At 37.7% G+C, this 244,935-nt stretch overlaps 35 protein-coding genes, 1 long non-coding RNA gene and 2 other non-coding genes across 50 annotated transcripts; 21 read left to right on the top strand and 17 right to left on the bottom strand.

Moving 5' to 3' along the window:
- Nucleotides 1-1,496: 1,496 nt before the first annotated feature.
- On the top strand, nt 1,497-30,679 carry LOC117567360 (protein embryonic gonad). Of its 2 annotated transcripts, none has more exons than XM_052004013.1 (3): nt 1,497-1,508; nt 27,152-27,229; nt 29,110-30,679. In XM_052004013.1, the coding sequence occupies exons 2-3, from the start codon at nt 27,152-27,154 to the stop codon at nt 30,172-30,174; spliced, it is 1,143 nt and encodes a 380-aa protein (XP_051859973.1). In that variant the 5' UTR covers nt 1,497-1,508; the 3' UTR covers nt 30,175-30,679. The 2 variants fall into 2 exon arrangements, with proteins under 2 accessions (XP_051859973.1, XP_034103189.1); XM_034247298.2 differs by lacking the exon at nt 1,497-1,508 and adding an exon at nt 22,368-22,741.
- Nucleotides 30,680-33,904: 3,225 nt separating this feature from the next.
- On the top strand, nt 33,905-35,264 carry LOC117567361 (cyclin-H). Its single transcript, XM_034247299.2, has 5 exons — nt 33,905-34,318; nt 34,374-34,575; nt 34,641-34,869; nt 34,938-35,049; nt 35,111-35,264. Exons 1-5 carry the CDS (start codon nt 34,002-34,004, stop codon nt 35,226-35,228), a joined length of 978 nt encoding a protein of 325 aa, XP_034103190.1. The 5' UTR covers nt 33,905-34,001; the 3' UTR covers nt 35,229-35,264.
- Nucleotides 35,265-35,471: 207 nt separating this feature from the next.
- Nucleotides 35,472-43,131, top strand: LOC117567359 (uncharacterized). Its single transcript, XM_034247297.2, has 9 exons — nt 35,472-35,572; nt 35,631-35,716; nt 36,261-36,690; nt 36,751-36,892; nt 36,945-41,133; nt 41,197-42,111; nt 42,292-42,542; nt 42,601-42,802; nt 42,870-43,131. The coding sequence occupies exons 1-9, from the start codon at nt 35,549-35,551 to the stop codon at nt 43,129-43,131; spliced, it is 6,501 nt and encodes a 2,166-aa protein (XP_034103188.1). The 5' UTR covers nt 35,472-35,548.
- A 367-nt stretch (nt 43,132-43,498) lies between these two features.
- On the top strand, nt 43,499-44,599 carry LOC117567362 (angiopoietin-2-like). The gene is made up of 2 exons (XM_034247302.2): nt 43,499-44,313; nt 44,379-44,599. The coding sequence occupies exons 1-2, from the start codon at nt 43,499-43,501 to the stop codon at nt 44,509-44,511; spliced, it is 948 nt and encodes a 315-aa protein (XP_034103193.1). The 3' UTR covers nt 44,512-44,599.
- A 173-nt stretch (nt 44,600-44,772) lies between these two features.
- On the top strand, nt 44,773-46,405 carry LOC117570969 (angiopoietin-2-like). The gene is made up of 3 exons (XM_052003641.1): nt 44,773-44,950; nt 45,034-46,052; nt 46,137-46,405. The coding sequence occupies exons 1-3, from the start codon at nt 44,879-44,881 to the stop codon at nt 46,309-46,311; spliced, it is 1,266 nt and encodes a 421-aa protein (XP_051859601.1). The 5' UTR covers nt 44,773-44,878; the 3' UTR covers nt 46,312-46,405.
- An 83-nt stretch (nt 46,406-46,488) lies between these two features.
- On the top strand, nt 46,489-48,072 carry LOC117570967 (fibroleukin-like). Of its 2 annotated transcripts, XM_034252910.2 has the most exons (4): nt 46,489-46,616; nt 46,676-47,709; nt 47,773-47,884; nt 48,040-48,072. In XM_034252910.2, the coding sequence occupies exons 1-4, from the start codon at nt 46,548-46,550 to the stop codon at nt 48,055-48,057; spliced, it is 1,233 nt and encodes a 410-aa protein (XP_034108801.1). In that variant the 5' UTR covers nt 46,489-46,547; the 3' UTR covers nt 48,058-48,072. The 2 variants fall into 2 exon arrangements, with proteins under 2 accessions (XP_034108801.1, XP_051859602.1); XM_052003642.1 differs by lacking the exon at nt 48,040-48,072 and having other exon boundaries at nt 46,495-46,587; nt 47,773-48,005.
- A 110-nt stretch (nt 48,073-48,182) lies between these two features.
- LOC117569413 (matrix-remodeling-associated protein 7) lies at nt 48,183-49,205 on the top strand. Its single transcript, XM_034250551.2, has 2 exons — nt 48,183-48,379; nt 48,456-49,205. Exons 1-2 carry the CDS (start codon nt 48,191-48,193, stop codon nt 48,873-48,875), a joined length of 609 nt encoding a protein of 202 aa, XP_034106442.1. The 5' UTR covers nt 48,183-48,190; the 3' UTR covers nt 48,876-49,205.
- Nucleotides 49,206-49,248: 43 nt separating this feature from the next.
- Nucleotides 49,249-51,247, top strand: LOC117569412 (zinc finger MYND domain-containing protein 10 homolog). Its single transcript, XM_034250550.2, has 3 exons — nt 49,249-50,219; nt 50,276-50,745; nt 50,806-51,247. The coding sequence occupies exons 1-3, from the start codon at nt 49,359-49,361 to the stop codon at nt 50,858-50,860; spliced, it is 1,386 nt and encodes a 461-aa protein (XP_034106441.1). The 5' UTR covers nt 49,249-49,358; the 3' UTR covers nt 50,861-51,247.
- On the bottom strand, nt 50,916-51,942 carry LOC117569414 (40S ribosomal protein S12). Its single transcript, XM_034250552.2, has 3 exons — nt 51,793-51,942; nt 51,465-51,599; nt 50,916-51,281 (listed from the first exon to the last, which is right to left on the bottom strand). Exons 1-3 carry the CDS (start codon nt 51,807-51,809, stop codon nt 51,014-51,016), a joined length of 420 nt encoding a protein of 139 aa, XP_034106443.1. The 5' UTR covers nt 51,810-51,942; the 3' UTR covers nt 50,916-51,013.
- On the bottom strand, nt 51,353-51,425 carry LOC117572842 (small nucleolar RNA U18). The gene has a single exon (XR_004572578.1). It is a non-coding gene; the product is annotated as a small nucleolar RNA U18 (small nucleolar RNA).
- On the bottom strand, nt 51,681-51,751 carry LOC117572840 (small nucleolar RNA U18). The gene has a single exon (XR_004572576.1). It is a non-coding gene; the product is annotated as a small nucleolar RNA U18 (small nucleolar RNA).
- Nucleotides 51,943-53,179: 1,237 nt separating the features above from the next.
- LOC117568028 (fibroleukin-like) lies at nt 53,180-53,800 on the top strand. The gene is made up of 2 exons (XM_034248368.2): nt 53,180-53,505; nt 53,579-53,800. Exons 1-2 carry the CDS (start codon nt 53,240-53,242, stop codon nt 53,745-53,747), a joined length of 435 nt encoding a protein of 144 aa, XP_034104259.2. The 5' UTR covers nt 53,180-53,239; the 3' UTR covers nt 53,748-53,800.
- Nucleotides 53,801-55,159: 1,359 nt separating this feature from the next.
- LOC117568029 (uncharacterized) lies at nt 55,160-57,691 on the top strand. 2 transcript variants are annotated; one of them, XM_034248370.2, is made up of 3 exons: nt 55,160-55,342; nt 56,224-56,707; nt 56,774-57,691. In XM_034248370.2, the coding sequence occupies exons 1-3, from the start codon at nt 55,326-55,328 to the stop codon at nt 57,311-57,313; spliced, it is 1,041 nt and encodes a 346-aa protein (XP_034104261.1). In that variant the 5' UTR covers nt 55,160-55,325; the 3' UTR covers nt 57,314-57,691. The 2 variants fall into 2 exon arrangements, with proteins under 2 accessions (XP_034104261.1, XP_051861922.1); XM_052005962.1 differs by lacking the exon at nt 55,160-55,342 and adding an exon at nt 55,937-56,133.
- LOC117568031 (protein-S-isoprenylcysteine O-methyltransferase) lies at nt 57,277-59,566 on the bottom strand. Of its 2 annotated transcripts, XR_007955115.1 has the most exons (4): nt 59,125-59,566; nt 58,681-59,052; nt 58,028-58,613; nt 57,277-57,964 (listed from the first exon to the last, which is right to left on the bottom strand). XR_007955115.1 is itself a non-coding variant. In XM_034248371.2 (3 exons), exons 1-3 carry the CDS (start codon nt 59,317-59,319, stop codon nt 58,326-58,328), a joined length of 855 nt encoding a protein of 284 aa, XP_034104262.1. In that variant the 5' UTR covers nt 59,320-59,566; the 3' UTR covers nt 57,277-58,325. The 2 variants fall into 2 exon arrangements, 1 of the variants encoding a protein (XP_034104262.1); XM_034248371.2 differs by having other exon boundaries at nt 57,277-58,613.
- Nucleotides 59,567-59,769: 203 nt separating this feature from the next.
- On the top strand, nt 59,770-135,603 carry LOC117568032 (39S ribosomal protein L20, mitochondrial). The gene is made up of 4 exons (XM_034248372.2): nt 59,770-59,979; nt 60,036-60,244; nt 60,312-60,493; nt 135,594-135,603. The coding sequence occupies exons 1-3, from the start codon at nt 59,893-59,895 to the stop codon at nt 60,466-60,468; spliced, it is 453 nt and encodes a 150-aa protein (XP_034104263.1). The 5' UTR covers nt 59,770-59,892; the 3' UTR covers nt 60,469-60,493; nt 135,594-135,603.
- On the bottom strand, nt 60,543-61,326 carry LOC117568033 (10 kDa heat shock protein, mitochondrial). Its single transcript, XM_034248373.2, has 3 exons — nt 61,181-61,326; nt 60,836-60,997; nt 60,543-60,770 (listed from the first exon to the last, which is right to left on the bottom strand). Exons 1-3 carry the CDS (start codon nt 61,181-61,183, stop codon nt 60,627-60,629), a joined length of 309 nt encoding a protein of 102 aa, XP_034104264.1. The 5' UTR covers nt 61,184-61,326; the 3' UTR covers nt 60,543-60,626.
- Nucleotides 61,659-63,420, bottom strand: LOC117571325 (protein Exd1 homolog). The gene is made up of 2 exons (XM_034253411.2): nt 62,675-63,420; nt 61,659-62,383 (listed from the first exon to the last, which is right to left on the bottom strand). The coding sequence occupies exons 1-2, from the start codon at nt 63,257-63,259 to the stop codon at nt 62,102-62,104; spliced, it is 867 nt and encodes a 288-aa protein (XP_034109302.1). The 5' UTR covers nt 63,260-63,420; the 3' UTR covers nt 61,659-62,101.
- LOC127565758 (uncharacterized) lies at nt 67,094-67,728 on the bottom strand. Its single transcript, XR_007955116.1, has 3 exons — nt 67,419-67,728; nt 67,294-67,358; nt 67,094-67,224 (listed from the first exon to the last, which is right to left on the bottom strand). It is a non-coding gene; the product is annotated as an uncharacterized LOC127565758 (long non-coding RNA).
- LOC117568265 (uncharacterized) lies at nt 81,690-82,915 on the bottom strand. The gene has a single exon (XM_034248753.2). It carries the CDS (start codon nt 82,767-82,769, stop codon nt 81,783-81,785), a length of 987 nt encoding a protein of 328 aa, XP_034104644.1. The 5' UTR covers nt 82,770-82,915; the 3' UTR covers nt 81,690-81,782.
- On the bottom strand, nt 97,601-98,197 carry LOC117569197 (uncharacterized). The gene is made up of 2 exons (XM_034250265.2): nt 98,057-98,197; nt 97,601-98,000 (listed from the first exon to the last, which is right to left on the bottom strand). Exons 1-2 carry the CDS (start codon nt 98,141-98,143, stop codon nt 97,626-97,628), a joined length of 462 nt encoding a protein of 153 aa, XP_034106156.1. The 5' UTR covers nt 98,144-98,197; the 3' UTR covers nt 97,601-97,625.
- Nucleotides 113,124-114,427, top strand: LOC117571061 (putative odorant receptor 69a). Its single transcript, XM_034253030.2, has 3 exons — nt 113,124-114,104; nt 114,161-114,316; nt 114,374-114,427. Exons 1-3 carry the CDS (start codon nt 113,124-113,126, stop codon nt 114,425-114,427), a joined length of 1,191 nt encoding a protein of 396 aa, XP_034108921.1.
- On the top strand, nt 125,349-126,443 carry LOC117566453 (protein regulator of cytokinesis 1-like). Its single transcript, XM_034245984.1, has one exon. The coding sequence runs from the start codon at nt 125,349-125,351 to the stop codon at nt 126,441-126,443; it is 1,095 nt and encodes a 364-aa protein (XP_034101875.1).
- A 4,424-nt stretch (nt 135,604-140,027) lies between the features above and the next one.
- Nucleotides 140,028-143,861, bottom strand: LOC117570971 (uncharacterized). Its single transcript, XM_034252913.2, has 3 exons — nt 143,235-143,861; nt 140,354-143,172; nt 140,028-140,296 (listed from the first exon to the last, which is right to left on the bottom strand). Exons 1-3 carry the CDS (start codon nt 143,689-143,691, stop codon nt 140,237-140,239), a joined length of 3,336 nt encoding a protein of 1,111 aa, XP_034108804.1. The 5' UTR covers nt 143,692-143,861; the 3' UTR covers nt 140,028-140,236.
- Nucleotides 143,862-155,765: 11,904 nt separating this feature from the next.
- Nucleotides 155,766-157,295, top strand: LOC117566452 (uncharacterized). Of its 2 annotated transcripts, XM_052004268.1 has the most exons (4): nt 155,766-156,358; nt 156,414-156,926; nt 156,998-157,093; nt 157,155-157,226. In XM_052004268.1, the coding sequence occupies exons 1-3, from the start codon at nt 155,866-155,868 to the stop codon at nt 157,045-157,047; spliced, it is 1,056 nt and encodes a 351-aa protein (XP_051860228.1). In that variant the 5' UTR covers nt 155,766-155,865; the 3' UTR covers nt 157,048-157,093; nt 157,155-157,226. The 2 variants fall into 2 exon arrangements, with proteins under 2 accessions (XP_051860228.1, XP_034101874.1); XM_034245983.2 differs by having other exon boundaries at nt 155,769-156,358; nt 156,414-157,093; nt 157,155-157,295.
- Nucleotides 157,296-158,818: 1,523 nt separating this feature from the next.
- On the bottom strand, nt 158,819-159,697 carry LOC117566451 (uncharacterized). The gene has a single exon (XM_034245982.1). The coding sequence runs from the start codon at nt 159,695-159,697 to the stop codon at nt 158,819-158,821; it is 879 nt and encodes a 292-aa protein (XP_034101873.1).
- A 9,737-nt stretch (nt 159,698-169,434) lies between these two features.
- Nucleotides 169,435-171,109, bottom strand: LOC117571684 (uncharacterized). Of its 4 annotated transcripts, none has more exons than XM_052004963.1 (3): nt 170,960-171,109; nt 170,641-170,789; nt 169,435-170,589 (listed from the first exon to the last, which is right to left on the bottom strand). In XM_052004963.1, the coding sequence occupies exons 1-3, from the start codon at nt 170,974-170,976 to the stop codon at nt 169,832-169,834; spliced, it is 924 nt and encodes a 307-aa protein (XP_051860923.1). In that variant the 5' UTR covers nt 170,977-171,109; the 3' UTR covers nt 169,435-169,831. The 4 variants fall into 4 exon arrangements, with proteins under 4 accessions (XP_051860923.1, XP_034109818.1, XP_034109816.1 ...); XM_034253927.2 differs by having other exon boundaries at nt 170,873-171,109; XM_034253925.2 differs by having other exon boundaries at nt 169,435-170,577; nt 170,641-171,109.
- A 5,123-nt stretch (nt 171,110-176,232) lies between these two features.
- LOC117571302 (uncharacterized) lies at nt 176,233-177,251 on the top strand. The gene has a single exon (XM_034253372.2). The coding sequence runs from the start codon at nt 176,414-176,416 to the stop codon at nt 177,119-177,121; it is 708 nt and encodes a 235-aa protein (XP_034109263.1). The 5' UTR covers nt 176,233-176,413; the 3' UTR covers nt 177,122-177,251.
- Nucleotides 177,252-179,383: 2,132 nt separating this feature from the next.
- Nucleotides 179,384-180,679, bottom strand: LOC117570715 (uncharacterized). The gene has a single exon (XM_052003568.1). The coding sequence runs from the start codon at nt 180,677-180,679 to the stop codon at nt 179,384-179,386; it is 1,296 nt and encodes a 431-aa protein (XP_051859528.1).
- Nucleotides 180,680-182,590: 1,911 nt separating this feature from the next.
- On the bottom strand, nt 182,591-183,868 carry LOC117566450 (uncharacterized). The gene has a single exon (XM_034245981.1). The coding sequence runs from the start codon at nt 183,866-183,868 to the stop codon at nt 182,591-182,593; it is 1,278 nt and encodes a 425-aa protein (XP_034101872.1).
- Nucleotides 183,869-186,038: 2,170 nt separating this feature from the next.
- LOC117566449 (uncharacterized) lies at nt 186,039-187,327 on the bottom strand. Its single transcript, XM_034245979.1, has 2 exons — nt 186,678-187,327; nt 186,039-186,282 (listed from the first exon to the last, which is right to left on the bottom strand). The coding sequence occupies exons 1-2, from the start codon at nt 187,325-187,327 to the stop codon at nt 186,039-186,041; spliced, it is 894 nt and encodes a 297-aa protein (XP_034101870.1).
- A 3,081-nt stretch (nt 187,328-190,408) lies between these two features.
- On the bottom strand, nt 190,409-191,847 carry LOC117566448 (uncharacterized). The gene is made up of 2 exons (XM_034245978.1): nt 191,833-191,847; nt 190,409-191,746 (listed from the first exon to the last, which is right to left on the bottom strand). The coding sequence occupies exons 1-2, from the start codon at nt 191,845-191,847 to the stop codon at nt 190,409-190,411; spliced, it is 1,353 nt and encodes a 450-aa protein (XP_034101869.1).
- Nucleotides 191,848-192,255: 408 nt separating this feature from the next.
- Nucleotides 192,256-197,769, top strand: LOC117570842 (uncharacterized). 5 transcript variants are annotated; one of them, XR_004572382.2, is made up of 5 exons: nt 194,181-194,662; nt 194,948-195,645; nt 195,708-195,802; nt 195,866-197,154; nt 197,235-197,769. XR_004572382.2 is itself a non-coding variant. In XM_052004672.1 (4 exons), the coding sequence occupies exons 1-3, from the start codon at nt 192,306-192,308 to the stop codon at nt 195,771-195,773; spliced, it is 804 nt and encodes a 267-aa protein (XP_051860632.1). In that variant the 5' UTR covers nt 192,256-192,305; the 3' UTR covers nt 195,774-195,802; nt 195,866-197,769. The 5 variants fall into 5 exon arrangements, 3 of the variants coding, with proteins under 3 accessions (XP_051860632.1, XP_034108613.1, XP_034108614.1); XR_007954896.1 differs by having other exon boundaries at nt 195,866-196,803; nt 196,862-197,769; XM_052004672.1 differs by lacking the exon at nt 194,181-194,662 and adding an exon at nt 192,256-192,345 and having other exon boundaries at nt 195,866-197,769.
- A 3,126-nt stretch (nt 197,770-200,895) lies between these two features.
- Nucleotides 200,896-205,006, top strand: LOC117569696 (uncharacterized). The gene has a single exon (XM_034250955.2). It carries the CDS (start codon nt 200,950-200,952, stop codon nt 204,937-204,939), a length of 3,990 nt encoding a protein of 1,329 aa, XP_034106846.1. The 5' UTR covers nt 200,896-200,949; the 3' UTR covers nt 204,940-205,006.
- Nucleotides 205,007-205,658: 652 nt separating this feature from the next.
- Nucleotides 205,659-208,648, top strand: LOC117570799 (uncharacterized). Its single transcript, XM_052003571.1, has 3 exons — nt 205,659-205,764; nt 205,830-205,973; nt 207,561-208,648. The coding sequence occupies exons 1-3, from the start codon at nt 205,677-205,679 to the stop codon at nt 208,646-208,648; spliced, it is 1,320 nt and encodes a 439-aa protein (XP_051859531.1). The 5' UTR covers nt 205,659-205,676.
- LOC127565497 (component of gems protein 1) lies at nt 206,948-207,442 on the top strand. The gene has a single exon (XM_052004240.1). The coding sequence runs from the start codon at nt 207,082-207,084 to the stop codon at nt 207,436-207,438; it is 357 nt and encodes a 118-aa protein (XP_051860200.1). The 5' UTR covers nt 206,948-207,081; the 3' UTR covers nt 207,439-207,442.
- Nucleotides 208,649-209,235: 587 nt separating the features above from the next.
- LOC117571466 (uncharacterized) lies at nt 209,236-211,639 on the top strand. The gene is made up of 2 exons (XM_034253619.2): nt 209,236-209,418; nt 210,139-211,639. The coding sequence occupies exons 1-2, from the start codon at nt 209,277-209,279 to the stop codon at nt 211,437-211,439; spliced, it is 1,443 nt and encodes a 480-aa protein (XP_034109510.1). The 5' UTR covers nt 209,236-209,276; the 3' UTR covers nt 211,440-211,639.
- Nucleotides 211,640-219,604: 7,965 nt separating this feature from the next.
- On the bottom strand, nt 219,605-221,907 carry LOC117571244 (aspartate aminotransferase, cytoplasmic-like). The gene is made up of 4 exons (XM_034253298.2): nt 221,455-221,907; nt 220,923-221,397; nt 220,698-220,866; nt 219,605-220,041 (listed from the first exon to the last, which is right to left on the bottom strand). Exons 1-4 carry the CDS (start codon nt 221,827-221,829, stop codon nt 219,684-219,686), a joined length of 1,377 nt encoding a protein of 458 aa, XP_034109189.1. The 5' UTR covers nt 221,830-221,907; the 3' UTR covers nt 219,605-219,683.
- Nucleotides 221,908-241,349: 19,442 nt separating this feature from the next.
- Nucleotides 241,350-242,850, top strand: LOC117568377 (uncharacterized). Its single transcript, XM_052004912.1, has 2 exons — nt 241,350-241,434; nt 241,496-242,850. Exons 1-2 carry the CDS (start codon nt 241,432-241,434, stop codon nt 242,633-242,635), a joined length of 1,143 nt encoding a protein of 380 aa, XP_051860872.1. The 5' UTR covers nt 241,350-241,431; the 3' UTR covers nt 242,636-242,850.
- Nucleotides 242,851-244,935: the final 2,085 nt, after the last annotated feature.

Below are 244,935 nucleotides of genomic sequence, written 5' to 3' on the forward strand. Positions count from 1 at the left end.
TGTATTGTATGTATTTCTAATGCCGTCACAGGCGATCAGATTTGTGGCCACATCAGACTGAAGCCAGGCTGCCTCATGCCTCATGCCTGTTGCCAGTTGCCTGCTGCCTGGTTGCTGTTTGAAGCCAGCCAGATGGAGCATTTGATTTCACTTCGACGCTAATGGCGACAAACTGCCGTGGAGCGCTAAATTGTTGCCAGGCATTGCCATCGAGCGATCGCGGGGGGAGGGAATACATAACCTATGCTACTGTCTCACAGGCCGATCGCCCGTTGAGTCGAGCCAATCTTTCGCCAAAACAATTTATCTATTTGTGCCTGTCAGACAGCTTGCTCCATCTCTCTTTCCCTCTCTTTCTCTCTCTCTAGCCTGCTCTCTCCTCTTCTGCTCTTGCTCTTCACTGCAGCGACAGCATTGATCACATTCGTTTCTGATGATCATATGATGATCTACATGCTAATCAAATCACATTGCTGCGCTGGCCAATTACTCAGAGCAACACCTTCGAAGAAAGAAAAAAACGAATGACTTAGGCGACAAACTTGATGCGCACTGATTACCCCGCGATGTGTTAAGTGTGGATAAGTAATGACTTGCATGTTGGTCATTTGTCTTCATTGCCCCATGAAATTGCGCTGAATGCCAGCTGCAGCTATTTTCCAGATGGTTGATTGGTTCATCACAGATATATACATTTTATTTGATAGCAAATCAAATGAGATAAGTTCGATTATCAATGGAAATATGATTATTTTCTAAATAAATTATATATAAAATATCTTAAAAACGAAATTAAATTAAATTTAGCTAACGTTAGTTTTGAACAGATTCTTGGCATTAGGAATATTCTTTGCAGCAAATCATCATTCAAATTCTGTTCTTATATCTGTGTATTATGTCTAATTTAATTTATTAAATTTAAAAAATCTTAAAAGGAAAGTTATATGAAATTTACTTAACTTTATGTCTGAGCAGATTCTTGGCAACTTAAGGAAAATTATTTTCTCTGCAGCAACTGGAATGATCATCAGAATTATGTTAGGTGTTGAATGGAAATAATTGAAAAAAGAAGTTAAATGAAATTTAGTAAATTTTATTTTTGAGCAGATTCTTGGCAACTTTAGGAATATTCTATGTCCGGCAGCAAATGGAATAATCATCAGAATTCTGTTAGATAGTGAATGGAAATGTGATTGCTTTGCTTATTAATTTCAATTTAATATAGTTTAAAAACAAAGTTAACTGAAATTAAATAAACTTTATCTTTGAGCAGATTCTTGGTAACTTTAGGAATATTCTATGTTCGGCAGCAAATGGAATCATCAGAATGTGACTATTCGAGGATGGATCGTGAGCATGCTGTGGATGGTGAGCGTGCTGGCCCCGTGACACATTCACATAGCACATGCTGAGCCTGGTTAATACCAAGTGCTGCCCCCACCAGCCAGCAGAAGCAGAAGCAGCCGAGATGTTTGCACACGGCAAACACAGCCTGCTGTGGATGTCAGGTGAGTGAGAATTGTGTCACATAGTCATGCGCTGACACTCGACTCGCGATGCTAGGTTTGCGTCTAAGTAAGCAAACCTTAGCCAGCTAGCTAGCGGTATATTTGCTGGCCAAAAGTTTTTCCTGGAAACAATCGTCGAGTGTGCAGCATTTTCGCCTGCTACTCGTACTGCAGTGAGTCGCAGCAGTTGCAGCAGCCTCCACTCCATAAATCTCGCCACACAATGACAAAATATTTGCAAATCGCAAGGCGCGCTTCAGAGAAGCCGCCTCTCGATACAAATCTATTTTCATTCGGTTTTGCTTCGCATTGCTTTTGCATTGCGCGTTTCGCGTTTCGCGTTTTACCCGCTCCGTGCGGCATTATTATATTGTTTGCTGTTGTTTTTGTTTGCTTTTTGCTGCCACTGGCAGGCAGAGTGCTCCCCTGGCCACTTGCAACTTGTTGCATAGCGTGCGAGCGTTTGCCTTCAACTTGTTATGCTGCGGCAGCCAAACAATTGTCTATTCTTTTTCAAATGCAACCGCCAAGTTGCGCCGCCTGGTAGCAACAACTGTGCGATGCGCTACGCTGCGATGCGATGCGCCACAAACGACTCCCCCGGGACACTGTCTGTCTGCGCTTTTCCTTCGCAGCTCTTCTCCTGCCCCTCCTGCTGCAGCTCCTGTTACCGCCTGCGGGGCAACAGATGAGAGGCTTGAGGTTTCTGGGCGCGTTTAACATACAAATTGTTACACTTACAAGTGAAATTTATTATTGCTCACACTCCGGGAATCATCTTTTGTGGCTTAGGCATTACTCATGCCAGGATTATCATAAGCTAAACTTGTGCACATCGATACTACTCTGCTCTATACATAGGAGTAGTAGCTGTTGAATGCAGTTGATTTCTCACTTCCTGCAAGCCAAGCGAACGCCACTTGATGCCTTTGCGCCTGGTTTTGTGTGCTAACGTGTCACTTCTTTATGGTCCATTCCAAGACTTCAATAGCAACCATAAATCATGCTTTAGTTCATGTCCGCGCCAAAAACCGAAACACTTTTAGCCAAATACGGTCAGTTGGTGCCATAATTTCACAGTCAGTCCGAAAGCCTTTTAAATATGGTCCGCGTACGCAGTGCGCACATTTTAAATATCTCAGTTTCAATATCGAGAAACTGTCAACAATCGTAATGTTGGTTAACGTCTGGCTCATTATGTAATCGACTAGGGAGTGCTTAGAATATTGTTCGACTATTATTTAAGTTGTTGATTTTTCTTCGCAAATTATTCGCCAACTTAACTGAAGCATATTTTAAAGAGCTTTAACTACACAATTGCTGGATATTTATTTTTATAAACAGTGTTTATAAAAAAATCAGTTTTATCAAGTATATTTATTTAAGTATAAATTTATTTGTATGTTGGTATGTTCACATTATACAACATTAATCGATGTCTAAGTCAAATGATACAAAGAATTAATTTCAATGAAAAAAAACAAGTTTAATTTTTCGCTTTCGCAAAAATTATTTACATATTTTCTAATTTAATTCAAGGGACACTTAATTACAAAATTAAATATTTGCGAGAGTCCAAGGGTAAATAGACGAACAAAAAGAGGAGATTAGAAATTTTGGCATCTTCTATTTCTTTTGAGGAAAACATTTTCAAAAACTTCTTATTTATTTAGTAAAACTGATTTTTTCAAACTTTTTCCACATTTATTTTTTTTGTATATATTTTTTATATCTGCCACTTTTATGTTGATCAATCAGCTGTGTGCGAATCGAATGTGTCAACACTTAAAATTAGATTATACCATATACGCGTTGACTGATTTTCAGACTGTAATCGCGATCATATTTGGGGTGCTGTGCACATGTGCAATATTTAATTTTGGACTGGAAACGCGCCAGTTACTCGCTGCCAAATGATCGAGTGAGAGGAAGGTAGAGACAGAAAGAGAGAGAGAGAGAGGTGAAGCACTTGAGATGGTTGAAGCAGTTGCGCGGTGAGCTTGTAATTCAATCTGCTTGCATTCAGACATGTAACAGCAATTTTAAAACAATTTTCAACTTACTGACAGAGCGGCTACCGGATTGGCTCGGCCCCAAGCTAAGCTGAGAGATCACAGATATCTGGGAGCTGTGAGCTGTGAGCTCGAAGCTGAGAGCTTGGCAACGGCAACGCTTTTGAGTGACTTTGGTACCAATCTGTCCATCATCATTACCATCAAGTGTAACATTTGTGACGACAGGCAGGCAAGCAGACGTCGGACAGACAGACAGACAACAGGCAGACAGACGAACAGACAGCATGGACAGATAGAGAGACAAGACGAGATGAGAGACAGATGCCAGCCGCCGCCGCCGCCACAGTTAAGAGGTGCTTCAGGTGCTGCTCCTCTCTCTCTCTTCTAGATGGCTCCTTGGATCAGAAGCTGATACAGCGTGCTGTGAATGCCAGCGCAATTACTTTGTAATTTAAGTTATTGATTGCCACGCTGCGAATGCGAGCTGTGATCTGCGAGCTGCCAGCTCCACAAGCCGCCAAGCTGCCATCGCCGACCAGGCAGCTCCAGGTCCATCTTCAACTCCAACTCCAACTACGTTTAAGCTTAGCTCCCAAGCTAAGTCTCTTAGATAATCTCAGCGGTGCACCGTTACAATAGCACCCAACGTTTTATATGCCCTTTAGTGCCAGAAAATAGGTCGTCTTGGGTATATCAGCTAATACAGACGAGTTGTACGACCTTTAAAAACGATTTTGATTGTTTTAAATCAACTGAGTTTTGCACCCATATTTTTCAATACGTATTATAAATGTATCTTTTATGTCACCGTAAAGTTCATGAAAGTGTTTAACAATCTGCATTCATTAAAATAAATAAATAACGTAAACATAAAAATCTACTTTCTTGATTTCAATATTCTTTCTTCTTTTCAATTCCCTAATAAAAAAAAAAATTTTTTAATTTATCTTAGCTAATCTTCATTAAGAATTAGAAACTATTGTAAGTCTCATTTATCTTTAAATTTGTATCAATATAACTGTCAGCTAGTGCGCATTAAACATTTAATATTTATTTGTAATTTACCCAAAGCTATTTAGAATCATAAAATATTCTTTTCTTTTTCGAGTATAAGGCCTTGCTTATTCATTTTTTGTGGATTAATTTAGAAATAAAAAAAAATTTATTTATATCAAGGAAATAACAAACTTTCCATACTAAAGTGTATTCCCCGATTCTACGTTGCCAGCTTCGTCGAGCTCCTTTGACGTTTTTTGTGCCGTTTGATATATTTTATGCGTTCATCTTAGAATTTATACAGTCGCAATGGCGACGGCAACTTGGTTATTCGAAGATCTTTCATGTTTGGATTAGCTGCGAATGATCTGACGATCTGTCTGTTCGCCAGGTTTGCCATTGATTCAATTTATGGCGAAATTCAATTTAGATTTTTGTAATCATTTAGTTGTAGCTCTGTTTTTTGTTTGCTGTTGTTTGTGAGGCAATCTTTTGATTGGCGCTGTTCTTGATTTCATTAAATGCATTCACTGGCTCTCAGCCATTTGTAGAATTTCTCGAATGTGTTGCTGGCCATTCGATCCCCAGCTCAGTTTGACGCCAGTTGATCGTTTATAATTGCAACACAAGAGGGAGCAAAAAAAAAAGAAGTCAACTCAGTTTTTTTCCTACATACTTTATGCACTCGAAACTGTCATAATTTATTGTGTTGTGTTGTGTTGACTTTTGTTGTGTGTTGTTTGTTGTGTGTGTTGTTTGATGTTTGTTGAGAGTGCAGTGTGTTTTGTGTTTTGTGCACTGACAACAGGTTGATGTATTGATTGCCGTCATGTTGTAATGCTGACATTTATGACAGTAATTTGTTTTTCAATTTGTAAGCCAGTTATGAAAACAACCTGCAACTGGAGGAGCGACAGGAAGAATTGCAGTGCAGCCAGGAGGAAAATTTAATAACAATTTACCAGCTACAACTATGAAAATTTGCCAATTTAAATGAATGCTTCAAATGTCTGTGAAATAACAATACTAAATGAATTTATAGAAATAAAGTAGGCGAATCACATTTTCAACAAAAGTGAATAAAAAGTTGAAGCTGAAATTAAATTTTGGATTAGTAATTGGTTTGGATATAGGAAACAGCAAAAGTACCTATAAAGATGAAATACATATACTCGATCATTTGTTACTTTAAAGAATAAAAAGAAGGTCTTAATAAGTTAAAGCTGAAATATAAAAATTTAAAAAGTAAAATTATATATGTTATATAAGAGATAAATATCTTTCTTAGTACAATGATGAAGTTAAGTTGATGAAGTACATAATCACATTTGTTGCTTTAAAGACTGCTGTTTAAATCTGTAGTACATAAAATAGTTTATTATTGCATTTAATCATAGTAAAAATGTAATGAGTCGAAATGTTATTAATTTAAAAGGTTAATAAATTGGGAGTAAATTTGTAGAAACGATTAATTTTTACTTCTGATAAAGTAGTCAATAAAAATTATAATAGTGATTGTAAAAATACTTGTCAATAAGGTAAGAGAGTAAATCTATAAAAATGATTCCACAAATTCACAATTTATTTTAGTTTCAACAATCAAAGTTGATGTTATTTTAAGTTCACAATAACAACAATAAAAGCTGAACTTCAGCATGGAAAATTTAGCAGAATATTGATTGTTAAAGTTGTAGCTTTTCAAAACGCTTTTAGATAATGTATGAGAGAAAACATTAAAGTACTATACAGAACATCTCGTCGTAAAGAAATAAAATTAAAAGCTGATACTATTTTAAGCCCACAATAATAATAGCAGACCTTCAACATAACTAATTTGGCATCAAAATAGCATATTGAAATATTGATTGCTAAGGTTTAACTTTTGAAAAATACTTGTAGATGAACTAAGATATTAAAACTAAAAATACATAACTTCTTCATTTCTTAAATGGTTAACAATCAAAGCTGACCTTCGTCATGAGAAAATTGGCTACAAAATAGTCGATTCTCAGGCTACTCGAATGGCCAGACATGTGTCGTAAATGCAGTAGCAAGGGTTTACTTTGTATTTAACAGTTATTGAGAGTGCTAAATTTGGTATATTAAATGCCGGGCGCTAATTACTCTTTATTGCTGGTAACTAGCAGTTAGTCCACATCATATTTCACAGCAATAGTTGGGCCCTTGTATGGTCTGTCAGCTTTTACTACGCGCGCGAGACAGACGACAGAGAAGAGAGACTGGACGACTGAGAGACTGACAGATTGTTAGACTGAACGACTGAATGTTGGTTGGACTGTTGTGTTGTATGATGACTGAGATGTGGGATAGCTTGATTTGGTGTCCTTTTTGCTAAGGGGAATATATGAAAGGCATCGTAAAGCTTTGATGTTGAGCCGAGAACTATGAATATGGCATATGGCAGGCGCAGTTGACATTGAAGTCGATTCGATTTTGTGAGTGCGTGAGTGCGCGTTTTCGCATTCGTATTCATTTCACTTGGTTCTCCAACGAGTTGGTTCCTTTCGTTGGACTTTCGCCACCGCCGCCGCCACCGCCATTTGCCGATGACTAACAAAGAAATCAAAGCGAGCCTTCACATTGCGCTCAAATAAATCACAATTCGAACCAAATCAGTAGAAAATCCCGTACCATAAGCGGTCAAGTGTTGTCCATGAGTGCCTCCACTAATTTGGTCATTAATTGGCATTGCTTATATGTATGTATAGTATTATGGGGTCGGGTCGAACCACTCTACGTCTACGTTTACGTCTATATGTCGCCGCACTGTCTCTATCACCATCGCATCGCCATCGCCATCGCTGGTTCTCTTCAAAAACACCCAAAAGGCATAACTTGAGCTCATAAATAACGAAAAATTGTCTAACGACAAACGACGTTGATATTTAATAATAATAATAATAAATAATACAAAAGAAATGTATAATAATCAACCCAAAATAAGGCAAGTGGAAAAAAGCAAACTTGTCGTCGCTGTCGCTGTTGCTGACGCTGAGATCGCAAAACGCAATCACAACTCGAGCAAAGAGATGAAGAAAGTATCGAATACTTAGCGATTGCGATTTGGTCATGCGATGGTGTTTTCCTACGCAGCTGGAAACCATTTTTAGACCGCAGCCAGATGATCGATGATCGATGATACCCACAGGTCGATATCTTTGTGCTCCGCGCTGTCTTTTGAAATGCGACTCGACAACAGCAGCGCCTTGGGGGCATCTCTTGTGTTGTGTTAGCTTTTTGGGGGCTCTCCTTACAAGTTCACCTCGGTAGCCAGACACAGTCAGACACAGTCCCCAGATCCAGTCAGCATCTAGATCTTTCTGCTCTCACACCACACAGCTCTTACAGCTCTTGATTGTTTATAGTCATAGAGAGACACTGTGGCGGCAACTGCAACAAGTTCATTCTCAATCATTTTTGGTAAATTACTTGCTACATCTGACGTCTGTATTGGACAATCTAGATCAAGATCATTTCTGTACATCGTTTACGACAGTTTATGACAGTTTAGTCCATGTTATCAATTACAAAACTGTCAACACAATAAGGCAAACACTAACCGTAAGCAGCATTATGTTATGGCCTTAAACCAATGTAGCTCCAGAGACTCCCAGTTGCTTTATGTTAGTTGCGACAACAACATTACTTTTTTTATCAAATTCTTAATTAGAATTGCCAATTATTACAGTAGCTAAAGATTGAAAAGCTTTTCAACATACATATATCTTTAATTTAATCTTTTTGTATGAACGAACTCACTTCAATTTCACTATTAAAACACGGCAAACGATAAAATTATTATTATTAGCAATTATAATAGTTAGCTTTGGGTAGAAAAGTTTTGGAAAATATCTTTAGAATTTCCAAGGCTTAAAGCAATTATTGCAGTTAGTTTATAATGTAAGAATTTTATATTTTGTATATTGAAGAACGCATTTTAAGATTATTATTAAAATGTGCCAAATTATCGAATTTTCATATTAGAATCGCAAGTGACTAACAGTTATTGCAGTTACTTTTATTATTAGAATTAAAATGTGTCAAATTATCGAATTCCTAATAAAAATTGACAATGATTATTGCAATTACTGCAGATGACTAACGAACGGAAAAGATTTTGAAAGTATCTTCAATTTTTTGTTTTGAATTTTACTATTTTATTATTACTATTAAAATGTGTCAAATGTTACTCTTCAATTAGGGCATTTCTATGCATAACGCGATTAGAAAACTGTTGAATACTTCAGGAAAAAGCATGGAAAATCCATAAAGTGTTAACGGTGTGGCTAGAAAATTCCTGAGTAAATCGGAAGAAAAAGGATTTAAATTAATCCATGGCGCGAGTTAAGAGCTGATGACTGGCATGCAAAATGTCAGACAGATTTATGAGAACGGACAGATTTGGAGCAAGAGAGACTGGCTAATAAGAGAGACAGCTGCAATGAGAGATGGGCGGAGGACGGGGGTATAACGATGTTACACATTAGACAAACAAGAAGCAGTCGGACGAGTCGAAAATTTCAAATCCAAGAGATCTTTTTTGCTTTGCAAAGTGAAGAAGACGAAATTAAGCCGTATGCTGATTTCATTTTAATTACGTTTGCCAGCCTCATAGCGATGGCAATCAGGCATGGCAAAGCTGGATCAGCTTAGAGCGACAAGTGCGTAATGCAAACGAGAATCACTGCGAGTGTATTCACATAGCGCGTATAAATATACTCACTCATATAGTAATTGCAGTGCTCAAAGTTGGACAACCCAAATACGGTAACTGCCTCTGGGATCTTTAGTATCTACAGCTGAGAACTGAAGCATCCTCTGTCTCAGCTTCAGTCTCGTTTTATATTTCTTTGACCGTTGTTAAACCCGCTACTCGTAGGGTGCAAGAGTATTATAATTTTGTGGCTCCACAAAATGTATGTAACGGGCAGAAGGAGGCATCTGACCCTATAAAATATATACATTCTTAATCAGCATCAACTGCCGAGACGATCTAGCCATGTCCGTCCATCTGTCTGTCCGTATGAAAACCTACATCTCAGAGACTATAAGAGATAGAGATATAATTTTTTTAAGTCAGCGCTTGTTTTGTTTGCACGCAGATCAAGCTAATTTAAAAGTTTTGCCACAAAAATAACAAATACTATTGTGATTCCTGAAAAATTGTTTGCAATCAGATAACAAATGTAGATGTTATTTATGAAATTCTTTTGTTTGGGAGAAACACTCCTACTTACTAATTGTCTTAGTAGCTTTCGCTTAAAATCTGATATATTTTGTGCTCTATGATATATTTTTATGAAGTTCTATATGAGAGCCTCCGGTATATATGATTTGCTGTATTTTAAGAATAATACCAAACTGATTAGCTTTTATTCAGGTGTCTGACAGTCGAGCACACTCGACTGTAGCATTTTTACTTGTTATTCTTTTTTTTTTTTGGCCATTCGTCAAACATTGTTAATGTGTCGGTACCAAGTGCAACAGTCATAACTCATTTGCCACTAACTAGTTGCCCCCAAAACGTATTTATTGTTTGGGCCATGAACGTGAAATGTTGCAAATTAGAGTTATGTTTTATGCCACAGTCCTATGAATAGGGCAGCCAAAAAAACGAAAAAAGCGAACCAAGTCAAATGCCTCTCGTTCACGTCACGCATTTTACTCAGTACCTGTAGGCCACCTTCAACTTCGACTCGAACTGCGACTTTGCATCCGAATCCTCTTGCTGCCTCTTGCCCATCTAGTTGCAACTCCTTTAAACTGTAACTATGACCAAGTCGCTTGCCCGCAGCTCAGTTCCATGCAACAATGCGCAGGCGAAAGTTTTTTTCTTTTTTTTTTTGTATTTGTGTGCAAACGGAGGACTTGGACTTTCATTCAATGCTAGTGTCAGAGCGACACGTCAGCGACATTGACAAATGCATTTGGGAACAGCAACCAAGCAAAGGCAACGACAACGATCCGAAGACGACGTGCACACGCATACAAAAATCAAAAATGATGCATATTGCAAACTATATTTACAGCATACTAATAGCTGCTGCCCTTGTCCTGGCACACAGGGATTTTCAATTTGTATTAGCTTTTAGTATTAAGACAAATGCACTACACTTTTCTTACAACAAAGGACTTTAGTTTGTTAGACTATTATATTTACATTTTTGTTTATTGAATTTCCTGAAATCTGACTATTAATTTAAGTCAATAAATAAATATAAATATTTAAAGAAAGTCGTTTATTCACTGCATATTTTAAATTTGATTTTAAAAATATATAAATTTACTTTTTTTAAATAAATTTATTTTTTTATTAGATTTTTTCCTTCTGGTGCAACTCAGTTTCACAGCCTTCAAAATATATTTATTTACTTTGAAATTTATTGTTTTATAATATGTAAGGCATTAAGTTTTTCGTTTTTTCTGTATGCAATTCAATTCTAGAAACTTAAATGAAGTTGTAAATGTTACGATTTTGTTTAATCCTTAATACAATTATTATTGCCTTATTTCTACGTTCAAGTTAAGACACTCAAATTTAGTATATATTTTTTTGATTCCGTCTAATAACAAGAAATAATATCTAGAGTCGCTGAATCTGTTTTATGAAATAGTTGTGGAAACTAAATAAAGTTTTATTATACTCTATTACTTATTAGGAATTAGCTTTATTTTTATTTATGAACATTTCGAATTTTACGTACAGAACTGCTCTTCATAAGTTTCATTTAATGTGTTCTCGCACTATTCTAATTTGGTTACCGATTGTAGTTTATTACATTGCTCTTGCAAAGGATAGTTCAGTCATATTTCCCCACAGCCAATTCTCGATATCCCAACATCCTGCTGCCAGACATCATCAGCTGGCAATTATGGCGCGCGTGACACTCGCCGCATTTGCTGCTTATCTTTTATTTAACGTGTTCGCTCTGTATAAATATGGAGGAGCTTGCGACCGAGCTAAAGTTGCAGCCAGCGGCTGCTGAGCTGGTGTCTCAGATGCCAACTGACTCTCGGCCAGCGGCAATAGCTTCATTTGTGTCGCGCGGCGGCAGTTGCCTTTGCGGTTTTCCCGGAGCATCGCCATTCCTGCACTTCATTAATTATGCGAACTGAGACTCAGGCTCAGACTCAGACTCAGAGTAAGCGGCAAGCGAACCGATGGAGAGCAGAATGGATAGAGTGGCATGGGCATGGCCAGGCAATGTTGCATCGTCAGCGTCAGCGTCATCGTCATCGTTTGCGGCATGATAAAGTTGTAATTTGTTGGCAGTTAAAGGTGTTGCTTATAGTGCAACTAATCGACGTTATAAACTAAACTATGCGTAGCTAAACGAGATCTCTGTAATGTGTCGCAAATGATAATGATGATGATGGTAATGTTGACGATGACAATGATGATGATGATGATGAGGCTGATGACTTGCTATGCTCAGGGAAGAATGATGAAATATCAATCAACTGCAACTCGGTAAAAGGCATAAATAGCGAGCAAATAAAAGCGAATGAATAAGGGAATAGGATTTGTGGGAATAAAAGATAAATCAAACTAAACGTAATAAAATACTATAATAATATTTTTATTTAAATTTTTGAAAGTTAAATAAATAAATCTAAAATCAATAGAAAAGAAAGCTACAATCGATTGGGATCGACTATGAGATACTCACTACCCAGCTTTAATTAAAGCATTATATTACCTTATTATTCTAAAAATAAACCAAATTAAGATACCGAAAAAATACTAAAATATACCGAAGACTATACTTGATACTATTACGTTCATAATATACCATAGACAACATTTTTGCATTTAAAACCATTTTATAAATAACTTATACAATTTGTATCATTTTCAAGATTAATCAAGATTTTATACCGGTATCGGGTATAAAAAAGGTTGTCAATGAACCGTCAACAAATGTGTATTATTACGAAATTATCAGAATACAATAAACTGTCCGTAGCTTATCTCAAACTTGACACCAATCCGTTTCAAATAAATGTTGGTTTTATTATAATAAGATTTATGCTGTAGTAGCCAGAGAGAAGCTAAAGTTGTACTAAAACATAAGTATATGGCCAATTTGAGCTGCCATTGCAGAGTGTCTACACGGTATTTAAAAAGATAGATAAGATGTAAGCATCCTGATAATAGTCAGAAGATTTAGAGCTTCCATTTCAATGGCCATAACAATTTTATTTGCAAGGCAGTGCTCGATTTCAGTTGTTTTCCACTTGCCGCAAAGAAAGGGCGTATATGCAAATAAAATTGGTGTCAATGCGCGAAGACAACAACAGCAGAAGCAGCAGCGGCAGCAACAAGAAATGTACAAGTAACTGCAACAATAAGACACAGAAGTGAAAAGCCAAGAGGAGAGAAGGAGGCAATGCAACAAGCAGAACCAAAAGGTAAATAGCAGCAACAAGTGGATGCCCATTTGGCAGCATTGGCAGCATCGGCCTCCACATTGGCCACGGCCTCGTGTGTGGATGGATGCCGATACTCTATACTCGTACTGCCAGCCATATAATGCAGCTCATCAACCACAGACGGAGGCAAATGCAACATGTGCTTCACGACACACACACACATATGTACATACTCAGGCATAGACATAGACACAGCGACAGAGAGAACGACCTGGCCATAAACAAATATGAGTAGCTGTGCAGCCTGTGCTGGCTTGCTAGCTGGCTTCCTCGTGGACGTCGTCGTCTGTTCCAGCCAAGAAGTGTGGGAAAATTTTCGGAATTTCTTTTAGGCCCCTCGCTGCAGACAGGTTTTTGTCTCGGTTTTGTTTTTTGGGGCTGCAGCTGTAAGCGAGTGGGGCGTGGTGGGGCAAATCTTTCGCTCGCTCTTTCTTCATGCTGTTTCGGGCTAGGCATGCCAACTAGCGAAATTCTTTTTGATAATTTAATTTAAGAAATATTGTGTATAGCCTTGCCAAGAGTTGTCCAGACGCCGCGCCATCCAGCGACCCCTTGACCGCCTCAAACCCCTTTCCACCTCTACACTCTCTCTCTCTCTCCTCTCTGTGCTCAGTGTGCCGAATTTAGCTTATCCATCAGAGTGCAGTTGCCTAGCAACAGCAGAGAAAGTTGCTTGCAGTTATGTTTTAGAATCAAAAATCAATTGTTGAAACTCGTATTGCTTTGTAAATTAATTTTGTAACAATAAAAGTGTTGCCAACCAAATAGATTTAATCAATATATAGCTAAATTTTAAATATTATATATGATAAATAATCAAATTAGACAGTTGACTTAAAAGAAATATTGAGAGAAATCCATATTGATCTTTGTCAACAATAAATTTAAATAAATGCATAATTATGTAAAAAAAAAACTTATATACAAATTTTTAAATTGGTTTGTTAGATTGTTGACTTTAATAAGCTCTGAGGTAATCCTGCTTAAATTTATTTAAGAGCACTAAAAATGCAATCACTACTGAGCTAAGGAAAATCCCCACTTATCTTATTGAAATGCATTTCTTTGTAAATTAGTTTGCTGTTATAGCCTTGATATGAAATATAGTACTATAAAATGAAATGAATAAATTAAAATTAAGTTCAAAATTAATTGTTAAAGAAACTATTAGAAAAACCATTATTAAATGTATTTAAAAAATGCAATCACTACTTTACATTTGAAGTGAAAAAAATCCTTAATAAAATAAATATATTTTTTTTAAACGAATTTCAGCTCAACCCTCTTAAATACCTTATCCAGATCTCGCTCCTCTCAACTTTTTAGTTTTAGTTATAATTTCCAAAATATTTTTATAGAAAATGTTATTTTTCTTGCTCTAATACAGCTAGATTACAAGGTTCAAGTCCATAAAGCATCAACATTTTTAATACTCTTGCTTTCGACGGGTGCCGCTATAAGTCGAGGTCTTTTCAATGTCTGGGAGAACAATTGACTGCAAGTCTTATAACCAGTCCAGTTGGACGCAGACTCCCAAGTGGCCCCAAAGCGTTTTTTGTTTACCGCTGGACAAATTGCTTTGCTTTTGGCATCTGCGCCTCAGGTCCCCATATGCCATATATGGTGCTACGTAGACACTTTGCGTGTCTCTAGTGCAGTGTGTATGTGTGTGTGAGTTGCCATGTGTGTGTGTGTGTCTCCACTAAACAAATTGTTAAATTTATTGCCGCTCGTAAAGAATGGTCGCAGTTGCAGTCGCCGTCTAAGTCGTCGACACCGAAGAGCGGGCCAAAATAAACACAGCACCAATAAAACAGGAAATTCCTATTGTAATATACTCCAAACCCTATTGTAATATACTTCCAAACCCGAACCCAAAACCTCAACCGGAACCCCAGACCTCCAACCAGAAGAGAGTCTAGCAGAGAGACTTGGAAACTACAGACTGTGCAGGCTTTTGCCATATTTGATTTGATTTTGATATGTTTGGCATTTGGCATTTAATTAATTAGAGAGAGAACGTGAACTTATACTAAGCGACAGCTTTGATTTCATTGGCGCCGTTGTCAATCACTCAATCAATCGATCAATCACCAGAGCATTCCCATTCCAAGAGAGTAGCATGTGGAGTGAAAAATTGCGACAGTGAGAGCATTTCGAATATGCACACGCCAGAATGTCGAATGTCGCATTGTGAAACTCATCAGATGACTATGAGGATGCACACAACTATGGAGAATATATCAAAGTATTTATCAGATGTGACTTTCCAATGAGAGAGTGCAATACAATTTCATGCCATGATTTAACGTTTAACGTTTGTTTTCCTGACACATTTCCCAATATAGCAAAACAATTTGAAAATGTAACGAATTTCAGCGCAACCCTCATAAATACCTTTATCCAGATCTCGCTCCTCCAGCTCCAACTGAAACTGAAGATGTTCGGATGCTCTGCCTGGCATGCCTTCAATTACCAAGTAGCGAACGTTCTTTTCCCCCTAGCAAATTAGGAAGCTAGGCTAATGAAGAATTTACATTGTTTGCCAAAACGAATTATTATTAAGCGGGCAGAGGCAAAGTCAGGCACCAAAGTGCATCTCGATGTGGTTCTGGATGTGAATGCTGTGCAGTGCTATGTTGTGCGCGCACAGATCTGCGGTCAAACAAAACAACGACCAATTATATCGCCGAGCTTTGATCTTGCCCCAAAGCACCCGACTAGTCGCGGGGACTGAGACAGAAACTGGCACTAGCCCAGTTGGTCTGCACTATTAAGCATACCAAAAGAAAGTTGCAAATACAAAGAGAGTAAGAGCGTGGCGGGAGGGAAATGAAAATGTGATGCAATTGTCTTTGGCATTTCGGTTGCACTTTGTTCTAAAGCCGCTGCAGAAGCTGGGGCGAGGCAATTCAAACCAATTCTCACTGTGGCATATGCAATTCTTTGAACCCCCGAATAATGCCCGAACTTTGGCAATTTGTAAAGTCGCTTACGCATTGCACATAAATCAAATGAAGCGTGTGCTATGCCAAAAGTTGAGGGCAGCCCCAAAACATAAGCTTCCAACAACAGCCCCCAAATTCAATTAATGTCAGTCGTAAAAAGAGAAAAAAATAATCGCACTCGTACTACCCGAGATTTATAGGGTAAACCAATTTTTTTGTTTTGGGGCGCAACGAAATGAAATCCACTTAAAGCCAAGCCCTAAAATCTTTCCACATGCGTCGCGAGCTGTACGCGCTACTTACACCCAGTGCCAAGCTGAAGCTGAAGCTCAAGTTGAAGGCGCTCCAATTTGTCACTCGTTTTATATACGTATTTTTTTTTAATTTTCTGAATTTTTTTTGTAGGCTCTGCACAGCCAAATGCAAAATTTTGTTATATACACTACAATTTCAAAGGGTTTAGTTTAATTTAATAAGCTTTGAATTTGATATAAGAATGTACATAAAAATGTCTAATGTTATAAAAACTGTTTTAAAATTGTATTAACAAAAATGCATAAAATTCTAAATTTGTGCAAAAAGAGAAAAAAGTAACGAAAAACAGAAAAATCAATCTTACCTCTAAATATAGTGCTTATCCAAAGTTATTAGAATATCCTTAGTTCACACTTTAAGATAATTTTAAGTTATATGTAGTATTATATATTTATTATATATTTTACTTAGAAAAAAAGTTGGGAGGAGTCAAGTATTTATTTATGAATACATTAGATAAAATAGATACACAATAAGTATACATAGGAATGATAGAATAAACTTTCAGCTATCGTTTTATTCAATTTTAGATAATAATGTTGAGAAAGTTTAGTCTAGATATTGGATCAAGAAGTGTTCTAGGCATTATGTACACAATCTTGTTTCTTAATAGAATTTAAAAATATATTGAAAACTCAATATATTAAAATTTGATATATCATTTTCTCGATTTAAAAACATGTATTTAAAACCATGTCTGATATTTGTTAAATTTTTTAATTTAAAAAACAAAACAAATTATGTCTTTTAGAGCATTTGTGGTACGCCTTGGCGTAACATGTGCTCGTTAGCTGTGAAGAGGAGCGTCTGGAGCAAAGTGAAGCACGGCCAGAAGAGCAAACCAGATCGCACAATTGTTATTAGGCTCTTTTGAGCAAATGCCGCCACAATCGCCGCGGCTCGTCGCATCGTGTCGCGAGTTGCGAGCTGCGAGGAGCGAAACTGAAGCACGCGCTCTTAACAAATTGGGCTACGAACTTATGCGAGCTGGAGAAATGTGCGCTGCGATGACATCACTGGCCAAATATGTGCCCCAAAAAGGCGCGGCGCAGCGGAGCACACACACACACACAGATTGGATGACGCAGATGCCGACCTATGCCTCGAAGAGAGCCTGGGCATTGTGTTGACACTCGTTCATCATGTGGCAAAGAGGTTGCAAGCGTTGTTGTAGTAGCTGTTGTGTGTCCCATGCCAGGATGCAAACTAGTTTTAGGTAGAGAATAGTAGAACGAATTCAGTTTCCAGATTCCAAGGCAGATTCAATGTCAGAGTCACCATCAGCGTCAGCATCAGTTCTGTTAAGTTATGCAAATTTTCCAGGCTCTTCAGTGTGGTGATTTATGTGCGTCAGGGATTGGGATGTCAGCGCCTGCCTCTGCATAAAACTGCGCCAAATGAAATTAGGAACACTCTACTAAGCTCTTGCATGCAGCACGATGTCCTGGACCATTCATCCCATTCCCATTCCCATCCTTGAGCGTCGACACCTTTATGAAGTGTCAAAGTCAAGAGCCAAGTTCATTAATTTGACATGAGCCGTGCTCTTGAAAACTGGAAATGTTTACATACATAATTGTTGCATAATAAACTCATTAATCAAACAATGAATGAACTAGTCCACAGTCCATTTCAATTCTCTCAAAAAAGGTAACATAACTGAACTTTGCTAATGGTTCAAGATGATATTTTGATTCATTCCCCTCAGTTATTTCCGCCCCAGCCCATCTGCCATCATTTGTTAACATTTGTAGTTTGCTGTCAAAGAAATTAGCCAGCGAAAGTGGTTGGATTTTTAAGTTGGAAAGGGAAGTTAATATATTTAAAATTGAATTCATTTTGTTTTATTGCAATTCAATAATGAGTGCGAGACTTTATTAAACATGTCTATAAACTTTGATGACCTGCTATAAGATATATTAAATTAAATGTTTTCAACGCTTTTTAACAACCATTAAAAAACTATATTTAGATATTACCGCATGCTGCTGAAGCCATCAATATTTGATATCCTGTAGTTCATAAAATCTAAAAAAAATAAATTAAACTTGAATTTCACAACTCTTTAGTTAACTCGTAAACTAAACTTTATGCCATAGTTGTAATTAACAACTTTATAAATAAATTAATTGTGCAATAAAAATTAGAGAGTACAATTACGATTTATTGATTGATCTGCAGCTTTCGATTTCCTGCTGTGACTCAGTTTATTCTGGTAGCAGGTACTACAAAGTGGGACTTTAATCTGGCATAACTACGAGTATAGTGTGTAATTGTAATACTTACTATAGGTGGTCGTCTTCATCGTAAACCGTTTTGTTGCTGTTGTTGTTTTTTGTTGTTTTCACTGTCGCCAGCAACATTGACAGCCAGCAGCAGCGGCAGCAACATCAACAGCAGCTCAGACAGTGGCTAAAATATGTTCCGTATCGCTTACTCTTACTCTAGCTTCTATCGCACTCGCACTCACGCCCACCTCTATGTGTGTGTGAGGCAATGTGTGTGTGTTTGTTTTTGTCTCTATCTTTCTCTAGCCGAAGAGCAATGCAATTGTAAAATTGAATTATTCATGGCGATTGTACGACAATCAATTGAAATTGAAATAAAATGCTGCTGCCAAGTTGCTGCTGATGTTGGTGTTGTAGTTGTTGCTGTTGCTGGTAGTTTTTTGCTACCGCCTTTGACATGTGCGCACAGCTATTTTTTATTTGCTTGTTTCTCATTTTGATTTTGTGCAACGCTTTTGGCTTGGCTTGCGCTCAGTTGAAATTGTGATTTAAAGTATCTGTATCTGGATCGATTTGGCAGCGATCGAATGTCGCAATGTCGCAATGTCGCCATGTGGCCATGTCGCATTCGTCTATCCTCCGAGCGTACCCCTTCTCTACTCTCCCCACTCCTCTGTCTTCTCTCAGGTGCTTGGCTATCCTGCGATGTTGCTGCTGCGCGGTTGCACTTGGCATGCCTTTGGCCGCATGCAGAAGCAGATTTGTCGCCTATTTTGTTGGCCTGCTACTGTTTTTGGCAATCGACAATTTGTATTTGGAAATGTTGCATGTTTAACTCTTTCAACATCCTCATCATCGGTATTCGTTTTGGTCTTTTTATTTGGCCTTGCTGTCATTGTAATTCTCATGCAATGATTTGCTTACCATTTACATACATATTCGAATTCGACGTTTGGGCATCTTTCTATACTTTTATTGATTTTTTATACTATCCATTTATTTATTATGTGACTGAATAGCTAATATGAGTATTTAATTATATCTTCATAACTTTAAGCTATAATAAAAATGTAATCTAGAACATATTTCTTAATTGAAGAATTCAATATATGTATAGTATCTAGAAAACACTTCCTATAATTCTTAAATAAAATTAGATTACTTCAGCTTTAATCTGTTAGAATTAATGAAAAAAGAAAACCAAACGTTCTTGTACAAAATTTATTCACTTTTTACTTCCAAATCCTATTCAAAATTAGATCTTCAGCCAATCTAGATAGTTCAGTGAATTTACAAGCACATACTCAGATATGAGTGTAGTATTTTTACGAGTAGCTCGTAAATAAATCTTACTCTCTGCACAGTGGTACTCAACAATAATTTGAAGTAGATTGCGCTCTAATAAATATGAGCAGGCATCAAAGCTAATGCCCCAACTCATCACCATGAGCACGCGATTGCGAGTCTGCAGTTACGACGGCAGCTTATGAGGTTTAAGGCCGTTCGTCGTCCGAGACTAGCGCGTAAACTTAATTAAAATTAAAACGCTGCCAGATGCAACAGATTTGCCTACCGAGAAGAAATGTCGACGATGATGATGACGATGACTATGACGACTCTGCGAATGCGAATGCGAGAGAAAGAGATTATGACGAGGACAGCGCTGCTGACAGCAACAGCCACAGTCAGAGTCAGAGTCGGAGTTAGAGTTAAAGTCATATTCGTAGTTAGTCAGTGAGGAAAATCTAACAGCATTGTACACGTCCAGTTTCATGGCTAAATGCTGCTCGTGCTGTGATAAATTACACGTCGTTTTAGAGTGTTGCGCTTCCTTGTTACTCCGTCAACTGGTGTTGACATACAACGGCTCCAGCGGGTTGTGGTGCTGCTGAGTCTGGAGCATTAAATGGATCTTCTTCTCGCTCTCACTCTCTCAGCTCGGACTGTTGTCTGCAAGTGGACTGCAAGTGGTGTTATTAAAATGAAATCATCATCATCATGAAGTGACACAAGCGGTCCTACCTACTACTGACATTGCCCTGCCCCTGCGGGGAACCACTCACAACTGATCTCAACTGCCACAGATCTGGCTTATGACAAGCGAATTCAATTAGATAAAGAAAGAACGCGTTAAAACGCGCGCCACGAATAGTTTCTGACTGCCGCTGCGCTTAAGAATGCCACAACTAATCTTCCAAAAAATATCCACATTGTGTTAATCCTTGTGGTGTGTTTTAACAACGTAATCTTTGCATTTTGAGGAGCAGCTAATCTTAAGTAGATTTCCTTCGAATCTACAGTTATAAAGATATCAGCCTGTGAAATGAAAAGTAGTAATAGTAGACTCTACTATCTTTATAACTCTACTAAGTAGAGTATTGTATATTGAAAAATAATAATTCGTAGTCATAAAAACGATGATTATATTACCATCTTTAACCACATTTAACTTAAATAACACCTCAGTATTTTTTGTTGGTCACACGCAAAATATATTCGCTTTAAATCATAGTGTCATAAAACGAAAGACTTAGGCAACAAACTCGTTTATTCACCATTTTGTAAACAAGCTACTAATTTCATTAGAAAATGTTGTTCGCTCTGGCGCTTTTATTTACACAGCTCAACGGGCATTAAGTGCCCACCTCTTTGGCACATTAGTCCAATACGAATACAAATGAATGCACATTTACAATATAAACACTCAGAGACAGACTCTCGCACACACTCACACACACAAACACACAGAGTGGCACAGCGACTGGCACATGCAATCGAGCGATAATAACTGTACTGTGTGTAAAGTCAACAACAACAACAAAGAGAGCAACAGCAAAGCAAATCGTGAAAAAAATCAACAGCCAACCACATCGAGAAATTCAATGAAAACAAACGAACGCTGGCAGATCGTGCCGCTGCCAACAGCCAACCACAATGCAGCATGAAAAGGCAAAGAGCAATCCAAAGAGCACACCAACCACCACTAGCAAAAACAATAACAACAACAACAACGTTGAACACCAAAAGCCGGCTTTTAACAGTTCACAGCACTTAACATTAACAGCGCACAGCAGCAGAAGCGGCAGCAGAAGCAGCAACAGCAGCAGCTGTTTGCAAACAGGAAATCGTGATTGCCCTCTGCATTGCATAGTCCAACGAGTAGCTGAATTTTCTGCTGATGTTCAGCCTAAAAATCAGGGGTTCGCTTTAATTTGTGTAAACAACTACAGTTTATTTATAACCTAAGCAATTTCTTATCTAACTATAACTATAAATAAATAATACTAATAGTTTCTGAATTGTAATTAATCAATATTTAATAGTTTTTAATTAATATCCCCAAATGTAAACCAGAAGTATCATAATCAATTGAAGTAAATTTTATGTATTTAATTAAAGTCTAGAGAAAATGCCTTACTCTGAAGGCATATTACTGAATATATAAATCAAATGATTTATGTATGCCTTACTCTGAAGGCATATTACTGTATGTATATTCACATACAAATCAATTGAATACCAGAAAAGTTTTGATACAAACAGAATAAGTAAAAGATAGATAAATACATATTAAATAATACCGTTAAAATATATTTATTTATTTTCTATACGATAAAAGTTAGAAAATAAAATTTTAAAAAATCATATTGTAAAACATTTATATTTTTAAGAAATAAAAAAAGACTTTCCAATTGCATGCTTCCAAGCCGGAATAAATTCCTGCTGGGATGTTGCAGTGTGTGTCACACCAACACATGCATGCAGGCGCACACACAAACACACATACACACACACAGAGAAGAGAAGACGCGTGCGCGCGCGACTTCAAATGCTGCTGCTGCTGGTGCTGCTGCTGATGATCTTTGAGGCCAGGGCCAGTCAGTCGGTTGGTTGGAGCTCAGAACGATGATGAGGATTTAGTCTCGGATGGGCGCTACGCTGCAAAGCATCGCAAGGCTGCAGAATACCGCTATTTCACAGTGTCTCTCGCGATATAAATATCGCGGTTATCTATCGGTTATGTGTGGCACGTGATTGCTCACGAGTTTCGCGTGAAAAGCCGTCGCTAAATTGGTTCAAATAATAATGCAACAACAACAACAAAACAAGCAATAAAGATCAATTGATTGCATAAAGATCATTCATAAAAATAGTTCAAATAAATTGTGAAAATTATTAAAAGTAAATAAAGTGTGTTTATTGTGTCAAAATAAAAGAAAACTACAAATACAATTTATGTTTTAGTGCAGTTTTCTGCACAATCGAATTGTGAAAGGGTGAGTGCAGATTAAAGTGAATTAATAAAATTAGCTTTAGAGACTAGACAGTTCAATATGAAAGTTTTGCGAAAAAATTATATAAAATTTAAGTTTTAATTAAAAAAAAAAGGAATGTGAAAAATATTTTCGATTAAATAATATTAATATGCAATTTTATTTTCAATTTTATAATTAAATATCTGCAACAACAGCAAAAGTGTTTGCATAAATTGATCATTATTTGCCAGCCTTGACCTTTTAGCTAATTTATGGCTAGTGAGTCGTAGCTGCATTTTAGATTTTTCTTTTAATAAAATGCATCAGCTGGCAATTGACTATAGCATATGCTAATACAACAGCAAATGTAACTGAAATATTAAAGCGTATTGTATCATCACAGAGTAGAAAATAGAAACTTATATCAAATAATCTAGCTACTCGAATAACTGGGGATCAACTACCAGTTCGGTCACATGTCTGGGGGCACTTGCTTGGGCACAGCTTTGTCATGCTCAAAGGATTACCTAAGCGACAACATTCAGGAAGCAGAAATGAAAACAAAAGACGCTCATTGACATGCTCATTAATTATGTTATTGCCTTTTGTGCGATAAGTGTCAAGAAATGATTACAATAGGACGACAAGAGTTGTTGGTAAAACGAAGATGTGGAATATACAAAAAACAAAAAAAAAAGAGTAAAATGTTGAAGATATTCATGCATTTAATTGTCTGACTGCTGCTGGCAATCAAGTACAAAAAGGGCTAAGCATTGAGATGGGAGACGATCGAGTCAGGAAGCGAACAATTCAAACTAGAGCGTGTGACTCTGTTGAATGGATTTGCATATTGCAATGTCTTTTGGCAAAAGGCTAATAATAAAGCATATTACGGGCAATTGTTTATTGTCGTCGTCCATTCGGGGTTGTGCTGTGTGTCACCGATCTCGATCTTTTAGTTTGTTCAGTTTTGTGTGTCTGTCTGTGTCTGTTGCTGTTGCTGTTTCTGTTTCTGCTCCTGTTTGGACTTGGACTTGTTCTATTTTGTAGCTGCTTCAAAATATTTTCAACAATCGTGGTTTGCTTGTTTGAACACCTTTTCTTAATGGCTCTCCCTCTTCAGGTCTGTCAGCAATAGCTTTTATCTGATTTGTACGAGTATTGTACATGATTTTGTTTGCTTTTAAGGACACATTTTTTTTATTATTGTTGTTTACTCTACTATGCCACACTCATGGACTGCAAGTCCTTCGACTGTTGCCTCTGTCAACAGCTACTTGATGAGCTTGTTCAAAACTTTAGCTACATAAATACAACTGATCTTGTTCTCATTGTTACCAAATGAACGAGTCTTTACCTCTGATCGCAAATGCAAACATCAAATAGAAAAACTTGAATTTAAATGTAACTACAGCCACTCGAAACATCGACAATGATCGGCTTAAGATCAATATCTTGTGGCTAGCAAAGTCTCTAATCAAAACCAGAATACTCAACTCTAAACGATTCTATTTAGTGCATTCCTCATTTAATTCAATTAAATAAAAGAAATAGGAAATATAGAAAAATGAAATATATAAATAAACTGAACTAAAAATTTATTGCTTCACTTCGAAAGTAAAAAAGAAGAATATAAAATGTTTAATAAAAATTAAATTATTTAATACATTTTTTGATAACAATTCAAATGCATTTATTCTTTAATTCTTTATGTGAGTTGTGTACAGCTATTTTCTGAATTTAATTATTTGAAATCCTGCCAAATTCTACTAAATTAAATTACGTTATAAATAAACTCAAATATTTGATGTCTTAGTATACAAAGAAATATATAATTAAGTGAAAATAATTGAGATATGAGAATGCTATAAAATAAGTAGAACACTTTTCAGTTGATCAATCCGGATTTCCATTGCAGCTATGCAGCTCAGCTCACTGAGAAAATAGCCTGCAAATGTGCTTTGACCCAATAAAGTAACGAAAAGGGGGTAAATGGCGAGCATTAAACATAAGCACTTCACGTCTTTGGCAGTTGTCTCTGGGCATTGCATTGCATTTGCGAGTTTAGGTTCGTTATTGTGTGTCCATATCTTTGACACTGACTTTGCCGCTTTTTGCTGGGCAGGAGGGCGAATCGCTTTGGCAGCTTTTGCTTTTGCTTTTGCATTGGCTTTTGCGGTGCGGTGCGGTGCGGTGCGACACAACTGTTGTTGTTTGTGCGGCAGCCAGAGCAACGCTCAGCAGGTGGTGGCCCCGGCGTGATGCTGCTCCTGTGATAATGGCGAACACGCCAGACCGCCACTTTGCATATAAACGCGCGCTAATGGACACCAAAGGTGACAGCGAGCGCTGCTAAATTGGCAAACATTAAATTTGCACCTTCACAGCGGCAGCGGCCGCAGAAAAAAAAAACCGTGACAATTTTAGGCACAGCGGTGCGCTTTTCCAGAAAAGAAGCAGCAGTGCAGATAAAAATGAAAAAAGAAACATATAAAAAACTGTATTTGCAATGGCGAAAAGTCGACAAAGTGCCAGAAGAAAAGCCTGAGAAGACGACCCAAAATTCCCCCAAGTGCTAAGTGCCATCGATAATCTTGATTGTCGCCGATTGCGCTTCGTATAGCCGATAAAACCTAGTTGTTTGTGTTAGCAAAGTCTACTATTGATCATCCTTGACACAATACTTACACATCGATGTTTACTTTAACAATTCAACAATAGAAAACAAAAGTTTTTATCAATATATATATATCAATCAAAATCTGAAAATATACCATTTATTTAGAATAGTTATGACGAAAAAATTAATAGTCATCACATAAATTTTGTTGATATTATTTAAAAATAAATAAATAAATTTTTCAATTTTGAATTTTTAATACGGAATTCTAAAAGATAGAATATAAATGTAAATATATATGTTGTCATATAAATGTTTTTAAAAATATATTTTTCAATTTCTTAATTTCATATTTTATCAAAAATTCTTATATTTTCATATATGATTAAATATTGCCTAATTTGAATAATATTTAAGCTATTGTCATTGTTGAAATTTAAGCTTTTTCATTAATTCATAGCTTTAATTTAATTATTTACAGTCAATAAATAAAAGTTACTTTATTGCCCATATGAGAAGGTTATCAAATATTCTTCAAGCAGCTTTGCATTGCACATTTTGGCCGTTGTCGTTTGGCAATTTCATGCCCCTCTTCGACAACACCATAGAGAATTCTGTGTGATCTTCCCAAACATTTTCACGCTGATCAAATATTTGACGCAAAATGTTTGTAATTTTTTCTCCAGTTTCTTTTTGTTCTGTTTGACCTTAGCTTTATGATCATCAGGCGCAGCAAAACAAGTCACTACGTACATTAGATGTGTGAACACGACCCATCCACATGTAGAGAGCGTTTCGCCGGCAAGGGAAACGGCAACGGGTGGCGGCGGTAGATGGGGAGAAGATGCGGAAGAAGAAGCGACAGTGGCCAAGGAATCGAGTCTTGGATATGGTGCCAGCCCAAACCGGTCGCTTGCATACCTCAATTTCTAACCACGACCTGTGGCGAAAAATCACAAAAAGCACAAAAAAAAAACTAAAGAGAAACGCAGTGGGTCATCGGTTATGCTTCTTCTTCTTCTCATTATTGTTGTTGTGGTTGTTGTTGTTGCTATTCTGGCTGTTATTATTGTTGTTAAGCAGTTTCACTGTTTTCTGGGTATGTGACCGACCACAGCAACATCAACAGCAACAACAACAAGGACAATCGTGAAAGATTTAACTTTGCTTGTCTTTAGGCCAAAACGTTTAATGAAATTACATTAATTTTATTATGCTATTTATTAGGGGTTTTTTTTTTGTTATTTAAAAATTTTATGATTACTTGAAATAAATTCTGAAAAAAAATAGAAAAGAAATGTAATAAATAATAAATACTAATCAAGTAAGAAAGTTATAGTCGAGTATACTAAACTGTAAGATACCGATTTTAAATTAAACCAAAACAGTGCGGTTTTATTCCTAAAATATACCTAAGCATTATACTTCAAAAATACTAATCTATGCACAAAGTCTATATTTGGTAGTACTACATAGTACTATAATATATAATAAAGTACAAAATATACTACATTGTGATCCAAAGCAATTAAGCAACTAACTAAAATGATGACATCAAAATGATGGCAAGTAAAAGAGGTTTCTATAAAGATTATTGAAATAATCTGAGCAAACTGATAATTAACTCAATCAATCTGAAAAAGATATCTATAATGATTATTAAAAATAATTTGAATAACAACATACCCAATGTAATAATATTTTCGTATTTATTTGTATAGATTGTATAGATAACAATAAGTTATTTTAATAATACATAATATTGGAGATTTATTAGCAAATACCTAAAGTAATTTACGTCTTTATTTCAGATGAACCAGCTGTGCAAAGTATGCGGCGAACCGGCGGCTGGTTTTCATTTTGGAGCATTTACTTGTGAAGGTTGCAAGGTAAAAAAAAATCAAAAAGATTTTCAAATTATGCTATTTATTAAGGCTTTCAGATATTAAAAATGATTGCTCAAAATAATTTCAGCCAAAAATAGAAAACAAATGTAATAAATATAAAGAAAAGTGAAAAACAGAATATTTAAGTTCATTTTTATGACGAGTTAAATTTATTTAATTGCCAATTCTCTACACATAAAAAAAATATTTGCCAGAAAACTTACTGTAATAGACACGAATTTTAGTGAGTACTACTTTCCTTCGATATACGTATGTATTTCCCACAAAATGTGCAAAAATAAACTTAATTTTGGCTTTTACTTTTCAAGCATAAAAGGAAAAAAAAGCAATGTAAAGAGTGAAAAATGTTATTGCTATAATTAAAATTCAATTCGGTAGATTAATCGATTTTTAATTGACTTTAAGTAGATACTTACGACTCCGTAGAGTCGGAGTCGCGAGCACACAATGGGATACCCCATTCGAATGGCATGGGAAAAAGATTTCTGCGAATTTAGAGCAGCAAACACGGCGATACTATATAGAGCTAGAGCTAGAGCTACAGCGAGATCAAGGCAACTAACATACAATTGTAAACTGCAGTCAATCAAATAAAAATTACATGCATATTAGATGAGTCAGCGCAATTGTAAACTCATTGCTGAACATGAACTTCATCAGCAGCGCGGCAAATGCCAAGACAATCAGAGTTCGAGCATGAGTTGGCCAAAAACCAAAAAAAAAAAATATATATATAAAAAAGAGCACACAAAAAACATAAACAAAACACAAAGATACAAAAGTGTATTCAGATACAATAAATAGTGCATGGAACTCCCCTTCGTCTGCGAGTTGGCAATTTATTAACGCGCATTTGGTAATTGAAGCATTCAGATTGTTGAAATTATGCCACTTGCTGAATGCTAATCGCAGGTGCCAAAAAGAGCAAAGGTAAAACAGAAAAAGCGAGATATGAGAAATCTCTTGGTTTCTAAGGTAAATAAATAGGAAAGCATAAAATATTTTAGACAAATAAAATGTGATAATACAATTTATTTTATTTATATATTGTGGAAAACTTTCACAAATCAATTGTAATATTTATTTATGATAATTGTATCTAAAAATAGTATAATAATAGAGTAGGGAAAAAAAGTTTTCTCTAATTTAATAGCATAAATGATAAAAAAAAAGTAATACAATTACAAAATTATTAAGATTAAGATTGTATAAAAAGAAAGATATAGGCAGAAAATTTAAGTTTTGACTGCGATATGTAAGTAAAAAAATAAATATATTCAAATGTAAATTTTGATTAAATTTTAATAAGTAAACATATACAAAATAAAGAAATATAAATCACTTAAATATTTATTATGATTCTGGTTGAATAAAAAGAAAATTCGAATGTCAATTTTAAACAATTTTAACGAAGAAATATATATCACCTGATAATTATAATTAAAACAACTATAAAAATATAGATAGAAAGTAGAAGTTTTCTTAAATAAAATATCGTTTATTCATATAAATATAATAAATAAATTCAAATGTAAATTTCAAGCAATTTTAAGAGCAAATAAACTTAGCAAATATAAATCACTAAGTAATATCATCTTTTACAATTTGTCAACCATTAAAAATAAAATTAAAATATATTAACTTGGTGAATTGAAATATTTGCAAAAATAATAAGAATTATTGATATATTTTGGTATAAATTTATTCATAACAAAATTTTGATAATTTTCACTATTTTTCAAGTCGAAGAAGGCCCCAGTACTCTATTTTCTATTAAATGTACTATTAAACGATAGATTTAATATAATAAATAAATCAAGTAATTTTCACTAATCGTTTGTTGAACCTCTTTTTCATTGCAGTCGTTTTTTGGACGCACTTACAACAACATTGCGGCAATTGCCGGTTGCAAGCACAACGGCGACTGCGTGATCAACAAAAAGAATCGCACGGCGTGCAAAGCCTGCCGACTGCGCAAGTGTCTCCTGGTGGGCATGTCCAAGAGCGGATCGCGCTATGGCCGACGCTCCAACTGGTTCAAGATCCACTGTCTGCTGCAGGAGCAGCAAGGCGGCTCAGCGAGCGCGGGCAATGGCAACGGCAGCGTTGGCAATGCGAATCTGGATCAATTGGCGCGACTGCAGCAGGCGAGCAATCAGGCGCGTCAAACGTATCAGGACAAAACGAATCCCTGCATCAAATCGGCCACAGCAGCGACGCCGCCCAGCAGCATGACGCTGCAATCGGCGGCGTCAGCGGCAACGGCAGCCGCCTCAGCCGGTGCCTCGTCGCCCAGTCTGCCTGGCTTTCTGCAGGCAGCAAAATATCTGAATGAGCAACAGCAACAACAGCAGCAGCAACGTCAGCTGAAGCTCGAGTCCCGCCTCAGCAATACGCCCAGCGATTCGGGCGCCTCCTCGGCCGGCGATCCCACGGATGATGGCACCAGCGTGTTGAGTGCCACGACAAGCAGCATACGCAAAGCGCTGCGACCAAGCAGCTCCACATATGCGGGCAGCTCCGAGGCTGATTTGATGGAGCAACAGCAGCGGCGACACAAAGAGCTGCTCGACATCTTTCGCAGTCACTCGGAGCCGTTGTACAGCTCGTTCACGCCATTCACATTACCACCCACGCTGGTGGGCAGCAACATGCCACCGTTGCCCATCTTCAAGGAACAATTCAAATCGGAGCTGTTGTTTCCCTTCCCCGCCGCAAGTCCAGCGGAGGAGGAGGAGCAACCCATTGATTTATCGCTGCGATCGCGCTCGGATGTGGTTAGTCCGGTGGCCAATAGTTCCAATAGTAGTCCGCTCAGCGAGTCAGCCAACCTGCCATCCGTTTCGTCCTCCTCCACGACAACATTTGTACGCAAGTCGACGCCGCTTGATCTGACGCTAGTGCGTTCCCAAACGCTGACAGGATGAGGATCACAGCTAGCTAGCCTGGAATTCATTAGAGAGTGCCATGGGTCACACACTCACACACACACACACACATATATAGTTGGGGTCGTTTGTAGCACAGTCACTCTGTAATCGCCTCCGTACTACCGTAAAAAAAATATTATATTTAATATTGGTGCCAGTGAAAGTATGTACAAATAATTTGTTTTTAGCTCAATTCAAACGCATTGAAACGCACTTCAAATCAAGCATAATTAATGCAATAATTGTGTTTAGCCAAATTTTCAATTGACTGTCATTTGCATTGTGTTTTTGATTATTACATATTATTATTTTACGTAATTTATTTAAGCCCGTATTTATAGCAATTAATTTAATTCGTCATCTTAGTAGTATGTGTTGTTTTCGCCAATTGAACTTTCTGTTTGTTTTTTACTTTTAAATAATTTATTCAGTAGACACTTAAGCAATGAAAACACAATTGTAAGCGACAGCAAAGAAATGATACAAATAAAAGAAAAGAAAACTCAAATCGCAATTTAAACAGATTTTTTCTTTTTTGTTTTTCATTCCTAGACATGATTGAGTTGCGATGATTTGTTATTAAAAAATTCATATTATGTACTATGAAAGTAAGCGCACAGCAAAATGAATTGACACATGAGTGGACTTTACATGACCATTTACAGCAAATTGTTCAATATATTTGCGATTCAACTGTCACATGCTCTGGGCTTACACGATCAAAGGCTCCTTGGAAGACGACCAAAGGCAAGAGCGCTTACGTAAGCTGCGTTGACGCATTTCCAAATGTCAGCTATCAGTTTATTGACTATATATAAATGTAATTATGACAATGCTGGACAGATGACAACTGATTCCGACATCAGCGAAGGTACAAAACAAATGACTTAAGCAACGAACTGATGGGTAAAACAACAAACGATAATAGCAAAGAAAAGTCGACTGAAAGAAATTTTATTAATCTATACAGTAAACTGCCACTTTAAATATTATTAGCAATAAATTTACGAGCCAACCCAATCAGCAAATCAAAGGAAACGAACTTAAAAACCTATACACCAATAGGAAAGAGTAATCAAAGGTAAACTGCAACAATTTAATTACATTTTATTACACTTATAAAACCATTTAAACAAAAATAATATAGATTAATTTTAAATAGTATAAAACAAATCTCTTAACTCTAGAGTGTTATTTTTTATTATGTCTTCAAGCTTAAATTGCAAACAATTCAACCCCAACATCCTTTTTCACTTTTATGCGCGCAAAACAAATGACTTAGGCAACGAACTGAAAGTGAAATTAGCCAAACCAATGAATGCTTAAAGTGAGTTTTATAAGTAGATGTACATAACTCCCATTGGTTTAGCGTCAAGTGACAAGACAACTATACATATATATGTATATATTGGTTGCATTGAATGTATGTATGTGTGTGTGTGTGTACGAACACGCCCCCAGAGAGTAGCGACAAAGTGAGATGCCAAAAGCCAAACATAATCCACGACACTCGCACAATTAGCAGCCAGCCAAACAGAAGCAGCAACAGCCACAGCAACAGCAATTGCAACAATCTTTTAAACAAACAAATAAATAAATAAATACAAACAAGACTGTGTGTTGTCTGTCTGTCTCTCAGACAGGCAACGAGCGTCTGGCAAATGCCTTTAAAATGCATTTATGCACCAAAGCGAACCGAATGTGATCAGGCCAACAAGTGTGTATGCAAGTGAGTGTTCCTCAGTGTGTGGATGTGTGTGTGTGAGTGTTGTGTTTGTAGATTGCTTGTTGGAGATATTTTTGCAATGATTTTATTGATGTCGCTGATTGTGATCAACCACAAAGCGAGAGCAGAGCATGCGAATAATGCAATTGTTTAGGGTACACGATAAGTAACAACTAGAATCGCCTCGTATTTAATACAAATACCCTGTAATATTATGGAAGAAAGGTAGTGCGATAATAACCCAGTGCTACAACTTCTGCTTGTAAAATATTAATGATGAAAATCAATTTGAATTATATCTTTTTTTATTAAGCACTCAATTTGTACATATTTGCAAAATTCGAAACAAAAATTTAAATTAAAAAGTTCCCGTCCATTTAGACAAAAATATTATGTTATATTATGATTAATGTATATAAAGAAAAAAAACATTAGAAAATATAGTATTAAGAAATAAAAGTATAACTAAAAATTTATTGTTATTTTTCGATTTTCTTGCTCAAGGGTAAATTCTACAGAACTTCAGTTTTGTTAGATGTTTTATATTCAGTATTAAAGCAACGATTACTTAATTTATAAACATCAAGTAGGTCACATTTTTCAAAATTTGTGTACGTGGAATTTTGTGGTCTTTGTCTCTATATGGTATTTGCCTCGTCGAGTAGTCCAGTTTTATAGCCAATAAACAGTGCTCTTCATCGCCGCCCATAAGCCACCCCACATTTCTTTCGGTTTGCCCGTCATCTTTTTGAGGCCAATTCCCGCTTAAACATTCGTCTGAATCTGAGCTGGAGTCTGAGTCCGAGTCTGAGTCAAGTCAGTGCGCGTGCGCCGCAGACAAGCCAAGATGGATTGCCGTCACTGAGTCTTGACTGACTGACCGTCAGACGCTGCCAGATGCCAGTTGCCCGTTTCTAGTTTCAGAGCTGCAAGAAGCCAAAGTTAGGTCGTCAGCTTCAACTTGGGGGCTCAAACTTGGAGTCGGGCGTGCTTAAAATTCAATTGAATATTGAATTATTGCATTGAATTTCATTGTTTGTAAATGCTCGCCAGCTTTTATTGTAAACTGAATTCTTTTTCAACCAGCGATTTATTTATTTATTTCGGTTTTATTGTAAGCCCAAACTTCAGTTCAGTCGTAAATCGTCACAAAATCTATTTTGTATTGTATTACATAAGTAGATCCCAATATTTGGGTGGTCTACATAATGAAATACTATAACAAAAGTATGTAGTACACATTTTGGTCAAATTTGATCAACAAAGGCATTTATTTCGAGATACTAAAAACGAACTTGGACTCAATCTTAAGCAGCAGCTGTTAATATAATATTGGCGCTTGCTCACAAACTGAACTCTGAATCGCGACAGTGAAATCACAAAAAGATCGCCAACAAATCGCTTGTTGTAACAAGAGTTCAGAGTTGTCAATAAAAATTAATTGCAATTTTATTGCCAACGAACACAGCTCCTGCATACAAAGTAGCATACTCAGTCCATTAGGGTATTAGCACTGTTCAATGCGATTGGTGACATAGCTGAAAAGCCTTCGAAAAATATTTGGCTTTGTCAGGCCAAACATGTTTTGTGTCTGTAAGAGTCTCCAAAATTCAGTGTCAACTTTAAAATTTGGACCTGCTTACACTTAAGAGAGAACAAACAATCAAAATGACCCAATTTCATGCCAAATCAACATCAAAACAAAAGCAACGACTAAAATTAATTCAATTTCGACGACTGGACCTGACTCCTCCCTCATCTCCTTCACCATGCTTTCTTTTGTTCCTGTTGCTGCGTACGTTCAAAATGCACAACACGTGCGTGTTATCCAAACAGCTGGACAAATGAAACTATCGAATTTATTACATTTAAAACAGGCGCCTAAAAGTATGCAGGAGAACGAAAACGATAATATTGAAGACGAGTTTGTCCACTGAGAATGGCAAACCATTTTGCTTAAATATCGATACTGAGAAAGTGGCATATTTCAAAGTTCAAGTTACGGTCACACTGTCGGCGACAGCACAGTTTACAAATTGTGGACAAAGCCGTCTAGTTTTGTTTTGATTGTTGTTAAAAATTTACAAACTATGCCATAATGTATCCACTTAGTTCACAAAGACGTTCCTGGACATTTGCCAATGAAGAACAGCTGCGCGTATTTCGCGTCGAACAAAACACCAAGTACATAGAGGAGCACGAAGCTGAGGCTCCATCAACTGGCAATCTAAACGATTTCTTTCTGACGCCGGAAGAAGAACGCCTGTTGCTGAAGCAATATGAAATTTACTTGGTGGACTTTTGTCGACGTTTCGAACCCCCAATGCCAAAATGTGTGATTGGCACAGCGTTCCATTATTTCAAACGCTTCTACCTCAATAATACACCAATGGACTATCATCCCAAGGAGATATTGTAAGCACGTATATGAATTATGTTATGGAATTCATGTAAGCATTTTATGTTTTAGAGCCACATGTGTTTTTGTTGCCTGCAAAGTGGAGGAATTCAATGTGTCCATCAATCAGTTTGTCAACAACATTAAAGGCGATCGCAACAAGGCCACGGACATTGTGCTCTCCAATGAATTACTCTTAATTGGACAATTAAACTATTATCTCACTGTGCACAATCCATTTCGACCTATCGAAGGCTTTCTTATTGATATAAAGGTGTGTAGATACAAATGATATACCTTAATTAATAGGCAAATTAACTATAATTGTTTGTATTTCAGACACGTAGCAAAATGATAAATCCAGATCGCTTGCGTCCACATATTGATAGCTTCATTGACTCCATATTCTTCACAGACGCCTGCATGCTGCACACTCCTTCGCAGATTGGTCTTGCTTCCATTCTGCATGCTGCCAGCAAGGAACAGGAAAATCTGGACAGTTATGTGACCGATTTACTCTTTGTCTCTGCGCCAGAGAGACTCCGAGGTCTCATTGAAGCTGTGCGCAGTAAGAAACTGATTGCTTAATCAATTTTTAAAGTATATTATCACATTTTGTTTGTTTTATTAAACTAGAAATTCGTATGCTGGTCAAGAATTATGAACCACCGGATCGGGAGGCAGTCAAAGCAATTGAAAAGAAGTTGGACAAGTGCCGCAATCAAAACAATAATCCCGATAGTGAACTGTTAGTCGTATCAACTCTGCATATGTCAACAGGTTGTTTAATGCTGTTTCATGTTATTTAGGTACAAGGAACGATTGCGTCGCCTATACACCGATGAGGATGACATGCCGGCTGAAGATGCTTCATTTCACATTGCCAATGTCAGCTCAGATACTTCAGCTATGAATATAAGTCAGTGAAATGCCGATTGATACAAAAATAAAGAAATATATGAATTTAAATGAATAGAAAATTTCCTGGTTTAAAAACGTCAAAGAGATTTCGACACATTGTAGATCGTGATTGAGTCTGATTAAATTAAAATAACGTCTCAAAATAGATTCATATATATATTTATCGATATGTTCATAGATATCAATGAAATATACCATTATTTTGGTATTGCATTGCAATATTGCATCTTTTTGAAAATTTAAACTCTGGTCACACTAACTCCAATGTTGGCGTCTATTTAGTTTCAAACTGAAAACTAAAAGATTACAAATTAATTTGAGCAAACATGAATAGAAAACCCCGCAGTTCGGTGAGTGCATAATTAAAAAAATTGCGATTGAAATTAAATAAAATATATTTGTTTATAGCTGAAACAAGCCGCGACGGACGAAAATGATCCTACCATAAAAGCAGTGAATCGTCGCATCAGTTTCAGTGGCAAAAAGTTTGTACGGTAAGTAAGCCTATATATCAGGGGTGCTCAACGCCTATACACTGCGTGCACTCTTGTTTTTGTAGATGCTCTGTGCTTATGGGTAGTGCGCCCATAAGCACCGTGCATATGGGCTTCGATTTGCATGCGAAACAAAAACAGTTTTGCTTGTTTCTTCATTACATCTCTTTCCGTCGTCATGCTTCGCTGACCGCAATGTATTTTGTTTTTGTTTTTTCCTCGAACACCGTAAGTGTTATGTTAAATTTTTTGGCGGGTTAGAAAAATGAGTGATGAATTGGAGAGCACTTTTTTTACCAAAAACTTTAAATGTGAAGTACAATGCGAAATATGCTTTATAGTTCTGGATGTAAACACAAAATACAATCGTAATTTCTCTCAGTGCACAGCTGCGCCCCAACACAAAAGTGCCGCTACATATGTACATGTTTTCTTGTATCTATATATATATTATTATTTTAGTAAGGCCATGTCCCCAAACACAACATTCTAACATTCCCTACCTTTACAACATAATAATAAGTGTACCATTTTTTTTTTTTAGCGAATTCGATACCACAGAGAAGCCCCGAGACTATGACAACTCATATGAAATCTCAGATCATACGAATGGCGACGACAGCCATGGCACTGGAGCAGCAGCAACCTCAACTCTGCTGCAGCTCACAGCGCGGCAAGGAGACAAGGAGAACGAGAAGATGACGAGCATCAGCATAAGAGAATCGATATCAACACAATACGATCAGCAACAACACAACGATTTCACCCTACAACTGCAGACGAGCGTCAATCTGACGCTAATGCCGCACGAATTGGCCAAAAATCGACGTCTAACCACTACGATGCCTATGGAGTTCGATAGCTTGTCGCTGTCGGATGTGGAACGCGAGAAGTTGCGTGAAAATAGCATGTATGGAGTGCCGTTAAGTGAGAAAACTATGGATTTAATGCCACAGAAAATGTTCATTGATGAGGTAAATTGAGATTATATGGTCGAAGATTTATTTGTCATTTACTAATTATTTGTATGACAGCTGGACTGCAAGCAATCGGCCAAGGGAGACACGATGTTAAATACCATCGATATGAGTTGTGTGGCCGACAAGGAAAATATTGTGCAACAAAAGACCGTGCTCTTTGAGGACAATAATATAACGTGTGATTTCAGTGATATTGGTAAGCAATTTTAATGAATAAGCAACTGCAGCTACATTTCTTACTTTTGCAGATCCCCAGCAAAGTGTAGCAGCTGCTGCGGTTGCTGTTAATGTTGCTGTAACCCCGAAGCATGAATCGTTTGCTATGGAAGATCGAGATTGTATCAACTATTTGGCTGACGAATCCACATCGTCACCATTGATACCATTGGATGTGATTAACGAAAACAACATTAGCAGAAAACTCAACTTTCGGCAGCTTAATGATGCCTTAAACGCTGGTCGTATACAACTATTTCCCAATGGACCGAGAACACCAACAACAGATAAGATTGTGAAGCCACCACGCTTTTGGCATGGACTGGAACAGCAGCAGGATCAACAGGAGTTGCCACTAAGAGATGCCATCAAACCGCGTGGCACGCTCAACTTTAGTGAAAGCATGATGGTATCGCCAGTATCGCAACAACCGAATAAACCTATGAAAAATCCTATAGATGATCCAGTTAGCGGCAAAAAGAAGGAAGATCAGTTTAAGCGCAACAATCGCTTTTCCCAGGCTGATGAATTTATGCTGGATAATACAAACTTTTTGCTCCACGCCAAAATGGGCGATGAAACACAGTCAAGAAATAGCTCCAAGAGTGCCTCGCGGCGAGAGACCACCTACGATAATACTGCCATGGAACTAGATGATCTTGAGAAACAAGAAGCAGCCGTTGTAGCTGCTCTCGAGAAAGTCACACGCCAACAAAAGTTGCAGCGTTCTGAGGCAATAAATGAGAGTGATATTCAAACTAATCAAAGACTCAGTAGCACTATGCAGATGAATGAATCAATTGAAGTAGACCAAAATCAATCACAATTGGCGAAAGCCATAGGTACGGATACGTCTATTCAAGAGCCTGAACCAGTTGCGGAAAAGGAGTATGTAATACGCAGACAAACAATGCACTTTGCAGAAGCAATCGACGAAGATCAGCAGAGTCCTCCAAGGGATTCGCGTACAGCTGCGCGAAGACAAACAATGCACTTCGCTGAGGACATGGATGAAGAAATGCAAAGTGCGAAAAAGGAAAAAAAATTGCCAGTCAACAGACAATCGTTGTTGATGGCCGAATCTATTTATGTGGATGCAGAAAAGCCACATAAGGAAGCAAAGCCGCAGGCACCATTCAAAGTCCAATCGAATCGTCGCAGACAAACTATACACTTGGCAGAAGACATTGATGAAGACGTCAATTCGCAATCTTTAGCTCCTGCAATGCATCAGCCAACGAGCGGACGCAGACCAACAATGCATTTGGCTGAGCCAATTGAAGAGGATGTCGGAAAAGTGTCCAACGAGGTGGCTCCTACTGTTGTACAGGATTACAATATACGTAGACAGACGCTGCACTTCGCTGAAGCCATTGATCCACCAAGCCCATTAAAAAATGTACATGCACCTTCTAGAGCTAAAACGAATTCTCACAGACAAACGTTGTTAATGGCAGAGCCCATTGAAGAGGACAGGGTGAAACCGCCACAAAAAGATCCATTAATGGAACCTGCCAAAAAGCAACGCAAGCAATCTTTATGCTTTACGGAAGCTATTGATATAGATATGCCAAGTCCTATCATCGACACACAATCCAAATCTCAAGCTGCTCCACCAACACACAAATCAAATCAACGCAGAGAGACTTTGCTAATGTCAGAATCAATGGAAGAGGAGAAACAAAAGCCACAGCTAAAAGCTGCAGCATTGGAGTGTCTAAAAGAAAGAAAGCGACAAACATTGCACATGTCTGAACCCATGGAAGAAGAGCATAAATCAGTTGCATCTGCTAAAAAGGAATTACCAACAAAATATTTGCCGTCTCCACTTGAACACGCTCGGTGTCGACGCAGAGACACATTGCTAATGTCAGAAGACATCGAAGAGGAGGAACAAAATCCACAACTCGAAACTGAAGCAGTGAAGTATCCAAAAGAAAGAAAGCGGCAAACATTACACATGTCTGAACCCATGGAAGAGGAGCCTATGAAAGTGCAGTCAGCTGCTTCTGCTAAAAAGCATTTACCAACTAAATACCTGCCTTCTCCGCTTGAACACGCATCAAGTCGACGAAGAGAGACATTGCTAATGGCAGAGGCCATTGAAGAGGAGGAGATGAACCCACAAATAGAAACTACAGCAGTAGAGCACCCAAAAGAAAGAAGGCGACAAACATTGCACATGTCTGAACCCATGGAAGAGGAGCCAAACAGAGTACAGTCAATTTCTTCTTTTAGCCAACGTAAAGCAGATTTAACAAAGCAATTACCAACCAAATATCTGCCTTCTCCACTTGAACTCGCATCAAGTCGACGCAGAGAGACATTGTTAATGTCGGAAGCCATCGAAGAGGAGGAACTTAACCCCCAACTTCCGACTGCTGAAATGGAACATCAGTCGAACAGACGGCAAACATTGCTCTTAGCGGAGCCCATCGAAGAAGATCTAATGAAATCAGAAACGATCACACAGAAGGAATATCAAACCAGTCAACGCAAAACCGATTACAGAAAGCATTTACCAAATAAACATCTGCCTTCTCCACTCGAACACGCATCAAGTAGACGCAGGGAAACATTGTTGATGGCTGAACCCATCGAGGAAGAAGCAATGCAACCAGCAGCTGATAATGGAGAACAGTCAAAAAGCAGACGCAGACAAACATTGCATCTGTCCGAACCTATTGAAGAGGAGCCAATGCAATTAAAGCCATTAACTGCTGGACACCGAGCCAAGCCTTTATATGTTGGGAAAGCAAGTGAGGAATATATTTCAGTTGCTCCAAGTACGCATAAGATTGAGCAACCGTTCAAGCCAAACAGACAAACAATGCACTTGGCTGAGCCCATCATAGAAGACTTGCCAAATATTTCAAGTGATCCTGGAGAAAAGCCCGCTTCCTTTGCTGTACAGACTCACAGCATTCGCAAACAGACGCTGCACTTTGAGGAGGAAATGCAAGAAACAGGAACTAATGCAATGAAAGAAATTAACAATAGAAACAGGCAAACAATGCACTTAGCTGAACCCATAGAAGTCGACTTGCTTATTATACCAAATGATCCTAAAGCAAAGTTGGCTCCTCCTGCTGTAAAGCCACACGGTATTCGCAGACAGACACTCCACTTTGAGGAGGAAATTGAAGAAGACATTCAGCCCATACAACGCGAAATGATAAATGAGGGAGTTTCTTCAATGGAAGAAAAGAGCAACAAACGCACACAAACGATGCATATGGCAGAGCCAATGGAAGAGGAGGCAGTCAATGTACCAATTAATCTTAAAGCAAAATGTGCTTCTTTTGCTCTGCAGATGCAAAGAATTCATAGACAGACACTGCACTTTGAGGAGGAAATGGAAGAAGAGATTCAACCCCTTCAGCGTGAAATGCATTCAAGTGTAGGAGGTGGTTCACTAGAACAAAAAAGCAATAAACATAGACAAACACTACACTTGGCTGAACCCATCGAAGAGGACTCCTTCAGTGGAAACATTAAACAAGCGGCTGCTCCTATAGATTCTCGCCAGGAGCAGCGCCCAACGCTGCATTTGAGGGAAGTAATTAAAAAGGAGCCGACCTCGAAAAGCAATCAACGACAAACTCTAGCTCTAGCTATCGATGACAGTTGCATTAAAATAGTCCCCACATATCCAGCATTGCTAAAGCCTCACCAGACATTATGTATGTCCGTAGATATGAATGAAGATGACATGCCAGCAACTACACCGCCTGAGCCAAGTAGCATCCAACCAAGAATGACGTTTCTTGAGAATATGGATTTGGAATTTCTCAGCCCAGTTGCAGACAAGGCCGGTTGCGATTCTCCTTCAGATTCGGGCGAATGGCTTGCGCAAAAGAATGCCAAGTTGCGTAAAACTTGGGTGAATCCCAACAATGATAAAACAGAAAGCAGAAAAGTGACTATAGAAACCCCCAAAAACAAGAAAATGATGCAACGAAGCTGTCTCCACATCACACCTGGTCGTTCAATTATCGAATACGAAGACTTGGAGGAGATGTGTAATATCGACATCTCCGAAGTAGCAACGACAAATGCTGCATCGAAACAGTCTGTGGACATGGAAGTGGATAAATCCATCTTTGGTACGCCATTGGCATCCTTTAACGTCAAACGATTGCCTACTCATTTGACTCCAAATCTGCCACAACCAAAGAAACGCAATACACAATACTCTGAAATACAAAACGATTCAAACAAGTCAGTCAAGTTGATATTCAAATTAAATTAATTCAATAATTCAAATATTTATTTATTTTACAGCTCTCAAATTCAGTTGGATATAACAGTTAAAGAAACAGATACACATCTTTCAACTAGCAGGAACAAATCACATATTCCTGTGCTTCGCAAATCCTTGAACTCGCCATATTCAGAAACCGAACAGATAGATGGCACTGTTCAAATGGTTAGAGCGCAAATGATACGCCAAACACGTAGCCTTTTCTGTGTAGAGACCTTGCGACCCATGGAACAAAATTTAAAAGAACGAACAATAGCAACTTATGAGGACAACCCGATTACCATATCCGATGTGTCAAGTCATTTTGCAGCACAAAAGGAACTGGCCAAGCAGGATGCAAAGAACACTTCAAGCACCAGCGGCAGCTCCAACGAGAATAGCAATAAAAGCTATGGAAGATCGCACAAAAAGTTTCTCAATCTCAGCGGTGATACGGAAATCTTTGACGCCGCTGAAGTTATTGACTTGTCGCTCGAAGACAATGAAATTGAAAAGACGCGGCTGAGTTTGGTATCAACCTTGATAGACGAGGAGGAAGCCAGCATTGTTGATGGCGTTGGTATCGAACTCAAGGCGGACCCTGAACTTATAACTGAGCCTGAGGCATGCCTCGAGCGAGTAAATCCACCAGCGGCAGCTGGGTCTGTGGATGCGTGCAAGAAATGCACACATTGCAGACGATCTTTAAGTGGAACGCTGGAAAATGGAACAGATGAAACATTTGAGTTACCAAATTGGAATGCGCTTGAGCTGGGACTTGAGCGATTGAAGCGTTTGCGACAACATCCAACGCTTGATGATGTCGAAAGATATTTTGAACTCAAGGATATGGAACGGTATTCCAGTGCTAGTGATCTCAGCGAATCATCCGATGAGGATACACATCGCATAACACTACAAGATTTGCTTGCTGATTTCAAGCGCAAATGTGAGGAGTAAGTTGATCTCTGTTTCATTATCTTCTTGTTTGTCGCACGTTTTATGCTAAGCTTCCAGTTAGCTTTTTTTTTATTATTATTGTTGTTTAATTGTTTCATCTACCTAATTATTATTATCGAATACTATCCTTCAGTTTTACCCTATTCCTACTAATTGAGCAAATATTTTATTTTTAGAATGTTGAAAAATTTGCCCGAACCTGTTATAGTCGGGTCTTATGCCAAACGATTGAAAACCGCACTGCAAGAACAGTTACCTCGATGGATTTTCGATTGTGAACTCCAATGCGATCGTCAATATATCGTCACGCATAAGACAATTAGCACATTTCGCTTGGTTATCAACTATGAACCGCTGGATATTATGGAAACTGATATAAAAGTGCGCAAAATAAAAGCCACGACTTTTAACACCATTATTACAAAGTGTAAGCATTAATGTTTGTAGCTCAGAAAACCTATTAAAATATTTCTTACTTTATACAGCCCAATGGGGAGTACTTTCGCATCTGATGGACTTTCAGTTAAGGCTTGCACTGCCATTGAATCTCATGATACTTTTAGATGGCAATAAAGTGGATGATGTCGTGAAATTTCTAAAACACATCGATAGTATTTGCGTGAAGACCAAAAAGTTATGCAATGATCTGCGCTTGTTATTAATATCAAAACAGGCCCTGCTCATAAGGTAAGAGATTTATTGCTCTTTATTATTTTTATAACTAATTCACGAAATTCTTTTCTCATTCGTTAAGGCAACCCAATCGCACTGTAGTCAGAAAAACTATTCGAAAAATGACTCGAACAAAGGATGAGGCACACTCTCGCTATGAGAAAACAAATTTTATCATTGAAATCACTAATGTGGAGAAGCTATCATTTGAAAATATTCTTGAGCCGCCGCTGTATCATTTCGATGAAAAAATTCAGTTCCTACCAAAGGGCATTGCTTTTCTGGATACATTCCTTGAACATCCGGAACAATATCTTAAGCCAATAACTCAACCAACTAACTAAATTCACTTCATTTATCTATCTATTTAATTTATTCGTATGTACTAAGTGACATCAGCTCACTAAAATGTACGTAATAAGAGCGATAAAACTTTCAATCGATAAGGCTAAGAATAGTCACATAAGATTAATTGTGGAGAATAATCATGTACGTCATTAAACTATGTAATCGGCAATTATCTACAAGTTGCATATACAGACATCTTATCAGTTCACAATACTTATATTTGTACTTTAAGTTATCAGTTTAGTTGCTATTGAAACGTTGGAAGTGCTTGCACGATTGAAAGAGCTCTTTAATTAACTAAAGTAATATCTACAACAAATATTCTGTTAAGTTTATGAATAAAAAAGCCAATTTTTGAAGGAAATGACAACTATTTTCAACGGAAATTTAAAAGAGGGAGATGATTTTGAAACGTCTTCGATAAAAAACAAAATGGATAAATTGGAAGAGGTAATATCAACCTGTGACGATCAAATCTCGGCAAATGAAGCATCCATCAAGGAGAAGGATAACCAAATTGCTATTTTGGAATCGAAAATTAAATCCAATGACATTCAATTAAAGGAGAATGTCGCGTTAATTGAAGAAAGCAAATCGCAAATTGGATCACAAGAGTCGACAATAAGAAGACTGGAGCAGACAATTGCAGATTTAAATTTAAAATTGAAGCAAAGAGAAATCAAAAAACAATTGACACAAAGTGAAAAGGTTATTCGTATTTATATACCTTATGGAACGACGGCTAGACTAATGCAAGTACCTGGCATTGAACCATTTGAGCCAACTCTAGATGATAAGATTGCTGGCAATGGCTGGATTGTCATTCAGCGTCGATTTGATGGCAGCGTCGACTTCGATAGAGACTTGGCCACTTATCACAAAGGCTTCGGCGATCCCCACGGCGAGTTCTGGCTAGGACTGGAGAGGATGCATCGAATTACAGTTCATCAACGGCATGAACTCTATATTCATATTGTCGATTATGAGAATGAGACACACTATGCACGTTACGACAAGTTTTTAATTGGTTCCAAAGACGAGGAATATCAATTAAAGTCACTCGGTATTTATTTCGGAGATGCAGGCGATATGATGCGAATGAGCGAAAAAGTAAATTTCTGGGTTTGCCCAAAATATAAGAATGGATGGTGGGACTTGAAAAAATCAAATCCAAATTGGTAAGACCATAAATAATGATATTTCTTTAAACCAGAATGACATATTTTTTTTTTTAATTTTGCAGCAATCTAAATGGAAAGTATTCTAATACCCAAGTTAATGATTGGCACTATCTATATTGGGGACTGGGCAAATGGGGAAAGGGGCGAAATCATATTAAATCTGTTCAAATGTTGATAAGACCAAAAAATGATTGATTTCTGTAAAACAAATTGTTTGTTAAACATTTTCAAATTAAATATAAATTAATAAAGTTTGTCGAATACAAACATGACCCATCAAATTTAGTTCCTCTACAATTTGTAAAGACAAAAACGGTTTGAATCTGAAAACCATTACGATATATGTACATACATATGTATGTAATTATAGAAGATCCTTTGCATGTCGATTTTGTAAGTCGATAAATCGGAGATTAAACATATCGATACCATATCAGCTGTTCACCCTTGTCATGGAGCCAATATTTAATATTAATGAATTGTTCGTGGAACGCGCAGATCTGTCTTGTTTTTTCTGTTCTGTTTAATCGAAGTGTATTCAACTCATAAAAAAAACAACAAAATGGATGCTAAGAAATTATTAAACATTCTATTCGATGAAAATATGGAGGAAACATACCCAGATAATTATTCTGTTAGTGAATTTACACTTAAATTTTCTCTCCTACATACATACATACATGTGCTGAATCAATGACTTACATACATATTTTCCAGAACTATTCAGGGGAATCAAATTGCGAACTTGTCTGCTCGAGGGCGGTGAAGGAATTGCTCGAGCATTCAGTAGAAGTCGAAGTTTTCACCAAGATTTTTCAAATTAAGGACGAACAATTAAAGAATGCGAATGATAAGATAACAGAGCTTCAGAAAAAAATATGTTTTTACGAGGAACGGATAAACATTTGCAACCAGAAAATTAAAGAGAAGGACGAATTATTAACCTCATTGTCGGCAGGTTCAACGTCAATTAAAAATACAATCGATAATTTAATGGATTTGCTAAAGAAAAATCAGCAAAACAATTATGAAACTGATGAACATAAGGTTCCAATTGATTATTTAAATGATGAGGACATTTCCGAAATCGAAAACATATCTCAAAAAGAGACTAGTACAGAACTCAATAAACTTTCTAATAATAAGATCAATAAACCAACTAAATCCACCATCAACAAATTAGAGGAAACAATTAAAAATTTATCTGACAAAGTCATTGAGAAAGACGAAAAATTGTCGGATTTAATTAAAAAGCTTGACGATTTTGAAAATGGTTTACGAATTTGCATTCCGTATGGCACAGCGAATGCATTAATGTTCATTCCACATACAGCACCTTTTAAAGTTTATGTGGAACAATATAATAAACTTGGTTATATTATTATTCAAAATCGGACCAACGAAACATATAGCTTTAAAAGAAGTTTACAAGAATACTGCGAAGGATTTGGTAAATCTCGCGACGATTTTTGGATTGGATTGGAAACAATTCACAAAATAACAAACTATCAACCACATGTTCTTAGAATTCAAATATGGGACTATAGCGAAGAACAATATTTTGCTGAATATGACAACTTTGTTGTTGGCGGGAAAGATGAAAACTACAAGCTAAAGTCATTGGGTGATTACAAAGGAAATGCCGGCGATATGATGCGTTTTAATGAAAATAAGGAATTCCAGGTGTGCCCCAAATTAGGGGGGTGGTGGAGCCAAGAGGTTGAAGCTTCAAATTGGTAGGTTGCGGACTATTTTTAATATTATTAGATATATTTTACATATATATTAATTTCAATTTTTGTTTTTTTTTTAATTTACAGCAATTTAAACGGGGAACTGTCTGAAGAAGTAATAACCAATAAGTTTGATTTCATTTATTGGGGACTGATGAATTGGGGAAAATCGTGCCACAATATTGCTTATGTCCAAATCGGAATAACTCCTAAAGCCGCTTATCTTAAAAAAGAACTTACAACTATAAAATCTAATCGCTGAATTGATAAAAGAAATGTTAGTGTTCTATTTTTTTAATTTTTAAGTTTTCAATAATGCCACATTTTTAAATAAAGCAAGATAGAAAATCGAATATTCGATCGATGGTACAATATCGATAGCAAAGTTATATTTGATAGGTGTTAAAAATTTCGATTATTAATCAGCTGTTTATTGCCCTATCACGTACGTAGAAGCCAGTTGTGTAGTTTTGTTAATTTTCTTTGACTGGCGAGATAATGGAACCTAAGAAACTGAACATTGTATTAGATGAAAATGGTATGGAACATTCATCGGATAACTTTTCTGTTAGTATACGGCGTGTTATGGGTGTACATTGAATTAATGAAATATTCATATTTTTTAGTTTAATTTGGGGAATTCCCGAAATTATACCCCATGCGAAGTTGTCTGCGCTAGGAAAGTAAAAGAATTTTTCGAAAATTCAATTGTTACACGAAATGAATTCGAAGAATTTACTAAAATTCTTCAAATAAAGGACGATCAAATAAAGAATGCGGAAGATAAAGTAACTGAGCTTGAAATAAAATTATCAGTCTATAAGGAGCGGATAAATATTTACAACCAAAAAATGAAAGATAAGGATGATTTGATAGCCGTATTATCTCACGAATCGTCTTCAATTAAAACTAAATTTGACAAATTAATGGAAATTCTTATTGCTAATAATCAAACGTTCACAAATAATGATGAAATTGTCGAATCTACTGATAATATCGTACACGAAGAAGGCAACATCTCTCCATTAGAAATTACTGAAGAACTAAATAACTTAACAATTAATGACATCAATGATCCATTGAAACCCACCATTAAAAAACTAGAGGAGACTATTGCTTTTCTAACTGCCAAACTAACTGAAAAAGACGGGAAACTTTTAGAATTATCCGAAAAGCTTTTGAAATGGGAAGGTCGCCTACGAATTGCAATTCCATATGGAACTTCAAGACAAATTCTACATATTCCAAACACAGCTCCCCTTGAAGTTGTAGTGGAGCCGTTTAAAGGACGCGGAGCCATCATTATTCAAAATAGGTTAAATGGAAAATTCAGTTTTGATAGAGACTTGAAAGACTATTATGAAGGATTTGGCGACATTTTCAGTAATTTTTGGATTGGATTGGAATACATTCATAGAATAACGTCGAGTCAAAGGCATGTTCTTAGAATTGATATGTTCGCTTATTGCGGAAAAAAATATTTCGCTGAGTATGACAACTTCACGGTTGCTGGTAAAAAAGAAAATTACAAGCTAAAATCACTTGGTAAATACACTGGAAACGCAGATGACATGATGCGTTTCAGTGAAAATCAGGAATTTCAGGTTTGTTCCATACTTAAAAGAGGCTGGTGGGACGTAAAAAATGCTGTGCAGCACTGGTAAGTTCCAGTCTATTTAGACAATGTGTACATTATTCTTATATATTTTATTTTTTTGTGCAGTAATTTAAACGGAAAAACTTCGAGTGACATCAAAGAGAATGACTTTGAATACATTTACTGGGGGCTTAAGGATTGGGGAAATACATGTCAAAACATCTCCGGAGTCAAAATGGTAATATTTCCCAAATAATTATAGATGAATTAATCAGAACTGAGTATTTTAACTGATGTCTTTATTCATATGTGTATAATCTATACCAAAATTGACCAATATTTGAATAAAATAAATTTATACGAAAATAATTATTTTTTTCTTTAATAAACCAGGAGTTTAGTTTTTGGTAATTTTGGTAGTAACGGTAGAAATTGCATATCGATTAAGGCAAAACATTTGCCTAGTTTGCTATCGAAAACATTGGATGGCTTTGTTTCGATTGTAAGGAAATCATTTAATTATCGATTGTTTTGCCAACACTAGATGGTGATATCAAAACAAAAACGCAGAAGACCAAGCAACAATAAAGTGAAAAAAATAATGCAGCATACGGTGAAAGCAGCAGGCGACATATGGTTCGATCCATCTGGGTATTATGTGGTCGCCTTGACGACGCTACTGCTCTGCATATTAATATCATTATACTTTGCCAACTTTTTAAAGGACGACACAGTGAGTAGTAAACAAAATCATATTAAAATTTCAGTTGCTATGGCAAATGGATGTAAAATAACGCATTGCATTGTAGGAGCTTGAGGACGAAGGTATTGGAGCTGAGGTGCGCATGGAAGACGATGCCGAACTGCAGGCACAGCTTCGATCCCGACTTCAACGTGAAATCGATGATGATGAAGCCTACGAAGAAGATGAAGAGGACGACGAGGAGGAGCAATTAGAAGCGTTTAGCGAGAGTGATGGAGATGGTGATGGCGACAAGGCTACGAACAATTACAATTACAGTAATCTAATGGGGAAAATCAAAGCGAAGCACTATCAACACCAGTTGGCCGAGAATCTTTCGCCGAGTCAAATTGAGGAGGAGCGGCGCATCGAGCGCGAACAGCTGGCTGCGATTTTTGAATTATTGCGCAAGCAAGAGGATGAATTGAATCTTAAGGATCGCATCAGTGATAGTGAGCTTAAGCAACAAGTGAAGCTCTATCGTTAACGAGTTAAGAGCAGGAATTGGCTGCATTTTAATTCCAATTCGAAACTGAAAACGTGTGATTAAGTGAAAAGCGACGAGTCATTAACATAGTATATGTATATAGATGCATATATATTACCAATTTATTCTCGATTCTTAATGTATATGATATATGTTTGCGTTGAGAGATGAAAGCATACACACACTACTTAAAGTATTAGCAAAATGACATAGTTAAGTTGCAATTCATGTATGCCAAAATCTCCCAATTATAATTATAGACGTGAGTTTGTTTACCCCATATCTCCACAATGTATTGTAATTTAAATACAAATCTGAATGTACAAAATAGATGTGTAGTTCGCATAGCAACCTCTGCATTTCCATGGCAACCCTAGTATTACAACATTTATTTATCTATCTAACAGTTTTCCTCACTCTCAATTCAACGTTTGGCAGCATTATTTCATAATCTTGTAACTCTCGCTGTCGTAAATAAGCAAAATGCTGAACTTTGTATATCCAGAAGAGCTATATCTATTTGTGGAGAGCATTCGCTGCTTCCAAGTCCGCGATGTGGGCAACAGCAAATGGCTCGAAGTCCACGAAATGATCATCAAGCTTAGTCAGCAGGCGGCACTCGAGGTGGCCGAGCATCGCGAGGAAGAGGTTAAGGAGTTTCTCATCTCGCGCGATAAACTTTCGGTGCTCATCCATGAGGCGTACTGTGTGAATCTGTGGAAATCGCGGGTGCTGCCACATCTGCTGGAGATCGATCCCAATCCGCAGGCCACATTTCTCATCTATACCGCACTGTATCACGAGGCCGCTGCCGTGGCGCTGCTAGATCTTTGTCTCTATCATCCCAGCGGCTGTGAATCTTTGCAGGATTCAGTGCTGGATCTGATCGATTACTGTGCCCAAAGCGTGGCCCAGGTCATTGGGCTGGTGAGCATGGGTTACCATGAAAACGAGACCAAGATCGATGTGGATGAAGCGGTGCTCACCGAATTGGAGCGTCAAAAGCGCGATCTTCTCTATAAGATCGGTTTGCGTTGCGTTTCGTTGCTCAATTATGTGGCCGACAATGTGTCGCTGTTCCATTTAAGTGCCGGACGTCGTTTGCTTGTCACACACGATATTCCCTGGCTGATGGTGGATGTGTTGTGTTTCCGGCCGTGGCAACGCAAAACAAGCAAGGGACTTGAGCAGTTCATAGACGAGAAGTGGACAGCTGTCGAGGATGCTGCCAAGATCACCAAGATCGAAGCGCAAGCTTGGTTTTGTGTGCGCCAGCTGCTACTTAATCCGCAGCTTATGGAGAACTACACGCTAAACGAGTCGCGTTGCAAGCAACTCTCTAAGGTAAGAAGAATGAGGCTTATTAATCATCATTTCAGTTGTGATCGTTTCTATTCCAGCTGCTGGGAATGTTGCACGAGACGCTGTTAGATCAGCTGCCTGTATTAATAGAGCTGAAGCAGTTCGTCAGTCGCTTAACGCTCAGTGGGAATACGGCAAACAAGCAACAAAATCTCATTTTAGAGGACATGCCCCAAATACAGGAGCAACTTCTGAAGCAGGTAGAAAGCGATGGTGGCTTCTATCAAATAGCTCAGAGTCAGGATGGCATCTTCTTGAACAACAACAAGGAAGAGATATGCGCGCTGGCCACCAGATTGAGCAGCGCCTATGGTACGGAAACTCTTTGTAAACTGGAACAGCATTTGGCTGATCTCGAACTGCAGAAGCCGCAGGAAGTAAAGCCGGAACAAGGTGCCGCTGGCGACGGTGTAGATGCGGAGCTGAAGACGTCGCACAAATGCGGCACGTGTCAGGAGCCGGCCAAAAAGAAATGCGCGAACTGCAAACACGTGCACTACTGTTCACGGTAAAGATCAAGTTTAGTTTTCAATTAAGCCGGGTATCTCATACAATCTTTTCATTACAGCGAGTGCCAATTGAAGGATTGGCCAACGCACAAAAATGCCTGTCAGGCAAACTAATTACATCAATGATAGTTTAAACAAAAATCCATATTAAAAGAGCATTCCAAAAATGTAATGTGTCGGGATTTCTTACGAATTTATTTAGTTTAGCAATAAAAAATCATGCCACGTAGTCTCTCATTCAGCAGACAAGAACATAAGCCGTTTAATTTAGCTGTTCTGTCTGAGATGGTCCTTAACCACATCCAAAGCGGGCGTTTCCTCACCAAAGTCCTTGATGACGACCACCGAGCAGCCGCAAACCTTGCGGGGCTTGCCCTCCTTGTCGATCTTGCACAGACCCGACCATTCGCCCAATTTCTTGTGCGAGTCGACGCGGATCAGTGGGATCTGGTGCTCGTTGCACAGCGCGGTGACAAGCTTCTTGTAGTTGGGCTCATCGAAGGATTCGGCCAAAATGCAGAGAACAGCCTGACGCCTAAATAATTGAAAAATCAAAGTTAGCTACCATGTAATTCAAACCTATTAGCATGCGTTCGGCCAATTTTAATAACTCAGTAATTGGAAAGATTGTTAATCAATGTAAAATTCATAAACACGGACCAATTAATTTCATCAGCGTAATACGCCAATAGAAATAGAATTCAACGCATTTACTTACTTGTCCAAAGCCTTGCAGGCCTGATGGATGCCATGGACGAGTCCATCGGCGATCAGAGACTTCTTCAGCACTTCCTGCAACGCGGTGTTGATATCCATGGCACCGCCAAGGACGGGAGCAGCGGAGGGAACATCTCTGCGGGTAGAAAATTTAATATTAATTTATAATCTTGTCAAGTCATGACAGAAATTGTGTTTATCAGTTCGTTTTGCACTTGATATTCAGTAATTGGAAGATTTATAATCAACGTAAATTCATAAACACGGACCAATTAATTTCATCAACAAACTTGAACTTGGAAATTGTTATTTGAGCATATTGCACTTACACATCAACGTCGGCCATAATTGATAGGTTGAGGATGCACTGCACTGTGAACGATAAAAATTAAACCATTATTGTTAAGGATTACTCACATATTTGTGAATTAATTTCAGAGATGCGGCTTCGGCACAATTAATACACTTTCGTACCTTTTTGACAACCGGAAAGAAAGAGACCCTAGCTGTGTTGCAGCCAACTTCATGGCTTTAGGGTTGCTTTGATAGTTCGATATCAGCAATGCAACACTGTGCAATGGTACAAGCTGATTGCTATAAAACATTTTTTATTTGCGGGAATTTTCGGTTTTACTCCCCTTTTACCAAAATATTATAATATATATAATTAATAGATGGTATACGAAGATATAATTTCATTAAAAATATTTGATATCTCTTAATATGAGTAAAATTAATTTATTTTATACATGCTTCCCATGAAAAATCGATGTTTTAAAATATTTAAAAAAAATATCGATGCATTGAAAAGCGCCATCTCTAAAGTCTTCAACATTTATTTCACATTAGAAGCTTGCGGTACAGTGTTTTAAGCGTTTTCGAGTCTTAAGAATAAAGTAAAAAAAAATGGATTCTGGAAAAAATGAATTAAATATATTACCTGAAAATAAGAAGGAAAACGCTTCAGATAATGATTCTGTTAGTAAATTAACAATTTAATTTTCTTCGGTTGGTTTTAATGTGTAATTTATTTTCCAGAGCAATTCTGGGGAATCCCATTGCGATTCTGCCTATTCAAGAGCTGTCAAGGTATTGCTTGAGCATTCAGTTGATGTCGACGCATTTGCACAGATTCTTCAAATGAAAGAAGAAGATTTAGCCGAACTTCAGGGAAAGTTATCTGATTGCAAAGAGCTGATAAATATGCTCAACCAGAAAATCATAGAGAAGGATAATATTATCGCCGCGTTGTCGAATCGTTGGTCTTTAATTGAAAATACTGTCGCCCAATCAATGGATTTGCTGACAAATAAATATCAAAAAGGTCATCAATCAGAAAACATTGAATATAATAAATCAATTGACAAGAATGACAACGAAGGTGAAAATATTTCTCATGTAGAGATTTCTGAAGAGTTGAATCAGCTAACTAAAAATGACATCAATAAGCCGATTAAAAGCAGTGAATCAACCATCAAAAAACTAGATGAAACTCTTGCAGAATTAAATATCAAAGTTTTTGAAAAAGAGAAGAACCTGACGGATGTAACTAAAAAAATGAACGAATGTGAAAATGGTTTACACATTTACGTTCCTTACGGAAGTTGGGAAACGCGTATTATCATTCCAAACACTCCACCCTTTCGAGTTGCGTTGTATAAATTTGATGAGCTTGGTTATCTTCTGATTCAGCGTCGTCTTAACGAAAAATTTAGTTTTGAAAGAACCTTGATTGAATACCATAAAGGATTTGGAAACTGTTCCGGAGATTTTTGGATGGGATTGGAATTCATTCACATAATAACAAACAATCAGCCACATGTTCTCAGAATTCAAATGTGGGACTATGCCAAAAAAACATATTTTGCTGAATATGACAACTTTGTTGTTGCTGGAAATGATGAAAACTACAAGCTAAAGTCATTGGGTGATTACAAAGGAAATGCCGGCGATATGATGCGTTTTAGTGAAAATCAAGAATTCCGTCTGTGCCCAAAATTAAAAAGGGGCTGGTGGGACCTTAAGGGTGATCATCAACTTTGGTGAGTTGTAGGTTTTTAAAAAAAAACTGTTTACATATATTGTTCTAATTCATTTTATTTTTTAATTCTACAGCAATTTAAATGGGAACATATCTCACCAAGAAATAACCAATAAGTTTGAATTCATTTATTGGGGTCAGATGAATTGGGGAAATTCGTGCAACAATATCAGACAAGTCATGATGCTACTAACTCCTAAAGCCGCGTACTTAAAAAAACAGTCCGAAATGATAAAAAATTAAGAATGCGATTGTAACCCATGAAAATTATTTTGAGGCATATATAAAAACGTCATAAAAAATAAAGTTTTTATTTTTTTAACAGTTATCTGGGTAAATGCTATTGAAATACAAAGATGTGTAAGAACGCAAAATAGTGAGAGTATCTATAAATTTAAAATTGTTCGTTTTAACTGAACTATCAACGCATAGCTCAACATAAAATTGCAGAGCTTGCAAATAACTGTTGACCGTTTCTCGTTGTCCGCAAATAAGTGTCTCTCTCTGACACTTTACGAAAAGACTCAGAGAGCAACCGATTTATGGGTTCTTGAATGAGATCGCTCGCGCTCAGACCGAAACCCTTTTTTGCTATTCTGTTTTGTTTCGGTTGTTCCAAGACCGTTTTGTCGTATTCAGTGAAAATAAAAGTCTTTTGCGTATTGGTATACATTCACACGCATAGGCAAGCAAATCTTGAAGCGTTCGTTTTGCAGACGAAATACAGTAGAATCTAGAATCTAGAATCCGGTTATAACGAAGCCGCTTATAGTGTCCGTCCGGTTATTGTGACGAAAACTCGAACGACCCATACAAATTAAATTGATTAAAACATTAATTAATTGTATTTAAAAAACCTATGGCAACTATAAAATAAACAAAATTTTATTTTTCTCCTTTTGGTTAGTGGGTATAACGACGGTCCCTTGAAAGTCGCTATAACCGGATTCTACTGTATTTCGTCTGCAAAACGAACGCAACAACAACGAAAGTAAGTGTGAAGACCGTTTGCGTTGAGTTTTTCGGCCAATCGGTCTTTTGCTGACTCTCTTTGTGTGAGCGTTTCTCATTCCGCTCTTTACGCACTGCTCATTGAACGACCGAAATACAAAGAGCTCAACAGAAAACAGAAATGAAGACAGCAAAAGTCTCTTGCTCAGAGCGAGAGCGAAAGAGTACGAACTTTTTCGGTTGTGCTCGCAACGAGAGCACAACAAAAAAAAAAGGTCGACAGTTATTTGCAAGCTATGTAAAATTGTAATGTTTAAAGCGGCACCGAATCTTGAAAGTATAACCAAGCAGTACTTTCTTGATGGGGTTTGCGTACATTAGTATATGTATATTTTCAGTGTTAACTTTTATGGTCACACTGCGACTCATGTGTTAAAAAAAAAAAGGTATTTTCTTAATAATAAATGTATCAAAAGAAATACTTTTTATATATCTACAGAAAATCCAACACTTATCCTTCCTCATAAATCCGCGGTAGTATTAATAGTTATGTAGAGAGAGCTGTAGTTATATAAAACGATATTTTAGTTATAGCAGCGCGTGATTTTAAAAACACAAAACACAATACAATATCGATTGTAAAAACTACATTCGATAGCCGCAATAGTGCTTGTCCATCGATAGTGCTATCGATGTCTCTCCACCTCTACCACATATAGCGTAATAGGTGTAGTTTAACTAAGTCAATAATTTGTAAAGTGTTACAAAGTCAATTTTAGGCTTTAGCATCTCCTAAGTGCAATAACGTTTTTATGTTTACATAACCAGCTAGTACAACTAGTTTTTACTACAACGACAACATCATCAACAATGACAAGCGAGCTACAGTAAGTTGAGGTGCCCGGCGCTCCCCTCTTTATGCCCCTTGCATAGTTTCCTAATCTCTACAAAAAATCACCACGTGCTCGTGTTGCTCGTTTCAATCTAATTGCCGAAAATTTACAGTGACATGTGAAAATCGTGTGCCATCATCGTCACATTCTCTTTGGCGGCTGTGTACTAAATGTGTATGCATGTGTGTGTGAGATAAGTTCTCGGTGTGTGTTTTTTGTTGATCCCATTTGGCATCGGGTCGGGGCATGAATGAACTTTTAAATTTTTTTGCCATATGAAAGTGCCGCGCTGATAACGGGCATTTTTGTCAACAAATACAACAAAAGGCTAAGCGTAAACAAGCTGGAATATAGTGGCTTCCATAAAAATGTGCCAGTTAACAGCTGGATTGCATGTATCGATAACGACTTCAGAGCGATACCGATAAAAGAAGTTTCTAATAAAATATATCGAAATTCACAAATTTTACTTTGCTTCGAAACGTCGTTAAAGATTTGAAAATAGTTAATTTGCGTTTAATTTATTTACGTTTTCTTTTTTTTGTTTTTTAAGTCTGTGTGAATTATTCTAGTCATCAGTGTATTCTTTTTGGGGGCTATCGCTATAGTTCATCGACAACTGATACTGAATGAGGCAGCTCGACAACAATAACAACCACAAACATTATTTGCCTCCAGCGGATGGCTGTTGATAGTCTCAGTTTCTTTCTAATTGTTAATTAGACTACAACAAGCTCTCGGGGCAGCATGTGCGACAAACAGTGTAAATCAGTGTGTGGCGCAAGGTTTCGTACTTTAATTTAAGCACATTTTATTTTTTGGCATCTAAATTGACGATGAATACTAATTTTGATTTAAAAATTGTTTCCCTGTAGGACAGGTGCACTTGTCGGATGCGGCAATCCGCTGCTCGACATTTCCGCCACCGTTCCCATGGATTTCCTCAAGAAATATGAGATGAACGAAGATGATGCAATCCTGGCCGAGGAGCGACACATGCCCATATATCGTGAGCTTGTGGATAATCACAGGGCTGAATTTCTCGCTGGCGGGTCGGTTCAAAATTCATTGCGCATTGCTCAATGGATCATTGGCAAACCAAATGTGGCCGTCTTCTTTGGCTGCGTTGGTCAAGATGATTATGCGTCCACCTTGAGAGAGAAGGCACGAGAGGCTGGCGTTGATGCACATTATCAAGTGAGTGCGGACACACCAACTGGCACCTGTGCTGTGCTCATCACGGGCACCCATCGTTCGTTGTGTGCCAATCTGGCGGCGGCCAACAAGTTCACCATCGATCATCTGGAGCAGCCAGCGAATAAAGCGCTCGTGGAGAACGCGCTCTATTACTATATTTCTGTAAGTGAAATTATGGAATTATAAATGCGTCATATTTATATTCATTTATATCCTTCAATGTTCTAGGGCTTCTTCCTGACCGTTAGTCCGCCCAGCATAATGCGCGTAGCAGCTGCCGCCCTTGCCAAGCAGCGGCCGTTCCTAATGAACCTCAGCGCACCATTCATATCGCAATTCTTCATGCAGCCGCTGCTCGATGTCATGCCCTACGTGGACATCATCTTTGGCAACGAGGCGGAGGCGCATGCCTTTGCCACCGCCCAAGGTTGGCCCGAGAAGGAGGATCTGCGTGAGATTGGCAAACGTTTGGTTGCTCTCAACAAGCTAAATGCATCAAGGCCGCGCATTGCCATCCTCACGCAGGGCTGTGACCCGGTGCTGTTGATTCAGCACGATTCGATTCAAGAGTTCGAGGTCACGAGTTTGGCGGCGCATGAAATTGTGGATACCAATGGCGCTGGGGATGCATTCGTTGGTGGCTTCCTGGCGCAGTTTGTGCAGGGCAAGTCGTTGGACGTGTGCATACGCTGTGGCAACTATGCGGCCGGTCACATCATCAAGAATCCCGGTTGCACGTATTCCGGTGCGCCGCAGTTTGTTGAATGAATACGGAACACACAGAGGATCAAATAATCTACACACAGCACACACACACACACATTCACAAGCATACAGACACACAGACACTGACAAACCTTGTAAGAGGCAGAAGCATTGCGCAAATAGAGATTTGCAGCCACCAACTGCAAATATTAAGTTCAAAGAGTGACTAAGACAATTTATTAACGTTGATAATTATTTGTACATATATTCTACACACACACACACACACTCACATGGACACCCATTAATATACTTTTTTGTGAGCTATGCACGGAACAACTTGTGGGCCTTGTGGTTTATATACAAAAGTTAGAGCAATATTCGAATTTAAATTGATAATAATAAAAAACAAATACCACTAACATACACAAAAACTAAAAATATAACACAATTTGTTTTTCGTTTCTACGAGCACAATGGGTTGCTGATCCAGAGATGAACTTAACTGATAAATCTTCTATAAACAGCATTATTTTTAAGAATACATGTACACCAACAATTGCTTATTGAGGAAACGAACCATATTTAAACGATTAAAGCTGGTCAAACTCGGTTCAGTTTCCGGGATGTGCGCAATCGCTGAGTTAGCTATTCAGATTAGATTGGCAGGATTACAACTATGGCCACAACATTGTATGGCAAACATTTATTTCTCTATAATATATCACACCATATCGGACAATGATTTATATATATATATATATACATATGACACACCTGCTTTTTATCTCTGACACGTATTGCAGCTAATTACCAATTTCATTGGAATTCTTATCTTGATAATCGCGCTTGTCACTGGTTTCATAATCCACCGTGTAAGCAACATATAATTTACTTCTTTGTTACACAAATAAGACTCAATACAATACCAAATACAAAAAATTCTATTTTCTAAATAATACAAATTGCTTCGATTTGAATTTATAATTTATTGACCTTACAAAATCTTAAATGCTACATTTGTTTTGTTGTTTGTGTGATTGACTTTACTGACTTTTTTTGTTGGGGTTGTGTGTTACTCAATCTGATAGCCGGTGATAAAAGGCAGGCCCGTTGAGACTCGCTTCTGATAGCGAACGTAATCGGATTTGAAGAACTGCAAGAGGGAATACTCTTCGATTCTGATACGATCGTAGAAGAACATCCAACTGACTAGTGTGTAGATAATAATGCACAGGGGATTCATCATGATCACCTGTGTGCCAATTGACCAATAGAACCAGCCCACATACGACGGATGCCGACTATAAGCATAAATGCCACTGGTGATCAGCTTGTGGTCGGCATGCTTTTCATCTTGCACCTAAATGACAATAGACAATACAATGAGCAACTAATTGACAGTAAAGACGAATTACAGATTCATTTACCAAATGAGTAAAGCTGCGACCCGCTGTAATGATGGCCACCTTGCGTATCAGCTCGCCACAGGTGCACATTACCACGCCCAGCAACCAGATGTGGCCAAAACGTTTGAATTCGGGCAGAAAGTAGAGTTCAAGTATGAACTCCAGCCAGCTGGCTGTGGCCGCCAAGCCATAGTGCACCGAATGATTAAGCATGAAGGAGTCCAAGGATAACGTGCGTGGATTGGCCCACGCAATCACCAAAAACTCCGAATAGTGGAAGAAGGACATGAAGCAGCCATAGACGCCAAATTGCTGCCATTGCGTGGGCGCAAAGCAAATGACCAGCACACTTACAGCTTCTGTGAAGCCCAGAAAAGAGGCTCGAATGGCAACCTTCAAAAAAAAAAAAAAAAAATTAAAATAATGATGAAAGCTGGCCAACAAAGTGAGTCATGTAGTTCATACCTGATAATCGGTATTGCGCAGCACAAATCGTATGATGATATTAATTAGTGCGTAATACAACACAGGACCCCAGAGGATGGCGCCCCAAACATTTGGCACAATTCCATAATAAATCTGCGGTATCGACGGCAGCAGGACACAGCACGCTGTGATCAGAAAACAATACAAGCTGACGCGGCCTTCTTTGCACAGCATGCTGGGAAAATGTATGATATTTCTCACAATATTACAACTAAATAACAAGATTTTTTGTGCGATTTGCAAAACACATTAAAAATTAGATATTTCACATCATTTGCAAGAAGTCTGTTGACCGGCAAAACGTTGGTAACTCGTTTATTGACACTGGAATCAAAGTATTCCTATGTATAAGATTGCGTCGCAATGCAACTTGCATGTACGTCATCAATAGTCACACAAATTAATTACGTTGTAAGTAAATTTACTATAATAAAAAACTAATTAGAAGTGTTCATTCCACACTTATTCACATTGCAGAAAATAATGTATTTTTTTTTAAATAAAGTAAATACAAAAATTGTATGCTGTGACGTCACGTGGAACCGGTGACTTTTGTGTTTGGCGTAATCTTTCACTATTGAATACTCTTTGTAGCTATCGATACTTGTGCTGTGCTGCCAGCTTGCCGATAGTCAGCTGTGCCGAATACAAATTCGATATATTTGGGCATGCAGGTTATGTAAATTGTTACATTTATTAATTAAAAGTTCTTCAATTTACCATAAATATTTGTGAAAACACTGCGTTATGGTGTTCCTGAACCTGCCACTGTTGGTTCGCGCACGCGGCCCCGATGAGTTCTGGCGCAAGCGACGTATTTTCAAACTAGCAGCGGTAAGCCCTCAAAACAAATCCATTCCATATTTTAACTGACAAATAATTCTTTTTAGCACTATCGGAGTCGCACACGCAATGTGTACACCTTTGCTATACGTAGCGTGCATCGTGCCCTCGCCTATGCCACTAAGGGACGCAAACTTAAAAAGCTGGACATGGCTCAGTTGTGGACGACACGCGTCGAAGCTGGCTGCCAGCAATACGGAGTCGCCTTGGACACATTTAAGGAGGGTCTCGCACGATCCGATATTCTGCTGAACAAGTGAGCAATATACAAAATACTTAAGATAAACATATATGTATATTTATTGTATTCACTACTTTCCCAGAAAAATGCTGTCGGATTTGGCGATTTGGGAACCGCGCTCTTTTGAGGTCTTGGTGAATATTTCACGGGAACGTGCCGCTGTGGAGGGATTGCCAGATATTAAGCGCAGATCAGCTTTCAATCAGGTCTATGGTCTGAGCAATCTGAAGCTCGATTAATTTAAGCTTTATACAAATAAAATATTGTAAAATATATTTTTTTCATATACATATAGTAAGCGAAGATTCCAAGATTTATTTTGTGGGTCATGCAAACAAAAACATTGCATTAAACGTTTATTTGTTAGGGTTACGTACTAATTGAAATGAAACATGGTTTATTCTAGTTTAGCCAAGATATCTGACTCGCGGAAAAGGAACAGCTCCTTTTTCTCATCCAATTGGACCTTGGTGCCCCCAAATTCGGGCAGCAGAACGCGGTCACCCTCCTTAACGCCAATTGGAACATGGTTGCCATTGGTCTAAAGCAAAAAATTAAGATGTAGATAATGTTGCAATTATCATGTTAATTATGAAATATACTCACAGCATTGCGGGCACCGGGTCCAACGGCCACAACAGTACCTTCCAGCACTTTTCCCACAGATTTCTCGGGCAAGACAATGCCGCCTTTGGTTGTGGTTAGAGCTTCTGCGCGTTGCACCAGAATGCGATCCAACATGGGGATGATTCTCTTAATAGCAGCAGCCTGCAAACATATAATTGAAGAAACATCATTTAATCAATTAATCTGCCTTCTATGCTGGGGCCAGAAAGTTACACAACAACCCGGCAAGGCGAGTTATCAGTGTGGAACCTTCGAGAAGCCCGACTCAAAAATATTCTATAGAATGATAATTTTATTTGTATATATTGCTAAAGTATTGCTCACCATTTCTATATTATTAAATGCAATCTGGATCGCTTCAATGAACTAAAACTTAATTGATAGTTGCAATTGAACTTCACTACACGTGCGGGCCGGTCGTAGTTGTTCGTAAAATTATCTAATTATTTGTTTGTATCGATGCTTTTAAAGTTTTGCTGCTATCGATGCATAGCTGTGCTGTATCGATAATTCAAACACGAATTTAATTCTATCGCTATAACCTATATTGTATTCGATAATTGGAAGAAGTGCCCGCGTAATAATTCAAACTAATCAGATGTGCTCACAAAAGTACTCTTCAATAAAGCATTAAATAAATGCGGGCCAAATTGTGCGCAGCAAATATATAATGTCAATGATAATCATATATATATGCTTGTATATATACAAGTTTTCAATTAAATAAAAGTCATATTTTCCAACATTTATAAATTTAATCGACATTCATTATTTAAATGAAAAGTAGGAGTTACGGAGTTAACATTTACAATGAAAGGGCGGTGATTCTCTGCTTAGGCATGTTTTTGGAATTATCCAGTTTCCATAGTGTAGAAGAGTATTATAATTTATATATTTGGAGTCGTCAAGACTGGTAAACTGGGGAAGTATCCACTAAAAGAGTTTTAAATACACAAAAAAAAGTAAAAAATAAACTTTTTTTTTGGAATGGAGCCAAGTAAAAATATAGATAAGGTAGAATCCTGTTATAACGACGCCGCTTATAGCGTCCGTCCAGTTTTTGACGAAAATTCGATGACTTGGTGGGTTCCCATACAAATTAAATTGATTAAAACATTAATTAGTTTTATTTTAAAAACCGGATATAACGACGGTCCCTTGAAAGTCGCTATAACAGGATTCTACTGTAGTTCGTGCAGGTTTTTATATGCATAGTTCGAATAACAATGTATTAACAGAAATAAATCAGGAGTCACTCATTTTGGTAGAAATTAAATAAAATTGATTGATGCATTCGGTTCCTATTTTGCTTTCAGGTGCCATATTTAAGGCAATTTCTTCAGTGGAATTCGAATGTTTTTTGAATTCATAACTAAAGTTTGTAGTCATTTGCTGCAGCTCAGTGCAAATGTTTCCATAAATTAGCCTGTCGTGTAATTTTTGTTGCAATATGGCAAGCTTTCCCAGGATCTGAAGTTGATCCTTAGACAACGGACGACCGGTAAAGTTCCGTACCGACTCCCTTGGCTGCAATGAGAAAAATTAATTAAGGCATACTATTTTAAAAAACATACAATTCGATTCGTTATATACTAGTAAATTTAAACCGTTTCATTTTTAAAATTAAAAATACGCCTAATTGGATGCTGTTTTCGATAAAAATTGCTTGAAATTTATGCTACGGTCGTACATGAACTTAATGTAGAAATACACACCGAAATCTCCTCTGTCAGACCAATTTTAGTGTTAATAATGGTTATAGTTCAGTCAGTGGGAGAAGGAATTTCACGAGATCAATGTGTGTAGTTTAAAACTTACGCTTTCGATCTCATCACAGGTTAATTCGGACATCGGTATATTCAATGTTAAAGATATGGCCTCCCTTAGAGAGCAAAGTCCTCGATCCTGACGCACCACACACAGCTCAACGAAAGTGTCGCAAATACCATCAATTTTAATGTTGTGCTTATGAGCAAATAAATCGCAGATCCGATGGCTGTAGTGCATTATTTTGCGAGGAACTTTTGCTTCCAGCAGCTCCGACAGTGACTTGAATATTTTACCCAGTGCACGGACATCAAAAATATAGGTATTATTCGATGTGGCAATTGCGATAACAGATGTACTGCAATGGCGTCCATAAAAACTGGGCTCCACCAACAAAGAGATTTCGGACTGATCACGAATATCGTCTAGTGCCAAGTGATACGATTGATCCGTTTGCTGTATAAATATAATGCGTTGTAATTTCTTTTCCAGCGATTGCATTTCATGCGATAGTAGTGAGGCGCACTTGACTCCTTTATGATTCCAAAGTGGTGCAGAGGAAAATGTAGACACGCTATCGTCGCTATCGCTGTCGCACTGCTTCCAGATTGCACAATTGTTGTTTGCCCCATTCATTTTCGCGCAGTCTTAATACTTAATAAGTATTACTTTCGCTAACAAGTAATTACTAGTGCAACTCAGCTATCTAAAATGTGAACTTAAAAAAGTTAGTTTAAAGACATATGTTAATGTAACATATGACTTCGAATATTGACAGCAAAGAAACGGAAGAGGCAAAATTGCAATTAGGGATGAAACACAAAAGCGAGTATGACAATTCGCTTCGATATATGTATTGTTTGCATTACTAATGAAGTTCGATTTTCGATTAATATCTAGCAAAAATAAGCAGAGCTCGCAAATAACTCGTTGTCTGCAAATAAGTGTCTCTCTCTGACTTTTACGAAAAGACTCAAAGAGTAACCGATTTATGGGTTCTTGAATGAGATCGCTCGCACTCAGACCGAAACCCTTTTTTCTATTCTGTTTTGTTTCGGTTGTTCCAAGACTGTTTTGCCGTGTTCAGTGAAGCAAAATGTCTTTTGCGTATGTATTGGTATACATTCACACTCATAGCCAAGCAAATCGTGAAGCGTTCGCTTTGCAGACGAAATACAGTAGAATCCGGCTATAACGACGCCGCTTATAGCGTCCGTTCGGTTATTGTGACGAAAACTCGATGATTTGGTGGGTCCCCATACAAATTAAATTGATTAAAAAATTAATTAGTTATATTTTAAAAACCTATGGCAACTATAAAATAAACAAAATTTTATTTTTCTCCTTTTGGTTAGTGGGTCTTCCGGATATAACGACGGTCCCTTGTAAGTCGCTATAACCGGATTCTATTGTATATTAATTGCAACAACAACGAAAGTTAGAAGTTCACACTGTGAAGCAGTGGTGCCAGTTTAGCAATTTAGTTGCTAGCAACTTTTCAAAATATTTGCAATTTTTTTTTTTGAAAATGCCATTAGCTACAAATATAGCAACTTTTTTATTTTTTGTTAGCTATTTTAGCAATTTTACATTTATATTTTACTTAAAGCCTTTTTATTTTGTATTTTTGCCATTCACTGCAAAAGTTGCGATTAATAGTTCACTATGAAATCGATACTTTTATTTAACTGAATGCTTCGATTATATGAGCTACTTGAGTTCACTGACTTGAAAAGTTGACTGCATTTCCAAAGTTCACTGTGCCATGTGTTTTTATACCCTTCTATCCTATAGGTAGAAATGTAACTTTGTGCCGGCAGGAAATGTATGTAACAGGTAGAAGGAAGCATCTCTGGCCCTATAAAGTATATGTATTCTTAATCAGCGTCAACAGCCGAGACGATCTAGACATGTCCGTCTGTCTGTCTGACCGTCTGTCCGTATGAAACACTGGATCTCATAGACTATAAGAGATAGAGCTATAATTTTTTTCGACAGTATTTGTTGCCACACCCTCTTCCCCCCTTGCAAATCAATAAAATCGAATAAAAAGCGTATTTTTGAAGCTACAGCTGCGAATTTTGGTTAATACAATAATAACAATAGTGATTCCTGAAAAGTTGGTTGCGGTCATATAAGAATTGTGGAAGTTATTAAAGAAATATTTTTGTATGACCAAAAACGCCTACTTACTAGGGGTCTTAGTTGCTTTGGCTGACAATCTGATATACTGAGCTGCCTATGGTATATTTTGAATGTGGTACTATATCGATATACCAAATATACAATTTGGTATATTTTTAGAATGTTGTAGAATTTTCGGAATATTTTGAAAATAAAACCCCAATATTTTGCTTTTATTCAAAAGAGGGTAGAGGGTATCTCACAGTCAAGCACACTCGACTGTAGCTTTTTTACTTGTTTTATTATTATTTGTTTTAAATTAAATGAAGATAACAAAAGTATATAAACAACATTTATAAGGTTAGTTTGGAATTTAAATATTTTTAATATAAATAAAACAAATTAAAAATTATTTTTATATATTTATATAAACAGGTATGGGCTACATAAGCATGAAAAATGTTGTTATTGTATGTACTTCTCTATGAGTACTTACTAAAATGAAAAGTACTCGGATATTTTTGTAATAGGTGTTAACACAAGAAGATACGAAATCCTATTTATTTTAATTATTTTATTTCTAATTTCAATATTTTATTCATACATTAATATAAAATGAATATAATCTATCAAAACTAACCTTGAAAAGATTTAGCAATTTTTTTTGGCAATTTTTTTTTATAATTTTTAGCAATTTTTAGCTACTTTTTTTTTCTCAAATCTAGCAACTTTTACTCCGAAGAATCTGGCAGCACTGCTGTGAAGACCGTTTGCGTTGAGTTTTTCGGTCAATCGGTCTTTTGCTGACTCTTTTTGTGCGAGCGGTTCTCGTTCCGCTCTTTACGCACTGCTCATTGAACGACCGAAATACAAAGAGCTCAACGAAAAGCGCTCAACAGAAAACAGAAATGAACACAGCAAGTCTCTTGCCCAGAGCGAGAGAGTATGAACTTTTTCGGTTGTGCTCGCAACGAGAGCACAAAAAAAAAAAAAACGTTCGACAGTTATTTGTAAACTATGAAAATAAGTCTAAACAGACAAGGTTCGCCTACAATTGCATTAAACATTATTGCAATTAGTAAATTTGTTTTATTTTTAATATTTAAGCTAATTTCTTACTGCAATTTATTTTCTTTAACTGCTTGCCATGAAACTAGGCGTCAGACAATAGCCATAAAGTTGAACTAATTAAAGATTTTAAATAACTGCATCATCTTCCCTTTGTGGAATGTGTGTATAATTATTGTCATTATGCTTAGACTTTAGTTTTATAAGTTTTTTTTATTGCCGACAACCAAACATCAATCGATATTCGATAAATAATATATACTGTTTTAATATTTTAGTGATGTGATGTTCCGATAACATATGTATGTATATAACTACTGTTTTTGCATCCAACGTGATGCTACATTTCCATATACTGCAATTTCCAACATTCAATTTAAATTTCCAGTTGCAGTGAGAAAAGCTTGACCAATTTATTAAATGGCTTCTCTGACTAATTTTGCCAACACAAAGAGGGCCAAGGGCTTCTTGAGTGCTATTTGCCAATAAGCTTGTATTCCGGAACCTGGTTTGTTGTTGAGTGCCGCAAATTACCAAAAGAGATATTGGCAAATGTTTTAATTGTCAAATTTACTAATTGCAATTGACTTTGGCTTAAGCCATGAACACTAACTCTCAATACATTCAGCACAGCAGCTTACCTTCCTTCCCTGTCTTCCATTGCTCCGCTGCTATGCACCAAACATTATCATCTCTGGTACAAGAGGAGTTAACTGTCATGGCAGCCAGACGACAGACAATTGTCTGCAAGTTAAGTAAAGTCAAGCAAAATGAATTGCAACTAAATTTGCTATGTTGCTAGGTTTCCAAGGTAAATTCTCTTTGGTCGACTTTTGGTAAGCTACGAATATTGTATTACTTGATTTGGTTTTGCAATAACATTTATATTTCGCAGCAATAAATGAGGTTGATTGAAAATGATTATACATGTATTTAATTGGGAATGCAGTCAATCGCTTAATATTCCATACCAGCAAGAACTCTGTTATAAAAAGGCTACTCAGGTATTAGAATTAAATAAGAACAACTCGTATGTTTGTTTTAAGTTATTAAATCCACGTTTAATACTTGTCCGTTCTATGGTAGATACATAAATCGAAGGCGAATGAGAGAATCAAAAGAGAAGAGCAAAATACTCTTGGTGTTACCAGCTTTCGTTTGGTCAATTATCTTTTGCTCATAGAAACATGGAATTGGTATTTTTCCATAATCTTCTTAGTTCGAGCTATAAATCATAACAGTTTTTTGAATTCAACCAGAAAAACATTTTAGTTCAAGCCACAATTGTTGTATTCTAATAATACTTAATGTTCCCGCTTAGGTTTATAATTGAGTTACTTAGAGGCATATTTTAATTGTTTTATATTTATAATTTTTTTCCTCTAGGATCGAAGCACAATGCAATAAACCTAGGTAAACTCTTAGTTTGTTGTATGAAAACAAATTAATATTGCCATCTTTTTTTAATTTTAGTTTACCTTGGAACAATCTCCTGGCACACCTGAAGTCCGCAGCGATTAAGAGATTTACAAACGCTAAGCGGCTGCGAAGCGAAAAGGTTAATTGCTTTGTAAGCGGCTTGATGAAAAAATGTGTAACTAACCACGCGGCAGACCAACGGAGCTGACAACGCTGCTGACGCCAATGTTGATGCTGACACGAAGCTGACTCAACTTAATTGGCGCACGAGGCGCATACTTAATGCGCTTAGATGCGAGCCAAGCTCATCGCATCGCATCGCCTCATTGCTGTTGCCGTTGCAGAAGCCGCTTTTGTGCTTCTAATTAGATCCAAAAGGAAACCGTTGTGTGCTCAGTGCGTTTCTTCACCATGCATTGGACACTCGCCTTCGAACAGAATTTTAATTTAAACTCGAAAAAGACGCAATAACAGTGAAAAGTGTTCAATAAGTAAATTAGCTGTTATAAGCACTTTTTGGTATTTGTTTGTTATGACAATCTATAAATTAATTCATTGTAAATTGGTCTGATTTCGAAAGTATATTATTAAATTTGATCTGTCATAAATTCAACAGTTATTTAGAAAATTTAATACATTTAATTTTGATGGTAGCATCAGGTCACGAGTTATTATCAATTTAAATTTAATCACATGCACATATTAATTAGTGAAATTTCTAAAAAAAAAAAGAATAAATATGTTGATGAGGGAATCTGCAAAACATTTTCCATGACAGAGAAAGAGTGTGTGTGTGTGTGTGTGTGTGTGAGTATGCAAATGAAGTGAACCCTCTAATTATATATTCCGATTGTGCGGCTGGAAATGTATTTGATTTTTGTAAATTGAATGCAGAACATAAGCCAATCCTGTTGGAGGGTCAATTGGGGGCAAGACTTGTGATATGGCAGTGATTCGATGTCACGACTTAAATCAACAATAACAAGCGACAGCAACAACGACATGGACAGCAGCGACAGCAGCAACAACAACAACAGCAATGAAGTTGTTGTGAACACGCGACGACAACAAAAATAAATAACACGAAAAACAAAATAAATGAACGGCTGATTGCGTTGGCGTTTGGGCTTTGATACTTATGCATGTGTAACATGAAAATGGCTTTGCATGTTATTCTACGAGTGTGTATGCCCAGCAGCAACAGCAATAACACTAGCAGCAATATGTAGCAGCAGCAGCAGCAGCAGCAGCAACAAGCAACATCGGCAACATTGGCAGCAATACTAAAAGCAACAACGTAGCACTAATTACCCTAATTGTACACGGGGCGGTGTGGAAAACACTTCGAGCAACGGTGACGACTAAACTCCAATTTGGACTTTGACTTTTGTCTGCCAAAAACTTTTGCCACAATGTCTGCGCTGCACGCGTGATAGTTTCACATACAATAGAGAATTCGATGAGTAGTTAGAGAGTCCTTTCTTTGAAGGATTAGATTTACAATCTGATGCCTAGAATCAATGATTTTTAGAATTCCCAAATGTTCTGTTAATGAAAATTGTCAAAGGATATTTAGAAATTGCTTCGAAAATTGTTCATATTTTTTCTGGTACAATTGAGCTTTACATGCCCATTAAAAAACACATTTATTATTCTAAGCCAAATAGCCAATTAATAGTATTTACATAATTTATAATTTTAATAAATAAATAAATTATATAGTATAGATAAATTTCTGAAAATTTCAAAAATTGCTTTAAGGTAAATCTTGTATTATATTTAGTAACCAATTTGAAAAGCTTTTAAAATATTTTTATTATTTATAATCCATCTTTATGAATATATGTTATTAATTTAATGAACTAATGAATTAAATTGAATTAAAATTGAGTTCGTTTTTAAATTCCTATACAATTTTATAATAATATTTTTATATATCTGTTTTTAGATTTCTTCAATTCAGTAAAGATTTTTATGAGCCACTATTTAGTCGTGTGTGAGACGATCACGTGCTCAGCTCTGTTGTTGTGGGTATTTGTTAGCCGTTAACGTCATAGGGTTAGGAAAAGGTTGCAGCACGTTGGCATCGCGTGCTCGACGTGTGCCGACTGTTATTACGTATACGCCAGCGCGGCCAACTCTATGTGTATGTGTGTGTGTGAGTGTCTAGAAATAAAACATTAAATTACGTAGCTCACCCGTTGCCAGTTTGCAGTTACCCCATTGTTTCTGTCTCCCAACAGTGAGTGCGATTCTGACTGAGACAGCGACTGCGACGGTGACTGCGATTGGGGCAGGTGTGGCACACACGTATACCGCGCACGTAACTGAAATTTTAAGCAATCAGACAGACAGTCATGCAGTCAACCAAGGCAGAGACAAGCGGACAGACAGAGAGACAGTCGTATATTCAGACAGAGAGGTTTTGGAGCACTGTGGACCGCCTGCGGTTTCGTTTTGAAGTGGCCTTTAATAGTTTGCTGTCTGCAACTGCAGCGAAATGTGGCATATAGTATGCTGCCACACTGTATGTATACGTGTATGTGTGTGTGTGTGTGGTTGTGGCGTGCTGTTGGCAAACCAAAGAGCAGTTTAATGAAATAGCAAAGAAAATTGTGGCTGTTGCTACAGCTACATAAATGGCACTGCAACGCTGCAAACGCGAACTGAAATTGTAATTATGCCGCAATTGCGATGACTGCTAAGCGAGAGTCGCATTTCAGATGACCACAAAGCGAATTTACATACAACGAGACTCTGCAGCACAGCACGAAGGCCGCAGCTCGCGGATCGCAGGTTGCAGGACGCAGGACAAATACCCCATAAAGTTGAGTGCCAATTTGGCGTAAACAATGGAAACCTCTCCTCCAACCGATAGGCAAATGCGCCATGTCCTATATTAGAGTGTAGTGTGTGCATATTGGATACGAGTATCTTAGCATCTACTACGTAGTTGAGTTATTTTGCATAAATTTTGGATGTACGCGTAGTTTGAATGTAAGGATTTGCTTTTTAATCGAGGCTTAAAGTGAATGCTTTAATACATTGAGGGTAACTATCTAACAATATATGTTATGTATACTTTAACTTAGATCAATTTAAAATAGATTATAAAAAATACATAAAATAGTATTTACATTTTAAGTAAACTATTTAAAAAAGTAATTAAAAAAAAACAATGCTATCCAATTATGAATTATGTTACGAATAGTTGAAAGTTAGATCAACTTATAATAGGTTATAAAAATATTTACACGCAATTACCGACTTAAAAAAGTGATTTAAAAATAATAATAAAACTATCTAATAAAATTTGATTCCAGTTCTTTAACTTTGATTAATTTAAAATAGATTTACAGTACAGTTACTTAAAGTTTCAGAATTTATACTTCCAATTAACTACTTCAAAAAGTATTTTAAAATAACAAAATTTGCTTGCTAAAATAATTGCGTTCTTTTATGTGAGCCGACGACAAATATTTTATTATTCTTTCAACACATATGAAAATTACTTTTCCTGGAAAATGCTCTCATAAATGTTTATCTAAGACACCAGCGGCGTTTTTTCTATTAAATACGTTTCTATATATAATATTCTAGGAAATACACACATAACGAAAGCAATGATTTGTATCTGAACGCCAAAAATTATTATTATTATTATTATTTAGGGATCGAGGTAATATTGGGGGCAATATTTCGTTGTGTGCTAAGTTGAGACTTTTCAACGCCTTCAGAAAATGTCCTAGCTTAAATCGCAGCAGCTGCTGCTTAAGTTGCCACAAAAACATGGCTTTAATACTTTGTGCCCAAAAAAAAAAGAAAAAACAACATAAAACCAAATGAGTGTGTATGTGTATGGCGTGTGTATGTAATAAGAGAGGAAATAAACAATGGGGCAAGAAAACAAATATTAACAATGCCAATAAACATAAGTAAGGCGCATAGCCAGAAAAGTACCCGAAGAAATAATCCTCGAAAATAATCATTATGGCCATAAGGAGGCGCGTCGGGACCAGCCACAGAGCTATGTAAAAAATGCAATTGGCCATCAAAATAACAACAACAACAGCAACAACAAGGACAACTACATAGTGGACACAACTGAAATATGTCCAAATGACTGGACAAGCACTCGGGGTGTATTAGTGGTCCAGAGTCCTCTGTGTTTATCTAAACATCTATGTATATGTACTCGCATTAGTGTGCGTAACACACGCCATGCCCACTAACACATACGTGCACACTCACACATGCGTCGACCGGCATTAGAGCGGCAGACAAGGCCCAAAAGGATAATCGGCCTAGATTTAATGGTATTTTTATGTTACGCAAAAGGATTTTTAATTGCTTAGCTGGATATACCCCATTGTTTGATGGCTGGGTGGATAGACTAAGCTCACCCTCTTCCCTCTAAAGGGGAGGCAGACACAAGGGATAATTTATCTGTGTGGCGGAGGGGCAGGTGTCTTTTGCACATTAGAGACGCAAACTTAGCAAGGCCAAAGAATTGATGATAGCCAAGGGCATTCAAATGGGCTGTTAATTAGTTTTGTATCCCCAAGGCCAGACTGAACATATCCAATAGCAATGACTATAAGCTGATTGATAGAAGGTGAGAGATAAAAAGAAGGTGGAGAAAAATAAATCGAGGGAATAAGCAAAGTCAGTGAATACTTGTTGCGTTGTGAATGTAGCAAGCAGTGTAATGGCCTACGGCTAACAAAGCAGTTCAATGACACACTGCTCTCAAAGCAGTGCTAAGCAGTGTCGATCGATTTGGTATATTTCAAAGCAAAAAATACCAGCCCAGTATACTTGACGTTCAACCTGACAGCAAATCATCATTGTTCTTTTCAGCACTTTTGATTAATGTTGTCGCTGTTGCTATAATGAATTTCAAATAGGCTGAAAAAAAAAAACAAAAACAAAATGAAAGTTAAAAATCTGCTATAATGCCAAGCGACATTCATAAATCAAGGAGATTCTCATTAATTCAGATCTTGACAATTGGTCAATGTACACGATTTAAAATGCATTAAAAACCAACAGCATAGAGTGGCAAAAAGCAACAATGAAATGGAAATTCTTCCATGTTGTGTCAAAAGTGAAGTACAAAAAAATAAAAAAGCGACAGAAAAAAGCAAAAACAAAATTGTGACTGGCAGTGAGCTCAATGTCCTGGTCATGTCCTGGCCGCGAAAATGATTAATGATAAATTATTTAAGGAACGTTGACAGCAAATAAAATAACAAAATTGTAGGCAAAATGGCAGGTGGAATATTTACGAGCATTAAATGTATTTAAAATGCTATTACAGTTCGTTGCGGATGGGGTCAAATTGAAGCACTTGATGACCTCAAAACAATAGTATAAAGGCATAAAGGCAAATAAATCATGAATATTAAGTTGCCAGCCCTAAAGAACAAAAGTCAATTGCTCAAGTTTATTGATGGAGACAGTGACATAGACAGAAACAGAGACAGCAACAGTGGAAAAGTCACTGAAGCGACTATTGCGATGGCACTTGAGAGCTTAACGGCTTAGAAAGCCCTGTCCCAAAGTGTCTCATCGCCCTCTCCTCCAATCTCCTGGCTCTCCTGATGGATGGAATTGCCATAAGTTAGGCATGGCCATCCATTTGATTAGATAGCCTGTCCAGCTACGATTCGAAATAGACTCAAGGGGCACCAATGTTTATGCAATTTGAATCAATTTTTCCATCTCATGATTCAAACAATTGCAGCATTCACCAGAAAACTCTCAAGTGTTGTGTGTACACAACGTACACATGAATGGGTGTGTGTTAGTTTGCTTTGCGGCCATTTTCGGTTTTTGTTTATTAAATTCCGGACATGGATTTTTGAGCTTTGCACAAATTCCTGTCAACTATTCAGACCCGAACCGGTTTCTCCTTTTAGCTTGGAACTTTCCCCAAAAATTCTGACGTGCAGCTCTTAAGCTGTATGCATTTTTAAAGTTTTCATTTGTGGAAACTTTGCTCGTTGCCACAAAGTGGATAACTTTCTCTCTATCGCTCTCTGTCTGCTAAAGGCTTTTGCCACATACTCGCAGTCTCTTAAGACGGGATGCATCGTCATGCGTTAACTATAATATATAGTATATTCATTCAAGTACATGCTTTCAGTTTGCGTTATCAATATAATATCATGTCATATTATAGAGCACTTTGTATGGTTCGCTTTGTTTGTTATTTTCCAAAAATTAAAAGTTTTTCTTTTTTTTAGCTCTACTTCAATGCAAATGCAATGAAAGTTGGTTGAAGGAGCCATTAAGACTGTGGTTTAAATTAACTCTGGAATAGCTTTATACATTTTGCAGATTATGTTTTGAGTCACCAAAAAGTGATTCGTTCTCAAACAGTTCGATTGGGAATTTAATTTTCTACTGTAGTATTTGCTGCGAAATAATACAAAACGGTTGTGAAAGTCCTTGGAGAGAAATCTGCACAATTTAGCAGGTTTATCCTTGCGAAAGACAAACAGATTGAATTGCAGTTTCAATTTGAGCTCACCTTTTTGCCACATAAGTATAAATGCTATGAAAATCTTATGATATAACCATAAAATACACAATCGCCGAACCGCAAATAAAAGACACCAAATTTAAGCAACATAAACATACAAAGACAGACAGAGAGAGAGAGAGAGAGAGACTGGCGGACAGACAGATCGACGGACTAAAGCTAATTTTGTCTAAGTGGGTAAAACAAATGCTGAGATTTCGTGCTGCAATGTCAGCTCGATTCCGATTCCGATTCCAGTCCCAATTCCAATTCCAATGGCAATCCCTGAGCAGCAACCAGTGCGTAATGCTCGGCTTGTCTTTTTCATATTTGTTGCCACTGAATTTTACTGCTAACTGGGGAACTGGCTAAGACGGGCTAAAATAGTGGACAGACTAAGCAATACCCTTTAAACTTTAAGAAAGACTGTTGCCTTATTAAATTAATTATACTAAATTAATTGAATATTCATGATAGTGAATAATACAAATTTGAAAAGCGAAAGGAGTGCTTTTTAGACATGCAGACATGATGAATGTAGTAGCTAATAAAGAGCCTCATCAATAGACTAATATTTGCATTTAATTTTCATTAGTAATTACTTTTAAAACATAATAATCAATAATTATTCCTATAATATTTCAAGTCTGTTACATACACTTCAACACTGCTAATATACCTCTTCGCCTTCTTCTTGTGCAGCGTATAAAAGCAGAACCAAAACAAATGACAAACAATAAAAATCGAGTATACGCAATGCTTGCTTAAAGGATCAGCGGGTGTTGCGCGTGTTTACGCGTGTGTGAGTGTGCGGGGGCATCTTGTGTATTGGTGTGCGTGAGTATGGCAATATTTGCAATGTGTTTTAAGTGCTTGGCTGCCAGTTAAAGTTATTGCTGCATAATTTCCGGTGCTAAACATTTCCGTTGCACATAATTACACACATAACGAGACGCCCCGTAAAACCTCAAGTGAAATTAAAAGCGAGCCTAGCAAATAACCAAAAAAAAAGAGAGGGAGTGAGTGAGAAAAAAAATTAACGCAGAAAAAGAGAAGAAATATGAAAAAAAGATATAAAAAAAGAAAGGAATTGCAAGTGGCGCATGTTGCGCTGGCGATAAAAAGCGCTTGTTAATGTTTATGCATGTGCCGGCCAAGGCAGGACAATTGTCCTGCGGGACCGTGTCGTATCTGTGTGTCCCACTCCCCTTCTCTCTTCCCCTCCCTTCCTCTTCCGCTCTCTGTCTCTCACTCTTTGTGTGCTGCGCCATTGGCGGAGCTTATGGGGAGACCATTATGGACAACTGCAATGGCGACAATAACGTGTCGTTGATGTTTCACACCTGAGACACATTTTCGAGAATGTATGCCTGTGTTTCTCCCCAGCTCCTTTCCTCTACTCTCCTTCCTCCTGCTGAACAGGTGGTTGGCGCAGCGCCCAAAAGTGTGCTATTAAAATTGAGACTATGCTATAGACACGATACATATACACATCCATATATATCTATACTGCATACATATTGTATATCTGTATAATGTACATTTATGCATTTACATAAGCTGAGTGCTTGAAATGCTGCCAAACTGGCAAATGCAACACAAATTTTGCGGTTTTGTGGTTATCCTTTTAAGCACAACAACAACAACAACAACGACAGCAACAACATCACAACAGGTAAAGGATAACAACAGCAGTCCTTTTCTGGGAGAGCTGTTAAGCTTGTTAGGCGTGAAATATGCTTTTGCCAGATTTTTATTGTAAATGCCCTTATTAAATATATAAATTCATATGCACATTCAACGCGTTGATTATCGAAGCGCCTGCCAAATTGACGGCTTTAAATTAATCGGATTTTTTGCTTAACACAAAATAATGGGTAGAGAAAACCAGGCAAATTTAATATGCGACTTGTTGCGGTTGCTTAATATGAAAATATGCATGAATTTATTAACACGAACACTAGATGGCGCCAGTTTACGCCTTGAATATGTTTTGTATTTATTAAAGAATTTCGCCTGCTTTAATATTGACGGCAGTTTTTCTACGTTCGTGGTAAATCGATATACAAAAAGTATAGGCACCTTTTGTCTATCACACGCATTAGCATTAAATTACAATATACATTTCCTCTCTTTTTACTTTAGCATATTGATTCACTCTTGAGTTAAGCACAGTCAACCTTTAGGGAAATCTTGTAAGTTTGCCCAAAATGTTGCCCTTTTTAATGAGCGAGGTTTTAGGCGTAATCTTAATAAGTTCAGCGATTATTTGCTAAAAACTTTGTGGACCAAAAATTTGCCTTTTGTAGGCGGGTTTTTGGTTTTGGTTCGTTGCAAGCGTCGCGTGCTTAAAGCTTTGCCAACTCATGGCTCAACGTTTTGGACCTTAATTAACCAGAAGTACACGCAAAATGATTTGGTGCCGGCCTCAGGCATTTTGCCAATCAAATTGAGCATAAATCTAAACAAAATTCTAGAGACTCTCGGTGGCAGTTAGCGTTTCTCTGTTGCCCCGTGGGCGGAGTTTAATTAAACCTGAGCAGCGAGCAGCGAACAGCGAGAAGTGCGCTGAATTTAAGCGTTTAATTGAAAAACTTTAAACGAGACTTGTCGTCCCAAGAGAATATATATATACACAGTAAACGACACTTTTTAGTTTGAAGTGAGCCGAGAATAGAGAGCAGCAAACAGCGAGTGGCAGGCCATCCAATACAATGCCACAAGCGGCAACTTTGACGCAGACTCAAAAACGCAAAAATTTGTGAGCGACACTTTTTGGTTGGAGAGTGTGGAAAATAAATTCGCAGCGAGGCGGATCGCCAAAGTTGCCAAGAGACGGTGCAAAAAATTATGACAGTTGATAGTAGTTGGCACAGACAGTGCAGCAACAACAACAACAACAACAACAGAACCGAAGCAGTTGCTGCATTAAAATCACTCATACGCACCGTCATATGTGTACCGTCTCTTTTTGTGAGTTGCCGCTGCTGCTGATGATGCTGTTGCTGCTAGTGCTGCCATTGCTGTTGCCTGTTGCCCTGGGAGCAGCATTAATTGACACGTGATAATTTAATTAACGTGGCTACAAAACGTGGCATCCAACTAGTGCTAAGCGTCGTCATCATCAGCAACACCATCGATGCCAAGCAGACACCAAAGCAAAAAAAAAAAAAAAAAGAACAGAAAAAAAGAAACATCCCAGCGAGAGTCTGCTAATTGGGTCAGCAGCATTTTGAGGGCGCACCACGTCTGCCCATCATTGTTTTCCCATTGCCATTGGCCGCAGGCACAGTCAGACCTCCTCCATATACCACATACATATATCTATCTCCATTCTCATTCCCATTTCCATTGCCATCCCACCTCATCACCGTTGAGTGTCTCTTAATTACAGTGTGCGGCGCTTGTTGGCAAAAGGGATTTTCTTCTTCTGCTGCTGTTGCTGCTGCTGCTTTTGCTTCTGTTTCTGTTTCTTGTTTGTCTCTCGATGTCGACGCACCGTTACAGTTTTCCTCGGCGATACAGCAATATGTGTCATGCCACAAAGTATGCACAGATAATTGACATCAGCTTAACAAAAGCACGACCCCTGCCCCTCGCTACTCCTTCTCCCACTTCCTCTCCATCCATCAGCCTAACGCATTTATCATAAGCTACACATGCGTTAAATAAACTGAAAACGAGCCAAGGGTCTTGCTGCTGTCAGAATTTCAGCCAGCTTTGGTCAATTCAATGGGATTTAAAGACTTTGTGTTAAAGTGCTAATACTCAAAGAGAATTGTTAGCTGTTAGTTGACAGAGATTCTCTTGCATTTGTAAAGGCTCAAACGATTTTATTTTCCTAATTAAAGAGCATTTTGTAGAATTGTAATTAAAAAGAGTAAAAAAAATATTTGAATATTATCAATTAAAATTGTATAAAATATGCAAAAACTAATCCCTAATCAATTACTATATAAGAATTAATGGCAATGCAACATTTATTGCACAATGCATACGTAATGACAGGCGATTAATGTTGTCAATTATTAATTAAAAGTTGAAACTCTGTTGATGCTTAAATATATAAACCGAACGTAGGCATAATTATGCTTATTGTTTGATTTACATAACTAAACTTTAAACATTCAACACTTTTTTGTCGACAAAATACTTGTTTTTAACAAATTTTATACACTTTATTAAACAATTTGGTATAGAGTAAAAGGAGTTAATTTTGGAAACAGCAGATTATAAAAGTTGAATAATAAACGTTGAATATATATTATATGTTAAGCAAAACTTTCGCGGTTGCTACAAGAGTATCAGCTTACATACTTTATGCACTCCAACATAATATTAACTTGTAGAAAGTTGCAAATTTTTAATAGATTTACTAAAAGAGATGCAAGTCATTTTATTTTGAACTTTTAAGTTTTATACACATTGTTGGAGCGGCATTGATCAATGTATTTAATAACCTTCAGCTATATTTAAACGATTAAGCGTATGAATTTAGTCAACCACAACAAGCGACGCATAAAAGTATGCTACGAATACGTGCATGGCACAGTGGAGCAACCTGTGAAAAATTGTACTGAAAATATGACAGAAAAAATATACATATATAAAACTAAAAATACTAATTTTAAGGGTTGCCAACATATTTCTTTTATTTTTCTTGTTATACCAGCTACCTATAGGAAAGAAGAGAAGAAAATTAATCTAACAGGTCCTCCTTCTACCTGTCAGATTAATTTTCTTCCCTTCTTTCCTCCGCAAATCGAAAAATATCTTAGTCATAATTTGAAGCTAGAATGAAGCTAAAGTTGGAACACATAATAATAACTACAGTATTTATGAAAATTTGCAGAAGTTATTTTAAAAACTTCTACTGCAAAAGGGTCTTAGCTGTCTTGGCGGACAATCTGGTTTGTTTAGTGATCTGTAGTATATTTCTAATGTAACAATATACCAAGGAATGCCTTAAGCATATTTTTAGTATTTATGTGGTATATAAATTCGACATATTTTAAGAATAATTATTTTGCTTCTATTCAAAATGGGTATCGGGTATCTTACAGTCGAGCACACTCGAATGTAGCTGCCTTCCTTGTTACTTTTTCAATCAATGTTGCGCCACTGTGCTGCAATGTAGCAAATGGGCTGAGCACAAGTTAAGTGCCGCTTGAGCCTTTTTAAATATAGATACTCAGAGGCGCTCGCATAAAAATACGCATCATTGCCAGCCAAACGAGCCACGCCCACCGCCCACAGTTCGCTGCCGTTGCCGTTGCCATTGTCAACTGACAATGCCGCTGGCGAATGTGTTGAAAGATCCAAGTGCAACAAGGGAGAGAGCTGAGGGAGCTGCTTGTGCCAGTTGAATGCAAATATTAATAGTGCAAATTTTCTGTTGCACAACAGAAATAATACAGATGCATTGCCTCAGTCCCCCGCAATATATAGTATATATACATATATGTACTTGTATACTCATGGAGATAACAGTGTGTGCCATTTGTTGTCGTCCTTCTACAGTTGAGCATGAAGAGCATTTACAAACAATACTTTAACTTTACACCAAGTAATTTTCTTATGCGCTGTAAATAGGTTCGCTTAAAACAAAGTATTTATTTTAATTTTTTATGCATATTTATTCTCTATTTTCAATTTTCATTCGCTTATTTACAACATTTTTATTTGTTGGCGCAACAAATTTTTGTATGCGATACCATTTAATATAGTTGCACATTTGTTTGCTTACACAATTGCAGCGAGCCGTTTGTGTTCTTAATTTAAGTGCATCAACATTTTTATTCTGTTTTACATATTTATTTATTTATGCTTTTTATGGGCAACATTGTTTGCCAACAGTCTCCAAATAATTATTTCGTTTGATCTCTTGTGTTGAAGCTGAAACCATATTCAATGTTCAAATATCAACAGTTGCCAAATAAATTGCTCTCGTATACATTTAATTAAATCAATTTGATGCCACATACAATAAATTGACAGTTTACTGACCACAAATAAAGACTAAAAAGCCAAAATGTATACACCAGACTGTTCTGTTATTTAGATATGATGGTTTTTGACAATAGAGAAATATTCACTTTAAATTGTTGTGGAATTTGTGAGAAATCCGAAGTCGGAACACACGCCACAGAAGTGTTTAATAATGCTGGACGGGCAACAAATGCTGGGCATTTCATAAAGTTTAATTAACGCCAGCATATGGTAATGAAATGCAACTGGCAAGAAAAATGGCTGGCACTATTAAAATTATATTAAAATAATTAAAAGAGCAGACTTGCAGTCCCAGATGGCGACAAATAAACGTCTAAGGTCGAAGATATTAGCATGATTAAATTAAATTGAGAGAAAAGGCAAAAGAAGGTAGCTCGAAATAGAAATTGTCAAATCGTTTGCTGGCTTGCTATTTATTTAGTTTGTTTCGTTAAATGCTTATTCAATTGAACCGTGAGCAGCCCAATTATGCAATCGATTGGCCAAAGACTAATGCCAGCTCAGTTGGTGCTGTGATAATGCGACTAAATGCAACCCAGTGGAAATGCGTCATTAATTACCAAGGCCCAGGTGAGTTTGACTTGAGCCATGTTCAACTCAACGGCTTGTGGTCGCCTGATTAAATTTCAGTTGCATGTGGTAATTATGACACCTTAACACACACACACACACACACACATACACATAGACTGACACTTTCACTACTTGCAACTGGCTGAGCTCTGATTAAGCAGGCAAAGGCGAATTTAAGCAGGAGGTCGGGGTACTTTGGAAATATTGCACAATCAGCGCATTAAATAATTAAGTGCTTAATTAAATAAGGAGCAGGAAAATGGCCAAGAGCAGCTGGCTGAGAGCAACATGATATCTCGATTGTATTCCACTTCCTTTTGTCTGTCGCTCTGCCATGGCCTGAACTAATTTTTGTATTGTATTTCATCTGCTAATGGCGCATACAAATGCGAACAGTTGAGCCAAGGGTCGAGCATGTTAGTATGTATTAGGTATGGTATTATCTCTGCCCATCTACTCGAAGGCAAATAGTAATGAAAATGAAAATGTGGAAATGGGAAATGAAAATGGCATGCACATCACGTGCGGCCTCAAATTTGTAATGAAAATTAAATAAGAGTCAAATAAATGAGTGAAATGTGCGGCATTCGTTGCCTGTTGCATGTCCACTCGCAACGCTCATTAACTTGTACCATATTGATTAGTAACAAGCATTATGTATACCACACACACACTCACACATACACATACGCCACTCTGTACAGTTGATTAGGTGATAAGTCTGCAAAGTCAGCTAATGGTTGTAATTAATTACACTAGTGAGAAAACTGTTGCAAACCGAAGCAACCAGCAAGTACACATGTTGTGCTCTCATTTTCATATCCAATTCAATTACAACAATTTGGAATTTGAAATGAAAAGTGGTTTTACTTTGGATTTGTGAATTTTCAAACTAAGGGAAACCAAGTTGGAAAACGATATATATAACCCATGGGGATATCATACCATTTTTTTGAGAACATATTTCAAATGAATTATTGTTAAGCTTTTAAAAATATTCCAACTAAGATTATATTAAATAAATCAGTAAAGCAGTTTTTCTATTATTTGAAATTTCAACAATTTGAGTTTTAAACCAATTTTAGAGATTATTATTATTATTATTCACTCAGAATCATCAGAATCTATTAAGTACCTTAGTTGTGCTCTTATTTTAATATCCAATATCCAAACTATATCTAATTCACTACTTTTAATGTTAAACAAAAAAATTGGAAAATGTTTTAATTAAACATTTAAAAAAATTGGCAAACAAATTATAAGTTTCTCCAAATTAATTTGTATATTGAAATCTTTAATTTCAAACTATAAATCTGTATATTTTAAATGAAGCTTTGAGTAAAGTGATTATAATTATAACTATATTTAGCTTGTTATATTTAATGCCTATTTGCAAAATTTGGTTAATAAGGAAATGACAGAAATGTTTCGTTTATCGATTTACGCGGATAAGTTTGAATTGGTTTTCGCAGATGTTCGGCATGGATTTCTTTTCAAGGACGATTTGCCGGTTTGCTTAGCGTGATCGCAGCAAGTGTCCTTAATATACTGCACTCCAACTTGTTCTGCTGCGTCTTTCAACTCCTTTTGGCTGCTATGTTTAATAGGCGTTGTTGATGGATTCTCATAGACTATGATCTCCATTGGAATTCCACGATTAGGCGGTTTCTTAGATTTCTTCTTCGTTTTGATATTCAAGAACTCATCGACTTCGGAGTTGCGCAACACCAAATAATCATCTTCGTTGGGCAGAAAATCGCTGGGGTTTTGAAAATTTGTATAATCGCGAACAGTGCGAATAACACTGCGAGAGTTTAGATAGTGTCGATCATAGACTGTCAGAGTGTAATACAGTTTGCGTGTTGTCTTCGGTGCCACCAGCCAGAAGACATAGATGCCAGAATTCTTGGCATTTAGAGCGACTAATTCGCGTTCCAGCTTTTTGTCCTTCAGTTGACAATACCAACTGCAGCGACAGCCAATCATCATGATGGGCAAATGATTGTCGAACTTGTGATGATCGTGGATGAGCGCCGTATTCGGCAGACTCAAATAGCTGATGCCTGGCAACGTATCGAGTTGATCTTTCACACCGGCATACATCAGCGATGCCACACATTGATTTTCCCCATATTCATAGCCCGTGGGATCGAAGCAGACCACACAAGGTTTGTGCTCAAAGACCTCCGAGGTGGTTATGCTGGCATTCCGGCTATGCTTATGCAGCATGTGCATCATCAGATTCGATGGGAATACGATTTCGGTACATCGACCAACTGGACAGTAGCCAGGCACTCGGCATATATGTGTTATGGCCTTGCGACGCTCCTCCTCTTTCACCTCATTATCCTTGATTTCCTGCAACTTTTTTTCCATCTTCATTTCCATTTCCCATATCTGTTTGTTGATTACTTCTACCTTGGGCATATTGTCAGCTTAAAATTTACTTTAAAATCGATTTATTTAATTGTTCTTCATGTGGAAACTATGGAATATATATCTAGCGATTAAAATTAAGATCGAAATATGAACTGAATTAAAAACAAATGGATATGGATATTATTAATTTGAAGCTTAACGCTTGACAACTTGATTATTTCTCTTATGACGGAATGTGTTTTAACATTATTTAATATTAACATACTTTATAGAAGAGTATTTTCCTGGCCAGAAATTTGTTCTCACTATAGAATGAATGTCATTTAACAATACAATTTATGTTTAAAATATTCTTCTCAGACGATAGAATATTTTTGTCAATTTCAACTTCCAATACATTTATTTATTCAATAATTTTCACTTTAAAAATTTTATAATCTCATTAAATTTGTTTCCTTGTTGTATGAATTCAATTGTAGATTAAAATCATGTATATTTTACTTTTTGCTTCTGATTTGTAATTTATTAATTCTCACTTTATGGTGTATCAACAATTTACAAAAATATTCTTGTATAGTCGCAGTCCTATCAGAAATGTTTGCATGTTTTTCTCGTCACATTTTCCCGGTCATCAATATGCAAATTGTGATCTAAAAAATTGTTGAAATTCTTTACCTGCTATTCGCACATACTTGACTTATTTCCAATTGCCTTTTCGTCTATGGAATTTTTCCATATATCCATTTCAATGGCTATGCCAATTTTGTGTGACTGTGCGAGTCATCCCAAAAATAGGCAGCTCTCAAATTTACGCCAGACGCGTTGGGGAGAGAAAAAAAGGAAGAGAAGGAGAGAGATAAAAAAGAGAGAGAGTGAGAGTGCCTAACTAGATACGCACCTTTTGAACTCACTTCAAAGTGTCGATGATAACATAAAGTTGAAGGCACTGCATGCCTGCCACAAAAACTATTGACAACTGTGCAAAATTGGAGAAGGAGGAGTGAAATGAAAAGAAATCTATATTTTTTCTGAAATAAATTCGGTTTGGAAAAGTTTGAAGCTAAGCGAATTGAGCCTTCGCCTGCTGTATATATGTAGCTAAAAGGGAGCACAAGACCTTTTTGCGGCTCATGGCATTAGAGAGCCAGGCTTTTGTGGTCAAAATTGAGATGTCGGTGGCCTTGCACCCACATCAAAATTTTGGACATGTGTTCGAAGGACAGAGATACTTTCTGATTCGGGGGGAACCACTCGAAAGCGTCTTGTATTTATTTTAATTTCAATATTAGTTTTTATTTGCGGCGGCTAATCAAATGCGATTACCAAGCCAAGTCGACCCTTTGGATGGCAGGCAAAATGCTAAATTAAAACGTCAAAGTCTCTAAGCCATGGCCTAAACTGAACTGTCATAGTCGACTAATTTAACGCACCATCTCCATAGTATTTTGTCAAAATCCGAATAAAAATAAATGAATTTGCCAAAAGTTTAAATTGAAGTCTCAAGCATTCCCCCTACCATCCACTCATTCCCGTTGGCATGCTGTCCGTTTTTCCATTTGTCGACTATTCGACAAACTTTTCGAATTGCCCGCGCACCTCTCTAAATGCTTTTGAATGCCGAACAATTTTTGTCTTTTGTATTCTCGACTCTCGTACTTGGACTCGTCGGGACTTTGGGGCTCGGGTCTCGCACTCCATTTGAGATTTTCATTTCGTTCTTGCACAAAAAGTTGGCAAGTTCAAAAGCAAAACTCAAAGTGGCAAAAACGAAATGCACAGCAACAACAATATGGCAACGGCAGTGGTAATGGCAACAGCAACGCCAACAGCAACAAAAACTAATAACAAGGCAATGCAGCCACTGAACCACTGAGAAGCGAGCTCTTCATTTGCGCCAGCTTGGTCAATTGTTGGCTCATTTTGTGTGCAGCAGCTGTCAGCAGATTTATTTAACATTTCCCCAACTTAAGCACAGATTATTAACAAACTGCACTGGGCAGAGTACTGCTGCTTATAACAGCTTTTCGCTTAGATCACGAATCATAAATATGCAAGCAAATAGAAATGAATTGTTACTTAGAAATTCCTCAAGAATATTTTTCTATATAAAATCAGTTGTCTTTCATTAAGTTAATTCCTTTAATAGAAGTAGCAAAAAATATTTTATCTTATACACAAATACATTTTAATAATTGTATTATTAAAATTTTTAATGTAAAAAAGTATTTAAGTAGTAGTTTTTATATATGTATAATCCGTTAGTCGCTTGCTCTTGGTTTTGTTGTCCAGTATTAACTTGTTAGAGATGCAACGAGTCTTCGCAACCTTTGTTGCTTATAATTATTACTTTTCTTTTATTGAACACACGTGTCTCATGTCAGAGCGAGAAGAGAAGAGTAACTAGGTCTATTAACGCATACGAAGCGACACGAAGCCTCAGTTCTCAAGGAGAACTAGGACCTACCAACACAGCCAAAGGTTACAATTTAAACTCGCATACCAAACATTCCACTGCATTTCATATTCCCCAACATATAAAATGTGTATTATTCATTCATTTTAATTAATACTTCAGTAATAGAAGTTGGTATTTTATACTTTTTTGTAAAAAAGTGAATATTTTGTTATATGTCAAATTATGTATTATATATATTTGTGAATATGTATTATATATTTCTATTACAAAATTCTATAAAAACTATCAATGTTAATATGAATAACGAAAGACTATACTAGCGCCATCTAGCGCTCATGGCTCGCGAGATTGTGACAGCTTCTTCATCAATAATGGATTGCCTTAGCTGTCAGGGCTGCGTGTTTTAAAGCTTACAGAAGAGTCCAATTGATATATTTTTAATTATTATTATTTTACGTGGGTTATCTCATATTAATTTACTTTCACTCTTACTCTCGCTTGGTGCAATTAAATGGAATCGTTTTAGCCTTTAATTATTGGAACATCAGATAAGTTGGTTATTGTCACTTGACTATGAGCGCACAGTGAACATTAATCATATGTTATGAACCACAGTGAAGCTTCAACATTTGACACGCTGACAATGGGATCAATCAGCAAAAATATTGATTGACATATCAATTTTGTGCAACAACAAAGACAACGAATGCTATGACGACGACGACAACAACAACAACAACAACAGCATCAGCAGCAGCAGTAAAGATAACCGACAATGTTGAACACAGTGACAAGCAGATGAGTGCGAATTTGAAAAGCGCATTTTCCGTCAAATTATGCAATAGTTAAAAGTGTACACAAATGCGTGCGTGTGTGTGCACTGTGGGATAAATCGGTGCACAATTTGCCAACAAAATGATAAAATTTTGCGGTAAATTTGCCAACATTATGTGTGCTATGCTGCGTGGCTTGTGAATATTGACTCATTTGCATGTGAATACAAGCTGATGTGAATACAAACAACAACCAAATACACAAGCACATGTAAACACACACACACAAATCCACACGCACTCTGAGTGCACTTAATTTGTAAATAGTAGATGCAGCTGCTCTGCCAACTGAAGTTTGTTGCCATGTTGCATGCTTATTGCCAATTTGAAGTTGATTTACAAAACCTACTTACGCAATGACTGGGAAAACTCCATGAGTGCCCGCAAATGAGCTAAGTCTGTCCATTGGGAAAGGGTATTACAATCTCCCTCTCAGCATAGAAGGCAGTAAATCTGTAGGGAGAGAGCGTATAGCAATAACAACGCGTTATATATCGCCTTAATTGTGTGGCAAAGTGAAATCGATTCGCATTCCGTCATGAAACGCTTCACAGTTTATCGTTAAGCGCAGACACGTAGCACGTAGTATCTGTATCTTGTTTGGCTTTAACGATCCATAGTCGTCATTTGTATGACCCAAAATCCACTCGAAGGACAACGACATATGCAAGCAATCGATGATAAATGATGACAAAAAGAAGTGCCGTTAATGCAAAAGACTCGACAACAACAATAACAAAGTGCGCAAGAATCAGCTGACCCATAAATATGCCATCCATTTAATATATGTATATAGTATGTCTATATCTATGTCATCGCTTCAGCCTCTGCTTCAGCTACAGCTTCAGCCATTCAGCATTCCACTTGTGACCTCAAACCCCAAATGCAAAAGCCCAAACGCCAAGGGGCAAAAGCAAAAGCAGCCACATTAAATTCCACGCAGGCGTGAGAGCCTGAGAACATCATTAATTTTCTTATATGCATTATGAAATTTATTATTGATTTTATGACGCAAAAATATGTGCGACTTCCTATGATTAAATGACGCAGCGTTTTAAAGCCGCAATTCACTTGGACCACGCGGGGTATACGTAACGTGCACCAAAAATTGCTGCACAACATTCTTAATTATCGCAAATACTGTAAATGCGCTTAATTGGCTAAAATTATATACATGCAAAAATTTACATTAAGCAGAAAGCAAACAGAAAAAGTTCCCAAAATTATAGACGAACTGTGAATGCTCTAAGAGGAATTAAAAATTTTATAACTTTAAAAAGAAAAAGAAAAGAGGTGATAATTAAGAACATTTATTGAAATTATATACCAATACAATTTTAATAAGAATTTCAACACGTGCGAAATGATTTGCAAATAGAAATTGTCGTTCTTCAAGTAAGTGAAACGAACATAAAAATAAATGCAATGATATGATATTAATTTATTATTAACAATATTATTTTTATGACTATCTGAAATATGTATTTACAAAATAATACTATAATTGCAGACAATGTAAGTAGCATATTTGAAAATATTAAGTATACTACTATTTAATTTAACTAATTTCACATGTAATTTTTGATACTTCACAAAAAATACTAGGAAATATATTTAAAATTGGAAAAACTGCCAAATGGTGTTGTATGTTTACGCAACTCTTTTTGGCTGGCAAGGACATTGTAGAACGCTTTTACTTAAAAAAGCAAAACTCAGTTAAATTCGTAGCTCAAAGCGTGCTGCCAATTGCAGTCGTGCTGTTCTCTGCTGTGCTGTGCTGCGCTGTTGTGGCAATGTGGCTTCCCTTTTTTCTCGCTTCGCTTTCCTTGTGCGTTTTTCTCTATTTTTTTTTGGTGGGACAGTTTGCGGGAGTGAAACGTCGTTTAATTTAAAATGAAATACATCAACTTGGCCAATTATTTGAGCAATTTTGCAAATTAGTGGCCCGGACTATTTCGGTGGCCCAAAAAGCTCGCCAATTACCAGAAAGGGTGTGGCTTTCACTTTCCCTCTCCATCTCACTCTTTCGGTTGCTTGTGTGTGTTTGCAGCAGCATACTTTTGTGCAATTGGCGCTAATTACGGAGCCAGCAAAAGACAATTGCAAAAATGGGAAAAGTGCTAACTGGTAGCTGGTTGTTGGTAAATGGGAGCCGCAAGCTGGTATAGAAAGCCATGGCTAAAATGCAAGGGCTAACAAGTGGGCATTGTGTGTGTGGATGTCTCAAGGGTCAGAGGCAAACAATAAACGACAACTAGAGACTGGGAAAGGGAGCGAGAAAGTGAGAGCGAGAGAGCGAGTCGAACGCATTAACACAAAAAACAATTGTTTAACTGGCGAAGGGTAAAATCAGAATCAGAATCTCAAATGTGAGGAAAAACAGCAGCAACAACAACAAGTAAAAGGTGAACCACACATATACAATGAAATTTTAATTAAGTCTGAGTCGGTTCCTCTTTTGTGCTGATTCAGCCAAATGAAAATGCCACTGATTATGTGTGTGTTGTGTGTGATGTGTGTGTGTGTGTGTAGAGAGAGGGGGAATGTTGTGCGCCCGAGCGAGTCTAAAATGTTGGCATACATGTACATATTTTGTTTACACTTTGCTCTCTCTATGTGTGTGTGTGAGTTGTTTTGTTGTGTTTTGTTCTGTTCTGAATGGCTGCACAAATACAAAACGTCTGCAAATTTGTTGATGTGTGTGTGTGAAAGTGAATGTGTGTTTTAGTCTCTGCGCAACATAAATGCATTTGTGTAATTACACAACAAACACAATTGTATCTATAACATGTACTTTGTTGCATTTTATCCCTGAACTTCTTTTGCTCCCCCCAACTTGACTTCATGTTAAAGACTTTGCTCTAATGAAGTAAATGTGCTAAGTACAGCTCAGGTTAGGCCAATATTTTGCTTTAATTGTCTAAATTTTGTTCCGAGTTTAGCCAAGAACATTTTAAGATTATCTTTAAAACGAGTTAACGGTCAACTGCAGCAAAAGAAAGAAAGATAATAAACAATTATTAAATAAATAATCAAAAAAATGCGGCAGAAAAGAGAATGCGAAAGCGGGTTTAAATTACTCGCAAACATTACTTACAACTCGTGAATATTATATTTGTTTTTCTTTCGGCGCAACTGAAATTGGCTCTTAAAATGCTTTAACCTCATTTCAAAGTGCAATGTGGCCTTCAAAAGGACAGCTTGTGGCCAAGTGCGTCAGCTTTATTTCAATTAATTAAAAATGCAACTCAATGCATGTTGCATGTCCTGAGAAATCCCAAAGCCCGAACCCCGAAGCAGCGTTGACCCTGACTGAAAGCAAGCACAAAACGAAAACGAAACCCAAAAAAAAGAGAGAAAAAAAACTGCAAAAACTGTGTCGAGGGATGCTGAAAAGTAAAATGCGTTATTAATTCGAACTTTTGGCCAGGGCAAAGCAACGTAAAGAAGGAAGTGAGCTGAGCTCAGCTGAGTGAGAGCAGCAAACGCGGCAAAAGCGGATGTTTTTGTTGTTGCTGTTGTTGTTGCTCTCGTGTTTGTTGTGAGTGAAGTGAAGGAAGTGCTCTTAGTCGACGGCCCTTGAGTGGTCAGCCACGGCGTTAAGAGGCAGCAATTAATCAGCACTGAAATTGCCACACAGAACGCAGAACACAGAAGATAAAGTTGCAGCTCAAAAGCAGTTGGATTACGGCAGACTTAAGGAGGGGGAGACTTTTGGGGACATGCGACACACAGAGACGACGTCTGCGTAAGAAAAGCGGCAAGCGACAAAGCAAAAAAGCATAAAAGGAATCTTCTATAAAAAGTCAAGCAGCAAAACATAAGGAACAGGGATTAAAGTGACAACTTTTGAGCTGCATATTTAAACGACAAGTTGTATGCTTAAAGTTGGTCAACTTTTTTTTGTTTTTAGCTTTGACAAGTATTTGCACAAAATGTATTTACAGTCGTCGCAGTTCACGGCAAATTTAATGCTTTAATGGGACATCTATTTGCTGAACTGATTGAAATTGTATCTAGATTAATGTATTTTCACAATTTTTTTTTGTTGCCTGCGTTTAAAATAATATTCAAATAAATTGTAAATTATGCATAGCTTGATCGATTATTTTCTTTGAATATATAGTGCGTTTTTATGTTTCACCCAATGAAATGTGTAATAAATTGTCAATTGCCTCTCGTCTGTGCAAAGCGCAAAAAAATGGTAAAAATTGTATAAATAAATAAAAAGCGGGTCACGCCAAATGTGACCGAGATATGAAAGCGATGCGAATGCGAGCGGCAATTCAGGCGATTTATTTCAATCAGGCTGCAAAATTACGCATACGCCCCGACAACGTCTGACAACTGAAATCATTATACAAGTGCGAGCAACATGTTGACGGAGGTTCAAAGTAGAGACGCTAAAGAATATATCGACATGCAGTTTGACAGTTTGACTATTTGACTTGAGCACACTCGGATGCCGTCAGACAGCGGCAACAAACCCGGAGCATGGCATTTCCGCAGTTCCCGCAACAACGAAATGACGTTGCAAACCGGCTGCCAAGAGAACGAGTAGTCGAGTAGAGTCTAGCCCGAGGACTATTGCTGTGGCAAAGAGTGTCGACGGAGGGAGAGGGGAAGAAAAGGCTTTAAATAAACTCGTACAAGATGAAAATCGCAAACATGCAGTTTTCCCTTTTCTTTTTTTGTTGCTTTTGCTTCAATGACGGTGGCGTGGTCATAGCCTCGGGCAATGGCAAAACTTTTCCTTCGTTCGTCTCACAGTGAGTGTGTGTGTGTGTGTGTGAGCAAATAAAATTTGTTTAGTGCAGCAGGCACAAAACTGCAACTGCAATGGCGATGGGGATGGAAATGGGGATGGCAATGGCAATGGCAACTGCAACTGCCAGCCGTGTTGACGTGTTGTATTGTCGATTATTTACACTGCCGCAGAGCAGCGACAAATGCAGGCATTAAACTTTCGGATGCAATTCTTATCTGCTCCCCAAGCGTTGAAAGTGTTTAAAATATGCAACAACATGTTTCGATTCCACCAAGTTTAAGCCTTAATAAATAAATTTAAAGCTCGATTTTGATTTGAATAGATATTTTATGATTTTAATCCCAGCTTGACTAAAAATAGCACAATTTTATAAACTAATCCACGTATTCGTATATTTTATTATTCTATGACTGAGTCATCAATCTACTTTATGGTGGATTCATTCAGACTCGTATGCATAATAAACAAAAACAAAAACAAAAGCAAAAGCAAAACGTTTCTGGCGACTCACGCGTTTCAAATAAAATGCTGCCAATAAAATGCCATAACGCGGAAACGTGTGTGAGTACATTTCCAGCTCACTGTGTGTGTGCGAGTGTGTGTGTGTGCGTGTGTTTATAGTCTGTGATCACGTGCTGCGAAGTTTGTTGGGCCCGCCAAGAGCACCCCAATCCAATCCCTTTATGCAGCTCACGCAGTGCGGTCCGGACTGTAAAAATGTCTAAACAGAGCGAATAGAATCGGAATCAGAATCAGAATCACAATCACAAACTGAACAACAACAAAACACGAACAATAAGCATAATGCCAATAAATGTGCAAGTCATATATAGACATACATATGTCTGTATGGAATGGCAATAAAAAAGTACAGCAAACGAAAATAATAAAACAAAAGCCGAGCGTATTAAAGGGGAAACTAGTAAATACCCTTTTTCATTCATAAATTTAAATATGTCAGTACATTAAAAAAGTGTATTTTATATTCTAAATACAGTAATACAGCAATACACAATATATTTGTAGGATATCCGTTGGCCAGACACCCTCAACTGTCAGTTGTTTTAATTAAAACCGTTTGGAATTCTCTAAATTATTTCATTATTAAATAGATAAAAATTTGATAAATTCTATTGAGTTTATTTATTAAACGCAAATATGAAAATTGATTGCATATTTAAATTATGTTTTTAATGAATCGCAATTTGAAAAATGCCAGCAGGCAATGGCGATTGCAGGGGTAAAATGAAGTGTCAGCTAAATAATCGGGGTATAGACTTTAGTGGAAAATAATTTGAATCGCTGCAGGCAAAAATAATTAAGCGACCACACATGCAGACAAACATTTGATAAACAATAGACAAATCGAGTCAATTGCTGTCGAGAGAGTGAGGTAACTGTGTAAATGTGCTAGGTGTACAATTGTTTGTCTGGCGTTGCGTATACGACGCGTATGGCGACTGAAAATAAAGCACAGCTTGCAAATTGCAATGTTAAGTGCGTCAACATGGGACACGACGAGCATTATCTCCCACCCATATTGCCTCTTTTTCCCCCACCGCTCACGTTTGTGGGGCATAATGACGCCAACAAATCGGCGACAAATGTGTCGGCGGTAAGTCCTCCTTCCCTCTCCCTCTCGCTCTATTGGCGTATGGACTGCAATAACAAATATTGGTCGCTGTGCAAAGTGCTGTCGCATTTTCAATTGCCATGTGATATAGGGTTTTCGTGGATATCTATCAGATACGTTTGCGATAGCGATAGCGATAGCGAGTGTGAGCGTGAGTCTGAGTACTTGCGCTTGTATTATTTGTTGTCGAGCTATTTGTCATCTGACTTTTCTGCTGCTGTTTGTTTTGCCAGTGAAATGCATGCCAAAGTGCTTGAAAATTACTTAACAATGTAATTGAAAATGATGTGGCTTTCAAAGTGAGAGCAGCATATGATCGATTAACTCGACATTAAATGCGAGTAAACAAGAATATTTTAAGTTGATTTTCCATATAACAAATTATTGACTATTTGTCTTAATATTTATACTGACACATTTCACTCGACTTCCTACCTTTCCACTAATAAAATCGTCTTAACTAAAAAATCACGTTGCAGTTAATGAAAACTTTTGATCGGCTTAGCGAAGTTTTACTGTGTTAGATGCTAGACTTGTAATTGGTAACGACACGTTCTGTTTTACCTGTCGTCTTCATTTTTGGTTGCAGACTTTTGGCACTTCGATTTCGTGCCAATCAGTTTGAGATGAGAGGCAGACGGGGGTGGCTGGATTCTTGGCAAAACTCGTTAGACTGCAAAAATAATGGGCATGGCGCAGACATCAGCGAAAGCCAATGATTACAATCAACATGGCCACGGGCAAAGTGCAATTGCCGTTAATACCAGAAGCCGCTGCTGATGCCGCCTCCCACGTTGCGAGTCATTGTCCCAAATGGACGTCATGGCAATCGATTTTGTGCTTTGATTGACTACTCAATGCAAGCCATTTTATGTGAGAGTGTGTGCGTGTGAGTGTGTGTGTACGCGAGTGTGGTAACAAAATGACGGAACTAGCAAACACAAGCGCCGGCCCATAACGCAGCGAAATTAACAAAAGTCAACGCATAGTCAATTACGGCAACTTGCCATATTGACGATGTCGAGGACACGAGAACACATCCCGGGCGTCTCATCAGCCAAATGGCTGCCTGGTCAGCACACCTCTAGCCAAATCGTAAACTACACACGCACACACACACTGACACTATTACACAGTTGTACATCTACAGTCGCACACACACACACACACATGAAGGCACTTACACATTTTCGCAATCGTAACCAATTTGCGGCTGGATTTTCGGTTTTGTCGTCTGTCTCTTCACTGCACAGTGGAGCAATAATAATAACTAATTAGTAGTTCAAATGTTTACTTTTTTAGTGTTGAATATTATTTGATTTAAACGAAAAATATCACCAATTTCAAAAGTTCTTTCGCTAAAAATAATTAACTAAAATAACCTCTTAACATTATATGTCGATTTAACTTTTATTTCTTCAAGAAATAACTTAATTTTGTATAAAGGAATAGTATTTGGAATATGTATTACAAAAATCATTAGATATATAAAAAGTATAAAAATAAAAATTGATGCTATTTTGAGTTTTAAAAGACGAATATTTAGTTAAATATTCAATTTAATTCTTTTTGCTATTTTATTGTTTTCGAATTCGATTATTAATTTGTAAAAGATTACAAATTAAATAGGTTTATTGTATTTTCCATTTCTCTTATCTCAAACATTTTCACATTAAAACAACATTACATTATTTTAGTTGCAATTAACTCACTTGGGTCCACTGTTTATTGAGTTCCATTGCCAGTTGTTGGCTTGCATGCTCAGTGCTCATTGATCGCTGCACAAAAGTTTAGAAATAATTAGTAAACTTTTAATTGGAAACTAGTACGCATTGCCAAATCGATTGGTTTGCTGCTAGTGCTGCTGTTAGTGCTGCATTCCCAGCTACCATTTACCAGTCACCAGTCACCAGCTAGCAGTTAGCACAGTTCACAGTTTTCACAGTACTCAATGCTCTCAGTTCATCCATCCAATTCCCGTGCAAGCAGACCAGACTAGAGACCAGACCAAACCAGACCAGACCATCAGGCTATTGAGTGCCCATTCGTTTTTGGTTTTTGCCGCTGATTTTTCGAGTGCTTTTTACTTCAATTGCATTTTCGGTGTTCTTTTGATGTTGTTTTCCTGTTGTTGTGGCTATGCGTGTGTATGTGTGTGTGTGTTTGTTTGTTTGCTTCTTTTATGTGTATGCGTCTGAGTATAAGTTTATTTCGTTGCAATTTTATTCCCATGAAATTTGTGGCTCCGCACAAATTTTCAAGTCTTTGTGGCTTACAAGGATTTGCTAACGAAATATGCACTGCGTGTGGCGGGTGGTCGATGGGGGGTGTTCAGGAAAGATGGAGAGGCGATTGCTGTTGCTGCAAAACTTTATGGGTCATAGTTTTTAGAGGGATTGCACAAGGGGTTAGTTGTTTGCCTGAGGAGGTAGTTGGCGAAGGGGCTGCGGGAAGTGGTACTAAATTAGCAGCTACAATAAGAAACAACACATTCACCCTCGCACTCTTTGTTGTGACACAGTGCACAGTGCGTATACGTAATTTCAGTGAAAGCCAGCCATGTTTTATATTTGGCTTCGCTCCGCACATTTGCACATGCATGGCAATTTGGGTCGGTTTACGGCTATAAATGTTGCAGACCACACAAATACTTTAACGTCTGTCCGAGGTACGAAAAACTAGTACGAAATAAATTGGGGGAAATCTTTTTAGTGGCTGTTGCTCAACACAAATCCATTTCTTGTCGTCGCCAAAAAAAAAAACATCATAATAATAGAGTAAGTAGAAGAAGTAGAAGGCAATGAGAATTTTGAGTCACTTTTCTTGCGTCAACCTAACGCAATTTGCTTGTGTTTTATTTTGCGAAACGAAAAGTTGATTATAATTCATTATATTTAGTAGCACACGGCAAATGGCAATTTGTGCCCTGCACTTTAAATCTTAAACGTAATTTAATTTCCCATGCAAAACAGTGTCTGAGGCAAATGCAGGCAAAACAAAAATGAAAAAAAGGTGCAAGCGCACCTGTGCAGTCGCCTCACTGGACGAGCCAAGTACGAAGGGATAGACAAGAGCATGAAGTAACGTACATAGATATACTTGTAGATGAGGCAAAGAAGAGGTAAGATGCATAAAGGAGAGAAGTGGGCACTGTGCTGCATATTAGTAGAGAGGAGGACAGCTCCTTCTGGGTATCCAATGCGATGAGCAACACTTGCTAACATTTATTTATACATAAAAACAAGCAGAGGAATGCCATTTTATAATGATCGACTAAGAAATATCCCTCGTAAATATTATTCATATTATTTTATTATAATCATGAAAATATTCTAATTGTTTATAAATATTTATTTCTTCTCTTTCTATCCTATCCTATCTTATCCGTTTCTGTTTATCCCTTATTACTTTCTGCTGGACTTACCACTAAAGTTTCTAATTACTTTGGTGATTTTCTTATTTAAAAATGCATTTCAGTTAGTTTCGTTTGTTATTCGCAATACCCAGCTTCTATAATTTAATTACAGGGTATAGGTAATGCTGGAACATTCACAACGCATTAGCGTGAATGTTCATAACTGTTGTGCTCAGCAAAAGACTCAGCCTGTCTGTGTCTACGCTGAGTGTGAGTTCAACTGGCAGCCACTGTGAACGACAACGGACTTCGACTGCGACTGCGACTCCGAGTCCGGTTCTAATGCGTACCTCAAGGCTGTATGTACTCGGCATCTAACGGTAACGGCCGCCATTTTAAACTCGTTTCGCATGCAGCAGCAAAAGCAAAAGCAGAAGGCAGTAAGCAGTCAGAGAAGTTTTTGCATTCTTATTTCATGCCCAACGTGCAAAATGCCGCATACTATAATGAAATGAAATGTAATTTGCATTTAAACATACACACACACACATACACATCTATATAAACACCCACACATTCATACACGGAAAAGGCAGCGAAAAAAGTAAAAACCTTAAAGGCATGCCGCTCTGATAGGGTTGTGTTGCGGGGGGAGTGCGGGGAGGCAGTTGCGTTGCTGTTTCGTTGCTGCTGCACGTGCGTGTCTGGCGGCGCATTTACATTTACACTCAGCCTGGCACTGGGCCTGGGCCTGGGCCTGAGGCTGGGCTTGTGTTTGAGCCCGAACCTGAACCCACATGCATTTCATTTCATTAAAATTGCAAAAATACATTTAAAGTGAAGCTGGTTACATTTTTCCTTTATTTCCTTTATTTTTTTTGATGACAGTGGTTGCTATGATTTTTGTACGTGTAAAACACATATACCAAACTATTCTCACTTACGATATCGCCTTTTACTCAAATAAGAAAATCAGTTACTCATGAAAATCTCATATTAACTTTAACGAATACAATATTGAGAACAACTTTAGCATATCACCCGTTGACATTCTTTCATATATGTGTATGTATATGTAATATAAGTTCTTTAATTCATATTTTATATCGCAAATTTTTTTTGCAATTGCGCTAAATGGTTACCGAAAGTTCCTTTTTTGGAATGCTACGAAAACGTTATTATGTTTCTTTCAGTCAATTAAGCTGATGTTTATTCAAAGGTATCTAACACATTTTAATTAATAAATTTAACGTGTACTCGTGCGTACTTTATTTGTTTTACATATGCAGCTATCAAGTGCAGAATGTTTTGCTATTTGTTTAACAATCTGTGTGTCAATTTAGTTGAAAAAATACTTTGCAACGTTAAGCATAACAAAGGAGTTTTCAATCCATAGTGTTGTTGAGTGTCAAAGTTTCCTTAAAACTATTCAACAGCAAATACATTAAAGTTGAAAGCTGCTGTTACTAGACAATTTGTTGTTCCCTTATATTTTCAGCAACAATTTTGCTCGCGCTAAAATATTTTTTTTGAAGGTATTTTCTAGTCAAGCATTCAATTGCAGAATTTTGTATTCTCTTTCAGTGTGTTTTTTTTCTGATGAACAGAAAATATTATTTTTTAACGAACTAACGAATTCGGTTGATTGGACAGCAGCAAAGCGCAAAACTGTCCGTTGACATGCGCAACAAGTAAAAAATAATATGTATTTTTATTTACTACACATGTAAATCGATTACGACGCCATAGAAACGGGTTTACCTCTAAATATTTGACTAAAAAACTAAAACATAAAATTTAAATTAGTTTGAGGTTACGATGGGTTTAAAATTCATGCTGTATTCATGTTAGTTGTTAACTCAATTTCATAAAAATTTATTGCATATTTTATTATTTTTATTAAATAGAAAACCAAGGCCCATTTTGCTTATATTTCCTAAAGTTTTCTTCCAGATTCTTGATTTCAGCTTCAAGATTGCTATTCTCCCTCTGGAGAGTTCTCTGTCTTTCGATCTGCAATTTGTTGTTCACCTTTTGCCTATCAATTTCGGATTCCAAATCTGATATTCGTTTAACGTTTTGGATGACGCTTGACGCTAGTTCCTGATTTTTGGCCTGAAGACCACTTACATCTTTTTGCAGTTCTTTATTCTCGTTTTCAGCAGTTAGTAATTTAGCCTGTAATTCTCCCAAATCCAGTAAAAGAGGTTTCATTTTGTAAAACGTATAAATGCCGCATTTCTCATGCATTTCCGGTGTCGTTCGGCCTTCACACTGTTAAGTACACAGAATTAATCAAACAATCGATTTGATGGACACAAAATTTATACCGATTGATGGAGACTTGTGTAAGTTACGGCATCGCCATTATTGATATAAGACACCAGTAGTATGACAATTAATCGGCCAGCAAACATTTCGCTCGGTGTTGTGAGCTGTGCAAATGTGAAATATAACTGATTGAACGAAATTGACATAAACATGAAAAACGCAGCCAGCCAAGTCTTATCATCTTATATTGGGAGCAATTCATTAATGTGCAACAAAATATAGATTTATATATAAATCGCACCTATTTATGTAAATATGTATATTCATCATATTGTCTGCAGACATGTAATCTCAAGTCTGAAGGTTCAATCACAGCTGAGGTTATCTTCAGGTCAAAGTTAGCTTAGATCTTGAGCGACAGCTGTCAAACTTTTGAGAGCCGCACATCAGGCGAAAATGATTTTTATTAAATTTCTTTTGGGCTAAGCTACCACAAAAGCGCTTCAAGCTTGAAGCCAAGTTAACCGCAGAAACATTTCATTTGCTAAAAGTTAAAATTGTGGATAAGTTTTTAACAAGTTTAGAATTTTGTCAAAATTCCATCAAGAAACTCAATATTCTTTAGTTCATTCTTTAGTTCTAAACTGCTTGCAATCAATTATAAAATATGCGCACTGCTTGCTATGTTACAAAGCAGTACGTTCTAATGGGGCACTGAAGTGTTTTTGTAAATACTGATAATCCATTTTATTTTAAATCATTTATTTCAAAGCACAATATTATATATACAATGTATTCACAACATATGTAGAATCTTTATCATGTTTAGACCTACACTTTAAATAACATAGGGTCGATTAATTTTGCGAAACCGCATTAGGAGAAGAAGACTTCTTCGACACAAAAAAGTATTTATATGTATATATTCAGAATCAGTCTTAGCATCTAAATTATAGAGATATAAAGCTTTTCGGTATACTGCTTAAATTCCTTTTACAATTTTAATATTTTTTTATTCTCTTACTTTTGTTAAAATAATCTGTATTTTTAAGCAGTAATCTCTAACTAATTCGAGTTACATAAATTTTCAGTAGTTCAATCGAAAGTAAAGGGTCTATTATAGTTCAATCTTGACCATAGTTTTCTAATTTATTGTTCTTTTTTTGCCCAAGGTGACGCCACATATTTTTTAAATCTCAACGCTCTAGTATTCTCTATTTTGAACTACTAATACTAATTGGGATCACTAATTGATGTCAACCTTTTTCTGATTTTACTCAGTACTCGTACTGATGACTGATGAAATGCTAAAAATACATTTTGAATTTTAGGTTTTAGATAAGATTAAAAAATATTATAATGATTTATTAAAAGAAGCTTATATGTATGAACTGAATTTAGGAATGTTATTCAATATAATATGTTATTATTATTCATTCAGATGTTGAACTTAATAAAATAACAAAAAATATCAGTGCGTATTTCAGTTTCTACTAAAGAAAGATAATAAAACACAAAAGAAATTTGAAATATTTTGTACTTAATAGGTTATCGCTTTACCTCATCAATACAAATTGTTTTCATTCACATTTCTGTCCGAAGGCAAAGGCCAAATATTCAAAATGGTTCGGTATAAGCATATTAAATTTCTTAGTGCATATTTAAGCTATCCATCTATAAAATATTTTGGGATATTTTAGCGTGGATTTAAGTGCCAGACCAGCTGTTGCTTGGAGCTGGCTCTGACCCGCAATTTGGTCTATTTCAGCTTGAGTTCACGCCCGTCTGGCTAAAACGAGTTGGCCGTTTGTTGTATTGTTGTTGTGCTTACATAGTTTACCTTGAGCAGCTGCCAGCCACAAGCACCTAGGCTATTCAGGCAGTACTTGACCACGCCCACATTAGCTGACTGAAGCATTTTATTTTCGTATTCGAAAGCGTCTTGTTTTGGTTATTTATGCAGCAACCCTTCGGTCAGGCAGCAAGAGCGCACTTTTAATGCTATTTGCTTGCCATTTGGGCCAATAAATCATTTTGGGGGGCACAGATAAGTAATTTTTTACAGCGCTGCGTCTACTTCTGCATTCTTTTCTTTGCTTTTATTTTGCTGGTTTCCATCTTATGCCTTTCTGCCAATGCTTTTCTTTCCTTCTCTTTTCGTTTTTCTTGTTACTTTGGTAGCAAATGTGATATGGGGTCGGGACGGTCTTCTGTTGCGACTGCGGGAAGTAAGATGTCTGATTCATGACTTTGTTGTTTGGCCCAAACATTGCTCGAAACATGAACACAGTATTCTATGGGGGACACAAACGGAAGAGCGGAAAGGCGGAGTGGAGTGAACGCTGTGCTCTTGTGCGTAAAATTATTTCAACTGGAAGCGAGTGCAGACCCTGAATGCTGCCTCCTTTGGCAACTTTGCTTTTAAATGACCTTTATCGAAGCTGTGCAGTTATTTCAAATTTATCATAAAATTGCAATAAGCTCATACCCTCTCATTCCTCTTTTGTGCTGCTCTTTGTGGCGAGCAAAAACCAACTAACTGAAACTGGAGTGTACTTTTTTATTAGTTCGGTTTTGCATTTCACTTTTTCTGCACAAATTTGTGGTAGCTTTGTGAACAATTGATGGCTCTGCTTTCAGTTGAAATACTGAAGTTCCTGTAAACTCTGTAATTTTCATAGTTACTATGTTAATAAGGCATAATTGGGTCATCTTTGGCTTGGTTGAGTGTAATTCACAATAGGTGAAGGCCTTCAAATGTCAGCTCAAAGTTGAATACTCAATAATATATTCAAGCGACTAACTCTACCAATTATTTTCATCCACAACTTGCCAAACTTTGTGTGTGAGTTCAAATTAAACCATATAAACATCCACTCACTCACACACAGCTTGCATATTTGATTAGCTACGGGAACTGAACTGGGAACTACTTAGATTAACTGATGTCACTTGCTCTGCCGCTGGCGAAATATTAATATTAATGCAATTTCAGCGTCAGCTCTTAGCAGAATCTAAATATAGGCAATCAAATCAAGCGTCGTGTAGGTGGCAACACCTGTGTTCAAGCTCAAGCTCAAGCTTAACATAGACAGTGGTTGCTTCTCGTGGTTTCTCTGGATGTGGGATGCTAGATGCTTCATGTGTGCGTGGATGGATTCAAAGGCAATTCAATTCGCTTGTGGGCGTTCCACCGTCAAAGTGCTCTGATTGATATTTATGTCTTGGAGTTTGTGGGGATTCTGTGGCCATGTCATTGTCGAAGGATTCGTTGTTCAGCAATAAAGTCATATATCAACGAAAAACTATATCCCAACGAATCTTTGAATAATATTCTACTTGCTAGCTCTCGTGGCGAAGCGAAAGCCTTTGAAATTCACGTTCCATAGAAACATTTCCGTTTGCTTGTTACATTGCAAATTTTCGCTTATCAAAGTTCCGGCATGGATTTCGCATTGTTCCTGGCCATTTATTCGTTTTGACATGCAAAGAAATCGTAATTTATTAGCATTTCTTCTCTTAGTTTGATACATACATTTTTATTAAGTTTTTTTCACTTGCATTTTAGTTTGCTTTATTTATTTCATACCCGTATTTTTCTCACCTGTCTGAAGCGCTCTGTGTCATGTCGTGTCTTGTTTGTACTTACAGTTTTGGCAAAGAACTTAACGTCAACTTGCCATCAGCTTCCGCTGCAATTGCAAGTGCCAAGAGCGAGAACAACACAAAAAGTTTCTCCAAAAAGTTTTTTGTTTGCAGTTCAGTTCGATGCTCAAGAAACTGAAATTGATTGGGGATCATATAGTGCTTAGTTACTCACATATGACGACGACCATGATGGCTGCCAATTAAAATATGATACACAACTTTGAAAGTGCGTTTTAATAATTGAACCAATTACACAACATAGTTTTAGCTGTCGACATGCCAATATTTACTAACGAACTGACTTCATTACATGCATATTTTATTTCGCTTTTTATTGCAATTGTTTTCGCATATTATGTATCAAATATAAAAAAAAAGAAAAATAAAAAACAAAACTTTTTCATTTCATGCAGAGTTTTATGTGTGTGGGGGCAAAACTTTTGCTTTGTTCCGAAATTTGATATTTAACTCATTTGCAGTTGAATAAATTTATTTCATGTGTAATTGTCGGTCGTTTTGGCCCTGTAAAATTTGTTGTTTTCCTTTGGTCGTATTGTATTTCAGGTGAAAATGCAAAACAAATGTTAACCACATGCACATATCGTGTTAAAGTCAAAGTCCCTATGTATAGGGATTCATAATAATTAGCAAAATTGGAGCACAACTGACCACCGTCCGAGACGCTGGCTAATTTCTACAACTTATTAAACGTGATTAATATTTTCTTGTCGTTGTTGTTCTTGTGGTTGTGGTTCTCATGTCCCGCTGTGCCACAATTTTCTTTCACGCTCTTTATTAATGAGTCCTGTTGTGTCTGGCCAGGACTTTTGGCTATTCGTCGACGTCGCCGCCGCCGTCGTCATGGTTGTTGTTCTTGTTCTTGTTGTTGTTGTTATTTATTATACGAATATTTGCCGCTTTTGCCATGTTGATTGCGTTGAGGTTAAATGCGTTTACTTTTTGCTACGCCCAACCAATTTTTGGGGCAACCATAAAGGCGAACAGCCTCTCTCTCTCTCCACTCACAAAGCGTTAAGTGCGTTCTCATTTGGTCTTCGGTCGGGCGGAGCATGGGCCTTAATTAATATGAATTAATTTAAGTGTTAATTGCAAGTGGATGGGTGTTCCACACTCTTTCAAATACTTGGGCAAGAAACGAAAGTGTTTACACTGAGCGAAAAAATACTGCAGTATTGAATGTAGGTAACAAATTAAAACTTGGCATATTTTTATACCTCCAACTTAAATAGAGAGAAAGAGGAAGCGCTTAAAGAACCTCGACTCTGTCGTATATACTAAACTTACGACTTGCCCATCAATCACCCAAACTTCAGCTAATTTCCTTATGCTGTGAAAGGCAATAAGAGCATTACTCAAGTGAGTCCGCTTAAAGTAATTACGTTAACGACTTAATAATATAATTAAGCTGACTAATTATTGCATATACTGCTAGTTAGTCAATTGCCAAAGCAAAGCAAACGGCAACCAAATGTTTTCAGTGCAGCAGGATAAGTTTCAAGATGTTTATCACTGCGTAGCACAGAGACTTCGTTGAGTCGTTGAGTCGCTGAGGCTTACGAGTCCACTTACAGGACACAATTTTGCTGTGTGCTTTTGATTTTTCGTCGTCGGGCTTGTTGTTATTGTAGTTGGTGTGACAGCAAAAAGATTAGCAGCGGGCATTACAAAGTGCGTTTGCTTTGCTTGTTCCTGTTGTCTATGTAATTAATATTAAGTATACGCCGTGTTTGACAGCTTTTAGTTGTGTAACAAGCAGAAGAAAACGGCACGTATTTGAAACGAGAAGCTCCTTAGATCCGCTGCCAGCAGCAACAATGTCAAGTCAATTCTTATTTTTTTTTTCGGTTGCGCCCAACAAGGTGCGCAATAGAACCGAGAGAGGACGAACCACAGGAGTAAATAATAAATAAATATTTACGAAAAACGTTTCGCTGGCAGGACACGTACTGGGGATTAGCAAGAGCAACAGCAACAGCAAGAGCAATGGCAACGGCAGCAAAACCATCACCACTAAAAATGGTTGCCAAGACGTGCGGGCCTGCTGCTGCTGATGCTGCTGACCAAAACTCAGCACCACAAAAACTTTGCTTTACCATTAAAGTTTAAAGATGAAAGTGACAGCTGCTGCTGTGCGTGGAAATCAACCCAAAGCCCTGAACTCTACAACCACCACAAAAAATTCGCAATAACCGCAGTTAGGGGAAGAAGAAGCAGCGAGGGGATTGGCTTGCCCGCATAGATTTACAATCAGCTGTGTGCTGGGCTGGCAGTATGCCACAAATCATAAAAACGCATCGAGCATAACGCGCCAGTTACGTGTGTTACGCTGTGGTGTGTGTGTGTATGTGTGTGGTGTCTGCACGGCATACATGGCGTATACGTGCTATTTTATGGGTCACTCGCATACGTTTTGGCCGAAAACGTCTCATAATTTTCGATACTAGGCGCGAGCGGCTTTTTCGCCAGTAACTCGCACTGTATCTCATTGCATCTCATTTGCAGCTAATCAAGGCTTCAAGTCTTGGGAATTCACGGCATGCCTCTGGGTATTTTGACGTGTGAGAGGTTGAGAATTATTTACGACAAGTTGTCAGGCTCAACACTTTTTATTGATTTTTTCGAACTGAAAGTTGACACATATATTTATTCATTTAATGCGGAAAGAAGTTTAATTTATATAAATAATGCATGTGCTTGATTGAAGAAAATTTCGTAGATAAATCTACAACATGCTAAAATATTCATAAACAAAATAAATATGTATAACTTGCAGAAAATGACATTTATACGCACATGAGAGCAAAATGTAGGTGAAAGTATTTTAATATTTACCAGTAAAGTGAAAAATGCACAAACCAAACAAACAAGAATGAAAAAAACGAAGACAGCAGAGTGTATGTGCTTAATTTCCAAAAATAATAATAATAACAGACAGAGAGAGAGAGAGACAAGCATTCGTTTCAAATGAAATTCTGAAACGCCGCATTTCAATTAGTGAAATGAATTCATTTTCACACATTGTTAAATGCCCAAATGCACACGAATGCACCACCATGCACCACCATGGGGAAAACATATTTGGGCAGTCGATTTTTGCACTAAACTACACACAAAGAAATGCTTTTAAATACCCTGTAAAAATGATTATTCAATTTTTCAAATTGTCTTATTGTTTTAAAAACTGTAATGCAATGTTTGGAGATATTAATTGTCAAAAAAAAGCAGAAAAAAAAAATATATTATCTACCCTTTCTGTTTTCTTGACTAATGGGTATTTACATATTTGTAGCTCATATTCAGAGACTGCAATTTTGACTATTTGCACATGGTTGCATTGCACAACGTACAAAAACTGTTCGTATATATAGAAATAAATGCCCAAAAATTGCATTACAAGTTGCACGCACCCACAATTACAGAAAGAGGGGGAAAAAAATAATAAATGAAAGCATGTAAACCAAAAGATGAGAATTGTAACAAAATATGGAAAGAAAATTTACGAAAGGCAAAAGTCGAATAAAAAGAAATGACTAGTTCATTGAGCGATATTATTTCCCCAATTACCTCATCAGTTTTGTAATGCTATAGCTTTTGTAAAAAGTTAAAAAGTGTACAATATTCTCAATATTATTTGCAATCCAGTTGCGAACATTTTCTTTGCACAAATCAATTGAATTTTCGTTGCTCAAATGCATTGGAAATGCAATGAAATTTCTAAGAACATATAACAATATTATTATTGCAACTGCAGTCTGCGAACCGAAGAGTGCTTTATTTGTGTAGCAATCCATAGAAGAGCAAATTGAAAAGAAAACGACACCTACTCAAATGGTGTATGGCATATGCGGTTCCTTTTTTTCTTTTTTTTTTGAGAGGAGAAGAGAAATTAAAAATAAGTAGAGCTTGGGGAATGTTGAAATAAATTGAGCAAAATAGTGGCAGCTACTTAAGTGAAAATATTTTTGCGCTTGTAATAACTTGACTGGGCTCCCTTCTCTCTCTCCTCCCGCCACCGTCCTGCGCATGAGAAAGCGCAATACGAAAAGGACTTAAGTGCAGTCGGTGCTGTGGCTTGTAGACCCGATTGCCTGCAGCCTTCAGACTTCCTTCGAAAAGAATGCTTGTGCCTGCCTGTGTGTGTGTGTGTGTGTTACATTCATACGTTTTTCGATTAAGCCGCTCTTGTGCTGAGCCGCAGCACGGAATCTGTTGGACTCTTTGGTTGGTTGGTTGGCTGGTTGGCTGGCAAACACTTTCGAAAGGAAGCGGAAATTTACACAAAGACAGGATGTAGCAGAACTTGCGCTGTTGTATGTTACGAGAGTAAGTGGCCCCAAAACTGCAACCGAAATGAGGCGAAATTGCAGCAGGCGGCAGCGAACACGAGTGCCGAAAGGCCAAACACACGGGCTCTTAACTGCTGCCAGTTGGCTCTCCGCTCAGGCTGTTCTCTGTGCGGTGGTAGACGACTATGACTGACAGGCCATTAATTTTGGATTACCCAAGCACCAGCACTAGCCAATTCGCCAGCTTGGTGGTGCCCGAAAAAATAAACGAAGAACGAGGAAAGAAAAGAATTCAGTAGCTTGCAGGCAGCACTTAGCCAGGCTGTTAAACATTTCATAATACCACCGCAACATGCCTAGTTCTTTTTTCTTTTCTTTTCTTCTTGGCCTGGTCGTTAACGTTAATGACGCCTTAAGTGGTCATATATAATTTCTGAAAATTATTTCTACCTGTGCTACAAAGTGGCACAAACTGCGACCAGTATTATTACGCGCATAATATGCTGGGGCCCAGCTGCAATTGAGCCCTTTGTGTGTTGAATTTGGCAACGTTTATCAGTCTTACTCATATTTGAACTGCCTCATTAAATCCACAAGACTTTTTCTGACCTCAAAACAGCAAACTATTTCTATTTACCATATACAAAAAAAAAACTTTTTTAATAAGCATAGTCGCAATGGGGTCAACAGCAAACTAAAGCAGAGCTTCAAGGTAAAATACTAGTTGCAAACGAAAAGCTAAATTGCAATTGGGCATCTCAGCTCAATGCGTGTGTCAACACTTGGACCAAAAAGTCTTTGGTTTTTCAAGCATTTTTCCTATCACTTTTATACCATGAAAATATTGCAAATATTTGAGCACAAAATGTGCATTAGCTTATTGCAAAATATAAAATAACTACGATACATTTCAATCCAATCAAAGTATTCGTAAATATTTTTGCAAAGCAACAACTGAAAAGTAAGGACTGCGTTTTGTCTAATTCATTTTATTACGTTAACTAATAGTAAAATATGAAATAAATACTATTAATTTAATTTAGTAAAGTGTTTCTAAATAGTTGTTGGTGTAACATTAAATGACGTGCAAAATATTTGGAACAAAATTGTAGTATACTTTTTGAGGCAACTAAGAAGTGTGGACTGTGTTTTGTCTAATTTATCTTTGTTGTCAGATTGGCAGCAACAAATGCAGCCGCTATAGTTGAATTACTTCAACACACTCACACACTGATAAATACAGCCGCCAGGTGGCGTGTAGGTGTAACTGGGACGCTGGCAAGTAACTAAGTAGGCGAAGTGAAAAGCAAAAGCAAAAGCAGTTGAGAAAAGTTTTTCACTCGATGTTACAGTTTCGCTTTTTTCTTACTTTTTTTTTGGGGCAACAAGATAAAATGGACACACCTTATGTGCGGCTGGTTACCAAGAAAGGGGGCGGAGGGGAAGCAACAGTGGCCAAGTGTGAAATAAAGTGAAGAAAATTGTAGGTTTCGGCTTTCGGCTGTGCCCTACTATGTTATATAGGCTACTATACTAACGGCAGGCCGCCTACTTTTCGGTACCTCCGGCAACTAAACAAAATGCCATAGCAATTTGTTAGCGGGTCGAGAGAGAGCGTCCTGCAAATGTAATTTACTGGTTGCTCTCGCTACCCTCTTCACTTCAGTTCACCGCTCCCCTTCCTCCTTGGCAGAGCAGGGCAGAGCATGTGGCCGGAATTTATTTGTGGCTATTTGGCAAAGTGAAAGCAAATTAAAGTGTACATTCATGCTTTAAGTTTCCCCCAAAAAAAGAACTTTAGCAACTAATTCGAATGCTGATTTAAGACCTACACTTATATAAATTTATATACACATGTCTGTGTGTGTGTGTATTTGTGTGTTATTAAACAGCTCTCAGCTGCGGTCGCAGCATCTATGTTACAAATGTATCTGAAGTCGCGAGTGCCAAAATATGTTTGTTGGCTTCTTCAAAATGTCGTGACGGCTCTTGTTCTGTTAGCAACAAGCGAGAAATTGTTGAGCCACGGCTTACGACACTGCACTGTAAGAAATGAGGTGTGTAATACTGCAGAATATCTCAAAGATACTCTATAATAATATAAATAATCGAAGGTTGGTTGGAGATCAACAATAATTGTGAATATTAAAAATCAAACTATCAAGAACAAGCATTTATATTTATTATTCGTAATTTTTATTTACTCTAAGAATTTATTTTAAAATTCAATACTTTGGCAACAAATTTTTTAAAATCTTACAATTTGCAGCTACTTTTCGACTTTTGCAAGTGCAAGATGTTTCCGTTTTGTGCCAGTGTCTGAGGTTTTACATTCTTTTGGCCTCGTTACCACCACTTTAGCCATGGTGTTGGGTGCCACTGCCACAGCTAAAGGCTGTCCCATTCAAATTTCGGAGGCCCCTGGTGGTTAGGGAGCAAAACCCGACGCTTTCGCTTCATCATCAACTTTAGAAGTGCCGCAAATCTTTGCGGTTTCGTCTTAATGGCTAAGAAATTGTGATTTATGCCTTGAATCCTGTATACATTTGCAGTGCTTGATGTCTGCGCGTGTTCTGTGTGTGTGTGCCTTTGTGTGTGTTGGCGCGTGATTTACTTGCTTGCTGGATTTCACAGCTAAAGGGTATACAAACTGCGAGTACATGCCCTTTGATGTGCATTCGCTTATTTACTCGTGGCATATGGAGGCACTTGAAGGGCAGTTATATAGACGCAAGTCGACGCGCCATCATCAGTTATGTGTGAATGTGTGTGTGCGCACTTTCATTACTTAATTAGTATTAAATTTATTGCCAGCCAGAGGTGCGCAAATTAGTCGAACTAACCTGAAGCTTACATCCGCATCGCAATTCGCAATTCACCCTTCGCATTTCACCTTTCGCCCTTTGATTTTATTTTTACCATGTTATTACGGGCATCAACTCGCTTTTTTCCGTTGTTGTTTGGCTGTTTTTATCAGTCGAATTACTTTAATTGAATTTACTTCGCACAAAAGTTCTCGACAGACAGGCTGAAACATTGTTTTTATGTTTGCGATTCGGCTTATTACGTAATTAGATTTAGTAACGCGTTTACAACTGTGTCAGCATTTCAGTTCAGCAAAAGGTAAATTCCACCAAAATTCATGAGATAAGCCAATAAAATAAAAACTTTCATGAAATTAAGTTTAGTAATTGTTTAAAATCCAAGTTGTGAAAGACATTACCACTGTATTTCCGACTTTGTGTTAAGCTACATAATATTTTAAATAGCAATTTATATTATTAAATATATATTTTTTTATTGAGAGTACATTCAAATATTCAACTAAACATTTTTATTATTCAAAATCTTAAAACATGCTTCAAATTCATAATTTGTATAAATAATTCAGTTATTGATATCAATGTCAATGTAATTAGTTATTGCTAACATAAATAATTATTATTTATGTATAATATATTCTGTTGTTAAAAAAAAATTAATTCTGAAGGTAATTACTTCTTCACATGTTTCAAATTAGAACAATAATTATTACATTATTAAATCATTGACATTATTATTGCATGAATTTAATAATGATTTATTGAAATTCTTATTAAACTGCATTAAAAAATTGATATATATTCTTTAATTGAAATACCAAATACAAACCTAAAGTTAATAACAATTTAACACATGTTTCAAATTAGAATAATAATTTGTATTATTAAATCATTGACATTCAAATTTAAGTGCATATTGCTTTGTTTTTTCATGTATATTAAAACTCACCATAATACATTTAAAGTTAATTATAATTTATTGCTGTACATTTTACCATTGTGATCATCATGTGATATATTTTTGTGGATGCTGGGGTCATAGTTAATTCATTAGTCTATTTAGCCTAAGTCAAGGGACTCGCCATTGTTCTGCTCGCATCGTTTAATTCGCATCAAAACAAATAAATTTCGCTGACTAATGGGCACATTTATCTTAATTTAAAAATTTAACTGTGGCGGCAACAACAATTTTTCACACTATTTTTATAGTGTGGAAATCGGAAGTAGATGCAGCTGTTTGGACTGCTCGTAAACTGCTCTAAAACGTTTAATTTCCATGGGCATGTGGCGCATAAATTCTCCGAATGGCTATAATTTTTTGGCACGAGTGTAAAAAAGAAGGAAAAAAAAAGGTAAACTAAATCCAAGGATACTATTTTGGCACAGGAGCATCTTGTAAACAACGCAAACAAAACTTACCGCTTCAAATTCAGTTTTTGAATTGAATTTATAGCCAAAGGTTCTGAACGTACAGAGGTGGGCGGAGGAGGCGTGGCGTACGCATAAGGGTCGTCCGAAACCTAACCCAATCTAAGTATTTTGGCAATTTATTTCGACTGCGGCCAAAAACAAACAAGTGAACTGTTTTTTGGGGAAATTAGTAGCATGTGTTGGTCCTGGCCATAAGCTAGAGCCTAATTAGTTTAAAAGGCAAGCCCAATGACCTCCGCCCAATATAGCCCATACGACCCATGTGCCCCCATAGAACGGAGGATCGATAAATCCAACAGTTGGGCGCAGTTCCTTGCAGTTGTCAGTGAGTCCCGGAAGATGGATGTCGCTGCTTTGGCTTGCCAAGTGTACGAATACGAATACGAGTATTCAAAAATGAATACCGCTCCGTTGGACTCCGTCTATAAATTCCAGGCGGAGGCGCTCGACACTCGGCGTTTTGCCAGCCAAAAAACTATTACTCACACTCTCGCCACACGAATCGTTCTGCACTCGTCCTTTTTGCCTTGGTTATAATTCAGATTGTCCATTTCGCGCAGCTGCCGCTCGATTTGAGTTTGACTTGCAGTTGTTGTCGGAGTTGGAGTTTGAGTTTCAGTTCTCTGTTCTCTGCTTTCTGTGCGTGTTTGAGCCTGAGTCCTCCTGGCTGGCAATTGGCTGTCTGTGTACGTGCTGCCGCCATTGAAGTAGCATCTCCGCGGGGCAAGTCTATTTGCAACCTCGTCTCCCCCAATTGTTGGCGTTGCCAAGTTTCTCTGCTGTTTGTCTTGGACTGTGCGGACACGTTCAACTCAAATTGTTGGCCAAATGGCATTCAAAGTATCTGAAAGCATCGCTTTGCTTTCAGATAATGCAGAATTGCAGCTGCCCCAAATGTGATCAATGCAAAATATTTGCTCAAGTCTGAAATCAAGCCAAAATTATCGACTAGAAGAAACTTTAAGTCTCATTAAATTTTCTGTTCTGATAATCTGTTATATTAAACAAATGGAAACTTTAAAATTGAATAAGTAAAAATGCTTAAATCTAATTATTTGCTTTATCAAATTTCACTTAATAATATCTTGTTAAATAAAATTTCTTTAATTGAAATACATTTAAATAACTTGAATTTTTTGTACGAAATATGCTGTGTTCCATATGTTGAAAGGTTTGTAGAATTTTGATTATTTTATGCTCGCTTTTCCTTGTTTCGACAGCAACTTGTTAGCTCAATTAGTTGTTCGAATGACAGAAGCAATTGTTATTAGCTTTCCATTGGAAAATGCCAACGAAACTCGTTAAGAGGGCGGCGACGGCGACTCATGCTGAAGTAAAATCTGCCAATCAATAAAAACAATTTGAAAGCAATCAAAGTTTAATTACCACAACAAACGACTGACAAAAGGTGATGCCAAAGCCGGGGGAAAAAAGAAGAGCAAACAGACGCTAACGAATTCACAAGGATAAATAAAGCACCATAAGCAGACCATAAAGCAAAAAGGGCCAAGCCAAACCCTGAGAAATTCATAGACATAGAAGCCATATAGCTTGACATAGACTCCAACTCAGCGACTGAGACTCAGACTCAGAGTTACCATATGAGGCGCGCGAGCGTATAAACCACATAAATATAAAAGCGACAATCAGAGAAGCGATGGACGGGGGCGAGAGGGTGAGAGAGAGTCGCCCATAAAAACAAGAATGGCCATAAACAAAGAAATAAACAAGGCAGCAAGCGGTAAGTACAATACATACACGAGTGCGCGACGAATCTGTATGTTTGTCGCAGGGCTTCCGGCGGAAATGGAGTGCACAAACACATAGACAAACACCCACACACACACATGCGTGTGCAAGCAAATAGACGCACAAAGATGGCAGACAACGCCAATGGCAACAGCAGCGAGCCAAATATAAAAGACTGATAGCTCGGCTTAGAGGCATCACATTATGAGGTTGACACAAATATAAAAGAAATAAACAAAACGAGACAAGACGAGACGCGACACAACGCGCTTCGCTATTTGCTTGTCATCAGCTTCTCAATGCACTCAATACAAATAAAATAAAATTAAATAAAATAAAAAACCTATAATAAAACAAGCCTCCATATGTACGAGTATGTATCTGTTTACCTATACACCTAATCAACTTCATAAGCTCATAAAGTAAATACTACAGATGTTAACATATTAAATGGAATTTGCCATCTCGATTTGTAAAACTTAAATTCTTTATTACCTTTATTACCATGACTACAATAAGTTGCCTAAAGTAATCTCCAATCTAGCCTTTTGTTTACTACTTTCTCTTTCTTAAATATTTCGATTTAGTTCAATTTAGAATTGTATAAATACTTTGAGAATTCTAGTTCTTTAGTTTCATTATACATAAATGGATTTTCGTTTTTTTTGTAGTGCAACATTTCTATTTTGGCAGGAATCCTCTGCTGAAACGCAACGGTGATAAATCTGCTCTCGTTGCTCTCGGAACTTTTGCCATTTTTCATGAGAGGCGAAACTTGAACACTTACCGAACACAAACCGGGCAAATAGAAGTATTAAATATTTAAAAGCACCTCGGTTTTAGCTTTTTATATTAATATTTAAGTTGTTTTGCAGTTTTCATCAACTAAAAACAGGAAAAGTTTGTGACATTTTTTCGCTGCAAACTTATCTGATTATATTCTTGAAATAGTTTATCTAATTTAGAAATTATCGATCTAACAGTTCAGTTGCACTTTCCCAAGCAGCTCATTTAATATTGTGCAATTTTCGTAATTTCCACAAGTGAAAAAAGATTATTTAATGAGCTCTTCCTCAATTATCGGTAAGTTCCTATGCCAAAGAGCTGCTATAAAAGTGAGAAAGCGAAGCAAATTTCAACAATTTCAAGTTTCATTCGAGTGTCTCATCATGCAGCTAAAGGATTTTATGTACTATCCAAATTTGGGTTGTCGCTTGGCTATGATACGATGCTACGAGTGGAGAGGGAGTAAATTGCCAGCTGTCGAGCAAACTTTAATCCAGCAATTGTGGTTTCTATTGGGTGCCATTAACTTGTTCTATCAGAATCTCGGTCTGGTAATCGATCTAAGTCTGTCAGAGACTCAAAAGGAACTCTCCGCATTCATAGCACAAATATCAGAGACTTGCAGCGTGATGGGACTCACTTTAGTTGGTGCAAGTAATATGTGGATGTTGCTCTATTATCGCCGAGAAATCGAAGCTGTGCTGGGTGAACTGCAAGAATTGTATCCTCCTAGGCGACAGCGAATCTATCGCATCAAACACTACTACGAGCAGTCGACGCGCTTGATGAAGCATTCAACAACGTTTTTCTTGTTTGCATACGCTTATTACAATTCGCTGCCCATTGTGGAACTATGCTACGAACTGCTGGCGGCATCGCAGCAAGTGAAATACAAGGCGCAGAGTGATACCTGGTATCCTTGGCATTTGTTCTTAGCAGAGCGTTCAGCTTTAAGCTTTGCTGCCTCATATCTCTGTCAGGCTATATCGTCCTTGTCCGGTGTGGCCGTCATCATGAGCGGTCAGTATTTGATGTGCTTTTTCACCACACAGATGCGGATGCACTTTGATGCATTGGCTAATGGCCTGAGTACTTTGGATGCCCGTCACTCGGAGGCCAATGAGCAGCTAAAAGAAATGATAGTCTACCACTGTCGTTTGCTGCATATTGAGCAGCAAATAAATCGCATCTTTAACTTTATGTTTTTGAGCAACTTTTCCACTTCGACGATTGCCATCTGTTTAATGGCCTTTGCCATGGTCATGATCAATTTGGCGGCCGCCTTTAAGTACTCTGTCGGCCTCATGTCTTTTCTCGTATTTTGCGTCTTCATTTGCTACAACGGCACTCAGTTCACCTTGGCTGTAAGTTAGTTTTTAATTTTAATATAATATGCAATTTAGTTTTATTTTATTTATAGAGCGACAAATTGTTGCCAGCTGCTTTCTACAATAATTGGTATGATGGCGATCGTAACTACCGCCGCATGTTGCTCTTCTTTATCATGCGCTCTTGTGAGTCTCGTGTGCTGCGCACCTACAAGTTTACACCCGTCTCTATGGCCACATACATGGCGGTGCGTATACGTAATATTGTTATTTTTTTGCTTCTATTTAAATATTTATTTCAACAGATGCTAAAGTTTTCATATCAATTGTTTACATTCTTTAGAGCAATGATAAAATAATATAATATATCTAACAATGTTTTGTAAACGGTGCGTATACATCATTTCTATAGTAATTTAATATTGTGTTTTTGATATTACTTAATTTCCAGTTTCTAAAAAATTTGCAACTATATTAAATGGATAAATTTACTTGGAATTGATACTACATATATTAATACATTCGAATTTGCATATAATTTATCAGCTTCGCACTTTAAATTTAACTTTAAGTTTAGAATGTATTTTACTGACCTTAAATTTCTGCGCTTTAAATTCACTTTTAAATTAAATAAACAGGAGGAACTTATTAAAATGGAGGTACCTTGGGTGGCTTTCATTCCAGGACGTCAATTTTTCAAAATCCATTTGCACTTCATTCCCCTCTGATCCTCCGTCGTCTCCATTTGGCTTTACCCTGACCCTAGCTTATTTCCTTTGGCGAATGCAAGAGCGTAAAATTAAGTTCAGCACAAAGAGCAAGAGAAGTGAAAATTGAGAATTATGCACAAGTCACCTGTCTGTTATTCTGCTCCTCTGTCCGTCCGTCTGAGCGTCCATCCGACTGTCTCTTCGTCTGTCATATGGTAGTTGCTGCTGTTGGTTGTGTGCTGGGTGTGATTATCGCATCGTTATCCAGGATCAGTGGCTGGCCCAAACAGCCAACCACTTGGCACCCTCCTCTAGCTTTAGCTACAGCAACACTGAGCACTGAGCCTGAGCCTGTTCAGGGGCCCTCATTCTTATTTTATATAATAACATTTTAATTCCCTTAATACACGCTACGCTGCCTGTAAAGCCAAACAAACTGAAAGCCGCAGCCCCATAGCCGCTGGCTGTTGACGTTCGCCGCTGCCTGCTTTTAGGCGCACTCACTTTCTCACTCTCTCTGCATCTGTCTTTATCACTCGCTTGTGTTTGGTACTCTTAGGGGTTTTGCTTTTGTGCGTAAATCATTAATCATAAGCAGCGCATATTTATTGTATTTTGCCCTTGTTGACAGCTTTTAGTTGGGCCTTCTGACCAGAGTCCTGCGAATACCATTTACTATGCACACTTACAAAATTCAAGCGGAATTTATGGTTTTGTAGCACAAAAACTTTTGTGACTTAAGCGAGCAACTGTCTCGACATTAAATATATGAATGTTTTGCGTTTGCAGACAATATCAAATGTTTTATTAATTCAATTAAACATTAACTTAACTGGCAAATTGTTATTGAATTCAAGTTATTACTAAAGTTATTACAAGGGACAATTCAATGTTTTGTTTTTAGCTGCCTCTATCGACTTTTTCTTTTCTCTGATTTCTTATGACCATTTGAGAGCGAGTCGAGTAGTCAGAGGCAAATGGAAAATGCGATGTGTGCCAGTTAATTTAGCCATCAGCTTGTGGTCGCTTAGACAATGTTCAGTTGGAAATTGCCCAATCAAGTGAAAATGACCAGCAAACCCCTTCGAATCGAGATATGCGAGAGAGAAAAGGCTACACACACACACACACACACACGGAGTACACAATATCCACAGAAAATCGACAATTGACTATACGAGTGCTATACACACACACATACACACATATGTGAATAGAGCTTGGGGAGGGAACTAGATCAATGCAGCTTGAAGCATTTAGCCGCTTGTTTGCTCTGGCTACCCGCTTCTGGGCATCCACATGCAATGGCCTTGATAAGTTTTAGGCAAACAAAGTGCAGCTCGTTACGGTACATGGATTTTAGTGCTTGCTGCTGGAAAACTGTGCCATCTGAGTAAACCGCAAAATGTAGTCAAGGAACATGTCTCAATTTCATAGTTAAACACTGATTTTGATAGCCGAAGCAAGTCAACTGCAACTGCAGCTAGCAGAAACTAGAAACGAACTATTGCTAGTCATTTGTGGTTGCCATGCGAGCTGGGACGCTTGTTTTAAATGGAGTCACACGTTAAGTAATAGTCTCTACTCCAGTTCACGTATATTTAATGTTGTTTTCCCCCTCCTGCAGTCACCTCAAGTTAATAGATAGATCTAGCAAAGCATTTTGGTTTGCATTTAACTTTCACAATGTCCATCAATTACTTAGTCTTATCTGCTGGGGCCATATGGTGTCAGAAGGGCACAAAGCGGCACAGACAGACAGGGAGTGCGAGAGAGCGAGAAAACAAATAACGAAAAGCCAAAAATTTTTACACACAATTTAGAGACATTTCCGCACGTAGCCCACAGCGGCGAAGACTTGCCTAAGCTCCAAGTGCGACATGACGCCGCGTTACAAAAAAACAAAAGAAAAATAAAAATAATAAAATGAAAAAAATACAAGAGCCACACAACAAAGTTCCCACAGCGAAAAACATCATGAAATGCGAGCTAAAGAACACAAAAAAATATGAGAGAAAAAAATGTTGGGCAAATAAAATATTAAGACCGAATTTTGAATGCACTCAAAATGCGAGAGAATAATTAAAAGCATACAACACAACAGCTTAAAATATATTGCAATTTGTTTGAAAAGAATATATATATTAATTTCGTGTATTAAAAAAAAATAACAGCACTGTTTGGCTTTTATTGAAATGGTTAGCGGGTATCTCAGTCGTTGATTTAATACTTGTTTGTTATAAAATCTTATTATTGTAAAGCTTTATAAATTCGAACAACTTTTGTAGAGAGCGTGTTTTAATGTCGTCGTATTTAAAACAACAAAGACTTATCCCATGCACGGATACATGTATTTTGCCGCCTGCTGTTGTAAGTATTTGCTTAGCGTTTGCTGTGCTGTGGCTTGATGTGGCTTTCCCCACCATGTTTGTGTTGCTGTTCCTGTTGGTGTTGGTGAGTTGGTGTCGGCGTAGTTACTGTTTCTGTTTCTGGCCATGGTTCTGGTGCGATGGATTCGAAACAATGTGGCAGTCGACGCAACGGGATGGCATTGGCACCATAGCATTTATGTCTATTAAACAAGTAATAAACTTCATAAATTTAACAAATTAGAATTATTAAATTTCATGTTTGTGACATTTTTAAACGACAGACGACGGCGGCGACTGGCCGAAAGGCACATTTGCATTAACGTTAATGGAATTTCTCAATGGTCCCAACTCGGGTGACGCGCAAGTAATTTATGGCCCATAATTTGTACAACAACGAGCTGCTGCGTCTGTGACCGGCGACTGGATTGTCGAATTTCGGAGTCGCACTTCAGTTAATCTCTGTGGCAACAGGTGCATTTGTATTCATGCTTGACTTGACTTTACGAGCAGCTCTTCAATCGAGTAGCATTTGGCTATTGGTTGGTTTTGTTTGCTGGATGTTTATCAAATTTATGCGTATGCTTATTATGCGCATATCACGTATACGCCACGTTCGCCCGCTAATAAAGTCATCAAAATGAGTGAGTGAGTGTCATGCGAAACTTTTTGAGTGGCAACCACAATGCCGGTGGCCGATAGCTGGTGGCAGGAGCGGCAGCAGCAGCAGCTGCATATGCACATCCATGTGTCAACTGGCATACGCTGACCACGCAATCACAACGCCACCTATTTCCAATTACCGATGACGACGCTGCATCGCCCGGATGACTGTGACTGTGAGTGTTGGGTACTGTTGGAGACTGGACATGATTGATTGCAACAAAACCAGATTTTGGTTGCTGTCATTTAAGCGTCGCTTTGCGTTTGCTAACTTTCGACAGCGACATCGCCATCGACATCGGCATCAGTATCAGCATCAGCATCGGATCCAAATACATTATTGACATTGGCGGCGGCGGCCTCTTGGGCCCGGTTCACAATTTAAATTGCGCCTCGGCTGCTACATTTTTAATTAAACGCAAATTAAAAATTGATTGCTTTTTGTCGCCATAATTTACAGGCGATAATATGCAAGCGCATACGCAGCAGATCCCCAAACGGCGACAGTTTCAATACATATTTCTGTAGCATACTTTCCATCGCCGTTGCTCGCATACAAATATCAACATCATCTTTCAGTCTTTCCCATTTTTCTTTGCACAAATAAAGTAAAGTAAAAAATTGGGGGAAAAATATTTACATGTGCGTGTCGCATGCGATGCACAAAAAAAAGGAGAAAGAAGAAATATACAAGCTCAATATTTCAGATGTTTTTGCCTTTCGCTTGTTGCATACATTTTAACTGCACTGTTAAACGGAAGTCAAAGGTTTTAAACGGAAGTACGCAGCTTTCTAACCACATTTATATATGTATGCACGATTGTGTATGTATTGGTAATTACATGGATTGACGGCTAAATGTTTGCATCGCATGCAAACTCGCAAACGGTTTGTTTTCCGAACACCGAAAGCTGTGTTGGCATTTAACTTTTCAGTTATCGTAAAACGTGGAAATTGTTGTGGAGAAATGTGTGTTATTTTATAACCAAAACATTACTTAGAAAATATTCTTTTTTATGGCTATTATTACAAAACGTGTGATAACTTAAGGTATAATAAAATTAGGGAAGCTACAATAGTTATCCGAAATAAACACTTCATTATCAAATAGAAAATTATTAAAAATAAGGACTTTTAAACAACACAGTAATTTAAATTTGTGTAAATCTAAAGAGTATTATATATTACCATATGCATTACAAATTATCTATACACGCAAAATCAATAATATAATACATTAAAATTCAATTATTAAATTAACTATTAAAATCACGTAAAGCGCGTTCACAGACATCCAACTGTTATTATTGATATGCGTATGTTTTTTTTTTGTTGTTGTTGTTGTTTTGTATATTGTCATCTCTTAATCGATCTTAATTGCATTTATTGGCCCGAGGCAATTGAATAATGCTTCATTTAATTATTTACATTCAAATGCGCATTTACATTCGCCATTTTGGTATATTTAATTAATGCAAATTTTGTTATGGAAATTAATTATTTCACAGTCAACGGAACCAACGGACGGATGTATTTTAATTTAGTGTGGACAAATACAACCGCGCAAAAAAAAATGTTAATAATAATATATAAATGGCGACAATGTCAATATGTCGTCTGAATGCACTTGATTAATTCGAAAGACACTCTAAATGAATGGCTTGCAAATAATCGTAATTACGAAATATATATTAATGATGCAGCATAATTGCAAAAATGCATTCATAAAAATGCGGGACTTTTCATTGAATTTACAATCTAAGCAAATCTTGTTTAACGCAAAAAAAACGGCATGACTTTATTAAAAAATACCTATCTGCATTTTATGCGGCAGGTAAATAGTTGCAACAATGCAATTTAATAAATCCGAGTAGTTATGCAAAATTGCTTTCGCCAGCTGAAAAACCATTTAAATTTTTTTTCCTACAGCATTCTGTGTTGAGGGTTGAGCGCACGATTGGTGTGACTTTCGACCCTCGATCTAGACTCCCCTTCTGTTCTGGTCTTGTGAGTGCAGCTTGCCACTTGCCACTTTGTCTGCCACACTGCGTGCCACACAGAACAGAGCAGAATAGAGCGGAGCGTAGTTGACTGCCATGCAAAGGCGGAAGCACTTAAATTGGGCGTAACAAAATGTCTGACACGCCAATTATTTTGCTTTTTATATATCAGACAAGACGGACATTCTTGTTGCTATTATTATTGTTGTACTTCTTGCTGCCATAGTGCGTGTTAGTTTTTATTCTACTATACTACTACTGTGTGTGTGGGTGGCCAGAGTTTGTCTTGCCTTCTGCCTTTTGCCTGCTGTTTGCTGCTTTTCAAGCAGTTTTATCGTTGTTCAGTTGTTTGTACTGTCTCTTGCTTTGCTTACACTTCTTTTTACTCCTTATTTACGAACCGCTGTCTGTTATTGGCTTGGAGCTATTGTTGGTAAATAGACGACCATTGCAATAAATAAGGTAGCACATACTTTTCGTTAGCTAAAGCTTTGATTCGTTATCGTTTCAAAGAAAAATGTTTATTTGTAAATAAAAAGAATAAATAGTAAATGTGGCTAATACACACTTATAATTATTTTCCAAATTGTGGACATCTTATATTCATACTAGATTCAAAAAACTATTTGCATTTATTTTGTTAAAAATGCAATGCCAACTTTAAGCTATTGCTTTATTATTAAAAGGCTATTATAACATAGATAAATTGTTATTTATAAATGAAACGAATATATATAGTAAATAAGCACAAAAATTTGTTGTTGCTTTTTCACTCTTTTGTTTTTTGTTTTTAAATTTGAAAAACTAATTTTTATTTTGTTAAAACTGTAATTCCATCTGCAAAACTTTTCAAATTTTCCTCAGAACAGCATAACACTTGCTCTACATTCATTGCAATGAGCGCATTTATTTTATTTCTATTCAGAAAAGTTTTTCCAACAGCCGAAAGAAAAATAAGCTGCAGAGTGTGTAGTAGAGTAGTCATAACATTTGATATACAATATGTTGTAGTGTGCATTGTTGAGGAAAGTTTTCATTTTCATTTTATGCTTAATTTGTTTTTGAATGCCACTGCAATTATGCAATTAATTGTTGACGGCACTTGCTGTTATTTTATGTCTAACATTTATTGAAAATGCTAAAAAACATTATGGAAAATATGTTCAACACACAGTTTGAGTGTGCGTAAAAGACTTTAAAATTTTTAGTTTATAAAAATTTAATATTAAGTTTTATAGAATATTTTATTATAGCTTTTTTATTAGACATTTTAATCATTGCGTTGCAGTGCTTGGGAGTAGGTCAATCCTGTAGATTTTAATGAAATTAAAGGTACGATAAGGTGGTAACGCCTAAAGCTGCCTTCGCATAACATGCATAACTACTGATGCTACTTGCTAGTTGAGTTACATGTAATGAAAAAGACTGTCAGACCGTTTTACGATTATGAAAGTGCGCTCCTGAGATACACATCGGAGTACACAAAAATATATGTGTACTATATGCGTGTATGTGAGAATGGTCTTTTAAGTGCGCCTGCTGGCATATTAATTTGCGATTGCCTTGCAGCAGACACCTGCAAAACTTTTACACCCGAATGCGTAGACAAAGTGCTGACATTACATTACACGTACTCTGGATTCATCTTTGTACCCAAGCCTTCTGACTACCTTCATTAACTTCTGCTTCGTTTTGCTGATTAAATGTGTGTCTGGAAGGGGAGAGCACTCAAGCTGTTCTCGTTGGCCTGGTTATTTGCTTACATTTCGTTGACAGATTCTGAACTTTGGCTGTCAATCGAAGCAGCAGACAGACAGATAGAAATTTCATTGGATTTCATGCTGGGTCTAATTTGATTTCGATGTATGCTCCTGCTGCTGCTACTGCTGTTCAGGCAATTAGAAAATGAGCAGATTAAATGTCGCACAGGGCAAAGCTCATGAACTAAGTAATAAGATGGAATCGAAGGCGGAAAGTTACTCTCATTCAACATGCATCATCAGCTCTGAGGGCTGTGTATTGAAAGTTACCTCACAAATTAGCGCGTTGCTGTTTAGAATTAAAAGCTACAAACCAAAAATGCGCAAATGCGATGCAGTTAATCACAGCAGCAATCGACGTATTGTTGTCATCCTCGTCGTCAGCGTCATCGTCATCGTCATCGCTGTTGTGCTTCAGCAATTGTGGTTGTCCCTGGGCAAGTGAAGAGCATTGTAAATGTATGTCACCCGTGAGTCGCTTTCATTATGCCAAGTAACAGCGGCGAATTGGAATGGGAACTGCAATTGGAATTGTTCGCTGGCCGCCGAACTGACTGCATCACTGGCATTGGGCATTTGGAGTTCGCTTTTGCGGTTCCACTGGCCCCGTGTGGCGATGAATGAGAAATTTGCAAGGGAATTTGTACGCACGGCTTAATTGTTGCCGTTGCCGTTGCCGTCGCTGTTGTCGTTGCCATGGCAATGTCGTGTTTGGCCAGAAGCACAGATTAAATCCATGGTCCAAAGCGTGTACAAAGCGGAAATGCAAAAACTGCACTAAGCTGCCAAATGAACCAGCCTCGTTCAATCCCACCAACTCTCGCTTCCCCTCTCTGCCAACCAACGTCCCGCATCAATGACGGCAGCAAAATGGTTGAATGGTGAATGCAGTTTGGCGTAAATTTACAATTTGCTAAATTCGTCGAGTACTCGCACTCGCAAATTATTTAAATTTATGCATTTGTCGCTCTTGTCTGATAATGCGGCAAATTTATTAGCGACACATTTCAACAGTTTTAAGCTGCTATCGCATTTACAAAAATACATCAAACACTCTATACATAAATTACACGTTGCAATACTTTAAACAAACTCAGCTTAAGACTTTGCATCAAACACACATATGAGACAGAACTTCCTGCACAAGGCACTTGAGAGTGCAAATGTCTGGTTTGCTACGCAGAGCTTAACAAAATGCGAATATTCAAATAGTATTCATACGATGCAGTCAAAGTTGTGCTCCATTTCCGCTGATATAACAATAATCCAGCATAATGAACACATACATATTCATAACACACACTCGCACTCACACTCACACTCACTTGGAGAGAGAGCTGTGCGTGTTCTGTTCGTTTGCTTGCATGTGACATAAATCTTGGGCAAATAAATCCAACAAAAAAGGAACATAGTACAGTCGGAGACAGCCAGTAAATAACCCCCAAAAATATGGGCGTGGCAACGCAATCATGAACACCTAGACGCTTACGTTTATAAGCGCAACTGTCGACGATTTTTGCATTTAAATGTGCGCAATTTGCTTTCAAGCAACTGAACGAAAAAAATAAACCGAAAACTGTTGCCTACTTTCCGGCGTCAGCCAAGAAAATTGAGTCAACGGATGTGAAACATGTGCGACCCACAGAGAAATTTGTACACCGACAACAACAATAACAAAAGCAAGGTGTTGGCAGCGGAAGCACAAAATAAAAATGATAATAACAATGCTGTGGCAGGCTTTTATTCTGCCTTCTTCGGTTTTTTCTCGCATTCGCCTTTCCCGCGCTACAATTATTGAATATGGTGCGATTTGCATGGCAAGCAGTTCATTTCGCTGCGGAAATTCAAACACTGCTAAACGGCAGAAAGCTTCAACCACAACAACAAAAAGAACGACGAATGAACGTGGAGCTTCGCTCAGAGTTTAGTTCAATAATGTGTGAGAGAAGCTGTTGAAAAGCTAAGCACTTAATTAGAAACCATAAAAACCATAGAACGAAAGCAAATTGTGAAGTGCAACAATTGCGGTTTTTCATTTGTAAAGAGCAGATAATAGTTGGAGGTAATTTCAAACTTAGCTTGCATAAATTCTATATATTCATGTACATATTATATTATATAAAAAAATTGGTATATTCTGGCATTTAAGTTTTTAAAATTTGTGAATTTCAAATTTGCTGCATACATTTGTAACAGGCAGAAAGAGGTACCTCCGACCCTTGTTATGTTTACACACAGATCAAGTTTGTTTCAGATTTTTGCGAAGTCCACCGCCGAAATCGAAAATTTGGTATATTTTGTACTCTATGTTATATTTTAAATGTAGAGTTATTTCAATATAGCCTTTAGTATTTTTAGTATTGGTAGGGTATATTAATTTGGTATATTTATTGAAAAAGATTAAGGGGTGTCTCACAGACGAGCACACTCGACATGTTTTAAATTACCTTATGGTAAAAAGGATTTGTTGATATATTTTTTATTTTCGTTTGCTATTCCCAAGCTGTGCGCAAAGTGTGTTAAGTTAATTGTGTATAAATAAATATGAAAGTGGTGTTTCTTTTTTTAATTTAAGTGAATAATGAACTCCTTTGAACTCGTTTCTGGTATCAGTATTCTTCATATATCTGCTCGTTTGGATCTTTTCGTTCATTTTTTATCTGCACTTGTATCAATAATCGTATTTTGTAACTGCAATTTTGTTTTTTTTTTTTTTGGTGAGGCATTAAAAGTGCTTTTCACAAAAGCGCATTTTCCAAGCGGCGCATTATTTAATTTCCAGTGCAATTTTTTAACCACACGCAAGCTTTTTAACTAGACTCTTGCCCTTTCTGGTGCCGTAGCCAGAGAACTGAGTGCAGCTTTATTCAACATTAATTACGCTCGTGGTTTTCGATTCAATTGATTTTTTTCCTCTGCGGCTAGTTGATTTCTTGTTTTTCTCCTCTCTCTCTCTTTTTATTATTATTTTGCCGATTGTTCTTCTTGATGCCGAAGCACATTTAAATCACTGCCATTGGATCCGATCACAAGTGGTGAGAGAGGATGCCTGTTGGGCGTCCATCATAGACGTCACTATTGGGTTGGCTGACCGCAGCTGCTGTGCGGAGTAAAAAAAGCAGCGTCAGCTTCAATGAATAGTAATCCACTCGGCTGCCAGCTGCAGCGGTTGCTTCAATTCAATTGAATAATTTGTTGTGCATGCTGTGGCTGTGTGTGTTCCTATTGAGTGTATGTGTGCATTTTATATGCTCTCAACTTTTGATTATTTTTTCGCTAACTGCTTCAAAATTTTTAATAAAATTGTCATTTTTGTTGAACTGCTGCAAATTATCACCTGGATTTTATTTTGCGCATTGTTTTCGCCATTTGTTAGCCCAAAGTTATTTGACACCTCAAGTTGTTTTTTTTTTCCTGACATTCCACACAAATAAATCATATGTGGCAGCAGGTTATTGCGCAATTTATATAGGCCAATATTCATATTTAAATTATGACGTGCATAAATTATAAAATTTAATATAAAATATTGAATTTGTGTTTGATGTTTGTCATCATCACAACAATTCACATTATTTGAGCAGTTGCATTTAAGTTATCAGTCAAAATATTTTTGCAGACAGTTGGCTTTGATAAATTTGTACACAAACATTCAATCCCAAAATCAACTCACGAAGAAATATTTATAATACAGTGCAAATAGTTTTAAATTTCCGCAAAATTAAACACAATTTACATTTACATCACTATTACAAATAATAACAATAAAAAGAGCAAGATGAGTGTCGATACACTGTGCAAGATTTGGGCACTTAAGCTAGTTACCTTTCAAGCGGATATTTCTTCTCTGCTCAAGAAGTCCAAGAGGTTGGCAGAGCAACTGAATAATACGACAATCAACATGGAGAACAGTCAGTCGCTGACACAAGACAAACTTCGGTTGCACGAATTGATGGTTCACTTAACTGAAGAGTTGCAGCGGCATCGCGATGAAGCCAGTGCAAAGAAGCGTTTGCACGAGTGGCAAAAGTCTCTGGACCGAATGCGTGCCAAGATCCGAAAGATATCCCACACTCTGGGTGAAGTCGGCCTTGTAGATATGGCGGCAATCGATAAGCTATGCGATACAGAGGATTACTCACAACCACACTATGAAGTGCTCAGCCAAGAGTTGCAACGTTGCGAGGCGCTTCGTCATGACAATCTTTCGATACTCATTGATCGTGTGTGGTCACAAATCTATCTGTGGTTCAACATGACATTGCAGCATTCAAACATGAAGCATTGCAAACAGGATTGCGCGTCTGTCGAGCTATTAGAGCTGTTGGAGCAGAAGGTAATTGATCTTCAGACATTCTACCACGATCACAGCGACATCTTTCAACTGTACGCCAAGCGTGATGAGTTGTGGACACGCATGGCCGAGCTGGATCATTTAGCTGGTGAGCCAACTCGATATCGCAATCGTGGTGGGCAATTACTTCGCGAGGAGAAAGAACGTAATTATATTCAGGGCAAATTGCCCGAAATTGAGGCCAAACTCGGTGAACTTGTGCGACACTTTGAAGAGTCTGAGGGTCGACAATTTACGGTATTCAACGTGGAGATAATGCATAAAATAACCATGGATTGGGAGGAATATAATCAGACTAAAGCGAATGAAATACAGCGACGCAAGCAATCCATGTTTCAGACTACAACGCCAAGACTCATTCGAGGCTCTTCCACCACATCCAGTCTTGTATTAAATGGAAAGACGCCTCAGCGTGCCAAGTCTGGAAAGCTCTCAGCAAGAGGATTGTCCTCAAATGGGTCCACATCATCCAGTCTTCTGTCGGATCGAAAGCCGCCACAGCGCAACAAGTGCGTATAACTCTTACCAAGAGGATTCTCTTCAATTGGCTCCAGCTGAATACAATCAATTTATTACTTTAATCATTTGCTTTTATCTAGTTGAACGCGAAAGGAAATTATAAAAAAAAACAAATAAAAATGAATTAGATCACATGTTATTTTACGAGTTACTGTATTTTAAAAACGTATGCAAAAATATTCTATGATTGGTTTCCTTTTTACATTTTCTACACTATTGAAAATCATATTTTTGTAATGAGACCGCCATTGTGCATTTCCGACTAATTAACGGCATTCTCCTTTCTACTTGTAAGTAGCTTAGACTATGCGCAACTGTGAAAACAAAAGACTGTTCGAATAATTGCTAATGCATTTGATGCATACTTATTACTTTCATTTGCTAGAGGTTTCCAATTTAATAGATTTTTTTATATGAATTCAATTTTGAAATTTCGTTTAACCGGTTATATTATATTTTGTCTAAGTTTTGATAGACTTTAGCATCGTAAATTTCAATTTACTTTCAATTATTTTTGCAAAAGAGGTTTTAAATTTCAAGTCTTATAAAATCAAATTTTCAAACTATATTTTGCCTGTGTTTTGTTAGTTCTTAGTGAATTTTCTTTTTCAATTTTTCAATAATTTATTCGATTTAAATTCTATGAAATGCTTTATAAGTATTTATCTTACTATTGTGAAGTCTTCCTCCTAGTGAATTTATACGTAAACTCTACTAACCAAACTCAGCCTAAGCTGCCAGTCAACTCGGTCGGCATTTTGACAGGCATTTGGCCAATTTCAGTGTACGCCAATAATCCAGACAAACTCGGCTTAATTACTTACAAGCAAATTGAAGCCATAAATAAATAAAATGCGGCAAATGCGCAGCGCTGAAAACGAGAACTTCAACACTCCGATCAATGTAAAAACTGAGCAGACTCAATGACTGAATGAATGAGTGAATGAATGAATGCGTGGCGGAACTTAATGCTCATATTGATAACATAAGCTGCATGATTTACGGGCTGGGTAAATTTCTAGAGCGTGGCACAGGCAAGGAAGGAGGGAGGTCACTCAATCAGCACTCACGGAGTGTAAGACTTAAGTCTTATCGATTTGACTTTTGATTGATACACAAGTTGCTATTGGGATTTCTGGCCAAAAAGAAGCTAAGAGTAAAGAGTAGAGAAGGAAGAAACAAGCACACGCGTTGTCAGGTTGGTTATTTGATTAGGTCGCCGCATAAATCCCCCTGTAAATGAAGTTAGAAAGCTGACGATTCTGGCTGCGGGTATCAATTTTAATAAATTCGCACATGGCCTGCCATTAATTTCAGTTAATTTGCCATTTTTCATGTCTGCCACACGACATTTGGCACAAGGTTCAACTGCAAGGGATATCGGAAAGAAAGATGGTGTAGGGAGACGGTGTAGGGGACTGGAATTGCCTACAGTTACCTTTTGCATACGGCAGCCGTACATCAATGACACACAAGCCCCCGTACAGACAGAGAGACCGTAAATATTCTCGGTAGGCAGCCAATATGTTTACACGCACACGATTTCAGCGCCTGAGCGGTTTTCCGCATCCATACTTGGGCCCCGTCCGGGTCGCTGCGAGCTTGTGGCTTGCACCCTCTCTCTCGCTCGCTCGATGGATCATAAATTCTGTGACTCCGTCGTAATTCTTTAGCTAGTGTTTGAGAGCGGAGGAAAGAGCGAAAGCTACAAGTTATTCGCTTTATTGGCGCTTTGCTCAAGCGATTTCGCTAATAGTTGGCAAAAAGTTTTGCTGCAGATAGAGATGGAAATGGAGATGGAAGACACAAGTTCAAACTTCCGTTCAGCTAAATATTGGAATTGTCAAAACTTTTGGCAAAAGCAACTTCAATATGCAACACAATGAAAACTTCAAAACTTGCGCAAATAATTCAGATTTATCAAGGTAATTATTAAAGCATCTATGCATTCCAAACATTAATGGTAAATGGTTTAATAATTCAAATTAGTAAAACGGCTAAGATGAAGTTCTCTATTTGAGTTGCTGTTCAATTTGTTTGTATCTCGTTTTTTTCGTTTTGTAAATTCATGTGCTGTTAATGAACTTGGGTAGAAGAAAATGCGGCTCGAGTAGTTGGAATATTTGCGTTGAAGGTACTCGAAACACATTTGAAATTAATTAAAAAGCTGTCAAGAGCAGATGGAGGCGTTCACAACTAACATGCTGCCTGACGGAGTGGAGTTTTATGCTCTGCATGGAGTTCAACTCGAATTGGGGGAGTTCGTGTTCATGTGTTGAAGCCATAGCAAATTACACGTATTACGTATATGCGGCGCATTACGTATACGCATTGTGTGGTAGCAAAAGAAAAGGCAGGCGCCGGAAATTACCAGGTGAGTCAACATCTTTTCATTTTTTTTTTGTTGTAGAGCGTTCGCTCGCTCGCACTCTTCACCTTTTTATGTTGCAGTTCCTTTATCAAGGAAACCTTTTAAAACGTATAACAATAACGAAAATTTGAAAGAGATAAAAGACGTACGTGGGCCGGCAACGGAAATGATTATATCTCCTTGGCATGGCCCAAGCACAAGCATCGAATTGGAGTTGGAGAGCAGGTGACGCAGCAGCTGAAGCACGAAATGGAGGCTGGCCATTGTTGGCAACGTTGTTGTCATTGCGGCGGCCATTGTTCCATTGCCATTTCCAGTGCAATTTTCATTTGGCCGTTGTCCTTCACTTGCCGCCGTTATCAGTGACAAACGGCCAGGTCGTAAACCGAGAAAGCGAACCGCCGTAGAAATCAAGCAACACGAGCGCAATTTACACATTTAAAATTCAAATAAAGTCATTTGCATGCAGACACAATGAGCAGACCAAATGGTCCAACAACGGTGTCCACCAGCGTCGCAAGCTGTCGCAACATATGCGACTATTCTCTACCTGCTGACCTTTGGCCGTCTGTTATTTCTGCTTTTTTCTACATTTGTCATCATTAGTCCCCAAGCCTCGCCTAGGCACGAAACAGCAGTTAAATCCTCCTCCTTCTCTAGACTGTATGTAAAACATGCGAATGAATATTCCGAAATGTAAACAAATAAACTGAAAATTATCAGAGTGACATAAATCACATAGCACTTTGACCTTTGGAAAATATACAGAAATCGGAATGAATGATGTGAGCAAACTGATAAAAGAGCTGAACATGAAAAAGCAATAAAGGAAGTCAACATTTTGCGTCTCAGTCTAATAAACACATTTTACATTTGATTTTGATTTTGGAATTTGAATAATTGCCATGACAAATATTGATTTTATGCTTTTAAATATAGACAATCAGAAATACACGCATATACACACGCGCGAAAAAATGAAAAAGTTATTTTCTGATTTAAATAATTGAGTTGGATTTGTGCAAACTCATTTCGTTGATTTCTCTGACACATTACTGTCGCTGAAGGGACATTTGAAATGATTTATTAGCGACTCGGTTAGCGGCTCGAACTGACTCCATTGAGATTTTGCAGCATACTTTGCGACCATTTTTCATTTGAAGTTCATGCGCATCCAGCAGTGTGTTCTCTTTTGGCCCGCATGACAACACGCTAAAGCAAAGGCTTTCTGACAATTTTTCGGTTGGCATGTAAATATTATTTTTCTACTTTATCCTACACTCTGGCTCACTTCGCTTGCTGCTATGGTGTCGGTCTCTGTGGCCATGTCAAAAAAGTTTTTCACACACACATACACAATTATAACAAAGGGCAACAACACACACGCACACACTTGGGCTTGGGCCTGTTTATTCAATCAACATCGGGCAAGTTGATAAGAGTGTGGAACAGGAAAAGCAACAGGAACGGGAACGGGAACAGGAACATATCCAGGACCACAATGTCACAATGCAAAGGCACATGACAGACGCAAGATGACAGTTGCCATGTTGAAAAATGTCACAACTACACCTATGAGTGTCTCTCTCTCTGCGCGTGTGTTGGTGCGAGTGTGTGTGGGTTTGAGTTTTTCTACCATTTGTGGCAGGTGGTGGCTTGTCAGAGTTCCCGAAAGTTTTTCTGCTATTTAAATCATGTCAGTTTATCTAAGCAACACCTACCAATCCAAGCACGGCAACAGTTGCCACACCTCTGCCAGCCACGCCTCCACACACCGCCCATATCACAGATATAGTATATATAGCGCATAGAGGCAACCATTTTAGTGTTTGTGGCCACAACACTGACTCGCTGTTCTTGGCATCTTGTCAAGTTTGCCGTCAGACGGCTAAAAACATTTTCAGTTCCTCATGTTTTCCTTTCTTGTCCTTTTTATTATTTGTTATTGTTCTTCTAGTTGTTGGTTTTTTGGCGCTGCCTCACTTGCAATTTCCATTGCGTGTGGTGTGACCATAAAACATTTTCCCTTGCAACTTTTCTTCGTTCGTCTCTCTTTTTTGAGTGAGAGTTTCCATTTTATTTCACAACAGTTGGCCATTTTTGGATTTTGTTTTTATGTTGAATATTTATAAGCTTCACTGTACCGGCGTTTGTTTATAATTGTTGTCTAAACTTTATGTATGAGTCGAGTGCTCTCTTTCTCTACCACAAAAAGTTAATGGACAATCGCCCACTCAGTTGGAATGCCCAACTACCTGCACTCAACTGGACTACAAAGAAAATTAAAAATGAAATACCTTTTGTCAAATAATAAATAAATGACGAAAAAGTTCATATTTCGACATTGTAGTCAATTATTTTCATTTAAACAATACCGAATATCGTATGGAAAAGGGCTGGAAAATAATTGGCAGAGGTTTCCACAAATTGATAAATGCAATGTCAGTGACCAACAATTACTAATTAAAGTGATGCAGTTAATTACTCAGTTCTCACAGATGTCCTTTGTAGAATACGATTGCAGCAGCTCACAACATTTTGCTGCTGTTTGTTTAAATTAATTTCAAAGTTGTCACAGTAATTAAACAATAAATATGGCCATGTTAAATTGTGTAAATAAAAACGCAAACTTACAAAAGTGTCAACAGTACAGAAAAGCGAGAGGGATGTTGGGGGGAGAGAGAGAGAGAGAGCGAGATAAAGAGAAACAAGTTGCGTGTGTCGTGTGACATATGAGGGAAGTCTCATGCCCAATCGCATTTAAAATTAATTATACGCCGAGTGTTGCAGCAGCAGCAGCAACAGCTTTGCGTCATTCACTTAAGCGCTCATTTAGTGACCCAGCAAAAGAAGACCCGACGCCACTCGTATCTAATTAATGTGTGCTGGGAGTTCATTTGTTCTTCTAAAATATTATTACGACTAGATTACAATTTATTGTAGAACAACAACTGTCCTTGAATCACTTGGTTTATGGATATGCTTTGAGGCATGCAGAAATCAACTAAACAGATTCGCTTTGCTTGCGTTCTCATTAATTGGTTTATTTATGTTGATTTAAACATTTCCTCATGCTGACTGCAAAGACTTGACTAAATGCATTAAAGGATTTGTCGACTCTTTGGTCAACTATGCAGAATAATTAAATGATATACAAACAATTGCAGAATACAGTTGCACAGCAAGTTGTAAACATCATATTGTCTGTTCGCAAATAAGTTAAGTTTATGACAAACAGCAACTGCAATAAGGCAAATTGTATGCTATGCTTCAAGATATTCAATTAAACAGTAAATAAATATATAAATTTTGAGAAGCTTCTGACAATTTAGAGCTTAAAATATTTTCATATTTTAATGTCGCTTTATTCCCAATATATTTTTCAGCGTAAATTTAAAATTATTGGAAATATTTTCTTAGAATTGTGTAAGCTGCTTCCGACTTGATTTGCCGTTGACATACTAATCCGAAAGCTTTTATAAAACATCGAGCAAAAATGAATTCATTCCGTAAATATGACCAGTGTTCTACATTGTGAAAATCACATAGCATGCATGAATCGATATGCTATATTTTTTTGTCGACTTTTGTAAAGTGACCCTGTTAGGAAATTGAAAGCGTATCGAAAACTCAGCCACGCGGTCAATGTGGCAAACAGCGCAAACAAAAGTTTACGATTTTTTTTGTTTTTTTGGCTGCTGTATGTTTTTGTGTTTTTGGGGCCATAAAATAGAAATTAGTTGCAATTGGAGTTTGCGTTTTGCTTTTGGTTTTTTGGTTTTGTTGCGGTTAGTTTTGCTCTGACCATCGTCATGTAGTTGCAGCTGTTGCTCCCCTCACAGTTCTCTCCGCTCCCTCTAGCACAGCATTTTGCTTCCGGTTTGGCTTGACAGAGGTCAAACTATTTGGTTGCGTACAAACTGAAATTTCGTACTCTAATTTACAATTGTTTCCAACGTATCGACAACGTTTGTTCTTAAAGTTGAACTAGCCAAAGGAACATGCATTATATTTGTTCCGGAAATGCGTGTTAATCGAACGGATGTGACAACAAAGTGTATTTCAAATTTAATTTTGAATACAATTCATTTTATTGATTTCCACCATAATTACATTTTTTGTTGTAATTCCAATTTAGATGGTCAAATGTAAATTTGATTGAGCTTTAAGCGGAATTTGCATTTGTTTCGATAATTGATTGGGATTCAATGAGGCAAACATTGCGATTTAGGCTAATTATCAAAATTGAAAGCAATTTTAGGCGAAACAATTTGTTGTGCCCATTGATGACCGCTGATGGTCGTTACAGTCTAATCGAATGATCTAGTTAGCCCAAATATTACGTATACGCACAGTTGTATCAGCATTATCTATCTATGCTAAATGCTTTAATTATACAAGCGTAGAAGAGAGTCAGTACTTGCAATAAATCAATAAATAACCGATGATTGTTTTGATGAGCAGCCTAAAAAAGGGGCTTTGTTGACCACAAAATAAATAGGTCGCTATTGGATAATCCATAAAGCCAAACAAATATGTATTTTTTACGCCATGCCAAATTGACACAATCAACAAATCAAAAGCGCTTCTATCAATACAACAATTACGTCATACATATATTTTCATGTATATATTTATATTTATGCCAAAAAAAACGAAGACAATATATTTTTATTTGCAATTTCATTTGCTTTTTTTGACTTGTCCTGATTTGTGGGACACATTTTTGTCTCTCTCAAAAAAATCGAGAACGGCATATGCACATTTAACATTTGGGGTGTCCGCTCTCTTTATTTTTATTGGCAATATTCATATACATAACATACATATACGCATATATATATTGCAGCACGTGACGTGTTTTCGGTCTTTGTCTTTTTTTTTGCACTGTGTATATGACCTGACAACTGGGCGGTGATGGCCTCGCTTGGTTATTGCAATTAGTGATATCATTTTTCATTTGATACTCTGCAATCAAATTGATACGGGTGCGTTGCTGCAAAAGATTAAATATTCATTTTAAAATAAATAGTATAATAGATTGTCGAGTTGTGTTCTGTTTAAGTTGCTAAAATTAAAATTTTTTTTTTATTTAAAAATTTATTATATTAAGAATTTATTTTTTTACAGCGTATCCATAAGTCATTATTTCGTGACAAAACTTTTAATTATTTGAATGCATTTCTGCGTTATTTCAGTAATTTTCAAACTCGATAAATTGATTTTCATATGCATTTATTGCCCCCATTTATTTATGAGCACAAAAATGTTCAAACATTTATTTTGTATACGTATGCGTAATATTCTTTTTGCCAAATGCCAATTGAATAGTTTGAGGAAATTAAAGAGCGTTATAAAGTTTCTATATAATATATAAACCACCCACGGATTATTTATGAAGTGTATAACCAATCAATTTATCGGCACTTTGTGGCCAACGCATAAATGCCACAAAATGATATTGCAACATTTATAAAATATAGAGATTTTATTTTGCCTGCTAAGTTCGTTTGACGATTCAATAAAAAAACAACAACAAAAGCAACAACAACAAGTGAAAACAAGCTGCAAGAGCTTATCTTATTGTGATAACATCCATTTCCACGCGGAAATCAGCTTAAAACATTTTTATATTTGTGTATATTTATACCCGCTACCCATAGGGTAGAAGGGTATTATAACTTTGTGCCGGCAGGAAATGTATGTAACAGGTAGAAGGAGGCATCTCAGACCCTATAAAGTATATATATTCTTGATCAGCGTCAACAGCCGAGACGATATAGCCATGTCCGTCTGTCTGTCTGTCCGTCTGTCCGTCTGTCCGTCCGTCCGTCCGTCCGTCCGTCCGTCCGTCCGTCCGTCCGTCCGTCCGTCCGTCCGTCCGTCCGTCCGTCCGTCCGTCCGTCCGTCCGTCCGTATGAACACCTAGATCTCAGAGACTATAAGAGATAGAGCTATAATTTTTTTTCGACAGCATTTGTTATGTTTGCACGCAGATCAAGTTTGTTTCAAATTTTTGCCACGCCCACTTCCGCCCCGCAAATCAAAAAAATCGAATAACAAGTGTAATTTTAAAGCTAGAGCTACGAATTTTGGTATATACAATACTTTCTGTAGTAGTTATGATTCCTGAAAATTTGGTTGCGATCAAATAAAAATTGTGGAAGTTATTAAAGAAATACTTTTGTATGGGCAAAAACGCCTACTTACTAGGGGTCTGAGTTGCTTTGGCCGTATATTGTGCCGTTTATGGTATATTTTGAATGGTGTACTATATCGATATACCAAACATACCATTTGGTATATTTTAGTATTTTTTAGTATTTTCGGTATATTTTGAAAATGATACCGCAATATTTTGCCTTTATTAAAAATGGGTAGCGGGTATCTCACAGTCGAGCACACTCGAGTGTAACTTTCTTACTTGTTATTTATGCAAACGATTGCACGGTTAGACTTAAATATGTTTTATCATTGCAAGCGTAATAAATAAAATTTTGCAAAAGCAAAAAAATAAAACGATAGAAAACATTGATGTATATAAATAAAATGCGCTTAAGAGCTTAGCGAATGCGAAACCAAACCAAACCCAACGAAACCAAAAGCAAACACATTTCATGCAGTTGTTCAGTTTAACAACATATTGAGGGCATCGATAAAAGTAAACCAAAACGATGTTTTATTTTTTTTTTAACTGAGCTTAGGGCTGTCAATATGACAGGTGGTAAACTTCCCACAATATTCGATGCCAAATGTAGAACTAAATTGCTTAAAGACGGATAGTTTTCAACATTCGTTAAACATTAATAATTACACAATAATGCATATCATTGAAGATGCTCGCTATCATAATGTACGCATTGATATCATATCAATAAAACAGAGGATGTTCGTTCAAAATTAAATTGCTTTTGATTATGCAATTTCATCTGTGGAAATTGGGTTGTGTGCTAATGAAATTTCTCGGATCATTTCCAGCGATTAACTCGTTGAGCAAATAATTCCAATTGCAAAATGAGAGAATGTTTGAAACGCATCTTGAGCAATATAAATTTAAGCTTAATAATTTATATACATTTATGTTGTATTTGCACCCTGATTGCAATATTTTAGCGTACGGAGGGAAAAACACAATTTATGCAACTAATTTAATTTGAGCGCTTTTTCCCCACACATAAACTCGTTTTGCTTATGTTGTTTATTTAACTCATTTTCCATGTTGACTTTCATGCGCGTAATTTTTATGTCAACATACCGCATAAAAGCGAGGGATGAATCCGTTTCTCCCTTAGTTAAGCTCTCTCTCTCTCTACTCTGGCACTTTTTTTTCATTCATTTTTAGTGCGCCAACTAAGCAGTTTTTAATGAATAAACCACAAAATTACCTGGCCGGGGTGCAGTATAAAAACTTTTATAGAGCGCCAGTGTCAAAGGTCAAGTGCTCAGCTCAACTGTCAACACATGTGGGGAATTTTGCGGTAATTTACCGTTGCATAGGTCACCGAAAACACTAAATGCGTTTAGTTGACAAATATGGAAATTTAAACCATTATCTAAGCCATAAAAGATAAGCTTTCACTCTCTTGTGCTGACTTCCTGGCGAGATTAACAAACTTTGCCTACGAACTTCACAGTGGAGCGTTTCTCTCTGTATGTGTGCCTGTGTGTGTGAGTACTGTGCGTTTGTATGCGCAGCTGTTGCTATTGTATTTTATCTACTTCCTTCAGCCCATATGCGACGCATATTAATTAGAAATTTAATTGGATTTGAAAGAAAATGAATTTTTAATATGTAGCTACGCAATTACATTAACAAACACATACATACACTCGCACACACACATGCATAGACAGCAACTCTGCATAACAAAGTAGACGACAAGCATGTGAGTAAATGTAAAAAGTAAAAGGCAACACTCAAAAAAAAAAAAAAAATAAGGACAGAAGGAGAAAGAGTGAAAGAAAAGTAATGGTAACATGAAAAAAAGGAATGAAACCGACCAAGTTCAACGTACATTAATTACCTGGCAAAACTAATTTAAAAATATTGCGCATACGACGTGTGTCTCTCAGGTATCTGTGTGTTACGTGCCTTGCCTAGGCGTCTGGAATATATCAAAACATTTGACTACGCTGCTTATTGAGATACTTTTGAGAGCTTTGCAAAGTATCGCTGGAGAACTTATAAAGCTGCGCTCGATTAGGGAATACTCAGCACATGATTAAAATTAAACATTTTACAAGTGTTTCACTTGATTCAAAAAGTTTTTTAGTTTGAAAAAAAATCTGCTCACAATCTACGTTCAAATTTGTTATGAATTTGTCTAAAATGCGTTTCATCATCTCATTTATTTCACACTCTGCAAGCACAATTCCCGAACAATACTTACACACACCCACACACAATTTGGAGCAATCAAAGTGAGCCCAATCAGCATTCGCAGCTGTAAGCTGTTGCTGTAGCGGTTGCTTTTCAAATTAGTGTGCAACATACATATTATAATGTGGCTGCCACATTAACAGCAACAAAAACGCGAGTACTAAGCACTGCGCCATTTTGTGTTTACAGGAAACGCAACGGAAAATTGTCAAGAGACGAAAAATCAAAGCACGCACAAAATTATAATTATTTCATGTGTGGAAAATGAGCGGCATACATAAACAGAAAACCGCGCACCGCCAAAACGAGGTGCAACCAAAGAGATTGTGATAATCATAGAATTATGATAATCATAAATATAGCTTTCGGTTTAATTAAAAATTTTATGGTATAGGATTAAAAATAATGCAATAAAATAAAAAATAATAAAACATAAAATATGAAATAAGAAAGACGAGTGTGCTCGACTATGAAATACCCGCTACCCATGTTTAATAAAAGCAGATCAAATTCATATAGAAAAAAATATTGTATATAGATATACTATTACATAGTATATTTAGTATTCTATGGTATATTTGACATACGCATTTACATATGCTATACCATTTTCTCGTCGCAGCTTCTGCCTGTCATATACATTGACTGAATATACAAAGTACGCTACGGACAACGGGTCAAAAATGGCATAATTATAATAGAAATAATTTATTAATTAAATTAAATCATTTAGTAAATTCATGGCAAATTTATAATAAATTGTTAGACAATAAATTAAGTAAATTTACACAAATTGTTGTGGCAACCGCTGCGAAAGTGGGAATTTAATTTCGTGAAAATTAACAGAGTGTGTCGCATTTGTGTTTTACATAATGCAGGTTAAACATGGGCAAAAGGGGGGAACAAATGTGCGAATTCACAACAGATATATACAGACATAATATTCATGCATCTATCAGGCATTATTGTTGGAAGTTGAAGCATCATAGACGTCCCATCATTTATCATTTCCGGTCTACGCTAATTTTAATTGCTGCTTTTGCCTTTGCCTTTTGATATGCAAAATTGTGCATAGTTTATTATCAATGCCATGTGCATCTAGTATCCTTGGTCCGCTCTTTGGTCTATGTTTGACGAAATTGAAATATAATTTTCCACAATTTAGACAGAATAGACTGTCTTTGTTCTGCCAGCGGCATTAAAATGTTTCTCCATTGCCATTTATGGAAATTAACAATTTAATCTAAATCAAATGCAAATTTCATTTGAGTTAAATTTAAACAAAACTTTTGACTGGACAAGCAGCATAAATAAACAGAAAATAAAAATAAGCTGTGTATTTATTTGTGACTCATAGGATTACAAGTCTGCAAATTATGAATTCCAACGTGATAATATTAAATACTGCAACGAAATCCGCTTCAACAAAGTGGTATTCATATTGAATATTAAGCGAAATATTCAGCTGCAATGACTGTTGAATACGCTGAACGGAAATTTATTATCTATATACTATATATTATATAAAACAGAAATTATTGGTTATTTGTGTCTTATTGTCAACTAATATAATAAAATTTAGTCATTAATTATTGGAGTGAATTGCCATAGCATTCGATGTTTGCTGTTTGCTTTTGTTGACCACTTTTTGCTGTGGCTTAGACTGTTGGAAAATTCAACTAAAATTAATGACTGACAGCGGGAGACAGACTTGCTACCACATTAACAGTTGAAAATGGACGATGAAAAAAGGAGATGATGGAGGGAATCCAATGATGTTGGCAGCTCGGTGGCTTTGGCTTTGGCTTTTATTGTTCGACTGACTTTTCGCTGACTTTCGTATACATATTTACAGCAAATGTTTGTTTGAATCTGGCCATTGCCAACTGTGCGTAGCTATATCTAGGATTTCGCAGCTGTTCAAGGACAGCAAAGGCAGCATTATCTAATGCAGCAGCAGCAGCAGAAGCAGTAGCGGGAGCAGCCTTTATTTCTGTATCAGTGACTGACTGAATATGCATCTCGAGTTGTTGAATTGTTTGCCTTGGGTGTTGTCTCTGCTCTTGGCCTGCTTGGTTAGCTCTCATTTTGTGAATTTGCGCATCACGTGGCGCTGGCCAAACAACAAATGGCAACTGTCTGGCCCAGCACAGCACAGCACAACGGAGCACAGCTCAGCAAAACATCATCACAGCATCGACAACTTCATTATGAGCATCAGCATCAGCGGAGCAGAAGAAGCTGCACAATTTTGCTTTTCACTTGGCGACGAAATTCGCCATCGCCATCGTCGTTGTTGTTGTTGTTTTTATTGTTTGTTACTGTTTTGTTGCCACTTCGTTGCTTAATTAAAAAGTCATCATAATTTTGTGTTGCAGCTGCCTTCGACTTGCTTGCGACTTTGTTGTAATTTTCTAAAGCTAATAAAATTGCTTTGTAGCTCAAAATGGAAATAAAGCATTTTAAGTGCTCGACGCTTATCGCAAACGGCGCAATTTTCAAAATTTTCAACTCAGTGCAGCAGCTCGGAAAACCCAAGTGTCCCTTCTCTTCACTTCACATCGTCCTTGTTCTGCGAACAAGTTAAAGTACTTGTTGAAAATTTTATGACATTTTAAAACTTGAAGCAAGGTCTACTACACCCCGACCGAACGGGGACCATTAAAATGTTATAAAGCTAAATTTAAGCACTTAACTTGATATCTTTCAATCTCTTCATCTTGGTCTATAGTCTCGCTTTCTCTCGTATACCTAAACATAAAATACTGCCGCTAACCGTAGCACAAAAGCCAGACCAAATAAGTTATTACAACAAGAACAAGACAACAAAAGATAAATATCGAAACAAAAATTCGCTTGTTTGCATTTTTCAGGCATAAAAATTAACAATTAACTGACTTTTAGGCTTTTGCGGCAGTAAAATTTACTCAATTGGTTGTATAAGCATGGACAATCATAAATTTTAACAGGATAATGTTTAATCTGCTGGAAAGTTGAAGAGCAACCACTTAAAGAAAATCCGACAAAAAGTCTTCGAAGAATTCAGTCAAGTTCCTCTGCAAATCTGCATATGATAATCAAGTTTGGTTCTGAGATGGCAATCTAAAATGTAATCCAGAAAATAAGCAAGGCATAAATTAATATATTTTTGTGACTTACTTGCTCTGGTGTTAAGCCTCCAAAATAAGGAATTTGCAGTCTAAGGGCTTCCTGTTCTTGGGGATTTCTCACTTCTTTGAGAATTCTCAAAGCATTCTTCATAAAATCGAGTCCCACGAAACGGCTTGCATAATGTAAAACTATTGATTTCAGCTGACGACAGTTTTGCATTAAACTTAACAGAAATGTATAATTATCGTCAATATAAAAATATGATGTTATCTCCAGGACTTCAAGATTTGTCAAATTTACCAACGCAGAAAATTCACTTGAATTTATATCATTTCCGCTTATTGTTAAACTTTGCAGGTTTATAAGTTGAGGCAAAATATTTCTGAGAGATCCAACTTCTGGAGACTTAATATCTAAGGAAATTAGATTTTTTAGTTGAGCCAACATTTCGATATCTTCTACTTCACATTGATCGAATTCTATTGACATTTCTTTCAGATGCGTTAAATTGCTTAATAGTTTTATGCTCTCTGTGCTGTTTAAGGTGCAGCTCAGTTTATTTAAATTTTGTATTTGAGAAACAAGCTGCATCTCTTCATATTGTAAAGCTCGATTAGCAATCTTTAAATGTTGAAGAGTTTTTGATTCTGTAATAACCAATGCCTGAAATAATCTTGCTAAAGAGCTAACCTCATCTGCTCTTATATTAAGTTCTTCTAATTTATTTAAATGTCCTAAGAGTTCAACATTTTGTCCATCGCCCAACGCGCAATCTACTCTTTTCAATGAATTAACTTTGGCAACTTGAGCAATCTCTTCGTATTTTAATGACTTGCCAGATAAGTTCAGAGATTGAAGTTTAGGAGAATGCAGTGAAGACAATTCCTGAAGGAACACTTCAAGAGAACCATCTAGATATCTGGTTATGTTTAACTCTTGCAGGTTGATTAGTTTAGTAAGAAGTTTAATACTTTTTGCATCACTGAAGCCACATTTCAATCTTTTAATTGATGATATCTTAACGATTTCCTCGGTTTCTTCATTGTTAATAAGCAACTTTTGAGTATCGTTCTGATATTTATCTTTATTCCTGAAGATTATTTCTTGAAGGGTTGGATTTACATTCATCGCTAACTCTGCAAAAAGATCTTTAAATGTTCCCAGCTTGTGCCTGCCAACAATATGCAAAGATTTCATTTGAGGCAACTGCGAAAGTGCTGCGTATTCCTGAGCATCTAATACTTCATTTTCGTAAGAACTGTTTGTAATTGTCAATCTCCTTTGATGCTTGTTATATGTGATATCTCTGAAAGATCGTGAGATGGTTATTTCATTTGCACAACCCATAAGAATTGTTAAAACTTCGTTAGCTATTTCCCTTAAATGATGCGTAGATGTCACTCTCAGAGCTTCAAGTTGAGGCAAATGTTGCAAGAGTTCCAAGCTGTGAGGATCAGAGAATCCGCATTCCAAATACCGCAACGTTTTGATCCTCGCAATTTGTGTAACTTCATCGAGACTTATGAGAAGATTTTCATAATTAAAGGACAATTCCTGAAGCACTGTAGCCTCGTGATTGGCAAACTCTCTAAATAAACCCGTCAGACAGTTGTGTTGATTTTCTCTGTAGACGATAATATTTGTTAGGTTTGGCACTCTAGCCAAAGGTGCTAGACCTGCAGAATTCATTTTCTCCGACATTGTTATTGTTAAAGCTCTTTCATTTCGATGGAACCCAATGCCATTGCTAAGTAAGCTGACATTTAGTTTAGAGGCCTTGATAAAATTTACAATAGCTTCAGAGAAGTCGATAAGTTCATGTGACGAATTTATCGTAAGCAATTCGAGCTGAGAAAGACGCGTTAGTTCGCATATGCTATTCAAATCGCTTAAACCACAATTGAGTTTAGTTATTGATTGAATTTTAGCAATTTGCAGCAAGTCTTCTAATTCCATAGGAAATCCTGTGATTGTCAAGGATTGAAGTTTGCAATCCAACTTATTACAAAATGCCTGAAAAAAGGAACGTAGAGATGAACTTTCATGTGATTCTATAGTAACCATGTAAAGATCAGGCAATTGTGTTGGAAAATCGATAGGACGTTCATCAGCGAATCCACAGTTCAAAGTGTCTAGAGTTTTGATTCTCAAAAGTTCTTGCATCTCATCACTATTAAACATCGTTCGAATCCCATTATGTTGTAATATCTTCAAGCGCTGGAAATGTGGATTTTCCTTTGCTGCAATTCTCTTAAAGAGTGGTTTCAAAGTTCCAGGCTTGTGTCTTCCATATATGCGAAGAGATTGAAATTTTGGTAAATCTGCTAGAAATGCCAGATCAGTGGCATCTGTTTCACTCTCAAATGTAAAATTAACGTAATCATTGCCTTTGACACGATATATGATTAAATAAAAAGTCGGCAAATTAACAAATCTGCATCTAAATTCCTCCAGCGATTTTATTTCACAAGCTTTGGCAATCTCAACGATATCCAAGGGCGCGGTATCTATAACCAATCTTTCAAGGCGACTTGATTTTTTTGCGGCCAATGCTTTGAATAGTGAAGTAAGAGAACCGCTTTCATGCACTCCAAGTATGCGCAAGTTTACTAAATCAGAAAGTTCCACCAATTCTATATATTCTGCATCGACTAAATCCTTTTTAATTACAAAGGTAAGATCTCTTAACTTTTTACAGTGCTTTATTATCTCGACGAGTTGTTCAGTATGCTCTTTCTTCATTAAATCCAATCGAGTAAGATTTGAATTTAACTTGCAATAATCAACCAAATCTTTTGCATCAATTTTTACATTCACAGACAGTTGTTTTAATTGTCGCAGCTGAGGTAATTTTTGAAGATACCATCCTTAAAATATATGTTAAACTTAGATCATAAATCTTTCAAATGCTTTCAAGCTAAGTACTCACCTTCCATATTCATAATTAGTATCTTTAATCTGCCTTTAAATGTAATAGCATCCATAAATAAATTGATAATTTCGCCATGATATTTATCATATTCATTTGAATTATATCTGAATTCTATTTTTTGTAAGCGTTTATAAAATTTAATGCACTTCAAGTAAATGTTCCAAAATTCACCTTTTTCAGTTTCAGTTAATTTTTCTAGTCGCTTATATAGCTTGTCAAAATTTACGACAATACTTTTTGACTGCACTAAATAGTTTTGATCAATTTTAAGTTTTTCATATAGAGAAGAATTCCATTCCAAGAACACATCGCGAAACCATTCACATGTCAACGCAAAGTTTATTAGATCGGTGTAATTAGTGTTTTCATTAATTTCACAATTCTTTTTAATATGCTTCAGTATTTCAATAATACAAACTGCATTCAAGTTTATTAGATTCGTGCTGGACACCATTTTTTTTACTTTTAGTTATGTTGTAATAGTAAGAACTGAATTTCCAATCACTTTCACAAGTATTTCAACAACAAATGAAAACAATCATGACTCATAATTCTAACAAGCAATTCTGCCTATAAACATTGTGAGCAATGTGCTTCACCGTTGACGTTTTGCTGATAACTAAAGCTACAGTCGGCGTTTTGCACCAAGAGAGATAGAGGTCACATTGCCACTCTCTCTATTTATAAACAAGCAAAGCAAAGCAAAAACAACAACCGGCGTCAACCGGCGATTAAAAGAGCAATAAAAATGATCTCTTTCACTTTTGTAATGCTTTCAAGAGAGTCAAAGTATTTGTTCTCTGACATTAACAGACAAGTTCTAATCGTATTAGATAAGAAGCAAACATGGAAGTGTAATTTATACCGATCAGGTGATAAGTTTATCTACAAGAAAAACAATCTGACCTAGAGTTCCACAAATACTCATGAATTGTGTAAAGTAATCATTTTATATAGTAAGGTATTTTAAATGGTGAAATGAATTAAAGTAAACGTACCTCTAATTTCGCATTAAAATACTAACAACAAAAAATAAATAACAATAAAAATACACAAAATTATTTAGTTTTAAGGTTTTAAGCATAATCATAATTACAATTATATAGTGACGAAATAATTATGGTACATATACAAATTATATTAAAAACTCAAAAAAAAAAAAACAAAAAAATTACCAAAATGTATGAAATTGTTCAAATGTTTGTGGGTAATGCAATTATAATTAGAAACATTAAAATGATATTGGTACACACTTGTTCAAATACCGTTTTAAAATGTGTTTAATCCCTCGAAATGTTGGCTTATTAAACTACTTAGTATTTTGTTAGTCGACTCACTCACTTAGTTACTTGCCAATTTGCGTGTTAATGAACACACGAAATTCGAATTTTCATAGTTTACCCATATATGTATATACTTTTTTTTTGTGTTGCATGTCTTGTGCAAGGTACGAACGTAAATTGAATTTTAAGTACGCGTACGAGCAGAAAGTTGGGGCAGCGGTTTGCAGCTTTGTTTTATTTTAATATGAAAAATGTGCAAGAAAATTTAATAGAAGTTACTGCGGTACAGTTAGCCCGCATTGTTGCATTCAAAGTTTTTGACTCATGCGGCGCCTGCAGGTATGCAATGTGCAACGTGCAACGCGCAGCGTGCAACGTGCAACATGCAAGCAGCGAACAGGGAACGTCGCCCACATGGCGTATACGTAATAATATTTCATACAGAGCACTGCGAGTTTTGCATAATTTCAACTTAAAAACTTTACCATGTCTGTGTGTGACTGTGAAAGTGCTTGTATGTGTCTAAGTGTGTGTGTGTTTGTGTGTGTTGGTGAATGCAAGGGAAAGTTGCACAAACAAAGGGCGCAAAAATTAAGCGAAAAGAAAACTCACCAGCGAGCAGCGAGAACTGGAAATTTAATTTCTCAACTAATTTCAACATAAAGCAAGTTGGAATTGCAACAAATTCGCGGCGGTGCCTGGAGGCGTCGAAGGAATCGAGACAGAAAGAGGAGAAGCAAGAAGAAGAGCAGGGGGAAAGCTGCAGACAGGGTCCTTTAAAGCTGAGCTGAACGCTTAACACAAAGACATTTGACACTCGAACAGCTTTCGACGCTGCCATTGTTCACATTGGCTTGACTATTGCTCCGTTGCTCCACTTTGCCACATGTTGAGTGGCGGAAAATTGTGTCAATGCTCAGTCAGCGGGTGGCACTGTTGGTTGGGCCGCCACGCGTAGCATAAAATTTGCATAAATTAAAGAGCGCAAAGGCAGCGAAATACTTTAAAAAAAAAAGCCAATAAGTTGTTTAATTTTGCATAACATTTTTATGGTTTGGCTTAGCTACTTGTTGCTCATACAATTCTTTTGAAAAAATATTAATTAAATTGCGCAGAAAAATAAATTTGTAGAATATATAAAAAAATATATATTATATACGATAGAGAGACACACAGCTTGTAATGGAAACTCAGCTCATGTTGCAAGCTGCAACCTCAACTCACTTCAAGGACCAACTTTATCTGAAAATTCACTTGCATAGCAGAAACAAAATGAACTGCAAAGTGAACCGCAAGCCACAAAAAGTATTTCTTATATTATTTTTTATTCACCCCATTTCTTTTTCATTTTTATTTTATTTTTTTCCCGTGCCCATTAAGCATTTTTCGCTTGGTTAAAAAAAAAAAGAGAAGCAACAGCCAAAATCAAATGAGCATGAGATCGAGCAAGAGCCAGCAAAAAAATTGCAAGTACCAAAAAGAGAAGGCGAAATAAGATTTTTGCTGAGATTTGACTGCTTCATTAAATGGCGGGGAAGTCGCTGGGCGATGTGCTTTTTAAATAAATAGAAAACGAGCATGAACTGATTTCCTGTATGAGAAACAGCTTAATCAATTCGCAACGCAATAAAAACGCTAAAAATAATATGAAACTAACTCTCGCTATTACTTTTTGTGGAACTTCCATTTTTTTTCGGTTTCTTTTCTTTTAGCCACCAACTGCAAAATAAGCTCCGGGCTACCGCCAACTGCTGCCAAAGTTGTGCAACTTCTTGTTACTCCCATTTGCCACTCCCCCCTTCGTTTGCTCCCAGCCCAATATTCTGCTTGTCCTTGTCATGCTGCTGCCTCACCTCCCAGAAGCTCTGCGAAGCGGAAATGTCAATGCAGCGCCACTTGCACTTCCGTTGCCGTTGCCTACTTTTGTGCGTCGCCAGCGACGTCACCAAAAGTTTTGCCAGCCTGCGTCCCACTCTCAACCTCAGGCTTTTGTTCCAACGCGCTCAGCCTGCTGACGTTAACACAAAATGGAAACAAATGGCACCCGTCGTCATCGTCCTCGTTCTCATCCTGTTCTTCGTCGCAATCCTCATCGCTTTGTCGCTGTCGCTGCAGCTCCTTGCAGCCCACACAAAACTTCGATTATGATAAATGCGTGTGTGTGCGACACACTGCTGAAGCAAGTAGCAAGCTGAGAGAGATTCAAGCAATATTCGACTACAAGTTGCGCTGTAGATTGTATGCTTGATAAAGTGAAGTATGAAATCATATAGAATTATTGACAATTTCTTACGGATTGCTAACATAATTACTGCTTATACTTTCATACTTTTGTATTCATTTATTTAAAACAAAACCTACAGTTATATATATACTATTTATTTTTGTTGCTTTAAAAATCAAACAAAATATCAAAAACATTCTCAATGCTAAAATCATAATAATATTTGTGATGTCTGCAGCATACATTTCAAATGCAAATATTTAATAAAAAATTTAATTTAATTTAATTTAATTCTGGCTTGATCATTGTAATATTAAGGATGTCTATAAATTAAATGTTTTATAAGAAGATTTAACAAAAAATGTATATAATTATTTTAAAATATTCGCAACTAAGCTTGCTCACGCTTTACAAGGTATTCTTGTTATAGGATAAAATTGAACGGCAATACAAGTTTTTAAAATTGTCAACGTCGCTTTTTACGCGTCATCAATTTCCGTTTATTTAGTAGCCATTTGGGCGTTGTCATATAAGTGCCAGTAGTTTTCTTAGACATTGACCGGCAGCTGTCTTTTGTTTGTAGGCCATAAATTTGCCCGCCTCGCCTGTAATTCCATTGCAAAAAGAACAATGTGTGGTGTGGGGAGGGGGGCAGAAGGAGAACAACTCCAATGTCGAGATGTTCCAAGTCTCGCATAAATTATGGTGCAAAGGGTGCGTGCGAGGGGCACTTTATTTTATCAGCATCAGCTTCGGCTTCGGTATTGGCATCAAGCATGAAAAGCAGGAGCTGGAGGAGGCATCAGAAAGTTGCCTGTGCAATTGCCGCATACTTAAGGTAATCTCGTAGAGCGTTGTGCTTACTTCTAATGGCCATTCATCAGCTCGTTGAATGCAAACGGCAAATAAATGGCCGTCTTGTCCGTCCTGCCAGAACATAACGGCAGAGCACAGAACAGAATAGTACAGAACTGAACAGAACAAGAAAAGCACAGAAGAGAATAGTGCAGACTAGGACAGACGAGTCCAAGCGAAGCCAGGGCAAGTGACTATGTAGTACAATGGGACTGACCAGGCAACAATTGTCATAGAAAACTCTGTAAGAGGCAGAAGGGGAAAGGGGGAATGCGGAATGGGGCAAGTTCAGATCGCAGGACGAGGCGGAGAGTCGCGACGGCACTGTAATTGTAATTGTAGTTGCGCACTTAGCGCTATTTTACTTTAATGCGACTTACTTTGCAATTTTCAAATGCCATTGTGTGCGCCTTTGTGTTGGATAAATGTTTTGAAAACTATTTTCATTTGCAACAAATGCTTGTCAATATCGCTGGCAACTATACGTGTTTGCACTATACGATTTGCCAGTTAAACACTTAAAACTAATTACGGCAAGTGTATGCAAAGCTAATTAAAAGCTATCTGCTCTCTGTTTAGCCTTGGTAAGTACGAAGCCCTGACCCACTTATCGAAGTAACAACATTAATTTCTTAAAGCTCAACTTACTACGTGTGTAATAAGCGATGGTTCAATGTAGGAATTTAAGGACTAACTTTTAAATCTTGCATTTTTAAGCACAGCAGAGTGTTGCTAACAACTCTTGTTGATGTTTTAATAGGGCGCAATTATAAGTCTGAAAACCTTCGAAAGAAAAGCAAACATAAATATTACTATTATAAGTTTATTAAAGTAAACATTGCTAGTTTACAAATTTTAAGATTGTAGAAGTTATTTAATAATTTGTATATTGTGTATTCAAAAACATACTGGAACATAGAAATATATTTGGTATATTTAGTACTTCGTTTTACATATTGTGTAACATATAACTATTAAAAACATATTTAAACATAATAGCCTATAGGTTTTTTTTTAGGTATATTACTTTGACATATATTAAGAATAAACACGCATTTAAACATGTAAACTTGAACATGAAATGGATATTAGATTCTCGTATTATTATTTTTAAATTTTTCTTCTCCCAAATTTATCTTTATATAAATTTACACAATTTACAGGTGTAATAGCAAAACAGAAATGAACTGTTTGTATTATTATTCATTTAAATATATATTTCTGATATTGGCTAAAAACTTATAATATATATATATATATAGAATAAGCTATTGGCTTTGCATTCGTAGTGCTAATCTGGCACTGTAAGATATGAGCAAATGATATGGCCATTTGAGCCAGAGCAAAGCTCTCGCAAAGAACTTCACAATATGCGAAACGTATGGCGATGCCAAGAAGTTGCCACATGGCTTTGGCTTTTGGCCTCGGGCCAGCCAGCCAGCCAGTGGCAGTAACAAGTTTAGCCACTTTTTGATGGCCATAATTCAAATTAGGCCGCCGACCCAAGAGAAGTCGTCGCATTCGCGGGCTGCGATGGCCAGCTGACAAATAGGCCGGACAGAAGTCGCCTTAAAGCATGCTTTAAGTTGACCAAAATTGGGTCGTTCGAAGACAATGGAACACAGAGAGAATGTGAATGTGAAAGCGACGCCAGCTGCGACAGCGACGGCGACAGCGACTGCGAACGGAAACGGAAGCGAGCAATGGCGAGCGCGGCCTAATGTTCGGTGGGTGTTTGAGTTCGGGGTTTTGGTGGATGGGTGGTGGTAGGTGGGTTGTGGGTGGAGAATGGGTGACTGAATAAATGGCTGCCACTGGGCGGCGGTAACGGAAGCTTTCAATTTCAAGCTGCATTTTGCTTTTGCTAAAGGAGCCACGACAGCCTTCGGACTGCAGCTCAAAGCAGAAAAAGTAATTTATTTCGTATTGCGGTTTTTAACCACATTTTCCACTTTGTACGACGGCAACAGCAACGGCAACGGCAGCCGAAAACGCCACCAACCACCAGCAGCCCACAGTCCACAGTCGCCAGTCCACAGTCCGCAGTCCACAAGCTCAAGCTCCATTTCTCCATCTACAGCTGGTAGACAAGACTCCATTCTCACCATTCTCTTCTCTTGCCTGGCTCTATGGCTATATAAATTTGCTTTGCTCTGCACTGCTGCTTGGTCTGTCTCTTGTCTCTCTTGTCTTTCTCTCTGTATAGCTGCTCGATAAAAAAGGCTCAAATGCGGTTCCGCTTTTTCTGTGTGCGCGCGCCCTCTTTTCAGCACATTTTCTTGCCACTTTTTGCTGCACAACCAAAAAAAAAAAAGTGAACAAGAAGAAGAAATACGAAAAAAAATAGTATCATCGTTTAAATTGCATTTGACCCAAAAAAGTGTACAAAGTGCGAAATGTTTTCTATTTCGTTTTCCGCTTTTCGTTTCTCGTCTCCGTTGCACACCTGAACACAAAGCGCCAAAGCGGCTTCACTTAAAGTTATGAGCGACAAGTGTGCGAATGCGACTTCCGGAAGACCGAACCGAACCGAGGCGAACTACCATTTCCTCCGCTGTCTGTGCTACTGTGTGTGTGTGTGTGTGTGTGGTTTCCGGTACCGTTCAAGATATATATCTTGGCGTCTACTGAGGAGTTATTCATGGCGAAATCCAAGCTCAACTGTTGGCCAACATTAATAGACACGAACAGACAACTACAGACAGATGGAAGCAGGTTGAAAACTAAGTGTTGCAAATGCTTGTCAGCGAATGGCATTATCATTCGAGTAAGCTTGTTGACAAGAGAAGGCAACTACTTAGGTTAAACACAGTCGTTTTCGCTTAATTTAGTTATACTCTTAAGATCACTTTGGCTCAAATTGGATGCTGCAATCCCATTTCAGAGGCACTCGGCTAAAAGAATCTTTTTTTGGGGGGGGCATAAACAAAAGCACATTCTAATCAATTGTAAGAAAGAGTTGAGCCAAACAAAGGCAAAGCAAACAATGCACGTTATTTCTTTAGGATAATTTCATTTGGGTCTTTGCAACGTATTGTGAAAACAAAAGCTTCGATAGAGAAAGAGAGAGAGAGGGAGAGAGAGAGAGAGAGAGAGAGAGAGTGAAAAAAAACGTATGGAGAAAAGGGCAACTAACAAAAAAAAAAAGAAGAGAAACAACAAAATGATTCGGGTCAACAGCATGTTAGAAGAAATTCGGTTGATTGGGGTTCTGCAATCAAGCTGTTTAATGTGCAGTTAACGCCAAGAGGTACACAGCAAAGCACCAAAAACAACAGCAACAGAAACAGCGACGACGACGACAACAAGTACCAAAAACTAAGCGCCAACAAATCGCAGCTCGAAGGGGAAAAGCGCAAAGCAAATTCAATTGCCACTGTCATTGTAGCTGAAAAACAAGCAAAAAACAAATAGAGGGGCGGGCGGAGGGCAGGCGGCTGAAGAGCCAGTATCCTGGATACTTGGGCAACCCACTTAGCTGATCGATTTCAGGTTACCCCACCGACTGTCAGACGTGCTGAAGTTGATTGTCGTTGTTGTTTCTGGTTGTTGTTTTTGTTTTTGTGTGTGCTTGTGCTTTGTTGCTCCTTTTGTGCTGTTCTTCTCTCTCAATTGCTGCTGATGACTTGACTTTCAGCATAGCTTAAGTCTGGCCGAAGGGCTGAGCAACCACATTGGGTTGCATGCAACGTCAGACTCTGTACTCCGCACAGCTATTTGACTCTGCACTTTGACTCTCGCACTCCACTACACTACAACAGACAACTGATTGAAAGATATTGCGCATACGTATGGTTGCGTATGGCCAAAACTATCATGGCAAAATGTGAAATAAATTTGTTTACAGTTTATAGCCTCCACTTTACATGTGTATGTGTGTAGCTGCCCGATCATAATTCTAGCTTCTTCATATATTTTGGTAACATACAAAAAGCAAATGCCAGACATCAAATAGCTGCAGTTACCGCCCAGGAAAACAAGACTATGCACGTCATCCACTGGCTGAGTGCATGCCAAAAATGTGCTCCTCCATATTCGCATATTAATGCAACATGTGTGACTGTGTGTGTGTGTGTCGTTGTGTGTTTGCTATGTCCACGTGTGTGTGCGTGATGTTTGTGCAAACCCCTGACCCCCTTTTTGTGTCATTGTTGTTGGCCAACTTTGTGCTGCCACTCGTGCAGACAGTTCAAACATTTACATACAAAACAAAAATGAAAAAAACACAACCCAAATAACACAAAAAAAAAGAAAAAAGTAAAAACAAGCACACTCACACAAGTTGAGGACAGAGCAGACAGAAGTGGCAAAGGCAACTAACATTCATATTATGACACTGCGTATACGTGATTTTTAAAGTCAACTTTCAGTTGCACTTTAGCTGCAATTGTTTCCAATTTTTACGACCCTCTTTGAACTTTAGCTGTTGTAAATTGTTTAGATAATATGCTTAGTAGTATTTTTCAATGATTTTATTTGTTAGTAACTATTAGGAATTCATTTAAACTTAAATTGGAAATCCAATATTACGAAAAGATAATTGCAGCTCGCTTTTAACTAGGTTCATTATAGCGTAGTTAAACTGTCGAGTATACGTCAGTTAGTATGTGTCCTGTGTGTGTGCCTCTTTCGGCATAATCCTTTGTAAATTCTTAGATTTTTGCACGTCGGGTCACGCTTGGAATGCCGTTCATGTGTGTGTGCGTGTCTACGTTAGAATGTGTGTGTAAAGTGTAAATTGAGGTGGCTTTGGGACTGCACCTTTTGCTTTTTAGGCCATTTGGAGTGCTCATGTGTGTGTGTGAGTTGTGAAATGTTGCCCATTAGGCAACTGACTGAAAACGTATTTCCATGTGCTTTAATGGACTTTTCTGGTAAATGCGACTATCACATTGCTTTAATTTCTTTGCCAGAAAAAAGAGTACGTAAATTTCAAATTATTTTTTTTCTTCCCTGTTTTAGGATAACATGTTCTCTGTTCTTTTTAGACGAGTTGTGTTTGCTTTCTATTTTCGGTAGTCATCACGACATGACTCCATGACAAAAGCTCCACATGTCTTATAACCAAAATCGCAGTTACTTTCAATGGCAGTTGAATGAAGTCAAATGGCAACCACAGAATGTCAACGGATACAGGAAGTTTCATGTGGTGCTTATACATTATTTTCTAAGTAGATTCCTTTGCCTTAAGCTAGTCGCAAGGAGTCGCCATGATTTGTTGTTTATTGTACACACACGAATCTTGTCTTAATTGTTGACCATTGTCAGCTAGAAACACATATTTTGTTTGCTTTGTCAGACAGTAAATTATGCAAAATAAATTAGATATTATTATGCCCACAGCTAAATCAATAACAAAGTAGGGAAAGCACAAGTTGTGGTTTGCTCTTTAGATTTATCGATTTTAAGCGAGGTATAACAAAGTTCAACACTTTTGACTACATTGCTTTTCGTTTTCTAGAAAATATATCGTTATTTTTGCAGGTCCATTGAGGCTCCCCAGTGTTTGTGGTAATATGCAAACTCTTTTCAAATCCCTGTACAGCAAACGCTTACCTATGCAAATATTCAAAGCGAAGGCAATGGGAGATAAACTGAGGGACCAACAAAACCCTTTTTGATATGCATAGAAACAAAGGTCAGATGATTCGTGCAATTCAAACAGTAAACAATTGAAGCTAAATGTAGTTTGCATTATCTTTTCTTAGATTTTTCATTCCATTTATTCAATCCAAATGGTACAAACGAATCGCACTCCTATACACGTGTCCGATAAGCAAACTGTGGCAGCATTTGATGAGCAAACTAATTAAAATTTAAGGCACACTTTAATACCATCTGGGCAATAACTCATTCGTAATGCAGCACGGTAAATTCACTTGCATTGGCTCTGCTCAATTTATGACCGTAATAAAAGCCATGACAATAATTCTAATTTCCCGTTCAAGTGATAAAAACACCACCAGCAACAACAACAACAACAACAAGAGACTAAGCATAAGCAAGTTGAAATCCAGAATTGACTTGCTCAATTTTTAGCATTCCAAATGGCATCATAAATTTCCACAAAATAACATAATTTTTTAGCAAATCAATTGTTCTGCTTGTGTGCGTGTGCTTGTGGGTGCGACACATTTGCTTTTATCTGCTGGATAATAATTTTATATGACAATTTCAACCAAATGTTACCATAAATTATGCATGATTTAGTCTTAAAATTCCCACAACATTTCTAACGCAATGAAGAATTCATCAATTTGAGGCAACCAAATTAAAATGTATTTCAATTAAACAAAAGTTATTAAACCAATTGATTCATTTTGAATTTTATAATATATCTACAGATATTATTGAGAATATTTTCCAATACATTTGTTTATAGTTAGCTACAACTACTTTCTATGATGTCAGATTACATGTTGTCGTAAACAAAAACTTTTTTCCTTGGGGAAACTTCTCTATTAATATTATATCATTATATTGTTTGATCTCTCCATCTATCTTCTGCTCTGTCTCTTGTTATTGTTGTGTACTTCATTACTTCACCCACTCACATACACCATTGAACAGTTGTTGTTGCACAGCTATTTATCATGAAAGAGGGGCAAAGTGTTAATGTTCATGTACAGCAAACACAAACAAAGCGTTCGCAAGTTTGTTTACCAAGTGCAAAGAGACCAATCAAAAGACTAACTACGTAAGTAAGTATTTATTACAAGTCTAATAAATATCCCAACTAATTACCTACATTTCCCACCATGCAGAGAACTAGCTCAATTATAAATAATTTGATTGAAATTGAAAATTATGATCTGAAACTTTTTGGGCACATTTTACAGTGGTTGTGCGCAAATTAGCACGTGTGTAGAATACAGTTGGCCAATTCTATCGAATAAATTCTCATTATCTAAGGCAATAAGTTAACATTTTTAATTAAACTATAAAAAGTTCACATGTCCCAATTTGCAGGCCAGCACAGTAACAGCACATAGCTTAGGGTTAGAAAATTCCGCACGAGCTTGGCAATTTAGAAAGTCATTTTAAAGCCTCGATATCATTAGAAAGTCAATTTAAATGAATATAAAAGCAATTTCTTGAATACCACCAACACAATGTTTGTTGTTGCTGTCTCTGAACTTACATGTTAATCACATTTAGGGCAAAATTGAAATTGTTATTGCTGCTGCTAGTCAAATTGGTGCATCACTTCAACTCCAGCATTTTTCCATATACTATGTATGTAGTTTTTATTTTTGCCCTTGATAGCAACAACGTTGTGTGCTGCATCTGCTCAGCAATCGGCTAATCCCCAAGTGATCCAAACTGAGCTGGTACTTTCCCATGCCGCAAACTATTGTACAAGTGCTGCAGTTACTAGCTCTTGGCAGCTCCGTTTTTTCTCCACTTGTCACACTGCTCCTGTGCCCTTCTCCGGCAAACGGAAAGATGACAGTTTGGATAGCAAAATGTAATGTATCACAAAGGCACATGGACACATTTTGTGTTCAGCTTGTGGGCAGAAGTACAAAAAAATAAAAGAAAAAAACAATATAAGTACGAATACGAATGCGAAGTGCGAGTATAAGGAAGTGACTGCCAGTATGTCGAGAGATAAAAAGCGCAGTGTTAGACTAGTGGGAAGTGGAGTAGTTCTGAATGTGAATTTGTCAAGCGCTGGCCATCGTTTTCCTGACATTCACAGCGACACGTATACAAAATTGCACACTTTGTAGTGTGCGAAATGGTCAGGATCATTAATATCGATGGCAGACAATCGAAAAAAATCAAACTCCTGCGCAGTGTTGCCAGGTTTTGAGCACCCGTATAAGCTAGATTTTTGAAAAAAAAATAAGCTAGAATAAGCCAAAATGTAACAAAATAATGCTGAAAAAAAAAGCTACACCCAAATGAGAGAAAACATGAAACCTTATTATATTTTTATGTGGGTGGCAAAAATCATTAAATTTCCATTGCGACAGTTTCCAAAAGAAAAAACACCAATTCAAAGGTTATGGAATTATAATAGTTTTTTCTATGTGTGAATCTTATTACCATGTGTTTTTTCGATGCCACGAAAAATTTGTTTTTACATATGGCATTTTAACAAACGCTTTATTTAATTTCACAACTTCAAACGATTAGTGATAACACTTCAGCCAACTTATCGATCTTCAATGACACTATCGATTAGAAATAAATTCACGATCATATGAAATGCGTTTACCAACACTGTGCGCATTAAGTGATAATTTGTTTTGACGCAACGATGGAGGATGAAACTGAGCTTGATGCAACTCATATGCTTCAACTGGATGAGCAAAATACCTCTGTAAATCCCAATGGAAAGGATGATAATGTTGGAAATCGATTGACTCCATTTGCAATTCCATTCTTCGACAACGATCATTTGTTCAAAACCATGTGTCAGCATGTGGCAGCCGGAGACAAAAGCGTCGATTGGCGTTATGTTATGCAATATAGCGGCAAGAATCTGACCCACATCTATGACGGCGGCTATTGCATGAGCCGTGAGTGCTGGTCACTAGCTCAAGAGTTCTGTCCCGAGTTGAGGACGATCAACATATCGCTGACTAGTGACAATCTGCAAGTTGTGCAAAGTTTTCTGCCCCAATGGCAAAGTCTCGAGGAGATTGCACTCAGTGGTCCGGCATCGATCGAAGAGCTGTTAATGTCGCTCAGCGAATTGCCACGCTTGCAGAAACTAAGTCTACGAAACTTTGACTACACGGACAGGGAGTGTAAGTAGAAGTATTAATGATTAAAAATCTATATTTTAAGTACATAACATTTTAGGCACAGCTTTGAATTGCTTGACATCTGTGACGCATCTGGAGATCGGATGTTTAAATTACGAATTATTGAATAAGATATCAGAACTACTGATGCATCTAACGAGCTTGCATATATTTACCATGCCGACTATGGAAACACTTCGCGCATTGCCAGCACATTGTGGAAATTTAGAGAACTTACAACTGTACGATGCCGTTAATGGATTACAGAGAAGCGTGCCCTATTTCCCCAATCTAAAGTCCTTGGAAATTCATGATCAAAAGTCAAGTACACTTATTTTCATCAATCACTTGGATCTACGCTATAATGACCAATTAAAAAAGCTGGTAATGCCCGGAAAGTACATCTTTGCGAATGAAGCAAATCGCATTTCACACTTAAAGGCTCTAACCACACTTTCCTGTGAACTTTCCGATATGAATTGTTTGAGGCATTTAACTAATATGCAACTGCAAGAATTATCGCTTTATTCTTGCATTAATATGAACAATGTTTATTTGTTGAAAATATTGCGTGAGTGCCCAACACTTCGATTCTTAGAAGTTACACTCTGTCCTTTGATTAATTCTCGATGTATTGATAAGGCATTGGCTATTCTATTCCGAAATGGAGTAACTGCGGAGCAACCATTTGAACTACACCTAACTGGGTCAAGCATATCTGCAGTTGACAGCAGTAAGGTAAGCCAATGAAGTAGTTTAAATCAAGATTTAATAATAAAGATATATTTTCATTCTTTAGCTCTACTGCGTGCCACATTTCAACTTGCTCAAGCTGCACTTGAAGTAAAAAGTGACAAGAAATGAAATTATGATATCTAATTATATTTAAGGAATAAAAGTTGCTCGATTACATTGCTCAATTAGCGAAATGTTTGAAGTGCATTCTCAATTCGTGACCAAACATAAGTATGCAAAGCAGTTACCAGTCTGCAAGATGATTATTGGCTCTGGCAGCATTCTTCATTCTTAGTCAACCACCGATTACATTGAATAACTGAAATGTAAGGCATAATTCAACTGTGAGCAGACTCATCCAGCACCACACACAAATACAGTTTGTAACCACTTACTCAACCTCCACCCGCTGGTCACGCTTCATCATTGCGGATGCAATGCTGTGTGTACTATTTCTCATGATTAAAATTGCATGTGTGGCAAGTGGCGGAGGTGGCGGTGGTGATGGGGGCATGGGCGATAACTGCTTGGGATGGGGCATGGCTCAGTTGAAATGCGCAACAATTGCGGAGGGCCCTTCAGGCACTCTCGACCCAACCGCATGCCCATATAATATACGAACTAAGCGGTTTGTGATTTGCCATTGCCAGCTTTTAGGCATTCAAGCAAATTGTAATACAATTAGCGTCATTTACATGGTATGTTTCATGCTTGCATGCGTATGCAACTGTGCCTCTGTGTGTGGGAGTGTGTGTATAAAAGCTGCTTAGTCCGCACACCTTGCGGCAGCAGGGAAGGGTTAGCTTCCGCTTAGCCACTCTTCAGTCCGCTTCAGCTGTGAGTTATTCCTCCCGCCCACTGATTTTCAATCAGCTGTCGGCTTATTAAATAATTATGTGCTGAGCACTTAAATTGCACAAGTGCTTCGCTCATATCCGAAATGCCTCACTTAGCTACTTGCCATGGGTGCTTTGCAAGTCTGTAAATTTAAATTTAGCTTTAGGAATTTCTAGAAATTCCATTGAAGTTGCTACTAGACCAGTTATGACATATAATTATCCGTAACCTGTATTTATGGGTATCTAGCATAAATAACAAAATACAACAAAAAAAAGCATAAAGTTGTGAATTGTATTGAGTATTGAGTAATTTCCAAACATAATTCGAAGAATATTTATAGTTATCTGCGGCACTTTAAAATATTTCCACAAAAATATAATTTATGAACTTTGAAAGTACGAAGGTTGACAACACTTTATTTAACGAAAAATCATTGAAAGAATGGCTATGAAGTGTACTTAAAAGTTCTTGTATAAAAACAAAAATTTTAAATATATTTTCAAAATAGTTCACATGATTAACTGGCTTAATTCATAGCTTTGATAATATGATGCATACAGCAATCATTTGGCACACAGAAAACTATATTCATTGATTTAGATTATTTGCAATTAGGCAGCTGAATAAATTCACAAAATCCATGTTTATCCGGCTTTATAACTAAAGTATGTTTATTTAAATATTCAGAGTAAAATTAACATTTGATAAAATAAACAAAAATACTAGTTGCAATTAGCTGTGTGGCGAATTAGCAAAATATAGGCGAACAGGCAAATAAATCTAAGTATAGTAATACAATTAGAATGTTTATTTGTCTTAATTAAAGCAATTGCACACTAAAATTTGGTCAGATATAATATTTATAAATCGAGGTTGTGGTGAACGAGATTAGAGAACAGTCTTTGAAAGAGGTCTTTTGGTTAGCGATAACTTTCCATTTATAGTGCGTTGTATTTGAGCTTTTGTATGCGGCATTTTGATAAGCAATTTCTTTCCCTGGTCGGATTTCTGCCACTGACTGTCGGGATCCCTTGGGTACTGGTAGACTATGAGCTCGACTGGAATGCCACGTTTTTGTTTGCCCTTTGTCTTGGTACTGGGCTTGCTCATGAGCTGAAGTATCTCCGAGTCGCGCAGCAGCAAATAGTTATCATCGTCGACCATAAATTCACTGGGATTCTGGCTGGCACAGAAATCTCGCACTGAACGTATAACACTTCTGGAGATGTGATAGTAACGATCATGAATGGTTAGAGTGTAGTACAGTTTGCGAGTTGTCTTGGGTGCCACCAGCCAGATGACATAGGTGCCAGCCTTGTGACCTCTCAGCGATGACAGTTCCTGTTGCAGCTTTCTGTTTTCGAGGAGAGCAAAACAATTGGATCGACAAACCATCATCATGATTGGTAGGAAATTGTCGTAGCTATGTTGATAGTTGATTAGTGCAGCATTCGGCAGACTCATGAAGTCGCAACCCGGTTGCGTCTCTGGCTGATCTATTGAGCCACCATAAGCCAAGGTAGCTACACAACGATTTTCGCCATACTCAAGTCTCGAGGGATCAAAGTGAAATGCTACTGGCTTGTGGTCATAGATCTCTGAGTTGATGGTACCATCGGCATATGAATGTTTGTCCATCATGTGCATCATGACGTTGGAGGGAAAGACAGTTGCATCGCATTTCGTCACAGGACATTTTCCAGGTGTTCGCGGTAGTAGATCCACGGCTTCTTCATTCTTCACTCGCTTCTCTTCAAACTCCTCCATTATCATTTACAATAAAAATAATTAAAATTAATTTTAAAATGTGTTTAAATTTCGATGTTGTCAGATGTGTTGAGTTTCCAGTTCTATTTGGCAGCTGAAGCAAGGCCAACTGACAAGTTTAATGTGCGTTTTAATGAAGTTTTGAGTTTAGGAAAAATGCATTAAAAAGCATCGCAGCAAAACAGCACATCGTATATCGGTGCAGTTTATAGAGAAAAGTTTTAAAGTGGCTTCGTGCTAGTAGCAAATAAAATTCAACACTCGTTTGGCCTTGTGGCACGTTAATCCGCTGCAGTAGCAAGTGGCAAGCAGCAAGCGGCAAGAAGCATATGCATTCGGAGACGCAGCTGTTTTGAGCCAGCTCTAAAGCGACCAAATTGCAGTTTGCTCTCAGCAGTGCCTGTCACAGAAGGCGATGCGATGCGGCATAAAAACTGCCAAGTGTGTGTAGTGAGTGTGTGTTTGTGGTGTGTGCCGAGATAAACAAAAACGGAATTAGTCGAGAAGAGGCCAAAAGCAAAGTGCCAAAATATTTGTATTTCTTTTTTTTTTTGGGTTTTTGGTTTTTGTTCACTTTTCTGCAGATTGCTCCAAAAGCCGCAAAACTTCAAATGGCCAAGGCTTATGGTCTGGCCAGCTGCTGTTAACTTTTGCTATTTTATCGAGCAGAAGCCTAGAGCAGGCACAGGGATCATCTCTAGCATATATCGGCGATAGTATCGTGTAATCGAAACACACATATGGTAGATCTCTAGCAGCAGTATATTATCGAAACACGCATAGCATAAGATTTATCGACCTGATAGTATTATCGAAACTAATGATCGCTAATTTACTAATTTTGCAGTTGAATGCAAATGTGAAATGTGAAAAATTTAAGCGCATTTTATTTATTATTATTGTGCCAGGTAGCTATGCCAGAATGCTGCCCACAACAATTTAGTGGCCAATGGCGAAACAGTCGCAGAGTTTGGCATTTGTGTTTATGCAAATCGGCATAAACTAATTTTGGGTTGGATGACAGCCGCAAATTAATTCAAATTGAGTGATCACCGCAAGGCAAACAACTGCAACAATCAGCCATGCCGCCTCGATGGGAGCCAACGGGAGCAGAGTGTGTAAGCCTCTAATATATGGCACAATATAAATGCCATAATATATGCAGCCTTATTACACATTGCTGTGCTGCAGCAGTTTGCAGGCACTCGAATGGAATCGCATGCACATGCTCTGTATATCAGCCAGTGTCCTGGACGCAAGGCTCTTCGCTGTGGGTCACTCAGACTCGAGAGTTCAGCAGGTCAAAGGAGGTCAACAACGAGGTCTTAAATTTCGCTTGCATGTTGCCAACGCAGACACACATACACACAATTAATATGTCCAACTAAAGCAGTGCATCATTATTTAAATTCTAGATAAATTTCAGTATTATATATAACACAGTAAACTGTGTCGTTGTCGCTGTACTCACACCATTTTCGAGTTCAGTTTATCGTCGTCGTGTCAATAGAAGTCAAGTGTTGATATTGTCGTGTCGCTGGCCAGGACATGTCATCGACAGGACATTGATAGGCGACACAGAACACGAACAGAGACATCTTACAGGTAGCCATTTGTCAATGCAGCAGCAGCTGCTCGACATGCTCAACTTGCTGTGGCCCAACCTACTGTCTGTAACTCGACATGTCTGGACTTGTCCGAACTTGTCTGGTCCACAATTTGTGTCACGCACAGCACGGGATTCAGTTCCGGTTCTGTTTCGTTACTTGGCCATGTGTCATAAGCAGCTGACCGATAATCAGTCAAACTGTTCAGAACGTTGTAGCCAAATGACGTTGAATCTTCGACTCAATGCTCAACGCTTGGTACTTGGTTTGTCACGTAGCCAAAGCTGGCATCTTTTTTTGTTTGATTTATTTACCTTGGCTTGGCTGCTAACTGTTAACTGTCATCTGCGGCGACATCAACCGCCAGTATCCACTCACCCAATGATGTTGCTCTTGTTGGCATTTGGTTAACAGCAGCTGTGGCCGTGCTTCAGTCAGCTTCAGTTAACGCCACGCATGCCAAATTTCTAAACGTCATGGCTAGCTAACTGACTGGTCAGACCGGCCTGGCTAGTTGAGTGAGTGTTTTCCTATTTTCCAACGCTGTTGTGATGTGTCTTTTTTTCGGTTTCTACTGTCTTGGTTATCAACTGGCGTCCATGTGCGTCCTTGTGCGGTTAGGTTTGTCCACACGGCGGCTCACTTGGCGTATGCGTAACGTCTATTTGTTATGCTGTTTGGCGCTGTGCGCAAATTCAATTTGTGCTCTAGACCTCACTCGCCACATATGCTAGCTTATTTAGGGCTTCATCCTTCTGCACACTTCTCAATTTTGGCATTGCTTTAACTTGGCATTCGCTTTAAGCAAAGTTGGAAAAATCCAATTACAAATCAAATAAAGTTGAGCTATATGCATCTACAAATCTCTTTGTCTTCAAACAAAAAAAAAAAAACCATAATCATGTTGTTTAAATGTTGACCAAAATGATTTTCATGTAAATTTTGACGAAAGTTTGCACAATGTTCGTTTGAAATTAATTTTATAGCTTGTCGCCTGCATAATTTGTATGAAAATTAAGTATACGCCATGTGTCGCCTGGTGTGCTGGTCATTTGCATGCCTGCGGAATGGCAATTTTGGCCACTGTTGTCCTTCGCTGATTGCAGCAACAAATTGCAAAGTTATTAAGTTTATTAAAAACAACAGCAGCAGCAGCTACTACAAAGACATCACTGCGAAAAAGTCGCAAGAGTAGAAAGCCAGCGTAAATTCTATTTTGTTGTGCGCTTAACTTTTGCTTTTTACCATCACCGCAGCCACTGTTGCTACTGTTGTTGATATTGCTGTTGCTGTTGTTGTTGCTATGGCTGCTGCAATTCTGCATAATTTACTTGAAGCATTTTGCAAACAATGCAAACAGCAAAAACTCAACTTCCTTTTTCTTCATGCCTCTCTCTTCTATAGATGCCAGTTACAAGTTCTCACTGGCTGCAAGTTGCAAGTTTTTCGCTGATGCTCGTTAATGTTTGGGCCAGTTTTCCACTTTTTGCCCAGCTCAACCCAATACGCTTCCCTCAGTTATTCATTACCAAAACAAGAGTCGAGGCAAAGCATCTCACTCCGAGCTCATTGTCGCTGGCGACTGTCTGTCTCGTTATGAGTTTTGCCTATTGTTCTTCAGTGTTTCTCTTTTATTGTGAACATTTTAGCATTTGACAAGTCAGGCGCTAGCAGACGGCACAAGTTTTTCGTCCTGTTTGTTTTAAAATGATTTTTAATGACAAATGTTCCTAATTTTCTCTTTCAGATTGGTTTTCTTTTTTCCCCATCCCTTTGTAGGGTTTAATTATATGAAATCGTTCAGTTTGCTCTTCTCATGTTAATGTTTCGCTTGACTTTGCGAGTACAAAATATATTTGTAGTGAGTTGTTGCTGCTGCTGCTGCTACTGCTGTAAACGCAGCTAAATCTCATTGAAATTTCACTTTGCGCTTGTTTTGCATTCTGTAAATTTGCATGTCTTGGAAACTTGGTCCAGGATTTCATTTTCAATTTGTGTAGCTTGCATAGTTGCTGAGCCTGTTTTGCCGAGCTGCTATGCCATGGCTTAGTGTTATGAAAGATGGCCAGAACCCAGGTAAATTTCTGCGCACAATTTCTACATTAGTCAACATTAAAAATTTATTTGCTTTGAGTAGATTACACGCATACAACGCGGTATGCACCTAAGAGAGAAAGAGAGAGAGAGAGGGGGAAAAGCGAAACAATGAGAATGAGAAGCGAGCAAGAGATGAGTAACTGACGTCTAAAGTTTTTCCACGCAAAGTAGGAGAAGAAAAATACTGCCTGAGAGCACAAATGAGCTGCTTGCCTGCAAATGAAGTGCAGCTGCCAGTTTCACTTTGGCCATCGGGGTGTAAAGTGAAGCAAACAACTTTAACTGCGCTTTAAGTTTTGCATTAAAAGTCGCTTCCTCAACCGAGGAAGCTGTTGTTGCTGGTGGACTTAATGACGCCTGGCAGGCAGTCCGCAAGTCCACAGTTAATCACCAGCGGCTACCGCAACAGTTGCATCCAGTTACAACGTTCGCAAGGCCTGCAACATCCTTTCGCACTCGGAGTCCCAATCCCATTCAAAGCTCAGCATCTGGTTGCCCAGGTGAGCCCAAGAGTTATTGCCTTCAGGTGACTCCCAGAGCACTCGGGAATGTGTTAAATTCTGTGTGAAAATTGTTGTTCGAAATGTAGATATGGAAAAGGAACACGGCAGATGCTGCACACACACACACACACACACGCACATGATTCAGTGCCCTGTAATATAGTCGTATATTTACGCAGATGAAAAATATTATTTATTCGCTTGCTTTTGTGATTTTTAATTCAATTTCTCCATTGTAAATAATAATTGCAATGAAAAGTTAAAGCAAACATTTTAATGTTCAGCCATTAAAGACAATTGTGTGCATTTCTTCAACAAATAATTTAAATAAAGTCATTTCTACAGAATTACTTTATTTTATACAGCTTTAATCTGATTGCAATGCAATCGTATTTTATTTTGAAATGTTCTAATAAATAATAAACAGCAGTTGCATATTTTGAAAGTATAGTACTTAAATTACAACTAATGGCACTTAACAGCTGCTTCACAATTAAAAGGAAACTAAATGCCTAAAGCTATGGCAATTTTGTTGTCAAATCTTATTTACAGCTTTCACCAGTTTCCACCTTAAGAAGCCAAGAAATTGCAAGCTGCAATGCATTAGATGCTTAGAGCACTGTAAATGTATCTATTTATTTATTTATTTTGAATTTAAATTAAATCCAACAGCATTTGCATCGCCTTCCAAATCAAATTTGATGTTTTGGGTGTTTTGGGGTGTTCTCAATATTTAAAGACATGTGTTTCGATTCGATTTTAAACTGACAGCGGATGCTCTATGGCATTAGGAATAATGAAAATAAATTTTGCACAATTAATGTTCAATATTTGTAAACATATTTCAAGTGTCAATCACCTGACAACAATTGAGTATTTTTCGTTAGCTGCGAATTTAAATTGGCATCTAATAGACAATAGTCGTCAGGTGTCCCGGTTCCATTCAGTGAATGTGTTGAGCGCGCCTTGGGGCGGATGCGTAATATGCAAATTGCGTATACGCAGTGTATCGATTGTGTGCAGAGCCCAAACAACAAGAACGCGTGTGTGTGCGTATGTGTGTAGCATTTTATTTACACATTGAAAACTCAGACACAATACCCGATCAATTATTTAGGCCCATTGCATTAGCGTTCTGCTCACATTGACATAATTTGTCGAGTCTGCTCGTCCGTCCGTCTCTAAGTCTGTCGGTCTGGCTGCGCATTGTCAGTTCTCAGGCAGTGCCAATTAAATATGCCAACGAATAAATTTGCCAAAGTGGTTGTCGTTGAGTGCCAAAACAAATAGCAAACGAATTGAAATCAAGCAAAATCATTCAGTTTGCTCCCAGTGAGGTGATCCCAAAGCAAACCCAAACCGAAACCCAAAGTACTGGCCAAGCAAATGTATTGCACTTTGTATTGTATTTCGTATTTCGCATTCGTATTTTGTATTTTGTGGTCTGGCCAATGCAATTGGCAATCAGACAATGTCAGCACTTTTCTGACACACAATTCTTAATGTTTATTTACTCTTGTTGCTGTTGTTCTTCTCGGTTTTATCGTATCGGCTTAGTTTTGTAAACATTACATGCCTTCTAAGTGGTATCCGAGTATTGATGTATCTCAATTCGGTTTGCATTTGAATTAAAAATACCGGCATTTGCACTTAAGCACTTAAGCTAAATTACATACTTAATCAGTAAAGTCTCGTATTTGTGTTCTTGCCGTGCACAATTTTAATATTTATGAACTCATATTTCACTTCATATATTTTCATTTGATTTTTTCCGCATGTTTGTCCAATCCGGATAGCCATTTATTCACTCTGCAATAAGTGCACACATTTTCAAACAAGTTAAAGTGCCGCTGCACACACATGTTTATTTTCTGGAATTTTTCAACTGTGAATTTTGTTCGCATCAAGTTTATTAAATTGCATTATGAGTGCTCGAACTCATGCGTATACGTATTGTGATGTATGCCAGAGGCCAAAGACCGTACTAATTATGTATTAAATACCAATATTAAAAATTATTACCCTTTGTCAAACATAAATATTTATGCAGTTAATTAAAAATGCGTTCCAGAAAATTGATTAACTTTTTCTTAATGCACCACTGCATCGATGCCTGTAGGGAAAACTTTGAAAACTGTTAAGCATATGTTGGATTTATGATTAAACTGTTAAAATAATTTAATAGATGTGCGCTAAACTATTTAAATATTAGATGTTTAATTCACATATGCTATTTTTCCTATATGTTTTGAAATACTTGTCTGTGACATAGATCTGCTCTTCCTGTTATGTATGCGTAGAAGACATTAAAACCCTTTGGCACACATTCAATTAGACAGTCTGATTGGCCGTTAGCCACATGCCAATTATGTTACCTTTCTGGAAAACCAATTAGCCGTTTTATATAGCCAACCGTGAGTGGATGCCACAAGCTGAAACTTCAAACCGGCAACGAAGCCGCGACGAAGCCTCCACTCAAACTGAGATGTTGATGGCGTTGCCTTTTCTCTTACACTTACACTTACAGTTACCATTACATTTACAGTTGCCGTTGCCGTTACCGTTACCTTTGCTGTTACCTTTTGCCGTAAACCAATTAAGTATCAAAAGGAGCGACGCGTCGTCCTTGTACATTAATTGGATTATGTATGTCTAGTTTAACAGGAACAAAACGATTTTGGGTTACGGAATGTTGTAACAAAGCTTCAAAATCACGTTGAAAATATCAGTTTTCCAACAATTAGTATGAGGTAGCCGAGGCGTATGAGCAATATTTAGATCCACGCCAATTCCAGTTGCTCTCATGACTAAATGCATTTAAACCCTTGTCATATTTGTTAAACAATAACGAATCCTGGGTCGGTAAATTTCTCTATGCCTTATTTACCTAATTCAACTAAAATCCAGCCAGCTGAACGAGTTGTTAATGTATCATCTGACAAGCTCATACACATTAATTAGAAGTGCTTTAAAATGCAAAAAATTGTTTATAATGTTTAACTATCAGACTGAATTATGCTCTGCAATTGACACTAATATTATGCTCGCTATTTGTTAAATATTTCTTTAATTTATTTGCAAGTTAACAGGACCCTTTTTGTATATTTTGCAGAGCATCGTGAACACCACGTACCTATTTATTATACGCTTTTAATTAATTTGCCACAAAATTGTTTTTTCAAATCTAAGCTGTGAATTATTTTTGTTTTAGAGTAAACATAATACATGTATGCGCTTAACAATGTTGCCAATGTTGTCGAGGGAATTGGTCAACCTCTATGACTATACAGACAGACTATTGTTTATGGAAATCGTTGAAATGGTTGCACATTTAATGGATCAATATGAAAATTGCATAACATAATGCAAACTTCAAGAGGCCACTCGAATGGAAATCTATTTAATCTGACAGGCTTTTAAACTGTGCTTGATTTTGTTATTGACTTCAAGTGAAATTCGATCAACAAACTTGCCGAGAGCTGCAAATCCTTTGACGCACTTCAACGACAAAGCGAGAGGGCGAGAGGGCGAGAGGGGGTGAGGAAGATGTGCTAAACAATGCAACTTGCAGGACCTCAACAATGACATTAAGTAATACAGTCAATGTCGTGCTGCTGAGCTAAGAAAGATGTCGTAGCCTGCCAAGCAAATATGTATGTATGTATATAAGTCTTTGTTTGCCTCTGTATTTGTGTGTGTATGTGTGTGTGTGAATGAGTACTTGACAAGCGCCTGGCAGAACGACATTGTCCAGTGCCGCACAGTGTTCGATAAATGTCAACAAGTTCTCAAGTTTTAATTGAAACACTTCAACAAGTTTTGCATGAAATGTCAAAGAAATTTCAACAAAATTCACCAAAAAAAAAAAATATATTTAAAAAAAAAATCAGAATATTCTAGTGCCAAAAAGATTTGCATCAGCTGCAGGCTGTTGACGGGCGACTAACTGCCTGCTGTTGCTTGTTGGCTAAGTTCAAGAGTCAACAACAAGGCTTTTGCGGAAACTTTTCACCCCTTTTATGGCAGCACACACATAAGTTAAGACTATAAACTGTCAAAAGGTCGCACAGTTTCCTCTTTTGTCAAACAATGCAATTATGGCTCAAGAAAATCTCCTTGAAGAACCACAACATGAGCAATTTGTTGACTATTTTCTGTGTCTACAGCTACAGTTAATTAAAGCCTGGCCAAATGCCGAATTACGTTACATCTTTATTAAACATCTTCAGCCAGTTGCTTTGGCCAAACTTTTCATAAGCTTGGCCAAAATTCGAGCTCAGCTTATTGGTTGAACTTTTAACATTCTTATCTGTAACTGAAATTAACCAAAAGTTTTCAATTGCAATCGAACTTATGGCAGCGATATGTTCGCCCTTTTTCGAACTTAGCATTTGAGTATAAATATAAAAATAACGAGAATGAAGCATGAAAACAAGTGAGAAAGCTACAGTTGAGTGTGCTTGACTATGAGATACGTGCTGCTTTTCAACAAAAGCAAATCAAAGCAAATTAATGTACTGATCATATGCAAAACTATACCAAAGACTTTTTTATGTATATCAATACTTTATTAAAGGAAGTGTATATCAATATTTTATTAAAGGAAGTCATAATATACTTTTACTCTATGGATAGTGGGTATAAAAACAAGTAAGAAAGCTGTAGATATGTGCTACCCATTTTCAATAAAAGCAAAACTGCGTAGTATTATTCTTAAAATATAACAAATAAATATATTGAAAAAACACTAAAATATACCGAAGGCTGTGTTTGGAATATCGACATACCATTATATTCAAAATATACCAGATTATCGAATCAGCTGCTGATCAAGAATAAAATATACTTCATGAGATCACAAAGTTATAATAACCTTCTTATCTGTGGGTAGCGGGTATAATTAAAGAGCTATCAGTTATATTCACACTCGTGGACAAACTTGCAGCTCTGTGCGTAGTGGCTGACACAATGTTCCTTTGAAATTATTATTTCACAACTTTAAAAAACTGAAAATGTTTTGAAATTGGACCCAAGAGTGAAGACTGACAAAAAACGTGGTGCTACACTGCAACAGTTCTAATCTTGGCTAGCAAGTGAATCGATGGGAGAAAGTAGAAAACGAGAACGAGAACAGAAACAATAATTTCCGTTGTTGTCAACGTTTCAGTTGGACAGACAGACAAGAGACAGACAATGCTTTCGGTTGCCTTGAGGATACTGTCGCCTGGCCGTTTCCTGGCCATCTTTACCTCCTCCATCCGGCTACCGTGCTCATCCACTCATCTCATCTCATCACATCGCTTCGCTTCGCATCGCATCTCGTTTTTTCGTCATTGAACACTCTGAGGGTCTTCCACACTTGATGTATTTCCGACGGGCTCCGACAGTTGCTATTTTGTTGCGTGGACATTTCATTTGTCTGTTTGTTGTGAAAAGCAATCGCATTTTCTGCACTTGAATTGCTTATACCCCGTACTTTTTACTACTGGGTATGTCAGTTTTAATGTATATGATAAACTGTTCTTAAACTTATGAAAATGCTTGTAACTTTTAGTTTTATCACATAGGGTATTAAAGTGTCGCATCTCTAAATAGTTTTGACACATACATTGCTCATTTAACAGGTAAACAATTTGCATTTGTTAATGCTTTTGTTTTTTTCCTACGCAATTTTCTAATTATAAATTGTTTTTTGGGCTCTTCAGTGAACATTTTACCAAATTGTTTCTGACAGCTTTAATTAACAGTTCGAAGTTTAGCATAATTGAAAATGTTGTTGCCATTTGCGAAATCTGTTTTGGTTTTTATGATGCCAGCTTTGAAGATTTTTTTGCTCTGCCTTAAGGTGTTTTTTTGATGTTCGGAATGAGGTCAACGACGAGGCGAACATTTCTTTGGGTCTGAAAGCCATTCTTTGCGTACTATCTTTACAAGTGTGTGTTAAAACACTTTATTAGCTCTCGTGCATTCATGCGGCTATATATCAAATGCGAACTATCTATGTCTTTTGATGTTCTCATAATGGTTGAGTCACGATCTCCGTAAATAATGAGTTCCAAGGGACGCCTGTGCACGCATTCTTCTAGCACTTTTGACACTTGAATGGCAAAATTTTCGCATATATGTAAATCGAATATTCGCAAGAATCTCAGACGTGTGCACGTTCCGATCAGATCCAAGTATATCTCTGTCATATCAACGATAGTTTCCAGCAATGAAATGCGTAGTTCTTCCAACAAACTGAGTTGTCTCAACCAGTGCACACAATCGGCATTCGAAAAGCGACAGGTGAGAATCTTTAGCGAACTAATTGTTGCCAACAGTTTAGCCTCATTCAGATCCGATATTATGTGTCTAATATCCAGCGATACTAAGCTCACATGGCTATAAGCTAAGCTCTGAAGTATTTCGGAAGAACAAGCTTTTGGCTTTTGGAAACAATAGAGCGTCTTTGCTTTGGGCTTAAGGTAGAAGCTGAGTTCCTCCAATTGGGGACTATCCTTAATAACATCCTTTAAAGTGGAACTATCCACGCGTGATGTTAAACTGAGTTGACGTAGATGCGGCATCGAATGACACGATCTCCGCAATTCTTTAGAACTCAAGTTTACGTCCAAGGTGAGTATTTCCAACTGCTTGAAAGGTCTTAGTACTCTGCTTATATTTCCACATTCTGCAAAATAAGCTATCATCATGAGTCAATCGTATTGTAAATATTGCAAAAGGGCTTACTCACTGTGTGCGAAAATTTCTAATTGTTGTAGTTGATGTAAACTTCCTGCCATTTTTATTATATTCTGAGCGTACTGTCGTTTTTTACAATTGAATTCCCATAACTTTAAACTCTGCAGTTGCTGCATGCCAATTATTAGTTTACAGAATTGCCTAAAATAATATTTTCGTTCATTGCCATAGTGTTTATTCAAAGAATGCATCAGGTCATCGACATCAACACATAATGTTTTTACATTTTTATAAACCAGCGACAGCAGTTTGAAGTCATGCTTAGATATCTCGGCCATAAGCACAATATGTATATAGTAGAAACTACTTGCCCAACGATTGAAGACATCACGAAAATAATGACATGTCTCTGCGAAACTTAGATGATCTTCCATTTCCAAGTATTTCAAAATATTTTCCAGACAATAGTCATTGAGCTGCAATATGTGGACCCTACTTTCGTTTGCCTTCATTGTGATACAAGAACACGATTGCAACTAAAGCTTTCTTATCATCGTATTTCTTTATAGGAAATTTTCAGTTCTTAATCAAATTTTTAAGACTTTTAAAAATTATCTATATAGATAAGACTGTAAACAGTTAATATTTGTGTATACACGTGTATGAACAGATAACAGTATATGCAGACAGACGCCTGCAGTTATTTGATCGATGAATCAGTAAGAGAGCTTAAAAGGCAAAGAGTTTGCGAAGAGATTCACTGAGAGAGAAATAGCCTAAGAGAAGAAAGAGTGATTGAAAGAATAGAGCGCGAGAAAGAATAATCGCTGGCTGTCAATCTGGTATATTTTGCACTCTATGGTATATTTTAAATTTAATAGTAGTCTTAGTCTTTGGTATATTATTTTATTTCTTGGTACTTTAATTTGTCATGTAAGAATAATACCGTAATGTTGTGCATCTCGCAGTCGAGTAGACTCGATGGTAGCTTTCTTGCTTCTTTCTGATATTTAGTGATATTTGAACAAAAATATTACGGATCTCTAAACAATGATTAATTTCAAAATACATACAAGGGCATTTTCCCTCCCATTTTCGAATCGAAATCGATTAAATAATTAAAAAGCTCTGCAAAATGAGCAAATGATTGAAATAACCATAATGTTTGAGTATATACAGATTTGTACGACATAAAAACGATCCCCTTTTTTAGGGTATTAATTCGAAAGGCAATTTGGAATAAATGATACAATTTCAATTCTGGGCAGGTTGTGCTTAAATGTTAAATATGTATGTAACTACTCTTAGCTGTCATTTAAAAATTCCATAAATATTAAAAAATATCAACAAGCTGGCTGGCAAATACCGGCATTCCATACACCATTCACACACGGACGCATTAAGTTTTATTGGCATCGCACAACTACTGACCTACTTTATAAAAACCGAAGCTGGCACACACACACACACACTCGCACACACAGCTAGACAGAGAAAGGGAGAGATACAAACAGCAAAGCACACCTGCTGACAGAGCAGACACAAATCACACACACACACACACACACACACACAGAGAAAGGGATACGTTGCACAGCACGAAAGCAGCTTTGATCTATGGCCCAGCCCTATAGCCCTGAAGCCTTCTGCCAACCAGGCAGAATAAACAGAAAAACTTTTCAGAAAGTAATTTCAGCCATTTGCACGTTAATTAAATTAACACAGCAAGTGCTCATCATCAGCCACAAAGCTGGCGCCCAACGACCGGAAACTAAATACGGCATCAACTTTAGCATCCCAACTCTCGAATCAGATGAACAAAACCAGTAAAAAGTAAATCTGACTATTTCAAGTTGCATATTATTGAGAGAGTAGATAGGATAGCAGCCCATTTATTTTTTGTATGTTTTGCATTTGAGTTATCTATGCAGTGTGTCTTAAAAATTGGGGGGAAATTCAAAAGGGAAACTGTTTGGCCATCGAACCACACAAACCATTAAATCGGTCACTTAACCATCTGCCAGATTAAATGCTGATAGAAGCCCGAATCGGGGCGGAGACGCTAAATCACAGTTTATGGCCCTTTGGCAAATACAAAAGTGCGACGCGGAGGCCCATTATTTTATTTTTTATTTTTATTTTATTTGCAAGCGATGTTAGTAGTAGATGTTTGTGTGGCACACGCATATGAATACATAAAAAGTCGATCAAAATGCATGGGAGAAACAATTTAAAATAATTCAAGAGACCCTTGCGGGCAGCCACAAACACAGGATGGCAGGCAGACGAGGACCCAGCAAAAGCTTTACTCTCTCTTCTGCGTAAGATTATCCTGCAGATACGCTCGTACTTACTTATCGCACATACAGACGAGCCAAAGTGCGTGTATGCAAGGAATTATCAAGTGTTTGTCAACACGAACACACACACACACACTCGCACACGCACACAACCACAAACAGACACAGACACTTGGACAAAGACGATTGAGGGTGTCAGGCTGTAAGCACTACAAAGAGCTTATGTAAAGTGAAAGTGTGCGCGGTCGTGTCATAAGAAAGTGTCCGTCGTCTCGCCTCCTTCCCAGTCCGCTTACACATGCGAGAAATGCGTCAGGCAAACGACCGGAAAGATACACACACACACACACACACACACACACACACACACACACACACACACACACACACGCACGAACACACACATACGGCTTGCATGCTCATGTACATACATAAATAAGTTTCCGGATTAAACGCACACCTCGACCGCCATTGTCATCAGCCCAAGTTGGCGCAATAAAACCAAAATGAAACTGTGCATGAAACTTTCGCCTGCTTATACCCTCTGTATACATAATTATGTTAAGGGTATGATCAGCTCATATTACCAATTATATAATAATTGAAATTTGTATTTTGTAAATTAAATTCATGATTAAAAATATTATCCTACTTAACTAAAAAATTATGTATTTTATATAAAGGGAATTTCCTAGTTGATCAGTCACATATCCAACATTAGTTTCCTCCGCTAAGTATGTCATTTGGAAGGATACTTATGGATAAATATATATATGTATGTGTGTATATATGTGACACATGTGTGTTTGTGAAATTCGCTTCTTATGTGCATACTTCAAAGGCATAAGTCATATGCACAGCAAAATTTGCTAGAGGTCATCGAATAAAACACATTTAAGTTAAAATATTGTATAAGAATAAATATATGTGACTCTCTTTAAAACTGACTTAGTTGAAAAATTACACTTTTGGTATTATAAATTTAATCATAATTAATTAAACTGTGCATGAAAATCATCTAACACAATTGTTTGTGTATGTAAATTTATTGAATTTTGGGCAATACTCATTTATTCAAAATTTATTAAATTCAGAATTTGGTCGAAAGCTACTTAATTAAATTTTATTTAATTTTGGTAATAAAGACTTAATCACAATTAAAGAATTTATGCATATAAATCGGAAGCACGGACACAAATCAGAATTTTGTCTAGCACTAACTATATTATTAGCATATTTAAATTAAAATTATTATTATGGCTAAACATTTTTAAAGCATAATTCTTATTTTTCTTAAATTTACAGTTTTTGTAAACTTTGTTATGTGTTTTTTTTGGTGTATCCCAAACAGAATTTGCATATACAATATATACTGCTTAATGGCAAGTCTTGTGTGAAATTTAATACCGAATCAGAAGTTTAATGTTTTATAAAAACTTGATTGTCATTTGTAAAGACAACTATAAATATTCGAAAAGAAAAGATATTTTATTTTCTTTTCCCCCTCTTCCCAGCAAATAAACGAGTGGGAAAGTGAGAAAATGAGCAAAGAGACAGAGAAAAGACAACTGCTTGTGCTTGTCCTTGTATACGGAAATATTTCATTTTTATTATGTATGTATTTGTTTTCCTTGTTGTCCTTGCGACTGGTCCACATTCAATATTTAACAGTCTCAACAAATTACTTTAACCCTTTTCAAAGCTGTGTACCCTTAAGGCTTTAAGTCATTTGTCAAAAACTGCAAAAACGGCTTATGGAAAATTCACACACACACACACACACACACACACACACACACACACACACACATACACACATACACACATACACACACACACACTGGCACACACTGACACTCAAACTGAGAGCCCATTTCACACTTTCTTATGCAAATGCTGTGCTTATTTTCGTGTCTTTCAAGGCGATTCGAGTGTAACCAGGATAAATAATAATATATGTATATGCTGGGGCAGCTGAAAAGTGCCGCTGGGAGTGGAGATGCTGAGGCCCCTCCCCTCACACACATTGCTGTCAACTTCTTCGCACATTAAGCCTACTTTATTTTTGGCTCGTGTCAGATTAAATTACTTGGCCAGACGACAGCCGTTGAAATGCTCGCAACATTCATGGGCCCTTCAATATCCCACAAAAGTCACAAATTAACGTCAATTCCTCGAAGCGAATACAAATCAAATGCATGTCAAACACAACAAATCAATTCTCTACACCTTTTGTGAGCGGCAAACGATGATAAAAACCCTGTTAACAGAGCTGGCCAATTGGTAAATCAAGAAAAAAAAAATAAGACGTGCTCAAAGTTAATGTTATTCTTATTTATTTCATACTAAATATTCATAGGCAAAATTGAATTTACAAAACAAAAGAGTCTTGGGTTTCAATTGTTTTAAATATCTTATACAAACATTTAGCTTCTCAATAAAATGTTGTTTTATTAGGTTAATCAATTCCTAGAAAACAAATCTAGCATACTCCATTTATAAGAATGTGTTTTAAAGGCTAACATTTGAAGTAGACTAAACGCTAAACAATCTAATATAATTTAGCCCCAGCTAAATTTAAATGCAGAGCTAAGGCAACCCAGGCAGACATTAGTAGCGGCAGCAGATAAAGTGCATTATCCTGTAGAGGTGAACAAAATGAAATAAAGTAAAAAAAAAGAAAAGAAAAGGGAACCAGGTGTAACCGAACCCATGCCATTATAAAAGCTTATAATTGAATTTTTTATAATTCGCTGAGCTGGGCAAGCAACCAACCAACCAACCGAAACTGAAACAACTCTGACCAGCCATGAGCGGTCTATGTGGTATTCTCTTTTGTCGTTTTTTTTTCTACACAACTCCCCGGTATTTCCACATAAAACACAGCCGGCACAGCACGGCCAGAAGCTCGAACATTTAATAGTTGGAGCCCATAAATTCGGTAGCTCTTTGATACAATTAGGAGAAATGCTTGCTCTTCGATTCTAGTACATCGCTGATAGCCTAACGTGGCTGGTTTTGTGGTTTTCTTTATTGGTTACTTCGTGGAAAACTGATGTGAATTGGTGCCATTAAATTTCGTGGCTTCGAGGCGATATTGAATGGGCGTTCGTGGTATAGACACCATAAAAACACCGTAGAAAAAATCATTAGTAAAACCGAAAGGAAATGTCGAAAGTAAAAGGATATTTTGCAGAGAATCCGCTAAAATATTATTACTATTTCTTATCTATCGAAAATGGCTTTTAATGGAATGGCGAGCTTAGTATCTTTTTTTTTTATCAATCGCGAACACTTAAGATTATTAATGTTATAAAATGTGAATATAGTAAAGTCAATTTGACATTACTGAATATTTATTTTTATTTACAAAATTTGACAAATTCTTTGGATGTTAGATATAAATAAGTTTCTCCCAGACGCCAACAAACAACAACGAAGATTATCCTAATCAGGGATAATATCTTTCTCCACGTGAATTGAATCATACCAAATTCCAGTCAATTTTGTGTTTTCTCCCGTACAATGGGCAAACAATCTAATAGACTAGATTTCTGCAAATTCAACATACAACTGCTCTCGGACAAGAGCGTCGTCTTAGTGACAGCCACGGGATTCGAGTCTGAAATATTTGTGCCTCAGCTGAAAAACAATCGCATCGCTTTGACCAATGTAGTATGCAGTCGACAGCCGAAGAATCAGAGAAGTGAAACTCGACTTATTGTTCGTCCCAACTTGATCCGATCAAATCGAATAACAAACCGCAGACTGATCACAGCAACTGCGGGTTTGACGCCTGCCCTGGCTAAGGCAAGTCCTTTGGGTCTGAAATTCGATATCAAGCTCATTTCGAATGGAAACGTGGTGCTTGTGGAATGTAACGGCTATGAATCTGAGATATTCTTGCCTCTTATTTCTAGTCGTTCCGTTACCATGAAACGCGTCTCCGCTCTGGAATTAACGCGATATGCCTGGCAAATATCGTTCAATGAGAACACTGAAAAGGGCCGAGGCTCTGCTGCCGCACTGGCTGCTTCTCTTGCAGCTCAGGCCGTGGGCTTAACCAAGCTATTGGTGTCTCCTTCAGATATTGTAAGCAGTGAAACGTCATCGTCGCTGATAGTGAAGGAAAAAAAGAAAAAGAACTCGAAGCTTCTGCTGAAAGCAGCCGGTGATGCAAAGATTAAGGAACTTGCAAAATATAAGTCTCCTTCCTCTGCCTACAAGTTGTGACAAAGTTCGATCGCATGACATTAGATCATCACATCATATGCTAAATAGGCTTTCAAACTTCAAAATATTTATGTACTCTCACTACAACCAGTAATGTAAAGCAATTGTATTAAAGTTTCGTTAACTGAAATCATTTGGGCCCCGCAATGATGCATTTCAAATCCAATTACAATCAGCACAAATTCACAATGAAGTTATTGCTAGACAAGAATATTTTGTTGGTCGAGTGTCCGGGTCGTGAGGCGCAATTGTTTATGCCGGTTCTCCTCGACGGTTCCATCGTTCTTCAGAACATCGTCTTTGATAACAATGCGCCGTTGCCACACCGCATAAGGCCAACAATGCCGGTCCTCAAAATGCCGTCCACAATGAACGTGAACGTGAAGACATCGCCGTATTCTCACGCTGTACCCAATACACAGCCGAAGTCGAGGAAACGAGCAGGCACTCTGCATACGGTTAACGCTCCCTTATCGGTCAAAAGCACGAGCTTTAAATGGGTTCGTTCTGGCAGTGAAAAGCCAAAGATCGTAAACACATTGAAGAAACATTCAACGCCTGTTCGGGGTCCTTCTATAACGCCTTCAATTGTCGAAATCAAGTTTCCTTCAGTTGTAGCTCTCAAAGAACCTCCAACATTTGATGCGGTACGGAATATTTTTTGCAGAACTGTAGGATCGTCTACTCTTCATAGCCATCAATAAATTGCCAATTAAAAAATAACATGACTACCAGAAGGTCACGTGTGTATCTCATTATTTGCAGCCCACATGAAAACGTTGCCCACATTGCGTGACACGTGAATATCGATTAATTTCTATGTAAATTTTAAACTTCTTAATATATTAAAATATCCATAAATATATTATATTCTATTCTAAAATTTTAGATTAGCTAAATCAATTTCACGCAAAATATTTAATGATAAATATAAAATATATTTAAAAAAAATATAAATATAATTTAAATATGGGTAATCTTTTCAGTGAACAAAAAAAAAACATAACCTGCAACAATTTTAAAAATAAGAAAAGGTTACTCTTATAGCTCTAGATTAGTACTTTAATTAGAGCTAAGAATGGTTTTGGAATTTTCTTTCTGTTTTGTTTTCTGTTCTGATAATTGCAAAAATTAACAAATTCGTACGCAAAACTAAAAAATGAATGAATTTATATATTTTATCGGAAAACAGCCATGACCGTCTGTGTGTCTGTCCGTCTATCCGTATGAAACACTGGTTCTCAGAAACTATAAGAGACAGAGCTATAATTTTTTTCGACAGCATTTGTTATGTTTGCACGCAGATTAAGTTAGTTTCAAATTTTTGCCACGCCCACTTCCGCCCCCGCAAATCAAAAAAATCAAATAAAAAGCTTAATTTTAAAGATATAGTTGCGAATTTATACGTATATACAATAATTACTATAGTAGTTATGATTTCTGAAAATTTGGCTGCGATCAGATAAAAATTGTCGAAGTTATTAAAGAAATACAAAGGCAAAAACGCCTACTTACTAGGGGTCTTAGTTGCTTTGGCTGACAATCTGGTATATTTTTTGAATGTGGTACAATAAAGATATACCAAATATACTATTTGGAATATTTTTAGTTTTTTTGCAGTATATTCAGTATATTTTGAGAAAAATACCGCAAACTATATTTCTTTTATTCAAAATGGGTTGCGGGTATCTCAGTGTGCTCGACTGTAGCTTTCTTACTTGTTTTTTTTTTAACTGTAAGGGTGGTCGCACGCGACATTTACCAAAGAATTACGCATATATAGCTTGGCGGGAACACTCAACTGATAACAAAAATATTGAAGCAGAGCAAACCTAGTGCAAATAAGAATTATTTTTATATTCAATGTGACCGACAAAGGGTATTCTAGTTTTCTAAAACTGGGTACCAGGTATTTTATGGTAGAGCAAACTCAACTATGGCTTCCTAACTTGTTTTGTTTTTTGCTCATTGGACAATAGGAGTATTTGATTGCCTTAAAAAGTTACTCAAGAGTACATCAATTTCAAATCAACCGCTAGGGATGTTCTTCACCTTAAGACCTTCATTATCAGCATATTTCGAGTTTTTTACTTACGAACAATCTCAATCACTGAAATAGCTAAATGAACCACATTTTAAATACCAAAATAAAAGAATATTTGCCAAAGGTTTTATTTTCAATTCAATTCAATGAGCAGATTAGCAATACAAAATAATCATGCAATTCTATATGAACATGTTAATAGTCGTAATTGTTGGACTTCAATTAGTAATCAACGAAAGGTGGGGGGAAAGGTTAGAACTGATGATACTGGGACCCACGTAGCCCCGAAAGTCGCTTTTAGCCATATAGTATATGCCGATGCCGCCTAAAGGCACTGGCGGCTTGAACTCAACATCCTGTATATCAATCAACGGAATTGTCTTTTGTGATGCATCGTCCAACACTCCCGAGTTGGTAAATTCTAGATATTGGTTATTTCTTGAATATCGCGGATCCGACCACTGCCATCTCGCCAAATGTAGATTGTCAATGTTCACCTGTTTTCTGTTGTAAACATTATCATTCGACTGCCAAATGCTATTTACCTCCGGGTCGATTAATTTGCCTTTTACAAAATCCCATTGGCTGAAATGCACTTTCAGATTCAGATGTCCATCCAAAACCTGGAATCGCACACCGGTCACCACAAAAGTTGTATCATCTGGTTTCGTTACTTCATCCAGATCTAATGATCGATTTTGGTAAGTTAATGTGTGATAGTCGACTCCCTCCTTAACACTGGAATCACCGATTTCATAGTTATCGACTGGTTTCCACTCCACAGTTGATTCGTTGATGAGACCACGAGGCAAGAGTACTCCCTGCTGGATTTGCAAATGGAATATACGATTCCTCTTCACAAACCGCACTCCAGTCACCACTTTGTTTGCATTGACATCCGATAATGTTTCTCGAAGATTGAAGTAGCGATCTGACTTTGGGCTTTGTTCATCACAGAGACAGAAGCAATAGCTGCAATCGATGGACAAAAATTTTTTCCAGCTCTTTACTTTATTGACGTCCCGCCAACACTTTTCGTTCTTTCCCAAACTCTTCGATTCACCGTATTCAATATACTCATAGCGACGAGTGCTGTTTTCTGGTGATTGGCATACAGACAGAACCGAGTCTATAAATTGGCAGTCGTGAATCCGACCCGAACATTTGGGCTGTTGAGCGCAAAACTTTTCATCGGAGCAACTTTTGCTGGTTGTGTTATGATAATCAGCGCATGTCCGACTACACGACCCATCGGTGTTTAGATCCACTTCATTCTCAATGTATCCTTGAAGCAGGCGCGTAACCTCGTCGTAGGTAATGTTCTGTATATGTGGCGAGGGTTCGCAACGCCATAGAAGACGATCAGCTTTTTCCGTCACTTCTTTGAGAGTAGTTAGAGCGTTTTTAGTAATCTCATTATAGTTCTGTCGAACAGTATTCCGTTTTGTAATGAAATTGCCATTTCCGGAAACTCTTTGGATCATCATTGAGTACTCGATCAGGATATATGCCATAAGTTCGAACAAAGCGATTTCTTTATATATAGAGTAAATTATATGTTGTGGGGATTGTCGCATTTTGCACCTTATGTTCATAGGAATTTCATAAATCATCGACAATTCCTTTAATTTCCAATTGAATTTTCCGCATGTTCCGTCGTACTTATTGCATTTCAAACCGTGAAGTGGAAGATAAAACCAATCGATTGGTCTTATCAAAAATGGGTTAAATATCCGTTGAGATATTGTTTCAGTGAAGATCAAGAGAGTATCTTCCTCTATTTCATCTATAACCTCCATATATTTAAAATGCTCGGTTATCGCATGAAGCCCTACAAATATACATCGTTCGTTCATTAAACGATTATACAAGCTTTTCTCAGGCGTTGTTAAGTATAGCTTCTCGATTTGCCGAACTTGCGCACTGACATTCTTGAAACGTTGAATTACTTTGAGTTGATACTCTCTGACCCTTTTAGCATCAAAGTCGCCCGTCTCCTTGTCTAATTTTTCAATATCCAATTGCACAAATGAAACTACTTCTTTAGCTGCATTTACAAAACTCAGGTCTGCATGATTCGGGTTCGATGTTGAATGACTGGACTGGATGAAGATTAAAAGTACCAAGAGAAAAGGCAAGTAAAGCGCCAATTGTAGTAGCTGCATTGCACGTATTTTTGTATTGCGAGTACAACAGAACTGTGATCACGAACAAACAAAACGGAACTAAATCGAAACTGATGATGAGCAAAGGCACAAATTTCACAGCTTGACGTAGATTAGCCGACAATCTTTGAAATGTTAGCAAAGGCTAATCAAATACAGTGAAACCTCTTTGACAGTCGACTATTATTGTCCGACAAACAAACAAAAGAAATAATCAAGATACTGGTATGTGTTCGTGTTACTTAATACCATTCTTAATTAAAGCAACTTAAGTAGTGTGGTATAATTAAAAAATACCAAATAAATTAAAAAAAAATATTTTCAATATGAATTTCCTTTTTTGGTATATCAATAAATACCATAGAACACTAAATAAAGAGAATGAGAAGCAAGGTAAAGTAAAATACAATTTTGTTTCAATAACTTGTAAATTGATCGCAACTAAATTGGGTAGTCAGAAAGACTTTAGTAGATATTATGCAATGCTTATCAAAAATTCGTTTTTTCGATTGCGTACAACAATGAAAGCTGGTGTCAAAAAAAATGTATCTCTATCTGTATAGTCTCCAAAATTTAGTTGATCATGCGAAAAAGGAAGGCACACAATATCGTCTCGGATTTTAAAGTTGATAAATAATATACATATAAGTTTTATGGGGTCGGAGATGCCTCGCTTTCACTTTCAGTTAGCACAAAGTTTTAATACCCTTCTAAAACAATTAAGAAGAATATTCAATAAAATAAATAAAAATAAGTAGGAATGTTCTAGTCAAGAGACCTTGACTGAGATATACCATGTACCCAAAATCTTTAAAGTCTTTTAGAGTAGAGTGTAATTTGGCACCTCGAGCAAACCCGATTATAGCTTTCTTACTTTTTTGAGCAACTAACTGACAATAGATTACAAATATTAGTTTTAATGTTTTATTTATTTAAAAAACACAGGCGTGTCTAACCTTATAACACAAATACTTTCCTTATCAATTTCTGTCAATTTGTTTACGCTCGACACATAATCTGAGACTGGAACAGCTGAATGAATAAAACTTAGAATGAATATGAATATGTATTATAAAAACAAAAGACTATTTGTCAAACAATTTATTTATAATTCAATTAAATCAGCAGACAAGCAACACAAAAACAGATTGCCAAACATTTTCTCTTTCTTTTTAAATATGAACATCGAAATATGTTAATAATGTTTATAGAATATTACAGTCGTTGTCGTTGAAATATATATAAGTATTCAATTAGTAATCAACCAAGATAAGGGGAAAGGTCGTAGCTGACGATTTTGGGGCCCACAAAGCCACCGAAGCCACTAGCGAATCTGGATTCGTATTCATAACCTCTGTGGTGGATGCCGATGCCAGCTAAAGGCACTGGCGGTTTGAACTCGACTTCCTGTATGTCAATAAACGGAATTGTCGTTTGTGATGCATCCCCCCACCCTCCTGAGTTGGTAAATTCTAGATATTGAGTGTTCTTTGAATATCGCGGGTTTTCATAGGCTAGTGTTGGCACTTGTTTATTATAGAGACGTAGCTGTTCTCTATTGTAAACATTATCATTCGACTGCCAAATGCTATTTACCTCCGGGTCGATTAATTTGCCTTTTACAAAATCCCATTGGCTGAAATGCACTTTCAGATTCAGATGTCCATCCAAAACCTGGAATCGCACACCGGTCACTACAAAAGTTGTATCATCTGGTTTCGTTACTTCATCCAAATCTATAGCTCGATTTTGGTAAGTTAATGTGTGATAGTCGACTCCCTCCTTAACACTGGAATCACCGATTTCATAGTTATCGACTGGTTTCCACTCCACAGTTGATTCGTTGATGAGACCTCTGGGCAAGAGTTCTCCCTGCTGGATTTGCAAATGGAATATACGATTCCTCTTCACAAACCTCACTCCAGTCACCACTTTGTTCGCATTGACATCCGATAATGTTTCTCGAAGATTGAAGTAGCGATCCGACTTTGGGCCTTGTTCATCACAGAGACAGAAGCAATAGGTGCACTCGGTGAAAAACCCTTTTTTCCAGCTCTGTACTTTATTGACGTCCCGCCAACACTTTTCGTTCTTTCCCAAATACTTTCTTTCACCGTATTTAACATATTCATAGCGACGAGTGCTGTTTTCTGGTGATTGGCATACAGACTGAATCGAGTCTATAAATAAGCAGTCATGAATGCGACCCGAACATTTGGGCTGTTGAGCGCAAAACTTTTCATCGGAGCAACTTTTGCTCGTTGTGTTATAATAATCAGAGCAGATTCGACGACACGACCCATCGTTGTTTAGATCCACTTCATTCTCAATGTATCCTTGTAGCAGGCGCGTAACCTCGTCGTAGGTAACGTTGTGTATATGTGGCGATGGATCGCAACGCCATAGAAGGCGATCAGTTTTTTCCGTCACTTCTTTGAGAGAAGTGAGAGCCGTTTGAGTAATCTCATTATAGTTCTGTCGGACAGTATTCCTTTTTGTAGTAAAATTGCCATTTCCAGAAACCTTTTGAATCGTCATTGAGTACTCGATCAAAATGTATGCCATAAGTTCGCTGAATGCGATTTCCTTATATAACGAGTAGAAGAGTTGTTGAGGTGATTTTTGTCTCGAACACCTTAAATATATATGCAACTCATGCTTTTTCGACAACATGTTTAATTTGCCTATAAACTCGTTACATTCATCATCATACTCATTACATTTGAAACCGTGCAATTGCAAATAAAACAAGTCAATAGGTCTTGGCAGAAATGGGTTAAATCTACTTTGAGAAGCAGTTTCAGTGAAAATCAACAGAATATCTTCCTCCTTTTCATCCATATCCATCATAGCACTAAAGTGATCGGATATTGCATGAAATGGCAATTCTATGAAACGATCGTACATAAAATAATAATACAATTGTCTTTCAGATGATGTTAAGTGTATCTTCTCGATTTGCCGAACTTGCGCACCGACATTCTTGAAATGTTGAATAACTTTGAGTTGATATTCTCTGACCCTTTCAGCATCAAAGTCGCCCGTCTCCTTGTCTAATTTTTCAATATCCAATTGCACAAATGAAACTATTTCTTTAGCTGCATTTATAAATCCCAGGTCTGCATGATTCCGGTCTTGGCTTGAGGTTGAATGAGTGGACTGGATGAAGATTAAAAGTACCAGGAGTAAAGGCAAGCAAAGCGCCAAATGGAGCAACTGCATCGTACGTATTTTTGTATTGCGAGTACAAATGAACTGTGGTCGCGAACAAATAAAGCGCAACTAAACCGAAGCTGATGATGATTAAAGACGCAAAGTTCATACATTTGTGTGTGTCTGCTAATCTATAAAATGAGCGCAAAGGCCAATCAAATACAGTGAAATCTCTATTGACCGGACACGATCGACCGATCGAGTAATCAAATTGGACTTCCAAGTTTCTTACTCCATCTTTGCTATAAAGTTTGCGGACTCAAATCGCAGATAGATATTTTTAATAATGATAATTTTTAACAATAAATATTAGTTTCTTTGTATTTAATTAATAGAGCATTTTGGAACAAAGAATTCTGACTTATTTTGACCAATGAACTTGGGCACCAATTAAAATGGGTAATAAAGAAATACAATAATGCTAAAAATCTAAATCTCGCGCAACGAGCTGATTCAAAACTAAAGCGTGTTTGGCACGACAATGTTTGCATACATTAATTACATACTTTATAAGGCATAGGCAAGTTTTTCAGTTTTTTTTTCCTTTGCAAAATTAATAACATAATAATAATAATAAAGAATATGATTTTTAAACTATTGGTTATCATACTATAATCGAATGCTTATTTGTGGCACTATTTTTGCTTTTACAAATAAATTGCGATTAACCTATAGATGCCGAAGAGTATATAATACATATTTATTTATATTATCAATAATAAATTGTAAATTAAAAATTTTATATTATTTGGGGAATCTGGTTTTAATTTAATCTTTGCAACGTTTGTTCTACTGTGCGACGACACATATACTATTGACAGACGACACACACAGTTACACTGTTTCTATTTTTAAGCGAAGATTAGACAGTGTTCGTATTCAAAAAAGTTTCATATGGTTTCATAATCAATTCATTTGAAATTTCATAAATAATTTGAATATAATAATATTGTTTTGAAAACTTTGTAACTTTTAGTAATAGATATTTAAATATTTATCTTCACAATCCTCCTTCTTCTCTTCTTTTATCAATACAAAAGTAGAACATCAGTCATTAACAAGTAAAAGTTTATTGTCGGGAATGTCTGTTCCAGAGTGTTCCAAGTATCACCACCATACAAGATCAAGTGGCTATTAAAGTCGAAGTCAATACTTCTTCGATTAACACTTAATGTTCTTGGTGTTTTATAAAATTGACAACTCTTAGTTTTTAAGAATTATTCTTGGTTACTTAGAAATTACTGACTACGGGACGCCATAAAACTTGTGATTAAATTGTGTGTGATCTGTTTCGCTTATCATTTTTTGTCAGACAAAAAAGACAACACACGCTGAAAAATAAAATAAAATAACAAATAATCAAATACAAAAAATAAATATTTGCCAATATTTTTATTTTGAACTCAACTCAATCGGAAGACAACCACTACAGAAGCATATTTATATTCTTCGTTCAATTTTATTTGATATTCAATAGCTATCGACTTTAAATTATTCAGTTTGGAATCAACGAGAGGTGAGGAGAAAGGTCGTAGCTGATGATCTGGGGTGCCACAAAACCACCGTTCAACCCTCTATGTTTGTAGTAGATGCCGATTCCAGCTAAAGCCACTGGTGGAATGGACGCGACATCCTGTATATCAATATAGGGAATTGTCGATTGGGCAACATCCATCAACATTCCAATGTTGGTAAACTCCAAATAATCTGTCCATTCCGGTGATGAAGTGAATACACCACTGGTTGGTGGCAAAGGCAAATTATCAAGAGTCATTTGCCTTCTTTTGGAAACATGTTCTTTTGTTCAATTTCCTACGTCCGGGTTGACTAATTCGCCCTTTAAAAAATCTAATTTACTGAAATGCACTTTCAGATTAATGTGTCCAACCAAAGCCTGGAATCGCACGCCGGTCACTACAAAAGTTGTATCATCTGGTTTCGTTACTTCATCAAGATCTATAGCACGATTTTGGTAAGTCACTGTGTGATAGTCGACTCCCTCGTTAGCATTGGAATCACCGATTTCATAGCTGTCGACCAGCTTCCACTCCACAGTTAATTTATTGATGAGACCACGAGGCAAGAGTACTCCCTGCTGGATTTGCAAATGAAATATACGATCCTCTTCACAAACCTCACTCCTGTCACCACTTTGTTTGCATTGACATCCGATAATGTTTCTCGAAGATTGAAGTAGCGATCCGACTTTGGTCTTTGTTCATCACAGAGACAGAAGCAATATGTGCACTCGGTGAAATACCATTTTTTCCAGCTCTGTACTTTATTGACGTCCCGCCAACACTTTTCGTTCTTTCCCAAATACTTTCTTTCACCGTATTTAACATATTCATAGCGACGAGTGCTGTTTTCTGGTGATTGGCATACAGACTGAATAGAGTCTATAAATTGGCAGTCGTGAATGCGACCCGAACATTTGGGCTGTTGAGCGCAAAACTTTTCATCGGAGCAACTTTTGCTGGTTGTGTTATGATAATCAGCGCATGTCCGACTACACGACCCATCGGTGTTTAGATCCACTTCGTTCTCAATGTATCCTTGTAGCAGGCGCGTAACCTCGTCGTAGGTAACCTTGTGTATATGTGGCGAGGGATCGCAACGCCATAGAAGGCGATCAGTTTTTTCCGTCACTTCTTTGAGAGAAGCGAGAGCCGTTTGAGTAATCTCATTATAGTTCTGTCGAACAGAATTCCTTTTTGTAGTAAAATTGCCATTTCCAGAAACCTTTTGAATCATCATTGAGTACTCGATCAAAATGTACGCCATAAGTTCACCGAGAGCGATTTCCTTATATAACGAGTAGAAGAGTTGTTGAGGTGATTTTTGTCTCGAACACCTTAAATATATATGCAACTCATGCTTTTTCGACAACATGTTTAATTTGCTTATAAACTCATTACATTCATCATCATACTTATTACATTCAAAACCGTGCAATTGCAAATAAAACAAGTCAATAGGTCTTGGCAGAAATGGGTTAAATCTACGTTGAGAAGCAGTTTCAGTGAAAATCAACAGAATATCTTCCTCCTTTTCATCCATATCCATCATAGCACTAAAGTGATCGGATATTGCATGAAATGGCAATTCTATGAAACGATCGTACATAAAATAATAATACAATTGTCTTTCAGATGATGTTAAGTGTATCTTCTCGATTTGCCGAACTTGCGCACCGACATTCTTGAAATGTTGAATAACTTTGAGTTGATATTCTCTGACCCTTTCAGCATCAAAGTCGCCCGTCTCCTTGTCTAATTTTTCAATATCCAATTGCACAAATGAAACTATTTCTTTAGCTGCATTTATAAATCCCAGGTCTGCATGATTCCGGTCTTGGCTTGAGGTTGAATGAGTGGACTGGATGAAGATTAAAAGTACCAGGAGTAAAGGCAAGCAAAGCGCCAAATGGAGCAACTGCATCGTACGTATTTTTGTATTGCGAGTACAAATGAACTGTGGTCGCGAACAAATAAAGCGCAACTAAACCGAAGCTGATGATGATTAAAGACGCAAAGTTCATACATTTGTGTGTGTCTGCTAATCTATAAAATGAGCGCAAAGGCCAATCAAATACAGTGAAATCTCTATTGACCGGACACGATCGACCGATCGAGTAATCAAATTGGACTTCCAAGTTTCTTACTCCATCTTTGCTATAAAGTTTGCGGACTCAAATCGCAGATAGATATTTTTAATAATGATAATTTTTAACAATAAATATTAGTTTCTTTGTATTTAATTAATAGAGCATTTTGGAACAAAGAATTCTTCCTTATCTGACTAATCAACTGGGGCATCATGTGAAAGAACTGTGATGTACGGAAAGCCAATTAAAATAGGTAATAAAGAAATACAATAATGCTAAAAATCTAAATCTCGCGCAACGAGCTGATTCAAAACTAAAGCGTGTTTGGCCCGACAATGTTTGCATACAATTATTACATATTTTATAAGGCATTGGCAATATTGTCTACTCTAGACAATTATTTATACATTTGCGCAGATCAATTTCAAAGTCATTACAGTTACATAAAAGTTAGCTCCAATGTGTGGGTGGAGTGCAGAATCCGAAATTCTTATATTATTTTCAAAATAGTAAAGAATAAGACTGTGCTGGCAGCGCTCTTCGCTCTCTGTCGCTGTTAACGATCGTGAAGTCGCAGAATAGCTCCGAAACTGTTTTTCCTTTGCAAAATTAATAAAATTGAATACGATTTTTAAACTATTGGTTATGATACTATAAACGAATGCTTATGAGTGCCTCTATTTTTGTTTTTAGAGCTGAAATACAGCAAACAAATAAATTGCGATTAACCTATAGACACTGAAGAGTATATAATATATATTTATTTATGTATATTACTACAAATATATTGTAAACGAAAAATTAAAAATTTTTTGAGGAATCTGATTTTAATTTAATTTTTGCAATGTTTTTTCTACTGTGCGACAACTCATATTCTATTGACAGACGAGATACACGGTTCCATTCTATTTTTAAGCGAAGCTAAGACACTGTTCGTATTCACAGACGTTTCATAAGGTTTCACAATCAATTCATTTCAATTTGAAATTTAATAAATAATTTGAATATAATAATATTGTTTTGAAAACTTTGTAACTTTTAGTAATAGATATTTAAATATTTATCTTCACGATCCTCGTCCTTCACTTCTTTTATCAATACAAAAGTGGAACATCAGCCATTAACAAGTAAAAAGTTTGTCGTCGGGAATGTCTGTTCCAGAGTGTTCCAAAAATTACCACCATACAAGATCAAGTGGGTATTAAAGTGGAAGTCAATACTACTTTGATTAATACTTAATGTTCTTGGTGTTTTATAAAATTGACAACTCTTAGTTTTCAAGAATTATTCTTGGTTACTTAGAAATTACTGACTACGGGACGCCATTAAACTTGTGATTAAATTGTGTGTGATCTGTTTCGCTTATCATTTTTTGTCAGACAAAAAAGACAACACACGCTGAAAAATAAAATAAAATAACACATAATCAAATACAAACAAGTAAGCAAGTTACAGTCGAGTGTGCTCGGCTGTGAGATACCCGCTACCCATTTTTAACAAAGGCAAAATATTGCGGTATTATTTTCAAACTATACCGAAAATACTAATAAATACTAAAAATATACCAAATGGTATGTTTGGTATATCGATATAGTACACCATTCAAAATATGCCATAGACGGCACAATGGGTCAGATTGTCGCCCAAAGCAACTAAGAGCCCTAGTAAGTAGGCGTTTTTGCCCATACAAAAGTATTTATTTAATAACTTCCACAATTTTTATCTGATCGCAATCAAAATTTTAGGAATCATAACTACTATAGTAATTATTGTATATATGTATAAATTCGCAACTATAGCTTTAAAATTACGCTTGTTATTCGATTTTTTTGATTTGCGGGGGCGGAAGTGGGCGTGGCAAAAATTTGAAACAAACTCGATCTGCGTGCAAACATAACAAATGCTGTCGAAAAAAATTATAGCTCTATCTCTTGTAGTTTCTGAGATCTAGGTGTTCATACGGACAGACGGACAGACAGACAGACGGACATGGCTAGATCGTCTCGGCTGTTGATGCTAATCAAGAATATATATACTTTATAGGGTCGGAGATGCCTCCTTCTACCTGATACATACATTTCCTGCCGGCAAAAAGTTATAATACCCTTCTACCCTATGGGTAGCGGGTATAAAAAATAAATATTTGCCAAATGCTTTATTTTTAACTCAACTCAATCGAAAGACAACCACTACATAAGCATATTTATATTCTCCGTTCAATTTTATTTGATATTCAATAGCAATCGACTTTAAATTATTCAGTTTGGAATCAACGAGAGGTGAGGAGAAAGGTCGTAGCTGATGATCTGGGGTGCCACAAAACCACCGTTCAACCCTCTATGTTTGTAGTAGATGCCGATTCCAGCTAAAGCCACTGGTGGAATGGACGCGACATCCTGTATATCAATATAGGGAATTGTCGATTGGGCAACATCCATCAACATTCCAGTGTTGGTAAACTCCAAATAATCTGTCCATTCCGGTGATGAAGTGAATACACCACTGGTTGGTGGCAAAGGCAAATTATCAAGAGTCATTTGCCTTCTTTTGGAAACATGTTCTTTTGTTTGCCAATTGCTTACTTCCGGGTTGACTAATTCGCCCTTTAAAAAATCTAATTTACTGAAATGGACTTTCAGATTAATGTGTCCATCCAAAACCTGGAATCGCACGCCGGTCACTACAAAAGTTGTATCATCTGGTTTCGTTACTTCATCCAGATCTATAGCACGATTTTGGTAAGTTAATGTGTGATAGTCGACTCCCTCCTTAGCATTGGAATCACCGATTTCATAGTTATCGACTTGTTTCCACTCCACAGTTGATTCGTTGATGAGACCACGGGGCAAGAGTTCTCCCTGCTGGATTTGCAAATGAAATATACGATTCCTCTTCACAAACCTCACTCCAGTCACCACTTTGTTCGCATTGACATCCGATAATGTTTCTCGAAGATTGAAGTAGCGATCTGACTTTGGGCTTTGTTCATCACAGAGACAGAAGCAGTAGCTGCATTCAAAGAAAATCCATCTATTCCAGCTCTCCACCTTATTTAATTTACTCCAATAATTGGAGAACGTTCCCAAACTTTTCGATTCGCCGTATTCAATATACTCATAGCGACGAGTGCTGTTCTCTGGAGATTGGTATACTGATAGGACCGAGTCTACAAATTGGCAGTCGTGAATGCGACCCGAGCATTTAGGTTGTTCAGTGCAAAACTCTTCATCGAAGCAACCTTTGCTGGTAGTGCTCTGATAATGTTCACAAGTCTGAAAACATGAGGCACCGTTGTTTAGATTCACTTCGTTCTCAATGTATCCTTGAAGCAGTCGTGTAACCACATCGTAAGTAACGTTGGGTATATTCTCCGTGGGATCACAACGCCATAGATGACGATTGGTATTGTCCAGTACCTTCTTAAGTGAATTGATTCCATTTTTGGTGATCTCATTATAGTTTTCTCGAACTGTATTCTTTTCTATAATAAAGTTGTCATTTCCAGAAGCCTTTTGAATCATCATCGAGTACTCGATAAGAATATAGGCCATCAGTTCAGTTAGTGTGATTTCCTTATAGAACGAATAGAACATATACTGGGGCGATTGCAGGTTCCAGCACGTTGTACCATATAAACTATCAATTTTTGGCCATCTGTTTAAATTGCTTCTGATCTCCTTACATTGTTCATCTCCATGGTTGCATTGAACACCGTACAATATCAGATAAATATCGCTTATATAATTTAACCCAAATGAATTCTTTCTCAATCGCGATATTGCTGCAGTTAATCGTAAGAGTGTTTCATCCTGCTCAAAGTCTTTAAGCTCCATGTACTCGAAATTCCTCGAAACCATTGAAAATTCTTTGCCTATATGAAGGGCTTCATTTTCTCGATAAATAACGCTGTACATTCCTTTTTGTGTAACGTGTTGCTTCTCGATCTGATTAACTTGTTTGCTGACATTCTTGAAATGCTGCAACACTTTGAGTTGGTTTGCGAGCATCTTCGTCGCATCAAAGTTACCGATCTCGTTCTCTAATTGTTCTATATCCATACGCACAAATGAAATTAACTCAATAGTTGATTTTATAAACCCGAGCTCGACATTATTCGGGTCTATGATCGATGTTAAATGACTGTACTGGACAGAGATGACGAGCGAAAACGCGAATAGGAGCAGCTGCATCGCAAGTAAGTAAATATTTGTATTGTAGCAATTAAGATTTTGCAGCAGATCTGCGACCACAAACAAAAAAGGCAGAATTCAAACTAAGCTGACGAGCAATGACGCAAATTTCTGAACTTGGCATGAATATTTCTGCTAATCTATACAATGTTAACAAAGGTCAATTCTATAGAATCTACAAATTTGAAACAGAGCATTTTCATTAGGAAAATACCCATTAGTTGAAGTCCGAATTTTTATACCCGCTACCCTTAGTGTAGAAGAGTATTATAACTTTGTGCCGGCAGGAAATGTATGTAACAGGTAGAACGAGGCATCACCGACCCTATAAAGTATATATATTCTTGATCAGCGTTAACAGCCGAGACGATCTAGCCAGTCCGTCTAGTCTAGTCCGTCTGTTTGTCTGTCCGTCTGTGTGTCTGTCCGTCCATCCGTATGAAACACTGGATCTCAGAGACTATAAGAGATAGAGCTATAATTTTTTTTCGACAGCATTTGTTATGTTTGCACGCAGATAAAGTTTGTTTCAAATTTTTGCCACGCCCACTTCCGCTCCCGCAAATAAAAAAAATCGAATAACAAGCGTAATTTTAATGCTAGAGTTAAAAATTTTGGTATATACTTTTGGTATATAATTACTATAGTAGTTATGATTTCTGAAAATTTGGTTTCGATCAGATAAAAATTGTCGAAGTTATTAAAGAAATGGGCAAAAACGCCTACTTACTAGGGTCTTAGTTGCTTTGGCTGACAATCTGGTATATTGTGCCGTCTATGGTATATTTTGAACGCGGTACTATATCGATATACCAAATATACCATTTGCTATATTTTAGTATTTTTTCAGTATATATTTGAGAAAAATACCGCAAAATATATTTCTTTAATTCAAAATGGGTAGCGGGTATCTCACAGTCGAGTACACTCGACTGTAGCTTTCTTACTTGTTTAACGTGGTCTCTAACATATCTCCCAAGTCATATGCTTATTTTGTATAAAGGTTTGATAATATGCGACAGAAGAAAAGTTGAATGTTCATTTCTATATTAGACATTTAATAATACGCAGATCCGCCGGGTATCTCACAATTGAATTATGCCGACTGCCTTATTCAGAATAATTACATAAAATTATTGTGAATGGTTCATGAAATCATGAATTTTCAACGAAAATTTAAAACTATTCATAAATAATTGCAAAGAGTAATTTCTCTAATCTAAACAAAAAGAAGTTATAATGTAAAAATTGTTCTCTTTGTTTATATGTTAAAAAAAAATAAAGCAAAAAGGTTAATAATTAAAAACAAAAAATAACAAACACATATATAAATATTTCTAATTGGTTTTCAATAGTTTATAAGCTTGTCAGTTATCGATAGCTCATTAAATTTATTAACGAATTTTGAAGATAAGAACAAATATTTCTAATCATTATCTTCCGCTGAAAATAAAATATGAATATACAAATAATATATATAGTACATAATATGTACTACATATGTTAGTAGTAGTTGAGTCTATTCGTGTCACAAAGAACCTTTACCATAATTGTAATCGTCAATTCAATTGTGCAATAATGCCTATCAAGCGAGATCTCATCACACAGCTGTGTCAATTGCTGCTTGCAATTTCATCGGACGCTAAAATTGCGGTAGGTAAGTTCCAATACAAAGCTAAAACCTGATCGATGCGACACGTCGCACTGAATTCAAACAAAAATAAACTTGCTACCGCGTATCTAATCTAGCGTTGATTACTCATGCGCCTAAGACACGTGGCCTTAGATTGCTTTTGCAATTTTAAATAAATGTTGCTTTAGTCTCTTCTTTATAACTAAACGCGCTGGTTCTCTCGGCAAGCGCAATGAATATTTTGGAATTGAATAGCGATTGCCTGGGCTATATACTGAATTATTTGCCCTCGGTCGACTACAATAATTTCGCTCAGGTTTGCCAGCAATTTCGTAATGTATTCATTGAACACTACGGTAAACAAAATCGAGAGTTTGCGGTAGTCGAAAGCAGCACACGAAGTCAACTGATTAAATTCTGCATTTGTCGCGAGTTAGTTGAGAATCTCATCATTGATCTGGGTCATTTTGACACTTCTCGAACATACCGATCTTTTGGTTGCCAAACTCCCATCAATTGCTTCAGCACACTTTGCTTTGCCTTAGAAGGCATGATAAGTTTAAAGAGCTTGCAGATAATACAACCCCAATATATGCTGAATGCGCCAATTGAAAAGCCGTTTGAGCAAATTTTTTCAGCACTCAAAAATTTGAATGAGCTGAAAATTCTCGAAATACGCACCAAAAATGGTAAGCATATTGAATATATACCTTCAGTTTTTGTCGAATCAGTTGTTGTAGTTGAGAACATGGTATATTTTGTATTCTGTGGTATATTTGTTATGTAATATTATACCGAATATTTGGAATATTTAAATTTTATATATTAATTTGGTATATTTTAAATATAATTACTCATGGTTTTGTCTTTATTTAAATTCGGTAGCAGGTATCTCAAAATCGAGATTACTCGATTGTAGCTTTCTTACTTGTTTTTCTATTTATTTATTCATTCTTAATTATTTTGCTTTCCAGATTGGAGCTTTGATAATCTGTGGCTACTGCGCCATTTGGAGGAGCTGCAATTGTTGGTACCCAAAATACCTTCAACAGTGCTGGTCAAATGCTGCAAGTCGAATCCAAATCTAAACGTTCTCCAGCTAGGCTATGACTGTGTGCAGGGCAACTTAAAAGACATAGTGCCACATTGCGGCAAACTGGAGACGCTCAAGTTCGGCATGATGGCCGAGGCAGCTGCCTATAAGCCGCTGGCGAAGCTGCCGAAATTAAAGCGGCTGCTGCACTATGGCATTCGACGCAAAGGCTCTTTTGAGCCGGTGCTCAGTGCTTTGGCTATGAGGCCGCAGCTTCAGCAGCTGGAAATCGATGGCGGCAGCCTTAGTCCAGAGGAAATTCTGCAAATTGTTCGACTAAGTGGACTGCAGCAATTGAAATGCTTTTGTTTGACGGCCGAATGCGTGGAAATCCTGTCGCATCTCAAACATCTGCAGCAGCTCTCGGTGTGGATGTCCAGTAGACCCGACATCTCCAATGCGCTGCTTAAAGTTGTCAGGGAATGCAAAGAGCTGCAGTTGCTACGCGTTGCAACTGGAGTTTTGTCAGCGGATTTTATCAACGACGTGGCCAAATTGCTTGCCAGTAATCGGAGAGAAATGATCCAACCACCGCTGCAGCTGGAAATTCCTATTCCAACCTATACGTTGTCTATTGATGTAAGCAATTGTTACAGCGGAAAATCTAGAACATTTTTTTTAATATACATTTCTGCTTATAGCAATTCTCGTTTCGAAATAGTCTGTTGAACTGTTCTCCATTCGAAGAAGATTCCTGGAAGCTGTAGCTGACCTTTAATATAATTAATTAAAGTAGGTGAGTTTTGTTCAATTATTATTTTCATCATTTTAACTGAATCAATTTTATATGCTCTTTTAGCCATCTTCATTATTCTGACTCATCCAATCCGATAATGGCCGAGATGTTTGCATTTGATTACAGTCTGATTGATTATTGGCCGAGAATCAATTGCACTTGCCACAAGCTGAATGCACAATGCAACCGGGTCGAAATTGAATTCAAATTAATGAGCAAATATATTTTTTAACACTCGCATTGTTGTTGATGAGACGTCAGGCGTGAACAATGCTTAATGATGATGCTGATGATTGGAGGAGGAGGCAAAAGGCCATAAGATGGCCAAGAGGTGCCATCGAATGCATCAGTTGAGCCGTCATCGCTTATTTGTTTCAATTTAAAACAGTTTTTCTGTTTTTCCGCATGCTGGGCACGCTTTAACACGTTTACATTGAATTAAACGTTGCAGCGAGCACAACACCAGCAACATTACAGATAACAACAGCAACGATAACGCACACAACAATAACAATAAGAACAACAAGAACAACAAGACGGGGGAGGGAGCGACAACAGAAGCAGCAGCAGTAGAGTAAAGTGAAAATCAACATACATTGTTGCTGCAAAAATTTCCTTTTGTGCAAACGCAGAGAGTGCAGTGCAGCAGCAGCAGCTGAAGTCGAAGCCGGAAAGTGAAGTGAAAGAAAAACAGCAACAGGCAGCAAGCAGAAAGCATCGAGCAAGGAGTATTCAACAATGGCAACAATGCACTTGAGACCAACCTGATATGATATTATGCTATAGTATATATTATAATGCGAGAACTTGGCATTTCTATTATGCAAATCGCAAACAAAAGGGCAAAAGGAAATTAGAATGAATCTTGGAAATAATCGCTGCAAGATGCTAAGCTGATCAAATTATTGATAACTGAAGTCGTGCCAAGTTGCCAAGTTACTAACCAAGAACTAACTTAATATAACTACAATTTGGTTAAAGCATTTTACTAGACAAACTAAGTGAGTTGCAGAAAGTTGAAGGTTAAGGATCGACAACACTGAGAGTCTTAAATTTTAGCTCATGAAATTCAACAACATCCTGGCAACAGCATGAATATTTTATGACAATGTGTGAAGCCGCACATTATTCATTAAAATTTGCTTCATCAACAAAAGCAACAACAACAGCAAGTATGAGCAAAAGAACAACAAGAGAAGGAAGTAAAACAAACAGCGAAATTGAAGCAAACGAGGCGGCAGTAAAAACTTCCAATTACTCAAGCGCGTACTCATCCTTCGACAACGACAACATCAACTGAGACACACACACACACACTGATGCACGTGCAAGTATGCAAAAAATACTCATATGTATGTGTGTGTGTGAGAGTGCGTGTATTTGCTTTTAATATCCTTTTCTTTGAATTATTCATGTATACCATACAACACAGGCTGACCAACATCAACAACAATCAGTGGAGTCTGTTGGATGGCTGGCCAAAGGGTTGCTTTTCGTTTGCTGACGAAAGGGGTTTCATTTTATTGTGACTCTCTCGTTTGCTGCTGTTATTTTTCAAACGCATACCAAAGGCAAAAACTTATTAATTGGCACTTGAGCTGTGGTTACTACATACACATACACACACACACACACACACACACAGAGACCAACAGTCTCGGCCTCATCCCAAAAGCTCGTTGAGCTCGCGCCGTCATTCAACTTTTTGAGCAGGCATAATTTAAGAGAGCGCTCACTTTTTTGGTTTTGTTTTTGCTTCGCCAGCCTCTTTGGTCATTGGACGCTCAACATTGCTGGTAATCCACTCAAATAGCAAGCAATAACAACAACAACATCTACAGACAGCTCAAAGCTGAAAATGACAGCAACAAGGTTGACGAACACGACGAAGCAACAGTAACAAGAGCATACTCTACACCAACACTCATAAATAATAACCGCATTAAATCAGCGATCGATAAAAAATGCTCGATATCTGTGATAACAAAGTCAGATTTATTAGCTAAGCAGTTCTTTAAGATTTCATAAATTAAAGTTTATTACTTTTATTTCAATTAAAATAAATTTAAATTTATTCGTTTTATTTCCTTTCGAAATGTCTTGTAATTATGCAGAAAGGCTTGCTGCGTTAAGTAGAGTACAGAGTTGAGTAACTGCATGTGTCGTTGACTGACATCCCGACACATGAGACAGTCTGGTATCGTCCGCTTCCCTCCAGCGACTCGGCTATTGTCACGTTTTAACATTTAAATTAAAATGTTTCGCTTAAGCGAAAGAGAGCTGCAAAAATTGCTTACGCCTGGCAAAAATGCAAAAAAAAAAGTATTACATAAAACACAATCTCAGCCACATACTTTTTTTTGTTGTATAAAAAAGGAGAAAATGAAATGAACAAAAAAAAGAACAGTATAACATTTTTGCGCTTTTTACTGTCCTGTTTGGCGCTGTCTTTTGCAGTTGTCGCGTTTGCCAGCTGCACTTGAAAGCCGCCTCGTTGGCCATCACTGCCAGTGGCCACTGTTCGAGTTGGCCAGCGTCGACACCAACGAACACCCAGAAACCCAACAAAACCAAAGCCAGCAGCAAGAGTAGGCAACAGAGCCAAGAGCCAACAACCGAGAGGCGAGAGCCAGTCAGCAGCATTGCCATCTACATTTATTCTTCATTTATTCAATGCCGCCGCGACGTCATCAACAGCGTCGGCCAACACGGCGTATCAGTGTTATTCGAGGGGTCTTAATGCGCCATACAAGAGCTTTTCAGCTCACTTTCTCGTTCGGCCAAAAGACACATACTCATACATATACAGGAAAAAAAGAAACGCGACTACAAAAAGGAAACTTGCACAATTTCATGAAGCCATAAAGTTCTGTGTGTTTTCATATTTTTGTGTATCTCTTAATTTCCTTTAGTCGCTTCTTTAAACCAAGCAACGAATTTCAATATTTCCCAATCGATGCGCGTTTATTAAATAAGTTAATGGCTCAGAAATGCATTTATCATTTAATAGCGTAACTTTATGGCACAGACAATGTTCAATGTCATTTGTTGCACTTACTATTTTCCCCTGTTGAGCGAGTTGTGCACTTTCATTAGATAACTGCAATCAGGCAAGAAATTATCAAGTGGCAGATGGCTGCGAGCTGCTTACTGCTTACTGCTTGCTGCTGGCGCCTTAACCTTGTGTCCTGCCATGCGATATCTTAATGCACTTTTAATTGAGCTGAGCCCTGTGCCACCTGTCGAGAATGAGAACGAAAACGAGGGCGGATACTGCGAGACGAGATGCGACGCGATGCGACGCGACGCGCCACGACGTCGAAATTGAAAAGAAATGCAACTGCAAAAATGAAAAAAAAAGCGAGATTATAATTAAGGTTGCCATTAACACAAGAGCCAAAGTGCCAGATGCAACATTCATCGTTTCGATGCGCTTCCCCTATTTATCCCCTCTGCCGCAGTTTTAATTGGTTGCCAATGACAAGTAAATTACGCATACGCCATGTGTTACCATTAGTTGGCATAAATTATTGAGAATGCTCGCATTAGAATTTATGCGCGAATTGTCATGTTCAGGCCGTTTAACACCGACTAGACACAACACACGTTGATTAATGGGAATCTGTTAAAATTGTTTAGCCCAATTTACAGACCACACAAACAAATATGGCACTTATGTTAGTTTATTAAAATACCGAACGACATGCGTTAAAATGTCCACAAATAAATTAAATGACAAACAATATTACTTTAGTTTTCTCTTATTCAAAATAACAATATGTCTCTTAAAAGAAATAAATAATGTATTTCTTTAAGATGCATTTAATATGCAAATAATGAAAGCCTAACTATCGATGTCGTTTTATCAATTCACATGAACATGTGCTTACAATTTTATATTACCCCATAGTAAAAGTATAATAATAATAAAAATCTGTCAAGTGCCAGTGTTAGTGATAAATAATTCTTTTCAATTGAATTGACGCACACCCGAGTACAAGAGTAAAGTGCGGAGAGAGTAGAGAACTATCCACATGTTTATTGAATTTTATTGACAAGGCCTGGGTGAGCTGCCTGTGAGCAGCAGCTGTCAGCAGCAAATGCGAATAAATTGTGTTTCCCCACAAATCCAATTACCTAATGATTTGTTTTTACATATAATTTTACTTGCTTTCTTTACTTTTACGTTGTTTTTTCTGTTTTTTTTTTTTTATTTAGTATTTTTGTTTTTCTTTTGTCCCCACACAAATTTTGCGGGCAGTCAATTGACGAAATCCATACGCACGTACAGTGCTGCAAATTAGTTTGCAGACCAGGCAGGCGAACGATTTTTGTAGGCACTCATTCATTTGCTTTGCTCCTGCTGCTGACTTTGATGGAATTCATTTCACAATCTCCGAGACACATTTGAATTCGATATTTTGTTGCTGACAGCTTTCGGATTAGAAACAATCAATTAGCAAATGACATTTTTTCTTTATTATTGAAGTACTGTTGATCAATTAATGAAATTAACTTTTATTAAATTTATGAATAATTGATCAACTCAAGCAGCTCATAAATCGATCGATTGTTGTTTATTAAGTGGGGATCTCAAAATTTCAATTGGCAATTTTCTGAACTGATTAATACTCAATTAGCACGATTGCTGCATTTCTAAATATACGAAGAGTGGGAAATAAATTCTGCTTCACGCATCTCATAAAATTATTTGGGTTATTGATATTCGATAAGAGTTTATAGCGTCCAACTGGAAATCAAATAACAGTTATTATGCCATTTGTTTACGTCTTTGAATTAGAGGTAGCGATGCCATAATTCCGAGAAGTCCTTCCAAATAATCTGCTAAATTTATAGCCTCGAAGTGACATCAACTTCAAAAACTGTACATCAATGATTTACCCCAAATTTTTGCTGAGCCAGTATGCGCCATGGCCAAAAGCATATCTCATTTAAAAAGTGACCACGATTTCCCCATCAAAAGCCCAATCAATGATCATAAACAAGTGCGTCAAGTGTCCGTCCCAACGATAACGATAACGATAACGATAGTGTCAAGATAACGCCATGCGCGACATGGAAAGTCATATAAGATTGTGGCAATTTGATGTCTGCGTTAGCAGTTTGGCCTAAAACGCCACAACGCCATGAAGTGTTACGCGAGTGTAATTCTAATCCTGCAGCTGCTGGTCAGCTTCAGGACCGCCGCCGGACGTTTGCCGCGTGTGTTGCCCTTCGCGGACGAGGACCAAGGTGTGCCCATCTATGGCGATTGTGAATTTCTTGTCAATGGCGATCTCAATGATCCCGCACCGCTTTTCTCACGCCACGCTTCTTACGAAATAGTCGTGCCGGATCCCACGGATACCGTGCGTCTAACCAACGGCGAACTTCTGGATATGTTCTGTCCTGGCGTGGGATTTGCGGCACCTTTCGCTAATCGCACTCAGCTGACAGCTCAGTGTCTGCAGCAAAAGTATTTCCTCGTCGACGGACAGATTCATCCCTTCTCCGACTTCAGCTGCACGGCATGGCCCACGTACACGGCTCTGCGCACTGGACGTCAGTGCAATGGCGGCACGGATCTGGTCAAGGCGGGCTTCGAGGTCGAGGATGGCGGATTTCTGCACACCTTCGACGTCTGTCACGATGAGGTGAACGAGGTCACGCGCTATGTGCATCACGTGCTCTATCCCTCCAGTTATGATTATCAGCACGGTGTTTCGCGGCCCAATTTCATCGAATTGGATTTCTACGGAGGTCGAGATGTGAACACAAAGTACACGCAGGTGCAGCAGAATATCACAATTAGCGGAATTCTAGGCCTGGATGCGTCGCCCTACTTCAACTACACCGAGGATCGCATTTTGGCGCGTGGTCACATGGTTGCCAAGACCGATATGATCTTTGGTGCCGCCCATCAGGCCACCTTTCTCTTCATCAACGTGGCGCCACAATGGCAAAGCTTCAACGGCGGCAACTGGGAACGCGTCGAGTCGAGTGTCCGCAAGTTTGTCGCTGATCGCAATCTGACCACAGATTGCTACACGGGCATTTATGGCGTCTCCACGCTTCCCGATGTCAATGGCACTGAGCGCGAACTGTACCTAGACTTTGATGAGAACAACAACGGATTGATTCCTGTACCTATGCTTTATTTCCGTGTGATTATCGATCGCGCCACTCGCGAGGGCATCGTCTTGATCGGTGTGAATAATCCCTATGTGACGCTTGAGCAAATCCAAAAGGATTACATTCTCTGCGAGGATGTTGGTCATCGGATTAGTTGGATTACCTGGCTGAAGGAGGATCTGCATCAGGGTTATTCCTACGCTTGCACTGTGGAGGACTTTACAGCGGTGGTCAAGGACTTGCCGCTCGAGGATCTGCAGACAAACGGTGTACTTGGCTTGGATCCGGAAACGACCACCGCCGCTCCGACCACGACAGAGTCCACCACCACTGAGTCTACCACCACGGAGTCCACCACCACGGAATCCACTACCACGGAGTCCACCACCACGGAATCCACAACCACGGAATCCACTACCACAGAGTCCACCACCACGGAATCCACCACCACGGAGTCCACCACGACGGAGTCTACCACGACGGAGTCCACCACCACGGAGTCTACTACGGAGTCTACCACCGAGTCTACAACGGAGACTACCTCTTCCACCACTGTCACGCCCACTACCACAGAGACCACTCCAACAAGCACGGAGTCCTCCACTTCGTCAAGTACAACCAGTGCAGCGCCCACACCAACGCCCACGCCCAATCCAAACGATTGTCACTTCAACATTAACGGAGATCTCAGGGATCCCGCACCGTTGTTTACTGCAGAGAGGGCTCTCAGTTGGCTGTTGCCCGACGAGTCGGGTGTCTACACCATCGAGTTGGGCGGCAGCTTGGATCTACATTGCACCTCAGCCTTGGCAGTGCCCTTCAATCGCTACACGGCTCTCACAGCTCGCTGTCTGGGCAATCAACTATACGAAGCAGAAGGAGAGCAGGTTGCAATACGCTCCTTCAGCTGCCAGTCCTGGCCCACTTACGAGGCGGTGCGCAGTGGAGTTGCCTGCGAGGGCGGCACCGAACTGCTGCAGATTGGCTTCAATGTGGCAGCTGGATTGTTGCCACAAATCGAACTATGCTACGACGAGCAGACACAGATTACGCGTTATGCACGCTACGAACTCACGCCCTCCAACGTGGCCTATCAGCGGGATGTCGCACAGCCAGGTTATTTGCGTGGCGACTTCTATCAGGGCAAGGATGTGAATGTCTACTACGGTCTGGCGCATCAACAGACGGCGCTGAGTGAGTTGCTTGGCCTCGATGCCAGCCAGTACTTGGATAGCAGTCGTGACTTGTATTTGGCGCGTGGACAGCTCGCGGCTCGTCAGGATTTCGTCCATGGCTCAGCACAGCGTGCCACACACTTCTATGTAAATGCGGTGCCGCAGTGGCGCAGCATTAGCATTGGTAACTGGCTGGCCGTGGAGCGTAGTCTACGTCAATTTGTGGCCGACGAGGCGCTCAATGTGAGCGTGCATGCGGGAAGCTGGGGCGTATCCACCTTGGCCAACGCAGCTGGCGTGCAGACACCCATCTATCTGGATGCAGAGGCAGAGCAGTTGCCTGTGCCTCGCATCGTTTATCGCGTGGTCATCGATCAACAGAGTCGGAAGGGCATTGTGTTGGTGGTGGTAAACAATCCACATGCCACTCTGGCGGAGATTCAGCAGGATTATGTGGTGTGCCAGGATGTGGGCGCCCAGTTGGATTGGCTGGATTGGCAGAAGACACAGCTGCTACAGGGCTATTCCTATGCTTGTTCCGTCGAAGACTTTACTGCCGTGGTGAAGGACTTACCACTGGATCAACTGCAGACCACAGGACTACTCGGAGTTTCCGCTGACACCCAAGAGCAGCAAGAACAGCAGGCTTGCAGCTTCCGTGTGAGCGGCGATCTCAACGATCCGGCGCCGGTTTTCGTTCTACGCACTGCCGAGGGCAAGGCTGAGTATTTGGAACCCAACATTGCTGGATTGGCGGAGCTGAAGCATGGCGAGCAGCTGGAGTTGCACTGCACCGGAAGCAGCAGCTTCAAGGATTACTTTAAGGGTTACTCACATCTGAATGCCAGCTGCTGGGGCGCAAAGAGTTTCTTGGTGCTGGGCAGCGTCTATCAGCTGGAGGACTTTGTCTGCAGCTCCTGGCCAGGACACACAGCTCGTCGCACCACTCGCGACTGCAATGGCGGCACCAATCTTCTTGAGGTGGGCTTCCAGCTAGCCGAGAGCGGTGAGGCAGACGACTTCCTGCACATGTACGATGTGTGCCATGATGAGCAACTGGAGGTCACACGCTATGTGCACCATGTGCTTCTACCAGGCAGCGCTATGTATCAGCGTTCGGTAAGCAGGCCCAGCTTCATCACCGGAGACTTCTATGGCGTCAAGGACGTGAACCAGAAGTACACACAGGTGCAGCAGAATGTCACCGTCAGTCAGATCTTAGGCATGGATGCCTCACCTTATTTCAACATCAGTAGCAATGTCTATCTCGCCCGCGGACATCTCGCGGCCAAGACTGACCTTGTCTTTGGTGCCGCACAGCAGGCGACCTTCTACTTTGTGAATGTGGCACCACAGTGGCAGACCTTCAATGGCGGCAACTGGGAACGCATTGAGGATAGCGTCAGGAAGTTTGTGGCCGATGAGAATATCACCGCAGATTGCTACACCGGTACTTGGGGCGTCTCCACGCTGCCCGATGTCGATGGCATTGAGCGTGAACTCTATCTAGACTTTGATGAGAACAACAACGGCTTGATTCCAGTGCCAATGCTCTATTTCCGTGTTATCATCGATCGTGAGAGTCGTCAGGGCATTGTTGTGCTCGGTGTGAACAATCCTCATGTCACCGTGGAGCAGATTCAAAAGGATTACGTCATCTGTCCAGACATTGGCGATCAAATCGATTGGATTAGCTGGAATAAGGAGACTCTGAACAGGGGATATTCCTATGCTTGCACTGTGGAAGAGTTCACTAAAGTGGTCACGGACCTGCCGCTGGAGAATCTGGTGACGAGCGGAGTGCTCGGTGTAACTGCAAGGCACTCGTAAATTGCAATCATAGTCGACTAATCTAAGAACTAAAAATACAATAAATAGAAAATTTGTAACAATGTCATTTGATAAGGCCAGTTTTGTTTTGCAAAGGCGGAATTTCCAGTAACACCCTTGACCCCGAGCAGCTTACCATGACTTTGGTATTTCACTTATCTATAGTATGCGAGGGATTCACGTACTCTGAATTGAGTATTGTATAATCTGTTGAAGTGTTTAATTAATCTAATCTGAAGTGAAGTTCTATGGCCTGAAACATAATAATGATTTGGTTTATTTTTAATAACTACTTAAAGGCTTAATTAAGGTTTATTTTAATCCATGGACTTTGTGAAATAATGCTAAACATTAGGTAAAGTTTGCGCATGAAAAGAAAAAATAGTTACTAAATTGGGCTATAATATTATAGAACATATAAAATAAATAAATTTTGTTTGTCAAAAATGTATAGTGAAGTAGAGCACTGAATAGTCAAGCAGGCCGCAATATTTGTAAACACTTGATAATTAAGTTAGCAAGCCGCTGCTATACTTAATAAACCATGACTATCGACACCAATTTAATTGATCAGTTGTCATTAAATTGAATTCATATGCGTAATTTGAATTCATTGGTTAAATGTGTCTAAAACAATTAAAACATGAATTGAAGCATATCAAGAGAATCGTATAAATTAGAGTTCAGATGAAACCTTGGTTCAGTGATTGCTTAAAATTTGAGAGAGAAATTGTAAAATGTACAAGAGGCGTCAACTTGGCCAAGTAGCCTGCTGGCTTTTGGCCATCATTGTAATAGTTACGGGCCACGTTAATGCCTACAAAAGTAAGTGCGGAACTTCAATTCACCTAGAGCTGTAACTGAATTTAGTTTCCCTTTGCTTTGATCAGAGTTCGGACAGGATTGTCGGGATGTTAGCTGTGCGGTTAATGAGCATTGCATTGTCTCGCATGTAGCTTGTGAGAGGGATCAATTGGATGGCGAGCACTGCGGGCTCTATCCCAGATGTGTGGAGCGTTCTTTGAGTGCAGCAGGTACGTTTTAAAATTTCTTTATGCTGTCAATCAGCTAACTGATCCGTTTGCAGATCAGCAACTGATCGACACCACATCCACCACAGCAAACACACGTTCATCCACCTTGTTATCGAGTAGTCCCATCACCAGCACCTTGACTTTGAATCATCAGCCGAAACATAAATCTCAGACGGACTTTGAACTCTTGGCTCCGGATCCGATTGTCGCTGATCCGGCTGCCAGTCATGCAGCTCAGCGACAGGCCAATGTTCTGGTCATTGTACAGGAGGGCAACCAGAATCCCAATCTCAATCCCAATACTTATCCGAATTACAACAATCAGCCCTGGCGGCAACCCTGCAGCCCCTATTATCCCTATGCCTGCAATTATCCGAGTTCGCCTTACTTACCCTCCGCCTCTAGATCGATGCCAGCTTACGGCAATGCACGAGCTGCCTCAGGCCCTCAGTTGGTGCCTCCCACACCGCCCTGCTACTACAATTGCTATCCTCGCTTGGCTTCTGGCTATCCATTTGCCCGCTCCGCGAGAGCTTCATCTCAGATCAACAACTATCTGATGTACATCACAATTTAGTGCGTCTTTCTTCTTCTGTTCTATTCTACTCACCAGACCGGGCATCTGGCCGACGACCACGTCGCTCTCCCCAGATGCCTCCTTATCCACCACCGATTCTAATGTCACCGATGCCCATGGGGCCAGTTGTAGTGCCAGCTGGTGCAGCAGCACCACGTCTGGTTCCCCGACAATATCCGACTCAATATCAATATCAATATCAAGCACAATACGCGAATCCGTATCTATCGATCAGCATGGCCTATCCTACTTATATGTATCCGAACCGAGGAGTACCTCAGGCTCGTCAGGCTGTACAGGTGTATCCTGGTTTCTATAATCCTAGGCCCAGCTATTACTACAATATCAATGTGAATTTACCCCTCTCGGGTGGCTCCTCTTAAAGCAAAACGAAAAAGCTTCTTCTGACCTCACTTCTTGTTGTTCTCTTGATCTTCGATTTTTTCTTCAGATTCGCCAGACTTCATTGACTCGGATTCCGAATCAGAATCATTACACAATATTACCAAAAGACAATATATACCTGGACCTATGCCAATGCCAATGCCTATGCCCATGCCAATGCCAATCGCTCAGCCTATTCCGATCGCAGCTCCTCGCATCTATTACCCTCCCTATCAGCCCGCGCCAATGGCTTGGCCTATGCCCGTGTATATACCTCCGACGCAAGTCATAACGCAACCCATAGTTATTCTTCCCATTGGCGTATCGAGTTTTGCAGGCGTGAGCTACACTCCCAGTCAATATTATGGACCAGCCGCCTACTATCCCACCTATGCCACACAATACACCACACAGACACCTTACTATGGCAACTTCAACAACAACAACAATAATAATAATTATAATGACTACAATAACAATAACAATTACAATACGTATGGATAATAAAAGAGCACAACAAGAAAACACTGAGAATCTACAAAATATTAATTATTCCAATATAATAATACTGATGTAGTTTATAATGTAGTTATCTAATCCTGTCTTTACTTTAACAATCAATGCAGGCATTACCTTGGAGAGACTGAAGCGATCGTTGCAAGGCTTTGGCAATCGAAGAGAGGCTGGACAAATGGGTAATGGAATGGGTGGAAATGGAATGGGTGGCAACGGAATGGGTGGCAATGGTATGGGTGGTAATGGCAATGGAATGGGTGGAAATGGAATGAGCGGCGGCATGGGGCCACCAATGTGTGGCAACCAAATGGGAGGTCGTGGGGGATTTGGTGGCAATGGAATGAATGGTAATGGAATGAATGGTAATGGCATGAATGGCAATGGAATGAATGGTAATGGAAATGGTAATGGAATGAACCGCAATGGAATGAATAGAAACGGAATGAACGGCAATTCAAATTCATTCAGGCGTCTAAAGCGCAGTGTGAAAAGTTTAACGCGTCAAGGCGATGCGGCACAACAGGGAAACGGAATGGGAAATGGCAATGGAATGGGCGGAAACGGAATGGGAGGAGGCAATAGAAATGGTGGGAATGGAAATGGGATGGGTGGCAATGGAATGGGAGGAGGTAATGGAATGGGACCTCCAGGAATGTGTGGAAATGGAATGAATGGATTTCAAATGGGTGGCAGAGGAGGCAATGGAATGGGCCCACCCAATGGAATGGGTGGAAACGGAATGAATGGCAATGGAATGGGTGGCAATGGGATGGGCGGCTATGGCAATGGAATGGGAAGAAATGGAATGGGCGGCAACGGCATGGGAAACAATGGAATGGGTGGACGTGGAGGTGGTGGTGGGGGTGGAGGCATGGGTGGCAATGGAGGCCAATGGAATAATGGAAACAATGGCAATAGTCAATATTCATCACAGTCATCGACATTCGCAAATGGTCGCCAGGGAATGCAACAATCTTCGTACTCGATGAACGGGCGGCCAATGGGCACAATGCAGTCAAGCTGGAACAATGGACAGGGAATGAACGTGTCAACAGATCAACAATCATCACTTTCCCGACAATCCGATGGAATCAATGCTGATAGCTCTGTGACCGTTAGCTCAGCCAATGGAGCAAATGGAAGCTCGCAGAGGCCTCGGCGAAATAATACCGCCTCATCGGATGATTCATGGTTCTAATATAAATATGTGTTTTAATGTATTTCAAATGTGCTTAAATATATTATAACTGCAATTATATATCTATTGTCTGAAAGGTTTATTTAATAATAAATGTTTCCTCATGCTAGACAATACTCCTGACATATTACAAGCTATTTGTGAACTTTAATGAACTTTAGAAAAAATTATAGTACATTGATTAAATTATAAACGCGTAACTGGAAAACGTGATTAATTTTAAGTATAAACTTAAAAAAAAATATTTTTAAATTTCGTGAGATGGAAATAATGGCAATATCTTAATTAGTCTGCAGAATAATCAAAGCTGTTCAAACAGTAATCAAAAAGCACAACTCGGAAATGTTGTTAAGTAAACAAATAATAATATACTTAACTCTAGCTCTCTCTTTCTTTTACACTTTTAAAATTCAGAAGTGGCGCATTACAAAACCGGCTATGGCGAGCGAATTATTCAAGAGGTAGCGTTAACAAAGCGGAGAGAGAGCGAGAGTGAGAGCGAGAAAAAGAATGCAAGTGAGAGTGGGAATGACATTAAAATATAAAAACACCTGAATAACGCTCAGATAATTTAGTCGGTTGCCAAACACCGCGCGTGGCACTTCGGGAGAACGATTCACAGCCGACTATGCAAAAGCTTTTGTTCACTTTACTGTTGATCGTGACCGCGATTGAGAATGAGGCGCGAGAAGCAATTAGACCACCACCTGAAGTAGGTCAAATAATCAAAGATCTTGAGGAAGTGCATGTTGATGATTCGATTGAGCGAGGTAAGTGCTAGTGTACTTGAGATAAGTTATATACTATATACATTTGTTAGTATAATACAAATTATAATTTAGCATACACAGCTTTCACTAATGAGATTGTAATCTTAAGTACTTTAATTTCATGTAATACGGTATATAATTAAGATGTGTACTTAAGCAAATATCATTTAAGAGAATGCAATACTCGTATGCAAATTAAATCAAAACAAAAAATTTCAATCATAAAATTTCAAAATTTCAAAATACTACTTAAATCAGTTCAAAAGCTTGTTTTTTAAATTTCAAAGTATTAAAATATTAACATTTGGCAGTTACAAATTTAACACGAAAATATAAACAAACATATGACTGATTAACTTATGGAAGCTATGAAGAAAGTTATAGAGGTGACTAAAGTATTAGGTCACTAGCTAACATGTTACTTTAATAAATTGGTTTTAAGATATACACACATTTTACTTAAAACTCACATATTATTTAAAAATACAGTGAGATAGATATAAAGCTTAAGACGAAATAAAAAATGTTATTACTATTGTTATAACAGAAAAGAACAGAAGACAAAATGTCCAAATTTTATTTATTTATTATTATTTTCACTTACTATTAAATACTTGTGCACAAAGCCCAGCGCAGCACAATCAATCTGATGGCAAAATAAAATACACCAATTGAGCTGATTCACTTGTTGCATTAATTATTACTCACTTTTCTCCCCAGGGGCCCCCTGCATGCTGGACATCCAGAAAGATTTGCCGTCAGGGAAACGAGCGCAGCCACTTTACCTGCATCCGCACACGGACAGCTATTGGCTGCCTAATGGAGATGGTCAGTTGGTGGTGCCACGCGGTGCCAGCATCGAGCTGTATTGCGACTCCTCATTTGCGAATATGGACAGTCAGGAAGAGACTGTCTCCATTCATGCCCACTGCCTGCACGACACAACCTTTGAGTGGACAGGCGGAAAGCAAGAGCTGCAGGATTTCTACTGCACACAGCAGCTTAAATATGTCGTGGAACGTTTGGAGCAGCAGCCATGTGGCGATGGGAATATGACATCAGCGGCACGCATTTACCGTGTGGGCTACAATGTGAGCGGAGGGAGATTTGTGCGCACCCTGGAGCTGTGTCACGATGCCGAGCAGCTGCGAACCGAGTATGTGTACTATCACTTGCTGCCGGCAAGCGTGCACTTTCAACGGCACGTGAAGCGCCCACAGTTCAGCTCCGCCGGCCACTTTTGTGGCTACGACATGCAGCGCCTCTACTCACAGGCGCATCAGCAAAAGCGGGCCAAGCAACTGCTGCAGCAGGCGGCCCCATCTGATGGTGTTGATGTTGGCGTTGGCGTTGGTGTTGGTCTTGGTGAGGACATGAAGTCCACGCTGTTTGATACGAAGGACCTTTTTCTTGCACGCGGACATTTGGCCGCCAAGGCTGATCTGATTTATGCCACCCAACAACGCAGCACTTTCAACTATCTGAATGTGGCACCCCAGTGGCAGACACTCAATGCTGGCCACTGGGCTGTTGTTGAGGAGGCCACCCGACGTTTTGCTGCACGCGAGAAGCTCTCGCTGAGCATATATACGGGCACCTATGGCGTCATGCCACTGCCGAACGCTACTCAGACGAGCTTCTATCTGGCCAACGATGCCAATAACAATCACGTTTTGCCTGTGCCCCTTCTCTTCTATCGCCTGGTCATCGACAATGACAGGCCATGGTCTGGCCTAGCCATCGTGGGTGTCAACAATCCCCATGCCACCTGGCCCGAGATTTGGAAGTCATATATGATTTGTGAGACCAGAATACCGCCAAGGTATGTGCCCTGGTTGCGCTCGCTGCAGCAGAAGAACTTGAAAAAGGGATATCTCTATGCCTGCACCGTTGCGGATGTGGCCAGAGCGGTGGGACACTTGCCACCCCATCTTTTAGAGGTGCACGAGCCTCTCATAGGGGAAGACTTAAAAGATCATGAGTTAAGCGAAGATGACATCATTGACTCCGACTCACTTTAAAGGGAATATCATCCTGTAGAATTGTAACTTATTTATTTTTAATCCCATCTAAATTAGTGTTTTATTCTGAACATAAACAGAATTTTAAATTGGATTGCGTTTGAATCTCAATTCCTAACTTTATTTTAATTCTGAACGTGTTCTATTAATTCATTATCATTAGATATTTATTACTAATCATAAGTTTGCTATCTATTAAAAATATTTACGTAAAAATCATTTATCATGTTGTTGTTTTATAGTATATTAAATATATTATATTTACTGACACTAAACAAATGATTTAACAGTGAAATGCATTCTTTACATTTATTGCTTACCCTATGTTTCTCCAGTTATAAAATTGATTTCAACAATTCAATTATAACTCAAGAATTTCTCAGAAAACGTTTTATTCTTAGCCCTATATTTTTCCAGGAATATGCTAAAGAAAACAGGGGAAAATGGAATTTTCGAATTGTTTTGTTTTCTATTAATTTCATACAACAAATACCGAAGAAGTTCGTTTTCTTTTTTCTATATCAGTTCTTAAGGTTCTTAAGTCAACAGAGATTACTTACACATATATTGTTTACCGTTGGCTAACATAAAAAAAAAAAAACAGAAAATATTATATTGTTCGACCCCAACTCTGGCACTTCCTTTCCGGATGGACGGAACAGCAAGGACTTTAAACGTGCGGAAAGCAGTTGGAAGTACGTTTCAACGTTTTCAAATCAGTAAATGCAAATGTAAATTTATTGAAAGCTCAAATGGGACCAAAGGCAAAAGCAAGAAAAACGAACAACGAAAAGAAAGAAAAAGAAGTTATGGTAATGTGTAAAATGAAAGAAAGCGAAAGAAAAGAAAAGAATTCAAGGACGCAAATGCCGGAAAACGGCAACAAAACCAACGGAAAATTTAAGAAATTGTGCCAGGCGACTACGCTAAGGCCTTTGTACTTCCTTCGGTTTAGAAATGTGCGAGTGTGTGCGAGGACGCTGGCAAAAAAAGGATTAAATCAATGTTGCGGAACAAATTGTGTTATGTGGGTAGGTAATACAGACCTATTTCATTTCTTCAAGCTAACAAGGCAACAGCAACTCCGGTGGGAGGAGAGCCACTTCCACATCCTCCTCTTCTGACCTAAGCCTAGACCGCAGTCGACGCGTCGACCCAATTTGATGGTGTCAAAATCACACGAGCGTTAATAATAGGGGATACACATGGTTGGCATGATATGTTATGTTATGTTATGTTATGTGTATGGTTACTCACATATATTAACTCAATTAACTGTTTGCCAAACGTCATTAGAGATCATCAGACGACCGAATGAGTGGGCCTAAATAACCTAATGTCAATTGATTTTAAATACAATAAATAAATATTTGTTCTGTGTGGAGTAATTTATTTTATTTAGTTATCTTTATTCCCAATTTCACAATTTCACAATTATATCACAAAAACTATTCGTTATAAATATTAGAGTAAAGCTAGTTCTCCTTCAATTTTATGATCTTGTTTTGCATCAAAGCAGAATCATGCACACAATTATCATTTATATTTCGAAAGTTTGTTTCTGATTTAAGAATAACCTTAAGCAATCACCCTCAAATCGCAATCTCTTCACAATTGAATACAAAAACAAACTCTCCGAGACATTGAAACAGTGAAGAAATTGTGTTTCTTTGTTGGCACATTCTATTTCTGGGTTCGACGTGACTTTGGGACCGGCTACTCTGGTGACTTTCGTTTTTCTGGCAATAATATTTCGCTTAAAAAAATGTTTTGCTTCTTTTCATTCTTTTTCGGTATAGCACTTGTAAACTTGATGAAAGTTTATCTGGGCTGCGATGGGGGGATGCGAGGGCAGAAGCCAGGGCAGCATCAGCGAGAACCAGAACCGCGGAAGGAACAAAAAGCGAGCAGCAAAAAATAATAATTGAACGCTCTTCACGCAGCTGTTGTCTGGTATGCCTTTGGTGTTGTTGTCATTGCTGTTGTTGTGGCTCTGGCTCCTGTTCTGTTCTGTGCTGTATTGCGAAGAAGGATATGTTGTGTCCTGTGGTCGCCAGCGGAAATTATTATTTATATTTTGTATTCGGCGCGTGGCATTGTTAGTGCGGCTTGATCACGATACACTTTTTAATATTGCCACATTTTGGCAACGCTCGCTCTCTCTCTCTCCTTTTTGTTTTATTTTAATATTTTGATTAAAATGCATATTAAATCTTGGCAATGTAAAAACAGTGAAGAAAAAAAATGGAATGAATTAAATACAAATTGAAGCATAAAAATATAATATAAATAATTTCCTGTGCCCGACTGTGCTCTCTCTCTCTCTCTCTCTCTCTCTCTCTCTCTCTCTCTCTCTCTCTCTTTGTTCGCCTTGTTTCCTTCCGTTCGGCCGTGCAGCTACAAACAGCTCGAACTGGGACTCACACACGCACATGCATGCACACACATATGGGGCAAGTCCTTTGGATTGCATGTGAAAGGCAGCCAAGTTGAAATATTTTGTTAAATGTTGCGTAGGTTTCCCAAAAGACAAAAAGTATATAATATAACACACACACATTTACATGTGTATCGATGGAGGAAGCGAGTTCAGGGTGACAGGGGAAGTCGATTGCAGATTGGGGAGATTGGGGACAAAGGCACAACAGGAAGCACGCATGTAAGCGGCATGATTTATATTGGAAAATTGAGGTTTATTCATAACTGTATTCATTTCTTGAATCGATATTCAATGGGTGACTGGGTCGAGAGATCTAGGATAAGGCGCCGCTGCACTTAACAACAATTTAGTTAATTCCACACAAGTTGAGCTTAATTCAATTCAAAAAGCGCACAACGAGAACAACAAGGATAAGGCATGCATAAAGTACGTGCACACAATGAGCAATGTGTCCGACACATAAAGCGAGAGGGAGACACCCTTTTGAATACAATATGAAAATGGCCAAGAAATTGGCGTTTCATTTTACTTGCAGACCAATTGAAATTGCAATGGCAGCAGCAAAAGCAGCAGCGGCAAGAAGAAGGCAAACATGACGACAGTGACATCTAATATCCTTATTGTTGGCGCAAAGGCAAATTTATGGCCAACAAAGTACTTAACTTTAGCTTTAGCTTTCGAGTGTCTCTGCGTTGCTTTTGCTCTGCTTGCCTCACAATTTCCAACTTGGCTGACTGGCAAATGGTCGCCTTCAGTTACAGCAAATGCACTCGCAATGCTAATGAGGATGTGGTCGTTGGCGAAACTTAACTCTCAACTTGCAACTGGCAACTTGCAACTAGCAACTAGCCATTCGCACGTTGCTACATGGCTGATCCTGAGTGCTCATGCTGTGACATTACCTCAGCAAGGTGTTTGGTTAATGGACTAATGGCTGCTTTGACTCTTACGGCTTAGTGGTAGGTCGAGTTGCAAACACGCAGAAAGACAGCCATGCAAATTGGTCATTATGGATAGTGTCAGGTGTCAGCTACAAACAGGTGCCGCAATCTAGAAATCTGCTTTTGTATACTTAACTATATCTTAAATATATGTATGTTATACGTATGCAATGAATTGAATTATAATGTTTGCTCGCCAATCGATTACAGTTCACTCTCTGAGCGCCGTTTCTTGCTCCTACATTTGCATTACAAAGCTATGAAAAAGTACGAGTAGCCAGCCCACATCCTTGAAGGAACTTAATGGTTTCCGCTTGCAAAGGCCACGACTATTCACAAGCAAGACATAAAAAAATCAAGTTTTTTTTGTAAGTTAAAGAATACGTCAAATGGGCGTATACGGAATATCTCCTAATACCTCGGCGAACAGCGTCGACTAAAGAGACCCTTAATTTGCTATCAAACAAATTTATAATGTAGAACCAATTTAAATTTACGTTAAACAAAAAAATAATTTGATGCTAATTTGATAATTAAATGATAAATTCTTATTTTCTTAGTTCTTATTAGTAATTAAATTAAGGCTAAAATTATGAGCAAAGCATTGATTGTTGAAATACAATTTGAAATATGTTTGAATAGATTAAGTTGCAGTGGATTTTTTTTTCCTATCTACAAAATACAATTTTGACTTGTATTTCGACATTTATTGTTGTTAATCTCCGCTTAATACTACACAATTCAGCTCACTCTTCTTGCATTTAATCCAGCAATATATTTCCTTTTAATGACACACTATTACAAACGCCACTCTTTTGCTTTTGCATATATTCAGAGGGTTGTAAATCAATTAAATTATTATTCGTTCGGCAACACTAAAAGCAAATTGAGTGACCCTAAAGGAAAAATGTATATCATTGCATAAGGGGCTATTAACCTGACGCGTTTTTAAAATCAAAAGTCCAATTGTACGCTGGCAACGGCAAGGGCCACAATAAAACCCTTTGATCTGTTGTTGGCACCAAAGCAGCAGCAGCAGCAATAACGTTGTCCTTGGTGCTCTTATTGTTGTTGTTGTTGCTTTTGTTTTTGCCTCTTTTACAGCTTATGAAATATTATATGTAAATATATATGTATATAAATATTCGCACATATTAAAATTCATACCTACTGTACTGTTGTTGTAGGTCCTTTGTGCTGGCTGCCAAGTAATGGCTTTATGCGACAGAAACCAATTTATTCACCCTTCCTGTTCCTGTTTCAAATTACCCCGCAGGTAGAGTGAATTGCCCTCAAAAATGTGGGAGCCAGCTGGGGGTGGCGACTATAACGGTTGTCGCCACTTTAAACCAGCCTTTGGCGTTGACAACTTTAAGTGGAACATCAGACGGCCTTGTGTCGCATTACAATTTTCATGGAATTTCGCGAACAGTTTTTATTGATTTGTTTTCTAATGACGTTATGAAATATTCATATAATTTTATTATTTGGACATAAACAGTGATTGTTTTAGTAGCTGAGAGCATATCTACAATAAATATTTTATTTGGAATTCTGTTGAATATTTTAGATAAGGATTTAATAACTTGCCTAGATTACTTCAAAAAGTAGTAAGAAATCGCTAAATTTAAGAGATGCGTCAACTGTCCTTTTTGTATTTTGTATTTGTAATATAGAATTTATGAATACATGTATATTATTTTTTGAAACTATATATTGTAAGAAACCTAATTCTGTCACTTATCCATTCAACTCGTTGGTCATAAAATAAGTATAGCCTACTTTTCTGCGCCAATCTTTTCACTAAATAAACTAGTCTACAGCTCGTGTTAAAATCCTAATCAAATCACAAATAGGCAAATGTTTAAATTAAATTGCCACTAAAACAAAAGGTGCAACTGCAGTAAAAATATCTTAAACGATGCTGTCACACAGAGTGACACATAAATTTCTCAAAATATATGCCAATATATTTGAGATAACTTCACAGAATCGTAAACTTGTACAAACAGAAGTATAAAAAGATGACGACACTAAAAACATATGCTGAATGGATAAACCAATTTCAGCACATTGCGATATGTGAAAATAAGAGCAAAAATATTAAGTATACGTAGCTCGTTTTTAGCAGCGCTGTCAAAGAGACTGTCGGCAGCACAACGGCACCAGCAGCAGCATCCGCGTATTATGTTCTCCCATTCGGCAATCTGTGCTGCGCTTTTTAGCGCACACGTTTCCCTTGAGCCGAATCCGAGAAGAGCAGAGTGAAGGCCGAAGCACTTGCAGCAACACTTGCCACAATTGGCATGTTGCTGCGGTTGTATCGTTGCGGGCTGCTGAGAAATGCATGTGATGCCACAAAAACGCGGTAAAACGATTACCAAAAATGTGTGCAGCAAAACTGCCACAGCACTTGCAGATATGAGACAGCAAAAAGGTAAAACGAACAGCAAGAATATGTATGTGACTGGAGCATATCTTTAAAAACAGCGCTCTTTTGTTTCTTTGACGGAGGAATTGGAAAATGAAAGGCAAGCAACTGAAAATATTATTACAGACGCCCTCATAAATCAAATGACTTTTTATTTCCGTTTATTTTACAACAGGAAATCAGTCTTTAAGCTCACAAATAAAGCCAATTGATTAGATAATTGTTCATTAAATCCAATTGAATCAGAGCCTTTAATACTTCGTAGATGTGGCATTTTTCTTGTCAAATTCCTTAATAGAATTTCGTTTCGCTTCAGCACGTCTGGCAACCGCGAGGGAGGGGAGGGAAGGAAGTGCTGACCTGAACTGGGTCGGTTGTCGCCCGAGACACTTCAAGTGTAAATTTGAGTTCTTCGAGGCGTCTAAACAAGTTCAATCAATGATAAAACCGCACGCACACTTAAAAATACCAAATGTTTGACACACTCACATACACATGCTTCCTAGTTTTATTGCTCTTGATACTGTCAAAGCAATTGAATTGAATTGAATTGAGAAAAGCTGAAAAAGTAGGGGAATTGGAAACATGTTTCCACGCCAATCGTTGAGGATTTGAAAGGGCAGTCGAGTCACTGACTGAGTTCCTCGTTCAATGGCGTTCATTAGAACGCTTTAAGGCATTCAGTTGACCCTGACAATGATTTGCCCGACACCAAGTGTCCACTCCTCCTTCGTAACACGCCCTCGCTGACAAATTGCGGCAGCAACATTCACCCCTAGAGAGTTCAAGGGGCATTGCCAAAAAAAACTAAAGTAAAAAAGTAAAAGTAAAAGCAAATACGCGGATTGCCATAAAAAATGTATTTCAATCTATTTTCTACTGTCTGTAGCTGCTCCTGTTGAGGATTTATGGCTTCTGCGGTTAAATACGCCAACGGCAGCATTGCAGGCATCCACACACACACCCACATTCATTTGAAAAAGGGTTCGATTTATGTGAATATATTTTAGGGACGCAACAAGTTCCTAACTAACCAAAAAACTTCTAAACTGGCACCCAACCCGCGTCATTTACGGTTTATGGAGTGCGTTTAAGATAAACACTGGCAGAGTTGCCATGAAATACGCGATAACTTTGTTGTTTATATATTTTCGAATAAACGGATTTTAATTTTAAATCAAAAAGTAGCAAAGCTAGAATCGAGTATGTTTGACCTTAAGTTACTCTGTAGACTTTTTATACCCGCCTTTGTGAATTGTAAAAGGTTTTTAAGAAATAATTTTGTATGAAGAAAATAGCTGATGCAGTCGGATCTTTGTTGCTTCGGTTGACAATCTGATATATTTCACGTTCCATGGTATATTTTGAATGTATCAGTATATCAATGTACCAAATAATAAATATACTAAAATGAACAATGTACTAAAATATAGCTTAGTACTATTCTGTGCTTTTTACTTTATAATTTAAAAAATGCAACATACCCAATTTAAGTAATTAGTTTATAATTCGATTTAAATCACATTCAGGAATAAGTAAGCTGATTAATATAATATTATTACGTATTAACAAAATATTAATTTAAACTGTTGCTCCGTATTTTTTTATATATCACGCCGAAAGAATAAGGAGGTTAAAATATGTATTATACATGGTTTAAAGGCCAAATCATCACTGGCAATCCTAAATATAATATTTTATTTTCCTCTTCTCTACAAGTACTTGGCTTAGTCTGAAGTAAAGTGAAATTCCTAGAGCACATCTTTCATAGCATTACATACGCCTTAACATACTTTTCATACTTGCGCGACGGCGCTTGTTTAATATGCAACTATCTTTATTGTTTTTAAAGCTTGCAGCATAAAAGAGAATGTTTAACCTGCTTAGTGGCGCAGAGTTTATAGTACAATTCATATGAGAGACTGGGGAAAGCATAAATTCATAAAGCTGCAAAACTGCGTGTCAAACACACAAGTACGTGTACTACTAGAGAGCACCCTCGACGTCAGATCCTTTAAACTGTAGTTTAACGAGCTGTTGCCATAACCCCAGTCACCTTACCACCTTCCCACCACCGCTCATCACTGTTTTTCCGGGCAAAACGCATTATATCTCTGGCAGTAGCAACTGACTCTAATGTGACGTTTATAAGTGCTGGGAGACGACATGTGCTGCAATGACTACAACGATGACGACGACGACGACGATGATGATGACGATGACGAGAATTACAAAGTGCATTTTTCATCATTCTCTGACAACGAAAACTAACTCAACTTCCACAGGAATTCCGAAACATTTCAGTCCCTTTTTATGCATATTTCCACAAAGCATATTCCGCTTAACGCATAAATTAGTTTACTCGTGTTTTTCTTTTTTTATTGAAATTGCATTTACAATGGATTTTGAATTTGAATTTAGTTAACCAGCATTTAGGGCGCATTCAAATGCTGCAGACACTGCATAGCACTTAAATTAGTTTCCTTCGTCTTGACAGCAGCAGCGTCGGCTTTGGCTGTTGAGATCATTACATCATTGATGGCACCAGCCACATAATCCACATTGTTCGGCCTCAGGGCACCCACATTGATGCGTCCGGAATTTGGCACATAGATGTGGCGACTGCGTAGCTCCTTCAGTTGCGGCATCTTCAGATTTGTGTAGAGATGGGGACCCTGTTGGTCCTTCATTTGAGCCCAGTTGCCGGGCGTCCTAAGGATCTCCAGCTTATTGCTCAACGCTAAACGCATTTGCCGCATATTCTGATGTATATCCTTGAGCGTCAGAGCCCTGTTACGAAATAGTTGGCAAATATTTATGTCACATTATTCAATGTAGATACTTAATGGGGTCTTGAAGAGGAAGTTACTTTAATGCAGGCACTTTCAACTTAATGCCACTTATAGAGGATTTATTAAGAATGCATGTCAAAGGGATAGAAATCGATACAGAATTCTTAAGCGACTCAATTGATAAGCGATTTATATGTTACATTCATTGAGGCAAATAAAATTAAGATGTCAAAGTCGACATATGAAAAATTCAGCGCATAAGTTAACATTAAATTGGCATTACACGTTTAATCATATGTAGTACATATGAATAAAAACAAATAATGAGAAAATAACTTTGAAAGAAGTTTATTTACACTATAGTTAAACTTTCTCTTAGTTCATAAAGCCAAAACTGAAACTTTTATTACAATATGAAATAGTATTTTCTCAATTATATGACTACATAAATGAATAAATCAGATAATAAAATAAATGATTTCATGGATATAAAACTAATTTAATCAACATTTTAAACAAACTATTGATGAAAAGTTGCACTAGGACTTTATATATAATTGGCAATTATTATAGAACAACTTAATTAGAAGCGTTTAAAGTAAATACAAAATACAGTTCTTACAATTGCTCTCTTTAAAAAAAAACCCTACTTACCAGTCTTGACGCAGTGTTGAGTTTGTCAGGACTTTGGACACCACACGACTTGCAAACACTGAAGAGCACTGTGCATTGTGCTCCAGTAAAGAGCTCTCCAGCTGATCCTTCACCGACTCCAAGTGCGTGGCATTGCTGACCACAGCCATCAGATGACCCAGCGCCTCATCTGTAAAATGTAATTTAAACTCCTGCCAAGACATCACACATTACTCTTCAACTTACCGTAGAGTCCAAAGTTCTGTACAAACGACTGCACACATAGTAAATCAAGGCCAAACTCGGCAAAGTATCGCACAGGCCACGTATCCTGGCTGGTATCACCGCTGGCCAAGCCATGGAACTCCAAATTGAAAACGGGAATCATTTTCTTGCACTTGACAATGTGAGCAATCAGTTTCCACTCATCGATGGTGGGCGACAAGCTGGTGGGATTCTGAGCACAAGCATCCATAACGATAACTGCGCCTTCCGGTGCAGTCATCAAGTCAGCGACCAGTCCATAGATGTTCAACTCGACCTTCTCCTCGCTGTAATACTGATAACTGTGGCAGGTGAAACCAGCTCGCTTGAAGATGGGCTCGAAATGCTCCGAGCAAGGACGAGCGAGGAGGCAGACATTGCACTTCATCTTATCACGAAGAAAGTGCGCCGCCAAACGCAGTGCATCTAAGCCGGAGCGCGATTGAATGCCGAGCACCTGAGAGTAAAAGTAATAATTACTATATAACAATAGTTTAATCAACTTTCAACCTACACGCTGCTGAGTTATGGCTGGGGCTGCCTTATTGAGGATCAGTTCGTTGGCAATACGATTGAACTCTTGATTGCCAAGTGGTGGCAACGGTTCATGCGACAAAGTGTCATCACAGATCACAGCAACTCTTGCCTTACGCACCGCTTGAAATAAATACGGCTTGCCATTTGGACTGCGATAGTGATCGCCACAAAGATTGAGCTTAAGCGGACTCGTGTCCTGCTCGAATGCAGCTTCCACGCTGGTTAAATCTTTGTCTTTGCAATTCTCAACACGAGCGAAAGGTACAAATAACGCTGTTGAAGAGCAGCGTGTGCTGCTCTTGGAAATGCCATGCTGAAGCAGACTGTGGGCCAGCGCCGAGATTGCGCTCATTGCTGGATAAAATTAGGGCCAAAAATTTCGAAATAAAAAATACAATTTCACTTGAAATTTAAAATCAAACTAAAAAGTGTGAATAAGATTGAGTCTACTACTGAGCTAATCTCAAATAGCATTTCAATTACTCTATAGACAACACTTTGGCACGGCGAAATTGTATGCTCGTAATTTAATTTAAATTCGCTGCCAAAGGGGGGCGAACGAAAGCGACGAAATGAAGAGTGGGGTTCACACACACGCACTTCACTTAATCAAATGGCAGCAAGTGAAATTTCGCGCGCTCAAAAATTTGTTCATTTCACACACGCAGCGCGAAGAGAAAAGCCGAGGAAACTGACTAACTTCCTCCCTCCATTCTGTTCCTTTACGGTAGAAGTATGCCGAAAAAAAAAGTATTTGCAACAGCAAACTAGCAGAAAAGGCATTTTAGCCGCCCTCTCGCAATAGTTTCAAGTGCCTCCGCTACGCTGTGGATCCTTGGCAAACGCCGACGGCGGGCCGTGACGACGTCCTTATTTGTCTGCGCTCCTTCTGCCCCGCTATATGTGTGTGCTCCTCCCTCTCTCCATCCAACCAACCAACCATTCATCCATCCATTGCCAGTGTCGTCGTCGTCGTCTTCTTCGTCGTCTTTCCACTTTCATCAACATCATCAGCATTTGTATGTAAATAATTTCGCTAAAAAGTATGCTATACAAAAGTTGTTTCTTGCTTGTTTGCTATTGTGTCGTCGTCCCTGCATATTCTATATGTATGTATGTGTGTGTGCGTGTGAATGCCGTTTCTTGGCTCGACGCTCATCATATTTTCTTATACATGCGCGCAAATTGCACACACGCTTTTGAGTTTGAATCAGCATATGAAAAAGTCTACAACTCATTTTGGGTTATCCACAATATTCGCATCCTTCACGTGTCCTGCATATTACTCCGGCTATGCTATGCTATGAGTAATCCTATTAGTTAACCTTGAACTTCTCTACATATATTTTGCCCGCTTACCAATTTCTGATCTTTGGCATTAATTATTCACAAGGTTCGGTTAGTTTCACATGTGTCAAACGCTCCGATAACAATTTGGCATCATTGACATAATTTATGAGCCGCCGCCCTCCAGGATGCAGAAGGCGGAGATTCGAACTAATAGCAGCCCCGAAAACTTTTCGTTAAACACGTTAGCGCATAAGTAATTCATGTAGTTCGCAAAAAGTTTTTAACCCACCCTTTGATCAAATTTGATTTGGGTTAAGGCGCAAAGTAGAATTTGCTTCGTCTTCTCCCTCAGTCCCTCCGCTTGCATTCTGGCGATAATAGTAATTGCCAAAATGACACAAGCTGGAAGTGTGACTTTACTTATGTTAAACAAGCGCGTGAACTACAATGTTTGCCAGGTTGAAACAGTAAAGCTTTACTACTTTATAGTCAGCTTTAAAATCTTTTGAATTAAGTTAACTCAAATAATTAAAAACAATAAACTCGGGCTTAAATTATTTCGAATTATGTTTATTAAATCAATGCTGAACAATAAACTCGACTGCAATTGTTGAGAGTTAACAAGCGTAATTGCAGATAATAAGCACATTAAAGTTGTGCTGAGTTAAAGCGCTGTCCAGCACTCGGTCAACAGATAAATAATGTGCATAGACAAGACGCAGAAGAAGAAAAGCGGAGGCCAAAGGAAAAAGGCAAATGGCGGCAACAAAACGACCGCAAGCGCATTAACTCTAGATATAGATGTGGCCATTAAGTGGAAATAAGTGTGTAATTATGAATCAAACTGAACGAGGCGCCTAGTCAGTCAGCAGCTTTGACGAGCTGCGTCCACACTGCGTATGTGTAATATACAAGCGAGCGAGTGCCCTAATAAGGCGGCAAGCGAAAGGCTCGTTAAATATTTGAGCCACGTTTATGGCACTTACGGCAGCACTTTAAGTCAAAGTCAAGTCTAGTCCAAGAACTTAAATGTGCACTCGTAAACAAGAAGCAACTTAATAAGGACTTTTTTTCGGAGCCAACAAATGTGCAAAGTTTGTTGGCAGGCAAAATTTAAATATCATTAGCCTTGCAGCAGCCGAAAAGTATAAACAACTTTAATATACTCATACGGCAAAGTCAAATTATTAAACTGAATTATGCCGAGGCTTTTCCCTCTTACATATTTTTTCCCCCAAGTGCGTACTTGACGAAAAGTTTTGTCGGTTGCATAATTCAACTTATTAATTAGACTAATAAATGTTCAAGGGTCAAATTGTAGTGCAGATAAAGGTCAGCAAACAAATTGAAGTGAATCAGACTTAATCCTACAAAAAAAAAAAGTTATACAAATTTAATTCGGCTCGCATTTCGACGCAATTCAATGGAATGCCATTAGCAAAAGGTAATCTGGCAAATATTCTTTGAATTTATTCGCAAATTAAGAATAGCGTCAAATTACGAGATTAGATTCAAGCTGAGCCAGCAGCAACAGGCAGCAGAAGGTAGACGTCAATGGCGCCAGCTAGAATTAGATACGGATACGACCAAGGACTTTAAGGACCTTCAATGAGGGTGAAATTTGGCGCACGTGTCGAACAATGGCTAATAACAAACTGACTCAGCGGGTGGCTTTGAGTCGCTGTCTCTCGTTCTTTCTTTGAATTGCTCAGATCCAAGCTGCTGTACTTCCTGCACAACTGATCAATTATTTAGCAAGTATCAAACTGGGTCATGTTCAATGACTCGAGTGGCCCCACACTGATTGACTTAAGTTTGCCAAGGTCACATTGATTTTCTCCAAACTGTAACGGTAAGTGTGCTAATTTTTCCAAGTTCGTTTTTCTAATACAGCGTTCGGCTTTGCCTTTGTCTGTAATTAAATTTGATCAAGCCTAAAAATAAGCTTCTAGAATTGTTGGCATACGAAAAGTTTTGCCTGCAAAACACACACACACACACACAATTGGGGGGAAAAAATGCTGAGCGGACTTTTTCATTGCTCCTGGCCAAAACTTGACTAGCCCCGAACAGAACAGAACTGAACTGAACTGGACAAGGACCTGAACGTGGACTGAATAAATGGAGCGCACTGCCTCAATGGCAAATTAAATAACGCGCCTAAAGTTTGTACAACTGATGCGATTTCACGCAACGCAGCCCACGGGTTAGACATCGTCCACCCCAAAGGAGAAATAAAAAATAATAAAAAGAAGAGAAGAGAACGACGCAATGACGAAGACAAAAAAAAAATAAATATTGTGGAATGAAAATTGAAAACGAAGCGCGCAATAAACGAAATATAAATAAAAGAAAATTCAAGCAATGTGAAAGCGAAACCAAACGTAGGACAAGAGCTACATAATTTCTCGACTGCTGCAAACAAATGAATCGAACCGAAACTGAAGTAAAAGTAAAAGGAAAATATATAAGAAATAAATGGAAAAATCTATCAAAATGGTTTGCTGACCTTTGATTGAATGGTTATCAATAAACATGTCAAAACAATGACCTTTTGCATACTTAGCAATTACTCAATAGAAATCAGTTGAAAATATCAAATTTATTTATTAACACGCAATTTATATTTGGCTTTAGGCTATAGAATATATTCAATTATTCAAAGTGATTTGAGTCAGTGTGAAATCATAATTAATAAAGAGCTTGAAGCATGTTAAATTATTAACTAAATTTAACTAGCAAAAAGTCTCAAATTTAAAATAAAAATGATTGAATTATTCAAATAATAAGTAGACTTGATTAAACAATATTATGTTTAAAAAAAGATCAAACATTTTTTTCAACATTTCTTTGCATTAATTAGCTTAATTATCAAACAAAATTAAACACAGCTTTTTTGCCCATAGGCTAAGAGAGAATAATGTAAAAAAACTTTGTAGCATAATTTGGCGCAACGCCCATTATAAAAAGCTGACTTTGTATTAGACATATATAAATAGAAACTGCAGAGCAAAGCAAAAAAGAGAGGAGAGTGGAGAAGCAGAGGAGGATGCGTTAAATTTAAACAAATAAACAGCAGAAGGCGCAAATAAAAAATCTAGAATCCGAAGGTAGCAAAGTATGTAGCCAAATTGCTGCAGGCTGACAAACATGTGCAAATATAGAAACCGTGAGCTGCCCCAAAAGTTTGCTCTACACACACAGATAGAGAGACTACTACTACATATATATTTAGATGTGCTGTGTGTAAAAGCGTAGCATAAAACGCGGCGCGGTGCCTAAATGTGTGCTTCTGGGTCAAAGACACAGGCGGCAGGACAAACAAACAAACAGACAGACAGAGAGACAGACAAACCGATGAAGAGAGATGGCAAAAAAGTGAAGAGAGAGAGAAAGAGAGAGAGAGAGATAGACAGACGGAGAGATAGGATGGCAGCATGAGAGAGAAATAGACGAAGGAGCCTAGACAACAACTTGCATAATTTAAATGTAGATATGTGGTTGGATGGCGCCTAAAGATATGCCCCTCACACACACACACATACACACATCCGTTAGGAAAAACCACTTGAACTGCGTCGTAGCCACATCCTCAGTTGTTGTTGTTGCTGCTGCTGCTTAACAGATTCGCTGCCATCTGCGTGGGTGTTGATAATGAGCCATTCACCATGTGTGCGAGTGTGCGTTTGTGTGTGTCTGAGAGTGTGTGCTACACATATGTTGTGTATGCATGAATTTATAGTCTACTTTATGGCTTACTAATGAACTTTCAACTTTCGCCTGTAACGCTGAGCCCAAGCTTTGATCCGACGATTATGTAAATATGTATGTATGTATGTTTCTCTTCTATTTAGATACCCGTATCTATCCCTGGATAATAAGGCTCAACTTCTCAAGTATGTAGTTCACTCTGCCTCTGAGATATTGTAATCAGAGCACGCTGTATTTATTGAAATGGATACAGAAACTCACCTGTTTGTTGGATTGCGAATTGAATTATGCGACAGTTTGCTGAAAGCTTCAACGGATTGAAATCTAGTTCAATTCTTATCAAGGAAAATGATTTAGAAAATTGTTCTCAGACACACACGCTGCTCTTACAAATTATATTTACTCTAAAATTTTAAAAATTCGAAAAAGAATCCGCTTTCATTTTATCAAACAATTTTCGTGGGCGGCAGCCTCACATAAATCAAGACAGGTCTATTACCCAAAATGTCGACCTTGGAAAATTATCAGAGACGCAGCCATTAAAATCAATACAACAATTGTTGAGAGCAGCCAAAGAAATTGGGAAAACAACAAAATCAATTTGTTGCCAGGCAGGACACTGGTTTTATCTATTGATGGTGTTTCTCCTCTCTCTTTCTCTCTCTTATACAGTTTTCCCATTCTTTTTTATTTTTTGTCTTTTGCGCCAGCTGCCTCCATAAATCGCTCAAAAGTGGCAAAGAAAAGTAAAACAAATTGAAGTGGGGCAGCATAGAAGAGCACAGCAAATGCAGCATTTGCCGTGAAAAGCTGCTGCTGGGGAAAAGAAGAAAAGCAAAAGCAACAGCAACAGCAGCAACAAAAAAATGGAAATGAAAAGCGCACAAATGGAGTCGTAAAGCAAACGAACTGTAGGCCGTAACCGTGTTCCAAACATAGATCCCTTCCAGCATTGTCTTCCTTTCTATCCCACTCTCTCTTTTTCTATAGCTGCCTCTTGCCTTGTCTCTTGATAGTCACATTTTTGTTGTTGCTGCTGCTGCTGCTATTCAACATGCATATGCACGCATATTTACGAGCTTGCAGCGGAATGCGCGCCCAGCAGCAAACTAAATTGCGCAAAGGGAACCCAGTCGACAAATATAGGAATCCTCCTTTTGCATAGCTGCGTAGCTCTGGCGAAGAGAAAAGTTCATTCGAGCCACTGCCATAGAATTCCATTGCCGGGCCTCGACTCTCAACCTCAACTGACATTGCTCAGGTTAATCAAAAAATTGCGGGAGGTTTTCCACTTTTAAATTGAAACCAACGAAAGGTATTGCCCTTCAAAAATATTCTGTATTTTTAAATTTTCTAGCTTTAGAAAATCTTAAAACCAGGCAAAGATTGCTTTTAAATTAACTAATATGTATTTTAAAAAGCTTCTTTGATAGTTGTATGATAAATAAATTACAAAAATATAAAAATACCCTCATTAAAAAGTAAAGTAATTAAATGAGAAAAAATTATATGTTACCTAAGAAAATAAAAATTTAGCATGCATATAAAGGAACTTAAAATTTTGTCTTATTTACACAAATTCATAGAAAAGTTCCTAAAAAATTAATTGATTCGAAGAGAATAAAATATTCAAATAAAAACTTGGTACACAAGATTAAATAATTTAATAATAGTTTGTGTAAAATATGTTTAAATATAAAAGAGATTTAAACAATTTGCAATACAAAATATAATATATATAAATATATGCTATAATATATATTATATTCATATCCAAACATTTTAATATCACCAAAAATTGTATGTGAGCGATTTTAAAATACACTTAACAATAAAACAAATTTCTTTAACTTTTGATTAGTACTGACTATTTTATTGATGTAATAAAAGCGATTTGAAAGTTGCTAATCATAGAAAATAATTGTGTGGCCTTCACTTTCACTTGCTTCCCAGCGGAATTATAATTTGGCAAGACATGAAATTGTGTGTAGTACACGAAATGTATTGAATATGAATGAACTTTTCGATTGATATGGGGGCCAAGTGAGACAATCAATTGTCATTAGCGACTGGCTTCTGCAATTTTCTGTCATTTTATGTTGTGCCTGTCATTGTATCATTCAGGCAGTCTGTCAATTTGTCAACTTGACTGCTTGACTGCCATCTAATATGCGCAATTATTTTCAAATAAATCAAATTAAAGTAGCTCAAAACGAGTGAGCGTGAGAGAAAGGGAGAGAGGGAGAATTGTTAGCTCATGCATTGGCCAAATGAATCAAAATAATTGTGCATAATTGACAATAATTTCAAAAGATCATAACGCACAGATAATGCCATCAAAGACGACAACAAAGAAGAACTCTAAACTAAAACAGCAACAAAACTGCAAACCAAACCAGACTAAAAAAAAGGCAAACAGTAGAATGATAAAGCTGTCGACTCATTAAAACGCAATTTCTCTCCATTAGCCGTAGGCCAGAGACAAAAAGAGATGGGAAAGTGGAAGAATGAGAAGAGATTTGGAGGCCCAACGAGACAAAACTGAGAGGCTGAGAGGCAAGGAGGGAGAAACAAAAAAGGCAAACAAACTGAAGATAAACACACTCACGATTTTCCCTTTTCTGTTCGAGTTCTTTTCGCTTCGAGTTCGTTTTGCTGCATGCAATGAAATCAATAGAGGTCAACCTTTTATTTATAGTCTGTCCACGCCCTTAAAGCGACATGTGTCCAGGTTCTGCCTCCTGCCTCCCATTCTTCACTTTGCTTTCTTTTGCTCTACTCTGCTTCGCTAAACACAACTCTCTAACCCCCTCACTCTCTGCGAAAGGCAAAACCATTTGCCATTTTTGTTTGAGTTGCCATTGGTGCGTTTTTCATTTGACTTGACTTGCAGTTCAAAGGACTCCTCAACTGGCTGTGGCTGCTCCTGAGTCAAAGCTGTAGCCGTAGCCATAGCCGTAACTGAAGCCGAAGCCGGAGACGAAGTCGTTCGAGGTCAGTGGCGGCAAAGTGTTCGCTTTGCCCTGTCAAATGTGTGCGGTCTCTCTTTTCCTTTTTTTTCTGGTGTGTTTGTATCGTGCATGTCAAAGTGCCTTTCAATAAGAAATTTTTCTCCAGTTTTCCGTTTTTTTTTTCACTTTGTTTTTTTGAAAAGAAAAACCATTAAGTCGATAACTGTGCGATTAGCCAAGTTCTTATGTCGATAGGCTGGCTCAAATGCCACTCCCACCCTTCCGCCCCTTCCGCTCTCTCTCTCTCTCACTGCATGACTAGCCAAACAAACTGACCAAATGAAGGAAAGAACTGACCGGCTGACCGGCAATTTGACCCACCGTTTTCTGCCCAGCCGCCTGTCAATATTCATTTATTAGTTGTCATTGTTTGGGCCCCAAAAAGTTTGCCAAGTAACTTACTTGCCTCTCAATGACAGCGGCATTTGGTCAAAAGCTCATGAATAGGCCCCTAAGACAAATACACAAGTTCAGTTCTTTAACTAAACAAATGCTTTATACCGTCGACTACTACGTGCTGTTTATCTTCACTTCGTGGCTGTATTATAAAAGAAACGCTTTTGAATTCGTGTTGTTAAATCAAAAAACACATTCCAAATATTTGCATTTTATTCGCTCTCTTGTTTTGTATTGTATATTTTTCTAAACTCAATTCAAAGATTTCTGCTCAAAAGTTTGGCATACAAAGGCAAAATTTGAGTGGGAGTAGGAAATGAGCAAAAAAAAAAAAGATTTGTAATTGCCAAAAAAAAGATTATCAAAAAGATATAGATCAAAACAATGTATGTATGTCAACTAGGTGTTGTTTTTTAAGTTTCATAAATCGCATGACGTTTAACTGAAATTTTTAGAGAATTATATCTTAAAACATCAAGTTGTCATAAATATATAAACCTTTTGTTTTGCTGACTTGCCAAAAAAATTGAAAGCTTTCTACAATTCATTTCAATAGTCTACGCATGAATAAATATGCACTTTTAAAATCATTTTACTTACATTTTAAGAATACGCAATCCGTTCGAAACAAATGCGCAACTATATTGCTTAACCTTTTAATATGAAAGCTCTTCGACAATTCGGCAACAAACTAATCAATTGGGAGGGTCGATGGCCCACAGCAGAGTGTCTGTATTCTTGAGAATGGTTGTCTGTTTCGATTTATTTGAAATTTCTAATAAGGAAGCACACACACACACACGTATAAAAGATAACACGAGATGCTGCTTTCCGCTTGGAAAGCCACAACTGATGTTGGGTGAGTGCGAAAACTTTGAACAAATTGCACTACAAGATATTTTTATGTGTTTTACAAATCGTTCGGGGTTTTGTTGCTGCAATGAAAATGATATAAAAATCAGTCACTTGGGGCGTTTGTGAGAGAGAAACAGAGTGTAAGAGAGAGACAGATCAGAATTTCGCTGTTGGCCAACATGTATTACACTCAATTAGGCCAATCTGGAAGCCATATTTATGGGCCGAAATAAGTTTATACATTTTACTGGTGGCATAAAACTATGTAAGTATGTTTTGCGCCAAAAAAAAAAAGAAAAAAAAAACATACAAAAAATTGAGAGCCATAAACTATGTGAACTTACGCCAAGTACGGGCACATAAAAATCGAAGCCTTATAAATGGGGCCCGCATGGGGAAAAATACTTATAAAAAAGAACGAAACAAAAATAAAACCGGAAACTCACTTTTAGAAAGAGCAACAAAAAAATCAAGTAAGAAAACTTCAGTCGAGTCTGTTAAACTGTGAGATACCCACTTCTAATTTTCACGGATTGTTAAAATAGAGAAAATTAATTTTCTGAAAAATACTGAAATTTACTGAATGCTAATTTAGTATATCAATGTACTATTACATTAAAAATATAACGTATAGTATAAAATACGTCAGATTGTCAACCAAATAAGCTCCGGCCAACAAAATCATATACTGAAAAAATACTGAAAGAAAGCGAATGTTGTATTTGGTATATCGATACACCATAGATAGATATACCATAGAGTATAAACTATGCCAAATTGTCGGCAGCAACCAAAAGCCTTATAGAATTATTTCTTGAATTTCCCTCTGACAATTTTGCTGAAGGCACAAAGTTGTAATACCATTCCACCCTAAGGGTAGAGGGTATAAAAAGCTATACAAATTTATTTTTTTCGCTTTGAAGTGTCGACCACTTGCAGAAACTGATTAATTGGCACTTGAAGGGCATTCTCCATATCCCCGTCCGTCTTTGTGGTTGATGGAAGGCATTGTGTGCGATTTGTTCAACACAAGAACAGGGAGTCAAATGTCTTTCTTGTCCTTTTGCTGTCGCAGTTTGTTGCATGCAACGACCACCCTCCAAAGTTGTCGCCGTCGCTTAGCAAAGCAAATTAAAATGTTGTCCGTCGATGCAGTCAACTTTGTTTTTAGTTTTTTTTGGTGCTCTGCAGATTTTTAATTAATTCAACGCAAAAAGGAAGAGAACAAAGTGCTAATGCCATATTTAAATGGGTTTTTAATTAACATTGCGACAATCGAATCGACAATTCATGTGAATTTCATTCATATCGCTGCACAAAGAAGGCACTAATCTATGCTATGCACCACGAATGATCCACAGACACACAGACAATGATGAGCCACCGAAAATGGCATTTTCAACGCCACCCAACCACACACATTAATATAGCTTAGGCGAATGCAAATGGGCTTCGTGACAAATGACATGCAATTTTCCAACACAACAGAACTAACACTCACACACACACACACACTCGCACACACTCTGAGTGTAGTATAGAAGAATGCAATTAAAACGAACACCTCCGCCACACACAATCTACACACTCGCAGCTGGAAGGGTTTCTGGGTGAAAAAAGGACAAACCCTGCGGCCAAAAAGAATGGCGCATTAAAAGGACTTACAAAACTGGCGCCAAAACATTCAGCAGACGGTCACAAAGCAGTGTTACTGCCCCGCATTAGATACCAAAAAAACTTTCAACCCACCCCAGGCTGCCTTTACTTCCTCAACCGGAGAACAAAACAGCAAAAAAAAAGGAAATAATGCGACTGTCTGACCGATGTGGCTGCAGTTTTTGGTACGTTGGCGTCGCTCGGATTTTCCTGTCAGTCCCCGAGTTGTGCCCGCAAACAAAGCGCCCGCAGTCCAAGTGCGATAAATCCTCTTGAAATACAACAAACAACAGCAACAACGACAGCAGCAGCACGAATGCTAAAGAAATAAAAACAATAGAATGGGCACACAGCAAAAGCCCAGACAAAATGTGTGAAAAGCACAAACATTAATCCTAGTTAGAAATATATTTATTATATTGTAATTGCTGCATGAAATGAGCTTTCGATTTTCAACAGCAGCAGCAGCGGCAGCAACAACAACTAAGCCACAAAATTCTTAGCAATCTTTTGCCTTAAAAGAAAATTCAACTCAATTTATTTAAAATATCAAGTGCTTTCACCACAAGCCGCCTCAAAGCATGCAATTTTCTGCAAGTGCGAAGCTTTGTGTATCTTTAAAATACTTGAAGAAATTGACTAACCACTAAGCTGGGAATCAACTTCACATTAAAGTAGTTGAGACACTTTATATAAACAGCTAAAAGGCGTATACGTAATTTTCGTAGTTGGGCTAAGCAGATTATCGAAGTGAATTTAGAAGACCAAAAAATAATATAAACATATGTACATATATAGTAGAATAAAATAATAAAGGCAATATACTTAAGTAAATAAACAAGAGTTTTAATCATTTAAACCGCTTAAAGGTGTAATTTTTGTAATTGTGCTAATTTGATTATCGAACTTTTAAACATAAAAAAATAGAAAATAAACATAAAATAATACGTAGTGTTTCAAAATGCACAATAATAAGAGAAGTTTCATATAAACAAGGCGTATACGTAATATTTGTAGTTGTGCTTAGCAGATTATCAAAATGCACGAAAAGCATCAAAAATAACAAATACATAAAAAACAAGTAAATAAAAAGTAATTAAATAAAAGAAATTTCATACAAACAGCTGTGAGACGTATACGTAATTCTTTTAGTGGAACTACGCAGCTTATCAAATTAACTTTAAAACATAAAACATCAATAAATAAATAAAACGTAATACGTTTTAGGTAAATAATTATTTAAATATATAAACTAATAAGTCAAATTTCAAATAAGCAGCTAAGAGGCGTATACGTAATTTATTAGTTGTACCTAATAACTTTTCAAAATTACTTTAATACATACAAAATCAATAAAAAAAAGGGAAAATTTAATAAGTAGATAAATTAACATTCATACTCTATGTTAATAAGTGTTTAAAATCGATTTTCTAAAAAGTCTTACACTTACTAGTAACAAAATTAATTGGGGTAAATAAATAAATTAAAATAGTGAAAATCATAAAGACTAGAGCAAAATAAAAATAACTTTGTGCGGAAAACAATAAAAATAAAAATGAAAATACGTAATTATAAATAGATTACGAGATGTTATCATCATACGTTTCGTAATTATATTATTTATATAATATAATAAAAAAAAAGTACATATATTATAAAACCAACCAGAACACAGTGTTGTCGCTTCATTAAAAGATTATTTTCGTGTCTTTGCTGCAACTGTGGCTTGTAACACAATTTGTGGCATTTATCGCTTCAGCAATCGCAGAGCGCTCAAGTGCGTTGCTTGGGTTTTTTTGGGACAGCAACAGGAGGCCTCTTAAAATTGCCAATGTAATTGTGGATGTCGCTCTCACTTCGCTTACTCTGCTCTCTTTCTGTGTTCTCTGTTTGTGTCCGACTCGTCAACTTTGGTCAACGTTTCATTGCGTTGCGTTTATTTTTTGTGCGTGTGTTTGTGATTGTTTCCGCTTGAGCGAGCAAACACGAATTGCAAATTTCAGGCACGCATCAATGATATCTCGTCATTGGAATTCAATTTGCATTGTCCATACGCCACGGTGTCTACCGCAGTGCCACAAGCTCGCATTCCGCAATTTACGATGCGGGGGGGGCAGCGAATTGCAGAGTGCGATGGAAGGAGATCTGCTTGTTTGATGTTTCGAGTGTGGGGAGGAGGACCATTTGGCTTTCGTCTTTTGGTGTGTTTGTGGTTCTGCTAGTGGCTTGGCCCGCGGCTTGTGGCTATCAATTTCCGTCAACGCTTCGCAAAATTTGCAAACATTTACGTGAACAAACACACAAACACACACAGATGCAGACAAACACAGATTTATAGATGGCACAGATTCCATTTATACGCATTTAATAGCATGTTGTGTAATTAATTTAAAGCACTTTACAGTTTCCATTTAACAAACTGATTGTCATTATCATTCCCTAGCCCATTGCCAAAGCCATTATCATTATCATTATTATTATTTCAATTGCATTTTTATGTTAACTCCTTCCGCCACAAAGGCTAATTAAGTTTACTTGTTTTGACGGCTCGTGTAACAAACAAAAAAAAATGTGCATATTTGAAATGAAATAAAATACTGTATAATATGTGTAACAAGTTTAAATAATGCAAATAATTAGCAACGAGTTTTGCAAATTTCTCATTGAATTCCCTCTAAAACAAACAATGTGGACAATTTAATAACAACTGCAAATAAACTAATCATAATTTAGAGCTTTGATTTCCATTTTAATTAATATAATTTATCCCGACTCAATAAGGAGTATTTATTATCTGCAATAAATCACAAGTTTCTTAAAGTATAAATAAACAAAAGGAATTTTCCTTTAATCCTGCCAAGCAGTTAGATAAATCACACAGCTTGTTTGTGTCTACATATGTATGTGCTTTACCAAAAATACTTGATGTGGCCGCAAATGAAATGCTTTGACATTTTGCAAATGCCATTATTAAATCAGTTTGCCAGCAATGTATGCCGCATAGTTTGAGGATTAGCTGCAAGTGAAACACTACTTACACGCATCAATGTCTGTCTCGACCCCCAAAAAGTATGCAATACTTTTTGTTTGACATTTGCTAGGAGTCAAACTCTCCACACGAAACCCTAATAACCATTTGCATAAGTAAATATGTTATATATAAGTGTACATGTATTTATCTTCTGTAAATTTCCAACTGCTTCTATGTGTGTGTGTGTGTTTTAATTTTTTGAAAAGGGCCACGAAATTTGAGGCTGTCGAATGTAAATGGCTAGCAAAACTCATTAGCAAATATTTGTCGTAACAACAAGAGAAACAACAACAACAACAACAACGATAACGACAACGACAACAAAAAATTCACTTAACACTCGACCACAAAAGTTTTGGACGGAAACAGACTGAGGATGATAAGGACTAACGGCTGACGGGTCACAAGCGAAATGAAGTTTTTGGCAAATCGTTTATAAATCGCTTTGCTGGCAAACCAAACCAATGCCAGATGCTTCTCCAGGTGCTCGCAACCGCAGGCGGACGATTGAAAGCCGTATTTGGAGGACGAGTCACTCACATAGTGTTTGCTCTCCTACATAGGATTGCTTTACGAGGGTTACACCGTACTTCCGGCTGAAAATTTTGCAAATGCGAAGGGACCAAAGGCAAACGAGGCAAAAAGACGAAATTGTAGCGAAAAGGTTAATAATTTGCAATATCCGCTGCATGCAGCGCCACTTCCGGTTTCCGTTGTCCATGCTAGTGCTAACCGCACAACAATAAACACAAAGAGACTTACACACACACAGACGCAGAGAGTGTAACCGCTTCCTCGTAAACAAAATCAAACAACTTTGAGCCGGTGGCGTTGGCAGATTTTCAGCAGCGTGTCTTTAATTGTGGCCCATTGTCTATTCCAAATGAGTGACTTTGAGGTAGGTCTACAGTACCATCGCATCAACAGCAAACGGTTCGATGCCTGTCTCTAAGGACCTTGCCATTACATTTTACAATTTCCACGTTTTACCGACGGCATTTTTTTCGTTTTTTCCACTATGTATATGAATTTTGTTGGCTCACAGAAACGCCGACAAAATCAAGGATTCAAACATAACATTTGACATCTGGACATGTTTGAGAGCACGTGGAGAGCGCAAGTTTGAGAGCGTAAGCATTGAACGTGTTTGAGAGCGTGTGCCAAACAAGTTTGAGAGAGCGTGTCTAACATGCTCGAGAGAGCCGAGCACAAGTTGCAGGGGCGGCAGCAGCTTAACAGCTACTATTGAGGGGTTAAAAGATGTTTGAAGTTCGCTTATATTATAAGAATATATGTTAGAAGACTTTATAACGGGAAAATGAAAGTGTTTTCTTAATATTTGGAACATTTTGTATCAGGCTTGGGTTTGCTTCTTGCATAGAATTCATTGTGTTTAAATAGCCGGAAAAGTAATCATTTATAAGAAGTATGAGATAGCCTTGTTTATTTCATTAAGATCTCTATAAGACAACAAATTTATCAGTACCGCTTAAACTACTCATTAAATAAACCAAATTCCACTTTAGCTCCAGTGATACTGTAATTAAAGTGACGTCAAGACACAAGCGATACGCACAACTGACCAGATGATTATGATAATCCTTTGATTGCGAACCTATTAATTGCTTACAGCACAATTATTGTTACCCTAAGCTGCTTTTATGATTGATCAATAAGTGGAAATTCATGCGACTGACCCACATATGAGGGCGGCCTGATGGGTTGGCTTGACTTGGCTGCTTAACACTGCACGTGCTTTAACAGATTTCTGTTAAAATGTGAAAATTCTTTGATGCTTTAAGCGTTGCAACCGCACTGGTTGCGGGTGGACCTTGTGTGGGGAGGAGTGAGGAGAATGAGGTTCGAGTGAATAAGAGCAGGGGATGAACTGCGGAGGGCTGAGGTCTGAGGTCTGGGTCTTGGCAGCACAACATCAACACGGCTTTTGTTGTCCGGGACAATGTCTGAGCCAGGCACAACGGCAACGCCAGCGCAACAAAAACAATGCATGCAACAACAACAACAACAACGGACGCCACTGCAAGAGGACAGCGAAAGCTGTTGCGGGGGTTGTGGCGAGTGCTCAAAAGTAGGCTTCATTTTAACACTTAACATGTTAAAATTACATTCGCTGCTGTTATTATTATTATTTTTACCCCTCTTCCACTCGCTCGATGTGTGGGCGTATGTTTGCAATTGCTGTTGTTGTTGTTGTTGTGGATGTGGTTGTTGTTGTTGCCTTTTGTTGCTTATTCTGCTCGTTAAATGTCAAGCGGCAAGTTGAGAGAAAGTCAATGACCGGCAAACGCTTACGAAAAAAAAGATGTAATAACAATAGCAAAAGTTTGTTTTGGAGTTGAATGAGCGCACTTAGTTAGTGTACGCTGGGTTAGGGTTAGTTCCTCCTCTTCCTCTTCTTCTTGTTATTGTTTTTTCTACAGTATTTTTTCTAGTCGTTTTTTTCTCGTGGTGTTGAGAATACATTCCGTTGTTCTATAGGCGCGTTAACAAGTTGCCAAACAATGTGAAATGTGAAATGAGAAATGAGCAATGTGAAATGGAAAATGGAAAATGTAAAGTGTGGAAGGCAATCCGCGGAGCAGAAAATAAGCTATGATTTAATTTAGTATGCAAATTGAATTTGTAATGTCATTTAATATCGCCTTGGAAGCGAAAAAGATTGTTTTAGCTTAAATAGATTAAAAGCTTAATGGCTACATATAAGATATCCTCAAAGCTAATTTATTGAAATCGGCAAACAAAAATATAATAAACTTCATGAAAACATTTTATGGTTTCAAATTCGAAACATTTCTTCATTCATTTTCATATTAAAATAAGCATTTGTTAGGAATATTTTCATATGATAATTTACTTTATAAATACCAGTAAGCAAATATTTAAAAATGGTTATCCAAATGTTTTCTCTTGAATTTGTTACAAATATTTTGCTCAACAGTTGCTCAGTTTGTGGCAAGTTAAAGCACAATTTGCATATTGAAAACTGTGAGAAAAATTAAATTATTTATTTACTTATTGCCAATGCAAATTTGAACAAAAATAGAAACGCAAGCAGGTAGGAATTCATTAATAGAGACTGCACAACTGAAAGCTACCCTTTTGCCAATGTAAACCATAAAAAAAAGTGAACTCAGCTCTGCTTAGAACACTTAGTTTGCAAATAGAATGTCTGATGCTTTTTCTTTTGTCATTTGACTGTCAAATGCATTGACACAACATTATGATACCCGCTTCACGCAGTTTACGAGAGTAGGGTAGAGAAAAAGAAACACACACAACGCTTGTGAAAACAGCAGTTGTGTGTGAATACTAGAAGCATGAAGTTGAAAGAACACAACAATAAAAAAAAATCAGAAAGGAGGAAAATCAAGCAACAGTAACAAACTAACACACACACACACACACACACACACACACACACACACATACGGACACAGACACAGAGAGCGATATACAAGGATTCAGTGAGGCAACCGTGGCCCATTTTCCAAACCCATTCGCCGAGAATCGAGGTTTGCCCACCTTTTGGCGGTCGCATCGTAAAATCGCAGAGATCCAACCGCACTCAAAGAAATTATGCGAAAACAAAAATGCAGCACTTGGGGGAAAAGCTGACTGTTGCCTCTGACTGCGAGAGAAAAGTGTGGAATATGGCAAACAAAACAGAACGGAACAGGCAACAAAATGGCAGCACACACACACACACACACACTCGCATACACACGCTTGCAGGATAAACATAAAAGCAAACGCGGACTGGCAGCGAGCGAATAAGCAAACAGCCTTAATAAAAATTTCATTTCCTTAATCAAATGCATTATCAAATTACAAAAACAACAACAACAGCAAGGACAAAAGCCTTGTCAGTGGCGGTATCAGCGTAGGCGTTGTGGGCGTGTCTACATAATGTGCAGCCACAAGAGCAAGAGCATAAAAAGAATATTGTTATCCTTCGTCTCAACCCAACGCTTAACTTCTTCACAAAGCCAACATCAATTGGAATCGAGAAACACGTCGCACACCTCATTTGAAGCGCACAGTTAACCCAGAGTGTCCCTGCTGAGTTCTCTCACTCACTTCCTCCTCCCATATCTTCTACTCAATTTCTCTCTCTCTCCTTTTCCACACACACAAAAAAGAAACTCACAGTAGTCTTGGCTGGAATTGAGAATTCAAAATGTACAAATTGTCAAGCGAAAGTTAAAAATCAAACGAAACTAAAAGCACTGCAGAAATAAATATAAATTCAAAAATACCCTATACTATTAAAGAAAGGTATAACGAAAGATAATAACAGTATAAGTAATACGAATTAATTACATACTGTATAGCGTTAAACAAATGTCATAATATTTTTGAATACATATTTTTAAAGTTTTAAGGTTACCAAATACGAAATACCCTCAATTTGATACCAAATTATTAAAAATACAAAAAATAATTTAAAGGTATAAAAAGTTTAAAAAAAATATGTGAATATTATGAGATACAACTATATTTCAAATTAGTTGTATTGACAAAGTTTTAAAGATTTTATGAATATTTTAGATATTATCTCCAAAAACCTTCTCAAAACTTGTGATACTTATTGAACAAATACTTACCTCTATAGGGTATTTATTAGTCGTATACATGCTCTTACATATGTATGTGTGAATATCTCTTATTGGCATTTGGCTGCTTTCAATATTTTTGAAATATTTTTTATTTTAGCTAACAAATCAGATTCAGCTCTAACATGATTGAGAGCACTATATTTCGCCCTACTACTAAAAGGTCCAGTTACAATTCCATGTGAAAACGAATGTCCTGTTTGCACACACACACACACACACACTAATACACACACACAGCTACAACATGCAATGCTTATTTCGAAATAAGCTGAAAAATCAATGATTGCATTTACATTTTGCTAGATTTGTGCATTGGAATTATGCCAAGCGTCTAGTGCGTCCTTAAATGTTGTTGCTTTTGCCGATGATGTTGTTGTTGCTGCTGGTGCTTTTGCTGTTGGTGCTGCAAGCGGAAACTGGGCGAGGGGGAGGGGAGCAAAAGATTCGAAGCAGCAGCGCCTGATAGCTCGCAACTGCAAAGTCCTTTGGCGTGGTGAGGAAATTAGAAATGGAAATTATTATCGTAATTTGAAATGTTGTTGTTATTCGTGTTTGTTGTTGCTGCTGTCATGTAATTGCACAGCAACAGAACACAGCAACAACCAAACGAACTCAGCTTAAGAGGAGCGCACTCAATGCTGCTAATAGTAGAAGTTTGCTGCCGGCTGAGGCTGCTCTTTTAAGCTTGGAATGTTGGTAAACAGCTTGCTGAAAGCACTTTAAACAGTAACTGGCTAACTAAAATTCAATACTACTAATTATTTACTTAATGTATATCAGATCAAATGAATGTACAATTAATACCAATACTATGGAACTTAAGCAGTATTAACAACACAACTTAATTGATATAGTACATCATTGCTTTCATGAAACACTATTAATATAAATAGGGTCATTTAGTTGTTTACTTTCTTCCAACAACATAATTTAGATTTAATTCTTTGGCAATTTACAACGGCAAACTAAATGTACTCATTTATGTGCTGAAAGTCATTTAGACAAATACCACTTACATGTTGAATATGATTAAATGATAAATACACAGTTATTTTTTCTATTCCGCAGTCTGTCCACAAAAATAATACAACAAAGCTAACACAAACATATCGCACAACAACATTAATGTGCTTGCATTGTTATCGATAAAATGCAGCCTGCCAAAATGAAGTCGATAAGTTTGCAGCCGTCGACATTGTGTTATCGATATAGTCTGCCAGTGTTCACTTATTTCAAAACAGAGCTTCCATGCTAAATTTGACAATTCCAAATCAATAAATAGGACAGACTCTGTAAGTTAGCTAATCAGTTCAGCAGCACGTTTGAACAGCAGCAGTTGTGCACTTTTGAATTGAAATTTAATCGAAATGGTGAGACTAATTTTTAAATTATTGTTTTTTTTTTTTTTTTTAATTTATTTTAATTATTTAGTATGAGTACAAACAGTATAGTGACGATACGAATGCGTTGAGTCGAGTGCAACCGCAAGTGATGCCAGAGCAGGGTCGGGCTGGTCAGTACACAAATAAGTTGCACTACTTGAGGAAGTATCTGCTCGACGAGCTGGTTACCAAGAAGTTTGCCATGGACTTTATGGAACCGGTGGATGCGGTGGCACTGCAAGTGCCCAATTATTACCAAGTGATAACCAGACCCATGGATGTGGGCACGATTATCAAGCGTGTCCATAATCGGTATTATCATTGTGTCGATGATCTGGTTCATGACTTTCGTTTGGTAATAAGCAACTGTTACACATTCAATCGTCCTGGGGATGTGGTTTACTGTAACTGCCAGAAGCTGGAGAAATTCTTTCACAGGGTGCTTAATAAGATGCCACGAGGCGAGGAAAAGCCTAGCACAAAGGATCCCCGTGGCTCAGGCTCGGAGAAGAACAACGAAGCCGTTCAGCGTCAGTGTCGGGAATTATTGAGAAAACTACAGATCTCGATTTCGAATGAGGACGACAGAAGTATTCACAGGTATTTCAACAACAAATTGGAAATCTTATCGCTAAGACTTGACCAATGTGCCATCCGAACTGTCGAAGAATTCCGATTCGAAATTAATGAGATATTTCAAGACTTCCATGTTCAAGTGGAAACTTTCTACGAGTTATACCATAGCGTCTGTGAGCACCCATCTCTGCCGACCTATGACAGATGTAATCTGTTCCGGCATCATCAGGACTTCGATCCACCTGTGTTGGACAATGAAGATATTACCCAACTGCTTTATACTCTTAAACGCGCTGAAAGTAGCGTCGAGCAATGTCAAAAGTCATATAGCGAAGAAGAGGAACGACGGGCCAGAGATCTCCTCCAGGCATTCTATTCCACTGCATTTCGCATAAAGCAAAAACTATGCAATGATGGCATGGGGAGAGAAGAGGAAGCCGATGCGGAAGAGGAAAATGGCCACGACGAGGATGAAGGAAGGGAGGAAATCAATCATAAAGATAAACAATTAGGAGAAAATGAGGAAAACTGCGAGGAAGAGCAAGATGATGAAAATGAGGTAAACGATCAAGCGAATGAAACCGAGAGTATTGAGAAAATGAATGAAAATTGAGTGAAAATACAACAAATGAATTTGTCTTTAGAAATTAAAGAAGCAATTTGAGGTTCGATTCCGGGCAATTCGACAGTCTGGGAGGACTTGTCGATGTCCAGCAGCGATGAGATCAGTGATAGCAGTTCAGATGAAAGCAGCCCATATGACTCAATCAAGCAAATCTACAAATTGAAAAGAAACAATTTAAATAAATTCAGTTCATTAATCACACAAAGTAACGAATCGCACATTTATTTCATATGCAACCAAAGCAAAGCATTAACAGCTCTTGTAATATCTTTAGATTAATCTCGCACCGATTGTTTTGCCCCACAAATCAATAGAAGAGCGTTCGCTTAGCCCTGCTTTTTGGGGGCAATGACACGAGGAAGGTAGTCAGGCTGGCAAACAGGCGATAAACGGAACACCTTTTAAGGGGTTGTCTACCTAAAAGTAGGCAATGTGCGAACTTTATCCAATCGATAAAATTCACTCCATATGCAACTTCCGCAGTCTTCGAGGTCGAAGTTGCTGCCTTGTTAGCTCTTCTTTCCTACATTCCCAGCCGGGGTTTAGCTAAAGTTAAACGATTGTAGGCGATAGCTTGAATCCTTGCCGGATGGCAATGCAAATCAGCTCTGTTTTACTGCACTTCCTTTCCACCGAAAAAAAGTGAAATTATAATTGCCTATTTTGCTTTGCGATACTGAGTATCTCGCGACTAAAAACCAGCTTTTGCATATTTTTATCTGGTTGCCGCTTACGATTAAAAATGCAAAAAAAAAGAAATAAAAGAAAATACAACAAAATAAATGGAAAATGAAATGGAAATGGAAATCGCCAGTCATTGATTTTGCATTGGGTAAAGCAAAGATATAAAAATTCAAATTACCTACACACACATAACGATATTTTCCATTTTTTTTTTATACTTAATGCTTGAATTTAAATTCAGCTGAAGTTGGCGTTCTTTGCGCATCTGCTTCTGCCTGAGATTCAAGGTGGATGTTTCCTAATTGATTTCATTTGTATTCATTTGGGCACTCGACAAACCCCATGATTTGTTCAGGTACTTGACGTCCCATATAATTATACATACAATCCAATACTCATTTGCACTTGGCATTCAACGCTCAACAGTAATTAATGTGAATGATGGAATCATATTAACGGCAACACTGATTTCCAATTAACATTTATGAAATTTATACACTTCTTTAATTTAAAGCAATCGATATTTCGCAAAGCAGAAAACACTTTTAAAGCCGTTGGAAAAATAATCAAAATTTACTCTCAAATGGATATTAGTTGTAATAAAGAGTTGATAAACATTACACCATTTAAATTTTAAGTGCTTAAAGACCCAACTAGACTAAGCCAAAGTTTGATAGAAGTTTGAGCGTGAGTTATACCAACTGAAATAAACATACATCTCAAAATCCTTTTGGCACTAATTTCCCCAAGTCTGAGCTTCCCCTAACCGTTGCAACCCCAATTTAACTGGGAAGTTAGCTAAGCCAATGTACCATTATTTTTGAGTAGAGTTTTTGGGGTGGATAACTTTATGTCCCACTAAAATGTTTTACGAAGAATATTTCATATCCTTGCTTTCCATACAGTTATTTCCCTTTATGACACTGGAAGCATTTCGCCAGACAAAAGCTAACTGCAATAACAAATAAGCAAGGAAGGGAAATATTCAACGAATTTCAATTTGCACAATATTTGAATCATAATGTTGGGAATTTACGTGTAGGACTTAGAAAATAGGATATTTGTACTACATGGATATAAGAATTAATTGAAGACTTGGATAATCACTAAAAGCAACGATTTTATTTCATTCCATATTCAGTAGTCCCTTTTATGCTTAGATTACAAGGGATGATAAACTCCCAGATTTGAGCGTAAATCTTTTTTATGACACCCTTAATAGAAAAGATAAAGGGAAATACATATATATTCTTGTGTTAAGTATTTAAATGACTGCAAATTTAGACAAGACAATTAACTCTTACTATTAAGTTAGTGGGTATAATTTTTGGGTTGCACAACTCTTGAGTTGGTCTTTATTTATATACCAGTAAAGTATTTTCCAAAGGATATTGTATGTCCTTGATTTCCTTTTATTTATTTCCCTTTATTGCATTAGAAGTGTTTTGCTACACAAAACCTAATTCCAATAAAAAAAAGTTTATACATATAATATAAGGAAATATTTAGCCAATTACAGGTGTGCAGGATATTTTCAGGATTATTGTGGGGAATTCAAGTGATAGCAAAAATTCGGATATTTGTAATATTGGGATGTCACAGAA

Source organism: Drosophila albomicans, chromosome 3 (genome assembly GCF_009650485.2).
Source record: "Drosophila albomicans strain 15112-1751.03 chromosome 3, ASM965048v2, whole genome shotgun sequence".
In the NCBI taxonomy this organism is placed as follows: Eukaryota; Metazoa; Arthropoda; class Insecta; order Diptera; family Drosophilidae; genus Drosophila; species Drosophila albomicans.

What these genes read in the sequence shown, in the direction of transcription:
- LOC117567360 (XM_052004013.1), top strand. Translation starts at nt 27,152, where the DNA reads ATGAACCAGCTGTGCAAAGTATGCGGCGAACCGGCGGCTGGTTTTCAT. An exon ending in TTACTTGTGAAGGTTGCAAG is followed by an intron (nt 27,230 to 29,109) that starts GTAAAAAAAAAT and finishes TTTTCATTGCAG; the next exon opens with TCGTTTTTTGGACGCACTTA.
- LOC117567361 (XM_034247299.2), top strand. Translation starts at nt 34,002, where the DNA reads ATGTATCCACTTAGTTCACAAAGACGTTCCTGGACATTTGCCAATGAA. An exon ending in TATCATCCCAAGGAGATATT is followed by an intron (nt 34,319 to 34,373) that starts GTAAGCACGTAT and finishes TTTATGTTTTAG; the next exon opens with AGCCACATGTGTTTTTGTTG. An exon ending in AATAATCCCGATAGTGAACT is followed by an intron (nt 35,050 to 35,110) that starts GTTAGTCGTATC and finishes CATGTTATTTAG; the next exon opens with GTACAAGGAACGATTGCGTC.
- LOC117567359 (XM_034247297.2), top strand. Translation starts at nt 35,549, where the DNA reads ATGAATAGAAAACCCCGCAGTTCG. An exon ending in AGAAAATGTTCATTGATGAG is followed by an intron (nt 36,691 to 36,750) that starts GTAAATTGAGAT and finishes TTTGTATGACAG; the next exon opens with CTGGACTGCAAGCAATCGGC. An exon ending in TTCAAGCGCAAATGTGAGGA is followed by an intron (nt 42,112 to 42,291) that starts GTAAGTTGATCT and finishes TTTTATTTTTAG; the next exon opens with AATGTTGAAAAATTTGCCCG.
- LOC117567362 (XM_034247302.2), top strand. Translation starts at nt 43,499, where the DNA reads ATGACAACTATTTTCAACGGAAATTTAAAAGAGGGAGATGATTTTGAA. An exon ending in AAAAAATCAAATCCAAATTG is followed by an intron (nt 44,314 to 44,378) that starts GTAAGACCATAA and finishes TTAATTTTGCAG; the next exon opens with CAATCTAAATGGAAAGTATT.
- LOC117570969 (XM_052003641.1), top strand. Translation starts at nt 44,879, where the DNA reads ATGGATGCTAAGAAATTATTAAACATTCTATTCGATGAAAATATGGAG. An exon ending in CATACCCAGATAATTATTCT is followed by an intron (nt 44,951 to 45,033) that starts GTTAGTGAATTT and finishes CATATTTTCCAG; the next exon opens with AACTATTCAGGGGAATCAAA. An exon ending in GAGGTTGAAGCTTCAAATTG is followed by an intron (nt 46,053 to 46,136) that starts GTAGGTTGCGGA and finishes TTTAATTTACAG; the next exon opens with CAATTTAAACGGGGAACTGT.
- LOC117570967 (XM_034252910.2), top strand. Translation starts at nt 46,548, where the DNA reads ATGGAACCTAAGAAACTGAACATTGTATTAGATGAAAATGGTATGGAA. An exon ending in ATTCATCGGATAACTTTTCT is followed by an intron (nt 46,617 to 46,675) that starts GTTAGTATACGG and finishes CATATTTTTTAG; the next exon opens with TTTAATTTGGGGAATTCCCG. An exon ending in AAAAATGCTGTGCAGCACTG is followed by an intron (nt 47,710 to 47,772) that starts GTAAGTTCCAGT and finishes TTTTTTGTGCAG; the next exon opens with TAATTTAAACGGAAAAACTT.
- LOC117569413 (XM_034250551.2), top strand. Translation starts at nt 48,191, where the DNA reads ATGGTGATATCAAAACAAAAACGCAGAAGACCAAGCAACAATAAAGTG. An exon ending in ACTTTTTAAAGGACGACACA is followed by an intron (nt 48,380 to 48,455) that starts GTGAGTAGTAAA and finishes ATTGCATTGTAG; the next exon opens with GAGCTTGAGGACGAAGGTAT.
- LOC117569412 (XM_034250550.2), top strand. Translation starts at nt 49,359, where the DNA reads ATGCTGAACTTTGTATATCCAGAAGAGCTATATCTATTTGTGGAGAGC. An exon ending in GTTGCAAGCAACTCTCTAAG is followed by an intron (nt 50,220 to 50,275) that starts GTAAGAAGAATG and finishes TTTCTATTCCAG; the next exon opens with CTGCTGGGAATGTTGCACGA. An exon ending in CACGTGCACTACTGTTCACG is followed by an intron (nt 50,746 to 50,805) that starts GTAAAGATCAAG and finishes TTTTCATTACAG; the next exon opens with CGAGTGCCAATTGAAGGATT.
- LOC117569414 (XM_034250552.2), bottom strand. An exon ending in GCCTGCAAGGCTTTGGACAA is followed by an intron (nt 51,282 to 51,464) that starts GTAAGTAAATGC and finishes TCAATTATTTAG; the next exon opens with GCGTCAGGCTGTTCTCTGCA.
- LOC117568028 (XM_034248368.2), top strand. Translation starts at nt 53,240, where the DNA reads ATGGGATTGGAATTCATTCACATAATAACAAACAATCAGCCACATGTT. An exon ending in AAGGGTGATCATCAACTTTG is followed by an intron (nt 53,506 to 53,578) that starts GTGAGTTGTAGG and finishes TTAATTCTACAG; the next exon opens with CAATTTAAATGGGAACATAT.
- LOC117568029 (XM_052005962.1), top strand. Translation starts at nt 56,096, where the DNA reads ATGTGCGACAAACAGTGTAAATCAGTGTGTGGCGCAAG. An exon ending in AAATCAGTGTGTGGCGCAAG is followed by an intron (nt 56,134 to 56,223) that starts GTTTCGTACTTT and finishes GTTTCCCTGTAG; the next exon opens with GACAGGTGCACTTGTCGGAT. An exon ending in CGCTCTATTACTATATTTCT is followed by an intron (nt 56,708 to 56,773) that starts GTAAGTGAAATT and finishes TCAATGTTCTAG; the next exon opens with GGCTTCTTCCTGACCGTTAG.
- LOC117568031 (XM_034248371.2), bottom strand. Translation starts at nt 59,319, where the DNA reads ATGCTGTGCAAAGAAGGCCGCGTCAGCTTGTATTGTTTTCTGATCACA. An exon ending in TGCGCAATACCGATTATCAG is followed by an intron (nt 59,053 to 59,124) that starts GTATGAACTACA and finishes TTTTTTTTGAAG; the next exon opens with GTTGCCATTCGAGCCTCTTT. An exon ending in GTCGCAGCTTTACTCATTTG is followed by an intron (nt 58,614 to 58,680) that starts GTAAATGAATCT and finishes ATTGTCATTTAG; the next exon opens with GTGCAAGATGAAAAGCATGC.
- LOC117568032 (XM_034248372.2), top strand. Translation starts at nt 59,893, where the DNA reads ATGGTGTTCCTGAACCTGCCACTGTTGGTTCGCGCACGCGGCCCCGAT. An exon ending in GTATTTTCAAACTAGCAGCG is followed by an intron (nt 59,980 to 60,035) that starts GTAAGCCCTCAA and finishes AATTCTTTTTAG; the next exon opens with CACTATCGGAGTCGCACACG. An exon ending in TCCGATATTCTGCTGAACAA is followed by an intron (nt 60,245 to 60,311) that starts GTGAGCAATATA and finishes CTACTTTCCCAG; the next exon opens with AAAAATGCTGTCGGATTTGG.
- LOC117568033 (XM_034248373.2), bottom strand. An exon ending in GACCCGGTGCCCGCAATGCT is followed by an intron (nt 60,771 to 60,835) that starts GTGAGTATATTT and finishes TTTTTGCTTTAG; the next exon opens with ACCAATGGCAACCATGTTCC.
- LOC117571325 (XM_034253411.2), bottom strand. Translation starts at nt 63,259, where the DNA reads ATGAATGGGGCAAACAACAATTGTGCAATCTGGAAGCAGTGCGACAGC. An exon ending in CCTGTGATGAGATCGAAAGC is followed by an intron (nt 62,384 to 62,674) that starts GTAAGTTTTAAA and finishes TTCTCATTGCAG; the next exon opens with CCAAGGGAGTCGGTACGGAA.
- LOC117568265 (XM_034248753.2), bottom strand. Translation starts at nt 82,769, where the DNA reads ATGCCCAAGGTAGAAGTAATCAACAAACAGATATGGGAAATGGAAATG.
- LOC117569197 (XM_034250265.2), bottom strand. Translation starts at nt 98,143, where the DNA reads ATGTTTGCTGGCCGATTAATTGTCATACTACTGGTGTCTTATATCAAT. An exon ending in ACACAAGTCTCCATCAATCG is followed by an intron (nt 98,001 to 98,056) that starts GTATAAATTTTG and finishes TGTACTTAACAG; the next exon opens with TGTGAAGGCCGAACGACACC.
- LOC117571061 (XM_034253030.2), top strand. Translation starts at nt 113,124, where the DNA reads ATGCAGCTAAAGGATTTTATGTACTATCCAAATTTGGGTTGTCGCTTG. An exon ending in GCACTCAGTTCACCTTGGCT is followed by an intron (nt 114,105 to 114,160) that starts GTAAGTTAGTTT and finishes TTTTATTTATAG; the next exon opens with AGCGACAAATTGTTGCCAGC. An exon ending in CTATGGCCACATACATGGCG is followed by an intron (nt 114,317 to 114,373) that starts GTGCGTATACGT and finishes TTATTTCAACAG; the next exon opens with ATGCTAAAGTTTTCATATCA.
- LOC117566453 (XM_034245984.1), top strand. Translation starts at nt 125,349, where the DNA reads ATGAGTGTCGATACACTGTGCAAGATTTGGGCACTTAAGCTAGTTACC.
- LOC117570971 (XM_034252913.2), bottom strand. Translation starts at nt 143,691, where the DNA reads ATGGTGTCCAGCACGAATCTAATAAACTTGAATGCAGTTTGTATTATT. An exon ending in ACTAATTATGAATATGGAAG is followed by an intron (nt 143,173 to 143,234) that starts GTGAGTACTTAG and finishes ATATATTTTAAG; the next exon opens with GATGGTATCTTCAAAAATTA. An exon ending in GAGGCTTAACACCAGAGCAA is followed by an intron (nt 140,297 to 140,353) that starts GTAAGTCACAAA and finishes ATTACATTTTAG; the next exon opens with ATTGCCATCTCAGAACCAAA.
- LOC117566452 (XM_034245983.2), top strand. Translation starts at nt 155,866, where the DNA reads ATGGAGGATGAAACTGAGCTTGATGCAACTCATATGCTTCAACTGGAT. An exon ending in TGACTACACGGACAGGGAGT is followed by an intron (nt 156,359 to 156,413) that starts GTAAGTAGAAGT and finishes ATAACATTTTAG; the next exon opens with GCACAGCTTTGAATTGCTTG. An exon ending in CTGCAGTTGACAGCAGTAAG is followed by an intron (nt 157,094 to 157,154) that starts GTAAGCCAATGA and finishes TTCATTCTTTAG; the next exon opens with CTCTACTGCGTGCCACATTT.
- LOC117566451 (XM_034245982.1), bottom strand. Translation starts at nt 159,697, where the DNA reads ATGGAGGAGTTTGAAGAGAAGCGAGTGAAGAATGAAGAAGCCGTGGAT.
- LOC117571684 (XM_034253924.2), bottom strand. Translation starts at nt 171,100, where the DNA reads ATGAAGGCAAACGAAAGTAGGGTCCACATATTGCAGCTCAATGACTAT. An exon ending in ATTAGAAATTTTCGCACACA is followed by an intron (nt 170,590 to 170,640) that starts GTGAGTAAGCCC and finishes TCATGATGATAG; the next exon opens with CTTATTTTGCAGAATGTGGA.
- LOC117571302 (XM_034253372.2), top strand. Translation starts at nt 176,414, where the DNA reads ATGGGCAAACAATCTAATAGACTAGATTTCTGCAAATTCAACATACAA.
- LOC117570715 (XM_052003568.1), bottom strand. Translation starts at nt 180,679, where the DNA reads ATGGCATATATCCTGATCGAGTACTCAATGATGATCCAAAGAGTTTCC.
- LOC117566450 (XM_034245981.1), bottom strand. Translation starts at nt 183,868, where the DNA reads ATGACGATTCAAAAGGTTTCTGGAAATGGCAATTTTACTACAAAAAGG.
- LOC117566449 (XM_034245979.1), bottom strand. Translation starts at nt 187,327, where the DNA reads ATGGCGTACATTTTGATCGAGTACTCAATGATGATTCAAAAGGTTTCT. An exon ending in AAAGTGGTGACAGGAGTGAG is followed by an intron (nt 186,283 to 186,677) that starts GTTTGTGAAGAG and finishes GCCACCAACCAG; the next exon opens with TGGTGTATTCACTTCATCAC.
- LOC117570842 (XM_034252722.2), top strand. Translation starts at nt 194,206, where the DNA reads ATGAATATTTTGGAATTGAATAGCGATTGCCTGGGCTATATACTGAAT. An exon ending in CGAAATACGCACCAAAAATG is followed by an intron (nt 194,663 to 194,947) that starts GTAAGCATATTG and finishes TTTGCTTTCCAG; the next exon opens with ATTGGAGCTTTGATAATCTG. An exon ending in CCTATACGTTGTCTATTGAT is followed by an intron (nt 195,646 to 195,707) that starts GTAAGCAATTGT and finishes TTCTGCTTATAG; the next exon opens with CAATTCTCGTTTCGAAATAG.
- LOC117569696 (XM_034250955.2), top strand. Translation starts at nt 200,950, where the DNA reads ATGAAGTGTTACGCGAGTGTAATTCTAATCCTGCAGCTGCTGGTCAGC.
- LOC117570799 (XM_052003571.1), top strand. Translation starts at nt 205,677, where the DNA reads ATGTACAAGAGGCGTCAACTTGGCCAAGTAGCCTGCTGGCTTTTGGCC. An exon ending in CCACGTTAATGCCTACAAAA is followed by an intron (nt 205,765 to 205,829) that starts GTAAGTGCGGAA and finishes TGCTTTGATCAG; the next exon opens with AGTTCGGACAGGATTGTCGG. An exon ending in GCGTTCTTTGAGTGCAGCAG is followed by an intron (nt 205,974 to 207,560) that starts GTACGTTTTAAA and finishes CAATCAATGCAG; the next exon opens with GCATTACCTTGGAGAGACTG.
- LOC127565497 (XM_052004240.1), top strand. Translation starts at nt 207,082, where the DNA reads ATGCCAATGCCAATGCCTATGCCCATGCCAATGCCAATCGCTCAGCCT.
- LOC117571466 (XM_034253619.2), top strand. Translation starts at nt 209,277, where the DNA reads ATGCAAAAGCTTTTGTTCACTTTACTGTTGATCGTGACCGCGATTGAG. An exon ending in TGATGATTCGATTGAGCGAG is followed by an intron (nt 209,419 to 210,138) that starts GTAAGTGCTAGT and finishes TTTTCTCCCCAG; the next exon opens with GGGCCCCCTGCATGCTGGAC.
- LOC117571244 (XM_034253298.2), bottom strand. Translation starts at nt 221,829, where the DNA reads ATGAGCGCAATCTCGGCGCTGGCCCACAGTCTGCTTCAGCATGGCATT. An exon ending in ACAGAACTTTGGACTCTACG is followed by an intron (nt 220,867 to 220,922) that starts GTAAGTTGAAGA and finishes TACATTTTACAG; the next exon opens with ATGAGGCGCTGGGTCATCTG. An exon ending in TCAACACTGCGTCAAGACTG is followed by an intron (nt 220,042 to 220,697) that starts GTAAGTAGGGTT and finishes ATTTCGTAACAG; the next exon opens with GGCTCTGACGCTCAAGGATA.